Source organism: Erpetoichthys calabaricus, chromosome 5 (assembly GCF_900747795.2).
Source record: "Erpetoichthys calabaricus chromosome 5, fErpCal1.3, whole genome shotgun sequence".
In the NCBI taxonomy this organism is placed as follows: domain Eukaryota; kingdom Metazoa; phylum Chordata; class Cladistia; order Polypteriformes; family Polypteridae; genus Erpetoichthys; species Erpetoichthys calabaricus.
In genome coordinates this window covers 127,173,601-127,461,958 of record NC_041398.2, presented here as the reverse complement: position 1 = coordinate 127,461,958, position 288,358 = coordinate 127,173,601, and the positions used below count along the sequence as shown (strand labels likewise).

Here is a 288,358-nt window from a genome sequence, read left to right as displayed (position 1 = left end):
AATGACTTTTTTTTTCCTCACTGGATTTCCATAAACCCTAAGAGCAACATTTTAATTAAGAAAAGAAATATATTCTATAAATTGGCATTATGTAGTCATTAGCTCATTTCTTAAAGGTTTTGGTGTTCAGGTTATGATTGGTTAAGGTTATGACTGTTCTAATTATGAAGAGTTTATGCAAAATTGGTTTCCTTTCCACTTGAAGCTTGCATAATTCAATCTTCTTTTGTATAAATAGCACGAGGTTAAAAAGGAATCGTTTTCGTTTATGGTGCCTGTAAAATGACATTGACGTCAAGGAGCAGCATCGACCTTGAGTGAATCATTTATAACAGGGGAGGATGAAATAAAGTTGGTTTACTCACAGAATGCTATCATTTTTAATGTTTCAAATTTTGTGGAAATTATATTTTAAAGGGGTGATAGAACCGGGGTGCCAGCAAGCCCTAGACCCCAAACACAAAGACATAAGTGCAGTCCCAGTCTCAAATAATGGATGATTTAATGCACCCAATACCTCTCAGAAATAGCAAGCTCAAGTTTCTCTTCACAATCACCTCTCCTCTCTCTACCGCACTGCCCTCCTCAAGTTGAGTGTTGCTGTCCATTCTTGCAACTCCGACTCACCCGGACAAGGAAGTGCATTCCCTTTTATTGAGGTCCCGGGAGTACTTCCAGTACCAGGGCTGCTGGCCATTGGAAGCACTTCTGGGTCATACAGAAGTCCAGTATATTGGAGAGTGCATCTCCCTGCAGCGCCCCCTTGCAGCACCCATGGACGTTAGCAGGGCTGTGCTACTGGACTGCAACTCCTGGCATTCCCTGCTGATTCCCAAATGGGCACCAATATAGAGGGCTGCTGCCATCTATCGCCAGGAGGGACTAAACATCCCTCTGAGACAATCCTTCCCTGCCCTTTTCTTCTTTTCTCCCCACCAGAGAAGGTACTGGAACCGTGCCTGGATGGGACACGTGTACATTTGCCCAAGTCCTCCCGTCCCAGTAAATCTTCTTCTCTGTCAGTCCATTTACTCGGGGAGTCTCTATAGGGTCTGGCACCTTCCTCTCTCTTGGCCAGGATGCCTGTATGCCCTCTCAGAGCCTCCCATTCAGGTAAGGAACCATCTCCTCTCCCCATCCACAAAGGTTATATTAGCAATAGACAAAAATAAAAAAGGGCTGAGCTCAGTAAATTTTAGATTATATGGCACTAAGTGTTAAATATAAATACACAGATCTTTATTATGGTCAGGTGCATTCTTTGGGCTTTAATTATCCTTGAAGTGTGTCTACAACTTAATTGGAGCCCATCTGTAGCACCTTCACTATAGACATCTTCAATCCAGTCTAATGAAGCTTGTAAGGACCTGCTGGGAAGAATGGGCTAAACTGGCCAAATACAATGTGCAAGTTTTATAGAGGCCCACTAAAGAAGACTCAAAACTGTAATTGCTGCCAAAGCGGCTTCTACAAAGTACTAGAGTTAAGGATCTGAAAACTTAAATGATTGACCGATTTTTGATTTTTAATAAATTTGCATGCCTTTCTAAAAGCATTCTGACTTTGACATCATAGGTTTTTGAGTGTAGATTGATGGTAAAAAAATTTAACATTATCCTTTTAAAGTGTGCAGAAAGTGAAGGGGTCTGAATACTTTATAAATTGACTGAAGATGGTAGTTTACAGATGCTTCCCATCCAATCTAATAGAGCTTGAAAGGATGTGCCAGGAAGAATGGGATAAGCTACTTAAATCCAAGTGTGCAAAGCTTGAAGAGACTTACCCATGAAGGCTCCAAGTTGTAACTGCTGCCAAGTCAATTACTGGGGTACATGCAGTGTGATTTCTGGCACCTTGTATACACAAGTGGACGTCTTTCTTAATGACTAGGGAGCTTCGCCCCCTGCTCGCTACGCTCGTCAACCCCCCATAATTATCATAACTTACAATTATTACAACAAACTAAACTAAAAAATTCTTATTATCTGCACAAATTAATTTTTCATAATATTGTGGTCAACTTTTTGCAACATGCTTTCATTTTAAAGCCATCTTTAAAGTTCTTGGGGCTGTTGACAAATGTATAACAGGAGTATGAAAGATGGAAGGCGCCCCTCTAGCATCATCGAGCCAGGAATGAAACCAATGAGGACACAATAAACAAAAATAAAGGTTTAATTATTAAGCATAGCAAGGAGAACAAAGTACAAAACAAAGGGAAAAAAACAAACCTGCAGCTATAATAATTTTGGATTGTTTTAAATTATTTCCTTATTTTTTTAAGTTCTGTATTGAAATATAGGCTTTTGGGGTAGTTGAAGCCAATCAATATTTTGATTGAATAACAAATATATACTTATACTAGAGGACTCAGCTCCCTGCTCACTTCACTCGCCAACCCCCAGCCTGCGCTACACGCCAGCCTATTTTGCGTCTCTGCCACTCGCATAAGTGGATTTCACTTTCACCAAATAACAAATCTTTTAATTCTCGTGGATACGCCTCTTCATTGGAAAGAAACACTACTTTTCCCTGATGGAAACACGAATTAGACAATCTACAAGTCTCCAACTTAAAGTTTAAATCCGAACAATATCTACATACTTCTGACATACCAAGTAATAATTTCCATTTGTTTGTGCTTATGTGATCTTTAATATCATTTTTTGAGACTTTCAAATTTTAGTATTTTCATTATCTCTAACCTGCTCTGCATGTGTATCGTGGCAACGTTTTTGAACCTCTTTACGACATTCTACTTTGTCTTCTACTCTTTGTCTTTGGTTAAATCTCTTGGCACAAAGTCTCGTCTTGTGGGACATGAAAGTATCTCTCTGAAAAAGTCATGTATGGTCCCAGGTTAAAAAGTTACGTCTCGTCCCAGGATTTTTTTTATTATAATAGAGAGATGTCCAATCAATTTAATTTGTCGCAGGTGGATGTCCAATCAAGTTCTAGAAACATCTCAGGGAGAACTGAAGCAGACAGGAGACACCTGACTACAAGATGGAGCGCCACAGGAAAGGGTCTGAATACTTACATAGATGGGTGATTTCAGTTTTTGATTTTTATTTATTTGCAAACCTTTCTGAAAAACTTGTTTTCACTTTGTCATTATGGATTGAGTGTAGACTGAGAAGCAAAAATGTTTTCATTTATTTGGCAAATAAACTAAATCTACAACATAATAAAGTAGGCAGAAAGTAAAGAGATTTTAATACTTTTCAAATGCCCTGTAGCTTATAGGAAGTAAAACAGAACATTCTGTTATCTACAGTATGTACGTACAACTAACATCCTATTCTAGTTAAGCAAATACTAATGTGAATTTAAACATCAACATTTTCCTAGGATTGGTTCTTACAAAGGCAAAACCACTTTTTGAATCTCACGAGGTGACTACTTTTTAGAATTGAAAAATTGGACGTTATTTGTGTGACGAGTTATTTGTTCCATCAAGTTTTCTTTACCTATTGCCTACACAAAGATTGTGGAAATCCCTCATGGAGGAGTGAATGTCTTTTTAACGATTTAAATATGCATGTAAAAGCCTGAAAAGGCAGAAGGTGATTATGCTTCATAGAGAAGAAAAACTGGAGCAGGAGCTCCACAGCTTGATGTAAAAATGTAAAGAGTCAAACTTAAAGAAAATGTTCTCCTCTGACACGAGATGACAACTTCAGTGCAAAGGATAACAAACTAATGAAATGTTTGGTTATGTCTAAATCCAGTGGTTTTAATTTTCAATGTGTTCTCACAACCTGTGATTTATGTTTATCGCTACTTGTGTTGTTGTATAAAAAGGATTCACAGACATTGGGTTTGCAGAAACAGCAGCTCTAACTTTCTTTTATATTTGAGCGTTGTTCAGTTTCCCAGAAGTCTGACCTTCTGTAACTTCAGTTAACCACATCACTCACATCATTGTGCTTTTCTGCATGTTTTTTTTTTTCTAAATTTAAACATAAAGTGTGGTTAACACACTGCTTGTATAATCCCACAGTATATAAATCTTCAGTAAACATTTTGTGTTTGATAACTAAGAGATCACAGAAGTTTACAATAAATATGTTCTTCTTTGTAAAAATTCATTTTAATGTTTTTACAGCTCAACCTTGTGGCTTTTTAAAAATCTTCTCAGCTCTTTTTCACCTCCTCAATTTTTTCGTTCTCCTTGTTCTACACTTGCACAGTCAGATCCTTTTATCTAAAGAAATTCACACAAAACATCTCCATCTTGTACACCCTGCTGTCTGTGTGGATTTTGCCTGTTCTTCCAGAGCCAGTATTGCTCAAATACAGTGCCCTCCAAATACTGTGCCCTCCATAATGTCTGGGACAAACATATTTTTTCTTTGATTTACCTCTCTGCTCCACAGTTTAAAATTACAAATCAAACAATTCAGAAATGGTGAAAGTGCAAATTGCAGATGTTTCGGTCACACTATGTAGAAATGACAACACTTTTTCTACATGGCCCCTTCGTTTCAGGAGATAGTAATGGCAGGTCTATTAAAGCAGTTGTATTTAGTACTTTGTTACATTTCCTTTGCATGTAATGACTGCTTAAAATCTGCAATTCATAGACATCTCCAGGTGTTGAGTGCTGAGTATCTTCTCTGGTGATGCTCTTCCAAACCTCTAATGTTGCCATCTTCAGCTCCTGCTTGTTTTAGGGGGCTTGTCCCCTAAAGTTTTCTCCTCAACATAAGGAAGGCCTGCTCAATTGGATTTAAATCGAGTGACTAACATTTTCCATTGTTTAGCTTTAAAAAACTCCTGTGTTGCCTTAGCACTGTGTTTGGCATCATTATCTTGTTGTAGGATGAAGCACCATCCAATGAACATTTACTGGAATCTGAGCAGATGTTTCTGTATACCTCAGAATTCATTGCACAACTGGCCTCAGCAGTTCCATCATCAATGAAGATAAGTGTGCCAGTACCTGTGGTAGCCATGAATGCTCAAGTCATAACACTCCACCACCATGTTTAACAAATGAGGTGGTATGCTTTTCCTCTCCACACTTTGCTGTTGCCATCACTCTCTGATACAGGTTATTCTTAGTCTCCTATGTCCATAAGACCTTTCTCCAGAATTCTGCAGTCTCTTTTAAGTCATTTTTCACAAACTGTAATCTGGTCATCCTGTTTTTGTGGCTATCTATCTATCTATCTATCTATCTATCTATCTATCTATCTATCTATCTATCTATCTATCTATCTATCTATCTATCTATCTATCTATCTATCTATCTATCTATCTATCTATCTATCTATCTATCTATCACATCCACATCTGTGTCCTGGTGACTGTTTCTGATCTTTCAGACAGGTGTTTGGGGCTTTTCTTTACCATAGTGAGGGTTCTTTTGTCATCAGCAGTGAAGGTCTTCCTTTGTGATTGCTGAGCTCACCAGAGCTTTCTTTCTTCATAATGATATTCCAGACAGTTGCATTTAGGCAATCCTAACATTTTACTGACGACTCTAATGGTTTTATTCTTGTTTTTCAGCTTAATAATGGCTTCTTTGTCTTTCATTGGCACAGCTCTGGTCATGTTGAAAAATGACAACTACCAACTCCAAAGGGTAGAAGCAAGCCGAGGTATCTTATGAAGCAATGAAACACACCCATTGTTTGATTTGTAATTTTTAACTGTGGACAGAGGGGTAAACCAAGGAAAAATGTGTCTTTATCCCAAACAGATTAATTAATGATTTCAGATTGACCCCTTGAGAATTTTACAAAGAACAGACTGTCTAGAAGCTGCCAGACTGGTGGGGTATTTAAGGGTAGAAGATAATTCAATGCTTTTGGGGGTCTCCAGACTTTATAAAGGTGACAGCAAACAAGCAACACAGTAGTGCAGTGGTATTGTTGCTGTCTCACAACAAGGAGACCGGAGTTCACATATAATAATAATAATAATAATACATTTTATTTATATAGCACCTTTCCCATGCTCAAGGCACTTACAGAATATAATAAAGAACGGCAGCGTATACAGTATATAGCATTGTACAAACCAGATAAATAAATAAAGAAGATTAAGACAGTGAATTCTGAAAAAAAAAGAAACAGACAACATAATTGATGGTCTCGCACACACACACAGGTTACATTAGCATCTTGACAGAGAAGTAAACTGAGAGAAGGGTAACAAAAGTCAAATAGAGTTAAAAACCTTCCTGAACAGATGAGTTTTGAGTTGTTTTTTAAAAGAATTCATGGAGTCAGCTGACCTGATTAATTTTGGTAGGTCATTCCAGAGTCTGGGCGCTATACAGCTGAAGGCCCTGTCACCCATGGAGTGTAGATTAGTGTGGGGTACAACAAGATTGCCAGAATCAGAGGACCTTAGTGGGCGGGCAGGCACATAGTGATGGAGAAGGTCACTGATGTAGTTTGGCGCGAGGTTATTTAAGGCTTTGTAAGTTATTAGTAGGATTTTATATTCGATTCTGTAAGACACAGGGAGCCAGTGGAGATGGAGCAGGATGGATGTGATGTGCTCGCTGCTGCTGGTTCGAGTAAGGACTCTTGCAGCTGAGTTTTGAATAAGCTGGAGCTGTGATATAAGATTAGAAGGGACACCTGCCAGTAGGGAATTACAATAATTGATGCGGGATGTGATAAAAGCATGGACAAGTTTCTCAGCGTTAGCAAAGGAGAGGAAGGAGCGAACACGTGATATGTTACGGAGGTGAAAGTAAGAAATAAGAGAGGGAGGAATCAAAAATGACACCAAGATTTTTTACAGTAGAGGCAGGTCTGATGAGATCACCGCCAAGATAGACTGGGAAGGAGCTCATTTTATTAAGTTGCATTTTAGTCCCAATTTGCAGGAGTTCAGTTTTATTGCAATTTAATTTTAAAGAGTTCTGCTCCATCCAGGTTTTAATTTCACTAAGGCAGGTTGTGAGCTGAGAAAGCTCTGATGAAGTTCCACTTTTAACATTGAAATAGAGTTAGTTGAGTATCATCTGCATAAAAATGATAACCCAGTCTATAGCTACGGATAATATGGCCAAGGGGAAGCATGCAAATACAGAAAAGCAGAGGATCGAGGACAGAGCCCTGAGGGACTCCTTGTGTGACTGACGCTGAGCTGGATCTGCTCTTGCCAAGACTAACAAACTCTTGCCTATCAGTCAGATAGGACTTGAACCACTGGAGGGCAGTGCCAGAGATACCCAGCATGTTCTCCATTCTGGACAGTAGGATGTCATGTCTGACCATGTCAAATGCTGCACTGAAGTCTAATAGAATTAATATGCTGGTTTGTCCAGAGTCTGCTGCCATAAGCAAATCATTGGTTACCTGTAGCAGAGCAGTTTCACAGCTGTGCTGCGCCCTGAAACCAGACTGAAAGGGTTCCATCAAATTATTAGAGGTTAGGTAATTGTTGAGTTGGGAAGCTACAACACGCTCAAGAACTTTTGACAGGAAAGGTAAGTTGGAAATAGGCCGGAAATTGTTAAGATTGTCAGCATCAAGACCAGACTTTTTTAACATTGGGGTTACAGAAGCAATTTTAAAAGTGAGCGGCACAGAGCCAGTGTCAAGGGATGAGTTTATTATTGTTGTAACAGTCGGGATTATGGCATGAAGGCAGGATTTAAGTAGTGTGGTGGGGATGGGGTCCAGTACACAAGTAGTCGGCCTCATCTTACAAAGCAGGTTATTAACAGACGCAGATGTGACTGGTGAGAACTTAGAGAAGGAGCTGGATGGAGTGGGAAAACAGGGAGAGATATAAACAGATGATGTATTTATGTTAGTTGAATTATTTAGATCATTAATTTTGTTACGGAAAAAGTGGAGGAATTCTTCACAGACTTCAGTAGAAGAGGTAGTTGGGCCAGATGCGGATTGGAGTAGTTTATTAACTACAGAGAACAGAACCCTTGGGTTATCGTCGCCACTTTCTATTATTCTGCCGTAATGGGTGTTCTTGGCAGAAGTTAGTGCTTCTCTGTAAGCTCTTTGGGGGTCAGAGAAAGCCTGGATGTGCACGGTGAGGCCAGTCTTACGTGACATTCTCTCAAGGCGTCGGCCAGCTGCTTTCATAGATCGCAATTCTGAGTTATACCAAGGAGCTGAACGTTTAAAGGAAACCTCCTTATGTTTTAAAGGAGCTGTTTTATCTAATGCTGAATGAAGGGCTGAGTTATAGTGTTCAACAAGGCTATCTAGTGTTGACGGAATAGGTGCAGACAGTAAAAGATCAGAAACGGATCCAGAAAGGATAGAGGGACAGATATTTTTAAGGTTTCTGTAAGAAATTTGTCGTTTACAGGTAAGAGGAGAGAAAGGCAGTGAAACAGTGAAAAATACTGCTTTATGGTCAGAGAGTCCCAAATCAGTGCTGTAAATGTTGGCAACAGATAGTCCAGAAGTGCAGATCAGATCCAATATATGACCGCCAGAGTGGGTTGGAAAATCAACATGTTGTGTCAAGTCAAAGCAGTCCAGTAAGGATAGGAATTCATTCCTCAGTTTAGATGTGGGGATGTCAATATGGATGTTGAAATCACCAAGAAGGATAATTCTCTGAGAGTAAGAGCTTAAGTGGGTCAAAAGTTCAATCAGATCTGATAAGAATGATGCATTGTATTTTGGGGGACGATAAAGAACAATGAGTGAGACAGGACCTGATTTCGTTATTAGTTTAAGAGCCAGGCACTCAAAAGACAATGGACAGTCAATCGGAATTCGTTTAATGTTTAAGTCATCTCTGACAATTACGGCAAGCCCACCGCCTTGTCTTGAGCTGCAAGGCTCTGTGTGGAAAGTGAAAGCAATTGGAGTCACCTCTGTGAGAGACGCAAATTCGTTTGGTTTTTGCCAAGTCTCCGTTAAACACAGAATATCAAGTTTGGTGTCAGTGATGAGTTCTGACAGCACCAATGCTTTGCCATTAAGAGACCTCGAGTTAAATAGTGCAATGTTAGTTAATGAGGCTTCTTTTTGCACAGAGCCGCGATCAGGGTTTAATTCCACATAGGGCTGGGCGTTTAATCAAAAAGTAATCGAAATCGACATTCAGAACCTATAATTGATCAAATTTTTCCAGGTCGATTATTTCGATTACTTTCCCTTTAAAAACACTACCGCGTGTGGAGTCACGTGACCCCGCTCCGTTACGTTACGTTATTCCGCCGACATGTCGAGCATGGAGAGCTTAAACACTGACACAACTGAGCAACAAGAGCAGCTTGTACCAAAGAAAAACACAGTCTCCGTCATTTGGACACATTTTGGCTTCAGTAAGGATGACATCGAACAAAATGAAGTCAGATGTAGACACTGTAGAAAAACAGTTTCGACGCCCAAAGTTAACACCACCAATTTGTTTCAACACTTGAAGCACAATCACGTTATTGAATATGAACAGTGCATGGCTCAAAAAAAACAAAAAGAGACTGACAAGCGCCCAGCAACAAGTGCCTCCGCAAAGCAGATGTTGATAACACAAGCGTTCACAAATGCCACACAGTATGAGAAGAGTTCAAGAAGATGGAAAGAAACAACTGACGCTATTTGTTATTACATCGCAAAGGATATGACTCCCCTGGCTACAGTGGAGCGAAGCGGGTTTAAACACCTTGTTAAAACTCTCGACAGAAGATACACTGTGCCATCGCGATCACATTTTTCTAAAACTGCGCTGCCAGACATGTACAAGACATGTTGTAAAAATGTAGCTGCTGAACTGAAAAATGTTCAACACTTTGCAGCTACATCTGATCTCTGGTCAAGTAGGACGATGGACCCATTCTTGAGCCTTACTTTGCACTACATTGACGACGATTGGAAGCTGCGCCAGAGATGCCTTGAGACGGCATATTTTCCAGCCGATCACACGGCAGATATGATTGCGCAAGGTGTGAAAGATATGCTTTCTGAATGGGACCTCGCGGAAGAAAAACTTTCACCCATTACGACAGACAACGATGCTAATGTTGTCAAAGCTGCTGCGCTTAATGGATGGTTACGGCAGCAGTGTTTTGGACACCAACTACACCTTGCAATTGGTAAGTACACGTCAGCTTAATTAAATATAATAGCATTGGGATGTTATCAAATTGGGCATATCTGGCGTTTACTATATTCTGGCTACGCTAAATTTGTTCATAAAGCACCTTTATAAATGTTACAATATGCTTGATATTACAGTGTTACAATGTTAAGTTCACATTACAATGTAACAGAACACTACATCATTAAAGTAAAAATCATTGTGTTGTAAAAATGTGTTGTTAATCTGATATTATTTAAGAAATATAAGAGGCTCATTAATTTTGGTACTGTTAAAGCTTCAGGTATAAATAAAATATTGTCAATAATAATAAAAAAAATATTCATTTTGTGTGTTTCAGAAAATGGATTGAAAGATCAATGTGTGGCACGTGCAGTGAGGGTGTGCAAAAACATAGTCAGTGCTTTTTCCTATAGCTGGAAAAAAAAGAAGGCATTAATGAAGGTGCAACAAGAACTGAACCTGCCACAACACAAGCTAAAAACAGCATGCGTTACCAGATGGGGATCGATGCAAATGATGATTGCAAGAGTCCTCGAACAAAGGAAAGCTATTACACAGGTCCTTTCTGAAGACAAAAAATCCAGGCACCTTGTTCCATCGTGGGCTGACCTGGATGTCTTAGAGGCTGTCAGCAAGGCTCTTTCCCCCTTGATGGAGTTCACAGACGCCCAATCAGGGGAAGAGTATGTGACCATTTCATTTGTAAAGCCTGTACTGCACATCCTCAATTCACGAGTGCTTGCTGAGGAGGAAGATGATGTGGAGCTGACTAAAACTATCAAAACCAGCATCCTCAGGTACCTTAAGGAGAAGTACTCAGATCCTATCACAGAAGAGCTACTGGACACAGCCAGTTTTGTTGATCCCAGATTTAAAGCTACCTACATTTCTGCTCACAATGTCCCCACCATTCAGGAGAAAGTGAAAACAGAGATGGAGAAGATGTCAGAAGCTGAAGTCTGCAGAGAAAGTCAGATTACAGAGACTGCAGAACCAACAACTTCATCAGCAGTAGCAAAAAAGCAAAAGAGGTCATTAGGAAGCTTTTTTAAAGGGAGTGAGGCAACACCTTCAGCAAGTTCAGCTACACCCACTCTGTCACTTCAACAATCGCTAGAAGCAGAGATGAGCAGCTATTTGGTGTCCCCCATGCTGGATAGTGAGGCAAATCCACTGGACTGGTGGAAGAAGCATCATGTACACTTTCCCACTCTAAGTAAGGTGGCAAAAAAGTATCTCTGCATACCAGCTACTAGCTCCCCATCAGAGCGGGTTTTCAGTTCGGGCGGAAACATTGTTACATGCCTCAGGTCCTGCCTGAAACCTGAAAAGGTTAACATGCTCGTGTTTCTTAGTAAGAACTTAGAGTAAATTCATGTTCATATAGTGACATGACAAGATCGCTAAGATCACCTCATGCAACAGTGCTTAGAGAGTTCTATTTATATTACAACAATCTGTTGTTTACATTGATACATTGCACATTAAAATATTTGTTTACAGAAGATACAAGAAATGCACTGTTTAAAATATTAGTTACAGGCTATATAAGAGTTATTTTATTTAGAAGAGATACTGCTTATTTTCTACTTTTTATAAGAAAAACATTGAAAATAATTTATTTTGTTTCCAAAAGTGCAAGTTATTTATTTTTACTTTTTTTTATAAGAACAAAGTGACTGTTCATTTTAGGCAATGTGTGCTTTAATTTCAGTTGTTCAACATTGATGTTCAATAAATAATCACAGATAGTAGTAGTGTGTTTTCTTCAATTATTTTAAAATCAAGTAATGCACCCTTCATTCAAAAATCTCTCACTTGTAATATGTGAGCATATTTACTGTACAAAACTTGTCAGTGAACTATGAGGGCAAAAAAAATAAATAAATAAATAAATAAATAAATAAAATAATCGTTCATTAATCGTAATCGAGTTAAAATGTTCAATTAATCGAGATTTTGATTTTAGGCCAAATCGCCCAGCCCTAATTCCACATAATGTAAATTTGGCACACTGACACTTCTATTTCCAAGGTCATGAGAAAGACGGCTTATTCCTGAGCAAATGCTGCCGGTGGTCTTTTCATTCGCAGCCCGGCGGTGGCGGCGACCTGACCCGCGATGTATATATTTCGGGCGTTGCGAAATACCGGCGTCTTTTAGGATGTTCCAGTCAGACCATTTGCTCTGGACAAACTGTTTAATAAGAAGGAGTTTGTCATGAGAGTATTTTAGCATGATACTGGGCAATACTTATCTGAATAGCACTGGAGAAGCAGCACAGCACAGCACAGAACCGGTAGGACAGGCGGGTGTGGTAGCGTAGGTGAGCGGCGATAGCAAAGCAGCAGAAAGCATAGCAGGAGGAGTTGGCAGGATTTGGAGGTTCCAATACACAGCCACAAGGAGTAACGCTTGGTAATTTCAGGCGTGATCGCCCCGGAGCCAAAAGCCAGGTTAATATGAAAATCAGATCAGTTTCCAGTCGTAGAGTACTGTAAGATGAAACGGGAGCAGATCAGCATAGCGAATTTAATATAATCACGGAGACAGATCATCCCGAGGTCCTGGATTGCCAGGTACAAGAAATGTTTGTAGGTTCTCGTCCCATGATCCACAGACTCAGCTGTTCCCAGTCAAAATAGAGTCCATAAAATCTGTAAATATTAAGCCAGATCCATACAATTCGAGTCAGCTGTATCCACGAACTATACGTACAATAAAAGAAATAAAACAAGCGTAAGAAAGTGTAGAATTAAGGTGAATTTTGTGAAAAGTGTTGTTAACAGGGAGGAGCGGCAACAACATCAGTGCACCAGCGTCCCCTCACCTGTAACAGTGTAACATATCAAGTACACTCTGCAAGGAGTTAGCATGTTCTCTCTGTGTCCACATGGGTTTCCTCCTATAGTCCAAAGACTTGCAGGTTAGGTGGATTGACAATGCTAAAATGGCTCTAGTGTGTTCACTCTGCGATGGACTGGCGTCCTATCAAGATATTGTGCCTGGTGCTTACTCGGATTGGCTTCATCTTCCCAGCAACCCTGTTCTGGATAAGTGGGTTTAAAAAATGGATGGATTATAACAGCAAATGTTATTGGCAATCTGCTAAAAAGTATTTAAGTAAGTATTAAAAAATTTAAATCTCAGGGTTGTATCTTGTCAGCTTTTCTGTTAAATGTAACCTACTGTAGCTTTGAATGATAATTATTAAATGTCCTTTGATGATATATTTGAAGAAATAAAAATAGAACTAACTACGTACAAAGATTAAAGTGTCTGTTGTCTTATCAAAAAAGATCAAACAAATGAAATAAAATATTTAAAAAAAATACAAGCTCACCAAAAAAATGAAAGAAACCACTTTTTGCCCGCACTGACTTTAGCATTCATCTAAATGCTTTCACTTGCATATTTTGTTTTCTTCCTGCACCTATAATTCTTTTTTTGTCATTTCACAATAAAATAAAATTTAAATAATGCTTATTATTTGTGACAGCATCTTTTTGAAAAGATTTCTCAGTATTGCATAAATGATGCAACGCACAGGACACCTTTTGTTCTCTGTGCTTTTCATAGTTAAGATATTTGCATTGTTTAACAATATTACTTTTATGTGTGCGCAGTGAATGCATTGCAGAAAAGTGTCTGGCTGGCACCAACAGGATGCATTTTTTTGTTGTCTCGTTTTCATTATTGAAATTAGATAGTATTCATTTATAATGGTATAAAAGCATTACTTTTAAAAACAATAAAATACAAGGAAAAGCAAAACATTTTTTATATACATAAGGAAAAAGAAAAATACTCAATGATATTCACCGATGAGTAATTGTAGAAAAAACAAACCTATTAAACTTTTGAGATTGTGGCCACCAGGGGGCTCTCCAGCTTCCCACACAGCCGACACAAAGGCTCCGACACGAGCATAAAAGACCAAAGAGAGTTTTTATTGTGGTAAACTCTTCCCTAAGCATTTCCCACCATAGCCACAAGTACAGTTAAGCACAATAGCAAGCACACATCAATGCATTTGTCTTCACTCTCTCTTTCTCTCACTTGGTCACTTCCTCATTCATTCCTCCATGCAAGCTTTGTCCTCCTTCCTGCCAACTCTGGCACTCTTTAAGTGAAGGAGGCAGCTCCCTTTATCCATTCCCCGGGAACGCTTCCAATGATACAAAGCTGTGTCTCCAAAGCACTTCTTGGTGAGGTTGAAGCCCTATAGAGTTCCCCCTGGAAGCCCCCATGGGACCCAACAGCGCTATCCCCAGGACTACAATACCCGGCATACTTTGTGAGTGCTCATGCAGGAATCCCAGCCTGGTTTCACTTCCATAAGTGTCCTGGGGGAGACAAGGCCCTGTGTAGTCTGTCTCCCCCTGTCGTTTCAGGCTGAAAGTGTCCTGGCTAGGTAAGAATGCAGGCTCTCCCTCACAAAAGAGAGATTAAAATAAAAAGTCAAAAATAGCTTATACAGGAAAAAGTTATTAGAAGTATTATGCTTCCTCAGACAAAATTCATTTTTGAATATCATTCAAAATAGATTGCAAAGCACTGATATTAGTTTTTCATTTAGAATAACTTTACAAAATCATAGTTTTCATTGAGTTCGAGAAAGAAGCTAATTTTCTGTCCAGCATAAGGCCAGGATACGTTTTGCTGCAATCATTCCTAAACAGAATATGCTCTCCTGGAGACAAGGTAAAGGAAAGGAGGATAAATCTAAAAATAGAAAGCTGTGAGTGGATATCTGAATGTGGAAAGAGCAAAAGGAAGATAAAGAGGAGACCACTGATGAACAGAACCAGACACTGTGAATACAAACTGTTGAAACTTTTTGAAAGTACAGAAGGGGCTTTTCCAGTAATTTTCAGTTATAGCCTTCATTTACATAATCTTAGCGAGTCGGAGGCAGTTGGCAACTCACTCCTGTGTAGGGAATCATGTAATGTGACATGTCCAGCGATTAATTCCAACTAGTCTGAGACTCACTCTAATAAAATCAAACAGGTTTCGTATTGTCTTTAGTTGTAGGAGTGGGCACTTTGTGCATGAGAGCTGACAACCAATGAATGCTCATCTGGTAGTACAGTTCATATAATTGGGTGATGAACAAGTTTGACATGCCAAGTGTTTTGGACCTTGCAAACAGAAAAGAAGCTCATCTGTCTGATGTCTTGTGTTTTACACACCACAATAGAATGAAAAAAAACTCAACAAAGCTCAACAGTTAACAATTTTGCACAGTGGCATCTCCATCAGGCAGTACGTTATTGGCTGGTAGAGAACAGAGACAAGGGGAAAGTCGACGCTCAGTCAGTAAATTAGACATGCCCAGAGATTTTCAGTTGTTTAAACTGACATGGTCTAAGGACGAGATCAGCAACTGGGGTCAACAAGTTTGACATGCCCCACCGCTAGAAGTCATGTAATGTGATATCATCTTAAGAATAAAATTCCCAAATTAAAATACATTTCTGGTATATTATGTACCTTGAAAGAGTTTATTGGGTTAGAGATTTATAGAGTTATTATTGTCACATGTATGGAGAAATTGTTACTTGAATTTGCAAAAGAAAGAAAGAAAAAAGAAACTATGAAGGAATACCAGAAGCCTACAAGATACTCTGACCAGTAGGATTGCATTTTTAGAAGAGAAACAGGTTCCACACAAATCCGGGATCAATCTATGGTGTCTCTCAGCCATAAGAGGTCACCAAATTCCCAATGGGATTAGATAAATCTGTGCCATCCTTTTAAGAAAGCGGGAAGAACGGAGGATCTGTGAGAGGCCAGCGGTTTTTAGGACTACATAACGCTCAAGTATATAGAGGGTCCACTAGGACAGCTCATGTCTGGTTTTCCTGCACAAAGCGGATCCTGGAAGGTGATTTAATGCTACCTCCACAGGGCTCATAAAGTTCATAATTGGGACAAAAGCTCTCTAGTGTGATGAGAAGAAGCCATGGTCATAGGAAAGAGAGAAATCAATGGAAAGGAGTCAGATTTGTGGTTAATTTTTCTTTTCTTTGCTCTTTTAATTCTGTTTTGTTTGACTTTCCCAGAGTTTTTTTTTTTCATTTTATGGAATTCACACATTTTGATAAGTCTGTTGGGCCCTTGACATTATTTTTGGTTTGGAGAGATACTACAAGGGTGGGCTCCTGTTACTCAACATTCACTGCTGATGCTACATTTAGGGAGTATTTAACAGCAACAGTGAGAGAAATTGCTCATGATGCCCATGTAGTAATATTCTACACATACTCAAAAAATGGAGGTTAATTTACACAGTGTGTTCTATTTTTGGCTACTCCTGAAAATAACAAGCAAAGGGAAATATAGTCATTTACAGGCACAGCAGACAGTGAATCAACAATAGTTAGCAATGACTCAGTATTATGTCACTTCTGTTATCTTTTGTTTCATCAACCACAGCTAATCTCATTTTCAGTCCACTTGTCCTGCTGAGGGCCACAGTGGTAACGGGATGAGCAACAGGATGTCTTCCATATCTCTACTAGCAATCTCCAACGAGGTATGATTAAATCAGTTGAATAATACAGTATATCCCTCAATTGTTATCAGTCTGGTCCCAGTGGACCGCACACAGCTCAACTCTTCTCAGTTTAGGCCAGAAGCAAAAGCTTTCTCTTGTCCTCTTGAATTGTTCATTTTATTAGATGAGTTTGAGCAGTAATGTCCCTATACAGAAATTTCAGTCTGATCGCTTTTACTTACCACCTAAAGTTAATGATGTAACAGAATGTGAATAATAAAAATGTGGCATGGTTTTAGGAGTGCTGAAAATGTTTGCACTTTTTGTGATTTATTTTTGTTTTAGCCCTTCTCTCAGGTGCTTCTGCATTGCTATGATGTGAAATGATAGGTATGGCTAACAGATTACTGCTTAGTCTCTACCACCCAATTCTGTGTAGCAGATACTCCTGAATCAGATCTCTAGCTCCAGACCATGACAACCTCCTGTATTCTGTCTACCTCTCACATTACTCTTCTTCCTTAAATTTTAATAAGAAATTAGCTTGATTGACATTTTTTGCTTCATCAACCCATCAGCCATCGTCTCCCCTCCTCACAGCCCATCTCCATATAAAATATATTGTAGCAGACAGTAGACAAGAGCACTTAACGATCAGGTAGGAACAACGACCTGACGTTTTTACTGTAAGATTTATAGAAGTAGCCAGCTACGATATTGAAAGGGAACTCTCTAGAGACCTTGTTTCTTCCACAGCTTGCTGGAAATCACTCTGCAGCAGCTCTGCACTGATTTACAGTCATATGAAAAAGTTTGGGAACCCCTCTTAATTCTTTGGATTTTTGTTTATCATTGGCTGAGCTTCCAAAGTAGCAGTTTCCTTTTAATATATGACATGCCTTATGGAAACAGTAGTATTTCAGCAGTGACATTAAGTTTATTGGATTACCAGAAAATATGCAATATGCATCATAACAAAATTAGACAGGTGCATAAATCTGGGGACCCCAACAGAGATATTACATCAATACTTAGTTGAGCCTCCTTTTGCAAATATAACAGCCTCTAGACACCTCCTATAGCCTTTGATGAGTGTCAGGATTCTGGATAGAAGTATTTTTGGCCATTCTTCCATACAAAATCTCTCCAGTTCAGTTAAATTTGATGGCTGTGTTGAGCATGGACAGCCTGCTTCAAATCATCTCATAGATATTTGATGATATTCAAGTCAGGGGACTGTGACAGCCATTCCAGAACATTGTACTTCTCCCTCTGCATGAATGCCTTTGTAGATCTCGAACTGTGTTTTGGGTCATTGTCTTGTTGGAGTATCCAATCCCTGCGTAACTTCAACTTTGTGACTGATGCTTGAACATTATCCTGAAGAATTTGTTAATATTGGGTTGAATTCATCCGACCCTCGACTTTAACAAGGGCCCAAGTCCCTGAACTAGCCACACAGCCCCGACAGCATGATGGAACCTCCACCAAATTTGACAGTAGGTAGCAGGGGTTTTTCTTGGAATGCGGTGTTCTTCTTCCGCCATGCAAAGTGCTTTTTGTTATGACCAAATAACTACATTTTTGTCTCATCAGTCCAAAGCACTTTGCTCCAAAATGAATCTGGCTTCTCTAAATGAGCATTTGCATACAACAAGCAACTCTGTTTGTAACATGAGTGCAGAAAGGGCTTCTTCTCATCACTCTGCCATACAGATGTTCTTTGTGCAAATTACACTGAATTGTAGAACGATGTACAGATACACCATCTGCAGCAAGATGTTCTTGCAGGTCTTTGGAGATGATCTGTGGGTTGTCTGTAATCATTCTCACAATCCTGCACATATGCCACTCCTGTATTTTTCATGGACTGCCAGACCTGGGTTTAACAGCAACTGTGCCTGTGATCTTCCATTTCCTGAGTACATTCCTTACAGTTGAAACTGACAGTTTAAACTTCTGAGATAGCTTTTTGTAGCCTTCCCCTAAACCATGATACTGGACAATCTTTGTTTTCAGATCTTTTGAGAGTTGCTTTGAAGATCCCATGCTGTCACTCTTCAGAGGAGAGTCAAAGGGAAGCACAACTTGCAATTGACCACCTTAAATACCTTTTCTCATGATTGGACACACCTGTCTATGAAGTTCAAGGCTTAACGAGCTAATCCAACCAATTTGGTGTTGGAAGTAATCAGTATTGAGCAGTTACATGCATTCAAATCAGCAAAATTACAAGGGGACCCAAATTTTTGCACAGCCTGTTTTTCACATTTGATTTAATTTCATGCAACTAAATACTGCTTCACTAAAAATCTTTGTTCGGAAAACACCCCAGTATGCAGATGTTCCTAGGAAATGAAAGACATACCACTGTTATCTTTTTTGTTGAAAGTAAATTATTATGCAGGCTGAGAGGGGTTCCCAAACATTTTCATATGACTGTAATTTGGAGCAAGAGAAGAGTCTGGGTGAGGAGGTCTCCAGAGAGGATGCAAAGAACTGGGGGAGACAATGTTTTGGATTGCAGGACAAGGGGAAGCTGTGCAGCTTATGTGACTTAGTAAAGACTGCATGTAACAGAGTGGTTGAGGACACAGGAGCCGTGTGAAGCCACTTGTTGGAGAGAGGATTGTAAAGAGTTGGTCATAAGTATGTAGGGGCATTCTAGAATGCAACCTACAATTTGCTGCCAGTTCATGTGAAGCAGGGACACCACAAGGCGAGTTGAAATTTGGGTCCATATTTGTTACTTTGGAGGTGTCCCTGTAGCCCCTAGCACTAGAGAAGTTTGCTTAGGTATGCAGTAAAACAATAATATGCCAGTTTGTTTAAGGACTTGTCCTACTGTAATGATTTAGGCATATGTTTTATCTTGGCAGAGTAATATATTACTCTACTTTCCCCTCTTGCATTATTAATATGTAACCTTTGTCAGAATGCCTCAAATCTCACAGACTTAACCACTGTTTATAAGGTATTGTACCATATAACTTCTCCCCACCTTCCCTTCTACATTTATAACTTCAGGCAATTAGGTGTGGTAAAAGACAAGCAGGAGTTAAGTTGCACTTTAAATAATGTATTATTGATAATATTCATAAAGAATAACAATATACAAAGTACAAGTGAATATTGGCAACCATACAACCTGATAAATGGTGATGTGTAGTTTCAGGCGGCACACAGACTTGTTAGTTACTTAAAATGTCTCTAGTTAAGTCTTCATTTTTGGTCAGCTTTCTTCAGAACAGGCCGCATGCCTGTCTCAATATGGCTGTTGAGCTGTGCTCTTCATTGTGTTGTCCTTTTCAGTTTATAGTGTGAGATGGTCTTTAATCAGTTGGTCAGTAAGAGAGAGGGAAGGGTAAAGCAAGCAAATTTATAGATTTTCTGTCCAACCCCTACAGCCAATAGGGTGTCATGGTACTTAAAGCCTTCTGATACAAGTCAATTCCAAACAGCCATACTTCAGACCAATGAGGCAAAGAATACCCTCACACCTGCCCTCAAAACCATTTGCTGAGCTGAAGTTTACCAGTTAGGCAGTCTTGCTTTCCTGTGGGGGTTGACTGAGAGGGTCCAGGAGAGAAACACTTGTCAAACTTGTTTGAGGCACTTCCTCCAACCCTGTTGTAAAATTCACTATCCTGACTTAGTCAAGGGGGGTGGAGGGTAAACATGAATGCTTCTCACTAATGTAACACTAATATTACATTGCTTTGCCTAAGTTACAAATAAAGACATAGAAAATATTTATCAACTTGTATCACACCACAACAGCATAACAAATCCCTCAGAAAAAGGCTAAAGCCTTTAAAAGTCTCAAAAAAGATGGCGGAAACCTCCAAACACTTTCCATAAAATAACAAAACCACAATTGCTTAATTTGCATTTATTAAATTAAATAAGCAATATTAATCAAAGCGAAAATCTTCAAAGAAAAAAATACAGAATGCAAAATAATAACAAATTCCAAAAAAAAAGAAGGCAAAATAAAAAACTATAATGCTCAATGCAAAAATAAGCAAAACAAAACTTACCAGACCAAATCCAGTAAATCAAAGCCAAAATTATAAAATCAAAAATGATCTAAACAAAACTTAGGAAATCAACAGAAAAAGGAGGGAAGCACAAAAAAGGGATCTGAATAACAAAAGCAAAGGGGGAAGTAGCAAAGAGCCAAAGTTACATCTGAAGGTACTAAACACATCAATATAATGGAAGAGATCAGGGCAAAATTTCAAATAACATAAGATACTTAAAAAAGAACAAAGAAGCAAGGAAAAATAATGAAACTCACAGCAACACAATACACTAGTACATAAAGATACAATGTTAATTCACTCTTGGCTTTACATTTCACATGTCTCAGTGATTGTTACAATATATTTCTGTTCATGCACTGGTCTTATTTAATTTCATATTTCCTAACCATCCTTCTCATTCTCTGATCATAACAGTATATCCCAAAAATCTTCCATCCTGAATTGCGTATAAAATTGTAAGACTTTGTATGCTAACTGATACTAGCTCTGTGAATGATCCCAGAATGCTTCAGATGGTTATTGTCATGATTTTGAGCTTTGTATTATTAGCGCTCGAGTTTTCACTGTTATGTTTATCCTTGTTTATTGTTGGTGAAGTTGTTTTCTTTATCTTCGCCATTTTGTTTGCTGTTTGATGACCATTTTGGTCACACAATGGCAGCATGGTTATATCATTGCTGTAAGAGTATTTAAGATGGCAGTGCTGCTACAAAATAACATTAAAAGGGACAAGCCACAAGATTACCAAAAGCCAGACCAGTACTCCAAAAGGTCTTAGCCACAGTGGAATGGGTGGAGAAGAGTGTCAGGAATGATTTGTGACAGACGGATATCAGCAAGAGTGACAGGGAAGGTCTACAGGACAGTAGTGAGACCAGCTATGTTATATGGGTTGGGGATGGTAGCACTGACCAGAAAACAGGAGACAGAGCTGGAGATGGCAGAGTTAAAGATGCTAAGGTTTGCACTGGGTGTGACGAGGATGGATAGGATTAGAAATGAGGACATTAGAGGGTCAGCTCAAGTTGGACGGTTGGGAGACAGTCAGAGAGGCTAGATTGCGTTGGTTTGGACATGTGCAGAGGAGAGATGCTGGGTATATTGGGAGAAGGATGCTAAGATTTATGGATGTGGTGAGAGAGGACATGCAGGTGATGGGTGTAACAGAACAAGATGCAGAGGACAGAAAGTTATGGAAGAAGATGATCAGCTATGGCAACCCCTAATGGGAGCAGCCACAAGAAGAAGAAGAAGGGCTGATCTCTAAGTTTTAGATCCACTTTACCAGAATCAGTTATTATATGTCAAGGGCTAAACCCAGCAACATGATACCAACAATGGGCCCCCATTATAATGAGGTTTTCAGAAATGCCGCAGCTCAGCTGCGTTCCTGACAGTGCCAGTGTGACTGTGACACCCTCACCAGCTAACTCAGTCTTCCAGGTCTGGTCCTAGATATTTCATGTCTTTTAATAGAATAACTGAACAGCATGGAACTTTAATACAATTTTCAGAAATGGTATTTATTTGCCCTTTTACTGACTATTGTCAAATTAACTTTGATTCTTGGCTAAAAACTTAGTCTTACAGACTGTTTTTTCCTAAAGCCAAGCAACTATTTAAATGGCATGGTAACGTTACTGAACTATGAATTACAGATTTGCCTCTAACTTTGTCACTGATTAATACTCCTTCATAGTGGTTAACCTATTGTCAAATAGGTTAGCAAGAGGAAATTGGAAATAATGAATAATTCACCGATTTTTAAATGCGGGGGCAACCTACATTATAAGCCAAATCTACTCTTGAGCAATGTCTTACTCATGAATGGCAACCGCAGTTTTATCATTTCTGTCAGCCATTTAGGAAAGGAATGTGAACTGTAGAGGAGTATGAGGTGATGTCATACTCATAGACCTTAAGATAAGCAGTGAGAAGAGCTGACAAAAAGTGTGAAAAGTGTCATTCAGAAATCTGGAAATTTAGGAATGAATGCAACAGGAAGAGAGCTGAGTAGATAAGTATGGTCAGCAAGGAAATTTGTCAATTCATAAAAGGACTTTTTATTTTTATTAAACCATTATTAAAGTATATACATATATTTTTTATTCTATACCCTGCTCTTCTTGAGCAGTATGCTTTAAAGTTCCCATACATTGTATTTCCTCACAACCCAGCAAAGGATGCTCTTGGAGAGTTGTGTTCTCCTACTGCCCATCGCTCTTCTTCACATCCATCCAAGGCTGCTGGTCCAGAATCAACCATTATTTAGTGTTTTCTTACTAAAACATTAGACAAACACCACTTTCACTCATGTGATCCCATGCTATACATGCTGGTGACAAACAAACAATGTGAATACATTAACAAGTTTTTAAGAGGAAATTGTGGTGCAAATGCAAGGGTTGAGAGCAGGACATAAAGAAATAACTGAAAAGCTGCCAGTTCAAATCCATATAGTACATACAGTATGTCCTCTGCTTTCATTTGTGGGTTGAGCACGTGCTTCACACATATGTTGGCTCTGAGTCCAAGGTGCCTTAACTGTTTACAAAATGTATTAGATTAGGACAACTTCAGTATTACCTGGATTGTCATTTCTCAAATGTCTTAAATGCATCATATACTGTTAAAGGTGCTGTGAGAAGACAATCGACTTTCATATTCATGTTATTTAAGAGTTATTGCATAATTGCATAATCATTTAGACCATCGGTTCTTAAACTATAGATCACGACCCATTTTGGGTCACGTAATGTCGGAATTTGGGTCTCACAGAGTCATGATTCACAATAGTATATCCTCTACAGGTTGTCTTGCGATGGGAAGCCACAGGCAGTTTAAGTAAATACATTTGCTCCACTACTACCTTCAAAGGCACCCATGGGCCGACTAACAGTGTCGATTATTCAAGGGAGACACTTTGAACTGATGGGGTCAGCGGCAATTACGGGTTTTGAGGACACAAAAAAGGCTAAATTGGACTGTGAGAAAAACAGTATTTAAGATCCACTGATTTAGACAGTTGAATGGATAATCAGTTACACAAAAAATGTGTTCCTGTCAGTAAGATCTGAAAACAATGCTCTTTAGTTCCTTAGTAAAGTGAATGGCATGGTGGTATAGTGGTTAGCTGTGTGACGTTTGCACCTTCTGTCCATGCTGATCTGATGCTGATTTTTCCCCAGTGCACATGCCAGTCTCATATAAATTACATAGATTGACTAATTGTGAGTTTGTATCTTCCCTGTAAGATCTGGCACCCCATCCAAGGTTGCTTTCAGCCTTGCACCCAACACTGAAGAAAAAGCTTCAGTCCTAATGACCATGTATTATGTTAATAGATTCTGAAAATGAGTGGTAAACATGAAGGATACGTTGTCGCAGTTGCTGTGTGTGTTCTCTGTTGTTCAAGAGTTATGATGATCGTGTAGGAGTTGATGTAAGCCTGAAAGAATTGTCGGCTATGCTTGTGAAAATATGAAAGGCAAACTATGCATTTGAAGTAAATGATGTGTCACACCTCTTCAAAAGGACTGCTGTTAAGAGACCTGATAGTGAAGAGCCACACGAGATGCTGATTTCAGTACTCAAAACACCACAATTGACAATAAATCTGCCTAACAACACCAGTAGGGACACAGATGAGGCTGCACAACATCAGCCTTTCAACTGCACCTCTAAACGAATAACTAAAGAAATGTAACATTACTGTCTAATTGGAAAGGAAAGAATGCCATGACAAAATAGATGTAACGTTTTAACACGCTGTGAATTCATAGAACACATCTAAACTCTATGTACAATTGTGACGTCATATAGTGATGCACTGCTCAAGCGTGTGGAGCCCAGTAGCTGCGGTAGTCTACATGTGCACGTGTGTATGTCTGTCTGTCTCCACTATCACTCATTACAATGTGCAAAATGAATTATTAAGCTTCGGTTACCTTGTACTACTGAGCTCCCGGCAATTTTAACCTTTTAGTTTTTCTCAGTGTCGTCTTTGGTTCAGTTTCTTTTGCTCACTCCCTGAAATGTTATTGACACCGGGTTTAAAACATACAGACTGCAGAAATCAGGTGTGGGTGTTTTTTTGAAGGAGCCCTGTTGGTATAGCATTTTCAGTCCAGGGTTTCACCACTATTCACTACACACGTATTCTCGTTTGAGGTCTTGCGAGATCAGGAAACACCAGGACTCTTCCTTGAGTTGGTTGTCTAGCCAAACTGCGTAACCAGGCAAGAACGGCCTTGGTCAAGGAGGTGACCAAGAACCTACTGGTCTTTCTGCCACAGTTTTAGAAGTGCTCGGCTGAGATGGGAGAACCTGTAGGAACGACAACCATCTCAACAACACTCCATCAACCAGGCCTTTATGGTGGAATGATGAAGGACAAGCCACTTGTGAGTAAATGGCATATGACTGCTTAAAGCAGGCATGTCAAACTCACTACCATTGGTGGGCTGCTTCGACTGCCATACGTGTGTCAGCGAGCTGCACTGTAACATACTGAAAACTTTAAAAAATGTAACACTTAAAATTTAAAGAAAAGCAATTTATTTCCATACAATCTCCGTACAACAGTGTATAATTAGAGTCTTAGCCTTTTAGCTAGGTCCTTATATTATTATATTATATTCATTGCTTATATAGGAGTCTTAGAGCGTGAGATTTATTTCTTTTGTCCTGACACTTGGCATCTCTTGTTAGTAACCAGTTCGTCAATATCAGGCTTGAAATCTTGTGCAGCTGCAACTTTTATGAGGGATGAATGGTGCTCGACGGTAAGTCTTGAGTGATGTGGGGTTTTGGTAGGTTTCATTAACAAAAACAGTTGCTCATAAAGGTAAGTGCTTCCAAACATTGACAGTACTCTCGATGGCAACTTACAGATCTGCATATACGAGGGTGGCAGGTAAGCATACAAGCCTGGCAAACCAACTTCGTTGTATTTTGCCTTCAGAATAGAATCTGACTGCACTTCAATCAATTCCATTTGGATATTCTCAGGCGCATTCTCAATGTTGTAAGAGTATGGTGACATAAACAGCGCAAAGTCCTGTTCGTGTGAAACTGAAATCACGAAAATGGTTATTGAATTCATTGCTCAGTAATTCAAGTTGGAAAACAAATCCTCCAAAAATCAAATTTTACTTTACTAAGTTTACTTCAAAGTTTATATTGTAAAATAAGCCGATATGCAAAAAGCCCCCTGACCTACACTAATTTTACAAACTCAAAATCACAAAAATTTGTTAATAAACAACTCACCAACTTCTCACTTCAGATCTTCAGCTGTAGTCTGCACTAACTGATCGTTACAATACTAGCACAAAATTACATAAAACTAGAGCAAAAAAAACGTTAAAATATGTAAGCTATTACTACTCGTGATGCTCAGTTCTGCCCAGTGGCCAGTCTCAGCAGCCCAGCCAGTAGTGTAGCCTGCCAGGGGTGGCCCTAGGCTCGTGGCGGCCCTGGGCAGAGAAAGAATAAGTGGCCCCCTCGCCCGCCGATGTCAATATGGTATCTTATGTACGGCGGATGGCCACGTCCGTTGCGGACACTGCATAGCCACCTCTTGCTCATGACACGCTTCTATATGCGCATGTCCGTAACTTGAAAACCAAGTAGCGGCCCATGATATTCTCATTACGCCAGAACGTTATAATACTACATATAGCTTATTGCTCCAACTCGACCGACATTAGTAAATACAGCGTACTAATTAACAAGAAACACAATGTTTTTCGGCCACATTGCCATCAGCTGTGTCGTTATTTTCTCTTTCTGTTTTATATTCAATGTATATTGGCGTGGCAGCCCTGTGCAGGTGCACAGTTTGCACATGCCTAAGGCCGCCCCTGCTGCCAGGCTGCTGCAGCCTAGCACTTCAGTTGCAACGTCGCGGCTATACTAGCAGATGACGTTTCCAGTACCGTAATGCCATGGGAAAACGCGCTTTTGTCAGAAGGCAGAAGTAAGAAAAGTTAATAAGTAACGCCGAAGATGCAGAATGATTCAATCACAAACGATAGTAATCATTTTGTACAAGTTTAGTGCTAACTAGGATCTGTCATGCGGGCCACACAGATTTCTGTTGTAAGCCGCATGTGGCCCGGAGGCCGCGTGTTTGACATGCCTGAGTTAAAGGACTCTGAGAACATGAGGAAATAGCTGACTCCACCAAAACATAATATAAACTATAATAATAATGATGAAAACAATAATTGGGAACTAAAACGTTTTAAATACACAATAATGAAAGCTCAAATTACATAGAAAGATGACAAGCAGCAAATGACAGATTTAGCCAAATACAGAGAATTCATTTTTTATTATTATAGTAGTCAAAAAAGTTGGATCAAACAGGTATCTATTAAAATAACATGATAAAGTGAGTGGAAATAAACAGTTCATAGTAAAGTGACACAGGTCAGTTCAAGGGGGAAACACTTAGGCATCAGGGTGGCAAGTGTTTTTGGTTTATTTCTTTTTAACTATTTCAAGATTTCAAGTCAAAGTTTTGATCACATGTAAGAAAAAAGGGAAAAAAGGCTGAAGCGTTTTAAGGAAGGACCAGTGTAATTATATACGGGGGAGCAATCGCCAACTGCACCTCAAGAAAAGAAACAGTAAATAAAACCATCAAGTCGCGCATTGTAACTACACAGCAGAGCTGTTGTGACCACTGTGGGTGCACAGGCAACCTGAACTGAAACTGCTTCAATGAACCTTCTGCTCTGTCTAATAAAGACTTTTGCATAGTCATGAACTGTATAGAAGTCTTTTTGAAGGCAAGAACTCAACTATCCTAATTCAGTCAGGTGTCAATGCTGAACATTTAAATGCAGTTGGTATTGTTCTGAAGGGTCACCCTTTACAATAGCCTGCTCCCAGTTTTGCAGGGTCCTCTTTAAGGAGTTACAGCTCAGGCCACACCAGGGTCGAGTTCTTTCACACACAGCTGGTAGAAATGAACTGACTTTTTTTTTTTTACTTTACTCCATCTCTTATAACATTCCGGGGTCACATAAATATATTATGAAATGAAGAGAAGAACAAAAGAAAAGAGTTTGATCTCCAGGGGATACCCCATTTAATATCCAGGTTATTGAAAAACCTGAAAAGAACAAAACCAAAGTAGAACCTGTCCAGGGCTTATAACTATAGCTCCTTAAGCCGTAAAAAGCTGCTCCTTCCAAAGAGATGCATCTCTGTAAGGAGCTGGAACCCGAAGACTTCCTGTCTCTCCAAAATCTTTATAGTGAAGGAAGCAAAAAAAAACGTAGGGTTAGTGATGGGGAAAACGGAAATGACATCACTATTCCTCCAGGTGCTTCTCCTCCATTCTAAAGCAAACGGAAAAACTATTAGTGGCTGTGTTGCATCCAAAACCTTCCCCATATTTTTCAATACAGACACACCCATGAGACACTCTCTAGACCCACGTGTGTGACACGATGTTTATATTGCATCCTACGCATGCTTTTCTTGTGCATGTTTGTCTTTTGTTGGTATTGTGTTATTGTCAACTATTCTGAGGAAGCAAACAAGTAAGAATTTCCTTGTAGAAGTAAAGTTAAGTTGGAGAGCATATACAGGTACAGTACATTTCTGCAAACACCACACGATGAAACAGGTTGGCAACCCCCCAGGCAAACACGCGGTCCAGTCCCATCCTCCGGAAACGATCCTCTATCTGCCACAGCCAGGTGTTACGTGGGTGACCCCTTGGCATGGTCCAACCACTCGGGTCCCCAACAATGAGGATCTTACAAGCTGGATCACCCTCAAGGAAACACACCACATGGCCGTAGTGCCATAACTGATATTCCCTCACAATGGGGGCCGGATGCAGTTTAACGTCATACCCAGGACTAGTAGAAGGGGTAAATGAAAAAAAGAAAAGGCAATTTGAAAATTGCATTCTAATCACAATGGATAGCAGCTGACTCAATACAATACATACGATACAAACAAACAAACACTGCAGGTGTCACTCCCTCTCCACAAAGAAATCTCACTGCGGCGTGTTGTTCAACAAAGCTGCCATCCCGCATTGGAGCATCCATGTTCATTTCGCCTTGCCTTCAATTATACTAATGGCAGCGTGCTGCGCTGTGCATGTTTGAACTACCCATAAGCCATCACAAACATCCTGTATTGCCCATTGTGATTACCGTGTAATTTTCATAGTGCCTTTACTTTTTGAATTACCCTCGTACTAGATATACGTGACAATAAGCTTGACTTGGAAGTTGGACTCAGGTGGACAGGAATAGGCTGAGCCTGAATGGTGAGAGAAAGAAAGTTAAGAGATTTGGTCACAGGGGTACAAGGAGGTGTCAGAAGATGGGTCAGTCACCCCACTAGTTAGGCAGGGTCAACCTGTGTAGATAAGCTCTGAGGGCCACTGTTATGTCTGCCAAAGGAAAGGACAGATTTTTAGAATAATGGAGGTGACCAGGAGAAAACACATCAAAAAATTTAAGCCAACAGGCTGTAAATGAGAATCTGTCCTACCTTCAAATCGATTATAAATGCTAAACCAAAAATCAAGCACAACACCAGAAAAAGAGGCTAAAGCACTAATAATGAATAATGACAACAATTACACAGGTTAATCCACAAACATGAATGACCTGGAAGTGCATGATGCCAACTGCCTAACCTGACGAAATAATATATCATCAATGCACTCCTGCAAGGGTTGCTGCTTAGCATACCATAGCAAAGGAAGCTCAAAATAGCAACGCCCGATAAACCTAAAATGGCATTGGAAAAAGACATAAAAAGTAAATAATTACTAGAAATAATATCTCTCTATTATAAAAGGAAATCCTGAAATGAGACTTTATCTGAGATAATTTCAACTCTTGCGAGAGATAATTTCAGGTCCCGTGAGATGAGACTTTTTGCCAAGAGATTTCGAGACATTTACAACCGCGGCCACGGTCCACTCACTTCTCATTCATGTGAATGCTTTTTCAGACACAGTTCCTGTCGCTCTCAGCTCCAAACAGGGTCGGAAATAAAAGACAAAGAGTAGAAGTCAAAGTAGAATGTCGTAAAGAGGTTCAAAAACATTGGCGCGATACACATGCAGAGCAGTTCAGAGATAATGAAAGTACTAAAATTCAAAAGTCTCAAAAAACTGATAGTAAATATTACATTAGCGCAAACAAATGGAAATTATTACTCAGTGAAATAACAGAACAGCGAAAAGAGATCAAATATATGGACATAGGTGATATGACAGAAGTATGTACTGTAGATACTGTTTGGCTTTAAACTTTAAGTCGGAGACTTGTAGATTGTCTAATTCATGTTGCCATCAGGGAAAAGTAGTATTTCTTCCCAATGAAGAGGCCTATCCACAAGGATTAAAAGGTTTGTTGTTTGGTGAAAGTGAAATACACATACGCGAGCGGCAGAGATGCAAAGTGTCTGGTGCATAGTGCCTGTCCGGGGGTTGGCGAGCGAAGTGAACAGGGGGCAAAGCCCCCTAGTATAGGTATACTGTATAATTATTATTCAATCAGTATATTGATTGGGTTCAACTACCCCAAAAGCCTATACAGTGCATCCGGAAAGTACTCACAGCACATCACTTTTTCCACATTTTGTTATGTTACAGCCTTATTCCAAAATGGATTAAATTCATTTTTTTACTCATAATTCTACACACAACACCCCATAATGACAACGTGAAAAAAGTTTACTTGAGGTTTTTGCAAATTTATTAAAAATAAAAAAACTGAGAAATCACATGTACATAAGTATTCAAAGCCTTTGCTCAATACTTTGTCGATGCACCTCTGGCAGCAATTACAGCCTCAAGTCTTTTTGAATATGATGCCACAAGCTTGGTACACCTATCCTTGGCCAGTTTCACCCATTCCTCTTTGCAGCACCTCTCAAGCTCCATCAAGTTGGATGGGAAGCGTCGGTGCACAGCCATTTTAAGATCTCTCCAGAGATGTTCAATCGGATTCAAGTCTGGGCTCTGGCTGGGCCACTCAAAGACATTCACAGAGTTGTCCTGAAGCCAATCCTTTGATATCTTGGCTGTGTGCTTAGGGTCGTTGTCCTGCTGAAAGATGAACCGTCGCCCCAGTCTGAGGTCAAGAGCGCTCTGGAGAAGGTTTTCATCCAGGATGTCTCTGTACATTGCTGCAGTCATCTTTCCCTTTATCCTGACTAGTCTCCCAGTTCCTGCAGCTGAAAAACATCCCCACAGCATGATGCTGCCACCACCATGCTTCACTGTAAGGATGGTGCCAGGTTTCCCCCAAATGTGACGCCTGGCATTCACACCAAAGAATTCAATCTTTGTCTCATCAGACCAAAGAATTTTCTTTCTCATGGTCTGAGAGTCCTTCAGGTGCCTTTTGGCAAACTCCAGGCGGGCTGCCATGTGCCTTTTACTAAGGAGTGGCTTGCGTCTGGCCACTCTACCATACAGGCCTGATTGGTGGATTGCTGCAGAGATGGTTGTCCTTCTGGAAGGTTCTCCTCTCTACACAGAGGACCTCTGGAGCTCTGACAGAGTGACCATCGGGTCCTTGGTCACCTCCCTGACTAAGGCCCTTCTCCCCCGATCGCTCAGTTTAGATGGCCGGCCAGCTCTAGGAAGAGTCCTGGTGGTTTCGAACTTCTTCCACTTACGGATGATGGAGGCCACTGTGCTCGTTGGGACCTTCAAAGCAGCAGAAATTTTTCTGTAACCTTCCCTAGATTTGTGCCTCAAGACAATCCTGTCTCGGAGGTCTACAGACAATTCCTTTGACTTCATGCTTGGTTTGTGCTCTGACATGAACTGTCAACTGTGGGACCTTATATAGACAGGTGTGTGCCTTTCCAAATCATGTCCAACCAACTGAATTTACCACAGGTGGACTCCAATTAAGCTGCAGAAACATCTCAAGGATGATCAGGGGAAACAGGATGCACCTGAGCTCAATTTTGAGCTTCCTGGCAAAGGCTGTGAATACTTATGTACATGTGCTTTCTCAATTTTTTTATTTTTAATAAATTTGCAAAAATCTCAAGTAAACGTTTTTCACGTTGTCATTATGGGGTGTTGTGTGTAGAATTCTTAGGAAAAAAATGAATTTAATCCATTTTGGAATAAGGCAGTAACATAACAAAATGTGGAAAAAGTGATGCGCTGTGAATACTTTCCGGATGCACTGTATATCAATACAACATGTAACTAACAGAACTCAAGAAAATGAGGAAATAATTTAAAACAATCCAAAATTATTATAGCTGCAGGTTTGTTATTTTCTCTTTGTTTGGTACTTTGTTCTCCTTTCTATGCTTAATAAATAAACCTTTATTTTTGTTTATTGTGTCCTCATTGATTTCATTCCTGGCTCGATGATGCTAGAGGGGCACCTTCCATCTTTCACACTCCTGTTATACATTTGTCATCAGCCCCAAGAATTCAGTGACACATCTGAATGCATTCACTTTTGATGCTGTGCTACTTTAAAGATGGCTTTAAAATGAATGTTGCAAAAACGTTGACCACAATATTATGAAAAATTAATTTGTGCAGATAATAGGAATTTTTTAGTTTAGTTTGATGTAGTAATTGTAAGTTATGATAATAATTCCACTGGAAATATATTTAGAAAATTCCTTTATTAAGATCAAAAAAGTAATTTTGATTGTATAATCTAAATTAAAAATACTGGTGAAGATGTCTTTAAACTTTATCAGCAACTATGTGTAAGAGAAAATATCACCACCACTTAATAATAATAAAATGATAATACATTTAATTTATATAGCACCTTTCCCATGCTCAAGACACTTACAAAATATAAGAAAGAACGGCAGGGTATACAGTATATAGCATTGTACAAACCAGATAAATAAATAAAGAAGATCACGACAGTGAATTCAGAGAAAAACCCTAACAGACAACATAATTGATGGTCTCGCACACACATACACAGGTTACATGAGCATCTTGACAGAGAAGTAAACTGAGAGAAAGGTAATAAAGTCAAGTAGAGCTAAAAGTCTTCCTCAACAGATGAGTTTTGAGTTGTTTTTTAAAAGAATTCATGGAGTCAGCTGACCTGATTAATTTCGGTAGGTCATTCCAGAGTCTGGGCGCTATACAGCTGAAGGCCCTGTCACCCATGGAGTGTAGATTAGTGTGGGGCACAACAAGATTGCCAGAATCAGAGGACATTAGTGGGTGGGCAGGCACATAGTGATGGAGAAGGTCACTGATGTAGTTTGGTGCGAGGTTATTTAAGGCTTTGTAGGTTATTAGTAGGATTTTATATTTGATTCTGTAAGACACAGGGAGCCAGTGAAGACGGAGCAGGATGGGTGTGATGTGCTCGCTGCTGCTGGTTCGAGTAAGGACTCTTGCAGCTGAGTTTTGAATAAGCTGGAGCTGTGATATAAGATTAGAAGGGGCACCTGCCAGTAGGGAATTACAATAATCGATGCGGGATGTGATAAAAGCATGGACAAGTTTCTCAGCATTAGAGAAGGAGAGGAAGGAGCGAACACAGGATATGTTACGAAGGTGAAAGTAAGAAAGTTTCTTAATGTGATTTATGTGGGCGGAATAAGAAAGGGAGGAATCAAAAATGACACCAAGATTCTTTACAGTAGAGGCAGGTCTGAGATCACCGCCAAGATGGACTGGGAAGGAGCTCATTTTATTAAGTTGCATTTTAGTCCCAATTTGCAGGAGTTCAGTTTTGTTGCAATTTAATTTTAAAGAGTTCTGCTCCATCCAGGTTTTAATTTCACTTCCACTTTTAACATTGAAGTAGAGTTGAGTATCATCTGCATAAAAATGATAACCCAGTCTAAGGGGAAGCATGTAAATACAGAAGAGAAGAGGGCCAAGGACAGCGCCCTGAGGAACTCCTTGTGTGACTGGCGCTGAGCTGGATCTGATGTTGCCAAGACTAACAAACTCTTGTCTATCAGTCAGATAGGACTTGAACCACTGGAGGGCTGTGCCAGAGATACCCAGCATGTTCTCCATTCTGGACAGTAGGATGTCATGTCTAACCATGTCAAATGCTGCACTGAGGTCTAACAGAATTAATATGCTGGTTTGTCCAGAGTCTGCTGACATAAGCAAATCATTGGTTACCCGTAGCAGAGCAGTTTCACAGCTGTGCTGCGCCCTGAAACCAGACTGAAAGGGTTCCATCAAGTTATTAGAGGTTAGGTAATTGGTGAGTTGGGAAGCTACAACACGCTCAAGAACTTTTGACAGGAAAGGTAAGTGGGAAATAGGCCAAAAATTGTTAAGATTGTCAGCATCAAGACCAGACTTTTTTTAACATTGGGGTTACAGAAGCATTTTAAACGTGAGCGGCACAAACCCAGTGTCGAGGGATGAGTTTATTATTGTTGTAACAGTCGGGATTATGGCATGAAGGCAGGATTTAAGTAGTGTGCTGGGGATGGGGTCCAGTACACAAGTAGTCGGCCTCATTTTACAAAGTTGGTTATTAACAAACGCAGATGTGACTGGTGAGAACTTAGAGAAGGAGCTGGATGGAGTGGGAAAACAGGGAGAGATATAAACAGATGATGTATTTATGTTAATTGAATTATTTAGATCTTTAATTTTGTTACGGAAAAAGTGGAGGAATTCCTCACAAACTTCAGTAGAAGAGGTAGTTGGGCCAGATGCGGGTTGGAGTAGTTTATTAACTACAGAGAACAAAACCCTTGGGTTATCATGGCCACTTTCTATTATTCTGCCATAATGGGTGTTCTTGGCAGAAGTTAGTGCTTCTCTGTAAGCTCTTTGGCGGTCAGAGAAAGCCTGGATGTGCACAGTGAGGCCAGTCTTACGTGACATTCTCTCAAGGCGTCGGCCAGCTGCTTTCATAGATCGCAATTCTGAATTAATACAAAGGAGCTGAACGCTTAAAGGAAACCTCCTTATGTTTTAAAGGAGCTGTTTTATCTAATGCTGAGTGAAGGGCTGAGTTATAGTGTTCAACAGAACTATCTAGTGTTGGTGGAATAGGTGAAGACAGTAAAAGATCAGAAATGGATCCAGAAAGGATAGCGGGACAGATGTTTTTAAGGTTTCTGTAAGAAATTTGTCGTTTACAGGTAAGAGGAGGGAAAGGCAGTGAAACAGTGAAAAATACTGCTTTATGGTCAGAGAGTCCCAAATCAGTGCTGTAAATGTTGGCAACAGATAGTCCAGAAGTGCAGATCAGGTCCAATATATGACCACCAGAGTGGGTGGGAAAATCAACATGTTGTGTCAAGTCAAAACAGTCCAGTAAGGAGAGGAATTAATTTCTCAGTTTAGATGTAATAATGTCAATATGGATGTTAAAATCACCGAGAAGGATAATTCTCTGAGAATAAGAGCTTAGGTGGGTCAACAGTTCAATCAGATCGGATAAGAAGGATGCATTGTATTTTGGAGGATGATAAAGAACAATGAGTGAGACAGGACCTGATTCTGTTATTAGTTTAAGAGCCAGGCACTCAAAACACAATGGACAGTCAATTGGGATTCATTTGCTGTTTAAGTCTGCTCTGACAATTACGGCAAGCCCACCGCCTTGTCTTGAGCTGCGAGGCTCTGTATGGAAAGTTAATCCGGGAGGCGTCGCCTCCGTGAGAGACGCAAATTCGTTTGGATTTTGCCAAGTCTCCTTTAGACACAGAATATCAAGTTTGGTGTCACTGATGAGTTCTGACAGCACCAATGCTTTGCCATTAAGAGATCTCGAGTTAAACAGTGCAATATTAGTTAATGAGGCTTCTTTTTGCACAGAACCGCGATCAGGGTTTATTTCCACATAATATAATTTTGGCACACGGACACTTCTATTTGCAGGGCCATGAGAAGGACGGCTTATTCCTGAGCAAATGCTGCCAGTGGACTTTTCATTCGCAGCCCGGCATTGGCGGTGACCTGACCCGCGATGTAAATATTGTATTTCGGGTGCTGCAAAATACCGGCGTCTTTTAGGATGTTCCAGTCAGACCATTTGCTCTGGACAAACTGTTTAATAAGAAGGAGTTTGTCATGAGAGTATTTTAGCATGATACTGGGCAACACTTATCTGAATAGCAGTGGAGAAGCAGCACAGCACAGAACCGGTAGGACAGGCGGGTGTGGTAGCGTAGGTGAGCGGTGATAGCAAAGCAGCAGAAAGCATAGCAGGAGGAGGTAGCAGGAGTTGGAGGTTCCAATACACAGCCACAAACAGTAACACTTGGCAATTTCAGGCGTGATCGCCCCGGAGCCATAAGCCAGGTTAGTATGAACATCAGATCAGTTCCCAGTCATAGAGTACTGTAAGATGAAGCGGGAGCAGATCAGCATAGTGAATATAATCACGGAGACAGATCATCCAGAGGTCCTAGATCGCCAGGTACAAAGAAATGTTCGTAGGTCTCATCCCGTGATCCACAGACTCAGCTGTTCCCAGTCAAAGTAGAGTCCATAAAATCTGTAAATATTAAGCCAAATCCATACAATTCGAGTCAGCTGTATCCACGAACTATACTTACAATAAAAGAAATAAAACAAGCATAAGAAAGTGCAGAATTAAGGCGAATTTTGCAAAAAGTGTTGTTAACAGGGAGGAGCGGCAACAACATATGTGTGCCAGCGTCCCCTCACCTGGCAAAGTTCATGTTTATAATACTGGGTTATATAGCAAGTAAGCACACTTTTTACTGCATTGTGAGTTTAAAATAGAAAATTCTTTGTCTCACTATTGTAATTGATGAGTCACATATTGTTCTATTGTAGTGCAGCAACTGCCACAAGACAGAAACCAATGGTGGAGAGAACATCAGTCCATCACAGAGAGCACTCAGACATACTGAACACCAGAAGGAAAACTCCCTGAGCAGATGGTACAGGCAATGAAGTTCGCGCAGGACAGGGTTAACAAGGAAGAACACAACCAGCCCTTTAAGTTTAGCTTAGCTGGTTATGATTATTACAAATTCCTAAAACTGTGTTTTTGGCAACCAGCATTAAAGGCAATTCAGAAGATAAAGAAGTTATTCATTACATTGCATTTCCTACCATTAGACCACAGACAGATTAGAGTCACAGCTGAGTCAGAGTTGGGTGTTAAATTTGATAACATTGTGCTTTAAAATACAACAATTTAATCACTAGATAGATAGATAGATAGATAGATAGATAGATAGATAGATAGATAGATAGATAGATAGATAGATAGATAGATAGATAGATAGATAGATAGATAGATTTTGACAAGGTGTTAACAAGTATGATGTGATGAGGCATTATGTATTGTAATGGTTATGAGCAAAAGAAAAGAAACAAAAAACTGTTTTTTAGCACAAGCGATCGTCAAAGGCACTCCAGGACAAAATGACTTGATATAGATGGGTGGCATTGGTTATGATGGCCTCTAACTTTGACATAATTGTGTTGTCCGGCATTGTCTGAAGTGAGTCTCGGGTCAGTCCTGCAACACAGCTAACCATCCTGATCAGTTCATTCAGGTATCTAGCATCTTCTGAGCTGGCGTTACTCGGTGTAGTACAGTACCCTGGCCATTACGATCTGGAAGAAGATCCCCACCCTCATCAGGATGAAGTACTTGCTCTAGCTGTTTCTGAACATCCCACATTAAGTCTACTGTTTGGATGTACTGTATTTTTAAACCTACATCATCTCAACCTCTTCACCTGTTATGATGACTGATATGAGGGACTCCATACCACAGCAGAACTCCTCAACCATCTGCTTTGTGTTTGTAATGATTAACTTCTAGGTGGTTCTGCCAGCACTACATAACTAAGTCATCCTCCATCTTTTTATTCCTTGCCACTTGCTCCACATTATCAACATAAAATTGATCAGTCATCTGAGAAATTCTGTAATTGACTTAAGTTGCTTGGTGTCCAACACACAGAGTCCTGCAGCTTTGCAAACTGACATCTGTCAGTTAGATAATCCATGATCCAAGACACTCTACATTACCTTGTCCTTGGCTGCTTATTAGGATGGATAACGTTAAATTCACAGGAGAAACCACAATAACAGTGTTGTGTACATGGGATTAGGTTTTGTGGAGCAAGTAAATTAGAACATCGCCTACTCTAAAACTGCAGGGGATCCAGGTACTGTAATGTGTAAATAGGGGCTGCATTTGATTCTGGATCAGCCACTCAAAGGTCATCATGGTGGCTTTGTATTCCTTAAAAGCTCTAGAGTGCCAATTTTAGACACTGGAATAACGCACTATGTCTTCCACAGTCGTGGCTCCCTCTGCGGGTTAGAGAAAGAGTGAAGCAGGTGCTGACAGACTCCACAGAACTGACTGCCACATTCCATGATCACCCTTGAACTGATATCATCAGGCCCAACTTACCAGTAACTCTTTCCACACCTAATCAGCTAAAACAGAGAGTCTAAAAAGAGAAGTGCAGGACAGGCCTCATTTAAGAGGGAAATGCAGAAAGGTGGGCTGGATCCTCTCTATTTATTAGACAAAAGCTTGGTATGTTTTGTGAGAGCCTTACAGACTGTTAGAAGTCAAATCTGTGGAAAAAAACAATTTTGCAGATTGATCTTGTGCAAGTTCCACTCCATGACCAGATTACCAATCTGCTTGTTGCTGGAGATGTTCCCCATCCCACTCCACACCTCCTTTTTACTGCAGCCACCACTCCCTAGAGTGATTTTTCCCCTCTCAAAGGTTACTTTTTCAGTTCTGCTTGCACCCACTTCTTCTTCTCCTTATCTCCAGATCTGAAGTCTCCAGATGATTAAAGTTATGATTCATTCACCTTGGTGCTCAGATTTCAACCTGTTTGTAGCCCTGTGAGAAATCTGTGATGGAAATATATTTCCTAAGGAAACAAATATGAAGTATATCCGTGGTATTATAAAGTGTTAGTCTTCTCACTGGCTCGTGCAGTGGGGTCCTATAGTTTTAAGCAATTCTGTGGAATGGCTTAAACAAACAACGTGAGGCTCAGCTTCTTCATCCAGGAAGAGAAGACCTTGCCTACACACAGCATATGTTCTACTGCTGTTTCCAGTAATGCACATCACTTGCCATCTTTTATAGATCAGATCACAATGCAGATAAGCCTGCAAAGCAGTTTTTTTGTGTTCTTTTTATATTTTTGTTTAAAAACAAACTTGGCTTACCTTAGTTTCACATTAGTTCAAATCTTTTGGTTTTACGGATCTGTGAAACCCACCTACACAACAGGAAACAAACACGTTTTTATGAAATGTTAACACGTATACACTTACAAACACACAAGAAAACACCTAGGTTCCAGAATGGCTATTGTGATTAATGCCATTCATTCTTAGAAATTTAGCTGTAATTAACATCTCAATGTGCTTCGCTAAGAACAGGCTTTATTTCGTTCATCCATTTTTCAGGTTTATTGGTTGCCTCTCAGCTGAGGATTCCTAATTCAAAAAGAAAAAATTAAAAATTAAACTTAATTAACCACAAAAGATTACTTCCTAAACATTTTTTTGTTGAACAGCACAGCTATTTCTTCATGCCAAACAATATATTCTCCTTGACAATTCTTACTTACATTTACAAATATTCTAAAAACGTCTGTGTCTCTCTGAAACAGCTTGTAAGGCCAATGAGCTCTGCTATGCTTTAGTCGAATAAAGTAGATGACACCAAGAGGGGTTCGGTTAAGATGCCTTTTCTGCAGCAGGAGATGAGCTTACACAGAATATATATTGTGGTAATTTTAGCATTCTGTCAATTCATAATTCCTTGCAATGCAGCATATATTTTAATCGGATACCAAATTGTTCACAACAGTCACTGCAGATGTTAACTGCTGTATGCAATCATAAAGTCTGTATGGTAGGTTACAAATGTTTTCAAGTTGAAAATGTTCTCTGCTGTATAAATATCAGAAGTCAAGTGATCAGCTGTTCATGCATTATAACTCACCTCTTCTCCTTCTCAATTAAATATCCAGTTTTTATCATAGATACATGCTTACTACTGAGTGCTCATGTTCTGTCACATTTCCCAGAATCACATATTTCAACTAACTGGAAAGAGTCCACTGCAAGTTATTGGCCATACCCCTGGATGTCAACACAGAAGAGATGTGTGCCCTCGCAGTATTTACATGCGCAAGCATATTATAAAGCAGTGACACAGTCTGGGCGATCGTACACAGCTACATTCTTTCAGAAGTTCCACTTTTCACCATTTTGACTTCATCAGACAGAAATTTGCTTGTGAAGTCCACCATAACTCCATCCTTTATTGATTTGATATATTTAAGCATGGGAAAGGTGCTATATAAACAAAATGAATTATTATTAATGTCCCAGGTAGCTATTATGCTTGCCGATCCAAGCTGGACCCAAGGGGAACATAATTTGGATAGGAACTATCAATGGGTGGTCATTCACTCACTCTTCACCATGAATAAAACCAAAAAGGTGAGGCAAACTAACAATTAGTGGTGTGGTGATTGTCCATCCTAAGAGAAGGACATTGGAAGTATTTAATAAAGAATGATGTACTTAATCACTGGTTACTGTTTATGTGTTGTGCTGAGAGTGTAGGGGTAAGAAAGGGTCGACTTCCTCTTTGGTGTATTTCTTTTGGTTTTATGCAATATCAGTGGGAGTCGTTTATCTCATGCAGTTTTTACTTTTTATTATAAAGTTTTAGAGTATTTTAATATTTTAATTTAAACCAGATTTTATATTCCATTAATGTAAATCATGAAATCATTACAGTAAACACATGTGGGATATAAAGATAAGCTTAATCAGTTATTTGCACCAGAATACATATTGTGTATAAAAATCTTCTTCTTCTTCTTTCGGCTGCTCCCATTAGGGGTTGCCACAGCAGATCATCTTCTTCCATATCTTCCTGTCCTCTGCATCTTGTTCTGTTACACCCATCACCTGCATGTCCTCTCTCACCACCTCCATAAACCTTCTCTTGGGCCTTTCTCTTTTTCTCTTGCCTGGCAGCTTTATCCTTAACATCCTTCTCCCAATATACTCAGCATCTCTCCTCTGCACATGTCCAAACCAACGCAATCTCACCTCTCTGACTTTGTCCAACTTGAGCTGACCCTCTAATGTACTCATTTCTAATTCTGTCCATCCTCATCACACCCAATACAAATCTTAGCATCTTTAACTCTGCCACCTCCAGCTCTGTCTCCTGTTTTTTGGTCAGTGCCTCCGTCTTCAATCCATATAACATAGCTGTTCTCACTACTGTCTTGTAGACATTCCCTTTCACTCTTGCTGGTACCCTTTCATCACAAATCACTCCTGAGACTCTTCTCCACCCACTCCATCCTGTGTGCACTGTCTTTATCACCTCTCTTCCACAATCCCCATTACTCTGTACTGTTGATCCCAAGTATTTAAACTCATCCACCTTCGCCAACTCTACTCCTTACATCCTCACCATTCCACTGACCTCCCACTCATTTACACACATGTATTCTGTCTTGTTCCTACTGACCTTCATTGCTTTCCTCTCCAGAGTATATCTCCACCTCTCCAGGGTCTCCTTGACCTGCTCCCTACTTTCGCTACAGATCACAATGTCATCAGTAAACATCATAGTCCATGGGGACTCCTGTCTAATCTCGTCTGTCAACCTGTCCATCACCATTGAAAATAAGAAAGGGCTAAGATCCGATCCCTGATGTAATCCCACCTCCACCTTGAATGCATCTGTCACTCCTACGGCAGACCTCACCACTGTCACACTTCCCTCGCACATATCCTGTACAACTGTTACATACTTCTCTTCCAATCCTGACTTCCTCATACAATACCACAGCTCCTTTCTAGGCACCCTGTCATATGCTTTCTCCAGGTCAATAAAAACACAATGCAACTTTTTTTGGCCTTCTCTATACTTCTCCATCAACACCATCAGTGCAAACATCACCTGTGGTGTTCTTTCGTGGCATGAAACCATACTGCTGCTCATTAATCATCACCTCTCTTCTTAACCTAGTTTCCATTACTCTTTCCTATGACGTCTTGCTGTGGCTTATCAATTTTAGCCCTCTGTAGTTACTACAGTTCGGCACATCCGCCTTATTCTTAAAAATCGACACCAGTACACCTCTTCTCCACTCCTCAGGCATCCTGTCACTTTCTAAGATTCCATTAAACAATCTGGTTAAAAACTCCACTGCCATCTCTTCTAAACTCCTCCATGCTTCCACAGGTATGTCATCTCCACATCATCCAGCCTTCTCTCTCTCTCATTCTCTTCATTCATCAGCCTCTCAAAGTTCTCTTTCCATCTACTCAACACACTCTCCTCGCTTGTGAGTATGTTTCCATCTTTATCCTTTATCACCTAACCTGCTGCACATCTTTCCCAGCTTGGTCCCTCTGTCTAACTAATTGGTACAGGTCCTTTTCTCACTCCTTAGTGTCCAACCTCTCATACAACTCACCTTGTGCTTTATCTCCTTGTACTCTTGTCTACTTTCTGCATCCCACCTCCACTAACCCACTTCTTCTTTGCCAGCCTCTTCCTCTGTATACTCTTCTGTATTTCCATGTTCCACTGACAGGTTTCTTTGTCCACCTTCACCTGTCCAGGTGCCACACCAAGCACCCTTCTTGCTGTCACCCTTACTACATTTGCTGTAGTTGTCTGGCTATCTGGTAACTTTTCACTGCCACCCAGTGCCAGTCTTCCTTTTTCAACTTCCACCATTTGATTCTTAGCTCTGCCCTCATTCTCTTCCTCTTCTTGATCTCCAACGTCATCCTACAGACCACCATCCTATGCTGCCTAACTACGCTTTCCCCTGCCACCACTTTGCAGTCTCCAATCTCCTTCAGAGTAACCCTCCAGCATAGGAAATTATCCACCTGTGTGCATCTTCCTCCACTCTTGTACGTCACCCTATGTTCCTCCTTCTTCTTAATAAAATATGTATTCACCACAGCCATGTCCATCCTTTTTGCAATTTTCACTACAATCTGACATTCTTCATTCTTCTCCTTGATACCATATTGTATATAAAATGTCTTCATATAGGGTGAGAAGCTTGGTCATCCGGGAGGGGCTCAGAGTAGAGCCGCTGCTCCTCCGCATCGAGAGGAGTCAGATGAGGTGGCTTGGGCATCTGATCAGGATGCCTCCTGGAGGCCTACCTGGTGAGGTGTTCCGGGCATGTCTAACCCGGAGGAGGCCCCAGGGAAGACCCAGGACACGCTGGAGGGACTATGTCTCTCGGCTGGCCTGGGAACGCCTTGGGATTCTCCCGGAAGAGCTAGAAGAAGTGGCCGGGGAGAGGGAAGTCTGGGCATCTCTGCTCAAGCTGCTGCCCCTGTGACCCGACCTCGGATAAGCGGAAGAGGATGGATGGATGGATGGATATATTGAGCACTGAATAATATTTTTGGTGTTTTTGCCTATCCCATTTCAATCTGGCTTCTTTTGAGAACTTATGAAAAGAATTCTAGATTATTGTAATTATCATTCATGTATTGATGTTGATATAAATGCAGTTATTGATCCCTATATTTCAATTAAGTAATCATGTTATCTTACCTATGTAGTGCCAGTCATTGGCGGACCTTCATTTTTGGGGCCCTAAAGCTTGAACTGTTATATGGACCCCTTAACAATCAGTAATGAAGTCTGTGTGACCACCGTTCATAAAAACAGTGGCCATCACGTTGAAAAGGCAATCCCAATGCTTACATGATTCCCATTAGCATTGTGTTTGCCTCTTTAACGGCTCCCCTTTTTATGTTATGACACGTCATCTACTGTTTGTATGTACCAAATGAGGTATTTTATAACCTTTAAATTTTTACCACATTTTAATTGTACATAAGTAAATTATTATTATTCATTGTAATAGTATTATATGTTTACCATATTTTAAAGTTTTATAAAATAAATAAAAAGTTACTGATATGTCCTTTACAATAATCACAAGCAGCAAAATATGCTTTAATTTTTTCGATTGCGGCTTGTCTAAGATAATTAATTTTAACAAAAATTTAATTTGTTATAAATGTCAATAGTGTTTCAAATTATTTGTAATTATTTTATTTTTAAATATGTTTAAAATTAAATATCCTTAATTTGGACTTTTTTGTTTACAGCTAGCCTACCTGATACTTTAATAATCTTTTAATTTTTATTTGAACTATTTTTTGCATTGAATTACAATATTATATTTTAAATCCCCTTCTTATACAGTCAGTCAGTCAGTCAGTCATCATCCAACCGTCTATATCCGAACACAGGGTCACTGGCGTCTGCTGGAGCCAATCCCAGCCAACACAGGGCGCAAGGTAGGAACAAACCCCGGGCAGGGTGCCAGCCCACCGCAGGGCACACACACACCCACACACCAAGCACACACTAGGGACAATTTAGGATCGCCAGTGCACCTAACCTGCATGTCTTTGGACTGTGGGAGGAGACCCACGCAGACACGGGGAGAACATGCAAACTCCACACAGGGAGGACCTGGGAAGCGAACCCGGGTCTCCTAACTGCGAGGCAGAAGCACTACCAGTGCACCACCCTCAGAAAATTGAATCAATTTCAATTAATAATTGATTGTAACTTGATTTGATTAGATATAGAACGTAGTAATGCTTGAATCTTTGATTGTTCTGTTTCTGTTTAATGCAAATTATAACATTAATGCAATTTAAAAATTGTTGTTTCATTAAGATGAACATAAACAATGAAATTGAAAGTTATATGAACTTTTGCCAGGTTATGAATTTTGTTCATACATTTTTCAAATCTCTTCAGATAAAGCTGAGATTTCTTGTATACTTCATTATGATCACTCAGTATAAAACACATGCAGATGATTCCAACTAGATAGGCAAATGAGAGTGTAACCACAAGGTGGCCCAACCTCCATGACAATGTCACCTAACACAGTCCCAGGTTTAAATAAAAGAGTTTTATTGCACCAAGATACCTCTCTAAGTGTGCACAACCAACAAGACCACAAATGCAAAACAAGTCTTTTCACTTCTTCCGCTCCTCCTGTTGAGTGTCATCTGCTGCCTCTCAACTCTAACTTCCCGAGGTGAGGTGGTGGGCTTCTTTTAAGCAGGACCTGGCACAGCCCATTAGAAGCACTTCCAGGTCATGTACAAACCAGGGAGGTCCTCTTCTGGCAGCGCCCTCACCCAAAGGCTGTGCTTTCATCTCAACTGATGACAGACATCCATTACATGTAGAACTAAACTTCAGTAAATCAGGAAGGATAGTTGCTTTGAAAACCCACACAAATCGCTCCAGAAACTCCTTTCTTCCTAGTGCCATACGACTTTTCAATAAGAAATATCGGAGATAATGTTTAAGGTTTTGATATATATCCTGTTACCTTTTTTTTTTTTGGTATAGATATGTTTTATCTAACTGCCTTACCTTAACCTTTCTTATTTCTATTTGTATGTTTTATTTCATTCTGTCTGTTACTTGTTATTAGATGCAACTGAGAAGGCAAATTTCATGTTTTCCTGTGTAAACATGACTAAATAAAGAAACCTAACCTAACCTAACCTAACCTAGTTCCCAGCCCTGCAGGTGTCCAAACTGGGATAACTCAAGAGGGACACTGCCACCTATCTTAGCAGGCGGTGAATCACTCCTGGCCTCCAGCTTCTGCCAGTCAGTCTACAGTTTTGCATTTCCAATTGGGAGGAAGGTTTTAAGTTGTCCTGGCCTGGTTGTGCCTCCAACTATGTAGTCCAGTGGTCTCAAACTCCGGTCCTGGAGGGCCTCAGTGGCTGCAGGTTTTCATTCTAACCTTTTTCTTAATTAATGACCTGTTTTTGCTGCTAATTAACTTTTTTTGAATTCATTTTAATTGACTTGCTTTTGAAGACTCAGATCCCTTAATTGTTTCTTTTTCCTTAATTAGCAGCCAAATAATAATGAGATACAAAATGAGCCAAAACAGGAGCAGCAAACTGTGTCCGTCATACAATATCTGAACATAAAGAAAGGTGAAGGTCTCAGGAATGTCAATCTGCTCAGGCTCCCAAAACATTTTAACAGTGCTCTTAGGAAAAAGAAAATCAACCATTTCGGAAATGTCTGCTATTACACAATGTGAGCAGCAACAAGCAATAGAATTAAAGAACGAGTTTAATTAACAACAAGAATCAGCTCCTAATTAAGCAACTGGTTGGAGTGAAATGTGGTTGGAGCTTGAGGCCCTGACTTAGTTGGTCTTCTTTTGGCTCACACACTTCACATTTCACTTCTGTTTGGGTGCCATTTAATGAAAGAAATGAAGCAATTCAGTGGAACGATGAAGAAATTCAGGGGAACAAATCCTAAAAAAACAAGTTAATTAAAATGAAAGGAAAAGGAGTTAATTAGCAACAAAAACTGGTCACCAATTAAGAAAAGGGTTAGAATGAAAACCTGCAGCCAGTGCGGCCCTCCAGGACCACAGTTTGAGACCACTGATGTAGTCCATCCATTACAGGTAAGATATCCTTGTCCATCACTGTCGGGATGCCCACCATCCTTCTCAGTAATTGCAAGAGATATAAAACAGTTTAGACCAATAATAATTTATTATTAATCATGCTGCAGCTGTGAGACAGCAGTGAAAACCATTGTGCCTCTCGGGCCAAGCAACAATGAGGCTTTGTTTGTGACTGCTTATCATGAAGACATTCATGTAATAAAGTACAGTATTTAGAAAGAAAAGACTTGAAGATCGAGGAATAATAATAAATTCAGTTTGATCAAGAGAATGTTTTGTTGATTTTCCTAGGAACATAAAATTCAAGTACAGTACTGGTAAAAATTCTGATAGGGCAAAATAGAAGCAGCATGAAAGCTTTCAGTCACCATGACAATTGAAGAGCATTTGAGACAGTAATAATAGTGAATGAAGGGCACATTTAAGAAACGGCTTGACAAGAAATGGCATTGGCAGATAGCCATAGATATCAGTGGCACAGGCTGACAAGCACAGATTTAGGTTCACTTCTGTTTCTTTAGAGTTTATATAGCTGAACAAATATATACTACATATACAGTACTGTGCAAAAGTGTTAGGCAGGTGTGAAAAAATGCTGTAAACAAAGAATGCTTTCAAAAATGGAAGTGTTAATCATTTATTTTCATCAATCAACAAAATGCAGTGAATGAACAAAAGAGAAATCTAAATCAAATCAATATTTGGTGTGACCACCCTTTGCCTTCAAAACAGCATCAATTCTTCTAGGTACACTTGCACACAGTTTTTGAAGGAACTCGGCTGGTAGGTTGTTCCAAACATCTTGGAGAACTAACCACAGATCTTCTGTGGATGTAGGCTTCCTCATATCCTTGTCTCTTCATGTAATCCCAGACACACTCAATGATGTTGAGATCAGGGCTCTGTGGGGGCCATACCATCACTTCCAGGACTTCTTGTTCTTCTTTACACTGAAGATAGTTCTTAATGACTTTGGCTGTATGTTTGGGGTCGTTGTCCTGCTGCAGAATAAATTTGGGGCCAATCATACGCCTCCCTGATGGTATTGCATGATGGATAAGTATCTGCCTGTATTTCTCAGCATTGAGAACACCATTAATCCTGACCAAATCTCCAACTCCATTTGCAGAAATGCAGCCCCAAACGTTCAAGGAACCTCCACCATGCTTCACTGTTGCCTGCAGACACTCATTATTGTACCGCTCTCCAGCCCTTTGACGAACAAACTGCCTTCTGCTACAGCCAAATATCTCAAATTTTGACTCATCAGTCCAGAGCACCTGCTGCCATTTTTCTGCACCCCAGTTCCTATGTTTTCGTGCATACTTGAGTCGCTTGGCCTTGTTTCCATGTCGGAGGTATGGCTTTTTGGCTGCAACTCTTCCATGAAGACCACTTCTGGCCAGACTTCTCCGGACAGTAGATGGGTGTACCTGGGTCCCAGTGGTTTCTGCCAGTTCTGAGTTGATGGCACTGCTGGACATCTTCCGATTTCGAAGGGTAATAAGCTTGATGTGTCTTTCATCTGCAGCACTAAGTTTCCTTGGCCGACCACTGCGTCTACAATCCACAACGTTGCCCGTTTCTTTGTGCTTCTTCAAAAGAGCTTGAACAGCACATCTTGAAACCCCAGTCTTCTTTGAAATCTTTGTCTAGGAGAGACCTTGCTGATGCAGTACAACTACCTTGTGTCTTGTTGCTGTGCTCAATCTTGCCATGACATGAAACTGTCTTCCACAACCTCACCTTGGTAGCAGAGTTTGGCTGTTCCTCAACCAGTTTTAAGCCTCCTACACAGCTGTTTCTGTTTCAGTTAATGACTGTGTTTCAACCTACATGTGACATTGATGATCATTAGCACCTGTTGGGTATAATTAGTTGATCATACACCTGATGATTATAATCCTACAAAATCCCTGACTTTGTGCAAGTGTACCTATAAGAATTGATGCTGGTTTGAAGGCAAAAGGTAGTAACACCAAATATTGATGTGATTTAGATTTTTCTTTTGTTTGCTCACTTTGCATTTTGTAAATTGATAACAATAAACAATCATTATTTATATTTCTGAAAGCATTCTTTGTTTACAGCATTTTTTCACACCTGCCTAAAACTTTTGCACAGTACTGTATATTTATGTTATAAGAACAAAAAACTAAAATAAAAATCTTTACCTGATGTTGTTGATTACACGTTCAGATCCAAACTAGATTGTTTTCTGCATGGACTTGTCATTTTTCCACCCTCCACTTCAATTTTCTCTTACTGTTTAAAAGCATTCTGTGAAGAAGTTTGAAATACTTGTGACAGTGTATACCACACACACACACACACATACACATATATAGTGTATAGAGGGTGTTCTTAAGAGTGGATTCCAACTAGGTTACACTAATTCACAAAATTATCAGAATTTTATACACAGATCAGATGACTTCATATGGACAGTAGAAGTCTGAAAACTGGTCCATATACAGAATATGACAATATATCTGTTCCAAGGCAGGCCAACTACCATGAAGAACACCAACAAGAGAAAGAAAATAGGTAAGACTTAGTAATGACAAATCAAATCAATTGCCACAATGAATTAACAAGCAATACAGGAGAGTGATACGAAACAACCTCAACAGCAACAGAAGCAACTTTCATGAGGGTATGCAGTCCGAAAATAATGTGTCTGCAGCCTTGTTTTAAGTGCCAAGACTGATGGTCTTCTGAAATACTAGTAGGCAGATTGTTCTGAAGTTTGTTATGTGGGAACAAAACCAGAATACTTAGTGGAAAGTTAGTGAAATTCACCTAATTATATGATACCAGTAATGGTAACGTGCAGTGAATACACTCAACTTGAGCATTCCTAGTATTCATCCTCTTTCTCTGTACATTTAGCATTTGTTTGCTCTGAAGTTGATGCGCTTGCTGCTTTCTGAGCAGCTCTTCACCCTAGCGGCCCTCTTCTCCTCTTCTTTCGTCGGCATCTTCTCACTTTAAAACTGATTAAGTCAGTGTTTGTGTTGCAGTTACTTAGTACGTTTTCTTTAATTTTTCACTTAAGCTGGCACTTAAGTCTTCAGTCTGCCTCAAGAATGATTTAACATAAAAAAAGAGGTAGGGGAAGTGACGTCAAAGGTGGTAGAGATGAGAACGGCGCCCGTACACATGTGCTGCACGGCCGCCCTGCTGGCCGCTGCCGAGAGTTGATTCTACAATAAAATAAAATAAATAATAAAAAGAGGAATAACTTTGGAGGTCAATCATCACCCCGAAAACGGATAGTAGACGTCACGTAGTATATGTGTACCAAATGTCAGGTCAATAGTTCAAACGGTTTGCGAGCTACAGGTGATTTAAAATCCTGGACAGACAAATGAACAGCCATGGTAGCGTATCATATATAAAGAGACTGAGTGATTAAAAAAATGAAACACACACAATAGCTCTCAATGCTATTCAATTCATCATGGCAAGAATGCATCAGTCTTTGATTTACTCAACATTTTCAAGATTGTACAGTTTCAAAGTAATGTTTTTAGACCCCAAAATTACTCTAATTAAAAACATATATGATCAACAAAGCACTTAAGGTGAAATGGCAAGAAGCACTTCTCTTAGGTCACTAATAACCTCATCGCTGTTTCTGGGTCTGTGCTCTTTGTGGTAGAAATTAAACATACTAATTAAGGAAAAGTTTGTCCATTGTGCCATTTACTTTTCAGTAAATATTGAAGAGGGAGCATCCTTCACACCAGTCTGTTACAGAATGATCAAAAAACAAAGGGTAGAAGTCCGTTTTATTAACAATTGAATTTCTATACAGTGTTAATCAATGCATACGTTTTTAGTCAGGTTCATTGGTTTACACATCAGATAACTTAGAAAATAAAAGTCAATTTTTATTATAGGCAGATTTACCCTTGAAATTTATGCGTGACAACTGTCCAATCTTTTTGTTTACAGGACATCTGGTGATCTCTCAGTACATTTTGTATATGACATCAACCTTCCTCTCGTGCATACTTGTCTTTTGCGTACTTAACCATTTCAGTAGTTCTTCTTCATGACATTTCTTAAAACAAATGCTCATATATTTTAATGTGCAATGCAAGCCAAAATATTTAAGTATTGTTACCTCTAAATGATTCTCTTACATCTTCAATACTAAAATGTTTAACATATTAACAGGGACAACCTTGCAGAGAAAATGGAATGCTGCCATTGAATTTTGGAAGAAGGAGAAAGTGCTCAGCAACTTGAAAAATGTGCACTACTAGGTTTAGAAACAGGCTGAACAAAGAAATGTCACTCAGCTGGAAGTGACCTATAGAAGCAGAGCATATACTTTCTAATGTTTCTTTTCTACTTCTGCCTACGCCACACAAAGTGCAGGACAAGCTTGGATTACTTGCACTTTATGAATGGGGTTCTGCAGTAGGATCAGGGACCTATGAATGTTGAAATCATCTGCACAGATTCTTATTATGCAATTAGTTCTATAAATGGCATACAACCACATTATTAGTCTGACTATGTGCATCTGCTTCAGATATGAAAATGATCATGTATTATTTATCCTCAGCAGGGGAATTTCAATTGTTTGGCATCTTCCAAATACAAATAAAGTTAGTGATCCACATGAACAATCTCTGTAATTATCCATCATTGGCGGATCATTTCCTCCAGTCCTGGTGCACTTCATTAACATTTAAAGCACAGAGGAGACAACATCTCATGCTGGCTTTTAGTTTCCTGGAAACAGACTGTACAACAGTCAGTGAATCTCATGTTGTTCATAGGTAAATGTTACATAAAACATGTTTGTTGATTCTCTGTGAAATATATATACAGTATTGTGATGGATGGCCGGCTAAATATTCCAGCCCACACCTCCAGGCCACCAGGTGGAGCCCTCCCAACAGCATGGAGGTTCCCCGAATTCCAGCAGGGCCTTATGGACCTTGTAGTTTGTATACACAGCCCTGCTGGATACCATGGGGACCACCAGGAGCTGCTGTAGGGAGGCTTGGGGAGTGCTATGTGCCCTATAACCTGGAAGTACTTCCTGGTCACATGAACAGGAGAAACAACGTGCTTCTGGGTTGAAGAAAGGAGCTTTTATCCGACCCGGAAGTGTTCACGGTCACATGGACAGAAGAGAGAAGCGCTTCCGGGTCATGGACTATATAAAGGACTCTGGGAGACCAGAACACTGAGCTGAGCTGGGAGGAAGGGTGGCTAAGTGTCTGGGAGAGGAGTGAGAATTGTGTTATAGTTGGAGTTGGTATATTGTATGAGTAGTGTGGAGTGGAGTGTGCTTAGTGCACATTGTTATAATAAAAATAACAAGTATTACACTTTTACCTGGTGTTTGGTGTGGTACCTGAGGGTTCAAGAGGTCGATAACAACCTCTACTGCTACAATATACTGTAGATATCAACCTTAACAGAAGGATAAGTGTCCATGTGTTTGTGTATTTGTGCGACTGTCTGGTTGCTATGACTACTGTATGTCATTCCAACAAATGGTACATCACAAACATTAGCACTGCATTTACAAATTCAATATCAAATGGCATATATTAGAGATATGGATTTCATTTGAATTGCATTACTACAGATGCTTGTGATGTGCCATCTGTTGGAATGACAAACACAAAATACATTCCAATAGATGTGGCACTGCAAACATTAACAATGAAGTCTATCATGATTACTTAGATTCTGACCTGTCTTAAATTACTTAGATTCTGTGCCAGACAGATGCAGACACAAGTTAAGCAACACACAGGCTTTTCTTTTTCTTATAAGAAACTCTTGCTTAAGTGTTTCCCACCTGCACGGCACAGTACCAATAAGCACAGTAGAAGCATTATAACAAATAAAGCACACTTTTTGTTCTTCTTCTTCTCTCTGCTTCCACCTGCTCTCCTCCTCCAGCAAGCTTTGTCTTCTCTCTCCCAACTCTGGATCCTGGAGCAGTGGCACAGGGCTTCTTTTATCATGTACCCAGGAGTAATAATAATAATAATAATTCTTTGCATTTGTATAGCGCTTTTCTCACTACTCAAAGCGCTCAGTACTTTCTTCAGTGGCCCTTTAGCGTGGTCCACTGCAGCAGGGGAGATAATGTCCTGTGCGTGTCCTCTCCCCTGATCCAGCTGTATTGGCCATACAGTGTGAAAAACTATTTGCCCCCTCCTGATTTCTTATTCTTTTGCATGTTTGTCACACAAAATGTTTCTGATCATCAAACACATTTAACCATTAGTCAAATATAACACAAGTAAACACAAAATGCAGTTTGTAAATGGTGGTTTTATTATTTAGGGAGAAAAAAAATCCAAACCTACATGGCCCTGTGTGAAAAAGTAATTGCCCCCTGAACCTAATAACTGGTTGGGCCACCCTTAGCAGCAATAACTGCAATCAAGCGTTTGCGATAACTTGCAATGAGTCTTTTACAGCGCTCTGGAGGAATTTTGGCCCACTCATCTTTGCAAAATTGTTGTAATTCAGCTTTATTTGAGGGTTTTCTAGCATGAACCGCCTTTTTAAGGTCATGCCATAGCATCTCAATTGGATTCAGGTCAGGACTTTGACTAGGCCACTCCAAAGTCTTCATTTTGTTTTTCTTCAGCCATTCAGAGGTGGATTTGCTGGTGTGTTTTGGGTCATTGTCCTGTTGCAGCACCCAAGATCGCTTCAGCTTGAGTTGACGAACAGATGGCCGGACATTCTCCTTCAGGATTTTTTGGTAGACAGTAGAATTCATGGTTCCATCTATCACAGCAAGCCTTCCAGGTCCTGAAGCAGCAAAACAACCCCAGACCATCATACTACCACCACCATAATTTACTGTTGGTATGATGTTCTTTTTCTGAAATGCTGTGTTCCTTTTACGCCAGATGTAACGGGACATTTGCCTTCCAAAAAGTTCAACTTTTGACTCATCAGTCCACAAGGTATTTTCCCAAAAGTCTTGGCAATCATTGAGATGTTTCTTAGCAAAATTGAGACAAGCCCTAATGTTCTTTTTGCTTAACAGTGGTTTGCGTCTTGGAAATCTGCCATGCAGGCCGTTTTTGCCCAGTCTCTTTCTTATGGTGGAGTCATGAACACTGACCTTAATTGAGGCAAGTGAGGACTGCAGTTCTTTAGACGTTGTCCTGGGGTCTTTTGTGACCTCTCGGATGAGTCGTCTCTGCGCTCTTGGGGTAATTTTGGTCGGCCGGCCACTCCTGGGAAGGTTCACCACTGTTCTATGTTTTTGCCATTTGTGGATAATGGCTCTCACTGTGGTTCGCTGGAGTCCCAAAGCTTTAGAAATGGCTTTATAACCTTTACCAGACTGATAGATCTCAATTACTTCTGTTCTCATTTGTTCCTGAATTTCTTTGGATCTTGGCATGATGTCTAGCTTTTGAGGTGCTTTTGGTCTACTTCTCTGTGTCAGGCAGCTCCTATTTAAGTGATTTCTTGATTGAAACAGGTGTGGCAGTAATCAGGCCTGGGGGTGGCTACAGAAATTGAACTCAGGTGTGATACACCACAGTTAGGTTATTTTTTAACAAGGGGGCAATTACTTTTTCACACAGGGCCATGTAGGTTTGGATTTTTTTTCTCCCTAAATAATAAAAACCATCATTTAAAAACTGCATTTTGTGTTTACTTGTGTTATATTTGACTAATGGTTAAATGTGTTTGATGATCAGAAACATTTTGTGTGACAAACATGCAAAAGAATAAGAAATCAGGAAGGGGGCAAATAGTTTTTCACACCACTGTATTTATTATATATAATAAATAAGAAGTTATATATATATATATATATATATATATATATATATATATATATATATATATATATATATATACTGTATATACAGGGTGACAAAGGGAAACAGGAAATTTTGGAACTAGGTGTTGGCAACCCTGGGGCATCGGCAGTTGTTTGGGACCAATGTGACCTCGTTTAGAACTCCTTGCCATTAGTTATAATGGAGCAGTGGAGTGGTGCACAACTAGCATTCAATGTGAAAGCCTTTTATAAGAATGGTGATAGTGTTACTGCTGCACAAAGGGAATTTCAGCATCATTACCAGTTTGGACATCACGTTTGTGTCCCATCTGCTCATGCAATTACAACATGGGTGTGTAATTTCAAAGAAACGGGTTCAGCCTTAAACAAGAAGCCCCGAGGTGGAGACACTTCACATACTGCCCAACAATCGATGGCAGCTATTCAACATTTGTTTGGAAGTCACATCATTTCACGTAACGGTGACATTCCATGGCCTCAGAGATCCCCAGATCTCACTGTTTGTGATTTTTTTCTGTGGGGACATTTTAAAAGCCAAGTGTACCACACATGTCCTCCAACCATTGCTGAGCTAAAAAAGAGGATTGAAGAGGAAATTGCTGGCATTCCTCTTGACGTGTTATGTCAAGCAATGCGGAATTTCCACAACAGGCTGTCAGAATGTGTACGGAGGAATGGACAACAGCTTCATGATGTTTTCTTCAAAACATAAAATGAATATTGAAAGAATATTGATTACCATCATTAATTGCATATCCTGTACAATACATTTCATCATTAAATGTATTTTGCAATGTGTTTATTCATGCATTGAACGTCAATTGAAAATTTCCCGTTTCCCTGCGCCACCATGTATATATATTTATATATATTATATATATACAGTAAGTAACTATGCCCAGTTACTTATATATAATATATATAAATATATCTATTTATTTAGGTTATCTAATTAAATGTTTTAAAATTTAAAAGGGGAGTGTATAAAGTTAGAGGGGGGTGACTATAAATCCTGTTTTTGGTACATGTATGTTCCACCAGTATCACATCCAGAAATTGACTTTACTAAATCTTTACAATTGGAAATACCTTGATGGAAATACAATTTGTGAACTCATTTCCTACGTCTCAAACAGCTTGCTGGGTTGTGGTGCTAACACTGCTAACTGTTGGTTGCTCAGAAGCCATTACTTTAAACATTTCTTTAACTGTTATATTTAGTTGTTTCCCTACCTTCAAAGATTCAAATAATGTGATTTTGTCTGGACTAATGTTTTTGAGTTTACCAATGTCATTCGAGACACCAATCAAAACTTTTCAGTTTCATCAGAGTGCTCTCACTTCACTTAGACACATGCAGGATAGTGATGAGCATTCCGATTCTAGTTTAATATGACATAATGCTGTGGCAAAGCAGAAAGGACTTAGAGAATGCTAAAGATTTTACTTTCTTTAACAGAGCATGCTTTATTTTTTCAAGTCTCTGTGAATAACAATTTCTTTTTCTATTTAATCCCTCTAAAGAATTCATACACACACTATGGGCACAGTTACAATCCTTCAAAAATCAGTTTAAAAGTCTTTTACCATTTTTTTTGATGGTGTAATCTTGCAGTATGTATCTCTGATTAAATCTCACAGACTTTGAACATTTTCTACTGATGTGGTAGGTTTCACCCAGAATACTTTGAGTTCAAGTTCAGTTTTTTTAGCCATCCATGCATCCATTTTCTGAATTTGGTTTGTTTAAGTTTAATGCTGTGAGGTGGCCAACCAATATCTCGACAGCGTCAGACCATAAGTTAGGGGAAGAACCCTGGGCTGGGCACACACTTGTTCACAGACACACATCCACACTCACATTTGGTCACACTTAGCTAATTTAGAGGAAGTACTTTCATATAAAAAAAAGTAGAAGCTTTTAATCATATTCATTAATAAAGCTTTACAGTTAATGAATGATTACAGCTTTAGATTGGGTACTTCAGGTAGATCTAGAGCTAATGAATAAAAGATTTGAAAATATGTTAAAACGCATATTTTTTTAACAATTGCATTAAGCAGGGAGGTCCGGTTAGCACCCCTAATTTTCTTTGGGTCTCCTGCTTCTTACTTATGCTCCCCCGCCCCCCCACAGTTTGTTAATGACGTACTAATCAAAGTAGCACCGTTTGAGCTTGCATTTAATGTCATCTGTAACTTTTTGCATACATGTGTACTAATAATCTATTATATACAGCTTGTCGGTGGTTTTATTATTCAAAGTTAGGACAAAGTGTTACCATAAAAATAATTAAAATTAATTAAATATAACTTAAATGGCTGACTTGTTCTTACAGTACATTGTTTTTGCTTGTGTATCTAATCAGGTCATCATTGCTCTGAGGATGTTCCTATTGTGGCAGGATTGGGTTCATGAGAAGAGCCAAGCCTGGCCAATCTGCCATACACACTACACATGGCGTCAATTTAGAATCCCAAACACACCAATATGTGTGGTTTAAGATTTGGAGTTAAACCAGATGTAGACACAGAGAAGATGTGCAGACTTCACAAAGAGAGTGGCAGGGAGCGAGAGGATGTAAATCTAGGACTCTGGAGTGGTGAGGCAACAATGATGAAACCTGTGTCATCATGGATAAACATAAATAACCAGTATCTCATGAACAAAAATATAAAGAAGTACTAATAGAAAATTAACATAAAAGGTGATTTATTTATTTTTTTAACTTATTTTCAGAAGATGGTGTTGCAGTTCATATTCTATACTAGTTCATCATCCTCACATCAGTTTGAGTTTCTTCAGTAGCTTCTCAAAAAAAGATGTACATTGAAATGAATACCACAAACAAAATACAATAAGCAGTCACAAACTAGCAATAAGTAAAATATATATAAAGTATACATATTGTGGTGTAAACAGAGTTGCCTGCATCTTAACATCAGCAAAACCAAGGAACTGGTTACTGACGTTCACTGCACCAAAGAGCCTCTGTCTTGTCACTATTCAAGGAGTGGATATAGAGGTGGTCCTCTCCTACAAGTACTTGGGGCCCACATTAATGACAGGTTGGACTGGTCTCGTAGCACAGAGGAACTATATAAGAAAGGGAAGAGCGGGATCATTTTCATTAGGAGACTGCATTCCTTTACTGTGGTAAGTGACATCCTTCACATCTTCTATAACTCTGTGATGGCCAGTGCAATCATCTACGCAGTGGTGTACTGAGCTGGCAACATCACTTCAAGAGAGGCCCACTGAATCAATCAGCTAATTCAAGTTCAGTAATGGGATGTGTTCTGTACCCCGTGGTAGCAATGAAGGAGAGGATCAAAATAAAACTGAGTGCCATTATGGACAATGCTGCACATCCACCCTCTGACACACAAACACTGAGAGCATTTAGCAAACAAATTATTGAGCAGAGGTGTGTCACGAAACGCTACTGGGGATCATTTATACCAACAATAATACATCTTCATAATGCCTCACTGGGACTGTGACGGCCAAGTCAGAAGTTTTCTTTCCTTTAAATTTTCTTGCTTTATAGTCTTTCTGGTGTGTGTTCAGACCAAAGTGTGTATGTATATTTATTGATTTATTTATTAACTTATCTACCTATTTATATATTTATTTATTTAAAGAGCTCCTGTAAAATGTCAAATTCCCCCCTGGTGCAAATAAAGTTCTATCTATCTATCTATCTATCTATCTATCTATCTATCTATCTATCTATCTATCTATCTATCTAATCATTTTAAACAAATGAGGATTGTGATCCAAAATACGTGATTACTACTTTAAAGGAATTAAGTACACTACATGTCAGTTGTTATTTCAGAATGATATCTTTAGTTAGACAGTGGAGACACAGATATAATCTGGTCAAGGGTAAATTTAATGCTAGTATTAGAAAGGTTTTCTTCACATAGAGAATCATAGATACATGGAGTAAGCCCTCAGATAGAGTAGTAAGAGAGTGACTCTATGGGGAGCTTCAGACCTCAGCTTGACTATTCTACAGAAGTTATTTGAATACAGACTGACAAGCTATGCGGGGCTTTTTCTGATCTTATGTTCTTTATATAATGCCAAACACTATCACATCTACTGATTTGGTATTTTTCCTTAAAAACTGATCATTATGTGCTAAAATGTATATGATTAACTTTCAATAATGTTTGAAACTAAAGGATACTTTACTTTTGCAGAACTAGACAGCCAAACACACCCAGGACTGGATATGTATATTTATTGATTTATTTATTATCTTATCTACCTATTTATATATTTATTTACATAAAGAGCTCCTGTAAAATTTCAAATTCCCCCCTGGTGCTACTGATCTGACTCATGACGTCCCTTCTACATTTATATCAGGGCTGACATTGAGATAGTGAATCATGCACCTGATGACCCTGGTGGATGTTAAGGACAAATGCCTTGTAATGGGAGTGCTACAAGGCTGCAGAGCAACACCAAGATTGTGGTTTTAACATAGACTTTCATATGTGTGTGTGTGTGTGTGGCTCCAAAACTTTTTAAATTTATTTCAAAGAATATTCATATACTGTTTCCTGTATGAAACCAGTGCTTGAGGGCACAGTGACCTGAGATGTGCTGATGAGCTACAGGGACATTCCACACTCTGTGCTGGACATTCTACACCTTGGGATGAGCAGGGGTATGCCTGACAGAACAGTGCACTGAATTCATAATTAGTTTGTAAAATAATAGCTAGTCAGTTAGAAAATCTTCAGAACAGCTTTCCAGTATTCGCTAATGTTAGCAACATTTGGGGCTCACTTTGGTCAGTCACTTGTGTAACTGGGCCTAGGGAGAAAGTCCCTCTCACATCTGAAAATTGGTGTAGGATAACTCTTTGGGAGCCAGATTTCTAAGGTTTGTTGCTGACCTTCAGTCAGATGACTATGTTTGGAAGTAAAAGTCTTTATCAGTAAATCTACCTATTCAGGATCCTTCTATATCACATCCATTTATAATCTGGGGTAGGTTGCTGTTACTTGGTTTAATTAACATTTCTCTTCCCTCAAAGAGGCAAGATCTGGGTGCAAGTCACCCTCTGCACAGAACACACTTAGAAACCAGGAAGTACTTTTTCACACATTGGGACAGAGGACCTGGATACCTTAAAACTAAATTTAAAAAAAAAATCTGGATTAGATTAAGGAGCAGTTTAGGTATTAATTCAAAACAAAGACCCTGCTCATCCAAAGCAAATCATGAGGCTGCCCAGCCACACCGGTTAGCTACTGAAAAGTCAGTTGGCGCACTACTAAACTTGGCCTAGGGTGCAAAATAACCTAGCACAGACACTGGGTGCAAGAATAAAAAAAAAAATTTTGGGTGAATGCCATTCTGTGGGTGAATAGGCCTTGTTGAAGAGAAGAGAAGAGATTATCGACATTCCTTCAAGCTAAGAGTTCATTACAACAGTGGTGTGCAGGCAGGTTTCAAACTTTTCTATGCGGTGGTATGCTGGGGAGACAGCATAAAGAAGAGGGCTCTATTGTAGGCACGAAGCTGGATAGTTTGACATCCATGGCAGAGTGACGGGTGCTCAGCAGGCTCCTATCAATTATGGAGAATCCACTGCATCCACTAAACAGTATCATCTCCAGACAGAAGAGCAGCTTCAGCGACAGACTGCTGTCAATGTCCTGCTCCACTGACACACTGAGGAGATCGTTCCTCCCCCACACTATGCATCTCTTCAGTTCCACCCTAGGGGGGGGGGGGGGGGGTTGGGGGGTTAACGTTAACATTATAAAAAGTTACTGACTGTTATACCTGCCTCGCACTCTCCACCTTGCACTTTTTAACTTGCACTGTGTTTTTATCATTCTTTAATTAATATTGTTTTTATCAGTATGCTGCTGCTGGAGTCTGTGAATTTTCCCTTGGAGATTAATAAAGTATCTATCTATCTATCTATCTATCTATCTATCTATCTATCTATCTATCTATCTATCTATCTATCTATCTTCTCATTGGACCCTGAGTCAGATGTACTGCAGCAGCTGAGGATTACACTTGTCATGAATTCCGCGATGTGCTCATTTTTTTCTCTAGCTTTAGGAATTCTAAATGTACACTTTGATGAAATTTCTATGTTTTTGAACTTAAGGATTCTGCATGTTTAATTACGGATGTTAATTATTGTTTTGACATTAGCAAAATTAGGGGTTATTTGTTTTGGAGTATGACACAACACCAATTTGTTTTCATTATGGGTGCCGCCATGTTGTGTTCCTGTTACCTCAATGTGTCGTACAGTTATTTAAGGTGAAGTTTTCAGATGTTGTGTCAAGTGATGTTATAAATGTGAAGATTTACAAGGCATAAGTACATAGGTATCATCACCTAAGTTTTGGATTCTTGCTTTCTTAATGTTTAGTGTGTTTCTGATTACTGATTTAAGACAAACAAACTAATGACACTGTTTCTGAATACGATCTGATGATCACAAAATATAGGATTAATTTACTGGTTTTCTCCTTAGCACGTTTATCTTTCACTTTTCATTTGTTACCTGCCTTTAACTATCCTTATAGACTGCAATTTTCCACCTCTGGGCAGTGCAGTACTAGGTTCCACTCATGTCTTCTAAGACATAAGGCAACTAAATTTGAATGATTAAGAATTGGAAAAAAATGTAACCTGGTCTGACATGACAATTTCAACTATATATGAAGATGATATCGTCACAATTTGTAGTTAAAAGCATGAATTTATATGTCCATCCTGCCTTGTGTCATTGGTCAAAGCTGGTGTGGGTGCGTCAGGGAAATACTACATTAACGGAGAATAATCAAAAGTCATTGTTACTAATGTATCAAAGATGAATGTCCTTTATTACAACAAGCTTAAAGAAGTCCACCATGTAATCAGATCAGACTGACAGATATAACAAAGTAACGCTTTTAAGAAAGTAGGTTCAAGGCAGAGTTAAAACACACACCAGTTTGTACCAATCAGCATACAGATAAATGGTATTATCTTTTAACACACCTATAGCTCAAATTTATTTAATGTCCCCAAAATAATGCAGAAAAATATGTGATTATTTTTTTCAGCATGGGCTCTTTAAAAAATCTTTGGCTATTCATTTAGTAAAAAGTATATCCAATTCAGGATCACACAGTGTCAGTGTCAATCTTGGCAGTCATCATGCATAAGGTAGGCCCTAACCCTACAAAGGGTGCCTTCCACAACAAGGAATGACAAACTAACACATACTGCACATGTATGGGAGGAAAAGCCATCATAAATGGAGACAAACTGAAGACTTACACAGGCACTGTCCAGACAGAGCTTTTAATCCAGACCTATGGAACAGTCAGTCTAAACAGAGAGATGATCCATGTTTGCCTCTCTTGGGCAAAGAGAAAGCGCCTTACAAAAGGAGATCAGTAGCTTCTTAATCAAAACGGTTCTAAGACACCAAATATTAAAATGCATGTTGGCCCACATGAACCTTTTAGTAGCTCATCTGTCTTACAAAAAAAAATCCTTGTCTGAAATGTTTTAACTTTTTAAAATATATTTTTGAGAGAATGTATTTGATTTGTTAAGATTTTTAGACATCCATGCAAGAAACTTTTTCTCCAGTTCATGGAGCCATATCAGAATTGTCCTGTGTGTGTGCCACAGTCATTAAATTGCCTAACTAATACTGTCTAGCCCTCTTTTGCAAATGACTAATGAAACATGCAAGTTCACACACCATTAGTGTAAAAAGATCAAACAAACAACTGGCTGCTGGTGAGTGATGTGTCATGGTTAGCATCAGACCATTGTGATTCCTTCTGACACCTTCATCATCCACATAAAATACAGCCATATAGATTGAAACATTAAAAGTGAGAGCCTTGCAACCACCCACTGATCAGATACATGTATTGGCTATGAACTGCCTAAATTGGAATGGCAACACTTCAAGCATAGAATCGAAAAGCTTTGAGGTGAAAAAAAGGATAAGCCACAATCACACAGGCAGAACACACAGACTATACACACTGCACGACTCAGATTTTTAAATTAGGAGGAACACAGGGGACTTGGGAAAAGGATGCCTTCCTAAAATGACTTCAGATCAGATGTTGTTGCTTTTCTGCCTTGCAGGGTGGTCAAAGTCCATGGTGGGCAAATCTATGTTGGGGGTTCTTAAGTTTCAGGCTGTAACCTTAGCAAACAACTAGATGCAGAATTACATGTGAGATTTATTGAGTTTGAAGCTATTAAGTCTGTACTAAAGGTAGTTAAACTTGGCATATTCAAAGATTTTCTCATGAGTAGAGACGATCTCACAATAGATAAACTTATACAATTTCTTAGGGTACACATTAGTAATAAAGGCAGCACAGAACTGTTTCAGGAGCTGAGTAACATAAAACAAAAAGACTGGGAAATACCTGAACAATTTGTATATCGAATAATAGATCTTCAACAGCGTGTGCTGCTGGCATCAGAGCAGCCTGGAGCTGAATTCGGCGATGATAGAAGATTAGTGCAGGGCATATTCCTTCATACCCTTTATCAAGAGTTGAATGAAAAGAATAACAACATCAGACAAGACAAAAAAACATTTCTTGCTGACCTAAAGGTGACTGATGATGTAATCCTAGAGCAGATAACTAGATCCACCAGGGAGGAAGCGGTGAGAATAAATCACCTCAATCCTCTGAGTAAACTTAGGTCAGTCACTGTAAATTCAGAGGCAAAAGACGATACACAGGCTGATCAGACTAAAGTGAGTACTGCAAATAATAAGATGCAAGTGGACGGTTCAGCTATTAAGCAGTTAACAGCTTAAGTGCCTGAACTAGCAAAAAGGTTTGAAAAGATTGTGAAACATAATGATAATCTGACAGCAATCCTTGCACCTCAAGCTCATAGTACAACTATAAAGCAGCTAACAACTCAAGTGTCTGTGCTAGAAGAAAAATGAAAAGATTGTGAAGCAGTTAACAGCTCAAGTGCCAGAATTAACAAATAATTTTGAAAACATTGTGTAACATGCTAATAACAATACTCCAACAATAACAATACTTCCACAATTTAACACTCATGGCTCAAAGGGTAGTCCCAAACGAAGATGTAGAGAGTGTATCCAGCAGGAAAAAGAATGGTTCCCCCAGTGCTTCCGCTGTGGTCTTATGGGACACAGCTGTTGGCTGTACCAAGAGGTGGGAATCTGGAAATGACTAAATGACAAACAGAAATAACAGGTCCCATCAAACCGAGGTTCCCACAACATGACACAATTGTCTACAGCCCGTCAATGACTTGCCTCTTGTATAGACCAGCAAGAACAAATAATGAAACACCAGAGTCAGGGTCTTTCACCCTGCTGAGAAAGCTGAAACCTCATATGGCCTCTGCTGCTTGCCACACTTTCCTACGCATATCAGATCGGAGGTCATTGAACTTGAGTCACGCTCCAGGCTCAGAGCTAAGGCTCAAGGATCCACACTAAACAACAAGAACCTGTGGTGTTATGGGTCCACAGCTCTTCCAGCAAAGGCCGTTTTGTTTTAAATAAATAATCGCCACGCTCGCGGCTTAGCGAGGGGGCGTGGTAACTGTAGCGAGCCGCAGGGCGATCTGCGGTGTGGGCGTTTCTCACCTAAGTGCACAGGTGAGAGACTGCCCACATCCGTGATCGTTCCTGTGGCTAATGGGCTGCAGCTGCCATGTCCTCTCCGCATATATAGAGAAGCGCGAGCAGGTTAAAGGGGAGAAAGAAGTAAAAGGAAGGACAGAAAGAAACGGAGGTTGCAGGAGGAGGAGGAGGAGGAGGAGGAGGAGGAGGAGGAGGAGGAGGAGGTGGCGGCAGGAAGCAGTGGAGAGAGAGAGAGAGAGAGAAAGAGAGAGAGAGAGAGAGAGAGAGAGAGAGAGAGAGAGAGAGAAAGTCGGTGCGGGAGAGCGAGCGAGCGTGTGAGTGCAGGCTCGTGCTGCAGCTGTACAGGTAGCTTGGGTGTTAGGTCAACACCCGAGGAGTAGCAGTAGTGGTCGCTCCCGCAGAGTTGATTTTGAAGGGCGGGAGTGACCGGAAGGTGGATGACTCTCCGCATAAGGCCGCGGAAGGCAGCGGGAGTTGGTGACTTGGGGTGTGTATTCCCCAGCGTGGGCGCCCCGGTCGCTGTGGAACCCAAGTCGCTGTCTGGAGGAGCCTACCGGAGCCAGGGGTCGGTGAGGCGATCCAAACAGCTGAAGCAGGACAGTGTAGAGAAGGTCAGCTGCATGTAGAGTGACTCCCAGGTGGGAGAAGCAAGGGGGGCCGCCAGTAGTAGAAGGATGCACCGGATTTTTAAAAGGACAGCTTTCTGCATGGTTTTAACCTCGTTGTTTTAGAAGTTTTTTCTATTGGTTTTAACCTCCACTTCACAACTGTTTTATGGATTATTTATTTAATTTATTGAACAGCACAGCACTTTGTTTGAACATTTGATTGTCTTTTAATAAAAGCACTTTTGCACTTCTACCATCCCCTTGCTCATTGTTATTGCCTCACTGTCTAGCTCATTGGTGACATTACCGACGGTGTTGGGTTCAAGGGCTCCCTAACAGCCGATGGGAGCATGGAGCCGAACCTGCATCGTCACAGAACCACAACAACCTGACAGAAATCCACAGCAAGGAACATCAATGGAACAGAGACAAAAACTAGAAATGGAGACCAGTGTTGTAGAACCCCAGCATTGTGGAGACCACAAATGGTCAGGGAGACCTAGGAACAGAACAACAGAGTGATAGAGAGGGGGAAACATTAAGAAGATCAGCTCGTACTGTCATACCCAGAGAGGTATTCACCTACAGCCATCACATCAACCTTGGAATCCTGGCATCAATGCAGTTATTCAGAATCCTAGGCATCTGTTACCAAGCCACAAAATAGTTTATCCAGCATACCCAGGATTTGAGTATTATTCAAAGCCAGTAGTAGTGACACACTAGGCACTGAATAAAAGGCCTTGCCTTTAGGGCAAGATGTCAGGAGGCATCTACAAAAAAAAAAAGGGGGGAGAGGGTAATGGGCTAGAAGTTGCTGTATTAAAGAAAAGGACATTTCTGTGTGTTCCTTTTAGGAAAAATACATGTAAATAATAAATGTAAAAGGCAATGGATGAAGGGGCAATAGGCACCCTCTGTTTGAGACTGGGATGAGAAGTGAAAAGGCAAATTTCTTGAATAATTCTGTTACAGGTTATTGTTGATGGCTGTCTACAGGACATAGATATTTTCACCTGCTTTGAAGATCAAACTGCTTTGATTGGTATCTCATCAACATACAGTATTGTGATAACAGTCTGCTTCCTTAGAAAATGTTTGTATTTACTTGATTTGAAAATTAACATGTTCTGGAGGCATTGGTCTCTGATCAGCATACAGTGGTATGTGTACCTTTTGATTGTTGGCAACAATACAATTGTTTAACCAATGAAAAAGCGTTCACACTCTTGTTAAGGACAGGAAATTGGTATGTACCATTGTTTAATCGATTATCATATTGATATAGATAGATAGATAGATAGATAGATAGATAGATAGATAGATAGATAGATAGATAGATAGATAGATAGATAGATAGATAGATAGATAGATAGATAGATAGATAGATAGATAGATAGATACTTTATTAATCCCAATGGGAAATTCACATTCTTCAGCAGCAGCATACTGATACAATAAATAATATTAAATTAAAGAATGATAATAATGCAGGTGAAAAACAGACAATAACTATGTATAATGTTAAATGTTAACGTTTACCCCCCCCGGGTGGAATTAAAGAGTAAGCAGAGACTGAAGCATTTATGTACCTCTGGGCAAATCAGAATAAAATCAAGTATGGTCAGAGATTCCTAACTGCTGCCTGCTACTTTTATGTTTTTGGCACCAAATTGCTGTGGCTACCCCTGTAGCATCAGTGGCTTGTATCTGGCACAAGTTCCCCTTGGCCTGAGGCCGATTGCGTATATGACAGAAAATCGGAAAAAAAAAATGTGCATAAGAAGACAAAGTTGATGGTTGTTTTGAACATTTAGAGAGGGAAGCTTTATACTTATTTTGCACAACATCTGGTGCAGAAATGCCACTGTTCTCATCTCTCTCTCTCTCCAAAGTAAGCCCATTCTTTCTTACTTCTTTCATTCGAAACCCTGAGCAAGACATTCATCCTCCCTCTGTTTTAACTCATACAATAATAATGTGACTTAGTATGGATATTATTAGAGAAAGACATGATAAAAAGTGAAAGCTTAAAAAGCTTGCTGGGTTCATACACATTAAGTCAAAAACTACTTGTATTGGTTTAAATCGTTTTCAGTCTGAATCATTCACTCATCATGTAGAACAATCTCATAAGACCAATAGAATATCTTCAGCTTAGTTCAATGCACGTCTGTTATGCCAAAAGTGGTGGGTGAACATTATAAATGGCAACGCTGATAGATAAGCAACCTACAGAGTGGAAAAAAAATATTACGAAGGAATTTCATGTACCTTTGGGGCATATTTTGGATTTTCCAAAGTGTAGGCTTACACACACTCAAAAAAATTTGTCTCGTCATAGGACAACGTTTAACATTCACTTATCTAACCATTACTGAACCCTAGTATAACTTATCCTTAAGTGTAATATTTATTATTATACCTTAAATTTCTGTCTGCCCATGTATTTATGCTGCTAGGTGAGTAGATGAGAAGGGTGAGCGGCATACTTAAAACATAATAACTGAAAAAGTTTAAGTTGTTTTAATGATTCAAATTGCACGACCTGATGATGCACTTTTAATACTGAAACTACACTTTCTATAGAAAAAGCAAACACTCTTCTTAATACTTCAACAGACAAGCAGTTAGAAAAACAAAAAGCACACACATTTTGCTAGAGGAGCTTTCATTATGGCTCACCTACATGCTAATCCTTTCAAATCCATCCATCCATCCATTTTCCAACCCGCTGAATCCGAACACAGGGTCACGGGGGTCTGCTGGAGCCAATCCCAGCCAACACAGGGCACAAGGCAGGAACCAATCCTGGGCAGGGTGCCAACCCACTGCAGTCCTTTCAAATCATTGTATGAATTTATTTAGAAAAATTCTGCATACTGACTTTTGTAATTCTCTTGAAGGAACTGAAAGTTAGGGGGCTGTGACACCTGGGTGGTCATTTCCTGTGGTTAGTGCAGTGTACGTGATTTTCATTTTTTTTTTCTTATGTTTGTCTGCTAAAAATACATTTCAATGATAGACAACACAGATGTAAGACAAAATGGTTCTTTACTGGAAATAGCCTGTTTCTTACTTTTTCTTTAACTAACAATAAATGTTGAATAGTCATGGCTAAATATAAGACACAATACTTATATTAACAAACAGGTCAAACAGTACAAGTTGTCGTGAGCTGTGCATTATGATAGCAAACCAAAATCCTGTATGAAGGTCCATTTTCAAACAAGTAACATACAAACTAGGTAAGATAATTTTAGCTAATTAATTAATTTTACAATGTAACCAATATTTTATTAGCTGTATTATTAGGTTTAATGGTGGCATGGTGGTACAATATTTAGAGCAGCATCCAGTGTATTAGGCTACTGTAGGTTGTATGTTGATGCTACATTTCCCTCAGACAAAATATGTGGTGGAATACATCATATTTATTAGAGAAAGAAACCAAGTTTGATACAAACCTATCTGAGTCAGTAATTAGGCAGGAGGAAGCTTATCCTTTGTTTCTTTAATTACTCCTCGGCAAATGCCGAAGAGAGAACATTCATCGCAGTAGTCTGTTACAGAATGATCAGAAAAGTAAAGGCACAGGTCTATTTTATAAACAACTGAATTTACATAACAGTGCTGTTAATTCACATATTTACTCTGATTGGTTTGTTGACTTCCCCTCCTTTAACCGCCACCTTATCGTGGTGGAGGGGTTTGCGTGTCCCAATGATCCTAGGAGCTCTGTTGTCCGGGGCTTTATGCCCCTGGTAAGGCCACCCAAGGCAAACTGGTCCTAGGTGAGGGATGAGACAAAGAGCGGTTAAACAAACCTCCTATGAAGAAAAACAATTTTGGACGGCGTTTTCCTTTGCCCGGACGCGGGTCACCGGGGCCCCACTCTGGAGCCAGGCCTGGAGGTGGGGCTCGATGGCGAGCGCCTGGTGGCCGGGCCTGCACCCATGGGGCTCGGCCAGGCACAGCCCGAAGAGGCAACGTGGGTCCCCCTTCCCATGGGCTCACCACCTATGGGAGGGGCCAAGGAGGTCGGGTGCAGTGTGAGTTGGGTGGTGGCCGAAGGCGGGGACCTTGGCGGTCTGATCCTCGGCTACAGAAGCTGGCTCTTGGGACGTGGAATGTCACCTCTCTGAAGGGGAAGGAGCCTGAGCTAGTGCGCGAAGTTGAGAGGTTCCAGCTAGATATAGTCGGACTCACCTCGACGCACAGCTTGGACTCTGGAACCAATCTCCTTGAGAGGGGCTGGACTCAGTACCACTCTGGAGTTGCCCCTGGTGAGTGGCGCCGAGCAGGTGTGGGTATACTTATTGCCCCCCAACTTGGAGCCTGTACATTGGGGTTTACCCCGGTGGACGAGAGGGTCGCCTCCCTTCGCCTTCGGGTGGGGGGGACGGGTCCTAACTGTTGTTTGTGCGTATGCACCGAACAGCAGTTCGGAGTACCCACCCTTTTTGGAGTCCCTGGAGGGTGTGCTAGAGGGCATACCTTCTGGGGACTCCCTCGTTCTGCTGGGAGACTTCAATGCTCACGTGGGCAATGACAGTGAGACCTGGAAGGGCGTGATTGGGAGGAATGGCCCCCCCGATCTGAACCCGAGCGGTGTTTTGTTATTGGACTTCTGTGCTCGTCACGGATTGTCCATAACGAACACCATGTTCAAGCATAGGGGTGTTCATATGTGCACTTGGCACCAGGACACCCTAGGCCTCAGTTCGATGATCGACTTTGTGGTCGTGTCGTTGGACTTGCGGCCACATGTCTTGGACACTCGGGTGAAGAGAGGGGCGGTGCTGTCAACTGATCACCACCTGGTGGTGAGTTGGCTTCGATGGTGGGAGAGGATGCCGGTCAGGCCTGGTAGGCCCAAACGTGTTGTGAGGGTCTGCTGGGAACGTCTGGCAGAGCCCCCTGTCAGAAGTAGCTTCAACTCGCACCTCCGGCAGAACTTCGACCACATCCCGAGGGAGGTGGGGGACATTGAGTCCGAATGGGCCATGTTCCGTGCCTCTATTGTTGAGGCAGCTGACCGGAGCTGTGGCCGTAAGGTGGTCGGTGCCTGTCGTGGCGGCAATCCCCGAACCCGCTGGTGGACACCGGCGGTGAAGGATGCCGTCAAGCTGAAGAAGGAGTCCTACAGGACCTTTTTATCCTGTGGGACCCTGGAGGCAGCTGATAGGTACCGGCAGGCCAAGCGGAATGCGGCTTTGGTGGTTGCTGAGGCAAAAACTCGGGCGTGGGAGGAGTTTGGGGAGGCCATGGAGAACGACTTTCGGACGGCTTCGAGGAGATTCTGGTCCACCATCCGGCATCTCAGGAAGGGGAAGCAGTGCAGTGTCAACACTGTATATGGTGGGGATGGTGCGCTGCTGACCTCGACTCGGGACGTTGTGGGTCGGTGGGGGGAGTACTTCGAAGACCTCCTCAATCCCATTAACATGCCTTCCAATGAGGAAGCAGAGCATGGGGACTCAGAGGTGGGCTCCCCCATCTCTGGGACTGAGGTCACCGAGGTGGTCAAAAAACTCCTTGGTGGCAGGGCCCCGGGGGTGGATGAGATACACCCGGAGTTCCTCAAGGCTCTGGATGTTGTAGGACTGTCTTGGCTGACACGCCTCTGCAACATCGCATGGACATCAGGGACAGTGCCTCTGGATTGGCAGACTGGGGTGGTGGTCCCCCTCTTTAAGAAGGGGGACCGGAGGGTGTGTTCCAACTACAGAGGGATCACACTCCTCAGCCTCCCTGGAAAAGTCTATTCGGGGGTTCTGGAGAGGAGGGTCCGTCGGATAGTCGAGCCTCGGATTCAGGAGGAACAGTGTGGTTTTCGTCCTGGTCGCGGAACAGTGGACCAGCTCTATACCCTTAGCAGGGTCCTGGAGGGTGCATGGGAGTTTGCCCAACCAGTCTACATGTGTTTTGTGGACTTGGAAAAGGCATTCGACCGTGTCCCTCGGGGAATCCTGTGGGGGGTACTCCGAGAGTATGGGGTACCAGACCCCCTGATAAGGGCTGTTCGGTCCCTGTACGATCGTTGCCAGAGCCTGGTCCGCATTGCCGGCAGTAAGTCGAACCCGTTTCCAGTGAGAGTTGGACTCCGCCAGGGCTGCCCTTTGTCACCGATTCTGTTCATAACTTTTATGGACAGAATTTCTAGGCGCAGCCAGGGCGTTGAGGGGGTCTGGTTTGGTGGGCTCAGGATTGGGTCACTGCTTTTTGCAGATGATGTTGTCCTGTTTGCTTCATCAGGCCGTGATCTTCAGCTCTCTCTGGATTGGTTCGCAGCCGAGTGTGAAGCGGCTGGGATGAGAATCAGCACCTCCAAATCCGAGACCATGGTCCTCAGCCGGAAAAGGGTGGAGTGCCCTCTCAGGGTTGGTAGCGAGATCCTGCACCAAGTGGAGGAGTTCAAGTATCTCGGGGTCTTGTTCATGAGTGAGGGAAGAATGGAGCGCGAGATCAACAGGCGGATCGGTGCGGCATCCGCAGTAATGCGGGCTCTGCATCGGTCTGTCGTGGTGAAAAAGGAGCTGAGCCGCAAGGCGAAGCTCTCAATTTACCAGTCGATCTATGTTCCTACCCTCACCTATGGTCATGAGCTATGGGTAGTGACCGAAAGAACGAGATCGCGAATACAAGCGGCTGAAATGAGTTTCCTCCGCAGGGTGTCTGGGCTTTCCCTTAAAGATAGGGTGAGAAGCTCAGTCATCCGGGAGGGGCTCAGAGTAGAGCCGCTGCTCCTCCGCATCGAGAGGAGTCAGATGAGGTGGCTCGGGCATCTGATCAGGATGCCTCCTGGACGCCTCCCTGGTGAGGTGTTCCGGGCACGTCCAACCGGGAGGAGGCCCCGGGGAAGACCCAGGACACGCTGGAGGGACTATGTCTCTCGACTGGCTTGGGATTCTCCCGGAAGAGCTAGAAGAAGTGGCCAAGGAGAGGGAAGTCTGGGCATCTCTGCTCAAGCTGCTGCCCCCGCGACCCGACCTCGGATAAGCGGGAGACAATGGATGGATGGATGGATGGATGGTTTGTTGACTTACACCCAAATAACCTGCAACTGCCTTGCACCCAAAGCTTGCTGCAAAAGGCTTCAACATTCCTGTTCTGGATAAATGGGTTTGGAAAAGAGATATATGGATATGTATATAGCTTATAATTAAACATGGTGTTTGTGTGTTTTTATACCCTCCATTCTCCTTTGGCCTGGTCTTTCTCTCTGCTCACAGACAGCCTGCAGTTCCTAGTGGCTATGCAGGTCTAAGCATTGACACTACATACTACTTTATCTGTGCGTCCTGCAGTACACTTAGGTGGATCCTGTGCAATAAGTAAAACCCTGGGACCCCCTAACTCCCACAGGTGTTTGTCATTATACCTGTCACAACACTGTAAACTCTATTTTCTCTTTTTGTTAACTGTGTGGACCAGCAAGTGGTAAAATTCTGCCTGAAAACATATTGCGACTGAAGCAGCATCAGAGATGAACATGAGTGGTAGAAAATGATTAAGCTCAGTATTGGAGTTTTGTTGATTACATGAAAAGCATCAATTGTAAGGCAACGGTCTTGGAGTTGTGTGGTGCAGATGTCAAGAATAAAAACCCAACAAAATGTAAAATTCACCTCCAGAGTTATATTGGCTCATGACCGGTTTTTGGACAAAAGAAAAAAAAAAAAGGATGAAAAGCAGCAATAATAAGACCACACACCAAAGTCCAAATTCACGTAATGCAAGACAGCAAATGTTAACATTGTCACTATTAAAGGCTGCAGCTTGAGGAACAATTACATTCAAAACAAACACAAATAATGCAAAGAAGCCCATATTGATCTGTTCCTTGAAACTGACATGTCTACAAGTCTACGTATGATATGCCACAGTATGCCACAAAATGGCTACTTATCATAGCCTCAAATTTAACATATCATGTGCTGCATGAGTAAAAGTTGTGGTGGGAATTTAGGAAAGTAAACTGTGAGAAAGAAGTATTCCTCTCCTTTATGTTTTTGATACATTAGGCTACTGCAGCCATTTGTTTTTTGCTTCATTCCAAATCTAAACATGCACTGACAATGTGCAACAACACAAATGATTAAAAAAATATCAGCATCTTCCCAAATGGATCATATTTGGTATCTAGTTTGTTTTTTTGCTTGTTTTGAATGGGACATACCTTTTGGCTTCTAGTAACATTAAACAAATATTATATCTAAACCCATTAAGTGTATAGTTCTGTCTGATATTGACATAAAACTGAACTATAAATTAATTCTTTAACAACAAAATAATTACTAAGACTATCCATCCATCCATCCATTTTCCAACCCGCTGAATCCGAACACAGGGTCACGGGGGTCTGCTGGAGCCAATCCCAGCCAACACAGGGCACAAAGCAGGAACCAATCCTGGGCAGGGTGCCAACCCACCGCAGTTACTAAGACTAATATATACAATATATACTGTGGGAGGTGGCCCGGACACAGACAGGCGGACACCAAAGGTTCAAACACCAACACACGTTTATTCATATTTTATATACAAAGTGTACCACGCACAACCCAGTGCCTCAGCACCAATCACCCTTTAGTCCTGGCCTCTTAAGAATGCCTCTCTTCTCCTGACCGCCTCCACTCCTCTCCTCTCCTCTCCACCGAACTCTGTCCTCTTCCACCCGACTCCAGCCATCGAATGGAGGGAGGTGGTCACTTTTATATCCACCCGGACGTGCTCCAGGTGCCTCCTGATGAACTTCTGCTGGCACTCCCTGGTGTGGCGGAAGTGCCGGCTGTGCACCCGGAAACACTCTGGGTGTCCATGGTCTTCATCCCCCCGGTACTTCCGGGTGTAGCAGAAGTGCTGAGGACCGGGGCTCTCCAGGCATTTGGGCGCCCCTGGCGGTGACCACGGGCCCGTATAGGGTTGAGCTTCCATGCTCCTTTCCCGTGGTCCCCAAAGCAACCAGGGCGGTTGCCCCCTCATAGTCCGGAGGAGGTGTAATCCCTCCGTCAGTCCTTCTGGGCATCCTGGCTGGGTACCGCCCCCAGCTGCTCACCACAATATATACAAATAAAACAGATTTCTTTGTGAAAAAAACTAAACTAAAACTAAAAACACTTTATGAAGAACTAAAACTAAAATGGACTTCCAAATAAAATCAGAAATAAAAATAAAAACCAATATAAAAAAGGCAAAACCATCAATAACCTGGTTTCAAGGGATATTCAGTGAGATGGATATTTTCTTGTATATATCCCCTGACCTGTGCTTATCATGGAGCTGCTTGGAGTGTTCTTCTTGTCTTCATCATGTCGATAAGGTCAATATGCTAAGTGACCACAAGTTAGACCTTAAAGATAAGGTGCATTTATACTAGAATCAAAAGTAACCCTCTGACTAAAAACATTAAACTAAGTAGGTGACTTCTAAAACCAGTTGGCAGTGCTTTACCTGGCAATGGAGAAGTTGTCTTACACAGATGCAGTGATCGACCTTTGGGACGCTCTTCGACGTGTTGTCCCATTGGGGTAAGTCCTAAAAGAGTTTAGAATCCTTACATCTCCCCCCTTAGCTTTGTCTACACTTGTGTGGACAAAGAGACCGTCCAAGCCAGGCGTGGCTATGCGGGAGAGAACGTCAACATTGATGTATACAGACCCAGGGCGGTGGAAAACATCAAAAGCAAAAGCTTGCAGACTAATAGACCACTGAGTAAGCCAGGCATTTGCATCCTTGTTTGTATAGCCATTGTAACGGGTGTGGTCAGTTACCAGGGTAAACCGTCGTCCCCAGAGATAGTAAAGGAGTAGGGGCTCCACCGCCAACTTAATTGCCAAGCACTCTTTTTTAATAGTCGATTGATTATGCTCCCTGGGTAGCAGCTTTCTGCTGAGAAACATGATGGGGTGTTCTTCCCCCTCAAAACATTTTGAGAGCACCACTCCTAAACCGAATAAATTCCTTTGAAAAGTCTGGACTGCACAAAACCGGGAATGATGATAAATTTAGGTTCGCAAAAGCTATCTCACAGGCATCTGTCCAGACAACACTACAGTTCCTTCCGCCTTTTGTCAAGTCAGTGAGGGGGGCGGCCCAATGTGGAAAATTGGGAATGAACTGCCCGTAATACCCCGCGAGCCAGAGGAAGGCACAAACCTGCCTATATGTTTTGGGTGGGAAAATGCAAGCACCTCCACCACCTTGTCCAATTGAGGCTTGAGCAAACCCTTCCCCATGGAACATCCCAGATAGTGGGTTTCCGACATATCTAGCTTGCACTTTACCAGCCGTAAACTGTCAAGCACTGCCCAAAGGCGGACGAGATGAGATTCCCAGTCATTACTGAAAATGACCACATCGTTGTATGTGGAATGGGGACCCAGGATCTGGCCCATCATTCGCTGAAATGTCAGCGGTGTACCGTGGAGACCAAGAGGGAATTCGGTACATTCAAACAACGTGTCCAAATTCTCACATCTAGACTGCTCCAAGAGGACCTGCCAATAGCCCTTTTAAGGTCAAGTATGGAGATATATAAAGCCTGCCCGAGCCATTCCTACAGTTCGTCCACGCGCGGCATCAGGTATGCATCAAACTTTGAAATCTTATTCAAACACCTAAAATCAATACAGAACCGAACCAAACCATCGGACTTTGAGACGAGTACAAATTGGATTTCGCCATTTGCTTTTGCTTGGCCGAATAACACCTAATTGGAGCATCTATTGGACTTCCTCATATATCACTTTCCTTGTTGCTTCAGGTAGGCGATATGGGGGTACCTGTATAGTAACACCGGGTGGAGTCACAATCTTGTGCTCTGCAAACGTCGTCCGGCCAGGCGTCGCTGAAGACATCAGAGTTCCCCTTGATCAGCGATAGTAATTCCGTTTTATAGGTGTTGGTTACATCATCCCCAATAACAACCTCAGTCTAGGAGACCGCTGTGGCATGTGACCAGGACTTCATGTCGGTCATGCCACTCCTTTAAAAGATTAATATGCAAAATTTGTACAGGTTTCTGCCGCCCAGGAATTCTAACTTTATAATTCACTGGAGACATACGTTCTTCGATCACTGTTGGCTCTTGCCATTCAGCCCAAAATTTATGTGGATTGGATAGGATCAACGCCAACACACGCTCCCCCTTCCTAAACTTGCGGAGTTTACTTATGGCCTTATAATGGGTTTGCCGGAGAAAGCCATGGCAGACTATGCAGAGGTTGCTACCAGAGTCCAACAGTGTGAAGAATTCCTGTCTGGCCAACGGAATGAAGACCTTAAAATTGTCCTCCTTTAACACCTTGGGGAAAACTTGTGAGCCACATACCTGGGCCAGACTGATAGCCATTGTTTGTGCAGGTGGGAGGTGAGACTCCCAAGCCAGATGTTCCAGTTCATCACAGCGAAAGCAGCTGCATTTAGTGTGCACTATGGTGTTCAGACTCTGGCGTCTTCTACCTGTGATGCTGGCGATTCTGAAGGTCTGTGCTGGCTGGATAGAAAATGGGGTCAAACCTGGGTAGCCTTGTTGTTTCCAGGTGGCTTGTGCACCCTCTAGTCTGCGGGACAGATCCAGCAGCGAGTGGACGTTATTCCGTAGCATTTTATCACAAAAGCTTTTGTCTATACCTGACAGGACTGCATCAATAGCGAGCTTCTTCACAATGTGCTCGAAAGGGTCTCCGCGGATCCAGCTTGGAGTCAGGTCCACTAAGCCCTGGATCTGTCCTCGTACAGGGTGATCTGCATCAATATGCCACAGGTGAAACTGGCGCCACTTGACCACTGGCCTCACAGCCGTGCAGGGGAGGATCTGTTGTTTCAGATAGTCTTAATCATCAAGCCTTTCAGGAGGGAGATTCTATATGGCTCGGGGGGCTTTTCCGGTTAAAAACAGGGTCAAAATAGCTGCCTAGGCTCCCCAGTCTCAACGCATCAATGTTGCCATACATTCAAAGTGGAATAGGAAACACTCAGGGTCATCTGTGAGAGCCATCTTCGGCAGCACATCTTGTGGCCGCGCCAAGACAGGAGCAGCCACCGGAGTCTCATCTTGCTTTGGGGTTTGCCGTACTTCTTGGGGATCCATTACTGCAAGGACCCCACTCCTGGTACTATGTGACATGTGGAGTCCTTATCTTATACCATAAAACACGAGGCTGAGTCTCAGTACTTTAGGAAAACCAGCTTTATTCAGCTTGAAACAGGAACAACAGGGTTATTTATTGTAGCAGGATCTACCACTCAACTATACACAGACACAGCAATCAGGCAGGGTTGTGGCCACGTAATACTGTTTCGCTGCATTTATATTGTTCCTTGCATCACCCATCGACGCCAGGTGCTTATAGTGCGACCACAGTCGGCTCGGATTTGCTTTCGCGATGAGCTGCTGTAGTGCTGGGAGCCTGTGGTTACCCTGTCAACAGAGAAGCTGTCTTCGACAGATGCGGCAGTTGTGCTTTCGGATGCTCTTCATCGTGTTGTCCATTTGGTGGGGGGAGTCTCAAAAGAGTTTAGAAACCTTACAATATATATGCATCTCTGGGTGGTTAGTTTTGGTGAAGGTATATATATTTTTGAGACAGATTGCTTTTTGGGTTGTGTGCAATTGTTTTTTCTATTTGTATGCAGACACACTTTATTTGCCTTGTATATATTTTTCATCAATTCCTGAACTCTGGGTAAAGGAGAAAGACTGCTTTTATTTGTGTATTTTTTCATTATAGTTATTATTTTGAGTTTACTGTACATATTGTAATCATTTCAAACTTTGTCCTGTTTTACTTTTATGTCAGTGCAGAAGGACTGTGTAAGAAAGCTTGCTTGGCACAGATTTGTTTTTGTTGTACAGCACTTCTGTAATATATCTGCAGCTTTGTTTTGCCCAACTGTTTTGTCTGTGTCTCATCTTTCCTCCAGTCCTGTTTGGTCCATGTTCTGGGCACCATGGTAAAAGAAAGACTGAGGCCGAGAAGCACTTCTTTATGCAAAGAGTGGTGGGAATCTAGAACAAACCACTGAGCCATGTAGTTTAGGCAGAAACTTTAATTAGTATCTGCATGGGATATTGGGGAAGTTAAAAAAATGAGCCTGATAGACCGAATAGTCTCCTCTGGTTTGTCAATTTCTTATGTTTTTACCTGTAAGTTATAGGAATTAATGAAGGCTGAGCTACCAAAACATTGCACCTCAAACTTTCCAGCTAACCTTTTATACTGTCTAGTGTTTGTACTAAATCGAATCAAGATATATTTAAAGGTGTTACTTTCATTGAATATGAATAGTTTTGAACCAGACTGTTGCCTTAAAGAAATGCCACTTCATACTAAACAAACCTGATAACTAGCATTTTTTTCTACTAAACATGTATTGTGTGGCACAGTGCAATTTTGCAAGTAAGAAAAGGAATGCATATTTTCAACTTGCAAGATATAACATTGTGTTATTAAACTTAAATTCTTCAAATAAATACATATAATTTAACATCTGGAAACAATATTTTTAATTACCTTATGATAACATTTACTTTGCAAAATCACAAGAAGTCAGTATAACTCAAAGGTTAACTTTTATATAACATTCTACAAAAAAATCTGTTCTCAGCTTTTATAATTTTTTATGACAAAGTAATTCAATAATGCAATAGACAACAACCAAAATATTATCTTTATATATTTTTTTATAATAAAGTAATACAAAAATGCAATAAGATAGCAATTGAAATATGGTACATGAAGAAAAACTATATTGTAAAGTGCTGTATTCCAGTTAGCAGAATTCTATTACAGACTCTTCTTTCAGATGGAGAACTGTTCAATTAGTGGAGATTTTGTTATCCAGGTGCCAAAACCATGCTGGTGTAGATAGGTCCTGAAGATATTTTTTGCCTCCTGATAAGGTTTGGCCATCACCTTAAAAGATGGGGGTTGGAAAAGAATAAAGCATGTACATGTTAATACAAAAATACAAAGATATCTAGAAAAACACAAAGACACACACATTTGGTTCATTGTTTTAACATTGAGATCTCAGTTTAAGAAATTCTAACCAATAAGTCACAGTACCAAATAAATACAACAGGTCAAACAATCATCAATTAAATTTTTATTACTTTGATGCCTTCAATGCCAAAATAATGACTCAACACAGCACTTTCCAATCTTAACAAAATTCACACCAGTTTTCAGAAGACAGCAGTGCACAATCTCTATAATTTAGAAATTATATGGTCAGGATTTTCTGCAGATGTCTGCTAGGATTTACCAATCACCAGCATCCGGGGAAGAATATCGCTTTTACAAGCCGCACATCTTGTCTTGTGAGAAATAGAAAACAACAGGCTAAAATCATGTCCCTTCATAACAACCACCAAGGAATAATTAATTACTGTGTTTCTATCTAATTCAATTTTTGTGATCAGCAAAAATATTATATGCAATACAGACTAAGAATGTTTGAATCTTAACTTTTGGCCTAATCTAACAGTCATGCCATAAATTATATATTTAAATATATTGAAACACTGGTTAAAAATATTAGATGTAACATGTATATTTGTACAGTAAGTGATTTTTAATTTTTTTTTATATCAGTAATGATGCAGTTACAATTCAAATAAATAGAGCACTTAAACACAAGTTTTCATAATAATGATAGTGAAATGGTCAATATAAAAGCAGAATGGGGCAGAGTTTGGACTGCCTCTTTATACATGTGATATACTGTACATAAGAAACAGTTCTTCGTTTACCTTCTTTTTAAGAGTAGTCATTAAATCAAACATTGCTTATTTATTTATTGAGCTATTATTTACTGTATTATGTACTCTACTGTGCAGTGCTGGTTTAATCAATGATGGATAACAGATTTGGTGTGTAGGATTCCACTCTCTGTTTTGCAATGTGGGATGTCAGTTGAGTGCTCCAGACAGAAGAAGTCAGTCAAATACCACCATACGGAACAAAACTATGTTAGTTAAATGTATGTTGGCTGAGGTCACTAATTTACTGACACTGCAAAGATAATAATAAAAGAAATACTAGGAATATGGATGTTATATATATAATGGACTACTGAGACCATATCTGGAATAATGTATGCAGTTCTGGTCATGATGCTAAAAGAAAGACAGGCTTAGAAGCACTTCTTTATGCAAAAAGTGCTGGGAATCTAGAACAGACTACCGAGCCATGTAGTTTAGGCAGAAACTTTGATAACCTTTAAGAATTATCTGGATGAGATATTGGACAGTTAAACAAATGAGCCTGATAGACTGAATAGTCTCCTCTGGTTTGTCAATTTCTTATGTTTTTACCTGTAAGTTATAGGACTTAATGAAGACTCAGCTACCAAAACATTGCATCTCAAACTTTCCGGCTAACCTTATTGTCTAGTGTATTTTCTAGTGCTTTGCAAAAGGGATGTGGTTGGAGTAACACAATGATGAAATTATTGTCAGGGAAAAAATGTCCTTTTAGATTCCATTACTTGCTTTTGCCTTCAAAGATTTTTTTGAAATGCATTTAAATTACTCTTGAATAGTGAGAGATTTAATCTGGCAGCCTGTCCTAGAGACCTAAAGTTGTCATTTTGGGACTACAGACATTTTACTTGAAAGGCAGGTCACAGCAGACTGTTTTTGATTTTCTCAGATGATCTATGGTGAGCTATATTTGAACCCTAAAACTCACTGATGTTTTCATATAAAGCAGTGCTAGGAGGCCCTGCGAGTGGTGCTGTGAGCTTCTGCTTTAGTTTAAAATTGTACATAAATATATTTTTAATATTACGTAAGTGTATAACTCACATTATATATAAGCTTAGGTTAGAATGTTTAGTAATTTTATAGCTCAAATGCTAGATAGGAGTAACTATTTCTGAAGGTAGCTGGCCACGAACAGAGATAAATATTCTTGACAAGATAGTGTGCTTTGCACATAGTTTTATGATCAGGGACAAGCTATCCATCAGCAGAGTAGTTAGCCAATTATCTGTGAGTAACATCATGAGTTCTGGAAACTCGCATGGCATTTTTGGCATAAAGGCTGAGTGCCTGAGGGTGAGGGGAGAAATTGCATTTCATCAGAAAGAATCCATCCACCTGGATGTCAAAGACACTGTCCATGGATCAAACCAAATGCTAAATCTAAAGAAGCCTCCCAAGAAGAAGCTTCACTGACACAGATCTTTTTTGGGGCTCTTGTTTAATTTTCATATCTTTATGGAATGCATTGTTTAAAGTTTTTGACTTTAAGACAAGGATGCATTTTATATTAGAGCTTTATATTCAGACTTTACTAATATTAATTTTTAGTTATTTAATCTATTGCTATTCATTCACCGCTTGGTCATAAAGTTCTATACTTTGACTGTATATCCTGAGTGACTGAAGTAATAAAGCAGATACAAAGGAACTTGGTGTGGGGAGATTTTCAATTACTTCCTCACAGGGCTAGTAGGCTTCGGAAGGGGGCGATACCTCCAACAGGGGGGCCGCACAGTTGTGAGTATTGCATTGTTAGTTGGTAAGTGGCATTAATTAAGAAGTAACAGCATCCATGTGTTTCCAGGTTATTCTCAGGGACCAAGGTATATCAGACTTTCATGTCTAAGTTATATTCAGGTGTATTTGTGTGTTGTTCGTACCAAAGCTTGTGAGTCCCTATGCAAAGTACTGAGAAATGACAGGCTAAGTAGGCATCACCTGTAATCAGTGCCTAGGTAGCTAAGGTTTGTGTGTGTCTTTCTAAGCAAATGTTAAGCTTACAGTGCAACAATACACCAATGCATAATGAACTTGGTGAGTCCTGCTTACACCATGAAAATACACATCCTACTGCTGTCAACGGATGCTGAACAAATAATCAATGCATTATTATTTTACATATGTAATTTAACAGTATGCACCATCACAAGGGATCACAAAGAGCAAAGAAGATTACAATATGGTATCAATTGTTAAGAAGCAGTACAATAAAAACAAGAGAGTGCACATGAGAAAGTTCAGAACTAAAACATTCCAGTTCAAAAATGATTTTAATTCAAATTAGTAATACAGCTAGACCACTCTAATAGTAAGACTAGCATAATGAAACAGCTGTAGAATCCAATCTTAGTAAGATGTAGTAAAATAGAAAAAAAAAATTGTAAATGCTGCAACAAACTTAAGAGTATGGCGTTACAACATATGACTTTGAAAAATACTCAGTACATGCTATATTCATGCTTGTTAGTAGCTGTCTAAGTACTCACCGCTGGGTGACCAGCCACAACCTGCAGGGTACACATTTTGATGCATGTATTCAGAAATTGATATCACTAAATTTTTCACAAGCACATTAAGCAAGAATGAGCGTCATATGAAGTTGGCTTTAATCATTCTCATCCATTTCCCCCCCCCACCCCGCATGTTATACACAATGCAAAAGAAAATCAGAACTGGAATTGAGAATGATACACAATGCTTGGAAAAGGAAAAGATGCTGACCTACCTATATGCATTAATCATACTTAGATGGAGTATATCTTTCATTGACTAATTTCAAAATAGCAGAAAACATCTTAAAAATTAATATATAAAAATATTATAAATATGAAAGAGAAAGGGTAATAAAAAAAGAAGGAAGAGAAGATGAAAAAAGATTAACATGTTTTTAGTAATCTTTACTACTGATAACAATAGTGAGCAAAGCTGTTAAATAGAAGATAGCTGTGCAAACTGCCGTTACTGGTTGTGTAATTACTGAAATAATGTTTTAAAATTCTTTTTTGCAGATTTGACGTAAGTATACAGGCTGCTGAAGGTGTGTACTGCCCTAAGAGGCAAACAGGCGATACATACTGTACAAAATAAAACCTGACTTTAATGGATACACATGTGCTAGGCCGCACACTGCATAATGAATAAGGAAATTTGTCACCATCAGTGCTTAGCATGTCTGAAGCCCTAGAAACCTACTTTAATTTCCTAGTCTGGTCATTGTCAGTGCTGAGTTTGTTAATTCTCCTCTTAGTTTTCTTTATTTTGGTTTACTTCCTTATTACACAGATGTGTATGTTTGGCAAAAAGTACCCAGTACATAAAGCCTCACATTGATATGGCATGCCAGGAATGGTTGGTTCCTTAACAATTTAACATGTGCCTCCTTGATTATAAGTACATGTTACTATTTTGTGTGGGACTGATCATTTGATTTTTGTAAACAGTAAGAAGCAACTTGGCTAATATTCATAGAGCTAGCAAAAGGTTGCCTGATGTATCTATTATTTTGTGGATTCTGAAATTTCAATCAGACTATGAATCTGAGACCTGCAAATGGATTAATACTTGTTCATTCTCTCAACTTTTTTCTCCCCCCCCCCCCCAAGGATTTTCCTTAAAAAAACTAGTTGAAGAAAAATACATATAGCTGATAATTAGAAGACACAATTTAGGTTAAAGATGTAGACAGATTAAGATGTAAAAATTCCATATCAGAGATTTTATAACTTGCTGGTTTCTAAAGAATAAATCTCTTTGGTTAGATCAATACCAAACATTATAAATGTACTACTTTGAACTTTGTGGTTAGGCTGCAGGTGTCACATATTTATAATTATTTACACATACTTTCTAGTAAAGTAACACATTTTTGTCTATTGATGAACTCAACTTCTACAGCATTTCTTCTTGAAATGCTTTGAACCATTTATTAACCAGCTTCTACATTCAGGCAGAATTTTGTGTGCAACGGTTACTTCCATTATAATTAGTATACCAAGATTCTAGTTAAGAATTTTAATTCTTAACATGGTGCTATTAAAATGGTTGTTTTTTCTCTCTTTGACATTTAAAGGGTCTACTGAGGCATACTCAGATTCCAGATGTACTGACATTATCCATGGGATCAGAACAAAAGCTGCTGAGTGTTAATTCAAAAATACATTTTGCTTCTAAAAACTTGTGTTTTGGTTGCCATTAAGAAGCTGAGCATGAATTTTTAAAGCATTTTTCCCTTTAGCAGATTTTTTTTATTTCACCCACACAGGAGCAAAAGCAGCTGAGTGTTTGGGAAAGCATTTAGAAAAGGTTACTTGAAATTGTTATTACTTGTATTCAAACTACTGTTGGCGAGGCAGGGCAGCAAGCAGCAGTAGCTGACACCAACATCTCTGTTAGTAAATAAATGGCACCACAGCGACAAACAGATAAAAGTAACATTAACAATGAATCCACATTGGGGAAAAATGGCAGTGGCAGACTTCTAAGTGGCATAAGAGGCTACAGGAGCAGACAAGATAGTAAGAAATTAACTAGCAGTGGATATTCAGTAAGTGAGTCTTTCTTAACACTAGAATCCCTGAAGCCTAAAAAAAAAACAACTCATAGTCCTGGCACACCTTAAATTCCTTAGCAACTCTCCATCAGCGTCTTTTGTTTTGTAAATGTGTTGTAAATGCAGCTGCTTGCTATTTGTGCTGATTGACACATTTACCAAACAAAAGACGCTGATGGAGAGTTGCGAAGGATAAACAACAAGCAGTAGAGAGGGGAGAATACTACAGCTTAAGGGGCCAGAAGAAGTACTATTGTTTTAATTTTACCATTTAAGTTAAATAATTTAACTTTAAAAAAAAAAAAAAAAAAAAAAAAAAAAAAAGTAAACTTGATCTTTGATTCATCAGCAGCTTCAAAATTTACAAACATTCTAAGCAACCAGTCCATTTGTAGTGCTGCCTCCAAAATACTTCCAGTGAAACTTGTGAGGCTTTTGCTGTATTTTTTAATCAAAAAATGAATATCAGAAATAATATAGTACATCTCCCCAATACTGATCCACTTAAACCCTGGTACTCCATTATAAACAAATTAAATTCTTTCACCAGGATAGATTTACCCGATTTATATAAAATAATTTCTCAACTGAGACCCTCCACCTGAGTCCTTGACCCAGTACCAACAAGTTTTTTCAAAGAAGTATCGGTGTGCTAATTGATAGTATTCTTGACATAGTAAACTCGTCATTAGATATGGGGGTCTTCCCAGACTGTCTTAAGACTGCTGAGGTTAAACCACTGCTCAAGAAAAATAATCTTGACTCCTCTGCTTTTGAAAATTTTAGACCTATTTCTAACCTGCCTTTCTTAAGTAAAATTCTAGAGAAGGCAGTCATTATGCAGCTTAATGATCACCACAATAAACATGCCATTCTTGATAAGTTTCAGTTGGGTTTCAGAACAAATCACAGTACAGAAACTGCACTTGTTAAAGTAGTAAATGACTTGCTGGTAAATGCAGACAGAGGCCGTTTATCTGTTCTCATCCTCTTAGATCGGAGTGCCGCACTTGATACCATTGATCACAATATTCTTAGAAAGCGCCTTATAGGTGGACCTCTCTGGCAGCGTCTTAAATTGGTTTGAATCCTACCTGGCAGGTAGAAAATTCTTTGTTAGTTGTGGTAATTATACTTCAAAGACACATGATATTCTATATGGTGTTCTATCCTGGGTCCGCTGCTCTTTTTGATTTACATGCTTCTGTTAGGTCAGATTATCTCGGGGCATAACGTGAGCTACCACAGCTATGCGGATGACACACAGCTGTATTTATCAATGGCACCAGACAACCCCGACACACAGCTGTATTTATCAATGGCACCGGACAACCCCGACACTCTTGATTCACTGACACAATGTCTCACTTGTGTTTCTGAATGGATGAGTAGTAATTTTCTCAAACTAAATAAAGAGAAAACAGAAATTTTAGTGATTGGCAATAATGTATATAATGAGGTTATTAGAAATAAACTTAATGCATTAGAATTAAAAGTCAAGACGGAGGTAAAGAATTTATGGGTAACTGTTGACTCTGACCTGAATTTTAAATCACATATTAATCAGATTACTAGGACAGCATTTTTTCACTTAAGAAATATAGCAAAGTTTAGACCTCTTATAACATTGCAAGATGCTGAAAAATTAGTTCACGCTTTTGTTTTCAGTCAACTAGATTACTGTAACACACTCCTCTCAGGATTACCCAAAAAAGACATCAATCGATTGCAACTAGTGCAGAACGCAGCTGCTAGAATCTTAATTCTGAAAAGAATATCTAAGCACATCACCCCAGTTTTGATATCACTACACTGGTTACCTGTGCAATTTAGAATTGACTTTAAAATACTGCTTATGGTTTACAAAGCCTTAAATAATCTCGCTCCATCCTATATTTCGGAATGTCTTATACCTTACACTCCAAATTGTAACCTTAGATCTTCAAATGAGTATCTACTTAGAATTCCAAGAGCTAAACTTAAAAGAAGTGGTGAGATGGCCTCCTGTTATACTGTTATGCACCTAAAATCTGGAATAGCTTGCCAATAGGAACTCGCCAGGCTAATACAGTGGAGCACTTTAAAACACTGTTGAAAACACATTACTTTAACATGGCTTTCTCATAGCTTCATCTTAGTTTAATCCTGATGTTCTGTATATTCAGTTAATTATCACTATTATTCATGGTGGCTCCAAAATCCGTACTAACCCCTATTTTCTCTTCTGTTCTTTTTCTGGTTTTCTGTGGTGGCGATCTGCACCACCACCACCTAATCAAAGCACCGTGATGTCCCTACATTGATGGATCAAAGGGCAGAAGTCCACATGACTGTCATCATCAAATTCTTCCATAAGAACCCTGAATACAATGAGGACTGATTGAGGTCATTTATGTTAGGCAGAATGCCTAGAGGGGGCTGGGCGGTCTCATGGCCCGGAACCCCTGCAGATTTTATTTTTTTCTCCAGCCGTCTGGAGTTTTTAGTTTGTTTTTTCTGTCCTCCCTGGCCATCGGACTTTACTTTTATTCTATGTTAGTTAGTGTTCCCTAATTTTAATTATTTGTCTTTTTTCTCTTTCTTCATCATGTAAAGCACTTTGAGCTACATTGTTTATATGAAAATGTGCTACATAAATAAATGTTGTCGTTGGTGGCTTTGGACAGGGGTTATGCCGCGTGATAGGTATGTGCTCCTGCAAAGTTTTATTCATTTCTGTGATATCCAGAAGCAAATCCCAAAGGCCTGAGCCAGGGTATAACCCCGTGTATAAAATTAAGCCCCTGCTTCACATTGTGGAACCAACAGATAAACAATTTTATCAGCCTGGCCATGATTTGTCTGTGGATGAATCTATGATAAAATACAAGGAATGCCTTTTTTTTTTTTTTTAAACTTTTTCACAAGCCCACAAAATATGGTTTAAAAGATTTTGTAATGGCTGAAGCAAACACTGGTTTCTGCCTGAAAGTAATAACATATACAGGAAAGTACTCCTTTCATAGACAGAACTCTCCCTTGACAAGTCAGGTTGTGCTGGAGCTACCTCAGGGCTATATTGTGTACATGGACAATTTCTATACATCACCTGAACTGTTCAAGGAGCTACAGAGCAGGGGAATTGGAGAGTGTGGCACAGTGAGGGTGAACAGGAGACACACGCCTTCACAGTTGAAGCCAGGCAGGCTGAAAATGAAAAGAGGTGACAATCCTGTTTTCATGCGGGCAGAAAACTTGGTGGCAGTGACATGGAAACAATGTCAAAAAGGTGACTTGTCTGTCTACAGTACACACCAAGAATACATGTGAGAAACTTATTCGTCAACAGGTAAACCCAGAAGGTAGAAAGCTGGACAAGCCAGTTGCATTGGAGGAGTATAATTGTAAAAAGGCCGGAGTTGATCGACTGGATCAGATGCTGGGATCATACACTTACATTCATAAGTGGTACCACACTGTGTACCATCACACGCATGAGATTGCACTCACAAATGTGTATATAATGTTCAAGCAGGCAAACAGTGACAGCACAAATGACTGCAGAGATTTACTCAAGAAGGTGGTCAACATCTTGTTGTCAGAGTATATTGCAGTACCTTTTGCAAAGCAAGGAAGGCCATCACAAAGAGCAGTGCCAGACAGGCTGACTGAGCACCACTTTCCTGCAATATGTGAGGAAAAAAGTATAAACCTGACTGTGTTGTGTGCAGCAACAGACAACTGAAAAGGAGGCACCAGTGCAACACATATTATAAATAGTGCAATGTGGCAATGCATGAATTGGCTGTTTGAGCATCATCATACTTTGCAGGATTTTGCTGTGTAATACAGGCTCATACAATAATGCAAGCCAGTAACATCTGTCAAAAATACATAATTTCTGTTCATCTGATGTGTTAAGCCATTGCTTTGTGTTCTTTTTCAAAGTTTTTGAAGTACTAGGGTGTTGTACCGTGTTAGCCATTATGAATGTAGAGAAAAGCCAAGCAAAATGACACCTTTTATTGGCTAACTAGAAAGATTACAATATGCAAGCTTTCGAGGCAACTCAGGCCCCTTCTTCAGGCAAGATGTAATTTTTTGAAGAAAGTTTTTGAAAAAATATTGAACCCTGTGAGAAAAGAAAAAAATCAGCCTTAAAAGAGTTAAAAGAGCTGAACCATTTCTGCTTAAGAAAAAGAAAGAATAACATGAGACAGGTTTGAAGTGTTTATTTAGCACAGTGGATCAAGACTGTTATTTTAAAATGAGTTCATCAAAAACATGGGGACACAGAAACTTGAGGGTAAATTTCACACAAAATTACAAAGTTTTTCAGAGAACCATAGGCATATGGTATAAGCTACCAAGTAGTGTGGTAGACAGTAAGACATTAGGAACTTCAAAAAAACACTTTGATGTTTTTTTTAGAAGAATTAAATGTAATGACAGATGGCCAAGACCATTACCTGGTCGGGAGGAAAGAGTTGGGACATTATATCTGTCCCAAAACGTTAGAGGGTAACTCCCCTGGGTTGCTACAGCAGCAAGGATCCCACAGGGTATGCTGGGATTTGTAGTTTGGAGCAGCCCTGTTGTGTTCAGTGGGCGCCACCAAGGGGTGCTGCAGGTACAAGTTGAGCACTTTGTGGCACTACTTATGCCACACCTGGAAGAAGGTCAAGAAACACCTAGAGCACTTCTGGGTGCACTATAAAAGGAGTCTCCTCACCCCCTGTCGGGGAGCCAGAGTCGCGAGTAGCTGGACAAAGCTTGTGGGAGGAGGAGTGAAGACAGAGACAGAGAGAAAGAGGGAAGAAGAAGACTGTGCTTGTTTGTACATTTGGTGCTTTCTACTGTGCTGTGTAGTGAGGAGCAACAGAAAAGCACTTCCCCACTTAAATAAAGGCAGGTATTCTGGGAAGCTTTGTGTGTCTGCCTGTCTGTGACAGGGTTGGGGGAGCTGTATGCTCCCTGGTGATCCATGGTGGATTGGACTAGCAAGCTTTGTTGCACTAAATAGCTTGCTCTCGTCTAGAGTGATCTAATATTCTAATGAGAATGACTACTTTATTATGTAATAGGTAAAGAACTGTCACTTTGGATAAACAGGTATAAAAACTGAGCACAAGAAGCAGCTGGCAACTCACTGAAACTGCCTGCAAATTATCGGGGAAGAATTTACAATAACAATTGGATCAAAACTAAATTTACACCTTTTTATTAATCAGGGCATATTATTGTCATATGCAACCAAGTTGTAGCAGCTGTCAACTAATTCTTGGCCCTTGGTTGCCATTAGTGTCAACCACTTTTGTCCATCCATCCATCCTCTTCTGCTTAACCGAGATCGGGTCGCGGGGGCAGCAGCTTGAGCAGAAATGCCCAGACTTCCCTCTCCTCGGCCACTTCTACTAGCTCTTCCGGGGGAATCCCGAGGCGTTCCCAGGCCAGCCGAGAGACATAGTCCCTCCAGTGTGTCCTGGGTCTTCCCCAGGGCCTCCTCCCGTTTAGACGTGCCTGGAACACCTCACCAGGGAGGCCTCCAGGAGGCATCCTGATCAGATGCCCAAGCCACCTCATCTGACTCCTCTCGCAGAGGAGCAGTGGCTCTACTCTGAGCTCCTCCCGGATGACCAAGCTTCTCACCCTATCTTTAAGGAAGAGCCCAGACACCCTGCGGAGGAAACTCATTTCAGCCACTTGTATTCGCGATCTTGTTCTTTCAGTCACTACCCACAGCTCATGATTGTGATGCAGCATTTTTTTCAACATTATGTCGGAATCAGCTATTTTTTGCTCATTATGTGTAATTGGCCGATCCAAGTGTAACTTTCCAATCTCTAGTTGATGTTATGATTGAAATTATAAGCCACATATATGTATACAGCTCTTCCAACTTTTCCTTTATGTGGTTAAGACAAGTTAAGGAACAGTGTAACATTTGGCTGCTTTGCAAGGGTAACAATTGTGAACCAATTGTTAAAAAGGATGTTAAAATTCTCGTTTAAGTTCTGTGGTAACAACCCAGTTTTGTAATTGTTGTGACTCAACTCTGAATTCAGTTGGGAGATGAATGTGAAGGGCTTAAAAAAATCCCACACAAACAGCTGCTGAAAAATGGTCTGAGCAAAGAGGACAATCCCAAACACACTTGTAACAGTTAAAGAAGTATGGTGTTATACTATGTGTTTTTATTAAGTTTAATGTCACTGTTCTCTGTGCCCACTGTTATGGATTCATTCATACAGGTACACAGGGGCACAGTATCAGCAGTCAGACTTGCCGAGCCAAGCACAGGACTATAGAGAGCCACAGACAGCTGGAGAATTGAATAGTCAGCCTAAAGACAGACTAGTATATTTCTGTCTTGTGTCAGCATAAAAACCTCTTTCCTTGTTGGGAGAATGAGAACTGTATGTAGGCATTGTGCTATTCCTGTATGTTTGAAGGTGGGGTTTGAGTACTTTCCTGCCCTTGTTTGAATCCGAAGCCAAGAGCCTGCACATGGAGCAACCAGTATATAAGGATGGACACCTACGGCCAACACTTTGAAGCTTCCGGATGGAAGAGTATGTCTTCCGTCCGAGGCCGGGCAGAAGATTAAAATCTTCTGTCCGGTTAAAATCCTTTCAGCATGGCGACGAAAGATGACGGACTGCATAGGTCAAGATTCCCACGGCTTGATATGTCTGTCATAAGCTTCCCGTCTGTAATACCGCGTGAACCCGTCAGTAAAGAGCTAGATTATCCTTTTTGTTCTCGTGTAATCTTTTAACCGTCATATTGCATGCTGGGGAGGGATAATACCTTTTTATTTAAATTCAGGTTAATTAAAACGCCGCAATTGAAAAGAACACATTTCCAGAGAGCTAATGCCTCTTACGGAAACAAATCGCCACCCTTTGTCACTGGATCTGTGACAAAAAAACAATACTTGAATGTCATATCCACAAATCAAAAGGTTCTAGATCCCTCTTTACATTGTAGACATTTCAAAATCATTTGTGGAAATGTGAGGTGTAATACCACTATAGCTTTTGTACCGTTCATCTAATACCAGCGTAAATATTAACAATGACAAGTTACAGCACATTTGGACAAACAGTTACATTTAACATGGTGTTACTACATAGTGATCATTATATCTCATCAGTTGTATCATAGCATCAGATATTATAATTCTATATAGCATCTTAATGGATTTCACTATTCTTTGGTACTCATAACATTTCTAAATTCAGTATATTGCTATATGTACCCCACCCTTTGGTGTCTGATCCCTTGTTATAAGTTATAATAATTGTAACATAACTCAGATGCTATTATAGATCTATTGCTATGATTATTACTTGTTCTTGAACTAGTATTTCATAATTGTACATTTATATCCTTCCCAACTTCACTATTGGATGTTCTATTCCCATTCAATTTTACAATTTAAACATTATTGGTGGTTAATTATGCATATCCTCATACCTTTGAGCCCCTCTTATAACATTTTCAAGTCTATTCCTAAGCTTTCTATATTCATGCCTTGTCCAACCAGTGGTTTGTAGATAGTCTTTTGCTTGGTGGCTTTGCAGGTTCTTCTGTACAAAGTATGACTGCTTCAGGAAACTAAAATCTTTTACCATTGCTGGAAATAAAAAAATTTAAACAGTCCTGTTGCCAATAGATCTCATGAGATGCAAACATGGTGACTGTCCATTTTTAGCAGAGGAACACTTCCCCCTTGGCTTGCCCTACATTCAGCATTCATTTATGGGAGCCTTCAACAGCTGTCATCTCACTTCAGTGGCATTTTACGGCCTGTTTCTGTTAGAGTCCATATAACTTAGTTTTGCAGTAAAAATGTCTGCACACAGCATGGCTTCAAACCTATTCAGCTGGACAATCTTTCTTTGCTTCTGCACTTCTTCCACTCTGGAAAAGCAAATCATTTCTTCACCAGCTATTATCAAGTATGTGCAGCAGGTTAAAAAGTCATTAGTACAATCTTTTTAAAATCTTCATTTCGTATAACACCACCTCATTGATAAAAAACTTTTTACCACTGGCTTGGAGAGACTTTTGGCACCATTAAATTGAGTGGCCAAAACTAAAATACTTGCTAGGCTGAACTAAAAGAAGGGTGAAAAGTAGAGCAAATACATAACATAAAACAATTCTTCATCAATCATATGTATAATATGACGCAGCACTATTAATGTCAATTCTAGACCCGTAGTTCTCAGTTTCATATCATAAATAACAGTTAGAGATAAATTAAATATGACAAATTATTACATTTAAACTAGGCTAAGTGAAAATGTTTCTTCAGTAGATTAATACACTAATCAAAATTAAAACATTATATCAGTTATACATTACAGGATGTTACATAGTTCAACTTTGAGTGTTTTCTTCATTTTTGTCTAAACAAAAATCTTACAATATCTAATACCATAGAACAAACTGTAGCTTATCTTAATCAAGAGAAATGTCTTTAAAATATTACAACAGCACAGTTCATATAGACTAATGATTCTAATGTATAACTGAACATTCTATTTAGCTAAATGAATTATCACTGAGCATTGAACCTTAATATACTGTATATTGATATAATAACAAATCTTCATAAAATTAATCACTTACAGAGACAGATCAATACATGTATTTATTTCTAATACATTTTGTAATTACTGAAGTGATAATAATAATCATTTGTTATACATCAAAATGTGTAAGTCTTCTATACTGTTTTTATATGAAGACTAGAGAAATCAGTCTAGTTTAAAAATAGGAACATTTTAACCTTTCTTACACTTGCACTAATCAGCATGCAAGGAAAATAATTCCAATTACTGCTGTTCATTAATCTATGATTGATAAACATTCACCATCCTTTGGTTGGATTATTTCTAATTTCTCTGCCCAAACTTGCTATTAAGCTATGTCTTGCAGCTTGTATAGAAAAAATAGTTTGTGTTTTTCATCCATTGGTCACGGGGTTTGCTGAATCTGGAGAAAAAGAACATCTATAGTTTTGGAGTTATATATTCTTTTATGCTTATAATACTTTATTCAGATTTTTTTTTTTTGTTTTTTTTAAATGTTTAAAGTCTTGACTCTTTAACTGACTGTGTGGCTGGCTGTCTTTTTGCCTTGCAAGGGCATAGGTCATCTATTTATCACTTGCATCTGCTTGTAGGCTTCAAAACATTCCAGGCGTCACTACCTAAGCACAGCCTGAATTACAAATATTCTTATGATCACTTTTTTCAACTTTAATTGCTAACATTTTTAGACAGTACATGTATTACTAAAACAATTAAATTTGAATACGATTCCCGATTACTATAACAATTATGTTATTATATTATTATATGGGATGTCTCCCATCTATTAGGGTTTCTCTTTCACATTATTAATTAGTCAGCTGACACACACACCGTCTTACAAATAACATGAACACGCATTTGCTGACCCAGACTCTAAATAAGAATAATTTATTCTTTTATTTTCTTTGTTGGATTCTAAATCCCACTTCATGCCCAAGCAAAATTACTTGGCTAAACAGAAGTTCTTTAAACAACATTCAGCACACTGGGGAAAGCAATTGTTCACAAACAATCAGCCTTCACTCGTTTCAGTCATTTCAACATACAGTATTTGGCGATTGCATCATTCTTTCAAATATCTTCATATATTCACATACTCACATTCTCTTTTACAATTGCATTTCATTCATAGAATAAAGTTTTCTTTCAATTGTAATTCATTCAGAGAGATCTCTATCATACGTACTATGAACTCACTCGAGGTTGTGCTTTTTTTTTTTCTATTAGGTTTCACCATGCAACACACTTAAACGCATCATTTCCTTCATGCTTATTAAAACAACTTCTCGGGCCCCAAGTATTAAATTAGGAATTTATCTTACCTTAGTTTTATATGCGCTATGTTCCAATCATGAAAAGGTCCGTGGCGAAATTCTAGCCCAGCGACAGCAAGGAAACACTTAATTTCCGTGGCGAACCATTATTCCAGCGACAACAAGGACCAATCCACTCGGGAAATCACGCAGCACAATTCCACAACAAGAAAGCATTCCCATCAAAAGTTACGCGGTCACAAAGAACATTCTGACTTAACAAGGAAAACATACGTGCTTGAACCTTTATTCGTATCAAGTGTGCTGACCACCGCTCCACCATGCTCTTCCTTTATAGTACTTAAAATACACAACTTCCATTCATGCACAATCAGGCACATGCTGCTTATCGCAAGAACTTGTCTCCCTTCTCATTTAGTATTAATAAAAGTGCATCTTTCCTTTAAACTTGATCAGGGTTCAAAAGAAAAAATGCTTTGCGCATTTAGAAGCCTTAAACAAAAGTGGAGACATTCATTTGCGCTAAACCAATTACACAAATCGATAATTATCTTTTCCAATTTTTAGTTAGAGCTCTTTGCATTACAGTTTCTTTTTAAACACTAGCTTATAACGTAGATTCGTAATTTAAGCTATATTTAAAAGGCGATTTCAATACTTTGTGTGTGTTTAAACACACGGCATGATTTTTTTAGTAGTACCATAATAGGTGGGGGGTTGCCAAAACCTTTAACCTTTAAGGCAGAGTGATTACAACAGCTGCCCAGCTCACTCACTGCTTTTTAACACGTGGACGAACCGTGTGCATTGGATTTCTATTATGCCATTAAAGATTTCTACAATTTATTTTAGTGAGTGTGATCGAGCTGTTATGGATTTTATCAGCATTTTATACCGTTCATCTGTAAGTAATCGACTTCCAGATCTTCTAGATGTGAAATTGATTCATCATACAAAGTAAGTGTCGGCATGCCTATCTACATCATATCTTAACGCACAGCTCTTTATTGCTTTTTCAAAATATTGTTTCTAATGGCTAAACGATGCAACTTATTTAAATAAGTGTTCCCCAACACGGCATTTACTTTTCAGGCAGGTTTTGGACTTCGTTCGGCAGTTAAATAATCTGTGTTGTCCTACGCGGGTGCCGTTTCATTTTATTCAGGACAACCAGTCTCGTACTATAAGTTTAAAATTGTTGTTTCTGTTTATTCCAGTTTAAATCCCACATTTATACACATGCGTTTGGACTTAAAATTCCAACCTGCATGGTGTAATTAACAGACGCTACCATAAGTCATTGGCAGATGTCTTTTCTTTGCCCGGGATCCGCAATAAGACAGCCTCTTGTCTTTTGCCGGGATTAATTAAGATTATTATTAATTCGTAATATCCCCATTCCAATTAGGGTCTGGCATCTTAACTCGGTCGGGGCATCCATGTCTGAGCGCGCGACTAAACCCCAAAATATATTCAATATTTCGACCGAACCCTTCATTGCTGTCATTAACTTTTTTCACGTCGTCATTATGGGGTGTTGTGTGTAGAATTCTGAGGAAAAAAATGAATTTAATCCATTTTGGAATAAGGCTGTAATATAACAAAATGTGGAAAAAGTGATGCTGTGAATACTTTCCGGATACACTGTAAAACCAAAGGATGACACACATACACTTCAGTAGTAAATGCCTCCAAGTCATTTGTTTGCAATTCATTCCAAGACACTGGAGTATAGTTTGCAGGAGTTTCACATTCACAGCAGCTCTGTAACATTGCAACTGCAAACCTACTTAAGAGAACCACCAGTGCTCAGAGCTGAAAAACCTACTGTGCACTGACTGACAGACCAATAATGCACATTTCCTTGTTCCTGTGGAAGCATGAAGAACATATTTTTTTGTGTATCATACAAGAATGTAAAGATTGTTTAGTAAGGCTTTTTCATTTAATCAATGAGAAAAGAAAGATGATAAACCTGAAATACTTATTTTGTGAATAGCAGCCTGCTGAAAATGCAAATTCAATTGACTTAATTCAATTTCATTCTGTTGTTTGATTTATTTTTACATTAAAATATGCAGGGGATAGTTACATACTTGCATTTATATGATATGTGCTATGCAAATGTATATACATACACACATTATTGAATCTATCAAAACATGTAACACTGTATGGAGTTACAAATATTTAAATTACTGATAATTCGTTGCAACCTTGTAATCCATACACTGTAGACTATGCTGTTGTGATCTGGGGCTTTATGCTTTTAAGACAAAAGAACATTTTTAGAAGTAAGAATTCTTTTCCATATTCTTGGTTTCTGGGATGGCTTGCCGGAGCAAACTCTGGTAGTTTAGACCTGTTTAAGCAGTTTATTTTTTTGCTGGTGCACAGTATTACAGTATTAACAAGTGCTTTTAGCAATGAAAACATTTTTGAGCAATTGCTCAATAATCAGAATTATGCTGCCCCAATCCTCGTAAGCTATATGTGAACAGACCACATAACACAAGAAATAAGTGTGCAGAGAGACTGAAATTGAACTTAGATCAGCTATTTTTCTTTTAAAAAATTAGTAGAAAGACTCAATCAGTGTATCTTTACATAGAAACATAATGACAAACGGCAAAAAAAACAAAACACTCCCAGTTAAAAAAGAATTTGAAATATTTCTTGCTCGAGTCATAAATGTAAATGTTGTTGTTATAGTTTGAACCATCTGAACCAATAAGGACTACGCATATGCTTGTGCGTTTTCTCACGTGTGTGGACACACGTGAAGACTCATGATAACAAAACATGCACCAAAGTGACTGAAATAGTAATTTAACATATGAATAACAAATGTGGCAGTGAAGCAGATGTGTGAAAGCCCATTTTGAGAGCTGCCAGGGTTTTTAGCATTAAAAAGTGGCCACATGAGAAAGCAGAGCATAAGGACACAATGGCATCTGTGTATTCTCTTCCAGCTCAAGCCACAGATACTAAAACCTATATTGAAGAAATTATCTTGGCCAAGTAGATTCAAGTGAAGTAATTCTTTGAAAGTAATTTCAAATACATTATGAAGACCACTAGGACAGGTTTTCCTAAATTCTGTTTCTACATTATGTGGTTTTGTCTCTCTCTCAATCTCTTCAGCTATATGTGGCAGGGGATGCAGGTGTTTGAATCATGACAGACTGGAGTTAATTTCTAAATGCAGAAATGACAAGCTGATGTTGGTGTCACTTGGGGAACCCTCACACCAAAGGTTCCATGCTGAAGGACCAATGCTATAGTGGGAATTACCAAATTTCATTACCAAATTACCAAATTCCATTCAAATAGGAAGTCTGCATAACTATAAAAAAAGTGTCATTTGTGTGATGAGAAAATGGTAGAAGGGTAATCATTTAGGATATTTTTGCAGCCACAGCAACTGATTGACCCATAATCACTGGGACCACTATGAACTCTCCTTAATATAAGAACAGCATTATATGGGAAAATATGAGGCCATTTTTCCAACTGTTAAAGGTAGACTGAAAAATGGTCCATGCAAAGAGGTGTGGTATAGCGGGTCCGTGGCATCAAAAAAATGGCCAGTTTTAAATAAATCCAGATAGCCATTTCAGTCTCCGTAAGCACGATTGCATGACCATGGGGAGTTAATGAGGTAATTGGGGTGTTCTCAATGGCTTCATCGGCTTCCTGCGGTGTGTGATTAAGGTGCTACGCCCACGGAGCCGTATAAGTATGGCCTGGCACAGGGGAAGAGGATCGAAGATTGGAAAAAAGATCGGAGAGAAAGAAAGAATTAAGATTAAGATGTGAAGAGCAGTTTCAGGATGATGATCTGGCTACCTGGAAGGGGAAGGCAGCGCAAGCTGGGGCCCCATGAACAAGCGTAGGCTGTGGTGCTCTAGGCGCTGGTTCGCCTCACTGAATAGTTGTGTGGGGCGAGCAGGACAAATGATCTCCCTATGCATCCGAGGTACAACTGTGGGAGCATGAAGGAAGACTGGAGGAGAGCTGACCTTGGATGGTCTGGTTACACAGTTTGTGGCAGCCAAGATGGGGGTTGGAGGAGTGAAGTTCGTGGCTGCTGAGTCTCCGCCGGCTACGCGAATGATGGGTGAGCTGGGGAAATGAAGAAGGAGGTGGGCTGAGATAGAGGACTTAGTGACTGCATTTTAACCTCTGATTTTAATGGATTTATTTATTATGGTTTATATTCCCCATTTTCATTTGGTTTTTATGGATTTATTTATGGACATTTGGAACACTGCACTGTTGACACTTTTTTGTTTTGATTTGGTTTTTAATAAAAGCACCTTGGCACTTTTCCACCAAGCCCAAGCTCTGTGTGAGATTTGTCCCCATTTGTCAGCTCATCTCTGTCATAACTATCGATGGTGTTGGTTTCTAGAGGCTCCCATATGTGAAGGGGGAGTATGGGGGGGGGGCACGCATCTTCACAAGAGGACAATCCTAAACACACTTGTAACAGTTGAAGCATGGTATCAGGATGGGATAGTAATGTTTGGGGGGAAAAAAATACAACTGTGGAAAGGTTAAGTCAAAGTCCAGGCCTAAGCCTCACTAAGGAAAGTTAAATGATTTACGGATAAACAAAATACCTTCAAACATTAAATAACTGATCCAGAGCTGTAAAGAGGATTGAGCCAAAATACAAAAAACAATTCATATAGAAAATAACACTTCAATTATTGTTTCTAAAATTCTACAAACTACTGAATGACAGGGTATACTTAACTTCATCTAATACGGTGTCTGCATGTTGGCATATTATGTGGTTAGATTTTTCTAATTTTATGATTAACAAGGACGAGATGAGTTTAACTTTTGTCATAGTATGTAAAGCCACTCAACAAAGGGGGAAATTCAGTCTTTACATTACTACATTACATATTGTAACAAAATAAAAAATACCTTTCCTTCTTTGTATGTCACACAATTAAGCAGATCTTTTCTGTTTGCTTCTTTTGCAACCAATTTGAAACGACTCCACATAGCAGCTTTACACAGGCGACTTGCCATTCCTGCACCAGTTTTAAAGGGTGAGCTGAAGGGTAGAACAAAAGAATTAAATTGAATAAACAGAACAAACATTATTAAATATGAAAACTGTTATCTGAGCAACCAACTAATCATTCTCTATGTTCATTAACCTACATGAATGAAAGTAAGCAAATTATTAATTGATTAGAAATTTCCACATGTATAAATGGAAATGAGATGGTACCATCAGATAATTTTTGCAATAGCTTCTGAACTTGCACATGTATAATTTTAGTAGTGATAAAGAAAGTTGTAGTCAATGCATATTTTGAAATTCAATGTGCTACAGCATACAAATAAAGCTACTATAAATAAATGAACGTTTGGCTCCAAGTTCAATATTACTTGAATCTATGTTAACAATAAAGATGAACTGTGGATTTGATTGGCCCAGGCAGGGTGTTTATTGAAAAAGCTTCATATAGGTGTCCACCACATCTTCACATTCGGCTGACCAAGTAAGATCTATTAATTAAGTATTCTATTCCTGGTTGGTCACACACTGAAGTTAAGAACAATGTCTGTAAAGCATGGAATGAATTTATGATACCGCAACACAGGGTACCCAAAAATAACCGGAATTGAAAAAAAAAATTGTTCTAATAATTTTTACTTAGTGACACTTTAGTCTCCTTCAAAGTACTCTCCATGTGAATGAATGCACTTATCCCAACAGTTTTCCTACTAGTAGAAACATTTTTGTATTGCTGAAGAGGAATGTTATCCAATGCCTGCAGCGATTTTTCTTTGACTTCCTCCGCAGTACAAAAGCACTTTCCTCCGAGAACAAGAAAAGGTCAAGTGACATTTACCCTCGTTTGAAATGCGAAAACCACTCGTGGACCTGTGTTTTACTTAAAGCTTCCTCTTTAAAAGCAATTTCAAGCACCACTACAGTTTCAGCAGCTGTTTTCCATGACAGAAAACAAAATTTAAATGCAGACTTGCTGTTCTTTATGATCACCCATCACAAAAATCGCAGAACACGTTTATTAAGCACCAAGAAAAACTGACACGGAAAACTGTACCAACAATACAGAGCAACACCAGAGAATACTGTAAGTATGCTACAACTATTGGTGAAATTCACAACTAAGTCTAGATTGCGCACCAGGTACAGATTCCACTTATTTTTGGGTACCCCCTCTTATACTCTATTGACTTTTTTCATTCTTCCTTTAATTTCAAGATACATGTGTGCATTTTTTTTAACTTGAAACAAAATAATAACCTCTATGTATGGAGGAGCCAGTCCAAATACATGTCTAACAAAATTCACATAAATGTTAGTTTAGACAGAATAAGAATAGTATGTTAATTTTTCGTAATTACATGGATAATGAAAGGTTTTATTTTTTTATTCAGTTTAAATTGGCATCCTAATTAAATAATTTAAACACTGTTTAATGTATAAGGTAGAAATATATGTAGTTCTGAAATAGCACCATAGAAGCACAACATTCAGTTTCAGCAAACACCACATTCCTTCAGATGAACACGTTCTTATCTATAAAATATAGAAGTTTTTAGCTAGAAAAATAATTATCTTAAACCTAGAAAATCAACCTTGACCGACAGAGTGCTCCACTTAAAATGCAGAAATATCTGGAGGAAGTTAGGCAGGGTGTTTTCACTGGCATACCTGTTCAGTCCTGACAAGCCAGAGTTCTTGTGGGTCTTAAACTTAATCCCGTTGAACTCAACTACAGACACCAAAGTATAGAAGCAAGCATACATATCTTATGCCTGCACTAACGAAGCAATGAAACACACCAGAATAATCACAAACACCCGTGATGTCAATTGTCCCCAACATTATGGTGTCCTGAAATGGTGGGTGGGTTGAGGTTTGTATAAAAAGTGTAACTGAAATATATGCAAATTTAAGACTGCAACGTGCACTTTGATCATTAATGAATGGTTTGATTGAACTGTGTAGGAAAGGGGTAAATTAAGGAAAAACATGTTTTTGTCCCAAACATTATGGAGAGCACAGTATGTTTTTTTTGATCATATTCAAAGAAATAACATATTTACTGGAGTTTTAATGCATATTATAGGCAATTTATCAATGCTGACCACAAATTACTCACATAAACATTAAAAGGTCCTGTATCTTTAACTTTTAGGTTGCATACCACAAAATCCCAGTCCCAAAGCACACCACTAATGTTGTATACTATATGACATGACAATGTACATCATGATTTACAAATATAATTTAACACTAGAATCCCTGAAGCCTACAAAAAAACTCAATCCTGGCCCACCTTAAATTCCTTCGCACCTCTCCATTCAGTCTCTTTTATTTTGTAAATGTGTCAATTAGCACAAGCAGCCTTCTATCCCATCCACTATACCCAAAGTACAACAAAACAAGCACGCTTTTATTCAAGAATATAACCGAAGAAAAAGAAATCAGGTTAGTGTACTTTGTTGACACGACTGCTTTGGTAGTACAGCGGTAGGAACCGCTGACTCATAATCAACAGGTCACGGGTTCAATCCTGGCCGCTTCCCAGAATAAGTGTTTTGAGTAGTGAGCTGCTCTTATTGTTACTATTATACAATAAAAACATACATTTGATTTGAGTCTTTAACAGCCGGTGTAAATGTATGGTACTTGTAAAGGTTCCTACAGCAGTTTATGCCTCCTATAAAAGCTATTTGAAAAACGGCACACAGTATTCTCAAATCAGTCAGAGCTGTACTTTTTGATCTTTCTGAAGTCTTACTTAACAGGTAGAAAATTCCTTAGCTGTAATTTGGGAGACACGTGATATTTTATATGGTGTACCATAAGGATCTATTCTGGATCCACTGTTTTTTTTAATCTATATGCTTCCATTAGGTTAGATTACCTCAAAGCATAAGGTGAGTTACCACACCTATTCAGATGAGACACAGCTTTATTTATCTATAACACCTGACAACCCTGATGCTCTTGGCTCTCTGATCCAATGTCTTAGCAGTATTTCCGATTTCTCAAAATAAATGAGAAAACAGAAATCTTAGTGATTGGCAAACATAGATATAGCAAGGGTATTAGAAAAAATCTTGATCCCTTAGCCTTAAATGTTAAGACGAAGGTAAAGAATTGAGGTATAATTATTGACTCTGACTTAAACTTTAAATTGCATATTAACCACATCACTAGGACTGCATTTTTTCACTTAAGGAATATGGCAAAAGTTAGACCTATTAAACTTTACAATATACTAAAAAGTTAGTTCACATTTTTGGTTTCAGTCGACTAAATTACTGTAATGCACTCCTAACAGGACTACCTAAGAAAGACACCAATTGGTTACAATTAGTGCAAAGTGTAGCAGCCAGAATCTTAACTAGGAAAAGAAAATTTGAGCACATCTCACCAGTTTTGGCATTGTTACATTGGTTTCCCGTGTCATTCAGAATTAACTTTAAAACAACATTTATTTATATAGCACATTTTCATACAAATTGTGTAGCTCAAAGTGCTTTACAAGATGAAGAAAGAAAAAAGAAAAATATAAAAATAAGATTAGGCAATACTAAGTAACAAATAATAAAGTGAAGTCTGATGGCCAGGAAGACAGAAAAAACAAAACACTCCAGAGGGCTAGAGGAGAAAAAAAAAATCTGCAGGGGTTCCGAGGCCATGAGACCATTCAGCCACCACTGGGCATTCTACCTAACATCAATGATCTCAATCAGTCCTCATGGCTTTCAGGCTTCACATGGAAGAATTAGATGATGATGCTAATGTGGACATCTGGCCTTCAATCCATCAATGTGGGGACTGCATGGTGCCCTGATCAGGTGGTGGTGGAGCAGATCGCCATCACACAAAACCGGAAAAAGTAGAGCAGAGAAAGTAGGGGTTAGTACAGATCATGGATAAAAATGATAATTAAATGCATATACAGAATATCAGGGTTACACTAAAATGAAAGTATAAAGAAAACCCTATTAAAATAATGGGTTTTTAGCAGTTTTTTTTTTTAAATGCTCCACCATATTAGCCTGGCGAATTTCTATCGGTAAGCTATTCAGGATTTTAGGTGCATAACAGCAGAAAGCTGCCTCAACACTTCTTTTAAGTTTAGCTCTTGGAATTATAAGAAGACACTCATTTAAAGATCTAAGGTTATGATTTTGAGTGTAAGGTGAGAGGCATTCCAAAATATAGGATGGAGCGAGATTATTTAAGGCTTTGTACCAGTAACCAGTATTTTAAAGTCAAAATACCACTAATGGGTTATAACGCCTTAAAAAATATCGCTCTGTCCTACATTTTAAAATGCCTATCCCCCCTACACTCCAAATTGTAACCTTTAATCTTCAAATGGAGGTCTGCTTATAATTCCAAGAGCCAAACTTAAACATAGAGAGGCAGCCTTTCGCTGTTATGCACCTAAAATCTGGAATACTTTACCGATAGAAAAACGTCAGGCTAATACTGTGGAATATTTATAAAAAAAAAAAAAAAAAAAAAAAAGAACTGCTAAAACCCCATTACTTTAATATGGCTTTTTCATTGCTACATTTTAGTTCCTGATAGATTATACAAGCATAGAATTATCATATTATTCAGGGATCCACAATCTGTACTAATCTCTACTATTCTCTGATGTCTTTTCCGGTTCTTTTGTGGTGGTGATCTGTACCTCCACCACCTAATCAAGGCACCTTGCAGCCACCTGTGATGATGGAATGAAGGCGGGTACCTCAGCTTTCTATGAGACCGACTTTATTGAATCCTCTCATGTGAAGCCTGTCTCTTCAGCCTTTAGTCAGATGTAAAAGTTATGTGAACTTCAAGTGAGCAGGATAAAAGAAACTCACGACTTTTAAGGGAAATTTGTATGCAGACACTCTCCCCTCAAAAACAGTCGTCCCAATACATATAGATAGATTCTGTAATGATGCAGCTGGTCATGAACTTAAATGGATGACAGTCCTCACAACCCTAATATAACAGCCATTTAATAAGCCACTTAAAAGACAATAGCCATTTAAAACACTGTCTAGTACAGGAACTGCCTCAAGAAGTGCCTGCTGACACAATTAAAAGGACCAGGTAAAAACAAAAAATATATAAATATACATTACCACTATAAAACATACAAAAATAAAACATAATTAGTCAAGCATATGTCTCTCATACTGTGGCTGATTAGCCAGCCCCTGACTTTTTCTATAAGGGTCTTTAGCCACTCTCTAAGCTGATCAACCAGCTTTCAAAAGCAGTACAGGATTAGACTTGAATGCAATATATAGCAAATTATGAAATTCATAATCATGCAAAAATTCAGACAAATTAAGAGACTAAGTGAGAGTCAGAATAGTTTTCACTTTAGTTTCTTTTACTGCATGGCATAAACTTTCATCAACCCAGACATCACTCCGATGCTCTCTTATCTCTATTACTTGTTAAGAAAATATTTAAATAATGTGTAGGTACATACAGTGGTGTGAAAAACTATTTGCCCCCTTCCTGATTTCTTATTCTTTTGCATGTTTGTCACACAAAATGTTTCTGATCATCAAACACATTTAACCATTAGTCAAATATAACACAAGTAAACACAAAATGCAGTTTTAAATGATGGTTTTTATTATTTAGGGAGAAAAAAAATCCAAACCTACATGGCCCTGTGTGAAAAAGTAATTGCCCCCTTGTTAAAAAATAACCTAACTGTGGTGTATCACACCTGAGTTCAATTTCCGTAGCCACCCCCAGGCCTGATTACTGCCACACCTGTTTCAATCAAGAAATCACTTAAATAGGAGCTGCCTGACACAGAGAAGTAGACCAAAAGCATCTCAAAAGCTAGACATCATGCCAAGATCCAAAGAAATTCAGGAACAAATGAGAACAGAAGTAATTGAGATCTATCAGTCTGGTAAAGGTTATAAAGCCATTTCTAAAGCTTTGGGACTCCAGCGAACCACAGTGAGAGCCATTATCCACAAATGGCAAAAACATGGAACAGTGGTGAACCTTCCCAGGAGTGGCCAGCCGACCAAAATTACCCCAAGAGCGCAGAGACGACTCATCCGAGAGGTCACAAAAGACCCCAGGACAACGTCTAAAGAACTGCAGGCCTCACTTGCCTCAATTAAGGTCAGTGTTCACGACTCCACCATAAGAAAGAGACTGGGCAAAAACGGCCTGCATGACAGATGTCCAAGACGCAAACCACTGTTAAGCAAAAAGAACATTAGGGCTCGTCTCAATTTTGCTAAGAAACATCTCAATGATTGCCAAGACTTTTGGGAAAATACCTTGTGGACTGATGAGACAAAAGTTGAACTTTTTGGAAGGCAAATGTCCCGTTACATCTGGCGTAAAAGGAACACAGCATTTCAGAAAAAGAACATCATACCAACAGTAAAATATGGTGGTGGTAGTGTGATGGTCTGGGGTTGTTTTGCTGCTTCAGGACCTGGAAGGCTTGCTGTGATAGATGGAACCATGAATTCTACTGTCTACCAAAAAATCCTGAAGGAGAATGTCCGGCCATCTGTTCGTCAACTCAAGCTGAAGCGATCTTGGGTGCTGCAACAGGACAATGACCCAAAACACACCAGCAAATCCACCTCTGAATGGCTGAAGAAAAACAAAATGAAGACTTTGGAGTGGCCTAGTCAAAGTCCTGACCTGAATCCAATTGAGATGCTATGGCATGACCTTATAAAGGCGGTTCATGCTAGAAAACCCTCAAATAAAGCTGAATTACAACAATTTTGCAAAGATGAGTGGGCCAAAATTCCTCCAGAGCGCTGTAAAAGACTCATTGCAAGTTATCGCAAACGCTTGATTGCAGTTATTGCTGCTAAGGGTGGCCCAACCAGTTATTAGGTTCAGGGGGCAATTACTTTTTCACACAGGGCCATGTAGGTTTGGATTTTTTTTTCTCCCTAAATAATAAAAACCACCATTTACAAACTGCATTTTGTGTTTACTTGTGTTATATTTGACTAATGGTTAAATGTGTTTGATGATCAGAAACATTTTGTGTGACAAACATGCAAAAGAATAAGAAATCAGGAAGGGGGCAAATAGTTTTTCACACCACTGTATGAAAACACATGAAAGAAATTATAAGATAAGTGCTAAATTGATATTTTAAAGCAAGCCTCCTAGTCTTTCAATAAAGTATGGGAATAAAAAACTCAATATTTAAGGTACAAGAATACACTTAACAAATCTATTTGTCACAAGATACATCATGAATCAATGCATTAAAAGCAAAATACAGAATTATAAAACAGCATATGCAAAAGAAATTGGTTTATTAAGTATTGTAATTAATTTCATGAGTTGTTTTCTACTCTCAGACATCTCATAAGCACACTATATACATGTATGCTATGTGTGGGAATATTTTTGGCTTGAGCTACATCTCATTCAAGTGTGTACTAAGTGAATGGCTTTACCACATGAATCCAAATGAAATACTATTAACATAATCAGCAGTATTTAAAAAATTAAGAATACCCTTAGAAGGGAAGAGTCATCACTAAGAACAGCCCCACAGTCTTCTTGAATACAACAAGTGTTTAGATCAAATTGTGAATGTTAATTATTAGAAAATAAGATTTTATCAAGTCCTAATTTTAACCTTATACTAATCCATTTTGTAACCTGTTTTGGCTTAATTCAAACCAAACACCTATTTCTCAGCACAAATGAATTTCTAAACTACTAAATCTGCACAGACCAATTTTTTGACTTTGTCACCCTTGGATGTTCCTCTTGCGTGTAATTAACAGGTAGGTTTTGTTTCTTCAAGACTTTATTTTGTAACTTTTTTTTCCTCCCTGATAATCTGAGCGGACTACAGTTAACTTTTTTGTTTCAGTTACAACTAACCCCTTAAAGGGTTTTTGGCTTTATTGTGCCTAAATTACAAAAACCATAATAAACAACAGTGGGTTGGCACCCTGCCCGGGATTGGTTCCCTCCCTTGTGCCCTGTGTTGGCTGGGATTGGCTCCAGCAGACCCCCGTGACCCTGTGTTCGGATTCAGCGGGTTGGAAAATGGATGGATGGATGGATAATAAACAACTATTATTCCTCTTATGTAATAAAGGAGCTGCAAATGGCTGAACAACAGTGAATACAATCCAATTTATATAAAAAAAAAGATTAAAAACTTTTGTTTACACCAATATCGACCAAATTAAACACTAAGAAAATGTGCTTTAAGGAGTTCTTTAAAAAAAAACAAACAAAGTGGATTTTATAGTACATAATAGGGCTTTGTGATGTCTTAAAGGTTCAAATTGTCATTTCAAAACATTGACGATTTACAAAGTTGTTGCGGGATGTAGGGGTGGGGATTGAGAGATGCTTGTAATTAGCTGCTCTGCCCATGCATGTGTTATGGAAAAAAACTGTACTTCAAATTTGATTGTGGCTTGGGTGTAGTGCATATTTTGCCTTTTCATATTATGAGTGCAAATGCTGCAAAAAGCACACAAGGTTGAGCGTTGATTGTAATGCAAGCTTGCAATGTACAATGTGCAAGCAGGAGGACAATGCCACTGGCTCTTTAAAAAATATAGGGCACTGCTTTGATTTATAATGTAATCAGTTTATGTCAGATTTATTATCATGTGTATACAGCACAGTTACATTTCTAGTGCAGCAACCCTCTGGGTTGATAGAGGAGAAAAGAGGACAAGGTGGATTGTGAGAAGAAAAAGAGGAAAGATTTATTTTTCTTTAAAGGTAAAGATTAAAAAAGGAATTGATGGCTATAGTCTGGCACTTTGAGGAAATTTCTGCAAATGTTTGAAACCAATTGATGATGTTTATTTACATTGCTAATGGATCCAGCCAAAAAGCGATGGATATTATCATCGACCACTGGCTCAGCCCTAGTACAAAACCAAGACATTTTATGATGCACAACCCTAGAATCAAGCGAGCAAACTAGAAAAGTTTTTTTTTTTTTTTAAAAAAAAAGCAAAAGAGCATCTATCCATTCAGTTGTTGGGGGTTTCAGTGCGGGTGAATTATGACTTAGAACTAGACACTAGCTGAAAGTTTTTTTTTTTCTTATGTGCTTACAGAACTGCAACGCAAGCAGCATGATACAATGACATTCGATTGATTTTGGGGGGTTCCTCACGTGAAACTTCAAGTGAGTATGCAACGAAGATGAAACTAGGAGAGCACTGCTTAGAAAATTAACACAGCTAGAATGTACAGCAGAGAGCTGTCTGGATATAGTAACTGAATCCTTGACGATGGAACTCTAAAAGTGTATGTTGCAACACTTCAAAGTTATACTAAGCAGTACAGAATACTTACAAATCAAGAATAGGATCGAGTCCTTCAGCAAACACGTCTTTCTCAAAATAGTCAAAAATGTGATTCAAGGTCTTCATATTCCGTATCCCTAGCTTTCTGTAACTTTTCTAGGACTTCTTCAGCTGTATTTCTTTTTTTTTTTTGACAGACATTTCCTTATTACCAATTTCAAGTGTTATTGCACATCAATCAAACTATTTAAATGCACACTCACATGCACTTAACAAAAAGTAAAGATTAGCTGCCATTAGTGCTGGGTGGTATACCGGTTCATACCGAAAACCGTTCTAAATTTTTTTTATGATATGGATTTTTCTTATACCGCAACACCGGTTTAAATTGCCTAAACGACGTTCGGAACGTGGCGCAGCAGGAAACTGTTCAAGTGGGGACCTTTTTCACTGCTAAACACAGATTTGTTGCACTACGGCTCTTTTTCACTGCTACACCACCAAATAGTGAGCGGTAGCATAGGAATGCTGCGTGGTGAAAATGAACAGAGAGCCTGGAGATACTTTAGTTTTAAAAGGTCAGATGTGTAAATACTGTTTCTATACTACTGGATAATACTGCAAGCCAAGTTGTACTTGTTTTAAATACAGTGTAATGTACCTGGGTACTGTGTAATAGTGTGACGACGTTTTCAAAGCCCGTCATAAGTTATATAGCACATTAAATGCTTTGTGTTAAGTGATTCTTAAACTGACTTCTTCTTGTCTTCTTCGCTGCGCCGGCAGCGAACCCCGCACAGAATACATTCACTTCATGATATTCCTTCTCTCTGAACATTTAGAATGCTAAAATAAATACTTAATATAATTTTCATGGTGAAATGCATTAAAGCATGCATTAATCATATGGGGGCACGGCGGCGTGCCTGCCTTGCATTTGCATGTTTTTCTGGTGGGTTTACTCGGCGCTTCAGTTTCCTTTCAAAGTCATGTAGGATGTGGGGTTTTGTTGTGCTATATTGACCCTGCTAGTGTATGTTTTGCTTATATTCATCCTTTGATGTGCTGGCGACTCGTTCAGAGATGGGCGCAACTCTGAATGGATGGCATAATTAAACATGTATAACGAAGATATTTTTAAAGTTCTGAACACTCCGTGGGCTAAGTTTGTAACTAGTTTTAATTTCACAAAGACGTTTATCGTGTGGTGATTGGTTATGTGGAGAAAGAAAAAGGACGGATAGGAACTGGGGTTTTAGTACGTCGGATAGAGACAGCACGCATGCAATAAAGAAAGCCCGCTCAGAAGAACATGCATTGAATTCTGTGTTCGTGTCTCCGACCACCAGATCACAAACCCAACATTTATACAATATTTAAGTTAAACCTGTGCGATACCCATTCATACATCCAGTTTTTTGGAGCCTCGTCACACCTGCGATAAAGTTCTGAACATAATAGTGCAACTATCAGTAATAATACTATTATTTATTTTATTGTTATTATTTATTAGTTTAAATATTATGCAGTTTAATGATGATAAAGTTGTTTAAAAAGTCACTTTAACGTGTCAGTGGACAGAGATTGTTAACATTAACAGAAAGTGTAGTTGGTTTACAAAAAATATTTACTATTTATTCCTTTTCTAAGACATATTCAGTGCAATACAACTTTTGACAAGCACTTCTGGATATTTTACTAAGTCTAAATGCCTCTTTGTATGGTTGAAAATATGTTGTCAAAATTATAGTTTAAGTTTTTGCAAAATTTGTTCAATAAAAAGGTTCTATATTTTGACTGCATCTGTCATGCAATGTGATACCTTCTCCATTAGTGCCATCCCCTTGAAATCACTTTATGGGGCAATGCAAACCTGTATTAATACTTGTGTGCACATTAAAATGTTTTTTTTGTACAATGAACAATACTCTTGACAGTGAAATAGGTTATTCTTAGCCAGTAATTCCAGTGGAAAATGTGGTTAACATCCACTCATGCATGGGGAAAAAAATACCGTTGAATACCGTGAAACCGGGATAATTTAGAAAAGTACCGTGATATAGAATTTTGGTCATACTGCCCACCCCTAGCTGCCATATAAGCAATATATTTCCTGTCTCCAACGCATGAGTGTGACATGTAGGGCAAGTGACCAATCACAGACAATATACATCACTGAAAAGGTATTAAACTCAGTTATCTAATAATAACTGACATAGGTGTTATCTCTGGTAAAATATGATTCCCTCATCTGTGACGCAATGCTTGCCATGGCATATATGGGTATGTAAAAATCATTGATTTTGATTGAGCTTTGAATTTATTGTAACGTCTCCCACTGGCAGGACACCACATGCATAAAAGTGACTAATTAATCTAGTAGTTAAAACAAGCCTTGGGATACACTGTAAGCATAATACAAAAATGAAGAGCTTACATTATTGGATGAATAACTCAGCCTGTTTAATGTTTTGGTGAAAAGGAAATGTGTTTAAAATCTTATGATTCCAAACATCAAGACTAATACCACAGTTAAAGTGCACATCAAAGACCAGTATTATAGAAAAAAAAAAAGTTGAATATGGATGGACAGAAGCAACAGAACTAGAAATGGATTGTTAAGTTATTCCACTACAAATACAAAAAATAAATAATAATGATAATGACATGCAATTACTAGGTATAAGACAGAAAATACATTTAGTGTGTTCACACATGTTTAATCAAGATATGCTTAAAGATAACTTAACTCTTTTAGGGCGGATGTCGACTTTTGTCGACAGGAGGGGTTGAGGGTGCATGTCGACAAAAGTTGACATCCAGGGGTAGAGGGTGATAATCAGCTGTTAAAGGGGACAAAACTCACTGTCACATCACAGGTATTCCTTCTCTGCTTGGAGGAATGTTAGACTCATTGACTCGGCATCTAATCCTTGCGTGTGTGTGAGTTACGAATGTAAACAAATGTAAACAAAGCCAAGATGGCATCGACATCTCACAAGGGAGCGAAGAGAGTGCAGAAAAGAAAATACTCAGCAGACGATGTTTTGCGCATTATCACTGAGTCAGACTCTGATTTTGTTGACAGTGATCAGGAGATTGAGTGAGGAGCCGGTATCAGCTGGTGCAGCTGATGCACCTACAGCAAGGTTCGCGTGGGAGGAATACCCAGACATTGATCTGCGGGAGCCAAACTGGCTACCGGACTTCACAAGATGGCATGGCTTGCTGTTGGACACAACAGATTACCAGACACTGGACTACTTCAATCTGTTTTTTCCTGAGGCTGCTTTTCATCTACTGTCAGACGAGACAAACAGGTATGCAGAGCAATTTTTGGAATCGCGGGCTGCACTTGCACCGCATTCTCGTTTTTCAAAGTGGAGACCCACAATAAAAGACGAGATGAAGGGCTTTATGGCATTACAAATAAAGATGGGACTAGACTGGCGATATGACTTCAGGGAGCATTCGTCCAAACGTGCTTTGTCCCCTGGTGGCTTTGGACAGGTTATGCTGTGTGATAGGTACGTGCTGCTGCCAAGTTTTATTCACTTCTGTGATAACCAGAAGCAAATCCCAAGGGGTGAGCAAGGCTATAACCACATGCACAAAGTTCAGCCCCTGCATGACATTGTGGAACCAACATATAAACAATTTTATCAGCCTGGCCGTGATTTGTCTGTGGATGAATCTATGATAGAATACAATGGACGCCTTTTTAATGCCAATATGTGCCAGACAAGCCCACAAAGTATGACATAAAGGATTTTGTACTGGCAGAAGCAAACACTGGTTTCTGCCTGAAAGTATTCACATATACAGGAAAGTATTCCTTTCAAAGAGAGAACTGTCCCTTGACAAGTCTGGTTGTGCTGGAGCTGCTTCAGGGCTATGAATATTTGGGTCATGTTGTGTACATGAACAATTTTTATACATCACCAGAATTGTTCATGGAGCTACAGAGCAGGGGAATTGGAGCATTGTGGCACAGTGAGGGTGAACAGGAGACACATGCCTTCACAGTTGAAGCCAGACAGGCTGAAGATGAAAAGAGGCGACAATCCAGTTTTCATGTGTGCGGATAACTTGGTGGCACTGGCATGACACGAAGTCAAACGGATTACTTGTCTCTCTACAGTACACACTAACAATATATTTGTCAAAAGGGAAACCCAGAAGGTAGGAAGCTGGACAAGCCAGTTGCACTTGAGGAGTATAACTGTAAAATGGCTGGAGTTGATCTACTGGATCAGATGCTGGGGTCATACACTTACGGCCATAACTCCACCAAGTGGTACCACACTGTGTACCATCGCATGCATGAGATTGCACTTACAAATGGCTATATATTGTTCAAGCAGGCAAACAGTGACAGCACTATGACTGCGGCAGATTTCCGCAAGAAGGTGGTTGACAGCTTGCTGGCAGAGTATGTTGCAGTGCCTTTATCAAAACGAAAAAGGCCATCACAAAGAGCAGTGCCAGACAGGCTGACTGAGTGCCACTTTCCTGCAACATATGAGGACAAAAAATACAAAGCTGACTGTGTTGTGTGCAGCAACAGATAATTGAAAAGGAGGCACCAGTGCAACACATATTGTAAGCAGTGCAATATGGCAATGCATGCAATTGGCTGCTTTGAGCAATATCATACTTTGCAGGACTTTGCTGTGTAACATGTATGTGAAATCATATAGTATGCAGGCTCATACAATATGCAAGACAGTAACATTTGTCAAAAATAAATATTTTTTGTTGATTTGATATGTTAAACCATTGCTTTGTGTTCTTTTTTTTAAAAAAGTTAAGTTTTTGGAAAAAAATTCAGCCCTGGAAGAAAAGAAACAAATAAAAAATTGCCCTAAAAGAGTTAAGAGATGTACAAAAGATCAGATACCTTTTAATGGGAGTGTAGGATATACAAGACACATTTACCTTGATTTATCCTTCTGCTCCAGTTTAAAATTACAAATGAAATACTTCAGACAGAATTAAAATGTCCATTGTAGACTTTAAGTGTACATACATTGCGGTAATACATTGTAGAAATGACAACACTTTTTCTACACTCTCTCCCTAGTTCAGGGCGTCATCATCTTTAAGACATAGCAATAGCAGGTATAGTATATTAAACCATACATATCTAGTACTTTGTTGCACATCCCTTGCATGCAATGCATGAATGAAATCTGTGATTCATAGATATTACCAGGTGCTGAATATCTTATCTGGTGATCCTCCACCAATCTTTTAATACAGCCATTTTCAGCATCTGCTTGTTTTGGGGGTTGTACCCTTAAGTTTACTTAACAGCATATGGAAGGCATGCTCAATTGGATTTAAATCAGGAGACTGGTTTGTAAAACTCTCTGTTGCCTTAGCAGTATGTTTGGGATCATTATCTTGTTGTAGGATGAATCACCATCAAATGAGTTTAGAGGCATTTACTGGAACTTGAGCAGATGTTTCTATACTTCACAATTTTTTAAAAATTTAGTTCATTTTAACTAAAAGCCAGTAACAATCCATACAATCAAATCATACTTAACAAAACCAAAATTCAACCCCTACCTAAAAGAAAGAGAGGAGAGACAGCCAACAGAGCAAATCTTTGAAGCAGAAAGGAAGGAAGAGTATCGTTTCCCCCGATATAGAAGCTTAATCTAAAATGTTATTGATTGTACCATATTTTTAAAAAGTCTTGAACAGATCCTCGGAGTGAGAATTAGATTTTTTTTCCAATTTCAGATAGTATAGGACATCAGTTACCAACATATTAAAAAGTGGTGGGTTGGGATTCTTCCAGTTGAGCAAGATAAGTAAGTCTATGTGTTTATAGTGAGGTAAAGGCAATTACGATTTGTTTGTCCTTCTCCAATTAAACCTCATCTGGGAGTACACCAAACACAGCTGTTAATGGGTTAGGAGTGATTGTGACACCAAGACTGTCTGATAAGTATTCAAAGATTTTTGTCCAAGAAAATGTTAATTTGGTGCATGTCCAAACCATATGGCCCAGTGAGGTTGGAGCTAGATTACAACGTTCACAGGTTGAATCTTGTCAGGGAAACATTTTGGATAATTTTAATGAGCACGATAAAAGATTTTAAGTTGAATAATTAAGTGCTTTGTGCATCTGGAGCTAGAGTGTATTCTGTGCAAGGCTGCCTTCCACTCCTTTTGTGAAATGTTAAATGAAAGACCCTTTCTACATTGTACCCTGGGATCTTCAAAAGGGACTTTAAAATGCTTTTATAAATTGTGGAGATGCTATCCAAGTCTTCAAGACTGATCAATATTTCTTCTGGAATAGAAATATTTGGAAGGTGAGGAAAATTGGGCAGGATTGGTTTAGCAAAGTTTCTAGCTTCTAGGTAGAGGAAAAATTGTGTTGATGAGAAGTTAAATGTTAAGCTTGATTGCTCGTAGGATGCAAAAACATTATTGATGTACAAGTCTCTAAATGTTTTAATCCCAAACATTTTCTAAGCATTAAATACTGTATATGTTTGAGAGAGTGGAAAGAGTGGTTGTCATGCAGAGATGCAACAGATAAGAGCTTCTCTGTCTTAAAGTGCTTCCTACATTGGTTCCATATTCTGAGTGAATGAAGGGAAATTCGATTAGTAGTGCATTGACGATAGTTTGTATTTACTGGAGCATATAGCAAGAAATATAATAAAAAAGTACTGCAAGATTTTATTTCTATTGTAGAACAGGCTTGTATATGTTCATCAATTTGTGTCAACATCGAGGTCTTTATGGCCTGCATATTTGCCGGCCAGTAATAAAATTGAAAGTTATGTAGTGCCATGCTCCATTTTGCTTTAAGGTCATTGTAGAGTTTCCCTTTGGTTGCGTCGGAGTTAAGAATTCCAAATAAACAAGGATATGATTGAATCTAATTTCTTAAAAAAAGATTTGTTAAGGTATACGGGGATGGTTTAAAATAGAAAAAGAAGCTTGGGAAGGATGTTTATCTTAACAGTGTTGATTCTCCCAGCTAATGTGAGAAGGAGGGTGGACCATCTATTCACATCTTGTTTAATTTTTTCCATGCAGACAGCAAAATGTTGTTGAAAAAGAGCCTTATGTTTAACTGTGATAGTTAACCCTAGATATTTAAACTGATCTACTAATATAAATGGGAATGCGTCCAGTCTAGGATTATGTGCTAGAGAGTTCACTGGAAAAAAGTACAGTTTTAATCAAATTAATTTTGTGTCCAGATATCTTTTGAAAATCTGTTAGTGCTTTTATGACTGATGGAACAGGATTTTGTGGGTCAGATATATAACATACCATCTCATCTGCATATAATCATATTTTCTGTTGAAGTCCTTCTCTGAAAATCCTCTATCTCTGTGATGCATTTCTAAAGTAAACAGCCAATAGCTCAATAGCGACTGCAAAGAGCAATGGTGATAGGGGACATCCTTGTCGAGTACCGTGTTCTAGTTTAAAGTAATCCAAAATAATGATGTTAATATGAACTGTGGCTTCTGTATAGAGTGGTTTGATCCCAAATGTGTGCAATGTGGTGAATAGGTAGTCCCATTCAACCATGTCAAATGCTTTTAATGCATTCAAAGATTGTAAGATCTCTGGGGTGTTAGATTTAATGTGTGAAAATATTACGTTAAACAAACATTGAAGATTAGAAGTGTCTGTCTTTAATAGTTTGATTTTATAGAAGGAAGCCGTTTTTCAACCCTTCTAGCTAGAATTCAAAGAGTATCTTAACATTATTATTTAGGAGTGAGATTGGTCTGTATGATGCATATTGTAGAAAGTCCTTATTTTTCTTGGTGAAAAGTTTAAGGTGGAATTTTGTTGTCTTTAGCTTCTATAAATGTTGCTAATAATAGTGGAGCTAACTTATTTGAAAATGTTTTATAAAATTCCACTGGGTAGCTATCAGAACCAGCTGCTTTCCCACTTTCAAGTGAGATTATAGTGTCTAGTAATTCTGAGTGTGTCAGATATTTATCCAGTTCCACGTCTCTAAGAGTATCTAGCTGTGGTAGAACTCATTACAATAACCCATTAGATTGTGCCTTATCTTCTTTAGACTGAGTAAAATATAAGAACTTATAGTACTCTATAAATGTCCAGGTTATATTTTTATGGTCTATGATTTTATCTCTGTCTGTGCTAGTAATTGCTGTTATTCCACTGCAGACTTCCTGCCTGTGGATTTGTTGAGCTAAAATCTTATTGGCTTTCTCTCCATGTTCATAATAATAATGTCACAATTTAAAGATGAACTGTTCCATTTCTTTAGTAGTCAAGTGGTTAAAGTCTGATTGCAAAACCTGTCTTTTCCTATAAAGCACCTTATTTGGAGACTGACATATTCTAGAACTTCTTGGTTTCCAATTTATTTTTGTGAGAAAGATATGAAATAATCTGTTCTCTTAAAAATGCCTTCAGAGTTTCACAGATAATTCCTTCAGAGACCTCAGAGGATGCTTCTGTTTCTAGAAAATAATCAATTTTCTTAGATATGAACAAGGGGGCTCCGCCCCCTGCTCGCTTCGCTCGCCTACCCCCGGGGTTGGGTAACCCGAAATACATTGATGAATGTATGAAATATATTGGAGTGTAAAGGTGTAGATGATGAACAAAGGAAGTAAAGAACCCATAGCATGGCACATTAGAAGGATCTATTGGAATACTTATTTATACACAACATTTGTAGTAAAATCGTTGATAGATTGTGTCATCTGGATCGAACACGTAGATCTGTGCATATTTGCGTTCGTGATTTGGCTCAGGGTGCACTGTTCCAATCCGATGTAATATTTGTCCACATATGCGAAAGCAGTATGGGCCATTGCCAGCTGGTGGCCTGATATTTACCCCGGTAGATGCAAAAGCAAACGAACTATTGTAGGATCTAACGCAGTCCATAATGTTTTTACTTTCGGGTACATTGTTAGATAGAAACATCTGTAGATATTCATATTTCATCTAAAGGAGGCAGTCTAACCTGACCCCTTTGACAACAATGTGTAAACTCATTAGTTGTATTGCCAGTTGTTTCTTCAGGGAATTTAAGTGAATGACAATGACAGCAAATGATATTCATTAATCCTAATGAATGTTCATTAATAGTGGACGCACTCAAAACCAAAAAGCCCTCAACCTGGGTGGGACGCTACAATACTTTCGAAATTTACTGCTTTCATATTGTGTACCTTTGTCTGCATGTGTATCGCACCATCGTTTGTTTGAACCTTTCGAATTCCACTGCTTTCATAATCTCTTATCTGCCTTTTTTTCTCTCCAATGCCTTTGGGTCTCTATTCTCCGTATTGTCCTTATACGCTTTCTATGCGCTGAGAGCACATGATTTGTGTGTACTATGTGCTTTTACACGAATGATTTTGACATGTTTTTTTTTGGAATTGTTGCAATTTCATTATTTTCACTTTTACTTTAAAGCTTCACTAAAAACAATCTTTTTTGGAGACACATTGTGACAACGCAACGTATAACCGCCTGTGAGTGAATATTGTTTCTGTTTCTGTAATAAATAATCTGAGTTTTTCTGTTTGTCCCTGTGATTTATTGATTGTCATAGCAAAAGCTAGTCTCACGGTAAACTGTAAACATTTTACTACGAATGGCATAGTACGATCTCCTTTGGTGTGTAATGTTACTCGCGGAATATATACATCACCTTTCTTTTTGCCTGTTAAAATTTGCATCGCTTCTCCGAGATCATCAATATACACCCGACCGAATTGTGTACTCTTTGAAATTTAACTTGTCGTTCCTTTAACTGTTGTGGGACCACAGATTCTCATAGCATATGGTCCATTATTGTGTAAATCCACGTTTTGTCCATTGAATGATGCGAATGCGAAAAGACTTTGTTGTCTACTCTTTTTTTCAGACCTCAATATGTCCTGGTATTTTTTCAATTACACCTGGTTCTGATGATTAATCACCTTTTGTTTGCGGTAATGCAATCGTTTCTATCTTTTCTTTGATACTGTAGTGACTGACATGACAAAGTGTCAGAACAGTTTTACCTGAACAATCGCTGACTTCCTAACCCCAAACAAAACTTTCTAGCACCCTCTCCAACGCCCCCCCTATTACCGCATGAAATCAATACCCCGCTATCAGTCCTCCGTGCTGTACTCCGCCTTCCCTCAATCGGACTTAACAGTCACTTAAAACCAAAAAGCTCTCAACCTGGGTGGGACGCTACAATACTTTCGAATTTTACTGCTTTCATATTCTGTACCTTTGTCTGCATGTGTATCGCGCCATCGTTTGTTTGAGCCTTTCGAATTCCACTGCTTTCATAATCTCTTATCTGCCTTTTTTTCTCTCCAGTGCCTTTGGGTCTCTATTCTCCATATTGTCCTTATACGCTTTCTATGCGCTGAGAGCACATGATTTGTGTGTACTATGTGCTTTTACACGATTGATTTTTTTTTGATCGGTGTGCTCTTATATATTCCGTACTATCTTTATGGACCTTTGCGGACCCCGCAGTGTCTTAACCCGTGCCTGCTTTGCTTCCGCAGTTTCTGATGCGCGTTGTAGGCGCCTGCGTTCATTGATCTTATCCAGGTTGGCTTGTGTGTGTACCATTGAGCTGTATTGTGTTTGAATTTGGTGTAAAGCGTTCAGCGGTTTGTACAATCCCAAGCAGCACATTATTCCTAACTTCACTCCGCAGTAGTGCCACTCACAATATGGCGGTTGTTTTATTTGCTGTTTCCGTTAGTTGAGCTGTACGCGCCTGCGCAGTACGTCTCATGGTCCCATCGCAGTGTACCTGCGTCCATGCTATCCGGTTTACCATTCTCGGTTAGTAATATGGATTCTGTACAGTGTTCATTAGCTAATGACAGGGGGTTAGGATGTCAGCTATGTGTGTAGGGCATAGCAAATTAACTCCATGATGAGAGGGGTGTGGGTGGAGATAATAGTGTTGTACTTACACGATTTGATAATGGGCAAAAAAATAGTTTATGAAGAAATAATAAATTCTTGAGTAACAATGAATATGTTCTAAGGTTAGGATTTAAAAACCTCCATGGGTCTAAAAAGTTCTGATCCATTATAAACTTAGTAATTATTGATGCAGTATTAGATGTTATCGTCGCTGTAGCTGAAGACCTATCGAGGTCTGGATTTAAAGCCTCCCGCCATTATAATTTTGAGTGCTGTCGCAGGAGGCAGGGGGAAGACCTGTCTGGGACACCTGGAAGGACCGGGAGGTGGTGTATTCGTCCTCTGGGCCACGAGGGGGCAACCGCCCTGGATCGGGAGAGGACCACAGGAGAGAAGCAAGGAGGCTCAAGCACGTTTGGGCCCGTGGCCACCGCCAGGGGGCGCTCCGAGCCTCAGGGAGCCCGGGGAACGTGTACTTCCGCCAGATGGAGGATAATCCTGCCAGGGACGCCCGGAGTGCTTCTGGGTGCAAGAGCAGCACTTCCGCCACACCAGGTAGTGCTGCTGGAAGAACATCAAGCACCTGGAGCACATCTGGGTGAAAATAAAAGGGGCAGCCTCTCTCCAATCAGAGAGCTAGATTCGAGAGTGGGAGCAGGACAAAGCTCCTGTGGAGAGAGGAAAGGCGGCCCACGGACAGACAGAGAGAAGCCCAAAGCAAAGGTGATCGGTGCGAGGAACACAGTGTGTTGTGCGAGACAGTGTTGTGTTTATTGGAAGGCAAATAAACGTGTGTGTTTTATAAAGATGCGGTGTCTGTCTGATGGTGTCCGGGCATGTCTCACAGTGCTCACATTAGGGATAGATGCAAATACGTTTTGGATGAAATCTCTATCGTCCACATTAGGTGTATAAATATTTATCAGAATCACTTTAGTATTAAACAAATAACCCATCACCATGACAGATCGCCCTTCAGGATCACATACTACTTCGGATGCTACAAATGAGACAGCTCTATGTATTATGATTCCCATACCCCTAGTTTTCTAAAGCTGGAGTGAAAAATGTGGCCAATCCAATCCCTTTGCATCTGTAAAAATACTATCTCGGCATTTTAACCTGTTTGTTGAGTGAATACTTTCTTTCTCTAGAGTTCTCTAGAGACCTCTGACACTCCAGTTCACAAAGTTCACTGTTTGGTCATAAAAATATTGCTTCTGAATTTTTATTGACATTTTGTAGTCTTATTTTTTTACATATAATAGCTTTGACCGACATTTCATATTATTGCCAGGTGGTATGGCTATGAAGCCTATTGTTGTGTTGGCATTAAAGGTTATTGGGGTAGAAAGGATAAATAAGAAATAGCAAAGTTCTCCTTCTCTCCCTAACCCCCCCTCCCCAATAACACCGCCCATTTTGCCTTTCAAAGCGAGGCAGACCACACATTATGAAGAACCGCTCCTCTGACATGTCAAGAGACACACAGCATGTCCAAAACAAAATGAACCTCACAGCAGCGGTGTTGAAAATGTTAAAATTGAGGTATCTTTTAAAAGTAAAGTCCCAATACAATAAACCTAGGGAATGATATTAAACAGTTCCCATGGAGTTTGACATAACGTATGATAGTACATTCCCAATACAATAAAATCAAGGATATGAAGTGGAGACAAAAAAAAATGTAATTTGCAAGTTATTTTGTGGTTGCCAAAAAATACATATATTCAATGAAAGAAATTTCAACATAATAATTTAGGAGGGAAAAAAGGCAATAGCTGAAAAAGAAACAGCATCTATAATTATGGCAAATGTTGCATTACAAATGGTCCAAGTTGCAAGTAGAATCTTCTTTGCCTTGCCTGAATACAGTATGACAGTATATCAAAAGGATGTCGGGATAATTCTGCTTAACTCTTTTTATGCTTCATTCGGAGAGCTAAAAATGCAAAACTGACTTTCAATATTCACTTTTAATTTGGCAGGGTACAAGAGGCTGTATCTGACATCAGACACTATTCAATACTGTAGTACGCGGCGCGTTTAATAGCTGTTGCAGGGGAGAAATCTGGGAAAATACAAATGTGGTTAATTTCAAATATAATCTACTCTTTCTGTCTGAGAAGGGACAAGAAGTTTTGTTAGGCTTGCGGTTTGTCAAAACAGACGATAAGACTTCTCAGTTTTGAGTTATTTCATCCACATATATGGTAGTCTGCGGAGATCTTGGCGTCCAATTTGAAGTCCTCTCCAGTTATTTTAGAGAATAGTTCAAATATCAATTTTACTGGGCTTGGACTGTCACATTTTTCAGGGAGTCCTTTGATTCTGATGTTGTCCCTTCTATATCCATCTATCTTCCAGCGTGGACAGTTTGTCAGCAAGCATTGTGCATTTAGATTTTTCCGCTGTTGCCTTCATGTCAGTGGTGGATATCGATAACATTTTCAAATACAAGTCATAAACATTTGCTTAACATCTTCAAACTGAACAGCGAATACTCTTATTTTACTCTCTAACTTGCTCGTATTTTCCTGTATTTTTTTCCATCAATTTTTCCTAGAATTTCAGTAAAGGCTGTAGTAGACTTAGTACTTAAAACATTTCACTAGGGGCCTCATGTATAAACGGTGCGTACGCACAGAAATGTTGCGTACGAACGTTTCCACGCTCAAATCGCGATGTATAAAACCTAAACTTGGTGTAAAGCCACGCACATTTCCATGGTACCTCATACCCCGGCGTATGCAATTTCTCTGCTCGGTTTTGCAGACTGGCGGCACCCAGCGTCAAAGCAGTGCTACTGTTCCTGTGTGGTCACCCTTTCTTTCTTAGATCCACATTCCTGACGCGGCTTTATAAATACACTAATAAACAATATGCAGTTAGTTTCAGTATAACGCATCTGATTGTAATTAACCTGCAGCAATATAATGGTCCAGGGAATAGCCATAGTATTCCAAATACCATAACTGCTTTAGCGTTGTTACTCTCACTGCATCTTCTTCTTTCAGCTGCTCCCATTAAGGGTTGCCACAGCAGATCATCTTTTTCCATATTACTCTCACTGCACCACTTGGAGTATTTATATCACTGTATCTGAGTGGGGAATCACAACAGCAGCTGATTGGAAAGAGAATTATCGGTATACAGCATGAAGCAGACGCTGCCTCAGCCACGGCAAAACGCTTCAGAGACCTTCCTGTATGGACTTCGCGATTTAGAAAACGTTTCATCCCAAGAACTATAAACGCACTCAATCAGTCCATCAAGTGCTCCTCGTAGAACTGTTTGTATTATAAGTACAATTACCTCACTGTAAACTTACACTACAGTTATAATATTGCACAACCTGCGCCACTTTATAAAGCGCGTATTTACATATGATGACGATATAAATTTTAAGATGAAATGCAGCAAAAAAAGTTGATTATATTATACAGATAAAACTTTAACTTCATTTAAATAATCTGTATTGTTAATTATTAAACATGTGAGGACACGGTGCCGCAGGCTAGCTAGTTCAGGGATTGTTCCTGCATTGCGTTGTATTCTTGCTGGTGCTGACACAACACTGGAAGGATAGACAGATAGAATAATTAAACATGTACTACGAAGATATTTCAATGTTCCTTAAAAGTTTTGAAGAATCTGCGTTCTAAGCTTACAAATGGCTTCACGTCTATTACAGAGCTGATTGTGTGGCGATTGGGTATTTGGAGAGAGAAAAGTAAGGGCAGGAATTGGAGGTTAGTACGTTTGAAAGAGACAGTACTTCTGTAATAAATTATTTCATCGAAGGTTGCGCATGGCGCAGCAAGCCTCTTGTGTGAGACATGAACAAGCACTGCGCCACTGTGTTCCCATGTTTAATAACATGCTTTAACTCCTATCATCATGAAAAAGATATCACGTATACATCTCAGTATTTTAATTATTCAGAGAGCTGTAATATCACGAATGTAATGGATTATGTGTCCTGTCGGAGAAAAAGAAAGCCCGTTTAAGAAGCAGGTAGTGATTCACACACATAGAAGATCAAACACAGAACAAAGCATTTAATGTGCCACTTTAGTTACAATGGGATTGGAGAAACTAGTAAATTAAACGATTTTAAGATGAAGTTTATGATGTTCTACTTTAATGGCAAAATAAACTACGTGATTAAAGTGGAAATTTCTAGATTAAAGTTGACATTTCGTGCTTTTTTTCCCCACTGTGTGCTTATTTTTTTTGTCTGTACCCTAATAAGCTTTCATATGACACTCAGACGGTGGGCTACGACTCGCCATTTCACGGCGACTTTGATATGTGATTTCTTTTTTATTTCGGGTACTGTGCGACTTTGTGAACTTGAGCTTTCGAGTTTCTCTGACACTCTGTCACTCGATCAACTTCATTTTGTTGATTATACCACTGTTTAAATAACAAATAGTACGTTTTTCCTTTGCCTCCACTTGGTATTCGCTGAAATTCTTATATTTTCCCCTGTGCTTTTCCTATTGTCTTTTCACAGAAGGCTATTTATATTGATTTGTATATTCAAAGTGGAGTAATTCTGGGAGGAGTTGGGGCGGGACAGAAGGCGCGTGCACGTGCGTTTCATTTCACGCTGATTGGGATTTATGTAGCGGAAGAACGTGTAAGTTTGCGTAAGTACAGATTCCTGCATCTGGATTTTTCTGTGTGTATGCACATTCCCGCTTTTGTGCTTACGCCATGTTATAGTGTGAGTTCTACGCACAGCGTTATACATGAGGCCCCAGGTCTTTTATATCCTGACACTGTTTCTCATTCTTCTTGTGTAGGTCCTTTTTTCTTGCGTTATATCATTCTTTACATCATTTATGCCCCCACCCCATGTGCGGCAATCATTTAATTAAGCTTGGAAAGTGCATTTCAGTCTTCTCCATGCTCAGTAGGCAGGTTTGCAAGTCTGGTTAGGGTTGATTAATAAAGTATCTATCTATCTATCTATCTATCTAATGCAACTGATTCATGGGGTTTGAAAGGGCCATACTCAGTTCCAATAAATTTTCCTGAAATCGAGAAATCCTCCTTGCGGGCCTCACTGCAGTTTCACTCCTACTTTCGTTTTCGGCCGGAGCCAATGCTGCAGAGTCTAGTCCTGGCAGAGACTGATTTTGACTTTGATGAAAGTTTAGCTGCCTTATCCCTTTCTTTCTGAACCCTATATTTGCTGTTCATGCTTATTTATACTCATGTATAAGGAAAATACAGGATACCTTGGGATGATAGGAAAAAAAAAAGAAGATAAAATAATACCGCTACTAATGGAGCTCAGCTCTATCCGTCCATCTCACACAAAGGATGAGACCTCAGAATTCAATGTGTAACTATTGTCATCAGTTCCATCATCAATGAAGGTAAGTGTGCCTGTACCTGTGGCAGCAATACATGCCTAACCCATAACACGCCTAAAACCATGGTTAACAAAGGAGGTGGAATGCTTTGGATCTTGGGCAGTTCCTTTTTGTCTTCACACTTTACTTTTCCCAGAATTCTGCATTCTCTTTCAAGTACTTTTTCACAAACTATAATCTGGCCATCATGTTTCTGTGGCTAACTAGTAGTTTGAATCTTGCAGTGTGGTCTCTGCATTTCTGCTCATGAAGTCTTCTGCAGATAGTGGTTTCTGACAAAATCTGTCTCCTGAAGAATGTTTCTGATCCATTGGACAGGCGTTTTAGGCTTTTTTTTTTTTACCATGGTGAGGATTCTTCTTTCATCATCAGTGGAGGTCTTCCTTGGCCTCCCATTCCCTTTGTGATTTTTTAGCTCACCAGTGTGTTCTTTTTTCTTAATGACATTCCACAGAGTTAATTCAGGTAATCCTGTGGTTTTACTGATGTCTCTAACAATTTTATTCTTGTTTTTCAGCCTCATAATGGCTTCTTTGACTATAATTGGCATTGTTATTTCCACATGGTGAGACTGAAATGTATGCATTTGCAAAGAAGTATCTGCATAAAGATTAGTAAAAAAAATAGCTTTTTGTGACCTAGCAGTTTAATGGCTGTTAACTACGTTTGAGAATTAAAACACTATTCTAGACAATAAACAAATGCACACAAAAGGGCAAAGGCATGTTTTTCCTTCAGTTTAGTGTAGTTAAAATCATTATTTTAAATATGAAAAAGTACCTTTCCACTGATTTACCAATTTTACCATCCACAACTTCCAGAGATAGGTCACCTTGGATCCAATTTAAACCAATGAACTTCTGTGCAGGTTTTACTCTGTGGGGGAAAACTGCAGGTACTATGCTAATATGAGGTCTATAGACACAGTAGTACAAGGGTAGCTTTGATGTGATTCCATCAACTCTTTGCTTAAGTGCGATTTCCATACCTCCAACATCATTACAGTCTACACCTCCTAAAAACAATCAAAAATAACAGTTACTTAAACATTGGGAAAACACTGGCAATATGACATTTGTTGCATTGACCTTTTATAAAAACATCCACTTTTTTTTACTGCACTGACTAATTCAAGATGTTGCGCAAATCTTAATCTAATGTGCTTAAAACCTCAACTAAACATGATGCTGTGTCTGGAAAATTATTTTAAAATATAGTCAGCACATTAGGTTACGTTACATATTCAATCAGTATGTAGAACATATGTATACTGATTTAGAAAAGAGAGACAGAAAATATTTTGCATTAGATTTTACTGAAGGGTTTTATTTACGTACCTATTATAATATTGCTTATATAAACTGGCTCAATGAAATGGCTAAGCAAAGCTCCTTGAAAGCCAAGTACTTCCCACTGAGTCAGCTTGTCAATGCCAGATATACTCATTAATTTAGTATCCACTTGATTAAACTGGCAGGAAAATACAGAGAACAAATTTCCTTCCACATTTACATGCAATCCCAACTGGTTGTTCAGTTCGTAAGTTGCTGCTGAGTGTGGGTTCAATCTCCTAAATGGAAAGGGGAAAAAAGTAAACTCGGTTCATATTAAACTTATTCAACTAGTGATTTTTATATACAAAAAAAAACCAAAAAAAAAAACCTGCAACAATGAAAATTATATAAAGAGCTGATTAAACTATATGGTTTCTTTATGGGTTAATTTCTGGAATTACCTTCAAAATTATTTTTTATTTATTGGTTCTCGGAGCAATGTCAGTGAAAGCACCGTCTTAAAAGATAAGATTATCATGTGTTCTATCAAAAAATTTCAACACACAATTATTTTGTCTGCTTCAAGATTAGTAAATTGCAAAGGTAACATTATAGATGGCATCATACTACATGACTTTTTCAGCCTTTATTTAGATAATCTTAGTAAACTGTAAACAGTTGTGGCACAAACCCATGACCACCAGTTGTGCAGTGTGACTTTCTAGCACCCTAGTCACATCACTCTACTTTCATAGCGTCTTTCTTTTATGTGCACCCTGTCGTGGCTACAGAGTTGCAGAAATGCTGCATTTAAATATGACAACACCAGTACACATCTATCTAGGGATGTTAAAAGTATGGAAATATTAACAAGTACTGATTTTAACATTTTAAAATGACTTTAATACTCAAACTTTATTGTATTGGTTCTACAGCCTAAACTATAAATGCACTTACAGTTTGCCATGGCTTGAGTTTTAACCCATTTCTATCCACTTACAGGTGTTAATAAGATGACACCTTAAGCAGGTCTGAGCCTTCACCAGCACACTTAAGTGACAAAGAGTGCAGCCAGAGTGACATCTGGAAATATTTTGACTTTTTGGCAAACGGGGATGGAAAAAAACAATATATATAAGCCTGTATGCAAGATTTGCAAGCTAGTCAAATACAAAAAAAATATGAGGGTATATTATTTCTAATTTACAAAAACAGTAAGTTGCAAGTAGGGATGTGATGTGTGTTTTTTATATAAACACATCAAGATGTGGAGCTTCAATCAATTTTACCCGTGGGTCACTTTTATTCTGTCCTGTTCATTCAGGAGCAACACTCTTTAGCACTAGAGCTCTGCTGTTCTCTTGTGTTACTTTCTTCTTTTTTATTATGTCACTTTTTCTAACCTGCATAATCCAGTCCAGTGTCACTGGGGGTACTGGCGCTTACCTCAACCAGGATAGGGAAAAAGCAGGAACAAACCCTGGACAGGGCACCAGTCCATTTCAGTATTTTATTATGTGCAGTTTTAAAATTATATTTCATCACATTTACTACATAATGTAAAGCACTATAACTTTTCAGTGCTTAACTGCATAAACAGTGACTCTACTCCTTTGTTTGCACATAAATATCTGGCTGTGCTTCAGATAGATAGATAGATAGATAGATACTTTATTAATCCCAAGGGGAAATTCACAATTTCAAAAATTCAGGGCTAATTTGTAGCTCAACAACAGCATGCCTCACAGAAGAGCATTTTAATATGCTAGCCTTTCTTGAAAAAAAATGTGGAATTAACATAGACATATTATTTACTTACACAAAATCAAACGTGCACTGTTTGCATTTATGCAAAGCCTTCAAGTGTACTAATGATCTGTGTATTACTTTTCTGAACAATTGTTAAAAAAAGACCACATTATTTTTTTTTACTTGAACGTTTATTTAATATTTGTTTTAATATATTTATGCATACTGTTTACAAACAATTGAAAAAATCCGCTTTTCTGCCTCTCTCCACTCTTTTACCATTATCTCCCTCCTGATCCTGTCACTCGGCTCTCTAGGGAAGTGTACTGAGTAATCACAATCTGCTTTTTCCCAAGACTCCACCCCCCACAGTTCATGCAACAGTGAAACACGTCACAGTATCATCCTAACGTGGGACGTATAACAAAGCCATGCCTAATCTCAGATGTGGGGATTTAAAACGAACCTATGTTCCATCTGTGTGCAGTAGACACTGTATTAATGTGTGTTAGTTACTGTTATCACTTGTTATTGGTTTGTGCACTGATAACTTTGATTGCATTGATAGTTCTTTCAGTTAAATGCACTTTGTAATGTGCCTGGACCATATCTGACCAAAATGTTATTGCTAACACTGTACACTACTTCTGGGGACCCGGGTTCACTTCCCGGGTCCTCCCTGCGTGGGAGTTTGCATGTTCTCCCCCCGTGTCTGCGTGGGTTTCCTCCGGGCGCTCCGGTTTCCTCCCACAGTCCAAAGACATGCAGGTTAGTGGATTGGCGATTCTAAATTGGCCTAGTGTGTGCTTGGTGTGTGGGTGTGTTTGTGTGTGTCCTGCGGTGGGTTGGCACCCTGCCCAGGATTGGTTCCTGCCTTGTGCCCTGTGTTGGCTGGGATTGGCTCCAGCAGACCCCCGTGACCCTGTGTTTGGATTCAGCGGGTTGGACAATGGATGGATGGATGGATGTACACTACTTTGTTTTATGCACTTTTTTGGAGGTATTTGTGAAATAAACACCCGTTTGTTTGAATCTGGGACTGTCTTGGTCTGTTTTGTGTTGGGGTTTCTTTTTAAACTCCATAAAGATTATGTATTTTCCTCAAATTACTGCATATTATGTTTAATAAGTACCAATATAGCTAATTGTTTGTTTCAATTATTAATCATTAAGTCATTTATTATTATTTGAACAATCAAGAAAATTTGCTAGAATTTTCCCCTAGTGTATCAGTTTTAAATAGGACCATTTTATTTTCCTGGGTATTTACACACATTGTGGCAAAAATGTAACAATTCTGCACTATTAGACAAATACATTGGCATATGTTTATGTAAAACACAAAAAAAAACACACTGTACAATAGGTACTAGAACATATAATAAAAAATTATATTACAAAAAAAAAAAAAAAAAGACTTTTGTAGTAGCCTTCAATTAGCCCTCAATAACTAAACAGGGTATTGTAGATGTTTAATTTTTTGCAGTTTTAAATGCTGCAATTAAATTGAGCATTTTTACAAATATAATTTAAGACAATTCACTTACATCTGCAAATGAAATTGAGAAGTTCCTTTTGGCAGCTGATTCAGGTAAAGATGAACAGTAATGTTAGGTTTGAGACATAGTAGCTTGGTAGTATTGTCTGGCTGAAAAATAGATTTCTCCACCACTGAGCTATTTCTACTGTAGAAAAGTAAGAGTTGCCTGTAAAAATAACTGAAAAAGGAAGAATTTGTTAATTACATCAACATATATCAAAATATGAAATACTAGGTATACAAAAGTATACTAGTTCTTTAAAATGTAATATAAAGTCTTTTAAATGTCTCAACACAGACACAAATATATTCAGGAATAATTTTCAGAAAAATCACATTTTGAATATTCTGAAATTTACAATGGATTGAGAAAGTATTTAGACAGCTTCACTTTCTGCACACATCATTGTTTGGTAGATTTCATTTTAACTTGATCTTTTTGTCTATCAATCTATACTCAATAACTCGAATGAAAACATGTTTTCAGAAAGGTTTGCTAATAAAAAGTCAACAACTGAAGTCACTTGTTAACATAAACATTAAAGTTTTAATTAGGGCTGGGAATCAATTAAAAAAATTAATTAATTGCATAAATGCATGTACTTAATCGTGATTAATCTCATCTAACATAAAAATATGTAACTATAAAATTAATACATAAATCATGAAGTAAATACACACTGAACCACAAAATTTATGTAGAATCAACACAAAGGAATTAAAAAAAATAGCATAGTTTAAACAATAACCTTAAACCTGAACATGCAACATGAAAACAATGCCAATGTATTACTTCTCAAATTGGCATAGCATATGAGACACAGACAAGCAAAAAAAACTACCAACACGACTGTTGACTTTGAATGTTCTGCTAAAGACTGACTGAATTGAAAGAATGTTCATTTCTTAAATGGGCATACATTGAAACGTGTTAAAACTGCACAAATACTATTCTCAATTGTTCATCCCATCAATGATTTAAAATTATACTCTACACCAGTGCTAGGTCTGCGAACAGCAATCTTCAAGCTGCTTTTATGCCGCCCCTGTCCCACCCCATTAGATAGTTTAGCATGTTGAAGAGATTTACTGCTATTGTGGTTGGTAGTATCATGGTGTACCTTAGGATTTTTTGGGTTACAAAAACGTACCACCACAGAAAAACAATCGGAAAACAGTTGTACACCTTTGCTCCTGCCACGCTAAAAAAGATCTGCATAACTGCTGTCTCACTTAAAAACTGACACTGTGCATTACTTGGGTGGTTATGTTCTGTTCTTTGGATAAATTAGTGAAGATACTGCAAACTGGAATAATGGAGTAAGGATAAACATTACACTTCTATTTTGTATACAGGCAGTCCCCGGGTTACGTACGAGATAGGGACTGTAGGTTTGTACTTAAGTTGAATTTGTATGTAAGTCTGAACAGGTACATTACTTTAATAAATGTTATTGTTGACCAACTGCAACCAAATGCTCAGCCAATGAATGATGGAGTTTCACCTCTTTCTGACCTTTTTATTATTTCTACTTTATTTTCAATGGTAATGGTTTTTCTCTTCTTTACTGTAGCACCAGCACTTGCATCAGATTTGTGTTTCAGAGACATTCTTGTGGGGTGAAGATAAAAGTTTAAGATGAGCTCTTCTGTACAGCACTGTACATGCTATCATGGCAGATCAGGCACCATTCGTCAACATGTCTGATGTATAGGGTGGTCCAGATCTAATTAATTTTCATTACGCTATAACTTATTCAGATTTTTACATAGAAAATCACCCAAAAAATCACGGACCATCGAGAAGTGTGCAAACTGATGACACAAAGAATCGTCTTCGCGCTGAACTGGAATCGTCCCCGCATAAATCAAAGTCATCCAGACGATCTGAATCTACAGAATTAGATCTGGACCACCCTGTACTGACAACAGCCAACTTCCTGCTATGTGAGATAACAGTACAAGCAGGCTTGCCATTGAGAATGAATGGGGGCAGCGAGGGGTGGTTCATCACCAGCCCACATCACAGTCACCTCCACTACAGTATGCTGCCTGCAGTGTCCCGCCGCACCACTGCCTCCATTCAACACGCAGCCATCCAAGGCACACTACAATGCTACCCCCCGCCTCTCCGTTCACCCTCAATGGCCTCCGTTCAGCCACAACAGGGTTGCCACTTGCAGCGGGGGGTGGGCAGTGAAACCACTTGCCGCCGGGAGCCACCCAACGGACACTACACTGCGCAAGCAGTGAAATCGACCCTCTCCAGCCTCCATCCAGCCACCGCTTGCAGCATCCCTGGGCCGAAGATGACAGAGCGGCAGTTACTGAGGCGCATGTGTCACAGCTGCAGCCTTGTTCTATGTTGTAGGTCGGGTGTCCATAACCTGGGGACTACCTGTACTTTTTTCTTTATATTAGGACAGTCATCACTGTAAGCTACATGGAGGACCAATGAGTTAAATACTGAGGTACTAGAGAATTATTTTGATTTTAGTGACACTCAAATATAACTTATTTAGCCCTTGTGATACAACACTGAATCGATCTTCTTACAGAAACATGAACTGAAATAAAAATATGTAATTTTACCTTTGCAGCTTTTCTCTAACATTGCTCAGGACTACCATAACCCCCTTTCCTCTTACTCCCCTGCACCTATGTCAGTATGTATAAATAAAGAAAATGAACACCACTGCTATGTATTGACATGTCGCGTATTGTTGTGGACAGCATAATAAGAAATTTTACACTTTGAAGTGAAAATGTTATTTAAAAAAATATTTAAAGGTAGTATATAAATACATTACTGGATGAGAATGTAATTCTGAAAGTACACACTTAACAGTTTCGTATTGTTACGTAATGTTAAAAAAAAAAATTTACACGAAAATGCTGCCTTGACCAAATGACTGCCAGAGGCATTTGTCTCGTTGCTAGCCCTGGATGGGACAATATTTAACACGTTAAACAGGCCATATTAATCACCAAAATAAACAGGTTAACTTTCCTAGTCCTAGTTTTAATACTTTAGCAAAATAATTAAAGTTTTAAATATATCAGATAAAGATGATAATGAAACTGATTATTAGATTATATAATTTATTACTACTTGAATTTGCCATATTAAGTTGGTCTCACACTACACAACTTTTTTAGTGGTTTTAAGTCATAGCCTTCATTTAGAAAAATCTAAGTGAGTTGTGGCACATGTCAAGACTGCCATTTGTATAGTACGACATCCTCGGCGCATCAGTCATAGTGGACTATAACATGCCCCAAGGAAAAAAAATCAAACAGGTTTGATTGTTTAAGTGGCAGGGGTAAACTCTTACATGTGTGAGAACTGACAACCAATAAGAGCTTCTCTCACTGCAGAAGGAAAGGAGGAGTTCTTGATGAAGACAGCTATGCATGTCTGATTGCTTGTGTTCTGTTTTACCATGACAGAATGTTAAGCTGTCTTAGAATATGTGATGATTTTGTGATGCTTTGGAAATTTAAAGCTGTAGTGAAAAGCCGAGAGGGTAGTTGTATAATCTGTCATTCCCTGCAATTTTGCAACTATCAAATTTCATATGCTGTCTAGCTCTAAGTCATGTAGTGTGCTGCCATCCTTTGGAAAGGAAAACCTGCAATACTGCAAATATCTAGAAACATCAATGGTTTGTTGACTGGAGAAAATTAATACTCTTAAGTCCTTTACGTTTTTCTTTCATTTCTTTAAAAAATGACTAATGATGAACAGAGATACAGACTGTCCCCTTTTTATTTATCTTACCGACAATTTATTTGTCTCTCTATTATAAAAAAAAAATCCTGGAGAGAAACGGTAGGGCATCGAGACATGATCTTCACGTTAAGATCATGGAAGACAGTTAAAAGACCCGCGAGGACCTTAAACATGAGACATTGTGCCAAGAGATTGACCCAGGACCGTCTCATGGTGACATAGAACATGAGATTCTTGCAAGACATGCCCTACTTACAATCAATATCAAATAAGACAACGGGGCAGCAAAACATTCAGTCTTGTGAGGGATGTGCGCACACACAGATCCAGGGCTCTCAGCGCATATAAAGCATGTAAGGACAATATGTTATAAATGAAATGTCGACAACTAAGCGACGAAAAAAGCATTGCAGAGAAAAGAAACTTAAAAGCGTTGGAGAGAAAAAATGAGCAAAAAAGAAAAAATAATCTAGGTGCAAATTCAGAAAATAAGGAAAGTAATTATCAACCCGTAACAAGTGGAATTGAAACAAAGCACATCCAATCGGGCTCAGAATTAAAAGACAGAGTAAAAGACAAAGTAGAACTTCATAAAGACGTTCACAAACATTGGCGCTATACACATACAGAGCAGAATATGAAAGCAGTGGAATTCGAAAGGCTCAAAAAAAAAAAGTATGCGCGATACAAATGTGGAGAAAGTTAAAGAATATGAAAGTAGGGAAATTAGAAAGTATAAAAAAAAGAAAGTAATTAAATTAAATTATTACTCAAAAAAGGGAAAATAATCACCACGGACCAGGTGTCATTGAAAAAAAAGCAGGACAAAGCAAGGTCAGAAATAAAAGACAGAGTAGAAAACAAAGTAAAACGTCATAAAGAGGTTACAAAACAAAGGGGCCAAACACATGCAGAGCAGGTTAGAGATAATGAAAACTGGAATTCTAAAGACTCAAAAAAAACGTAGGCACAAAACACATGTAGAGCAAGATACAGAATATGAAAGCAGAAAAAAATGACAGTGTCAAAAAAAAGACAGTAAACATCGCATTAGCGCAAAAAAAAGAAATTATTACTCGGAGAAATAACTAAAAGGCGAATAGAGATTGAATATATGGACACAGGTGATATGTCAGAAATATGTAAATATTGTAAGGCTTTTAAGTTTAAGTCAGAGAATTTCTAAAATGTGTTTTACCTCACATGCATTTATTGGTTACTTTGCAAAAAAAATTATTAACTGCAGATGATGTAGATCGCTTTGTCTGTGCTGAAATTCCAAACAGAGAAACCTATCCTGAATTATGGTACAAAGTCATTAAACACATGTCTCACTGACCTCATTTAAAAGATTCAGCATATTGGGACTCGAAATATTCCAAATATTGTTTTTACATAAGTTCTGAAATAAAAGTGAAACTAATGAAATAGCAACAATTCAAAGAAAAAAAAAATCTTAAAAGTGTGTATCTGGAAAACCAAACATGGGGGTTGGCGAGCGAAGCGAGCAGGGGACAAAGCCCCCTAGTTTAAGAAAAAACAAACCACAATTAAAAATACAGAAAATATCTGTTTTGTATTGTATTTTTTCAATAGTAAAACTGTTATTATGTGTAATATGTAAATCCCATAAAGTTAACATAAATACAGTAGGAAATGCATGTCTAGTGTCCACTGTTAAACTGATGCAGATTTTGTACACATCCTTCATGTAACATGTTTTAAGACAGTCACTAACACAGTCACTAACACAGAACCCGATGTTGCACTCAGGGCAGTAGAATCATCTTTCTTTGCACACTTTTCTAATAATTTTTCTGCTGCTAGTGCACGAGTGGGTAAAATGTCAGTGCTTGAACTGCACAACTGATGTCACCCATTGTGTTATTGTACACTACTACAGTATAAGGCTTAGTGACTCTGTATTTCCCCTGACACCAATGACTATCACATTGTTATCACTATTGCTTAATTCAAATAACATTTCCCTTTTAGTATGTTCTAAAGCTTGCTTTACAGCTTCTTGTTTACACGTCATTGTGTTTTAGTTGAAATCTTTGCTCCACTCATGACAATCAATATACACATTAATAATGAATTACCTTAGAGTCCCAAAACACATAGAAATATTCATGATTTTTGGCAGTATTATGTTATTTCATCCAGCAGATAGCAGAGGAATACAGTCCTGAGAGTTATTTGGGCTTAACACTGTAAAGTGGATCATTACACATCACCCCCAAGTCTGACTCAGGAAGAGCCATGTTTAGATAGAATTCTAAGTGTCAGACACAAGGTTAATGCCAAGGAGGTTAAGAGTATTACAGATCCAAATCGTATTAGGGATGTAAACTAAGGCTGACTCAAAAAGTATCCGCAGCAAATGGAGCCTTATATTTAAGTAGCTGGTTGGATCAAAACCAAGAGCCACTTAAGACACTGTAGACATCTGGTGTGAAAGAAAACATATTAAAGGTAAAATGTTATTTTTAATTTAATATAGTACATTTACCGAAGAAGGGAGCGTCTTGCTGTTACAACAGCATGGGAGTCATGAACTATCCGTCCATTTCCAGTAACATTTTCACTAGTGTTACAGGTTTCAGTTCCCAATGCCACAACTTCACATACTGTAGCTGGATTAATAAATAAAGAAAAAAAATGTTTCAGATTCCTTGTAAGTATGCAGTAATGTTCCTACTGTTTGTAAATGGCATTTGTATAAGAAGAATGCTATTGCACAAAATTTGAATAAATTAATATTAAATATCAAGAAGTGACTTGTATTTTCCTGATGATTTAACCCCAAGGATCTTTTACCACAATATTCATAGGTGAAGGGTCTTTTTCAAACAGGTTTAGAAGAACAATGTATTTAAATTCCCATTTAACATCAGTTATTTAAATTAAAAATATAAAGAGGCACATGTACTTATATTTCTAAATGATTGTTTTTTGCTAACAAGCACAATGGGTGCATAACTGAATGTAAAATGTGGTAGTCTAGTTTAGATAGATAGATAGATACTATGCTAGGTTATTCACAATATTCACAAAATTATTCACAACAATGGAAGAAAAAATAAATTTGCCATCTTCTGCAGTGAATGTAATAAAGTTTTAACCAAGTACTTCCCATTGTCTTCTATTCCAAGCTTACAAGAATTCCAAAAAATAAAAAGCCTGTGCATTTTCATTCCATATAAGCACAGCATTCCTATGAATCCTATAATAAAGTGTTGCTGACACTAATCTTTGTTGTTATAACAATTTGAATTTGCCCCAAAGTTTGATTTGCATATTCATATTAAAAATACATATGTAAATACGTTCAAATACAGGTTAAAAAATTCAGGGTGTCATGTGTTCATTTGCATTGCATGCATGTACTGTTTTTTATATTGTTATGTTTACTTTTTTCCTTGTTGTACCAGTGTAAATTTCTTATGAATTATGCAGTGTTCATTAAAAGATTCACGGTAAAACTGTAGCTTTTAAATTAACAATGTACAAACCAATGTAATCAAAAAGAAAGTTGACCCAAGCACACAGCCTTTTTCTACCTGTAATGCATATAGGAAATTTAGACAAATCACTTGTGATTAATCAAGCATTATGAATGAGGTTATTATTGTTTTTTTCTTCTCAGCTCTCATTCTTTTTGCTTTTACAGGTCAGAAGTTGCATTGTTGTCAACCCATTGCCAACAACTGCATTTTTCTTCTTCCTTTACAAATGAAAAAAACTGAATCTGCTAAATGTTACATTGTAAAATCTTTAAGTATTTTTCCTATATTATAAATATTCATTAATCACTGCTGAGGGAGGGAACAATTTTTCAAGGAATATCAAATGGTATTAAACTACACTGATAAATTTACTTTTTCTCCCTTAGAGTGATGCAATAGAAAAGATGTACTACAGGTGGCCACTATAATTTTTTGTTATGCCTGATTAGTTCTGGCATTGTGTTAAGTCAGTAGTCAACTAAGATTCTGACAAAGTAACTAAAATGAGAATGGTCTACCTTGAAAGGCTATATAAAAAGGAGATTTGTTATGACAAAAAAAGGAAAATAAAAAAAAAGGTAGTTATTTCCCATTATCTTTAATTAGAAAAGAATATTAGGTTTTGTTTGTAGTGATAGATGCTTAACTGTTCTAGCATGACACAGAAGTAAATCAGGATATAGAGTGTCTTTCTGGGCATCAAAACATTACTTAAAAATTTACTATTACTGCAACCACAGATCTGTAAAGGGCTGTGTTTCAGAAAAAGAAGATGATGATGATAAAAGTGCTTCAAGCTACATACCTTTTAAACTAGGGCACTGTGATATCATTTGTACCAGTATATTTAAATTAGGGATAGATCATATAACATTTTACATATTACATAATAAGTCTGATTTCTATGAACCAAATAGTTAACCAATACTTTAAATGATGAACTATTTTGGGAACTCTGGATGTTACTTAATAACAGAGGGGTGTTACTAGAATATACTATTTATATGTGTGCTGATTGGTGTAAACTGATAAAGGAAACTATTCAGTTGGATTTATTTCTTCAATCTATCATGTTGCACTGAGCAAGGGAACACTGGCGGCTCCATTTTAGCGGCTCCATAATTAAAGGATGTCCATTCTGAATTTCATTTGTAACTCCACATAGGTGGTCTGATTTTCCTTGCACACTCTAAAGACTTGCAATATCAGGTTAATTGTTGATTCTCTGTCAGCTTTTTAAGAGTGTATGCGTGTGTGTGTGCATGCGTACATGCCATGTAATGGCCCCTTTTCCAGGACTGGGTTTTACATTGAATCTGTTACTACTTTTTAAGCTCCTTGTGACCCAAGGTTAGATTAGGCAATTTCACATTTTTATGTATGGATGACTTCATCTATATTCTGTGCTAAAGTGCCCATATGACATATGAAGTTTCACAAGACATGGCATAACAGGCAAGTTTAAATGGCACACTTTGGTGAATTTAAAAGCAACAAGACAAATGCAAGTAGATGAAGGAATGAAAAATAAAGGTAGCATTTAGAGTAACTTGGTTTAGCTTACAATTACTTTACTTACGTGACTCAATAATAAATGCTGCCACTGTGCTTCCACAACTATAGAACTCAGGGTACTTATCAAGAAGACTGTTAAACAAACGTTGAACACATTCTGTGATCCTTGAAAATGGAGATGTATTTATGCCTAAAACAAAAATAATATTATCTCCAGAATAGATCTAAGATGAAATATTTCTTTTTGTGCTTAATGACACATTGCATGCAACAAACAAGAAGTCAATCAATACTGTTAAACATTTGCTTATGTTCAATATTATATCATTATCAATACAGTATCAGAATCTGAGGTAATGTGAACTACTTAATCATCACTTGAATCACATGATTAATAAATTGTAACAAATATTCAAAGATACATTTTTCAAACATGGGGAGAAAAAAAAACAAACCCTTTTGAGTATGCATTCTCAGGACATGTAAAACACAATATTGCATATATCAATAAGGTCTTTTTTACATGTTGCAATGGATGGCACACATGAATCTGGCATCCTGGTCAGGTTGCAGCATCCATGGGCTTGAGTGCCCATTCAGATACTCACAGGGCATGCTGGGAACTGGATTTCCAGATTACAGCCCTGTTGGGTTCTGTGGGTGCCACCAGGGTTGCTACAGGGGTTTACAATCCTGGCTTCATGGGACTCCTACCTGATCCAGAAGTGAAGTGCTTCCAACAATCCTTGTCCCAGCACCAGAAGTACACCTGGGTCTGAGATAAAAGGAGCTGCTCCACTTCAGCTCAATAAATCAGAGTCGGGAGGCAGCAGGAAACACTCATCAGGAGGATGGAATGAGCAAGAGAATCTCATGGTTACACATGTCTGTTTTGTCTGGTGCTTATTTAGGAAGTGCTTGTTACAGATCGCATCCCTTTATTTGAATATGGAATTGTGTTAGGTGGCACTGTGTTTGTGGTTTGGGGCTCAGTGGTGCCTCCTTGTGGTTATAATGTTCGTTTGCAATATGATTATACAATCCAGATCCAGATATAGGAAAACTTGACATTTTAAATGTTTCATGAGGATACAAACAATTTGTTTAAATATTGTAAAAGTGATAATAATATATAATATTATTAAGGGACTCGGCTGTTCAGCCTGAAGTAGTGGTAATAATAATAAAACATTTTATTTATTTGTAGGTGCCTTTCTAAACACTCAAGGACACCGAACAATAGATAAAACACACATTATAAACAAAACTAAAATACAAAAATTAAAATCAGACAGAGTATGAATAAGTAAGTATGAATGGTAAGTATGAATGGATAGTTTAAAAGGTTTGGAAGTTATGACAGATAATGTACACTGTGAGAGAGAGAGAGAGAGAGAGAGAGAGACAGAGGGAAAAAAAACCCAACATGAACAGAACAACACTTTATGTGAATGCCTTCTAATAAGAAATTGCTTACCATGACCAAATTTGCCAGATATGGACTTAGGGCAAGATACATCATTTGAATTTATTGGCAATAGAGGTGATCCTTCTGAAATAAAAAAAAAACGCTTCATATTATAAATGCAATCCTTTACAGTTTTAGGTAACGTTGTGCTAATGACACAGATGAAGAGACACAACGATGAAAGGAAGCAAACACCATGACTCAACAACATGCAACTGAAACACAGCAACAAAAGGAAAGGCTTGAATTTTTCACTTAAAACACTGTCTATCTGGAGGTATTTTCTAGTACTAATATATCAGCGATATGGCTGCGATATGGTATTTCCAGTGACATCTTACAAAAGCCAGTGTTAATAATCCTGTGGTATAATGCAGTAATATTTATATGTAGTGTAAAATAAGATGTTGTTCCGATACTTAAAACACCACATTTTTGAGTTTCCATCTTGAAATCAATCCTCCCAGGTTGAATGATTACTCTGAAACAGAATCCTTTCATAGAGACTAGTATTTAAAAGTACACTTCATGGTATACATCCAGATAACTAGATACAAGCGATTTGCACCTACTTTATAAAATCTCATCTACAATCTTCTTATTAACCTTTTCTCATTATGTTACCTGTTGTTTCCTTAATTACTGACTTAGGGACAAGGGTCTGAAGCAGCTCATCAAGTGCTAGCTTTGCAGCTGAGGCTTTGGCATCTTTCTTCTTCTTTCCCAGTCCTGTTTTATACTTAATTCCATTGATCACAGCACAGAAGGCAAACAATAATCCTGGATTGCTATCTGTTAAAAATGTTAAAACATACTTATTAAAAGATAGCCATTGGGAAAATAAAAACATTAAACTCTTACACCGCATTTATTCCACAAGTTTCTTAATGAAGTAGTGGTGTCAGTAGTATTAACTGTAAATCTAGGGAACCCTATGAAATATGCTTATGTTTCTTTTGGTAAATTAAGTATATTAAGTAGCAAAATACCCAGAACTACAGCAAATATTTGGCAATTCATCAACATTTTTGCCCATATCACATACACAGGCAGAACTGTAATGGCTAACAGAGGAGAATGAATGCGACTGTAAAGGCAATACTGCAAACAGAAAAATGCACGAGGCACTAACTTTTCCAGTTCTTATGCATACAGGATCACAAGAACTATGCATTTATTAGACATCTAATAAATTCCATGAAACGGTGCTTGAGGAAAATGGCAATTACCAGCTTTTGTTACTGCATTTATTACATAAAAAACAATTAACCAGCATTTCTAATTACGGATCTATAAAAAACTGATATAAAAGCATAGTTGTATTTCTGCATATTAAAAGAGCTGTGTCAGAAGCAATTAACTAGAAAAAGAGAAAAAAATCGGACATTGTTCAACAGAACACTATACCTGCTAAACTAAAATAATAGCTGGAGCAGTTCATCTTTGTTAAGAGTGATTTAGAGGCTTCTTTTCTCAAACACACAAAAAGCCAGTCAGGAGAATAATATTCTTTTTTCTCAGTGATGCAAAGGATATAGATATACAGTATGTCAAACAATCTAAGCTCAAGTAAGTTTTCTGTTATTGGTTGAAAGGAAGGAGAATGCATCTATAATGAGAAGCAAAGGTCTAATTTTTGCTGTTTACAGGGAGTAGAATAATTCCTTTTCAAAAAAAAAAACAAAACAAAAAAAAAAAAGGCAAGAATGATTTTTCTGGATCATAGTTGACCAATACCAATAACCACAGGTTAATGCGGGGCACAACAAGCTTTACAAGCGTCAATATACTACAATGTGTGAACAGGATTGTAACGTAGAAGATTACTGATGTAGCCAGATGCATGGTCATTTATATGCAATAGAATAGCATTTTATTTTTAGGTCTATAACACAGAGGCCAGTTAAGGCAGAACAGTGAATGAGGACTCTTGCAGTAGTGTTTAATACCAGATGCATGTGAGAAAACAAAATTTGCTGAACGATTATGTTTGTGATATATGCATATTCATTCATATTGTGCCAATTTTGAGTTGGCAGTTAATATGCTCGATTTTTGTGAGAAATAGCATTATTAATTATTAATATGTAGCCTAATTCAGCAAACAACAGTTACTGGCAATGCACTTTACTTTACAGATACGTTCTATAAATATCCACAAAACCAAGAATGCTCTAAATTTTATGGGGGGGGGGGGGGATGGGTTCAATTACACCCATGACCCACGGTCACTATACTGTTGTTCTCGGTTTCCAGACAATCCTATACTGGTTAAAACTGGTTCAGAAAACAGAATGATAAAAATTCTGTATGCATTCATTGTATGTAATAATAGTTATAATATTTATTAAAACATTACAGATTTACAACAGATTGGTAAAGTGTAAGGCACTTGGTAGTGCAGTTTTTTTTTAAAATGGAAAAAAAAAGTTTCAAATGTAAATTTAATTTTTAAATGTAAATTTCAAATGTAAAATGAAAAAATAAATTATTCTATATCAGGATATCTGAATGCACTATACAAAGAGAACTGCTGTGTGAACAAAAATATCCCAAATGCAAGATTCTGTAATTCTTTCTAGTTATAAACTCAATGTTAAAAACTTATACCAAAATTAGTTAATGAATATTTGAATTAACCGTGTGCTTGCACAAAGTAAACATTTACTGTACTCGTATGATGCTTGAGTGCTAATATAAGAAAGACTAGATACTACTTAAAAACATTTTTATTACAGATATCTCAGGCATCACTTTTGTCAACTAAGGTAATGCTTATTTGCTAATTTTAGAGAAACAAGTTATATATTTTGATGGAAAGAAAGACTACCCATCCAGGCCAAGATTTTAATCAAGTGGATTTAAAAGGGAATGGATTTATGTATAGATTATTGCATAAAGCACATATAAATATACAACATGATTTTTTCATGTAATTACTTAATTTGCTTTTCCATATAAAATGGAGTTCTAGAAAGTTACACTTCAAAAACATCTGCTAACAAACAAGATGTATAGAAAAACTCCTATTATGACTACATTAATGTTGCAAGTAACATCTTAGGATAAACTCTTCTGGGAAAAAGTAGATACAGACTGGTGTACTGAAGACATATTCAGTGCGCATTTATTAGGGATGCTCCAATCAGATTTTGTAGGGCCACTAAATATATGTTTATAGACCGATTCAGATTTTTTTCTTTATATCTTTAAAAAACCTTTTACACTAAGCTCCTGCATAACGAGACATAGAGAGACGCCTTATGTTCTATATTCAAGTGTTAACTTTGGTATCTTTACAATTAAACTATAGACAACAGGTGTTACCTGGTCATTTTTACCAGTAAAATTAAATTCTGTGGGATTATTGTTCATGGACCATAAATATACTAAAATTCCATTAAAATACATACTTTAAATAATAAAATGTAGAAAAATATTTATACATAATATGTATAAAATGCCTCTCTTAATTACAAGCTGTCATATTGTTGAATTTCCTCTGTAATGTAGTTCTGTGAAACGTCTATTTTAAAAAAGTGGTTTTCACCATTTATCTGACAAAAATATATATTCCCACACATTAACTCAATTGATATTGGCAGTTAAACAGTTTTCATACTATTAAAATATACATGTACTCATTACAGGTACCCAAACTCCAAACCCCTATACTACCTAGACACGCCTAATTCTTGGGATGTAATTATAAATATTGATTACCATATTAATTAAGCATTGCTTGATTCTTACCAAAACTTAATACTCGGTGACACACAAACCTATGGAAAAACAGGAAACCTATTAAACCTTAATAAGATGTTTATCAAAAAATTACAAGGATAACACTCCTAAAATGTTTACAAGTGGACAAATTTTACTGTTAAGGCAACAAGCCTATATTGTTTACTAAGCAGCAATATCAAATTCTTCATTTCTTCTTGTTCTAATTGAAATTATAAGCTGCTGTACTTAACACAATCTGATTCCCCATCCAAACTCAGGCAAGCAGTGTTTATTTTAATGAATTCTTTGAGGGCTGAATATTTTTTCCAAAAAAACACAGCACCCAAAGCAAGGGTCTCCCACATAAATCAACCTAAAATATCAGTTGTTGGGTGCTGCGGCCACCAGTTCACAGTCTCTTGTGGCTCGAGATGCTCACGGGCAGCATGACGGCTGGCAGGAATGCATGGCAGGCTGGCTGCCAGGCTGTCTTCGCATGACAAGGCCACGCTAGTGTTTAGATCTGGACGGTGCATGTGCCAAAAACATTAACATTTATATGTTGCTTACATAAAAGCCAGATCGAATGTTATTTACCTTGATTTATTTACTTACTTCCTAAAGCGTAAAGTCACAAGTAAGACTGCAGAGCTTCCTCTGTTTGATCGACATGGGCATGCCCAAAAAATACATGTTTAATGCCACGAAAAGTACACACTGACACTTCAGTTCGTAAGAAATGGTATGAGAATGCAGTCAGATGTATTTTTTGGGCACATACACCATCCAGATCTAAACACTAGCGTGGAGAGTCACTCACGTACTGAAGAGTTGATAGCTGCTGGTGGAAGCCGTCGTCGCTGTACTTTGTATAGAAGAGCCAAATCGAATGTTATTTACCTTGATTTATTTACTTATCTTCCTACAGCGTAAAGTCCAAAAGTAGACTGCAGAGCTTCCTATATACATTATGATGGATGGCCAGCGTTTCAGTCTGGCCGGGACGTCCCTCAACAGAGGAAAGGAGGAAAAGTAGCCTTTTCAGGGCACTGCATCCCCCAGGATGCTAGATGACAGCTTCCCTGGATGGAAATGGTTCCCCGGATTCCCTCAGGGCATCATGGGACATGGAGTCCATTTCATCAGCCCTGTTGGATGCTGTGGGACAAGCCAGGGGGAGCTCACCAAGACCTGGGGACTATTATTGGTACAACAACCCGGAAGTCCTTCGGAGTCACGAGGACGGAAGCCGGAGTACTTCCGGGATACTTGAAATATGATGTGGTGTTTGACCCGGAGAAGGAACACTTCCGGGTCATGGACTATTTAAAGGACTCTGGGAATACCAGCAGGAGAGCTGGAGTTGGGTGGTAGAGGAACGGAGCTGTTGGGAGTGGAGGATTGTGATTATTGATTATTGTTTATTATTATTATTATTATTAGAGAATTGTGGAGTGTGTGGTGCTTTGTGCACTTATTGAAGAAAAATTATTAAAGATTCCTCTTGGTGCTTTTAACGTGTGTCCTGGAAGTCTGTCTGGTGGGTTTAAAGGGGCAACAGTGCTTCTAGCGTCCACAACATATACAAAGTACAGCAATGGCAAAAGTGTGACGTGCATTTTTTTCTCCGATGTAGAACCCTCGTCATCATCTGAGTTCACCTCTGTTATAGGACGTCTTTATGTGAAAACAGCAGTGTCAGATCGGAGTAAGCGTGAATGCGGACTGAGAGAATAAAACTGAATTAAAAAAAAAACTAACCTTTACAAGTACCATAAATTTACACTGGCTGTTACAGACTCAAATCAAATGCATGTTTTTATTTTACAATAGTAAGAATAAGAACAGCTCACTTCTCAAAACGGAGTCGTCTGGGGTCAAACCCGTGAAGTTTTGATTACCAGTCAACAGTTGTTACCGTTGCGCCACCAAAGCGGTCGTATCCAAAGAGTGTCAATGTTGCACCCTAACATGGGTTCTTTTTCTGCAGTTATATTCTTGAATAGAAGTGCACTTGTTCTGTTATATTTGTACCTTTTGTGAAAGTGTTTATTTGATATTTGTACTTCAGTCTTCACACATCATATACTTCATGTCTACATTTTGTCAATTATTACTAAAACATGAAAACGTTTCTGTTTTAACGATGTGTTTACATAGCTTGTTGTAGACACGGAACACACATGAAATGCATGCGTTCCAAGTAACAATATAGTATTTATAAAAGGTATAATTTTGCTTGACTTCTCACTCTATACAACTCTAAGCAACTGACACGCAGGTAAACAGCCTTGAGCTGAAAAAACTGTGCGGTGGTGGGGGGATGTGATAGCAGGCTGCTTGCTGTTTTTTGACACATTTACAAGACAAAAGACACTGACGGAGAGGCGTGAAGGAATTTAAGGTGGAAAGGATTTACGAGTTTTTTCTTAGGCTTTGGTAATTCTAGTGTTAAGTGTAAACAACTGCATTTTAAACAAGCACGCTGTCCAAACTCATACAGTGTCTGTTATAATTTAAAGGACAAAATAAATGTCTGAATTCCATAAGTAGCTTTCCCTTGCCGTTTGTCTAGTTGCACAGGATTTCTTCTCTGCTTACTTTTTTTTTTCATTTTATTACTCCACTTTTCTTTCTTTAACGTAAATGCTAATAATATACCAATCGCCTTTTGTTCACTCACAAAACAAGCTTCCACTTGCTGCACTTTGTTTACACTGAAGGAAGTCTGCTGCAAAAGAAATTAAAAAAAAAAAAAAAAAAGTACTGTAATACTTTGCATACAGGAGCACTAAGGAGGCCTTTTTACCTATCACCAATCAAGTCTTTTTTAGTGAAAATCAGTCAATCTCGATCAGTGGCCGACCTACAGTATATGAGCATCCCTGGTGAATATACAAAATTTGGCAGACAGGAAGATAGTACACAAATAACACAGTCCATCCAAAGAAAGGATTCGCAAAAACATTTACAAAAAGAAAAATCAGTGTATATACAAAAATACAAAAACTGCACAACAAACCCAATTCATATAAATAACTCGACCAAAACTTTACTATTACTGGGAGATATTTATATATGTACAAAAAGAAAATATATGCAAAATAAAGCACAAGCTGCTATGCTTGATGCACTTTTTAAATAGAGGAACACCAAACAATCACTCACCAACTCAATTCAGTGAAATGATGACGCTTGCAGGCAGGAAGTGCATTTTATACTTGGCACTGTTTTGCCAACCAATCATTAAGCATTGCGTCACCCTCTAACCAATCACAGGTGACCCATGCACCTTCTTACGTCACATCGCATCCGCATCTGCAAAGCATCTATTAAAATACTAGAAGCCTTGTGGGTGCATGCATACGCACTCATACATGGAAATTAAGCTATGGTAAGTTAATACCTCTCCTTCTAATATTACTATTAGAATTAACCTCCAGCATCCCTTTTACTTTGCACCTCTTATTTTACTTCAGTGGCAGGTGGCGAACAGCCACTGGCATGGAACTGGGCTGCACATGGAGCTACGTAGCCCTCCGCAGGACCATGCAGCCACGACTGCCAGCAATGTGTAACATTGAACTGCTGAAGCAGCGCTGTGACACTAGCAAAAGCATCATCTTGTCCGACGATTGCACATGAAGACATTAATATGGGATATAGTGGGTTGCGACACCAAAATGTTTGAGAAGCACTGGTCTAAAGTCTCCTCAACATCATATTTGGATAGCTCATCATTGATCATATTAGATAAATCTTATGGAAGATGGTAACAAGAACGGCATTGTCCCATTCTGCTTCTGAAGTGAATATTTTAAAAGATATAATAAGTTCTCCTATAGGTTTATTTCCTTGACATAACTTTAATACTAGAATTACCGAAGCCTACGAAAAAACTTGTAATCCCGGCCCACCTTAAATCCCTTCACACCTCTACATCTGCGTCTTTTGTTTTGTAAATGTGTCGATCAGTGCAAGCAACCTGCTGTCCCATCCCCTGCCTTGACGGAGCTCAACTCTTCCAGCTCAAGCCAAGGCTCCTTATCTGTGTATGAGGTTCCTGGAGTTGTATACGGTAAACAATTCAGTATATTGTTATTTTGAATACATGCATTTCATGTGTGTTCTGTGTGTACAAAGATCTGGGTACGTGTAGGATGAAAGTAAATGTGAGGCAAGAAATGCTGAACACATATCTAAAACAGAAACTTTTTCAATGTTATACTAGTAACGATGTGAAGTGTATAATACATGAAAGACTTTAGTCCAAATATCAAATAAATACATGCGGTTTTATTCAAGAATACAACCAAAAAAAATAAAATCATTCAATTTACATGTTGCGGTCAATGAGTTAAAAACGCAAGCTCAAATGTTATTTGACTGGAAGTTGATATGTATTCTTGAATGGCGCTGAGGTAAGAACTACTGCCTTATAACCCAAAGGTATCGGGTTTGAGTCACTGCGCTCCGAGTATTGAGCTGCTGCTACTGTTATTAATATAATAAAAACATTTGATTTGAGTCTGTAACACCTGGTGTAAATTTTGGCTACTTGTAAATTTAGCGCTTGTTTTTTTTTTTTTATTATTCAGTTTTATTCTGTCATTGATGTTCATGTGGTACAACAAACTTGAATCTCCCTCTCTGAGTTGATGGCATTTATCCCCATTCTTTTCACAAGAGCAATGATGACCACAGTTGGTACTGTGGCTAATGCCTGCTCAGAACTATCTGTTGTACCGACAATCAAAAATATGATGTCCCGTGACCGCTATCAGACTAACACACGGTATTTGCACTTTGACAACAAAGACACCCTTGCAGAACATGTGAAAAAGGACAGATATGCTGTTGTTTTGTTGATACACCCCTGAATGCTGGGGTCTTCAACCAGGCAACTTTGGATGAAACAGACTTTTAAATGGCATGTTTCTTTTGTGAAAGCTGCACCTGCAGTATTCAAATATCAAGGTCTTTAAATTAAAACCTGAGGCATCATCTGGACAGTTTTTATTATCTTACTGCTACATATATATAGCACACACACTGTAAGGTTTCTAAACTCTTTTGGGACTCCCTCCAACTGGATGGCATGGCGAACAGTGTCCTGAAGTGTGATTGCCGCCAGTGCTGTAGCGGCTCGCAGCAAAAGCAAATCCGAGCTGATTGTGTTTGCGCTATAAGTGCTTGTCGTCAATGGGTGAATGCAGGGAACAGTATTACTTAGGCACGACCCTGCCTGATTGCTGTGTCTGTGTATAGGAGAGTGGTAGTTCCTGCTACAATACAGTGCATCCGGAAAGTATTCACAGCGCATCACTTTTTCCAGATTTTGTTATGTTACAACCTTATTCCAAAATGGATTAAATTCATTTTTTTACTCATAATTCTACACACAACACCCCATAACGACAATGTGAAAAAAGTTTACTTGAGGTTTTTGCAAATTTATTGAAAATAAAAAAACTGAGAAATTCCATGTACATAAGTATTCACAGCCTTTGCTCAATACTTGGTCGGTGCACCTTTGGCAGCAATTACAGCCTCAAGTCTTTTTGAATATGATACCACAAGCTTGGCACACCTATCCTTGGCCAGTTTCACCCATTCCTCTTTGCAGCACATCTCAAGCTCCATCAGGTTGGATGGGAAGCATCGGTGCACAGCCATTTTAAGATCTCTCCAGAGATGTTCAATCGGATTCAAGTCTGGGCTCTGGCTGGGCCACTCAAGGACATTCACAGAGTTGTCCTGAAGCCACTCCTTTGATATCTTGGCTGTGTGCTTAGGGTCGTTGTCCTGCTGAAAGATGAACCGTCACCCCAGTCTGAGGTCAAGAGCGCTCTGGAGAAGGTTTTCATCCAGGATGTGTCTGTACATTGTTTCAGTCATCTTTCCCTTTACCCTGACTAGTCTCCCAGTCCCTGCCGCTGAAAAACATCCCCACAGCATGATGCTGCCACCACCATGCTTCACTGTAGTGATGGTATTGGCCTGGTGATGAGCGGTGCCTGGCATGTGACGCCTGGCATTCACACCAAAGAGTTCTATCTTTGTCTCATCAGACCAGAGAATTTTCTTTCTCATGGTCTGAGAGTCCTTCAGGTGCCTTTTGGCAAACACCAGGCAGGCTGCCATGTGCATTTTACTAAGGAGTGGCTTCCTGATTGGGGATTGCTGCAGAGATGGTTATCATTCTGGGAGGTTCTCCTCTCTCCACAGAGGACCTCTGGAGCTATGACAGAGTGACCATCGGGTTCTTGGTCACCTCCCTGACTAAGGCCTTTCTCCCCTGATCGCTCAGTTTAGATGGCCGGCCAGCTCTAGGAAGAGTCCTGGTGGTTTCGAACCTCTTCCACTTACGAATGATGGAGGCCACTGTGCTCATTGGGACCTTCAGAGCAGCAGAAATTTTTCTGTAACCTTCCCCAGATTTGTGCCTCGAGACAATCCTGTCTCGGAGGTCTACAGACAATTCCTTTGACTTCATGTTTGGTTTGTGCTCTAACATGAACTGTCAACTGTGGGACCTTATATAGACAGGTGTGTGCCTTTCCAAATCATGTCCAATCAACTGAATTTACCACAGGTGGACTCCAGTTAAGCTACAGAAACATCTCAAGGATGATCAGGGGAAACAGGATGCACCTGAGCTCAATTTTGAGCTTCATGGCAAAGGCTGTGAATACTTATGTACATGTGCTTTCTCAATTTTTTTATTTTTAATAAATTTGCAAAAACCTCAAGTAAACTTTTTTCACGTTGTCATTATGGGGTGTTGTGTGTAGAATTCTGAGGAAAAAAATGAATTTAATCCATTTTGGAATAATAAATAATAAAATGTGGAAAAAGTGATGCGCTGTGAATACTTTCTGGATGCACTGTAGATAACAGTGCTGTTCCTGTTTTCAAGCTGAATAAAGTTGGTTTTGCTAAAGTACTGAGCCTCAGCCTCATGTTTTGGGGTGCAAGACAGGGACTCACAGTCACAATACATATATACGTTAATGCATTCTAACTTTAATGCTGTTAAGAAAAAAAATGAGTGCTGTTAACACAGGTTCTTTTTGATCCTACGAAATTCTGTAGGAGGACGAAGGTCTTCGCAACATAATTTGGATCGTGTCCAATGACCTAACTTATGAATTACCCTCAAGAGCCACAGTCGTAACTAGGATAAATGAGCTGTATGAATCAGAGAAGGCAAAACTAGCTAAGGAGTTGGAGTTCATGGAGACGGTCGCCCTTACTGGTGACTACTGGACACCACTTGGAAAGAGAATGTCAGAGCAAGAGAGAGAGAGAAAAGCAAACAAATCAAAAATCAATACATGCTGTTTGATCTTTTAAGTATGCGAAGCACCATGCAGGAAGCAAAGCAGCCACATGTAAGCCCAGCAAGGAAGAGAGTAATGTGAAGGTAATCTTTCAGCGTTTTTTGAGGAGCGTCCGTATTCTTTAGGGGTGCGAACAGCCCCCGTGCTCACAATATATTATTTATTATTATATTATTTTATTTAATACGTTATATGCGCTCTGGTTGGGTAGCTTCTCAGCCATCTGCCAATAGCGTCCCTTGTATGAAATCAACTGGGCAAACCAACTGAGGAAGCATGTACCAGAAATTAAAAGACCCAATGTCCGCAGAAATCCGCGAACCAGCAAAAAATCCGCGATATAAATTTAGATATGCTTACATATAAAATCCGCGATACAGTGAAGCCGCAAAAGTCGAAGCGCGATATAGAGAGGGATTACTGTACACTCAGCACATATAGTGTACGAAATTTAATTTCAGCGGTGAGACAGCTGCCTTTCGAAAACTTTCCATGCATTGCGTACAGCATTCAACATTCTGTCACAGTGCCTCCGTAGAATAATGCATTTGACATTGCACTTTCCAAATGTCGAAAGGTGGTGGGGCACTTTAAGTACAGTCCATCAAATACTGCAGAACTTGAGAAACAGTAAGTCGCGCATGGGCTGAAGACTGAGACACCCGTACAAGATGGAACTCCACTCTGGAGATAGTGAAGCGTGTGCAAAGAAACGAACAGCCACTAAAAGATGCAATAGCCCTTCATAATATAAATGTGGTCATGCCAACAAATGCTGAGCTTGAGAAATTTCAGAAGCTAGAGGCATTGATTGAGCCCTGCTGGTAATACACCCATTTTTTCAACTTCAAGCAATCTCGCACTCTGTCATTGAAATATGTGCTTCTCCATCAATCATTATAGACACATAGTGGGAGTGTGGAATCTCTTACTTTTGATTTTTATGCCATTTTTTATGTAGTAAATATGAGTGGGCCAAATTCTGCGAAGGGATGTTAGTCTTTTCCGATATAGTACGCAATGGTCACTTTGATTTTAAGAACCTCCTCATTAACTTTTATTTTTTGTGTGTCATTAGCAGCGGTCACAGATGACAACATGCCATGTGTTTTTTTTAATTTATTTTCTCTTCTAAAAAGCTATGCATTATATATTATTCCGTTTCAAAATCAGGTTTCCAGTAATGTACGGCATTATGCCTGCCAACATTTCTCCCGATGCTTATCAGTACCTGCAAAGCATAATCTTTATGGACTGATCATAGAAAAGATAGAAATCTTTTGCCACTGTATGTTAAACTGATATGCTTTTGTGTTAGATAATGAAACACTTAGTGGCAGTGGATGCCTTCTCAGGTGATGCAACATTAATAGTGCAGAGTTTAAGTTGGATTGGGAGGGGGGCTTCCCATCCTGTACTTGTTGCCTATTCTCTCCTGTGAATATTGTGATATTACATTACAGTATATCCACAAAGAAAGTTTAATTGCAAATTCAGTTAAAAAAAAACAAAAAAAAAACTGTGCAGACCTATAAAGTCTAGTTATAGTTAAGTATGACTGCCTCTATTTAATCTTTAAGTCTATCTAACAGCTGTTTTGGTACTGCTTTTTGTGTATGAGTGAATACAAATGCATACAAATCCCTCACAATTTAATTGATATTGAATTGATTTACACAGTAACTTTTATTTTCTACTTTTTACAAACAAAAAGAACCCTAAGATCATTAAATATCAATTAAACACATGTACTTAATAAAACTATTACTTTTCATATTACACCATAGGTGTCAAATTCAGATGCTATAGAGAGCTACAGGTTTTCATTCCAGGAACTTTCTTATATAGTAATTAATTACTGCTGCTAATGAAACATATTTATTCTTGGACCTTAACTTTAACTTAATTGCTTTCTAACACTTTGAACATGAGGTACGAGTTAAGTGGTATTTCATTGAGCCCGTCAAGGTGCGACTTAAGATATACAGTCATCCCTCACCTATCGCGGGGGTTACGTTCCAGAGCCCCCCGCGATAGGTGAAAATCTGCGAAGTAGCGACCTATATTTATTTTATTATTTATACATATTTTAAGGCTTTATAAACCCTTCCCACACTCTTATAAACCTTTCTCACTCTCTTGTTAACCTTTCCCACACTCTTATAAACACTTCCTATGCTCTTAAACACTTTCTACATTCTTAAACACTGCAGACCAACACTGCACACCGCACGCAGTGATCAGACGTCGATGTGTCTGCACTTGCTTTGTGAAGGGGGGCAGCTGAACTCACGCTGAGCAGAAATGGACTTTGTGCTGCTTCTGCCAAAATGCCTGCTTGACGCTCTGCGCGTTCGGAAGGAGGAGGAGGAGTGGGGGTGTGTGAGGGCTGAACGCATGTTTGCTCAAACCCCCCTCCCCGGAGGCACAGTACGCTCCTGTCACTTCGCATTGTCAAGGGGGTGGGGAGCTGAATGTACGCTAAGGAGAAGTGGACTTTGTGCTGCTTGTCGCTCTGCGTGTCAATAATTTAAAAGCCTGTACAGCACCTATTTTCCTGTCTCACTGTCTTGTCTTGTGTGAAGTTAAAATGTTTTATAATAGTGAGATGTTACTCATATCCTTAGCTCGACATCCACATATCATATGTGTTAAAAAAGTGTGTTTTATAAGTTTACATGTGTTTAAAGCATGTGGGATGGGTATTTTAAGGCTTAAACTATAAAAATGTTTATTTATATGGTCTATCTATATCGCGGATTTTCTCCTGTTGCTGATGGGTCTAGAACATAACTTCCGCGATAGGCGGGCAATCACGATCATGAATCCGCGAAAAGTGAACCGCGAAGTAGCGAGGGATTACTGTACTGTAAATATTATCTCAGCATAAAAACACTATTGAAGCAGCCAGCTTGCTGGCGAGTTTTGCTGCCACATCTCAGTTATCTACTATAGTGATAGTATTTTGGGGATAGCCAAAGTATCTTTCTTTTCTTTTTTTTTTTTTTTTTTGACATAACAACATGTTGAAAATAGTGTTATAAATACAGTCTACAGTTAATGTTGTCGCAAAGAAGGAATAAAGCTGCTGATGTTTTGAAACAATTAGATATGCTGCAAGATGACTATTTTGATAAGGAAATTGAATGAGACAATGACAATCAATTGAATGACGTTGAACACATAGGCATAAATGCTAATATATATTTCACATTATGATATTATATTATACTAGCCAACCCGCGGCGTAGCATACGCCGCATAATTATTTATTGATGACTGAACACTTTCTGAAAGACACAGTTGTTCAAATGGGGTGGGTTTGAGGATACAACTGTGAGTGAATGAAAAGATGGAACTCTGGAGAGAGCAACATACAATTGTCCGTGACTGAAAAACTGGTTTTGGCAGATACAGGCATATCTTTTTGAAAGTTTGTCCCTGTGCCTTAATAATTGTCATTGCAAATGCCAATCTAACAGGAAATTGTCCTGCGTGTAAAAGTAAAAGGCAAATTTGAATCTGATGGGGTCAGGGATATCCGGGGAATAAGGACAGTTTGTGAGGTAGCTGCGATAGTCTTACACTCCAGTACATTGCGGTGAATGCTGGTAACAGAAAGTCTAGTGCCATTACAGAAACCTTTTGCTGGCAGGAGGTTTCTGAGAAGCATGATGACTGAACCAATTTTAATTTTGAGATTATGCGGAGGCATGCCAGAGGGAGTAACACTATTAAGAAATTCTTCTGGGAATAAAAGTTGATCTGCAGGATCGTCTGTGACGATGGAGTCAATGCAGGTGAATGTTACTTCGTCGGTAGGAATAAGTTTCAGCACTTGTTCATTAAGGTGTAGCGAGTCTTCGTTGTTGACGCTTAATATAGCTCGCGTGCTGAGTTGTTTCAGAGTGACAGTTGAGAAGTCAATGTCGCCATATAGTTGTTGAACGGGATCAGAAATAAAAGGAAAACAATGTGAAGGCAATGTCACAGGTGTTCCGTTTTTCCCGTCTCCAACACAAGGACAGTTTGTGACAGGATGTGTTTGGAAAATGAACAGTCAAAGTGGCGCACAGGTGCATGTGGACTGTACACAGATGAAAGCGACGCAGGTGAGGAGTTGGGGGCGGGACTCTGTCTTGCGTGCGTGCATATCTGACATCCGGGGAATAAGGACAGTTTGTGAGGTAGCAGCTGCGATAGTTTAACACTCCAGTACATTGCGGTGAATGCTGGTAATAGTCAGGTGGGCGTGCAGGCAGGCAAGCCATCAAATACACTATGCTCTTAGTATTGAATGAATCAGGTTTTTGTAGACAAAATTTTTTCCCCGTTCCTGCAGAACCATCTAAGAATCTAAGAAGAGGCATGTTTCTCGCGGATGTGAATCGCTGTATGCAGCGTGTAAAACAGTTTGTGAGGGTGGCAGAAGGAGGGTTAGAGTTGGTAGGCGGGGCTTTGTCTTACGTGCGTGCATGCGTATCCAACATCTGGGGAATAAGGGCAGTTTGTGAGGTAGCAGCTGCGATAGTTTTACACTCCAGTACATTGCGGTGAATGCTGGTAACAGTCAGGCCGGTGGGCAAGCCAACAAATAAACTATGCTCTTAGTATGGTATGAAGCAGGTTTTTGTAGACAAAGGTTTTCCCCGTTCCTGCAGAACCATCTAAGAAGAAGCATGTTTGTTGTGTCTGGGAATCGCTATGTGCAGCATGTAAAACAGTTTGCGAGTGTGGCAAGAGGATGGTTAGAGTTGGTGGGTGGGGCTCTGTCGTGCGTATCCCATGGTCTTAGAGTTGTTGGGCGGGGCTCTGTGAGTTGGCAGGGGTGGCTCTGTCGTGTCGTGCGTAGTGAATCGTTGGTGGGTGTGGCTCGGTGAGTTGACGGGCAGGGCTTTGTCTTGCGTCTTCCCTACCCATGGTCGGCTGCTTTAGTGAATTATATATATATAGATAATATTATATTTCACTAATGCGGATAGCTGCTCCAAAGGTGTTTTTTTCACCACAAGGCTTCTGAAATGTGACGAATGTTAGGAAAGTAGTACATGGAGATTCTGCAAATAACCACCAACTACCAAACATGTGCAACAAGTATGAACAATGCAAAGAAATGTGTTATACTTGTTACACATGTTCTTTTAAGCCTGCACTCTGTGAGGTACCATATTTTAAGAACACTCATTCACCTGCCGAGTTTGAATCGTGTTGCTGGTCAAAAAAATGTATTTAACAGTTCCTTTTCATTTTGACAGTTTCTGTTGATAATAAATATGTTGCTTTCTACTGCATTTCTTAACATATTTATGAGTTTTGATAGAGTTCAATATCTATCATATATACATAGAAATATACTGCAGCTTCTTGGTAAAAAAAATGGTTCAGCAGTAAATGTATTACAGTTTTTTTTCAATTGCTAAGACAGATTTTGCAATACTGAAGTCACTTTCTCAAAACTCTTCATACAGTTACCATATCATCAGCTTATGTGGGCCAAACTGTTAAGCATTTCTCTTTGCTTTAATACAAAATGCTAAATACTTCAAAATTCATTGATTCCTATCTCACTCAAAATCCATCAACATCACAATATTACATTTTGAGAGGCCATTTTGCACATGCCTTAAAAATGTCACCAAACTGCTAATAAGGCATTCAAAACTGAAGTACGACAATTTGCAAAATTATTATCAAATTATTATCAAACTTTCTAAAACAGACTGTAAAAGCCACATGATATCAACTAAATGTGCCAATTGACACAAGATCAAACACAGCTGGTTTGTGTTATTTGATTACCCAACCAGGTGTTTTGCAGTAAACCAATCTCATTGTCATCCATATATAAGAAGTCATTTTTGGAATGTCTGCTGTTGTAAACATGGACCTAGCAGGTCAACAGCAAAGAGGAATTGTTGCAGGAATTGGAAGAGGGAGAGGCCAATGAAGGCAAGGAAAAGCAACGGCAGTGGTCACAGATGAAATAAGGGCTGCAGTCACTGACTATGTTATCAATCATGGACTCTCGTACAGAGAGGCAGGGTTACGAATGCAGTCAAATCTGCAGTGAGCCACAGTCGCATCAATTATAAGAATATTTCACCAAACCAGCAGATACGATGTAGTCGTCTGTAGTGTCAGAACTGCTCATTACAATATGTGCTATATACAGTTGATTGACATGCATTGACAACTGATTTTTGTCTTCACAGTAGGATACAAAGATTACCTTGCAGAGGGGGCAGAGGCAGAATTTTTAACGATGAGCAATAAACTGCCATTGTTGACGTGGTCATTGCTAACAATGCCATATGACTCTGTGAAATCTATGACAGAGTTCTGGCAGACACTACAGTGTTTGACAACGTGACAAGTGTAAGCACAGCAACAAATGCCAGAGTGCTACAAAAGCATAAACTAACCATGAAGCGCTTATACACTGTCCCATTTGAGAGCAACAGTGTACATGTGAAGGAACTCAGAAACCAATATGTCCAGGTAAGAGGTGTATTCAATATTAAACTGATGTCTCATTTTTTGTGGTTGTGGCTTTGAAGGTGAAACATTATAAACATAGCAGTCCAGCATACAAACCCAGTCCAAGCCCAACTACCTTGCCATTGAGCAAGACCCTTGTAAGCCAGACTTGTTCCAGCAGGATTGTGCCTCTAATTGATCAATTGTACGCAACTTTGAATAAGGCTGTTTTCCTTACAAGTTCCATAAAAACATCTGAACAACAATATATCACAAAAGGTACAGTATATAGAGCTATGTAGGCAGTAATGTATGCTACTGCAATGTAATGTAATCCTTACAATATGGTATTTTTTCCTGTTAGAGGATCATGGAGTTGGAGGCTATGAAAACAGCCCATGTGTTCATCTTTGGCAATTCTAGTGTTAAACCCAGCTTCATCCACAAAGACTACGAAAACACTCGTAATCCAGTCCTACCTTAAATCCCTTCGCACCTCTCCATCAGCATCTTTTGTGTTGTAAAGGTGTCGATAAGCACAAGCAGCCTGCTATCCCATCCCCCCACCAACGCAGAAAGGGCAGAAAGTTATTTCAGTTTAAGTCTGTTCATCTGCGTGTGAGTTGCCTAGAGTTGTATAGGGTAAATTACATATCGTTATTTGGAATACATGTATTTCATGTGCATTCCGTGTCTGCAACAACCTATACATATTGTTATTTGGAATACATGTATTTCATGTGTGTTCCGCGTCTACAACAATCTATGTAAACACATCGTTAAAACTGAAACGTTTTTCATGTTTTAGTAATAATTGACAAAATGTAGACATGAAGTATATGATGTGTGAAGACTTAAGTCCAAATATCAAATAAACACTTTCACAATAGGTACAAGTATAACAAAACAAGTGCGCTTTTATTCAAGAAAATAACTGCAGAAAAAGAACTTGCGTTAGGGTGCGACATTGACACGCCCTTAATATGACCGCGTTGGTGGCGGAGCGGTAAGAACTACTGACTAGTAATCAAAAGGTCGCCAGTTCATCCCAGACATCTGCGGTTTGATATGTGAGCTGCTCTTATTCTTACTATTATAGAATAAAAACTTACATTTGATTTGAGTCTGTAACAGCCAGTGTAAATTTATGGTACTTGTAAAGATTATCGTTTTTTTTTTATTTTTTTATTCAGTTTTATTCCCCCAGTGACGTTCAAACTTCCCCCGATCCGACACTGCTGTTTTCACATAAAGACGTGCTATAACAGAGGTGAATAGAGACAATAATGAGGGTTCTGCATCGGAGAATGAGAACAGAAACGTACACTCACACCCAAGAACAACGTAGCTGCACCAGGCGTAAAGGCGAAAGATGTCACCATTTCGATGCAGCAACAGGTCGGGTATCATCCTGCCAGTCAATGTGCCACACGCGTGTCCTTCAAAGAAAAAGCAGTGCTTACAAAGCCCGCCAAGGTATTGTGCAAAGTCATGTTTTTAATTATGTTTTCAGATGGTCTTTATATGGAAAACATTTACATGTTACTTATATAAAAGCCACATCGAATGTTATTTACCTTGATTTATTTACTTATCTTCCTACAGCATAAAGTCATAAGTAGACTGCAGAGCTTCCTGTGTTTGATCAACAAGGGCATGCTCACAAAGTATAGTGACAGCAGCTTCCACATGCAGCTATAGACTCTTCAGTACGCGAGCGACTCTCCACACTAGTGTTTAGATCTGAACGGTGTACGAAACCAAAAGGAGAACTCTGACTGCATTCTCGTATGAACTGAAGTGTTAGCATGCACTTTTCATAGCATTACACATGTACTTTGTGAGCATGCCCATGTCGATCAAACACAGGAAGCTCTGCAGTCTACTTGTGACTTTACGCTGTAGGAAGTAAATAAATATAGGTAAATAACATTAGAACTGGCTTTTATATAAGTGACCTGGTTACATGGTTTTCATGTAAAGACCATCACAAAACATAATCACAAACAGGACTTTGCACGATACCTTGGCGAGCTCTGTAAGCCGTGCTGTTTCACTGAAGGACAGGTGTGGGGCAGACTGACTGGAAGAATGATGCCGACCTGTTGCTACATCCAAATGGCGCCATTTTTTGCCTTTACGCCTGGTGCAGCTGCGTTGTTCTTATATGTGAGTGGACGTTTCTTGCGGGGAGGGCTTCTGTTCTCTTTCTCCGATATAGAATCCTCGTCCTCATCCAAGTTCACCTCTGCTATAGCACATCTTTATTTGAAAACAACAGTGTCAGATCGGGGCAAATGTGAACATGACTGACAGAATAAAACTGAACAAAAACAACAACAAAAAAAAAACGCTAACCTTTACAAATACCGCAAATTTACACTGGCTGTTACAGACTGAAGTCAAATGTATGTTTTTATTCTACAATAGTAAGAATAAAAACAGCTCACTACTCAAAATGAGGTGTCCAGGTTCGAACCGGGGACATTTTGATTACCAGTCAGCAGCTCCTACTGCTGCACCACCAAAGCGGTCGTATTAAAGGTGTGTCAATGTCACACTTTAACACGAGTTCTTTTTCTGCAGTTATATTCTTGAATAAAAGCGCACTTGTTTTGCTATATTTGTACATTTTGTGAAAGTGTTTATTTGATATTTGGACTTCAGGCTTCACACATTATACATTTCATGTCTACATTTTGTCAGTTATTACTAAAACACGAAAAACATTTTGGATGGGATAGCAGGCTGCTTTGCTGCTTGTGTTAATTCTGGTGTTAACCTAAGTAAAACAACGGCAGCGAGGATGGAATATTATAGGTCAAAGAGCAACTGTGTAAGTTCCAGGACAGAGAGGACTCAGAGCCAACATCACAATGTGTGCAACAATATGCAATGATGGTGTTTTGCCACACAAACCAGTCACTGGCCCATACCACTCAGAGCTCCTCGTTTTGTTTCTCAATGACCTCCACAGGACACTGGTACCAGAGGATGAGAGAGAGCGGGCAAGCACAAATGTGTTATTACAGGTATTTGTTGTGGTGTGGGATAACGTGGCATTCCACCACTCTACTGCAGTCACAGAATGGTTTGCAGCACACCCAAGGATGTCTTCATTGTTTCTGCCACCATACTCCCCCTTCCTTAACCCTATTGAGGAATTCTTTTCTGCATGGAGGTGGAAGGTTTATGATCACCGGCCACATGATAAGATGTCATTACTGGATGAAACGAATGCTGGATGCCAAGATATTTCTCCAGAGCAATGCTAAGGATGGACCAGGCATGTGAAGAGATACTACCCTAGATGTACTGCCAGAGAGGATATCAGATGTGATGTTGATGAGAACTTGTGGCCCAGTCCAGAGGAGAGGATGGATTAGCGTTACAGTGTGGTATTATTACAGTTGCGGACCAACTGCAAGTGAGTGTGTGTGTGTATATATTATTATACTAGCAAAATACCCGCGCTTCGCAGCGGAGAAGTAGTGTGTTAAAGAGGTTATGAAAAAGTAAAGGAAATATTTTAAAAATAACGTAACATGATTGTCAATGTAATTGTGTTGTCATTGTTATGAGTGTTGCTGTCATATATATATACATATACACATATACACACACATACAGATATATTATATATACATATACACATATATTTTTTATATATATATTTTATATATATATTTATATTTTATATATTTTATATATATATATATATATATATATATATATATATACACACACACACATACATACATACATATACACACATAGATGCACTTACAATAACATAGAAATCAATATAAACAACATTAACATCATTATCATATGAGAATATGAAGTAATATATAAGAAGCACATTTCATATAAATATAAATTATTAAACAGTAAAATCTTCTTCTATAATTTGCTACCGTGGCTTTTCGTTGGTCTGTCCAGGATTTTAAATCACATGTAGCTTGCAAACCGTTTCACGTATTGACTTGAAATGTGGTACACATATAATACGTCACGTCTGCTATCCGCTTTATGGGTGATAAATGTATTACTCTTTTTATGTTTATTTTATTTTAGAATCAACTCCTATCTGCACACACCAGGGCGGCCGTGGGCAGATGCGTATGGTGTATTCACTCCATGTTATCGTGCATTGCGCTGTCACTGGTATTTTGATAAAAGAATTTGAACAATATATAAGAAGCGTATAAATTATTAAACAGTAAAACATTAACATTTAAGAAGTAAAGTTACATTGAGTACTACTGCAGTGCCTTCGGGTATACCTCATTTTTTCTTTGCCCAATACATGCTTAAATGTATACATTTTTTGGTGTACCTACCTGAGAACACGCGACATATAACCGACCGTGGGAGAAGCATGGATTTTAAACACGCGTTGAGTTCATCTGCTGGTCTCCCTCGTGGAATAACTGGTAATGTTTGACTAAAATCTACAGCGAGTAAAACGACATTACCTCCTTTTTTTTTTTTACGATCTCTGAGATCTTGCTTTTTTCGGTTCAAGGCTTCATAAGCTCTTTTATGTTCAATGTTGTACTTAATAAGTACTAATTATCCCAAACCATCATCTTTGAATGTTGCAAGACTTTCGCCTTGTATGTAGATCGGGGTAATTACATTCATTGCATTCCTAGTCTGAATCACAATCTGATTGTATGGGTGGTTACCTGGCACTGTAGGGTTGCCACCCGTCCTTTAAAATACGGAATCGTGCCGCGTTTGAGAATGAAATTGCGCGTCCCGTTTTGAATCAATACTGGACGGGATTTATCCCGTATTTTTTTTATCATTTTTTTTTTAAAGCAGCGTCTCATGCAAATCATCCCACACGCATTTTATGAAGATGCCTCCTTTCCTACTTTTGATTGGGTAATACTTGATGTCATCATTAGTTTGATTGGTGTTTTTAACTGTCCAGTGAGGAGGGCGTGTCTTTTAAGTACAGTCTGCAAAGTGTTGGCACTGAGATGTTGCGTCAGCGCCATAGTTGAAGCCCCTAACGTTGCGGTCAGCAAGTCGGCTAACATCCGCCATGTGCCGTCTTTAAGTTGCGAGAAGCAGATCATAGAATGGTTGAAACTGTTGCCCCTAACGTTGCGCCACGGCGTGTGCTTCGTTTATACCTCGTGTCTTCTCATTAAACTTTTATCTCGCGAATATGTTATTGCAATCCGCAGCGGGAGCGGTTCTATAAACTTAATTTAAACTTACGTTTTACACCGTGCTTTGTTTCCCTTATGAACATGCTTGTATGCTTAACTCGCTCCGTTCTCAATTGTTTAATTAATTTTTTGCTCTTCGCTGTTTGCGGCTGTTCCTCCATTTCCCCCTACTTCGTTCTTTTATCTTGCGAATATGTTATTGCAATCCTTAACAGGAGCGTTTCAATAAAGTGATTGAAAATAGTTTTGCATTTACCTTTTTAGTAAAAGGCGAGCTTTTAAGCCTGAGAAATCACCCCGTAAATGCACACGTTTAATTGGACATGTGTTAATATGTATGGTTACACAGTATTTAAAGACAGTGAACAACGTCAGTTACCTTTCTTCCCGCGTTTGATAAAAGGCGAGCTTTTAAGCCTCAGAAATCACCCCGTAAATGCACACGTTTAATTGCACATGTGTTAATATGTATGCTCACACAGTATTAAAAGACAGTCAAAAATTAACGTCATTTACCTTCGTTCCCGCGTGTGACTCGTGCTGTAAATGTCTTCCTTGTTTTTAGTTTACGTGATTACGTAGGAGGCGTGATGACGCGATACGTGACTCCGCCTCCTCCATTACAGTGTATGGACAAAAAAATATGTTCCAGTTATGACCATTACGCTTTGAATTTCGAAATGAAACCTGCCTAACTTTTGTAAGTAAGCTGTAAGGAATGAGCCTGCCAAATTTCAGCCTTCCACCTACACGGGAAGTTGGAGAATTAGTGATGAGTGAGTCAGTCAGTCAGTGAGTGATTGAGTGAGTGAGTCAGTGAGGGCTTTGCCTTTTATTATTATAGATTATTTTATATAATATGCACAGTATATTTTGCTTCTATGGTATTTTGTGTTGGGTATTTTTTTTTTTTTTACTGTATGATTATGAATGAATTTTCTGTACTACTGTAACAGTAGACACAGACAGGAATAAAGTCCATTGACATATACTGCTGCGTGGTTTGTTCATTCCTGGACATTTTATAGAGTACAAAATTGTTCTGTTTTGTAATACAATGCTTGCGACAAATAATGTCAGTTACTTTACAGACGATACTTTCATGACGATCCATATTACATTTTAGGTAACGCTGTCTGTTGTTTGTGCTTTGTATGCTTTTTGTATGATGTAGTGTTCTTCCAGAAGGACAAAATGCTACTGTTTTGGTGCTGTAGTGCATTTTGGAGGAGTGCTTAATTGTTTTGGTGGTTGTAGTGCATTTTGGCGGAAGGCTTAACGGTTTGGTCAGGCTGTGTGTTGGTATTGCAGACCATATGAAGAGTTTTGAGAAAGCAACTTCAGTATTATAGAATCTGTCTTAGCAATTGAAAAAAACAAAGATCCAGAATGCTGGTTTCTTATTCTTAAACCAGCAGCCAAACAATGAGATACAAAGGAAGCTGGCAGATGACTAGCCAACTCAGGACTCACTAAGTCCAAGTAACTTCTTAATTAAAAGCCAATTCTTGCTTTTAATGAAACCTGTTACTTAATGGTAATGTAAATGGTCTCTTTCCGACACAACAAATCATTTCTAAACTGTTGATTTTCTTTTTCTGAGAGAACTGTGAAAAGGATTTGTGGATCACAGCAGAATAGTTTTCAAACCTTCACTTTTTTTTTTTTTTTTTAAACAGTTTATTAAAGCACATACTGTATGGTAAACAGACTTGTACAACTGGGTCCAAAGTAATCTGTTGGCTCTCTTTCCATCCCATTTCTGTCTGTCTGGTGGTTAAGGCAGAAAGAAACATTTAAGGTTTTTGAATATTAAAAGACGACAATTAAAACAAATGCAAAAGACACATGTTCCTTTAATTATAAAAACTGGTTATAAATGGATGGAATGAAAACCAGCAGCCACTAACATCCAACAAAGATTGAATTTTGATTGGATTTTTACAATATTCATTCTAAAACAGCTTTTTTTAAATTATAGTTGCACTTACCTGGAGTTGTGGTTTCTTTAAATTCAAGCACAAACTGTTGAACCTGGGACAACTGATACAAAGCTGAAACAGCATGGATTGTGCCATCTCTACATTTTTCAAGAAACTCATCAGAAATAAGTTCTGGTTGTGAAAATGGATTCTGGCCAAATTTATCAGCTGCAGGAAAAAAAAATATTTAAATCTACATGCTGAGGGTTTTATACTTTTTTTTTTTTTTTTTTTTTTAACAACTACCAATTCCAAAATGCAGCTATTCATGTTACATTGATTGTGGGCCTGATATTTAAGCATTTCAATGTATTTATTATGATGGGTAAAAAAGCTTGCATGCAACATGGCACAGTGGCTAAGCCACTGAATTGAAGACACAATTCACATTACAAACTTGGTATGTAACCTTGAGCAAGTCACTTGTTAATATTAGAACATTAGAAATATGAATGTAACAGTAATGCAGACTTCATGTTACTTTCTATTAAATGTCAGTTAAATAAATAACTTAAGTTTACAAATTTAGCCAGCAATGAGAAGTGGCTACATAAATACATTTTCTCCAACAAGGAGTAAAGAAACAACAGCTATCAAATGGTTAATTTCCAGTATACCTAATATAGCTGCTTGTAACTCGAGCAGAACACAGAATGAGACGGGAGTAGTTCTAGTCCATTCCAAAAGACAGATGATAAAAAAGGTAAAGAAACACACACGGTTTTAACAATTACATTTAAGAAGTGATGTATCTCCACTAAATATTTTAAAGAAAGAAAGTTAATTAGTATCCAATAATAACAGCAATGGCTACAAAATGGTACTAAACAACAAATGGGTTTAATCAAAATGCAGTGTATATCAGTCTTGAGCTCTGAAAACTAGAAAATATTCTGTAGCAAATGATGAATGATGTTCAGGAGTATTTTGTCTGTACGATCTCTTATGAACTTTAGAATTTGCCATTCTACTATAGTATTACATTTTAACATCTTGAAGATAATTTATACTTTCCGTATTTGTGATGCCACACTCATGTAGAAAATTCAAACAATATTGGATACGTCTACAAATGCATGTCTTTATAAACAGGGGAAAAAATAAATAAAAAACAAAACCATAAAGATGGTCTGTTAATATACTATGCTATTAATAAAGAATTCATTGACATGCTCTTTTCCAAACATATTTTTTTTCCTCTATTTTTCCAAAACCAGTAATACAAATAACAACAAAAGTAAACTGACAAGAGGGTATAAAGTAAGAGGGTATAAGAGTTTAGGGTTATCCTTAAACTACTCACTGCTTCAGTATTCAGAAAGCCTCTTTAACTCAACCATAAGCTTATCAACAATGTAGCGGTATTGATACAAACTGATCAATCACATGAGTAAGCATAAGGGAATTATTTAGAAATTCACGGAAGATAAAGAATAGTACTAGTACAGACAAAACAGATTTTGCACAACAATTTTTTGTGCCCGCAAAAATATGTTTTACAGTATATATTCTATCTTTCGCCCAAAACATGGTCTCTCCTAAACACAAAAAACTGCAATTTTAAGTGACTTATCACAAATTCTGTTTCTCGCCACTCAAGTTTACATTTTTAGGAAAGATAAAACACAATCAATTTTCACCTTAATACCTTTTGAGAGGAGCACCATTATTGCCTTAAACATCTTCAGAGTGGGGAAGTATTTATCCAAAGACAATTTCACATACTAACTGTAGTAATTTACAGAATCAGATGATCAGTATGATTAGTCTCCAAGTACAGGTCTGTCATTCTAAGAAATGTCAAAAAAATCTTGAAACACTCTTATGTATATGTCTCATATTTGATAAGAACTGATCATGAATAGCAAAGAAACAAAGTCAAAAGTAATTAAATAACATCCTGAAATGGTGTCAATCCCAGGAGAATGGTGCTGCCTTTAACATTTAGGCATTTCATTGCCAATATAGAGTTTGTATCTTCCTGGGCAATGGGTAGTTGCAAGGCTTTCACTAAATCTATAATACAGTATTTTGTCAAAGTATCTTATTCCAAATGAGAAAGACCAGGAAGAAGCACCTAATTGTTTGACTGTTTTTGTTTTATTTTTTTGTGATGTGAATGTTGTGAGAACTTGCACATCTCTCTAATCATTCGCAAAAGAGGGACATATATTATGAGTTAGATAAGTTAAATGTTAACATAAAAGAAGTCTACACAAATGAAGGGAAATTCTGGTGCAGCCCACACCAGAATTGTTATGCAAAAATTTTCACTGATACTACTTAATCTCATAACTCAGGAATCCATTGTGAATGGGTTCTCATTTTTTTGCTTTCAGTTAGCTGAAACTATCAAATCTTTCAATACAATCATTTTGGCCTTAATCACTATTAAATTTTTAAAGTAAGTTTGGTTTCTTTTTAGTGCATTTAGATTCTGGTACAGAATAAATTGTTTTATTGCTATAGTATTCTTTGTCATTATTTTCTTTTACTGTAGTGCATAATATACTCCAAATATCATTTTTGATGGCAAGGGTGTTTTTGGGTGTTCCTCCTCCATATAAGTGCAAATAAGGGATTTTATTGACATGTGATTGACAAATTTTCAGTTCATATAACAGATTTTCAATTTGATTCAAGTCTTCAGCTTAGCCTTTCAAGAATATGAACCTTTGTTTTTCTAATCCTTATTATAGTTTCCTTTGAATCACTGTCCTGCTGGAAAATATTCTTTGCCCTAAGTGATGATTTCTCGTTAACTGAAATAGGTTTTACTTAGGGATTTGCCTGAATTTAGCTCCATCCATATTGCCCTTGATAGCAACATATTTCAAATTTCTGCTTCTAAGAAGAATTCTCAGAGCATAATGCTGCCATCACCATGCTTAACAGAATGGATAAGGTTTCCTGGGTGTTGGCTGGTATTTAGTTTGTACCATTCTTTGCTTTCAGGCCAAAAGGCTCAGCTTTAGTTTCCTACAAAAGGTATCAGGTTATGTCACAAGGATTTTATCAAACACTAGACGTAACTGAATGCTGGCCTCTCTCAGAAGCAGCTTCCTTCTATCAAGTTTTCCAAACAGGTTGAATCTGTGATATGCTGCGGATATTGTTAATGACCGGAGAGTTTATTACATTTTAGTCAAAGTACACTGCAACTGTTTTATAGCTGGCCTGTTGGTAACTCATTTGAAAACTGTCCTTGTTGCCTGGCCACTCAGTGTGGCTCTTTGGTCTTTGTTACAGCACAACTGAACTGATCTACTATTGAGCTTGCTCACTTCTCTCTCTTTCCATTAACTCTTTTAGGGCGGATGTCGACTTTTGTCGACAGGAGGGGTTGAAGGCTAATGTCGACAAAAGTCGACATCCAGGGATAGGGGGCGACAATCAGCTGTTAATGGCGACAAATCTCACTGTCACGTCACAGGCATTCCCTCTGTGTTTAGAGGAATGCTAGACTCGTTGACTCGGCAAATAAACATTGCGTGTGCGTGAGTTGCGAAATGTAAACAAAGGCAAGATGGCATCGACATGTGAAAAAGGAGCGAAGCAAGTGCAGAAAAGAAAACACTCGGCAGACGATGTTTTGCGCATTATCGCGGAGTCGGACTCTTGATTTTTCAGAATCGGATTTTATTGGCAGTGATCAGGAGATCAAGAAAGAGAGTGAGAAGCAGGCATCAGCTGATCAGACACCAGCCGATGCCGCGCCAGCGGATCTGCTGCCAGTTGAGTGCCTTCGCGCAGCCGATGCATCTACGGCAAGGTTCGCATGGGATAAATACACAGACATTGATCCGTTGAGAGCCGATCTGGCTACCGGAGTTTACAAGACGGCATGGCTTGCTGTTGGACACGACAGATCACCAGCTGCTGTACTTCAGGCTGCTCTCTCCTGATGCTGCTTTTCAGCTACTGTCAGACGAGACAAACAGGTAGGCAGAGATTTTTTTTGAATCGCGGACTGCGTTTGCATCGCATTCTCGTTTTTCAAAGTGGAAACCCACAACGAAAGATGAGATGAAGAGCGCTGTGGTATTACAAATAGAGATGGGACAGAACTGGTGATATAACTTCAGGGAGCATTGGTCCAAACATGTTTTGTCTCCTGGTGGCTTAGGTACGTGCTGCTGCAAAGTTTTATTCACTTCTGTAATAAACAGAAGCAAATCCCATGGGGTGAGCCAGGCTATAATGCCATACATAAAGTTCATAAAGTTTCAGAAGATGAAAAGAGGTGACAATACGGTTTTCATGCAGGCAGAAAACTTGGTGGCAGTGGCATGGCACGATGGCAAATGGGTGACTTGTCTCTCTACAGTACACACTAACAATATATGTGAGAAAGTGCAGCAACAGACAATTGAAAAATAGGAACCAAAGCAACACGTATAGTAAGGAGTGCAATGTGGCAATGACTGAAATTGGCTGCTTTGAGCGACATCAGACTTTGCTGTGTAAAATGTATGTGATATGTATGTGAAATCATAGAGTATGCAGGCTCATACAACATGCAAGACAGTAACATTTGTCAAAAGGAAATATTTTTTGTTGATTTGATATGTTAAACAATTGCTTTGTGTTCTTTTTTAAAAAATGTTAGTTTTTGGAAAAATATTCAGCCCTGGGAGAAAAGAAACAAAAAAAAATTAGCCCTAAAAGAGTTAAAGGAGTGGATGGATGAGAACTACCTATCTTTAAACACCAATAAAACAGATGTTAATTGTTGTAGGGAATGATGCTGATCACAACAATATTTTATCATCATTTAGCTCAGATGGAATCACCATTAATTTTACTGAATCAGCCCACATTCTAGGAGTTATCTTTGACTCTAGCATGTCATTTAAAGTACACAATACAAAGTTGTCCAAATCATGTTTCTTCCATCTTAAAAATGTTGGGAAATTAAGGCCTTTTCTAAATAAGCAGGATTCTGAGAAATTAATTCATGCATTTATTTATAGTAGGATTGACTACTGCAACGCTGTGTTCACTGTATGTTCAAACTGTTCTTTATACAGCCTCCAGTTAATCCAAAATGCTGCTGCAAGAATTATTACAAGAACAAGAATATACGAACACATCATTCCAGTTCCTAAATCCTTACACTGGCTCCCGGTTAAGTTTAGAGCAGATTTCAAAATCCTCCTTTTAACATATAAAGCATTAAACGGCCAAGGTTCGGCTTACTTGTCTGAACTTATCATGACTTACAAACCAAAGTGCACATTAAGATCTCAAGATGCCGGTCTGCTAATGATTCCAAGAATTAATAAAACAGTGGGAGGTCGAGCTTTTAGTTACAGGGCCCCTAAACTGTGGAATGGTCTGCCTGCTACTATAAGAGATGCCCCTTCGGTCTCAGCTTTCAAATCCTGGCTGAAGACTCACTACTTCAGTTTAGCATATCCTGACTAGAGCTGCTGATTAACTGTACAGACTGCATCTCTGTTGTTAGTCATTAGCATTAAAACATTAGTAACTTGATCGTTATAATTTGTTACTAACCCTCACCTATTCCGTTTCTCTTCTCGGTACTCAAATGTGGCACTTGCTGCCATGGCCCACCTGCCAAGTTGTTTTGCCTGCCTAAGGTAAAGTCATCCCTGATGGAGGATTGCAGGAATCGTGGAGTAGAGGGGTCCTTTCATCGGATTGGCTGGCCCAGCGCTGACTTAACTGTGGAATGGCCAAATGGGGGAGGCAGCTTGATGGATGAGGTCTTCACGAATCTAAACAAATCCAAATCATATTATGGGATATCATCTACTGTTAAATTCTGCTCCATACTTGTAAATTTTTTTAATACTGTATTGAGGATTTGTTCTGTTCTGTGTATTGTATTGACCCCCTTCTTTTTGACACCCACTGCACGCCCAACCTACCTGGAAAGGGTTCTCTTTTTGAACTGCCTTTCCCAATGTTTTTTCCATTTTTTCCCTACAAGGGTTTTTTTGGGAGTTTTTCCTTGTCTTCTTAGAGAGTCAAGGCTGGGGAGCTATCAAGAAGCAGGGCCTGTTAAAGCCCATTGTGGCACTTCTTGTGTGATTTTGGGCTATACAAAAATAAATTGTATTGTATTGTACTATTTTAGATACTGATATCAATGGTATACTCACACTAGGTCTTCCCTCAATTAATCTATATAATGGACTAAACATTTTAAACAAATTATATTTTCTTAATCCACTAGTTGTCCTTGCCCCTCCCCCATACTACATGTCAGCCTGTGGCAATTCTCTGTATTGGTTTAAGTATGTCAATCACTGTGTAAAATTCAGAGGAAGAAGGTTCTTACAAATATCAGACAAAATTTCCCTCTGTGGGGGATTATTTCAACTGAAAACCTGTGAAAATGGGTATTCATTGTATAAAAAACAGATGGTGTTCCACAATAGCACTAAATGCATAAACAACTGAAGAGGAAGCACATTGAAACATAGCAGAGGACAATTCAGCAGTACCACAAATAATCCACTTACGTACGTAGCTGTTCGACAGTAGTTTGTTCAGTGTTGTGAAGCTGGTTAATTTGGCAAGTTCATGCTAGTAAATAGCATTGGAATGAAAGTTACAACCATGGTATTTCTTCAGATAAAACAGATAAATTGTCTGCTAAATGCATCTGTCATTTGCCACCATTACTTCCTGCAAGTGCACCGACCTAAAATAATGTTTCAGTACATATGCTAGCTAAGTATGATGAAATAGTCTGTTAAATACACTTGCTAATTTTAGCTTAGATGGGACTGAACTTTTATCCTTTGACAGATGTTTATACCAATGCTATCAATTTGTAACTCTTTAACTGTTTCCTCATGGATCTGGAAAAAAAAAGTACTTATCAGTCGCTGTCAAAACTAAGCAGTAATAACATCCTATCCATATTACTAACCGAGAATGGTAAACCGGATGGCATGGACGCAGGTACACGGGGATGGGACCATGAGACGTACTGCGCAGGCGCATACAGCGCATGTCTCATACACCGCAAGCGAAGTCGTATCCACCGTGCACGAAGGAGTCACGGCCCAAAAACGAAACAGCTCAACTGATGTGAATGAGAAATGAAGCAACAACGCGTCCATAGCGAACGACTGCCGACACGGCCACACAAAAAAGAGGATTCTGCGCTGCAGCCCAGATTCAAACGGAAGAGGCTACGGAGGCCCCACAGGTCCACAAAGACAGTACGGAAGGCACGGGAAAGTACGAAAGGCAAAGGCGCCTACACAGCATAGTGAAACCCGACATAGTACGGAAGGCGCAAGCGTCACTGCCATATTGTGAGTGGCACTACTGCGGAGTGAAGGCGCAGGCGTCACCGCCACATTGTGAGTGGCACTACTGCGGAGTGAAGTTAGGAATAATGTGCTGCTTGGGATTGTACAAACCGCTGAATGCTTTACATCAAATTCAAACACAATACAGCTCAACGATACAAACACGAGCCCACCTGGATAAGATCAATGTATGCAGGCGCCTACAACACGCGTCTGAGACTGCGGATGCAAAGCAGGCACGGGTTCAAAACGAACGCGGAAGCAAAGCAGGCACGGGTTCAAAACGAACGAGCTCGACTGATGGATATACAAACACGAGCCCGCCTGGATAAAATCAATGAACGCAGGCGCCTACAACGCACGTCTGAAATGCCACGGGCAAAGCGGGCACGGCTCCAAAACAAACAAGCTCGACTAATGTATTTTGGGATACCCAACGCCGGGGGTAGGCAAGCGAAGCGAGCAGGGGGCGGAGCCCCCTTGTATAAACATAAATTAGCTTCATAAAATATTTTTGGCATTTTCTCTGATTATTAAATTATAAATAAATCATATTCAGTAAGCAATCAGGCTGACTCACTATGATGTTTTCTTTATAACAAAGTTGATCCAAACTGAAAAGCAGTTAGCTGTCTGCATGCAGGCGGTGTTTGTGAAAGGAAACACAACTTCCCCTGCTGTTTAGATTGCCAAATGCATAGACCGTACAGCTCAGAAAAATCCTGATTTAAACATTAAAAAAGGATATGCACTTCTTAAGTATAATGGTTCTAAGCTCTTCCCACATCCTCCCTTAAATTGATGCAAACAGCCTGATGATTGCTAAGTGCCCTGGTCTCACTGGAAAGAACCTCCTGGAAGATCTGAACTGAATACTGCCTGTGTTCTTCATATGTAAAGGTTTTCTTCCACTTCACCTTGCCTCCTATATTTGAAATAATTACAAAGCAGGAGAACTGTTCTGGGTGAACTCATCAGTGTATTGCACAGAACATTTTGCAAAGGATTTTTGATAGATTAATGCACACATACCGGGGTAACTTACTGATTAAGATATATTGTAGGTTGCTTTTACAAAAGTGAAAAATTGCAGAAAAACGTTAAGCATTTAAAATGAACAAGCGGATTTTTGCACAGGTTGTCAGCCCAGCAGGCAAGGCTATGCCAGAAGTGGTGATTTAACTTGGAGCGGCCATCGTGGCCCCAGATGAATGACATCTGGGGTAAGGTGGGAGACTGGCTTAGGCAGGATATCAATGATTCTAAACATGTCATGAAACACGTGACTTGTGACCTGCTAGTAAATGCCCTGCCCGATAATCTTGCCCAGCCAGTCTGCCAACAGGGATATAACAATATGGACAACCTGGTAGAGACTCTTGATAGACACCGTGCAGCTCACCAATCAAACCCGTATGGGATGAGTCACCCACAATTAGTCCAACCACTGCAACCAAACCAAAAGAAGAGTGCAGCCTCATCTCCATGCGGAGAGGCTGGCCAAACAATTCCCAACTGTCCACAGATCATGGAGCCAATGGATTGCAGCTGGGTGAAGGGAGGAAGGTACTGTGCAGTTTAGGGCTGCTGTGAATAATCGATGTAATCCGAAAATAAAAAAAAAATAAAAAATAGAATTGTATTTTCTCAATTGACTAAATCATCCCTCCTGTACCCCTCCATGCACCACCATGTTCTGTGCTAGCATGCTACGTGGCTCAGTACTGTTACAAGTAAACTAAGTCATGGAAGCAGCTGCACCACACTCAGAGGAAGAAGGTTCCTCCAAACTTGGGGCAAAGCCAAAATCCTGAGTAAGTATCCCACTTACACTTGCTTAGCTGTGCTAGTTAACTTGAGAGATTCACACTAGTGGTGATTAGCATTGGGAGGAAAGTTACAGCTGCAGTACTTCTATGGATAAAACAGATAAGTGGTCTGTTAAACATATTTGCCATCATTATCACTTGTGAGTGCAATGAAGTAATGTTGCAGTACACTTGCTAGGTATACTTTGAGCAGAGTTACATTCTTCATTCTTTTCCAGATATTAATGCAAGGGATGGCAACTCTAAACTGTTATCTCGTGGATCCGAAAGAAAACCGCCTACTGGCAGTCAAAATAGTGTAGCAACAACATCCTATATAATAAGGACAGTGTGAAGTATTTTTTGGTATTATGTTCAATCATAAAAAAAAGTATGGGAGGAAGAGGCCCTCCTGTCTTCTAATACTTTAGAATACATTGCCCAATTCCATGATAGATTCGGAAAAATTGGGCCTATCCTAAACGAGAACATGGAAAAAGCGCAAGCAGTCCAGGCCCGCTGTTATGATTGTAACACATCTGTCTGAGAATTCCAACTCTGAGACCGTGTCATGGACCTAGTGCCCATCTGTAATTCTAAACTGTTGGCCCATTAGCTCAGCCCACAAAGTTAAGGTGCAAAAGGGCCTCATCAACTATTTGGTTAAACAGTCCAATCGTCAGCCAACCAAGTGGGTATATCATGTCAATCTGCTGAAGCTGTCGAAGGAAAGGGAACCTGACCCTTACTCTGATCAGCCCCACACCCTATTCACTCATAACTTGAACCTTAACTTCAGACCCAGTTTGAAGCCTAACCAAAAGCAAGAGCTAGAATCAGTAATCCTGCTAGTTCCATAGGTGGTTAGCAAAAAACCAGGCCGGGCTGCACTGATGGCACATGACTATCACTAAACCCCGAGTAATCGTCAGGAAATGCCCCTATAGACTTCCGAAAGCAAAAAAGACTGATGTGGAGCTTAACATTAAAGTGAATGCTGGAAATAGGTGTGATAGAGAAGTCATAGTATCTGGTCCAGGCCTATTATCTTAATCCCTAAGCCTGATGGGAGTGGGAAATCCTGCAACAACTTCAGCCAGCTTAATCAAGTCTCCCAGTTTGATGCTTACTCTATGCCCTTTGTGGATGACCTCCTCGAGCGGCTGACCACCCCTGACGTGACCAAAGGGTATTGACAAGTTCCTTTAATAGACTCCGTGAAGGTCAAGACCACATTCAGCACCCCTAGTGGACACTGGCAATATTGCGTTCTTCCATTTGGGTTCCTTGGGGCTCCAGCCACCTTCCAATGTCTGGTGGATAAAGTGCTACGTCCCCACAACTCCTACAGTGCCGCAAAGTTGGATGACGTTGTCATCTACTCCAATGCACCTAAGAAATACCTGGAGCAGGAATGGGCTGTGCTCCATACTCTCTGTGAGGCCTGTCTGTGAATGAGCCCTAAGAAGTGTTTCTTTAGAATAAACAAGGCCAAATATTTGGGCTACCTGGTAGGCAGGGGTACAGTAAGGCTACAGTGTTTCAAAGTAAATGCCATCTTAAGTTGGTCCCATCTAAAAAACATGAGGTAGATCCAAAACCTTTTTCGGATTGGGGGGATACTACCGCCAGTTTGTGCCCTACTTTTCTGAGAGACTGGTACCCTTGACTAATCAAACAAAGCGGGCCTAAAGCAGGCACAGATGTCCGCACCAGTATTGATTGCTCCTGATTTCTCTTTACCTTTCATTTTCCAGACAGACGCTATGGACACAGGACTAAGTATCGTGCTGAGCCAAAGCGATGGTGTTGAACACCCTGTCATGTTCCTGAGGTAGTACTGCTGGACAGGGAAACCAAATATGCGGCAGTGGAACAAGAGGCTTTGGCAATTAAATGAGGTGTCCAGCTGCAGTCAGAGCAGTTTTAGGTCTTGGACAGATTCGAGCACTTCAGACCCTATGACGTCCATAAATTGATGCCCCCTTCAGGAGCCATTCCCCTGTTTCACTGGTGAACTGATGCCTATATTACATGCCCCTCATGATGATTTCAATTCCCTTTAGTTCCTGCACTCAAATGTGTATTCAGCATTAATTAAACATTCTAAACTATCAAGGTCTTGCAGTTCTGCATCCAAAGCAATTGTTTTGGTGTAATATATATAGTATAAGTTTTATGGGCGGCACGGTGGCACAGTAGTAGCGTTGCTGCCACGCAGTAAGGAGACCTGGGTTCGCTTCCCAGTTTGCATGTTCTCCCCGTGCCTGCATAGGTTTCCTCCAGGTATTATAACTGTATATTATAACTGTAACTGTATAACTGTTATATGCTGCACTCAATGGAATAGTGACTCTCTGATTCAGGATCTACACTGGAGATCGAAAGGTTGGCCCCATATAAAAATGGGAAATGCTAAGGAAAAAGATGAAGAATAAATCATATGCTGCACTCAGCTACGATTGACACTACTGTACATAGTCTTATAGACTCTGAATCAAATAAATCCTACAATTTGTGTAAACAGTCAAAATATGCAATACTACGCGCCTTACTTTTAGGACCTCTTTAGAGTACTGTCTTTGTGGTCCTCTCTGTGTTATATTATTAGTACTGTATTATTACCGATGTATAAAATTTTTATAATTATAATGATGCATTAATTGTGGTGGAGTTTATGCTCCAGAAGAATGACACACTCTCCATCAGAAGCACAAAGAGGTATAAAGTAGTTGTTTGAGTTACCCAGCTAAGACCTTCTTTGTTAGCCGTCAGTTTTGCGTACACATTGGGGATGGCTTGCGACCTTGCAGCAAGTGTGAAGAGACTTTTATTACATTAGCACGACAATTTATCCTGGGGAAGCTTTTTTAATATTTATAATAAATATTTTTTTGCTTACATGTTCAGTTTGCCACCATTACTATAATTGTACATTTAGCACAAAAGTGTACCACTAACACGGGGGTGTGGAAAGTGGATGGAGTCAAAAGAGATGCAGCTGATAGGGGCGTCATCTTATGGGCCTCAGAATGTCTCAGGTCACTGAATCTGTCTGGTCAAAAATATTAGAGTACTGATCTGCATATTACTAAACAGTGTATCCATGTTGTTGTAGCCTCCTTAGTAGAGGTGGGCAGTATGACCAAAATTCTATATCACGGTATTTTTCTAAATTATCCCGGTTTCACGGTATTTTTTCCCTATGCATGAGTGGATGTTAGCCAGTAATTGCAGTGGAAAATGTGGTTAAGAATAACCTATTCCACTGTCAAGAGTATTGTACATTGTACAAAAAAAAAAACATTTTAATTTGCACACAAGTATTAATACAGTTTTGCATTGCCCCATAAAGTGATAGTTTTCAAGGGGGTGGCACTAATGGAGAAGGTATCACATTGCATGACAGATGCAGTCAAAATATAAAACCTTTTTATTGAACAAATTTTGCAAAAACAAACTATAATTTTGACAACATATTTTCAACCATACAAAGAGGCATTTAGACTTAGTAAAATATCCAGAAGTGCTTGTCAAAAATTGTATTGCACCGAATATGTCTTAGAAAAGGAATAAATAGTAAATATTTTTTGTAAACCAACTACACTTTCTGTTAATGTTAACAATCTCTGTCCACTGACACGTTAGTGACTTTTTAAACAACTTTATCATCATTAAACTGCATAGTATTTAAACTAATAAATAATAATAAAATAAATAATAGTATTATTACTGATAGTTGCACTATTACTTCAAGACTTCAAGCCCAGGTGCATTACACAGTATTCACCAAATTAAAATAAAATACAACAAGTGCAACTTGGTGATGACATCTTTACCAGCTGAACCATCATTTAGGCAAACTGCATTAATATGGACCTTGCTTCAAGCTAAGCTATACTGGGAACAAAAAAACAAACTATATGTCGAGAACAAAGTCAACATTTCCACTTTATTCTCGCCGTTTATGTTGAGATTAAAGTCGACATTTCCACTTTATTCTCATAGTTTACTTCATAATTAAAGTAGAATGTCGTAAACTAAACTTCTTCCTAAAATCAATGTTTAGTCAATTACTTAATTTACCCCGTCATAAATTAATGCAGCACATTAAATGCTTTGTGTTACGTTCCCCGACCCAGTGGTTAATCACTACGCTTCTTAAACTGACTTCCTCTGCACTAAGAGAAGACAGCGATCACCATACAGAATCCATTCACTTCATGATATTCCTGCTTTCTGAAAATTTAGAATGCTAAGATAAATACTTGATTATCATTTTCATGATGAAATGCATTAAAGCAGGTATTACACATGCACGGTAGTGAGGCGGTAGTGCTGCTCCCTCGCAGTAAGGGGTCCCCAGGTGTATGTTCAGTGTAGAGAACTTTATGGCAGGTGTGACGAGGCTCCAAAAAACTGGATGTATGAATAGCTATCGCACAGGTTTAACTTAAATATTGTGTAAATGTTGGGATTGTGATCTGCTGGTCGGAGACACGAACACAGAATTCAATGCATGTTCTTCTGAGCGGGCTTTCTTTATTGCATGCGTGCTGTCTCTATCCGACGTACTAAAACCCCAGTTCCTATCCGTCCTTTTTCTTTCTCCACATAACCAATCACCACACGATAAACGTCTTTGTGAAATTAAAACTAGTTATAAACTTAGCCCACGGAGTGTTCAGAACTTTAAAAATATCTTCGTTATACATGTTTAATTATGCCATTCATTCAGAGTTGTGCCCATCTCTGAATGAATCACTTAACACAAAGCATTTAATGTGCTATATAACTTATGACGGGGTTTGAGAAAATCTAGTAAATTAAATATTCATTTTATGATGAAGTTTAGTTTACGATGTTCTACTTTAATGACAAATTACGAGAATAAAGTCAAAAGAATATATTCTCGTCATAAGCGTCAAGATTAAAGTGGAAATGTCGAGAATAAAGTCAAAATGTCGTCACACTATTACACAGTACCCAGGTACATTACACTGTATTGAAAACAAATAAAACAAGTACAACTTGGCTTGCAGTATTATCCAGTAGTATAGAAACAGTATTTACACATCTGACCTTTTAAAACTAAAGCATCTCCAGGCGACAGACGTGACTGCTTTTTTCGGCTCTCTGTCCATTTTCACTACGCGGCATACCTATGCTACCGCCCACTATTTGGTGGTGTAGCAGTGAAAAAGAGCCCTAGTGCAACAAATCTGTGTTTAGCGGTGTAGCAGTGAAAAAGGTCCCCACTTGAACAGTTTCCCGCTGCGCCACGTTCCGAACGTCGTTTAGGCAATTTAAACCGGTGTTACGGTATAAGAAAACTCCATATCATAAAAAAAATAAAAAACGTTTTTCAGCATGAACCGGTATACCGCCCAGCACTACTCCTTAGCATTACATTTTTTGTCAAAAAAACATGTAAAAATTGCTGCACTGTTTGGCTTAAAAAATGCCATTTTTATTAAATCTCTTTCTTCTGTAAAACACGCAAAACACTAAAGTACAAAGTCAGAAGAGTAGAAAGTATAATGAGACAAATAATAATAATAATGAATAATAATAATCTATATATATAATTCACTAAAGCAGCCGACCATGGGCAGGCAAGACAGAGCCCCGCCCACCAACAATTCACTAAGCAGCCGACCATGGGATACGCATGACAGAGCCATGCCCATGGCAGGCAAGATGCAAGACAGAGCCACGCCCATAATTCACTAAGGCAGCCCAAGCAGCCGACCATGGGCAGGCAGAGAGAGACGCAAGACAGAGCCACGCCCATAATTCACTAAGGCAGTCCAAGCAGCCGACCATGGGCAGGCAGAGAGAGACACACACACACACAGGTGCGCGAGAGAGAGAGACATACACACGGGCGCGAGAGAGAGACATACACACAGGCGCGCGACAGAGACACACAATATAATTCACTAAAGCAGCCGACCATGGGCAGGCAAGACGCAATACAGAGCCCCGCCCGCCAACAATTCACTAAGCAGCCGACCATGGGATACGCAGAGTCACGCCCAATGGCAGGCAAGACGCAAGACAGAGCCACGCCCATAATTCAAGCAGCCGACCATGGGCAGGCAGAGAGAGAGAGACGCACACACAGGTGCACGAGAGAGAGACACACACACACACACACACACACACACACACAGGTGCGCGCGAGAGAGAGAGAGAGACACACACACACAGGCGCGCGAGAGAGAGAGACACACACACATACGCACGAGAGAGAGACACACACACAGGCGCGCGAGAGAGAGAGACACACACAGGCGCGCGAGAGAGAGACACACACACAGGCGCGTGAGAAAGAGAGAGACACACACAGGCGCGTGAGAGAGAGACGCACACAGGCGAGAGAGAGAGACATACACACAGGTGCGCGAGAGATAGGGGGCTGGATGCATACGGCAGAGAAGGCAGTTAAAGAATGCACCGGGCTTGATTTTGTTTTCACTTCTGTTTACAGCGATCGGTTCATAGCGTGCATGGTTGCAATGTTAACTTTACTTGGTGGTTTATTAAATTACGGATTTTTCAAATGTTCATTTTATTTTCTCTGTGCTTAAAACTCATTAAAAAAGTGTTTTTACCGAGCGGTTCGTAGTGCTATAGCGCAAACTCTTGCAGTGTTAAGTTTTCTCTGTTGTTCAAGGTTTTCTCAGTGTTATTCTGTGTTTTTACATTTAGTTTATTATTACGCAGTGCATTCTATGGTATACTCTTCTGTCTATATATATATATATATATATATATATATATATATATATAATTCACTAATGCGGATGATCATGGCAGGCAAGACGCAAGACACAGCCAGTTTTCAGTCACGGACAATGGTATGTTGCTCTCTCCAGAGTTCCATCTCTTCATTCACTCATAGTCGTATCCTCAAACCCACCCCATTTGGACAACTGTGTCTTTCAGGAAGTCTTCACACATCAATAAATAATTATGTGGCGTATGCTACGCCGCGGGTTGGCTAGTAATAATAATAATATGAACAGCATACTGCAAATGTGTCACTTTTGGACTCCCAGAATCATTTTCGGTTTCACTGACTATTTCAATTTCACCGCCTTAAGACAGATTCATTTCATCATCACTGCTGATGAGATGCATTTCTTACGAGACACCATTATGAGGCAAGGAGAAGACATGCCTATATAGATGCCAGAGTAACACTTGGCACTAACACTGTTGGCACTTTTACAGACCGAGTAAACCTTGGGTCTTATGTTGAGATGCATCTATACTGTTGCCCGAATGACACTTGAAACTAACGTTTTAGCACTGTTTTAACAGCTCAATCGATGCTTGGGTCTAACGCTAAGGATTAAGGTTAAGAAGGTAGAAAAGTATAAGCAAACCACTGTTGTGAGATTCAGTCATTTTAAAGGGAGACTGGCAATGTGCTTCACTTTGACAACTGTCCCATTTGTCTTCCTCTGTAGCAACCTTTCAACCCCTGGGGTGTGGATTTAATTTGGAAAGTCATTGCCAAGCAGCCTAATTCATATTATTGAATGTTGAATTCCACATGTGAACTGCCCAGCCTGGCAATCATAGGGCACAAGTCAGGGTAAACACAAACACAGTCCACTTTAGCAACTCCAATTCACTTTAGTTTAATTAGGTTAAAATTTAGCACCCATATTTTAACATAGGCAGAGTGTCAGTGCAGAACTGTCATTCCTGCCTCACAGTGCCAGGTCCTATGATGAATTTGAACGTTTCCCCTAAGCATTTACATCCTGATTGGTATTGGTGTCAGTGAACCTACTCACTCAGTTCTTTAATTACCACATCCTCAGTAACACAGATTAATCATTCATTAAAAAAATGGTTTGTGGCACTCCAATCTGCTATACTGTACACTCTTCCCTATTTATTTCAAAGTTGCATTTTTTTTTTAAATTATTCATGCACAAGACACTACGGAAAAGGTGGCTTGGCTCTTTTAAAAATGTCATGCCTTTATTAAAAATATAATGCTGTGTAATCAGTTCAGTTCAGATTTATTGTTATGTGCAAAAAATACAATGAAACTCTTAAGTGCTCTTTTCACTGTGCTGTCAAGTTGATGTGTATCTTGCTCCGTAAAACAACAACACAGAATGTACCAAGCTGGGTTCGGCTTTGGGTTGTCACTGCTCCACCCAAGATGGTCACTGCAAGCAGACAAATGCGCAAGAAATGTATCCTTACCTCGAAAAAATAGTAACAAGAATTACTTTCAGTTTACTTTGTTTTCACAAGCATGCCTCAAAAACACAGGTTTGTTTCCTTAAATCAAAACATTTGTTACTTCATATTGTATACAATAAGTATGTTTTAAGGCTTTATTTACAAAAGGGACCCAGTACCCATTGGTTCCATTATAAAACAGGAGACTGGGCAAGTTATTTTTAAAAATCTATAAAACATGCTTGACTTTAGAATGCAGTTGCATGTGGCAAACTAATCCTCTTTAATAAAATCCCTGTGTGCGTCCAGGTGTCCGTGTGTGTGTGTCTTCTGGTGAAGTGCGCATGCGCGGGGCATGATGCGATGCGCGATATTACTGTCAAGTGAAAATTAGAGGCGTTTTACGAAAATACAAACCAGTATTACTGCGAGATGAAATTAAAGGTACACAATACAGTGACACACATTACAGCCACATACAAAACAGTATTAATGTCAGAGAAAATTAAAGGCATATTACCGATGTGCACGCCTGTATTACCGCCAGAGAAAATTAAAGGTATATTACGGACGTACAAGACAGTATTACTGTCACAGAAAATTAAAGACACACAATACACGGCAGCAGCCCACGAAGAACGGTCAGCACAGCAACTAAACATCAACTTAAGAAAGGCTGAACGACAAAGAAAAATACGATCAACAAACAGAATGAGGTCAAGGTCCCTTGCCATTTAATACAGACTGTTCCTACTAATGTTTATGCACTACTGTTCTAGCACCCGTTATTTTAACGGGCTTAATGACTAGTATATACCATAATTGTGAAGAAATAACTTACTGAAAAAATAAAATACTGCACTTATCCTTTAACATATTACATATTGTAATAATAAAGTGTACTGCTTCATTTCAAAGCAGCATTATAAACTGAGCAACACAAATGTCTAGCCAAAATGGAATTTTTAAAACATTGACCATAAGTACATTTTATTGTTGAATAAACATATAGAAAAGATAATTGTTACACTTGACTAACTACATGTACAGAGACAAACCACATAGTTTGAAACTTATCTTGATTTTTACTTGATACAACTACAGTGGTGTGAAAAACTATTTGCCCCCTTCCTGATTTCTTATTCTTTTGCATGTTTGTCACACAAAATGTTTCTGATCATCAAACACATTTAACCATTAGTCAAATATAACACAAGTAAACACAAAATGCAGTTTTTAAATGATGGTGTTTATTATTTAGGGAGAAAAAAAATCCAAACCTACATGGCCCTGTGTGAAAAAGTAATTGCCCCCTTGTTAAAAAATAACCTAACTGTGGTGTATCACACCTGAGTTCAATTTCCGTAGCCACCCCCAGGCCTGATTACTGCCACACCTGTTTCAATCAAGAAATCACTTAAATAGGAGCCTGACACAGAGAAGTAGACCAAAACCACCTCAAAAGCTAGACATCATGCCAAGATCCAAAGAAATTCAGGAACAAATGAGAACAGAAGTAATTGAGATCTATCAGTCTGGTAAAGGTTATAAAACCATTTCTAAAGCTTTGGGACTCCAGCGAACCACAGTGAGAGCCATTATCCACAAATGGCAAAAACATGGAACAGTGGTGAACTTTCCCAGGAGTGGCCGGCCGACCAAAATTACCCCAAGAGCGCAGAGACGACTCATCCGAGAGGTCACAAAAGACCCCAGGACAACGTCTAAAGAACTGCAGGCCTCACTTGCCTCAATTAAGGTCAGTGTTCATGACTCCACCATAAGAAAGAGACTGGCAAAAACGGCCTGCATGGCAGATTTCCAAGACGCAAACCACTGTTAAGCAAAAAGAACATTAGGGCTCATCTCAATTTTGCTAAGAAACATCTCAATGATTGCCAAGACTTTTGGGAAAATACCTTGTGGACTGATGAGTCAAAAGTTGAACTTTTTGGAAGGCAAATGTCCCGTTACATCTGGCGTAAAAGGAACACAGCATTTCAGAAAAAGAACATCATACCAACAGTAAAATATGGTGGTGGTAGTGTGATGGTCTGGGGTTGTTTTGCTGCTTCAGGACCTGGAAGGCTTGCTGTGATAGATGGAACCATGAATTCTACTGTCTACCAAAAAATCCTGAAGGAGAATGTCCGGCCATCTGTTCGTCAACTCAAGCTGAAGCGATCTTGGGTGCTGCAACAGGACAATGACCCAAAACACACCAGCAAATCCACCTCTGAATGGCTGAAGAAAAACAAAATGAAGACTTTGGAGTGGCCTAGTCAAAGTCCTGACCTGAATCCAATTGAGATGCTATGGCATGACCTTAAAAGGCAGTTCATGCTAGAAAACCCTCAAATAAAGCTGAATTACAACAATTTTGCAAAGATGAGTGGGCCAAAATTCCTCCAGAGCGCTGTAAAAGACTCATTGCAAGTTATAGCAAACGCTTGATTGCAGTTATTGCTGCTAAGGGTGGCCCAACCAGTTATTAGGTTCAGGGGGCAATTACTTTTTCACACAGGGCCATGTAGGTTTGGATTTTTTTTTTCTCCCTAAATAATAAAAACCACCATTTACAAACTGCATTTTGTGTTTACTTGTGTTATATTTGACTAATGGTTAAATGTGTTTGATGATCAGAAACATTTTGTGTGACAAACATGCAAAAGAATAAGAAATCAGGAAGGGGGCAAAAAGTTTTTCACACCACTGTATAGCTGACAATGCCTATGTAAAGATGCCTTGTTGTTTACAAGTCTCTGTGTGTTTTCCTTCCATATCCCAATGATTGGATAAGGAGGTTAACTGGTAACACTAAAGTGACTTCACATGATGTGTTAGCGAGTGAGTAAGCCCTGTCACAGACCTGACACCTGCTATATGAATACCTGGGTAAGTTGGTTAAAAAAAGAGACAGATGGAGAAATAACTGTAGCCCTGTCCATTACATTCAGTAGACACATTTAAAGAGTATATTTCCTTGTTAGTGTTGTGTATGATGCTTTTATTATTCAGTCTGCTATAATTTCTAAAGCCTCATTTAATTATAAGTTATTAGGGCTACAACTCACTGCTGATTGGGCATACTGCATTCTCAATGCACATCTGGACCTTAATATCTGTGAACTCAAATCAAAATGAGATAAACCTGACAATAAACATTTATTATATGTTTTGCATTCAAAAACAGCAGCAGGATCTCCCTGTTTGTTAAGTTACATTTCAGGCAATTTTTAAAATAAAATGTGTAATTCTCACAATGCTATTTGAAAATTAAAGCCCTGATATATACAGTATTTTGCTATGTCTAAAGGGACTGTAGATTGTAGGTGCAAAAAAAAAACTACATGCAAATCTCTCACCTAACTTGTAAAATATTATAGAAATCAAGCCTTTATTGATACATTGATACACAATATATATATATATATATATATATATATATATATATATATATATATATATATATATATATAGAGAGAGAGAGAGAGAGAGAGAGAGAGAGAGAGAGAGAGAGAGAGAGAGAGAGAGAGAGAGCTTACATACTGTAAAAGATCTTTGAGAGGAAATGCAAGCAACCAATAGCAAATCTTCATAGATTTACATATAGCCAGAAAGAATTTTAATAAAATTAAGAAATTGATAAGCTTTAGGGATTTTTTTACTACTTTAAATCACTTGAATGTTCATAAATTGTGCATACCACATTTCAAATTAACAATCACTTTGACATATTTTGTGTGTTTGATAATTTGAACTGCAACAGTGTTCCCAACATACTAATCAATACAAAATTTAAGCAATGGGAGATACTGTTATTTAATAACAAAAGTAGACTTCTGAATGCATACTCCACATAATTATTAATGGAGGCAAGAAAAGCATTGGTCTACTTAAAAAAAAATACTTAACAGTAACATTTGATGATAAAGCTGATGAATTTCTCTTAATTTACTACCTCTATAGCAAAATATAACATGCAAAATAACAGTTTAAGAGAAATCAAACTTATAATATTTAAAGGCCCATACGTTTGGAAACAACTTCCTCTTCTTTTGATTTCAGGCTTGAGCTATTAGAGGGAAATGAAAATCGAGGTGCCAAGGAAAACTGTCTGAAGCCAAGACGTGGAGCCACATTCATCTTCAGAATCTGGGCAAAGTTTGGCCCTCTTGGACCGTTTGCATTTAGGCTCTGGCTTAGCATTCTTATAAATCTAAGAGGGGGGGGAAAAAATTAATACTCCAATGCATATTTTTTTAAATATTCAATTCTGCAAAAAGATCACTTTTGTATACTTAAAAAGTTGCAAAGTACTAATCAGTTCTACATATCTCTTGTAATGTAGGTCATTTAGATTAAGAACAAGAATAATACTATTATTTATTCATAAGTAAACAGGACTTTCATTTAGCCTAAACATCTTACTAAATTTAAATTATATATGTCATTCTAAAGCTACATATTTGTTGAACAAACTTAGTGCTGACCGATAGCTTCATAGTAGTCAAATTATGCAAAATGGAATCTAAAAACAATATTAGAATGTTAAAACACACAAAATGCAAGCGTCAAAGCATCAACAACAATTACTTATTAAAAAGATTCAATATGTGGTAACAGTCCTTGCTCTGTTATAAAAATGCAAGAGACCATAAATAAATTTAGTTTTGATGACAAGATATGTCACATGCAAATACACCAGTTCTAGCCCTGAATGGCTTTTGTTTTTATTTTTCTACATTTTGTAAGCAAAACCATTAGTATGTACTATATACCATACCATACCATTTTTATTTGTTAAGCGCTTAAAAACACAGCATTACAACTGACTGAAGCGCTGTACAGTTAAAACAAGCAAGACTAAAAGCAAAATATTAAAAACAAACATTAAGAGAGAATTAAAACAGAGACACTAAAAAACAGGTCAGGGGACCCAATAAAACAGAGAAATAGCAAAAAGCAAGTGGGAATAAGACAGGTTAAGAATTAAAAGCCAATGTGAAGAAGTGCGTTTTTAGGTGTGATTTGAATGTGGTGACTGAAGTGGCTTGCCTAACCACTAAAGGTAAGGAGTTCCAGAGCTTGGGTGCACAGACAGAAAAAGCCCTTTCACCACAAGCTTTAAAATGTGCCTCGGGAACGGTTAGGAGCAGCTGATCTGCGGATCTAAGAACACGAGGGGGATTGTGACGATGGAGCAAGACACTCAAGTAGGCAGGGGCTAGACCATTTAGTGCCTTATAGGTTAAGAGGAGTATCTTAAAATCAATTCTGAAGCTAACCGGCAGCCAGTGTAGGGTTTTTAAAATCGGTGTAATGTGTTGGCTTCTGCTGCTTCCAGTTAAAAGTCTTGCAGCCGCATTTTGAACCAATTGGAGTCTCGAAAGAGTGGCTTTACTAATACCATATAGGCAGGAATTAGAATAGTCGAGCCGGGACGTAATGAATGCATGGATTACTGATTCCAGGAGGTGGTAAGGCAGAATTGGTTTGAGTTTGGCAATTCGCCGGAGATGGAAAAAGCAGGATTTTACTGTGCTGTTGACTTGAGCATCCATTTTCAGGACCATATCCATTTTGATTCCAAGATTGGAAACAGACAAAGTTACTGGAATGGGAAGAAAGTCGAGGTCAAGGGGTAGGGTCTGTTTGCGGTCGGGACTAAAAACAATGACCTCGGTTTTTGAATCGTTCAGGTGAAGGAAATTTACAGCCAGCCAGTCCTTAATGTCAGATAAGCAGTTGAGAAGAGGTTTAGTGGAGTCAGTTGACTTGAGGGAGAAATAAATTTGGCAGTCATCAGCATATAGGTGATACGAGATTGCATGTTTTCTAAAAATTGCACCTAAAGGCAGGATGTAAATTGAAAAAAGTAGTGGCCCCAAAATGGAACCCTGGGGGACACCACATGGGAGTGGGACTGATTCAGATGAAAAATCATCTAGCATGACTCTAAGAGTCCTGTTGCAGAAATATGACCTGAACCAGTCGAGGGCTAAGCCAGATACACCAACCCAGGATTCGAGTCGGGAGATCATGATGTCGTGGTCGATTGTGTCGAAGGCAGCAGATAAATCGAGAAGAACCATAATCACGTAGAGTCCTGAGTCCAATGCCAAAAGGACATCATTTAGGACACGTAAATGCACGGTTTCTGTGCTGTGTTGGGGCCTAAAGCCTGACTGAAAAAGGTCCATTACCTGATGGTCCTGTAGGTGGTGAATTAATTGCTCATAAACTACTTTTTCGAGTAATTTTGACAGGAAAGGTAGTTTGGAAATTGGACGAAGATTGGAGAAGACGGCAGGGTCAAGATCAGGTTTTTTCACGATTGGATGTACAACTGCGTGTTTGAAAGCACAAGGAACTGTAGCCGAAGATAGACTACTAGTAATGATCTTTAAGACATCATATCGAATCACAGGAAAGACATCTTTCAGCAGTCTGGACGGCACCACATCGTATATAGTGAAGTTCTATTTTACGCCTGTGCAAGAACATATCAAATTCAAAATAAGTAGTACTTAATGACTATCAAACATAAAGACAGCAACATACTAACATGCATTAACATGACAAAGATAAAAGAAGGAGGAGGGAAGCAATGCAGCACTTCAGCGTTTGGGATCACCATATGCTTTTCCCAAACCTTGTGAAACTGCATTCCCATAGACATACTAGACAGTTAAATGGCCAAGAATTATTTTGACAAAGGAAAAGAGGAGGGCTCCATTTCATCTTTAGCAAATGATGGTCAAATGTGGGTTGGCCATAATGGCAATAATGTTGTTGCGATATTTCCAGCTTTGACCCACAATATTATTTTTGCTTCAAGATGATGACTGGTAAGTGCTTAGGTGCGCAATGCACACACTCAAAGCAAATGCAAATAATTTCCAGTTCAAGCAAGCAAGGCTTGATGGCTAATCCGACATCAACCATTACTGAGTGTTTCTGAACAGCAGTAAATACAAACATGAGAGTCTAATGCATTCATAAAATACATTTCAAAAGAAATGGTTTGTTTGGACACAGTGGAGAAAGCCGCTTTAAGTATATGCTTACCCCATTTTTTGATTGTCAGTATTAGATCTTGATCCGCAAGTACTTTGCAAAAACTGCTGTGCTGAGTTATTACAATAAAATTCGTTCACAGGCTGAAGCAGCTATCATTTGTTTCTCTAACAACGGACATATGGTCCAGTGCAAATAAGGAGCCATACATGTCGATCACCGTTCACTTCATAAACCCTCATTGGAAATTACAGTCAGAATCTCCAAACAGGGCTTTTACTCCCTGAGTGGCACACGGAAGACTACCTAGCTGATGCACTGCATGCTATGATCGATAAATGGAAAATCAAAGAAACATCCAAAGCCTGAGTTACAATGAGTAACACAGAAAATACAACTTCAGCTATAAGACAACTGTCCTGGCCATGTCTTTATTGCTTTGGCCATAATCCTAACATTTTTTGACAACATCTCTAAATGCAGCCAACATTAAAACCTGGAAAGGCCGCACCTTGCTGTGTCTTGCAACATTACAGGTGTGTGTTCACATAGTTGGTAAAACAGGAAAGACTTTGTGACCACTCAAGTTGAACTTTGCCTGCTGGAGAATTCACACATGGTAAGCTGTCAGTCAACTGAACTGAAAAAGAAGCAAGTAGTAGAAGGAGTTTAGATCTGGACGGTGTATGTGCCCAAAAAAGAAGTCTGACTGCAATCTCGTTCCATTGCTTGTGAACTGAAGTATCAGCGTGCACTTTTCGTGGCATTACACATGTATTTTTTGAGCATGCCCGTGTCGATCAAACACAGGAAGCTCTGCAGTCTATTTGTGACTTTACGCTGTAGGAAGTAAGTAAATAAATCAAAGTAAATAACAATCGATCTGGCTTTTATGTAAGTAACATATAAATGTTAATGTTTTGGGCACAAGCACTGTCCAGATCTAAACACAAGTGTGGAGAGTCACTTGCGTACTGAAGAGTCTGTAGCTGCAGGTGGAAGCTGCCGTTGCTGTACTTTGTATATAAGAGCCAGATCGAATGTTATTTACCTATTTATCCTGATTAATTTACTTACTTCCTACAGCGTAAAGTCACAAGTAGACTGCACAGCTTCCCGTGTACATATTCAAAGTACAGCGATGGTAAAAATGCGACATGCATTCTTTCTCCGATGTAGAATCGTCGTCATCATCTGAGTTCACCTCTGTTATAGGACGTCTTTATGTGAAAACCTTTACAAGTATTGTAAATTTACACAGGCTGTTATAGACTCAAATCAAATGTATGTTTTTATTCTAAGATAGTAAGAATAAGAGCAGCTCACTTCTCAAAATGGAGTCGTCCGGGGTCGAACCCGTGAAGTTTGGATTACCAATCAACAGTTGTTACCGTTGCACCACTGGAGCGATTGTATCAAAGGGGTGTGAATGTTGCACCCTAACGCGGGTTCTTTTTCTGCAGTTATATTCTTGAATAGAAGTGCACTTGTTCTGTTATATTTGTACCTTCTGTGAAAAGTGTTTATTTGATATTTGGACTCCTGTTATATTTGTATCTTTTGTGAAAAGTGTTTATTTGATATTTGGACTTCAGGCTTCACACATTAAACACATCATGTCTACATTTTGTCAATTATTACTGAAACATGAAAAACGTTTCTGTTTTAACAATGTGTTTATATAGATTGTTGTAGACACAGAACACACATGAAATGCATGTGTTCCAAATAACCATATAGTATTTATAAAAGGTGTCACATGCAGGTAAACAGTCTTGAGCTGAGAAAACTGTGTGGCGGTGGGGGGGGGATGTGATAGTAGGCTGCTTGCTGCTTATCGACCCATTTACAGGACAAAAGACGCTGATGGAGAGGTGCGAAGCGATTTAAGGTGGGACGGATTTATGAGTTTTTGTGTAGGCCTTGGTAATTCTAGTGTTAAGCTGATTACAGGAGGGCACCGGCTCTCACATGGAAAGATATTAACGTAATAGTCAATAAAAGCTACACTGAGAAAACTGTGTAACAGTTTTTTGTTAGCATCCATGCTGCACCTACATAAAGATGACATTAGGGGTAGAACAAATTAATCCAAGTTATTAAAGCCTGCACGCTCCACAAACTTAATTTGATATACAGTAATCCCTCCTCCATCGCGGGGGTTGCGTTCCAGAGCCACCCGCGAAATAAGAAAATCCGCGAAGTAGAAACCATATGTTTATATGGTTATTTTTATATTGTCATGCTTGGGTCACAGATTTGCGCAGAAACACAGGAGGTTTGTAGAGAGACAGGAACGTTATTCAAACACTGCAAACAAACATTTGTCTCTTTTTCAAAAGTTTAAACTGTGCTCCATGACAAGACAGAGATGACAGTTCCGTCTCACAATTAAAAGAACGCAAACATATCTTCCTCTTCAAGTCAGGAGCAGATGTCAGAGAGATAGAGAAAAAAAGCAAACATATCAATAGGGCTGTTTGCTTTTAAGTATGCGAAGCACCGCGGCACAAAGCTGTCGAAGGCGGCAGCTCACACCCCCTCCGTCAGGAGCATGAAGAGAGAGAGAGAGACAGAGTTTGTTTTTCAATCAAAAATCAATACGTGCCCTTCGAGCTTTTAAGTATGCGAAGCACCGTGCAGCATGTCATTTCAGGAAGCAGCTGCACAAAAAATAGCAACGTGAAGATAATCTTTCAGCATTTTTAGACGAGCGTCCGTATCGTCTAGGTGTGCGAACAGCCCCCCCTGCTCAATCCCCCTACGTCAGGATCAGAGAAAGTCAGTGCAAGAGAGACAGAAAAGTAAGCCGGGGTAGCTTCTCAGCCATCTGCCAATAGCGTCCCTTGTATGAAATCAACTGGGCAAACCAACTGAGGAAGCATGTACCAGAAATTAAAAGACCCATTGTCCTCAGAAATCCGCGAACCAGCAAAAAATCCGTGATATATATTTAAATATGCTTACATATAAAATCCGCGATGGAGTGAAGCCGCGAAAGGCGAAGCGCGATATAGCGAGGGATTACTGTACAACAATAATGCAACACAGGAAATAATGTGAATAGCCACACGTTTTGGACTGTGCTACTGCAACAATCATTACATCAAATTTCAAGAGACTCAGGATGAAATATAGTGGGAGAGTAACAGCTCTGTCGGACAGTAAAGATCAGAGTCAAAAATTAGGACATATATGAACCAGCACCTCCTGGGAGAAAAATCTCTTGACAGTCTGCTGGCAAAAGGAAAGAAACCCATTTCATCCTGGGCATCACTACCAGAGGCCTCATGTATAACGCCATGCATAGAATTCATACCAAAACATGGCGTTATACAAAGCCAGTGGATATCTGCCAAGAAAGGACATTTCAATATATCAATATTTAGGGATAAAAACCCATCCTAAAACAGAAATACACTCCAAAATCTAATGTGCTATTCCATTGCGTGACCACATCAATCATAAGTTAGTGTGTTGACAAGTCCAATAAATGTTGTTTCTCTTTAAGCACATAGCTAACTGTACCTTCTACTATGGAAAAAGTTTGCAACATGCCTCACCTAGCAAAGCAAATGGGAAATTGCTGGAATTTTCAGAGCAGCGTGCAACACAAAAGTGAGCGTGTGTTCAAAGCAGCCAACTTGAAGTTACCTCCATAATGGTGGCATTATCAGTCACTAAGGCTGGATCTTTGTCTTTTATGTTCCATTCATTCAAAGCAGCTGTCAGCAAGCATCAGCTCCTCATTTGAAAATGCTTACTTTTTATCCAAGGACTATGAGGACACATTTTTGAGACTGATTAATGTGACTGTTACAAGTGAGCAACTGAAGAATTGTAGAAAGACATGACTCTTCCTGCTGCAACTTTAATTTTGACTAATTCATGATTATTTTAAACATCCAATATGGGAATAAATTTGACAGTTTAGTTTAGTTGACAGGTATCTAAATGGATTATCACAACACGTGAATAGGTTATTGAATAACAATTATAATTTAAGAAGCAATATTTGATTATTTTATAATAATATTTGCAAGATGATACAGGAGTTTTATGCATTATATTAAAACAAGGAGCCCTCATAATATGCGTGGATTCTGATGTGGTGATACATGTTCATTAAATTATGGTGAATTCTGAACGAGTGCCGTGCTTTTTTTTAAAAAAGAGCAATAATAATTTTGTTCACATCTTCTAAATACTGATGTTAACGGTTAACGGTTAATCAAGTGTTTCTTCTTAAATGTTATTCCATGCTTAGGTATATATTATGAAGTAACTATATAGGCACACTTCAAATAAAGTGTTACTGAAATTTGTCACATTATATTAATGTTCTCTGTACATAGTTAAGTAATTTCTAAAAAAGCAACCACTTCAAATATATCAGTGCATGCTAATTCAGTCAAGATAAAATCGATATTGAATTGAATCTGGGTATTGTGAATCAGAATGAAATTGGAACATCAGAGTTGATGCCCAGCTCTATACTAAATTCCAGATGCAAAGAATCTGTATGTTCTATATTACAGTTATTTTTATAATTAAAATTATAGACATCAGGCGTTACCTGTTCATTTGTTATTAACAAAATGAAAATTTTGAAGGCTTAGTGTGCAGTGACCATAAATATACTAACATAAAGTATGTATTTTAAAGGAATTTTGTTTAACTAATAAGTACAGAAATCTATAATACATAAGGCATTAAAGAAAATAAAATGCTTCTCATTTCAAGCTGTCATATTGTTTAACTTCTGTACTTATCTGAAACAAAGCTCAACTTAAAAAAGTAGTTTTCACCATTTGTCTAATTATATTTATTTATCTGCAAATGCTGAAGTGGGGACTAATCCCCTACTGCTAGTGCACTGCTCCAGACGATTTCATCAGCGCTCACCTGCATATAATTTATAAGTTTGTAATACCAATCAATGATCAGTGTTAAGCACTTTTTGAAGTTAAAAAAAAAAAAAAAAGAAACACCACCACAAATAACCATTGGAACAAAGCAATGATTGACAAGAACGAAGGGCGATTTTTTTCTATAGCTATCGTATAAATATAAAAAAAACATACTGCTGCCTTTTTCTGAATGCACAAGAGAAAAAAAATCCAGTTAACTAAATTAGATCACTTTTCATCAATTATTATCACTGATTGTGTATCTGGTTTGAACAAAATACATTTGTGCTACATTGCTTTACATTAACTCCTAGCTCCCTTGCCTGCATACACTGAACACTCCACATTTTCAACTTTGGAATTTAAAAGAATTTCTACATTCATATAACATAACACCTTGTTACCACCTCCATATCATTCTATTTTCTCTTTTCGTTGATTTTCACTTCTAGCCATTGTGGGGGGTGCTCCGGGAGTATGGGGTACCGGACCCCTTGATAAGGGCTGTTCAGTCTCTGTACAACCGGTGTCAGAGCTTGGTCCGCATTGCCAGCAGTAAGTCGAACCCGTTTTCAGTGAGAGTTGGACTCCGCCAGGGCTGCCCTTTGTCACCGATTCTGTTCATAACTTTTATGGACAGAATTTCTAGGCGCAGCCAGGGCATTGAGGGTGTCCGGTTTGGTGGACTTAGGATTGGGTCACTGCTTTTTGCAGATGATGTTGTCCTGTTTGCTTCATCAGGCCGTGATCTTCAGCTCTCTCTGGATCGGTTCGCAGCCGAGTGTGAAGTGGCTGGGATGGGAATCAGCACCTCCAAATCCGAGACCATGGTCCTCAGCCAGAGAAGGGTGGAGTGCCCTCTAAGGGTTGGTAGCGAGATCCTGCCTCAAGTGGAGGAGTTCAAGTATCTCGGGGTCTTGTTCACGAGTGAGGGAAGAATGGAGCGTGAGATCGACAGGCGGATCAGTGCGGCGTCCGCAGTGATGCGGGGCTCTGCATCGGTCTGTCGTGGTGAAAAAGGAGCGGAGCCATAAGGCAAAGCTCTCAATTTACCGGTCGATCTATGTTCCTACCCTCACCTATGGTCATGAGTTATGGGTAGTGACCGAAAGAACGAGATCGCGAATACAAGCGGCTGAAATGAGTTTCCTTCGCAGGGTGTCTGGGCTCTCCCTTAAAGACAGGGTGAGAAACTCAGTCATCCGGGAGGGGCTCAGAGTAGAGCCGCTGCTCCTCCACATCGAGAGGAGTCAGATGAGGTGGCTCGGGCATCTGATCAGGATGCCTCCTGGACGCCTCCCTGGTGAGGGTGTTCCGGGCACGTCTAACCGGAGGAGGCCCCGGGGAAGACCCAGGACACGCTGGAGGGACTATGTCTCCCGGCTGGCCTGGGAACGCCTCGGGATTCTCCCGGAAGAGCTAGAAGAAGTGGCCGGGGACAGGGAAGTCTGGGCATCTCTGCTCAAGCTGCTGCCCCTGCGACCCGACCTCGGATAAGCGGAAGAGAATGGATGGATGGATGGATTTACTGAACAGAGTTTGCAAACAACAAACTAAAATTTTGACAACATATTGTCAACCATCCCAAGAGGCATTTAGTCTTAGTAAAATATCCAGAGGTGCTTGTCAAAAGTTGTATTGCACTGAACATGTCTTAGAAAAGGAATAAATAGTCAACATTTTTGTAAACCAACTATACTTTCTGTTAATGTTAATCTCTGTCCACTGACACATTAAAGTGACTTTTTAAACAACTTTACCATCATTAAACTGCATAAAATTTAAACTAATAAATAATAACAATAAAATAAATAATAGTGCAACTTCCAGTAATAATACTATTACTTCAAAACTTCAAGCCCAGGTACATTACACAGTATTCACCAAAATAAAATAAAACAAGTGCAACTTGGTGATGACATCTTTACCAACTGAACCAACATTGAGGCAAATTGCATTAATATGGACCTTGCTTTAAGCTAAGCTATATACATAAATAATAAAACTGCAACTTGCATTTATAATGCTATTTGTGATATAGTGGCTCCACCAGCTACAAAAAAAAAAAAAAAAAGATCCGTTTTTAAATCTAGTTTGCCGTGTCCATCCATCTCTGTGGGCGCGATTGCACGACCATGGGGAGTTGATGAGGTGATTGGGGTGAGTCGCACCCGATCGTTCTCAATTGCTTGATCGGCTTACTGTGGCATGTGAATAAGGCGCTGTGCCCACGGAGACGTATATTTATGGGCCGGCAGGATAGATAGATAGATAGATAGATAGATAGATAGATAGATAGATAGATAGATAGATAGATAGATAGATAGATAGAAAAAAGAAAAGACAGAACACAAGGAAGTTAAAGAAGGGAAAAGGTAGCACGAGCTGGGGATCCATGAGGGAGTGCAGGATGAGGCGATCTAGGGACTGGTTCACCCCACTGACTAAGCGTGTAGAGTGCGGCGAGCGAAATGTAAGACCTCCCAATGGATCTGAGGAGCGACTGAGTGAGCACGAAGGAAGACGGGAGGTGTGCCGACCTCGGACGATCTGGCTGCGCAGTGTGGCGGCAGCCAAGACAGGGGTTGTCAGAAAGCAGTTCGTGCTGCAAAGGCTCCGCCAGCATCGCCAATGAAGGGTGAGCCGTGGAGACAGAAGGTGGTGTGCTGCAATCGGGCGAGGAGAGAGACTGCATTTTAACCTCTATTTCAATGAATTTATTTATTATGGATTTTATCCCCATGTTTCACTGATTTTATGGATTTGCTATTTATTTGGGTACTGTATTTTTCTGAACACTGCACAATGGACACTTTTGATTTTACTTTGACTGTTTTTAACAAAAGCACTTGAGCACTTTCCACCATCCCCTGGCTTCAATGAGATTTCTCAGTTCATCTCGCTCATAACTATAGACGGTGTTGGTTCAATAGACTCCCATGTGGGAAGAGGGAGTCTGTAGGGGACCGGCATCGTCACACTATTACACAGTAACCAGGTACATTACACAGTATTGAAAAAAAAAAATAAAACAGGTACAACTTTGCTTGCAGTATTATCCAGAAGTATAGAAACCCTATTCACACGTTTGAACATAATGGTCCACATCCGACCTTTTAAAACCAAAGTATCTCCATACAACAGACACGGCACCTTTTTTCGTCAAAAGTTCTTCTGTGTCATCATGTTCAACTTTATCGTCTGCTACAGCTTCAGTTTAGGAATGTTCTCTGTCCATTTTCAACGCTCAATACCTCCACTAACGCATGTACTCCGTTGGATGCGCATTTAGCGGTGCAGCAGTGAAAAAGGCCCCCTCAGAACCCCCCCCCCAAACAGTTTCCCGCTGCGCCATGTTCCAAACGTTGTTTAGGCTATTTAAACTGGTGTTCCGGTATAAGAAAAATCCATATCATACCAAAAATAAAAAAAACGTTTTTGGTATGTACCGGTATACCGCCCAGCACTAATATATTGTCAGAAAGTCCTTGGTCAGGTTAAATTGCGATCTCTAATGGCAGAATATTAAAAAAAGTTCTACAAGTGTTTCTAACACATTTCCGGGTGATAGTTCACGCTTCGTACATCATTCGTTCCTTTGTTTACTTGTTGTTGTGAGAATAGTTTGTCATTTTCTCCTATCACTTGAGCCATTAATGCTGTGCGTCCTTGCGGAAAAGTAAGTCTATTATAGATAATTTGAAATAAAGAGGTTCAAATGTTTGTTAAACTTACACGTGCAGAGTATTTAAAAGGTGTATTTGTATGTAACGTTGTGACCTAGTGTATGTATTTAATCTTGTTTATAGATCACAGCAACAGGAATTAAAGTACTTTCTGAGTTCAGATTACGTTTGAAGTTAATCCTTACTTCGATATTTGGAAAGTAGAGAGTTTACAAAAGCAAAGTTGTACCACTGTGAAGTTAATAGCGGCACCTCCCGTGGCCAGACATCTGATAGTGTCTACTGTCGTTTGGACTTTATCTCATCCGGATTTCTTACACCAGCCTGTCGTATCAAACAGGACAACATGTTTCAGTGGTGCTAATGCAGTTAATAAAGTTTTCTCTAATAACTAATTAGCATTATCACATGACTATAAACTATAAAAACAGATTATAGATTAAACAAAAAATACACAGAATGGTGCTAAAATAACAGTTCCTGTTCCAAATATCAATAACGCACATAGTACTCATCTCTGCCCCTCCGAAACATTAAATATGGCACTATTAAATATTAGAGCTTTAACTGACAAGACGTTTTTTATCAACGATCTTATTAGTGATAAAAAAACAGATTTTATTGCACTAAGTGAAATGTGGCTTAGCTCAGATGGCGCAGCTGTTTTAATCGAATCTGCGCCTCCGGATTGCAGTTTTACTTGTGCAGATCACCAAGGAAAGAAAGGCGGTGGCTTGGCAAACATTTACTCAAGCCGGTTAAAATGTAAAGATGTCAGTTTTGGTAAATTCAATTCCTTTGAGTATCTCGCCGTTGTTATCCATGGAGATTCTCACGTTTTAGTATTATCCGTGTATAGACCTCCAAAATTCACCGCATCTTTTTTTGAGGAATTCTCTGACTTATTGTCAATTTTAATTACGAACTATGACACACTCTTAATACTCGGCGACTTTAATTTTCATATAGATAATCAATGTGACCAAAAAGTAAAAGAATTTATGAACCTCCTGGACTCTTTTGATTTGAGACAGCTCATTAATCAGCCTACACATAAAGCAGGCCATACGTTAGACTTAGTGATTACTAAAGGACTAAAAGTTGATATAAAACAGGTCATTGATACGGGTCTATCAGACTATTTTCTTCTACTTTTTAATATAGAAATAATGATAAAAAACACTCATGAGATACGTATTGTTAAAAAACGCTTCTTTGACTCATCAGCAGCTTTAAAACTTACAAACATTCTAAGCAATCAGTCGGTTTATAGTGCCAACTATAATAGTGAGGATAATGTAAATAATAAGGTGGAAAGATTTAATACTAAGGTGAGGGCTGCTTTTGACATAGTTGCACCTGAAAAAACAGTTAAAAAATCTTCTAGCATTGTTATACCATGGAAGACCCAAAGAGTGTCTGATTTAAAGAGAGCATGCCGTAGAGCTGAGCGTAAATGGAGGAAGACTAAACTAACTATCCACTATGAAATATTAAAAGTTAAAATAACAGAATACAATAACACAGTCCGTCTTGAGAGGCGCTGCTATTTCTCTAAGATTATAAATAACAATGCTAGTAATCGTAATCGTCTGTTAAACCCAAGTAACTCAAAGGAATGCATCCTAAGTACTTCAAGTAAAACCTGTGAGGCTATCGCTGTATTTTTCAATCAAAAAATTAATGATATTCGAAATAACATAGTATATCTCCCCAACACTAAGGATCCTCCTAAACCCCAGTATTCCGTTATAAACAAATTGAACTCTTTCACTAGGATAGATTTACCTGATTTACATAAAATAATTTCTCAAATGAAACCCTCCACCTGCGTCCTTGGCCCAATACCAACAAATTTTTTCAAAGAAGTATCGGGCGTGCTAATTGATAATGTTCTTGACATAGTAAATTCGTCATTAGATACGGGGGTCTTCCCAGACTGTCTTAAGACTGCTGTAGTTAAACCCCTACTTAAGAAAAATAACCTCGACCCCTCTGCTCTTGAAAATTTTAGACCCATCTCTAACCTGCCTTTCTTAAGTAAAATTCTAGAGACGGCAGTCATTATGCAGTTAAATGAGCACCTTAATAAACATGCTATTCTTGATAAATTTCAGTCAGGTTTTAGAACAAATCACAGCACAGAAACTGCACTCGTTAAAGTAGTAAATGATTTGCGGGCAAATGCAGACAGAGGCCATTTATCTGTTCTCATCCTCTTAGATCTAAGTGCCGCATTTGACACCATTGATCATAATATTCTTAAAAATTGCCTTAGTCAGTGGGTGGGCCTCTCTGGCAGTGTCTTAAATTGGTTTGAATCCTACCAGGCAGGGAAAAAATTCTTTGTTAGTTGTGATAATTACAACTCAAAGACACATGATATCCTATATGGTGTTCCACAAGGCTCTATCCTGGGTCCGCTGCTCTTCTCAATCTACATGCTTCCATTAGGTCAGAAGGCGGTATCGTGGCAGCAGAGCCGGCACTAAGCTAAAAAAGAAGCGGCTTGCGAGAAAGTGGCGTTTCAAGCCTTCGGTGCCTTCTGTGATTCTGGGAAATGTAAACTCAATCTCAAATAAGATCGACGAACTGGCTGCGCTGGTGAAAAATGTAAGGACCTACAGAGAATGCAGTTTGTTGTGTTTCTGCGAAACGTGGCTAAATAACACCATCCCAGATGCCAACGTGGAGCTACCTGGGTTTAGCACAGTTAGAGCTGACAGAGATGCAAGTACCTGTGGTAAGCACAAAGGAGGAGGACTCGCTCTCTATATTAATACACGGTGGTGTCACTCTGGACATGTTAACGTCAAAATCTCCACTTGCTGCAGGGATATCGAACTGTTGGCCGTAAGTTTACGTCCCTACTATTTGCCCAGAGAGTTTGGACATGTCATTGTTGTCATCGTGTATATTCCTCCTCGGGCAGACGTGGAGTCAGCGAGTGACATCATCCATTCCGCTGTTGCTAAGTTACAAACGCAGCACCCTGAGGCGCTTGTGCTAATCGCTGAGACTTTAACCATGTGACGCTGGACAAAACATTGCCTGCATTCTCCCAGTATGTGGACTGTAACACCCGGGGAAATAAGACTATTGATTTACTGTATGCAAACGTTAAAGACGCATACAGCGCCACCCCGCTGCCTGCGCTTGGGAAAGGAGATCATAACCTGGTTCAGCTTCAGCCTCACTATAAACCAAAAGTTAGAGTCCTACCTAGAACCACACGATCATTCAGGAAGTGGACCCTGGAGGCTGAGAATACTCTGAGAGAACTTTTTGGAACTACAGACTGGGATATCCTGCAGGGATCTCATAATGAGAACATTGAGGAAGTTGTTGACTGCACTACTGACTACATCAACTTCTGTATGGACATTGTAGTTCCAGTAAGAACAGTACGCTGCTATGCTAACAACAAGCCATGGATTACAAGTGACATCAAGGGCCTTTTGAATCAGAAGAAAAGGGCTTTTAAAGACGGTGATCAGCATGAGCTCAAGCGTGTGCAGAAGGAACTCCGAGTCCAACTCAGGGCGGCGAAGGAGCAGTACAGGAGAAAGCTGGAGCAGAAGTTGCAGAATAACAGCATGAAGGAAGTGTGGGATGGGATGAAGATCATCACTGGCTGCAGCTCGAAGCAGGGTACCACCATTGAGAGAGACGTGAAGAGAGCAAACCAAATGAACAACTTTTTTAACAGGTTTGACCACCCTAACCCACTCTCACTCTCACCTCGGAGTACTGCACCCTCCACACATCCTTCTGCTGATACCAGCATAGGAAAAACATCCCCACCCATAATAACAACAGCGCAAGTGAGCAGAGAGCTGAGGAGACTTCGTGCCAGCAAAGCAGCGGGTCCAGATGGAGTATCGCCACGACTGCTGAAGGTCTGTGCATCGGAGCTGGGGGGTCCTCTACAGCGCATCTTCAACCTGAGCCTGGAACAGGGGAGAGTCCCGAGGCTTTGGAAAACATCTTGTATCACCCCAGTCCCAAAGGTATCACGTCCTAGTGAGCTGAATGACTTTCGGCCTGTTGCTCTGACATCACATGTGATGAAGACCATGGAGAGGCTGCTGCTTCACCACCTTAGGCCACAGGTTCAACACGCCCTTGACCCTCTGCAGTTTGCATATCAGGAGAAGGTGGGAGCGGAAGATGCCATCATCTATATGCTACACCGATCCTCTCTCACTTGGACAGAGGCAGTGGTGCTGTAAGAATTATGTTTCTAGACTTCTCTAGCGCCTTCAACACAATCCAACCTCTGCTCCTTAGGGACAAGCTGACAGAGATGGGATTAGATTCATACCTAGTGGCATGGATCGTGGACTATCTTAAAGACAGACCTCAGTATGTGCGTCTTGGGAACTGCACGTCTGACATTGTGGTCAGCAACACAGGAGCGCCACAAGGGACTGTACTTTCTCCGGTCCTGTTCAGCCTATATACATCGGACTTCCAATACAAACTCGGAGTCCTGCCATGTGCAAAAGTTCGCTGATGACACTGCTATCGTGGGCTGTATCAGGAATGGGCTTGAGGAGGAGTATAGGGACCTAATCAATGACTTTGTTAAATGGTCCGACTCAAACCACCTACACCTGAACACCAGCAAAACCAAGGAGCTGGTGGTGGATTTTAGGAGGCCCCAGACCCCTCATAGACCCAGTGATCATCAAAGGTGACTGTGTGCAGATGGTGCAGACCTATAAATATCTGGGAGTGCAGCTGGATGATAAATTAGACTGGACTGCCAATACTGATGCGCTGTGCAAGAAAGGACAAAGCCGGTTATACTTCCTTAGAAGGCTGGCTTCCTTCAACATCTGCAATAAGATGCTGCAGATGTTCTATCAAACAGTTGTGGCGAGCGCCCTCTTCTACGCAGTGGTGTGCTGGGGAGGCAGCATTAAGAGGAAAGACGCCTCACGCCTGGACAAACTGGTGAGGAAGGCAGGCTCTATTGTTGGCATGGAGCTGGACAGTTTAACATCTGTGGCAGAGCGAAGGGCGCTCAGCAGGCTCCTATCAATTATGGAGAATCCACTGCATCCACTAAATAATGTCATCTCCAGACAGAAGAGCAGCTTCAGCGACAGACTGCTGTCACTGTCCTGCTCCACAGACAGATTGAGGAGATCGTTCCTCCCCCAAACTATGCGACTCTTTAATTCCACCAGGGGGGGTAAACATTAATATTTAACATTATACATAGTTATTGTCTGTTTTTTTTTCACCTGTATTATTATCATTCTTTAATTTAATATTATTTATTGTATCAGTATGCTGCTGCTGAAGAATGTGAATTTCCCATCGGGATTAATAAAGTATCTATCTATCTATCTATCTATCTCAGGGTACAACGTGAGCTACCACAGCTATGCTGATGACACACAACTGTATTTATCAATTGCACCTGATGACCCCAAATCTCTTGATTCACTAACACAATGTCTGACTTGTATCTCAGAATGGATGAATAGTAACTTTCTCAAGTTAAATAAAGAGAAAACTGAAATCTTAGTGATTGGCAATAATGGATACAATGAGGCTATTAGAAATAAACTGGAAGCATTAGGATTAAAAGTCAAAACGGAGGCAAAAAGCTTAGGGGTAACTGTTGACTGTAATCTAAATTTTAAATCGCATATTAATCAGATCACTAGGACAGCATTTTTTTCCACTTAAGAAACATAGCAAAAGTTAGACCTCTTATATCATTGAAAGATGCTGAGAAATTAGTTCATGCGTTTGTTTTCAGTCAACTAGATTACTGTAACGCACTCCTCTCAGGACTACCCAAAAAAAACATAAATCGTTTGCAACTAGTGCAGAATGAAGCTGCTAGAATCCTTACCAGGAAAAGAAAATCCGAGCATATCTCTCCAGTTTTGATGTCACTACACTGGTTACCTGTGTCATTCAGGATTGACTTTAAAATTTTGCTTATGGTTTATAAAGCCTTAAGTAATCTCGCCCCATCCTATATATCGGAATGTCTGACGTCTTATATTCCAAATCGCAACCTTGGATCCTCAACTGAGTGTCTCCTTAGAATTCCAAGAGCAAAACTTAAAAGAAGTGGTGAGGCGGCCTTCTGCTGTTATGCACCTAAAATCTGGAATAGCCTGCCAGTAGGAATTTGCCAGGCTAATACAGTGGAGCACTTTAAAAAACTGATGAAAACACATTACTTTAACATGGCCTTCTCATAACTTCACTGTAATTTAATCCTGATACTCTGTATATCCAATTCATTATAATAACTATTCATGGTGACTCTAAAATCTGTACTAACCCCTACTCTCTCTTCTGTTTCCTTTTCCGGTGTCCTTTTGGTGGTGGCTTGCGCCACCACCATCTACTCTAAGTACCATGATGTTCCAAAAATGATGGATGGATTAAAAGTCAGAAGTTTGTATGACCATCAGCATCAAGTGACACTGTGAGAACTCTAACTACAAAGAGGACTATTTCATTTATGTTAGGTAGAATGCCCAGAGGGGACTGGGCGGTCTCGTGGCCTGGAACCCCTACAGATTTTATTTTTTTCTCCAGCCTTCTGGAGTTTTTCTTTTGTTTTTTCTGTCCACCCTGGCCATCGGACCTTACTCCTTTTCTATGTTAACTAATGTTGCCTTATTTTAATTTCTTATTTTGTCTTTTATTTTTCTTTTCTTCATTATGTAAAGCACTTTGAGCTACCTTTTGTATGAAAATGTGCTATATAAATAAATGTTGTTGTTGACTAATTAAGGATACACTAAGGGAGTTTACCATTAGGACACTGAAGGAATTGCTGCCAAAAGTGGGGCTTTGCAGCCATATGTGACTTAACACTAGAATCACCAGAGCCTATGAAAAAACTTGTAAATCCGGCTCACCTTAAATCCCTTCGCACCTCTCCGTCAGCGTCTTTTGTCTTCTAAATGTGTTGATAAAGACGAGCAGCCTGCTATACCATTCCCCCACCGCCTCAGAACGGGCAAGAAGTTCTCCCAGTTCCTGCCTTGATTGAATTATCTGGAAGTGAGCTACCCAGAATTGTAAGGGGAAATAATTTGATGTGTGTTTTGTGTCTAACAACAATCTATGTAAACACATCGTTAAAACAAACGTATTTCATGTTTTAGTAATAAACAACAAAATGTAGACATGAACTGTATAATGTGTGAAGGCTGATGGCCATATATTAAATAAACACTTTCACAAAAGGTGCAAGTACAATATGACGGCTTATGTGGTGCTGTGGTTAGAACTGCTGACTTATAATCCAGAGGTCACGAGTTCGAAACCAGCTCCCTGGCAAATTTACCGTTTTGAGTAGTGAGCTGCTCTTATTGTTAATATTAAACAATAAAAACATACATTTGATTTGTGTCTGTAACAGCCGTTGTAAATTTATAGCACTTGTAAAAGTTAGCATTTTTTTTCACTTTTAGTCTCTGTCATGATGGGGGGATGGGGATGGTATAGCAGGCTGCTTGCTGCTTGGGCTTATTGACACATTTAGAAGACAAAATACGCTGATGAAGAGGCACGAAGGGATTTAAGGTGGGCCGGATTTATGAGTTTTTTTCATAGGCTCTGGTAATTCTAGTGTTAATAAATTAAAAATCAGTAATTTAAAGCAGTAATAGCTATTAAACCCACTAATAATGGCTTGGCTGTATTTTAAAATCAAATCAAACATGAATATTTCTAGGTTGACCTAAAGTTTTGGCTCAAATTACAAACCGATGAGTCAGAGTTGAAGATTTTGTGTACTGCCTTTTGCGGGAAAGGCAGTAGTAACATGTAACATGAATGACCAAGCATAGACAACTATACATGATAGGTGTGCTCTGAACCTCATCTATCCAACTGTCATATGAGCCCTTTCACTGTATGTGATTTGGCGATACAAGTGGGATCTTTGATAAAATCAGATTCACTCAGCTGGGACCCACTGCTTGCCTTGGTATATGTGTGTGAAAATTGCATATTTTAATAATGAGAGTGCAGAGAACATGCAAACATACGCTTTATTTGAAAGAAGACACCCTTGGGTATGTAAAGGTACCATTATTGCTTTCAATTGACTTATAGATTATTGCAACTATACAAGCAACTTTGAAATATAGCGGTGTACCACCACTGGACACTTCATGTCTAAGTGGTAACAGATATACATTTTTGCAAGATAAATGAATATATATTTACATTTTGGGAAGTGTTTTAGATGCCAATATAAATTAGTTGCTTTAATGTACAAAATATGCTTTATGGATAAATGTTGTGCTACCAAATGTGATGATGCAGGTTCCACTCCATGCTCCCATCTTTCTTCTGGGAGCTCTGAACCGGACACTGTCGGTAATGTCAGCGATGAGCTAGGCAGTGAGGCACAACAATGAAGAAAGGGGATGGTGCAAAAAAGTACAAAGTGCTTTTATTTAAAAACCAGCAATCAAAAACAAAGTGTCCAAATAAATAGTGCAGTGCTTCACAGATCTTTAAATAAATAATCCAATAAAACAGGTGTAATGTGGACGTTAAAAAAAAAAAAAAACCTTTAAAAAACGAGGTTAAAACAACAGCTGGAAGCAGTCCTTTTAAAATCAGCCCAGTGCCTTTCTACTGGCGACTCCCCTGCTTCTCCCATCCAGGCTATGCACCAGGGGAGCCACCCTACCTGCAGCTGACCTTCATTCTGCCTTCTGATTTGGAGGCTTCCCGATCCCTGGCTTCGGTTCAGCACTCTCCAGACCGAGACTTGGGTTCCCCCAACGCTCAGGACGCTCACGCTGGGGAATTCACCTCCCAAGCCTCCCGTCTCCCGCGGCAAGCCATCCTTCTTCTGGTCACTCCCACTCCACACAAAATGCTCAACAGGAGCGACCATAATCGACTGCCCTAGGTGTGAGCCAAACACCCCGCTAGAGCTCACTGTCCAGCTGCCTGTGAGCCTGCACTCGCTCTCTCTCTCGCACCTGCTATTCTCTCCCTGCCTTCTTCTCTTGCCACCTTAACCTCCGTCCGTCTTCTAATCTTTCTTTATTCTTCCCTGCTACCGCCTCGCGCTAGCTGTGGCAATCAGCAGCTCCCGGGAACAATTATAGATGCGGATGACTCCTCACCTGTGCACTTAAGTGAGAACTGCCCTCATCACGAATTCCCCGGGAACCGCTCTGCCACACACACCACACACCCCCTCGCTAAGCCGCGAGTGCGGCGATTATTTTAAAAAGGGCCTTTTTGACATGAGCTATGGACCCGCTACACCACACCAAGGACTCGTAATGATCCAGTAGTAAAATGCTCAATGCCTGTAAACATGTAATATGATGTATGTAATATGAAAATACTGTACCACCCATTATTCTGTAGAATTTCCGATCCACCTTATTATTTTTTTTTCTCTAACACTAAACATTTAAATGTTTTAATGAATTGGTCTACACATGTTAAATTTGATGGCTACAAAGCCAATATAAGTGGCTTATCCTTTAACTAAAATAGTTTACTAAATCATATACAGAATTAATTTTACTGATCTAAATAGTATAGTCGTCTATACTTCTGATCTATTTTTGATGACTGAATGATTAGCAAATCAGTAGTCACTATTTTAACTTGAGTTCTGGTATTTTTTTTTTTACTACAGTAATATGAATTGTGCATTGCATATGAAATGAAATATAACACTGTTAGCTTACTGTGCCCTTATAAAGTCTGCTAAAATAAATTTTATTTCTTTGGTAAAAGTAAAGGCAGCAAGGATTGCATGTAGGCCCCTATGATCTGTAAATCTGCCTCTTTTGCCAAGTATTATTGAGACGGAAGCTGTGTCCAGATGTCCAAAAGTTATGATAACATGGGTCACCATTTTAAAAAATGTTCCCCTTCAGAGCAAAATGCAGAAGAGAGGGGCATTTAGCACATACAGTTAGGTCCATAAATATTTGGATAGAGACAACTTTTTTCTAATTTTGGTTCTGTACATTACAATGAATTTTTAATGAAACAACTCAGATGCAGTTGAAGTGCAGACTTTCAGCTTTAATTCAGTAGGGTGAACAAACCGATTGCATAAAAATGTGAGGCAACTAAAGCATTTTTTTAACACAATCCCTTCATTTCAGGGGCTCAAAAGTAATTGGACAAATTAAATAACTGGAAATAAAATGTTAATTTCTAATACTTGGTTGAAAACCCTTTGCTGGCAATGACAGCCTGCAGTCTTGAACTCATGGACATCACCAGATGCTCGGTTTCCTCCTTTTTAATGCTCGGCCTTTACTGCAGCGGCTTTCAGTTGCTGTTTGTTTGTGGGCCTTTCTGTCTGAAGTTTAGTCTTTAACAAGTGAAATGCATGCTCAATTGGGTTAAGATCAGGTGACTGACTGGCCATTCAAGAAGTTTCCACTTCTTTGCTTTAATAAACTCCTGGGTTGCTTTGGCTGTATGTTTTGGGTCATTGTCCATCTGTGTCATGAAACGCCGCCCAATCAATCTGACTGCATTTAGCTGGATTTGAGCAGACTATGTCTCTGAACACCTCAGAATTCATTCGGCTGCAGGGCTCGCAAAATCGCTAGCCCGACATCCCATTTGGCTATCATAGGAAGGAAAAATATATGTCAATGCTTTTGCATTCTTTCGCAAATGTAGCTGGGTAATTATGTCATTTTCGGGCATCGATGAGACACTGTCAATATGTGAAATATTGAAAACGCATTTGAATTTGCGCTTGTTTTTTACTTTCACTTTGTGATCGCGCGAACTGTGTATAGAGAGCGGCAGTACTGATTGGTCAGTGATGGATTAATTGCGCACCAATTCCTCTGACATCGTCTTATCACTCATTAGCTTACTATTCAAACGTGACAAGTGAAATCTCCTGCAGCAAGCTTAAACATGTGATAGAGGTTGATTGCGCAGAGAATTTTAAAAAAATCGCTGACCGTTATGTGTGTGCGTGTGTAAAAATAGATGGATTTACGCAGGTATTTTAGTTCTGCTGAGCCAAATAAGACAGGTCAGGGTGAAGAAGGGGCAGCCAAAGAAAAGCCTACCACAAAGCAGAAAAGTTATGACAAATCAGACTATGAGGCAAAAAGAAAGCACAGCTTTTTGGTTTCATGGACAAAAGAATTTCTGTGGCTGGAATATGACAAGCTAAATAACAATGTTCTGCCGGGTGTGTCGTGAGTTTCCCTCGATTTCTGACTCGACAAGCGCCTTTGTTACTGGGACCAATAATTTTAGGAAAGACCCCATCAAAACCCATGAGAAATCTCTGCATCACAAGAAATGCATTGGTGCTCAGTCTGCAGCATCTTTCCCAGAACAAACACCAATTGCAAAAAACATACTAAAAATAAACCAAGCACAACAAGAAGTCCTGAAAAAGCTGTTTAGAACAGCGTACTATGTTGCAAAGAGTGAACTACCATTGGCAAAATTTAGCAGTCTTTGCAAACTTCAAAAAGCAAATGGCCTAGATCTTGGTTCCACTTACCTCAATGACCATGCTTGCAGAGAGTTTATTGGAGCAATAGCACAAACTTCAAGAGACCAGATCGAAAAGGAAATTCAAGAAAACAGGTTCTTATCCATTCTTGCAGATGGCAGTACAGACGCTGGTATAATAGAACAGGAGTTGGTTCATGTCAGGTATGTGTGAGATAATGGTGACATATCCACATACGTGATCAAATGTCAGCCAGTCAAGAGTGCAAATGCTGCAGGTATTTTAGAGGCTATTGATGAAGCAGTGAACACCATGGGTATCAGAGAAGACACATGGAGAAAGAAAGTAGTGTGTGCAAATTTTGATGGTGCTGCAGTGATGATGGGTGAGAAAACAGGAGTAGCTGGGAGACTGAAACAGAAGATACCCCACATTATAACAATCCACTGTGTGGCACACAAATTAGAGCTAGCCGTGCTGGATAGCGTGAAAGGCTGTGAGTACCTGGTGAAATTTGAAGATACACTGAAAACCATCTTTAAGATGTACTACTATTCCCCAAAGAAGCGAAGAGAACTGACAGAAATAAGTGAACTGGTAAATGAGAAACTGGCACATTTCAGTGGCCTGAATAGCACATGGTGGCTTCCAAGCCGGCTGAGATGTCTGAAGGCTGTGGAAAAAAATTACACTCCCACTGTTGTTCATATGGAGAACATGGCAGGAGGAAGTGATGTCAAGTCCGAGGATGCAGCCAAGGCTAAGGGGGTGGTGCAGGAGATGAAGACTGAGAAATTTGTTCGCTTCCTGCATTTCATGTTGGACTACAGTACCATCTTATCCAAGTGCTGTACTGATTTTCAGCATGATAACCTAAACATCACATGAACAAATCAGTTAGTTGAGAGCACCACATCACGCTTACTCAGCCTAAAAACAAAACCAGAAGAATACCAGAAAACCTTGGACACAAAGTTCACAGCGAATGAGGATGGTAGTAGCATTTGCTACTGTGGAACTCAGCTCACAAAAAGTCAGCCACTTGCTAGAAGAGGTGAGGGCACAGACAAAGACACCTTTGGTGCAGAGATTCAGAAGATTATTGACAACACAGTCAAGTACATGGACAACAGATTTAAAAATCTGTGTGAAAAGCCTCTCTCTTGTTTCAAGATTTTTGACCCTTCCACTCTTCTCTACCCCAGAGAAGAGCTGGCAAATAATTAGGATGAAGAGGTGGATTATCTTGTCACACATTTTGCCAGATGAGGAAGAGAAAGAGAAAATTCCACAAGAATGGATGGATCTAAAAATGTGGCTTGCAGAACACTGGGGTAGCAAGGTAGATGATTGCTTGTACAGAGATCTCCTCTCTGAGAATCCAGAACATCTCTCTCATATCTTGTTGCTGGGGAAATTAATACTGACACTTAGTCTATCAACAGCCATCTGTGAGAGAGGATTTTCTTGCATGAACCGAGTGAAGACAACACATCGTACCTCTCTACACCCTGAAACACTGAATGACTGCATGCAACTCTCCATTAATGGGGAAACAGTTGAATCTTTTTGCCCTGACAAGTCAATTCGTTTCTGGATGTTTTCTGGAAAAGGTTCAAGACACCTGGATCATAAAACCCCGACAAGAACAAAGAGCAGTGAAATGGAGGCCAATGCACAGGAAGAGAAAGCTGATGAAGGAGATGCTATGCCCTCAACGTCGAGTGGCATTTTCTCATCCGTGACTTCAGTGGAAATTTCAGATTCAGAATCTGACACAGACTGATTCATGTTCTACACAGTTCTTACAAGTTCATAGAAATTTCTGTTCAATTAGAACCAAATATTTGAGTTGATTATTGTAATTTTTATACAGTTGTTGTAATTTGTGTTTTAACAATTTTTTGATTGATGTTTTGTTTCCTTTACTATATTATACATTAAAAATAATCTCTCTTTTATTCGGGCTACTTAAATTTATTTTGGGCTACCAAAAACTGAAGAGTGCCTGCCCGAAGGGCTACCAGGGATTTTGAAACTTTGCGAGCCCTGGGCTGCTTCTGTCCTGTGTCACATCATCAATAAACACTAGTGTCCCAGTGCCACTGGCAGCCATGCATGCCCAAGCCATCACACTGCCTCCACCGTGTTTTACAGATGATGTGGTATGCTTTGGATAATGAGCTATACCTTCTCTATACTTTTTTCTTGCCATCATTCTGGTAAAGGTTGATCTTGGTTTCATCTGTCCAAAGAATGTTTTTCCAGAACTGTGCTGGCTTTTTTAGATGTTCCTTAGCAAAGTCCAATCTAGCCTTTCTACTCTTGAGGCTTATGAGTGGCTTGCACCTTGCAGTGCACCCTCTGTATTTACTTTCATGCAGTCTTCTCTTAATGGTAGACCTGGATATCGATACGCCTACCCCCTGGAGAGTGTTGTTGACTTGGTTGGCTGTTGTGAAGGGGTTTCTCTTCACCATGGAAATGATTCTGTGATCATCCACCACTGTTGTCTTCTGTGGATGTCCAGGTCTTTTTGCGTTGCTGAGTTCACCAGTGCTTGCTTTCTTTCTCAGGATGCACTAAACTGTAGATTTTGCCACTAGTAATATTGTAGCAATTTATCGGATGGGTTTTTTCTGTTTTGCAGCTTAAGGATGGCTTCTTTCACCTGCATGGAGAGCTCCTTTGACCACATGTCTGTTCACAGCAAAATCTTCCACATGCAAGCACCATACCTCAAATCAACTCCAGGCCTTTTATCTGTTTAATCGATAATGACATAACGATGGACTTGCCCACACCTGCCCATGAAATAGCCTTTGAGTCAATTGTCCAATTACTTTTGAGCCCCTGAAATGAAGGGATTGTGTTAAAAAAATGCTTTAGTTGCCTCACATTTTTATGCAATCGTTTTGTTCACCCCACTGAATTAAAGCTGAAAGTCTGCACTTCGACTGCATCTGAGTTGTTTCATTTAAAATTCATTGTAATGTACAGAACCAAAATTAGAAAAAAGTTGTCTCTGTCCAAATATTTATGGACCTAACTGTATATCATTTGATAAATTTTATTAAGGTACAATAGTAAGTTTGGAGCATTTCAAAGTAATTTTATGTATATGAATATGGGTGCAAGCAAAGTTCTTGGCCTCATCTTCTAAGCAATGCATTCGTTTCTCCAATTGCAGCCAAAAGCTCCCCAGAGAGAATTGCGATGGCGAGAGCACACAATCTGCTTGTTGTGCTCATATAGCTCCTAAGAATTGGTCACATTTAAGGTTGCATCGTCTCACAAGTGATTTTACATTGAATCCACATATTTTTAGTAACAAATGAGAATACTTGCACGTTAAGCAATAATTAACAATCCCTTCTGTTACACAAAAATTTCAGCTCCACCTGCCAACATACTTGTTACTAGTGATGGGCCGCTCGATACTCAGGTTTCGACACTGTGTTGAGCTTTCGAAGCACTGGAGATCGAAGCGCCGCTTCGAGGCTTGTTTCAAATGCACCCGTCACGTGATTTTGAGTCACGCTAGCGTAATGACATCATTGATATCAGCGCAGTCAGCAGTTGATTTGGTCACTCACTAGTCTGCTGAAGTGCTTTAGCTCAAAGCGTAAAAGCAGTTGTTCCTGCTACAGCGATAAGGTGCGCTAACCCGAGTTCAAATCCTAATTGGGGCTTGCATATGTTAAAATAAGGATTTTGTATAAAACAGTTAAGTAGTACTTGTCTAAAAGTTAACAAATATATTTTGGAGACATTATGAATGATTCACATGGGGCACCTTTTTCCTTGGTGTGGAATCGTGTCCACCTAGAATCTGTAACAAATTAATGAGCATATTTTGCATAAGGTAGCACGTATTATAACAATCCAGAATCTATTCTACCCCATCATATCAGAAAGGCTAAGAAAAGCTTCACTAAAGCCGACGTGGTCATTACACCAGTATATGCGCAAGACACTCCTCATTAAACGTTTTTACTATTCAATGATTCCCAGATCTGTAGCTGATTTGTATTATTGATTTCAAAAAAGTAATGCGAGTAAAAGCGTGTGCATGCAAAACCAATTTACAACTGTCTTTAAAACAGAATCAGCGCCATCAACAGTGTCTTCTGCAATTTTAGGAAAGCCTCGGGATTTCTGTGAGACAAAAAATTTGTAAAGAAACTTTGCAAATTCATCCAGAGGTGAACATAAACATCACTCAAGTACTGACAAGAAGGAGCAGCTGGATAAGCACATCTGGAGCCAAACTTTCAAAAAAGCACCTGACTTTGTCAGCAACATCCTTTCCTTCTGAATGCATCTTATCAAAGGCTGCGCTGGGGGGGGGGTAAATAAGTAATCTTCCAAACTGCAACACAACAGATAAATCATTGATGTAAATAGAATTATTGAAAGACTAAGCTTTTGTCGTTTCTGTATTCTTAAACCATCTTCCAGTTACACAATCCCCCGCAGTCACTGTCACATTTAACGTTCCCTGCTCCTTAACCTGTCTTGTTACCCAACACTCAGTTTCATTCAAGGCTTTACCGTCCTTCCTTTCACAGACATAAAATAAGGCACACATTTCCTCTACATACGTGTCCAATAATAATAGTAAACTGGCAAGAACGAGAAAAAGCACAAGATGGGAATATTCATGACAAGAGCCTCGGCATCAGGGTAAGAATGTGCCTTGTCACCCATTACGTGAGCTTGTCTGCCACCCATCAGTTGCACTGGCACAAGTTACACTCGGGGGCCAATGCAATGGTGAATACCGACAATGTACACCTTCAGAAGTGGAATAAATCGACTGTATAAGTAGAACATTTCAGATAAACTATGAATTTTGTTAATCATAAACAATGCAACATAACTATTATATGTGTTGTTACTTTTTATTTATTCTCACCAAACGTTACATATCTAAATGGGAAATGAACATGGGTAATATGTTTATAATCATTCTCACTAAAATACACTGTCAAAATATATTAATGAGACACATTGGCCTTTAGGAAATATCAAAAAGTTTGTGCGCTGTCATTTAGGACAGAATGCATTGTTAACGTCACGCACTCTCTACTGACGCAATGTCACAAAGAAAAAGAAACAGCACAGTCCATGCAAACTCATATCCTCCTTGGTTTTTGACCTTATAATTAATTGTCAATATCAAATCAATAAAGTAATTTTAAGAAGATGACAAGTCTGCTATAGTCAGTTCAATTAACTACGGCGGCCTAACCTTCCCTCGACAGCTCGATTCGCTCGCTATCTGTCCCAGCTGAAAATATTGTTAAATGGAAGAATTGAAAAAAAAAAAAACCTTTCACAAGAGGAGGATCAACGACGTGAACCCCTGGTGTTTTTACTGAGAGACAGTTGCAATACCTTTGAGCCACCTAATCAGGATAATTAACGAGCTCCGCACAACTGAACTACTACTACTGTTCTTACTCCGGTGGATGTAGAAATATGTTGTTTGACATATGCACGTTAAACTGGTTTAATTGACACGAGAGTATCATTGTTGTATTCTCCTAATGAAGACGAAAAAATTATATTTATAGATGTACAGTATACTATATGACGTGCGGTTTTGAACAAAATTAAGCGTTCCATGAAAAGGTTGCACGATCTGCCTAATCTATACTAATAAAAGGCAAAGCCCTCACTGACTCACTGACTGATCGACTCATCACTAATTCTCCAACTTCCCGTGTAGGTGGAAGGCTGAAATTTGGCAGGCTCATTCCTTACAGCTTACTTACAAAAGTTAGGCAAGTTTCATTTCGAAATTCAAAGCGTAACGGTCATAACTGGAACCTCTTTATTGTCCGTATACTATAATGGACGGGGGCGGAGTCGCGTATCGCGTCATCACGCCTCCTACGTAATCACGTGAAACGCCTTGGGGCCGATCTGGAAGAAGGTAGCGCAGCGCCTTGATTTAAACCATTCCATGTCTTGGTGGGTTTAATACTGTGTAAGCATACATATTAACACATGTGCAATTAAACGTGTGCATTTACGGGGTGATTTCTCAGGCTTAAAAGCTCGCCTTTTATTAAAAAAGTAAATGCAAACTGTTTTCATTCTGAAGGGCACAAACCACATTGGATTTTGTAATGATAGTTGATTAGTAAGGTCTATTAAGGGATACTTACAGAATGATTAGTAATGCCTGTGAATGCCGATGCAAGTAGGAGAATGGGCTGAGACTAAAGAACGAGTAGTAACTTGTACAGTAAATGTCTCTAAAGTCTGTCTATTAAAAAGTTATTATATCTTTCAATCCTGTGTATTGATTAAACTACGAACCTAACAAGATCACTACATGGTGTCAGAAGTGGCGGATTAGAAGAGGAATGTGAAGAAGAGGTTCAGCTTTTGAACGAGTCTCGTGTCTGTGAGTAACCCGAAAACGTGGTCAGAAAGCGCTAAGACGTTCTAGCAAAAGAGAAAAAAAAATATGGAAGGATTACAGCCCCCACCAAATCTCCAGTTAAAGGGAAATGTAGCTGAAAATTGGAAAAGATTTAAACAGAGATTCGAGTTGTATCTTGCTGAGATTGAAGCAGATAGGAAAAGTGAAAAAATGAAAGCGTCTATGCTTCTACATGTAATTGGCGAAGAGGCGCTTGAGGTGTATAACAATTTTCAGTTTGAAGAAGATGGAGACAATATGAAATTGAACAAAATAGTTGAAAAATTCAAAACGTATTGCAACCCAAAGCGCAATGTGACGTTTGAGCGGCACAAGTTTTTTACATGTTTCCAGAAAAGCGGAGAAACAATAGACCAGTATGTGATGGAACTGCGTAATAGGAGCTGTTCTACGACAGAAACCGCCGAGACATCAAAGCACCAATAACCTCTAATCAGAACACTAACACCAGCGAAACAAATATTAACGAGAAAACAAGTATAAATCAGGAAAGAACATCTCAACTGCAAACACAATTAACCAGAAGATCAAAACGTCAAGTAAAACCACCAGAACGACTCATTGAGACATGTTGAGGATTAAAGGAACATTTTCAATTAAGAAATGCTGAATTCCTTTAACAGTTGTGCTTTTTATACATAGTTTGAATGCTGGATGTATGCCTGAAATGTTCTGGATAGTTCAGTTGTTTGAAGTGATAAAGAATTAAACGTGTGCATTTACGGGGTGATTTCTCAGGCTTAAAAGCTCGCTTTTTATTAAAAAGGTAAATGCAAACTGTTTTCATTCTGAAGGGCACAAACCACGTTAGATTTCAGCCGTTAAACGTGCAAAAATGTCGGTACACCAGATAAATAAGCGCAACATATTATCAGTTGTATTGTATGCTTACAATACATATAGAAATGTGTTAATCGTTAACTAATAGTATCGGATGGTGTTTTTCGACTCGCGCCTTGATTTAAACGATTGCATGTCTTGGTGTGTTTGCGTAGCATATTATCAATATCTTTACACCTCTTTTTAAGACTTATTGATTGAAACGGGCTTTCACGAAAAAAGTTAGGGCTTTGCTACCGGATACACCCTCCACAAGTTAAGGAAGTAAAAATAAAAGGTATATATTTCTGTTTTATTTAAACCTTTTAAGTTCGTATGCATAGCTCCATTTGGCTGTTTTAGTTTTTTTTTTTTCTTCAGTAATATTTAATCTCCTTAAAGAAAAACAACATATGCATTTTACTTTTTTTGTATCTCTTTAGTAATATTTTAGTGTAAAAGGATAGCCAGTATTTAAACCTTTTATGTTACTTTATAAAGTTATTTTACACAATGTTGAAAAATTAATCAGAAAGCTACATATTTTGGCAGCTGCTGCTTTAATTTTCAATGAAATGAAAAAAGCTCTCCAAGAGAAAACCTCCATGAAGAAGAAACAGTTTGCACCATCTAAAAAGGAGAAACCCTTATTTATAAAGGTTTGCTGCAGATGACTTAACTGAAAATAAATGAATAGTTCCTATGTGTATAATACATATTTATCTATTTGACTTATGCCTTTATTCCAGCAACTTGCAACATGTGAGGTACAATTTGTTACATTACTTTTGTTTTTTGCAGCACAGGCAGGTGAAGTGACTTCCTCAGGGTCACACAGTGGTGTCAGTACCAGGATTTGAACTGACAAGCTCTGGGTTTGCTGAAATATTACTGAAGAATGAAAAAAAAACGAAAACGGGCAAATGGGGCTATGCATACAAATGTCCATCCATCCATTATCCAACCCGCTATATCCTAAATACAGGAGCCAATCCCTGCCAACATAGGGCACAAGGCAGGAAACAAACCCCAGGCAAGGTGCCAGCCCACCGCAGGGCGCACACACCCACACACCAGGGACAATTTAGAATCGCCAATGCACCTAACCTGCATGTCTTTGGACTGTGGGAGGAAACTGGAGTACCCGGAGGAAACCCAGACAGACACAGGGAGAACATTCAAACTCCACGCAGGGAAGCGAACCCGGGTCTCCTAACTGGCACCTTTCACTGCGCCACATGCCGCCCGCATACAAACTTAAAAAGTTTAAATAAAACAGAAATATATACCTTTATTTTTACTTCCTTAACTTGTGGAGGGTGTATCCTGTAGCAAAGCCCTAAGTTTTTTCATGAAAGCCCCTTTCAGTCAATAAGCCTTAAAAACAGGTGTAAAGCTAAACTTGCAGCACCGCTATTCAATTACACTCGCCTAACGCCTCTCCTAAGGGGACATACTGTGGGATCTGGGCATCAGTCAAAGCACCAATCACAGGCCCGATTAGAAAGCGGGAAGCTGTGATTTGTCGTCTCCCTCCCATGTAACAATCACAGCCCGTGTTACAACGCACTATGTATGTATATGTATATATATGTGTGTGTTTATGTATGTGTGTATATGTATGTGTATATATATATGTTGATATGTGTATATATATGTGGATGTGTATATGTACAGTAGATATGTGTATATGTACATATGTATATGTATATATATATGTTTACATAACATCTTTAACACACTACTACTCCGCTGCGAAGCGCGGGTATTTTGCTAGTATTTTTATATATATAAAGTTGATATATGACAATATATCTTTGACACTATGTATGAGACAAAGGAAATCACAGCAATCAACAAGAACAATAATTATTTCTCAGCAACTACGTAAATTGTAGTTTAACTACAGTAATCCCTCCTCGATCACAAGGGGTTGCGTTCCAGAACCCCCCGCGAAAGGTGAAAATCCGTGAAGTAGAAACCATATGTTTATATGGTTATTTTTATATTGTCATGCTTGGGTCACAGATTTGTACAGAAACACAGGAGGTTGTAGAGAGACAGGAACTTTATTCAAACACTGCAAACAAACATTTGTCTCTTTTTCAAAAGTTTAAACTGTGCTCCATGACAAGACAGAGATGACAGTTCCGTCTCACAATTAAAAGAATGCAAAAAGAATGCAAAAGAATGCAAACATATCTTTCTCTTCAAAGGAGTGCGCGTCAGGAGAGAGAAAAAAGCAAACAAAAATAAATAGGGCTGTTTGGCTTTTAAGTACGCGAAGCAGCTGCACAGAAGGGTGCAACGTGAAGGTAATCTTTCAGCATTTTTACACGAACGTCTGTATCGTCTGGGGTGCGAACAGCCCCCCTGCTCACACCCCCTCCGTCAGGAGCAGAGAATGTCAGAGCAAGAGAGAGAGAGAGAAAAGCAAACAATCAAAAATCAATACGTGTTGTTTGATCTTTTAAGTATGCGAAGCACAGTGTGGGAAGCATATCGCTTGACAAAGCAGCCATATGTAAGCCCAGCAAGGAAGAGAGCAATGTGAAGGTAATCTTTCAGCATTTTTTGAGGAGCGGCTGTATCCTCTAGGGGTGTGAACAGCCCCCATGCTCACAATATATTTGAGAAGTTTTATTTAATACGTAATACGTGCTCTGGTTGGGTAGCTTCTCAGCCATCTGCCAATAGCGTCCCTTGTATGAAATCAACTGGGCAAACCAACTGAGGAAGCATGTACCAGAAATTAAAAGACCCATTGTCAGCAGAAATCCGCGAACCAGCAAAAAATCCGCGATATATATTTAAATATGCTTATATATAAAATCCGCGATAGAGTGAAGCCGCGAAAGTCGAAGCGCGATATAGCGAGGGATTACTGTATATCAACTGAAGTGTGTAATGTCAATATGAATTACAAAATATAACTAGAGAGTTAAGTGTCAGATAGAGGTCAATGCCTTTGAGTGTGCTGAGGCTTCACAAAGATTCAGTAACCAGTGACCATGTCTACTTGAGGCTTCGGAGCCCCATCATGATCTCAGTACTACGCATGTCTGAGGCTTCGGAGCCCCGTCATGAGCTCAGTACTACGCATGTCTGAGGCTTCGGAGTCCCATCATGAGCTCAGTACTACGCATGTCTGAGGCTTCGGAGCCCCGTCATGAGCTCAGTACTACGCATGTCTGAGGCTTCGGAGCCCCGTCATGACCTCAGTACTACGCATGTCTGAGGCTTCGAAGCCCCGTTCGAAGCACGTCATGATGCAATCTCAGTACTACACATGTCCGAGGCTTCGAAGCCTCAGTTAACCCAGTGCGCATGTCCGAGGCTTCAAATCTGCTCGAGGCTTCGAAGCCTTAGTTAACCCAGTGCGCATGTCTGAGGCTTCGAAGCCTCCGTTAACCCAGTGCGTATGTTTGAGGCTTCGAAGCCCCGTCATGATGCAATCTCAGTACTATGCATGTCTGATGCTTCGGAGCCCCGTCAAGATCTCAGTACTACGCATGTGTGAGGCTTCGGAGCCCCATCACGATCTCAGTACTCAGCATGTCTGAGGCTTCGACGCGTAGTACTGAGATTGCATCCTGATGGGGCATGTCTGCGGGACATTTCTACTCCTCATATCAGCTTACTGCTTCGACCTGAGAGTTAGGAAGTTATATTAATTACATTACACTGCATATTCCACAACCAGGTTACAAAATTTCAACAGAGTTGCGATTGGTGAAACGAATCTTTCTGGATCATCAGCACACCTGAAATTATTGTGCAGTACATTACTTAGTGTCAAAAAATAAATTACATATTTTGCATATTAAAATGCTGACTATTAGAATGCATAAGAACAGCTGGACTAATATGGTTCAAAACACTTCCTTCACCATAATACTCTGGCTGTTCTCATAAATATTCCAGTCTCTGTATTTCCCTGCCTCACTTCTATAGTGAACAGTGTTATACGTTTATTCACTGCATATAGAAATCAATATATATATATATATATATATATATATATATATATATAAATAAAATGTTATATAGTGTTAAATGTTATACACTTTTTTGTTTGATATTCTATATGTTCCATTTACTGTGTTATACTGTATGTTGTTTTTATACTGTCTGCTACGATATCACTGTTTCTGTCTCTTCTCATAAATATTCCTGCAAACAGTGCAATGGAACTGTTTTAACTTAACTCAACCCATGGTATGAGGGTCACAATTTTTCACTTCAGAAACCTTGTCCATTTTTATTATATGCAGCTTTATAGTCTACACTTATTTTGGTGGCATGGAACAATGGTTCATTTTACAAACCTTTTACCCACAGTCTGGGACAAATACAGGTAATCTTGCCAGTATACAGTAGTTATGACTGCATTAATTTTAATGGAAGCCAGTGTTTAGCTTGATATTTTGCTGATTAACAGAATTGAAGTTGGGAGTGGGTTAGGTCTACTGTGGCCAGTTACTTTAGGCAGAGGTGATCGTCTCAAGCCAAGTCTTTCCATCTTTGGAGATGAGGGTGCATTGTCCCCATGTCACAAGGCTCCTGATGGCATACTTTGAGAAGTTTGGTGCACTTGTTGTCAATGCTGAGATTAGTAAACATAACTTTTCAATGCCACACTTTAAAGGCCTACTTTATTTGTCTTAAGCAATCCTATAGTTTCTATTTAGCAGGTTTCTGCTACTCCTGCTGTCCTAGAAAAGACTCTGCTTGCCAGAATCCCACAAGACTGATTTTGTTCTTGGTATGTACCGTACTGTTCATAACAGTACACTGGACATTTTATTAAACGATATTTTTGTTTGAACATATCGGATCATTAACATTTAAATTATGGTTGGTATAACCAAAACCTGATACTTTTTCTTTTTATGGGTCCAAATTGTTAAGCAGGATGTTAATACAAAATGTCTGTTTCAGGTGACTCACTAATGACTGCACAGAGGATGCTGAGCCTTGAGAGCCAAGTGGTGTGTGAGGGGCGATGTTCACCTGCATCTTTTTGTGAATGGAATTGCACTGATCAAGTTTTCTACAATAAAAATACAAAGAAGCAGCACTGACCCTTAATTTCTATGAAAGTGCAAAAAACTTCAACATGTAAATTGGGTTTTTGTGCTTTAAGGTTGCTAAAGCTATTCAATCTTACTACTATGCTTTGGTTTGGTTCTGCTTATTCTATGCTATTCAGAGAATTCTCTTATCAAGACTGTTCACAACAGCATGTTGAGTTACAGAAAATGTAATTTGTGAAATAACAACCTCTATGCAAAATTAATTTAACAATTGAAGACAGTTTGTAGTTATTTGTACAAGATGTGTAATGTGAGCAAAACTGGAACTCGGTACATGGCAAAGAGGAGCACACCAACATGCAGATTAAGTCCAGTTTTTAAATGTTTTCCATCCATTCATCCATCCATTGTCTCCCGCTTATCCGAGGTCAGGTCGCGGGGGCAGCAGCTTGAGCAGAGATGCCCAGACTTCCCTCTCCCCGGCCACTTCTTCTAGCTCTTCCAGGAGAATCCCAAGGCGTTCCCAGGCCAGTCGAGAGACATAGTCCCCTCCAACGTGTCCTGGGTCTTCCCCGGGGCCTCCTCCCGGTTAGACGTGCCCGGAACACCTCACCAGGGAGGCGTCCAGGAGGCATCCTGATCAGATGCCCGAGCCACCTCATCTGACTCCTCTCGATGCGGAGGAGCAGCGGCTCTACTCTGAGCCCCTCCCGGATGACTGAGCTTCTCACCCTATCTTTAAGGGAAAGCCCAGACACCCTGCGGAGGAAACTCATTTCGGCCGCTTGTATTCGCGATCTCGTTCTTTCGGTCACTACCCATAGCTCATGACCATAGGTGAGGGTAGGAACATAGATCGACTCGTAAATTGAGAGCTTCGCCTTGCGGCTCAGCTCCTTTTTCCCCACGACAGACCGATGCAGCACCCGCATTACTGCGGATGCCGCACCGATCCGCCTGTCGATCTCACACTCTATTTTTCCCTCCCTCGTGAACAAGACCCCGAGATACTTGAACTCCTCCACTTGGGGCAGGATCTCGCTACCAACCCTGAGAGGGCACTCCACCCTTTTCCGGCTGAGGACCATGGTCTCGGATTTGGAGGTGCTGATTCTCATCCCAGCCGCTTCACACTTGGCTGCGAACCAATCCAGAGAGAGCTGAAGATCACGGCCTGATGAAGCAAACAGGACAACATCATCTGCAAAAAGCAGTGACCCAATCCTGAGCCCACCAAACCGGACCCCCTCAACGCCCTGGCTGCGCCTAGAAATTCTGTCCATAAAAGTTAAGAACAGAATCGGTGACAAAGGGCAGCCCTGGCGGAGTCCAACTCTCACTGGAAACGGGTTCGACTTACTGCCGGCAATGCGGACCAGGCTCTGGCAACGATCGTACAGGGACCGAACAGCCCTTATCAAGAGGGCCGGTACCCCATACTCTCGGAGTACCCCCCACAGGATTCCCCGAGGGACACGGTCGAATGCCTTTTCCAAGTCCACAAAACACATGTAGACTGGTCGGGCAAACTCCCATGCACCCTCCAGGACCCTGCTAAGGGTGTAGAGCTGGTCCACTGTTCCGCGACCAGGACGAAAACCACACTGTTCCTCCTGAATTCGAGGCTCGACTATCCGACGGACCCTCCTCTCCAGGACCCCTGAATAGACTTTTCCAGGGAGGCTGAGGAGTGTGATCCCTCTGTAGTTGGAACACACCCTCCGATCCCCTTTCTTAAAGAGGGGGACCACCACCCCGGTCTGCCAATCCAGAGGCACTGTCCCTGATGTCCATGCGATGTTGCAGAGGCGTGTCAACCAAGACAGTCCTACAACATCCAGAGCCTTGAGGAACTCCGGGCGTATCTCATCCACCCCCGGGGCCCTGCCACCAAGGAGTTTTTTGACCACCTCGGTGACCACAGTCCCAGAGATGGGGGAGCCCACCTCCGAGTCCCCAGGCTCTGCTTCCTCATTGGAAGGCATGTTAATAGGATTGAGTAGGTCTTCGAAGTACTCCCCCCACCGACCCACAACGTCCCGAGTCGAGATCAGCAGCGCACCATCCCCACCATATACAGTGTTGACACTGCACTGCTTCCCCTTCCTGAGACGCCGGATGGTGGACCAGAATCTCCTCGAAGCCATCCGAAAGTCGTTCTCCATGGCCTCCCCGAACTCCTCCCACGCCCGAGTTTTTGCCTCAGCAACCACCAAAGCCGCATTCCGCTTGGCCTGCCGGTACCTATCAGCTGCCTCCAGGGTCCCACAGGACAAAAGTGACCGGTAGGACTCCTTCTTCAGCTTGACAGCATCCTTCACCGCCGGTGTCCACCAACGGGTTCGGGGATTGCCGCCACGACAGGGACCGACCACCTTACGGCCACAGCTCCGGTCAGCTGCCTCAACAATAGAGGCATGGAACATGGCCCATTCGGACTCAATGTCCCCCACCTCCCTCGGGATGTGGTCGAAGTTCTGCCGGAGGTGGGAGTTGAAGCTACTTCTGACAGGGGGCTCTGCCAGACGTTCCCAGCAGACCCTCACAACACGTTTGGGCCTACCAGGCCTGACCGGCATCCTCCCCCACCATCAAAGCCAACTCACCACCAGGTGGTGATCAGTTGACAGCACCGCCCCTCTCTTCACCCGAGTGTCCAAGACATGTGGCCGCAAGTCCGACGACACGACCACAAAGTCGATCATCGAACTGAGGCCTAGGGTGTCCTGGTGCCAAGTGCACATATGAACACCCCTATGCTTGAACATGGTGTTCGTTATGGACAATCCGTGACGAGCACAGAAGTCCAATAACCAAACACCGCTCGGGTTCAGATCGGGGGGGCCATTCCTCCCAATCACGCCCTTCCAGGTCTCACTGTCATTGCCCACGTGAGCACTGAAGTCTCCCAGCAGAACGAGGGAGTCCCCCGAAGGTATGCCCTCTAGCACCCCCTCCAGGGACTCCAAAAAGGGTGGGTACTCCGAACTGCTGTTCGGTGCATACGCACAAACAACAGTTAGGACCCGTCCCCCCACCCGAAAGCGAAGGGAGGCTACCCTCTCGTCCACCGGGGTAAACCCCAATGTACAGGCTCCAAGTCGGGGGGCAATAAGTATACTCACACCCGCTCAGCGCCTCTCACCGGGGGCAACTCCAGAGTGGTACCGAGTCCAGCCCCTCTCAAGGAGATTGGTTCCAGAGTCCAAGCTGTGCGTCGAGGTGAGTCCGACTATATCTAGCCGGAACCTCTCAACTTCGCGCAATAGCTCAGGCTCCTTCCCCTTCAGAGAGGTGACATTCCACGTCCCAAGAGCCAGCTTCAGTAGCCGAGGATCGGACCGCCAAGGTCCCCGCCTTCGGCCACCACCCAACTCACACTGCACTCGACCTCCTTGGCCCCTCCCATAGGTGGTGAGCCCATGGGAAGGGGGACCCACGTTGCCTCTTCGGGCTGTGCCCGGCCAAGCCCCATGGGTGCAGGCCCAGCCACCAGGCGCTCGCCATCGAGCCCCACCTCCAGGCCTGGCTCCAGAGTGGGGCCCCAGTGACCCACGTCCGGGCAAGGGAAAACGCCGTCCAAAATTGTTTTCCATCATAGGAGGTTTGTTTAACCGCTCTTTGTCTCATCCCTCACCTAGGACCAGTTTGCCTTGGGTGGCCCTACCAGGGGCATAAAGCCCCGGAAAAACAGAGCTTCTAGGATCATTGGGACACGCAAACCCCTCCACCACGATAAGGTGGCGGTTAAAGGAGGGGTAAATGTTTTCCTTGTAAAGTTAATCAAAACCTTGTAATCTGACAGTCTGAGTCACCTGTGAAGAAAAATCCTCTGCATTGTGTGACTTTGATGTGGAGGACAGTTGTGTTTATGCAGACATTATATGTATTTGTTCCTAGTTTTAGTCCTGTTCCAATTATGAATTCAGTTTTTGTACACTTGCCAGCACTTTCTTCTAGTCCTTAACTTTCTGAATCATTAGCAGGAAAAGAATCTTTACACGTTCATTAATGCAACTGGACAGAACTGGTTGGTTTTTTGTACAAATTACTTTGTCTGCTCATGTTCTTGGGTTATTGCAAACTATGTCTTTATTGAAACTTAATTTGAAATATCAAACGGGCTGAAAATGTAGGTTTTTTCTTGGTTTTTGTAGGATGTACAACAAATTTACTTTGCATTGTCCAGACTTGTTTTCCATAGTGACACATTTCTTTATATTCTACAAAGATGGGACTATTCTGGGTTGAATTTTAGTAGTTATTTTAATAAAACTTGTGCACAATTGATGATAAAGGAAACTGTAATGAATTGCCATGGAGTTATTTCAATTAAGCATCTGGGTATTGCATAATATGTAAACATTACAGTACTTTAGTGCAAATTTAAGAGCATTTCACATTAGACTACTGGCAATGTAATGTATTGTAGCTACAGTATTACTGTTTTTACTAGCAATTCTTCTAATTATTGCAAAACTTACAGTGACAGTTAGTGATGGACCAATCGCATTTCCACGAGGTGTAGTCTAGTTTGGTTGAAGAGTTTAATTCAAATACTGATATATGCTGGTTTTACAATGGAATTAGAATATGAATGTACATTATGCAGATTAAATTCCTGATTAGGAGTCTAACACCAACCAGGTTTTCAAGGAGCATTGCCTCATAATCGGAACTATCAATCAAACGCATCAGGCAATGGAAATCTGCAATCCCCAAACAGATGCTGACCAGGTTGGTTATTGAACACAAGACCTGGGGCCTCATGTATAACGCCGTGCGTAGAACTCACACTATAACATGGCGTAAGCACAAAAGCGGGAATGTGCGTACGCACAGAAAAATCCAGATGCAGGAATCTGTACGTACACAAACTTCCACGTTCTTCCACTACATAAATCCAGATCAGCGTGAAAAGCAACGCACGTGCAAGCGCCTTCTGTCCCGCCCCAACTCCTCCCAGAATTATGCCTCTTTGAATATGCAAATCAATATAAATAGCCTTCTGTGAAAAGACAATGGGAAAAGCATGGGGGAAAATATAAGAATTTCAGCGAATACCAAGTGGAGGCAAGGAAAAATGTACTACCCTAAGTTCTTGTCTATAAGCCGCGGCTTATCTAAGGAAAAAAGTTGTGAAAATGAAAAAATAGAATATCGGCTTATACATAAGTCCGGCTTATACATCCATCGCGGGGGTTGCGTTCCAGAGCCACCCGCGAAATAAGAATATCCGCGAAGTAGAAACCATATGTTTATATGGTTATTTTTATATTGTCATGCTTGGGTCACAGATTTGCGCAGAAACACAGGAGGTTGTAGAGAGACAGGAACGTTATTCAAACACTGCAAACAAACATTTGTCTCTTTTTCAAAAGTTTAAACTGTGCTCCATGACAAGACAGAGATGACAGTTCCGTCTCACAATTAAAAGAATGCAAACATATCTTCCTCTTCAAAGGAGTGAAGCAAACAAATCAATATGTCTGTTTGGCTTTTAAGTATGCGAAGCACCGCGGCACAAAGCTGTTGAAGGCGGCAGCTCACACCCCCTCCGTCAGGAGCAGACAAAGAGAGATAGAGACAGAGTTTGTTTTTCAGTCAAAAATCAATACGTGCCCTTCGAGCTTTTAAGTATGCGAAGCACTGTGCAGCATGTCTTTTCAGGAATCAGCTTTACAAAAGATAGCAACGTGAAGATAATCTTTCAGCATTTTTAGACGAGTGTCCGTATCGTCTAGGTGTGCAAACAGCCCCCCTGCTCAATCCCCATACGTCAGGATCACAGATAGTCAGCGCAAGAGAGACAGAGAAAAGTAAGCCGGGTAGCTTCTCAGCCATCTGCCAATAGCGTCCCTTGTATGAAATCAACTGGGCAAACCAACTGAGGAAGCATGTACCAGAAATTAAAAGACCCATTGTCCGCAGAAATCCGCGATATATATTTAAATATGCTTACATATAAAATCACAATTTAAATGACCGCTACGTGCTCGTGTTGACTCGGCGACGCCCAGAGCAGAAAGAACGCGCTCCGGCCGCTCCAACCGCGCCATGCGGGGAGTGAGAGAGACGCCAATATCTCACACTCTCTCCCCCCTTAAAGAAATTAAATGGGCGCGAGTGAGACCACTGACCTCCCTCCCTTCTATTAGTTATAGGTTATAGTACGTTCGGCTTATCCATGAGTCCGGCTTATCTATGATACGATTTTATTTTAAAAAATTCGTATGATTTTTGATCTCCGGCTAATACATGAGTCCGGCTTATAGACAAGAACTTAGGGTATTTGTTGGTTTAAACAGTGGTATAATCAACAAAAGGAAGTTGATCGAGTGACAGAGTGTCGAAGAAACTCGAAAGCTCAAGTTCATAAAGTCACACAGTGCCCAAAATAAAAAAGAAATCACATATCAAAGTCGCCGTGAAAAGGCGAGTCGTAGCCCACCGTCTGAGTGTCATATGAAACCTTATTAGGGTACAGACAATAAAAATAGGCACACAGTGGGAAAAAAGCATGAAATGTCAACTTTAATCTCGAAATTTCCACTTTAATCACGTAGTTTATTTTGCTATTAAAGTAGAACATCATAAACTTCATCTTAAAATTGCTTTATTTACTAGTTTCTCAAATCCCACTGTAACTAAAGTAGCACGTTAAATGCTTTATTCTGTATTTGATCTTCTATGTGCTCTATGTGTGTGAATCACTACCTGCTTCTTAAACGGGCATTCTCTTTCTCCGACAGGACACATAATCCATTACATTCGTGATATTACAGCTCTCTGAATAATTAAAATACTGAGATGAATACATGATATCTTTTTCATGATGATAGGGATGAAAGCATGTTATTAAACATGGGAACATGGTGGCGCAGTGCTTGTTCATGTCTCACGCAAGAGGCTTGCTGCGCCATGCACGACCTTCGATGAAATAATTTATTACAGAAGTACTGTCTCTTTCAAATGTACTAACCTCAAATTCCTGTCCTTACTTTTCTTTCTCCAAATACCCAATCGCCACTCAATCAGCTCTGTAATAGACGTGAAGCCATTTGTAACCTTAGAATGCCGATTCTTCAAAACTTTTAAGGAACATTGAAATATCTTCGTAGTACACGTTTAATTATTCTATCCGTCTATCCTTCCAGTGTTGCGTCAGCACCAGCAAGAATACAACGCAATGCAGGAACAATCCCTGAACTAGCTAGCACTGTGGCACCGTGTCCTCACGTTTAATTATTAACAATACAGATTATTTAAATGAAGTTAAAGTTTTATCTGTATAATATAATCAACATATTTTGCTGCATTTCATCTTAAAAATGATATCGTCATCATATGTAAATACGAGCTTTACAAAGTGCCGCAGGTTTTGCAATATTATAACTGTAGTGCAAGTTTACAGTGAGGTAGTTGTACTTATAAGTACAAACAGTTCTACAAGGAGCACTTGATGGACTGGGTGTGTTTATAGTTCTTGGGATGAAACTTTTTCTAATCCGCGAAGTCCGTACAGGGAAGTCTCTGAAACGTTTTGCCGTGGCTGAGGCAGTGTCTGCTTCATGCTGTATACCAATAATTCTCTTTCCAATCAGCTGCTGCTGTGATTCCCCACTCAGATACAGTGATATAAATACTCCGAGTGGTGCAGTGAGAGTAATATGGAAAAAGATGATCTGCTGTGGCAACCCTTAACGGGAGCAGCTGAAAGAAAAAGAAGATGCAGTGAGAGTAACGACGCTAAAGCAGTTATGGTATTTGGAATACTATACTATTCCCTGGACCATTATATTGCTGCAGGTTAATTACAATCAGATGCATTACACTAATAAACAATATGCAGTTAGTTTCAGTGTATTTATAAAGCCGCGTCAGGAATGTGGATCTAAGAAAGAAAGGATGACCACACAGGAACAGTAGCACTGCTTTGACGCTGGGTGCCGCTAGTCTGCAAAACTGAGCGGAGAAACTGCGTACGCCAAGGTATGAGGTACTGTGGAAATGTGCGTGGCTTTACGCCAAGTTTAGGTTTTATACATCGCGATTTGAGCGTGGAAACGTTCGTATGCAACATTTCTGTGCGTACGCAACATTTATACATGAGGCTCCTGGCGCTGTGCGACTGGCGTAATTGTTCAAGCCACCGTTACGCATATGTTACGCGCCAGCACTGATTACCATTGTTTAGAAGTAAACGTATATAGTCAATGTTGACCCGACTACCGCAGAATAATTACCTGCTAAGCGTATGCCGATTTACAATGCTTGACATAATTGCCAATTATAATTGACTTCAAAGATGTCTATCACAACTTCATAGACATTCGGTATTTGTCCACAATGCTCTGATAAGACATTACTGTTAAAATGTGCTGTTAATACAAATGGCCAGGAGATGTCACCAGAGAGGTGAGTGTCAAATTCTTCGAAGCTTCTATACGATTTCCGACACAATTGCTTCAAACATGTTGATGCTTCGTGAGGCTTCACTCCGCCCATCACTACTTGTTACCCTTATTCAGTACTTTCATGTATTTGAGTGTGTGACACAAACAGAAGAATCTGAGTTTTTAAAATTTGCATGTACGGTTTACGCATGAACTGCACATATTGTACTTTGCCTAATGTCAAGAAAATTAAAATGACTTTTGCTATTTGGGTATAAATATCTTTTTCCATTTATTGTGTAACCTATTGTACTTTATTGGAAAAAATGTAAGCTTTTCTTTTCTCCCGTCTATATCTTTGCCGTTTTAAATGATGGTTTATAATTGGTAACTACACACACTACAATGTCAACTGGTATTTAGCAATAACTTGGATTACTAGCCTACTATGCATTTGATAGGAGTGTACTGATAGTCACAGTTTGAAATTTAATCACCACATAAAATATATACTCTGATTTATCGTTGTGTGTCATTAATATGTTTTTTGATTAAAAAAAATCTCATTGCACTTATATGTTGCTTATGCCTCGCAAAGAACGGCTTGGATATTTTGAAGATACGTACTAATTTAATACTTCTTCCACCTGTCTAGACGTTACTTTAAAAGGAGTCCTTTCAAAAATAATATGGAGACACAGATGGAAACTTTTAATGGGTATATTTCGCACTTAACATTACAACTTTTCAAATTTTATTTTCCACACACAGAGACTCACATGTGCAACGATTACCAAGTCGTGTGGTTGAATGATACTTGCGAATCCTTCAAAACGCGGCTTGACATTATTATTGAAAGGTGAATATAATAAACCGATTGAAAGGCCTGTTCTCGTCAAAATTGATCAGACGTTTGCTAAAGTAATCGCACGTAAATGAAACGTCAAATGAGAAAAGTGAAATCATGAATCGACAGTATACAGTACTTTCGTTACGAAAGAGGCCAAACGGTGCACGTCATCGTGAAGCACATGAGCGCACCATACAAATATAATTTTTGGCAAAAACAAGTTTCGGCAATGTTAACAAAATACATACGTGATATGTTCAAGAAAAACATTTGTTACTTACCTGAGAATACAGTACAAAAACCGATAAGGGTATTTACTCTATCTAAAAACAAACAACTAGCGTCTACCACTGACACACGCAATCAACGCAAGTGAGGCTGGCGCAGCTTTATAGTCACGTGGCTTTTAGTGGACGTTGGGGTGCGGTCCTCGGGCTGGAAGAATTCGTAGATGAGGTTGGAGAATAACACCTTTAAAGAAGCTATGGTTCGCTCTCTCCAGTAGCGAAAATGTGAATCCACATGGTGCTTATGTATTTGTATATGCTTTTACCAAAACCCGTGTACCCAACAGCAGAGTTAAGAAGATCGTTCGCAGATACAAACATAGTATCACGCAACACCCCAAAGAAGTCTGTGCATTATGGTAACGACTGTTTTAAAGAGATTTTTGAAGGGTAAGTAAAGTAGTAGTTGCATTCGTTAAGTTTTTTTTTACATTTTTAGCATCAATTGTGTTCTTTTTATTTAAGCACAGGAGCACATTGATAGTACAGCTTTTCACAAACCATGTATTTCATGCCGATAAATAGTGAAGCAATCTAAACCAATGTGAGTACGACTCAAGCAGAATAAGTGAATAAACAGACGGCAGTTTATTAGATATGAATCGAAGAGACAGCTTTTTAACACTTCTTTTTTTTTTTTTTTAAGACACCAGTTATCATTAAATTATTCATTTCTTTTTCAGAAAACTCTGATTGTAATACATTTACACGGGAAGTGGACCATTAGTCTCGGATGAGGAGCCATCTCTGAGAGAGGGCCAGTTTCCTCACAGAACGGGGATGATCAGACTCAATTAGACCTTTTAGAATCTTCTGGCGGGCTCGCCCATATAAATTTAGGATGTAAAGAGGTAACTAGGAATGTCATTAAAATACATACGGGAAAAAATGGTACAGACCACCCAGAGAACCGTGGGCCCTACTGGAAACCTTTTTCTCACTGAAATAACAAGAAAGACGTGGAGCATGGTTATCTTTACATCGAGTTAACCTATAGCAACTGTTATGAAAGGTAAGTAAGCATCTTGCATTCTTCTTAATAATTAGATCACTTGTTTTAATGCTGCTTAGAATACATCAACCATAATGTTTTTGTAACTGTGATATTTGCTGGAATTCTGTTTGAAATCGCTGCAAAATTAGAATATTCTTATTTTACTAGAGGATCATTCATCATTGCAAATATGACTATGATGAGTACCCAGACATTGACTTAATTCTCACTTGTGTCCCGCCCCTTTCTTAATTAGTAGCCAGTTATTGTCAGTAATTGAACACACGTATTTTTGCCTTAATTTAAATGGAATTTTTTTAAAGATTTAGAGTCCATCGTTATTTTTTTTTCATAACCAGCTTCTAAAAAGTAATGAGATTGAAAGACAGGATCTGAATTTAATATCTTTGCTCATAAACTAATATCTGTGAGTTTCAATGTCTTAACTAATAAGGGCTGGAAAAAGTCATTAATATCTTGCTGCTTTAACCACATCTGATTAACTGAGGTTTTAATTGCAATCTGTTTGTCTATTAGTTCTCCTTCATAAAAAAAATACCCCAGATGTACCTTCTGAAAGTTTTATTTTTGAAAAGTGAACTTGTAGCATCAAAACCATAAACAAAGCGTTATTTTTAGACTGTTTTATATAATGCATTTGTGATTCAGTCCAATAATGTCGAGCTAAATTGTGAAATACAGTGTCATCTTTGCTAACATACTAGGTAGAGGAGTAAATCGTATCCAGAAGAGAGAAGGTTAATTCTTTAATTCCCTGTTTACTTTTGTGTTGAAACAGGTGAATTAATCATCTGGGTTAGTTTAGGCATCATGAACCTAATAGGTATGTCAGATATATAGATGTTTCTTGCCATCACACCACTTAGTGGAGACACAAAAAAGGCAAAATATTATTTATTTTGATTTCCCTTCTTGTGTTGGAAATTTTCTTCTAAGTAACGGCCACTGATTACCATTCTAATGTCCTTTATTACATCAAGCCTGAGGGAGTTCTAAATAACACGTCAGTCCTCTATGCCAGATTAAGTATGGTTGGCAGAGCTTTCACTTCTTAAAACCAAGATAATTTCCATAACACAGGTAAGAAATGTATTGGTTTTCACAATGGCATAATTCTTAACAAACTCTCAGGGTGCCACTAGAGATTTTGGACCCCGTTCAAGGAAATCATATATAGACACACCCCCTCACCCCCCAAACCACAGCACTTTGAGCTACTTTTTATATGAAAATGTGCTATATAAATAAATGTTGTTGTTGTTGAAAGCTTTTTATAACTTTACCTATGTGGAATGGTATTGTCCTATTTGAGTCCAATACTTATTAGTGGTGTCAAATTAGCAAAAAAATAGGTTTGGATATTCAAATGAAAAATATGTTCAAAATTGGATTAAGGATTCTAGGTGTTACTTTTTTTTTTTAATGTTGTTTTAATGCTACCAGCAGCAACATGAAGAACAGAAGCTGGTAGGAAAAGATAATGCTGATACTTGGGCACCTGTTATATTTAAATAAAAGAGCTACCAAAATCCTGTGTATGTGCACTCTATAAAAGAGAAGCCTCTACAGTACACAGTTGTCTTCAGTCTAGAACTGAAAACTGAGCAAGCAAGAAAATCGGCCATGAGAAGGAGCTGAAGTCCTTAGGTGTCATACCGCGTTCCATTATCATACTTTTTGGGGGGTTTGGGCTCATAGTGTGACTGCAAAGCATGAGGAACTTATGACTGCATGGATGTTAGTCTTCAGATGTAAGCGGTGCTTGAAATCCCCTTTCTCTGTGTGTACTAAGTGATGTGATCAATAAGAAATATGTGCATTACTGTCTATAGCACACATGAACCCCAGACAAAATCTTCTAGGATTGCTTAAACAAAATAAACGCAGTCACTGGTTTATTTTCCCCAGCTAAATGGCTGTTTGCTCCTTGAGACCAGAAAATCTTTTTTGTATGTACAGTAAATTTAGGCAGTAACTCAGTTGAATAAGATGATGCCTGTGTCTGTGTCTAATATTGTAATATATTACATGTTGCACAATAATCTTTAAATGTCTAATCCTCATTTAGCAAACATTTTTGAATCCACTCAAATTCTGTAAAAATAATTTGAATGTTTACAGGAAAGTATAAGAATATGGAGTAAACCTTTTGAAGTGAAAAATGTGGTTTTCTTAAAAGTGTAGCTGATGTAAAGTAGGCATTTTGTGTGGACTCTGACTTGATAAGTTTACAGCACTAAAAGCCATTTGGGCGCTGCAAGTAGAGCCAGCAGAAAATTAAGAACAGCCAGAATTAAACTAAATGGCACATTTGTGTCCTTTACAGTGCAGTAAAGTTGTAATAAGTGGCCTGAATATTTTTAATTACGCCTCATTTGTTACAGGCTTTACATGTCACACCAGCAGCCACTTTAGGACGGAGACACCGTATGTTGGTGTAGGTAGCTAGACTAAACTGGAGAGGCTCTTTTAAAGTGAGTATTTTAAAGCATTATAACAATATAAGGAAAAATCAAAGTTATGCCATTTCTTTTCCATTTCCAATAAAAACACCTTGGCATAGAACACCAGTCAGGAATCCCAGGTTTAGGAGTGAATTGGATCAAAATGATGTTTTACTAAAGAAGATAGCCTTTTCATAATTCTTCATAGTTAATTAATTGTGGAAGTGAAGTGAAAAACCAGATATGCAAAATGCCGCAGCATTTCATAGCATGTGTACAATATCACAATGGCAAATTTGTTGCTAAGTAAAATAAGCAACCGTTCTTTTACAATTGAATATCAACTTTGACCTTCAAATTCTGTTTCAGATAAATTAGAATTGTATTCAAGTAGTGCAATTTAATCTGACAACCCTAATCTTTACTATCCAATATAAGGGAAGAACTTTTTTTTTTTTTTTTTTTTTTTTTTTTTTTTTTTAGGCAGGTGAATAATGTCAAAATTATTACAACAGAAATGGCACATTCCATGTAGATTACTTAATAATAAGCAGCTCAGCTCATATGAATTGGCTTCTAATGAGATTTTTTTATCTTTAGTTTCTGGGTTATATTGAATGATTCTGAAAACCAGTTCATTATCAGGTATAAAGAATGGACTAATGTTAATGAATTGACCTTTCTTTGATAAACAGTTGCCCTCTTTTTTTTTTTTTTTTTTTTCCTCCAAGCTTTTCTTGCTGTTCTTTCCTTTTCTGGAACCTGGAATTTGATTTCCACATTTCAATTAAGCAATACAAAGATGCATCTAATGTTGGCTAAGCAAGGGGGTGGATTGATGGTCTGATGGAAGTTTGTCTGGTGTGAAATGCAAGGTAGATTGAGTATGGATTGCTATTTTTAGGAAAAACCATTAATTTCTAAATAATATGCAAGTTATGCTGTTAAATGTATTTTCAAAAACTGACCAATAAAAAGTAATACAGATATGTTCTAAACCGGGCCCTTGGAATTGTCCTAACTCCCCACCCCGTTATGGTGCCCTTGCACACCATATGTCTTTGTAGGTCTAAAGGTTCCAATATAGTTAAGATAAAGTCTTTGGCTAACATTTTATCATTAAATAGGAACTTCTTATAGATAATGCTGCAGTTAATGTGATCTCTTCATCCCCGTTTTAAATGTGCTGAAAGCAAATGGTGCAGGAAGGGCAAACTTGGAAACACTTCAGACTTGCATAGAAAGTTTTCCTAACGCCTTTGTTCTGTATTTCAGCCCTTAGTATTGCATTAGTGGTTTGGGTTCTTCTAAATGGTTTCTCTTTCTGGTAGTTTGATAATCTAAATTTTAGTAGTTGTGACTTTTTTTGTAGCTAATGTGATTTGTAATGAGCTGTAGCTAGTTGGATTACCATATCTTTCATTGGTTGCTTCAGGTACTGTACTTGTATCAAGTAATTTTTGGGCATTTATCTATTTTGTTCATCCAAATGTACTTTTGATTAAGTCTGCTACATATATGTACTGGAAAACATGATTTGGCACATTATTTTACAGTTCTTTACAAGTATTCCTTCCCAAGTGTTGACGCAGATAAACAGCAAGTTAAATTCCATTTAAGTCAAGAGCTGAGTGCCATTTCATCTTTAATTTTCCAAAGATATACTGTAGATAAATGGGTGTGAAACTATATAGAAATGAAAATACAGAAATTCAAATGATCTAATTCACATTCTGCTTACTCCACAGCAATAGTACCAAATGAATAAATTTCTGATGCAACACATCTAATAAAATAGAACAATTATGTGATAGTACAAACTTCCGAATTAATTACAACAGCAATATTTTAGCTGTATGGATTGCCAAAACAAACAGGTAAAAAATACAGCCAATGATTATTGGGGCTACAACAATAAAATTCATAAAGATAAAATATTTATCTTGCAACAAATGTAGTTGTTTCAAAACAGCACCTTTTATACCTTTTTTGCGACAACAGAACTACAGGCTGTCTAATTTATAAACACTTTTATGTAAGCTGTTGCCAACAAAAAATTTTTTTGACTATCCACTAGATGGCAGCTCAGGTATCTGAGACACTGCAGGATAGATGAGTAATTCCCAAACTCCCCTGTGGCTGCAGGTTTGCCTACTTTCCAATCCACTTCTGTTTTTATTTGGACTCCTGGACTAATTAAGTGAACTGTTATTTCCTAAGTTCTGTGTTTTGGGAACAATGTAGAAATTAAACTAAGTTTGGAAAAAAAAAACAATACACACATACACACACACATATATAGAGAATATAATATATATATATATATATATATATATATATATATATATATATATATATTAATTAAAATGTACCAAGCAGTTATGGGGAATAATGTATTTTTTTCTGTTTAAGAATATTTTCATCTTGATTTTCATTCCTTTTCCAGCTGCTCTAATTGTTTGATCCATTATTTACTAATTAGTGGGTCTGACACTAAAGTACTTGCAGTCTTTGATTATTCAGTGTTGTTTGCCTGGGTGTCTGCTCTGCTTGTTTTTAATTGTCATTAATAAGATGCAACGAAGGGGGGAAAAAACTGCACAGAGATAAAGCCAAATATAATGAAATCAACAAAGAGTTCAGCATTTAAATCTATAGCAAAAGCAGAAATATTTGTAAATGTTTTATAAATGTAAAAATCATGCTGCTGTGCTTTTCCGAATGTAGAATAAGAGAGGAAAAAAAAAACCCAGCTAATTAAATGAGATCAGTGCTATCAGGTGTTGTCAATGATTAGGAATGTTGTTGGAACAAAAACCTGCAGCCACAGGGGGTTCCCAGGACCGAGTTTGGGAAACACTGACCTATACGGAGTATTCTATGTCTTGACAGGTGGAATGTCACATGATTTAACCCATACCTCATGTTCAAAGTGTTAAAACAAAAATCCCCCCCCCCGAATGGAATTGAAGAGTCTCATCAATCTGTCAGTGGAGCAGGACAGTGACAGCAGTCTGTCGCTGAAGCTGCTCCTCTGTCTGGAGATGATACTGTTTAGTGGATGTAGTGGATTCTCCATGATTGACAGGAGCCTGCTCAATGAAACAGTAGAGCAGAACAGTTATGTTTACAAATAAACATAAAATGAATAATAACGAAATGCGCTAAGTTTATTTTCCTGCACAAGCTATACTATACTGTAATATATTCTAAAGCTGTGAGGCAGCATCAGTTCTTATTGTACCATCTGACCGATTGTCATACTCCCTATTTTTCCCCATTAAAATATCTCTTTTTGTGAAATTACACCTTAGTCCTTATTAGAATTCTGTAGGTCTCACTTAGTGCTGGGTGGTATACCGGTTCATACCAAAAACAGTTTTTTATTTTTGTTATGATATGGATTTTTTTTCATACCGCAACACCGGTTCAAATAGGCTAAGCAATGTTCGGAACCTGGCGCAGCAGGAAACTGTTTAAGGGGGGACCTTTTTCACTGCTACACCGCTAAACACGCATGCGTTAGTGGAGGTATTGCGCAGTGAAAATGGACAGTGAACATTGTAAAACTGAAGCTGTAGTAGATGATAAAGTTAAATATGATGACACAGAAGAACTTTTGCCGAAGAAAGGAGCCGTGTCTGTTGTCTGGAGATACTTTGGCTTTAAAAAGTCAGATGTGGACCAAACAACTATTTATTGTAAATGCTGTCGAGCTAAAGTTGTCGCCGGAGGCAGCAACACGAGCAATTTGCTGCACCACCTTAGCTGCAAACGTGCGTTGGAGTACCATGAATGCATGGAACTAAGATTGGCACCCTCCACGTCCTCGGGTAAAACTGAAAAACCTAGGGGACATTCAAGTCAGATGTCACTTGTAGACGCGTTTGCTAGAAGTACTGCTTAAAAAAAAAAGCGGTGGATTGAGATAACCAATGCCATTATAGTCCATATAGCCAAAGATATGGTTCCGTTAAGTACTGTGGAGAAAGGCGGATTCAGGGCTATGATCAAGACACTGGATCCCAGATATGTGATCCCAAGTCGCAAGTACTTTAGCCAAACGGCGATCCCGACTTGTACTGAGAACACAGAGGGAAATTACAAGCAGAGGTGGCTACAGTCACCGACTATTCAACTACAGCAGATGTGTGGTCAAGTCGCACTATGGAGCCATATCTGAGCCTGACAATTCATTTTATAAATGATGACTGGCTATTGAAAAGTTATTGCCTCCAAACAAGCTATTTTCCAAATGACCACACTGGCAAATGTGGCTTGCTGGAGGCACTCAATTCCTGGGGGCTTGCAGAGCAGAGGCAAGTGGCCATCACAAAGGACAGTGGGGCCAACATAAAGAAGGCTGTCAAAATTAACAATTGGATAAGACTCCAGTGCTTTGGACACAGACTTCACACAGCCATAGGTATGTAATAGTTATTAAAATAAACTATTTTAAGTAATGAAAGTAAAAACATACTATAGTAATAATGTAGCAACCTCCGCGTCAGGTTCGAGAAGAAAAAAAAAAACAGACAGACGTAGTAAAGTCTCACAAGTTTATTTGAACAGTCAAGAAATAAGAACGCCGACTTTGTAACCCCACCACACAACCTTCCAGTTCCTTCTCCAACTCACCACTCTTCCCCCCCCCCCCCCCCCTTCTCCCGTCCCGGGTGTCGCCCCCCCTTACCGCGTCTATCATGCCCCCGCAGTCATTCCTCTGCGCTGTACTCTGCCTTCCCTCAGTCGGATTCAACAGTCACTTCAAAAAAAAAAAAAAAGGCTTCAACCTGGCTGAGATGCTACAATAAGAAATGTATAATGAAAGTGTGTATAATCAGTTTTCTGTTATCTCTATTATCAGTCAATACAGGTAGTCAGTCCCCTACTTACAATGGTTTAACTTAGATTTTTCGAAGTTATGATGTTGAAAGCGAGACGATAATCAATATATATATATAATTCACTAAGCCGGGAGACAAGTAGCCACCCATGGAAAGCATGCCGGAAGGGGCGTGGATTCACTAAACTGCCGACAAGTAAGACGGCAATGGCGCAAGCAGGAAGGTGCCACGCCCACCATCTCTTAGACCATTGGATACGACGAAAAAAAAGAGCCACGCCCACCAACTCGGACGCGACGCCTCGGAAAACATGCCGTCATTTCTGTTTGTCTGTGCCACAGTCCACTTGTAGCTCTGAGCCACGTTGACTTTTCATTAGTCAACCTCAGTGGAACCTTGGATCACACAGAGGCAGCGCCAGAGAGAGACAGAGGCACACAGAGGCAGCGCGTGCGAGAGAGAGCCGTGCACCCACACAGAGGCAGCGCCAGAGAGAGACAGAAGCACACACAGGCAGCACGTGAGAGAGAGCCACGCACACACACAGAGGCAGCACAAGAGAGAGCCGCGCAATCCCTTTAAAACTGAAGTTAAAACACAATGAAGGAAGCAGTCTTTAAAAACCAATAAGCCCTGTGCCTCTTTTTCTTTAGCGTCTCACCTGCTTCAGGCCCTGCAACAGTCGAGACGCTCTCTCTGCAGCTGACCTTCTCTGTGCCTGACTCCACTACTGTCAGTCGCCTGATTAAAAATGGCCTTTTGAAGGGGAGCTATGGACCCACTATACCACAGGAACACATTGCCTTCGAGCCTGCTCTCGCTTACTCTAACGTACTGGCTTTCCCTCTCTCTCTCTCTCTCTCTCTCTCCCTCCTCACTTGCTCACACACTGCACAGGGGAGAAATGCCCGAAGCACGAGTCTACCCGGAAACCGTTTCAGCCACACTTCCACGCCCCTTGCTACACTGTGAGTGTGATGATTATTTATTTAAAAATGGGCTTTTGAAGGGGAGCTGTGGACCCGCTATACCACAGGATCACCTGTGACATTGCCTTCACATTGTTTTCCTTTTATTTATGATCCTGTTGAGCAGATCAGCCACCCAAGCAAACACTGAATAATCAATAGCTGCAACCACTTTGCCCGCCCCAACTCCTCACCTGAGTCGGTTTTGTCAGTGTTCAGCAGTGTTTCCCAAACTCGGTCCTGGTGAACCCCTGTGGATGCAGGGTTTTGTTCCAACCAGATTCCTAATCATTAATGCCGGTGAAACTCATCCGGGATAAGTCGGTTTTTCAAACACAGACGTGTAGCACATTAGTCTAGCAGACTAGCTGGATGTAAAAATGTCAGTGATGACAACATGGCTGTTGGCTTTGTTTGCCAACATTGGGATAATGTCGGCGACGTGGTCACAAACTGCAACAACTCGCCACACAAGGACGTCCTGTCTCTCGAGGCATTCACACTGCCGGAAGACAACCATGGGATGCCAGCTGCAACAAAATGATGAAAGAACGGGCACATTTTTTTTCACACAAGCTGAGTGGGTGGGTGTGTGTTAGTTAATTAGCAACTCGAAGGATTTCAAGATATAATATACACAAGAGGTAACACTGCAAAAGCGGCCCAAACCAGAAAAGACGGCTGGCAAAAAGTGGCTAACAAATTAAACGCGTGTGCATTGTACTTACTGAAAGCAGCGTTACAGATTTTGCAAATGTTCATTTTTTTTCCCTCTGCTTAAAAAACATTGAAAAAGCGGCGCAGATTGGTTTGCAGTGTGTAAAACAGTTTGTTTGTCGCGGATAATTTGCTATCCACCCAGGGAGGAACCGGGAAGCGAACCCACAATCTTCCACTGTCTCCTTACTGCAAAGCAGCCGTACTACTATAGCGCCACAAGGCAGTTAAAGAATGCACCGGGCCACATGTTCATTTTTCCCCTGTGCTTAAAAGACATTAAAAAACTGTTTCTCAACTGTGACTCCGGAACAACTCAGTACACGAAAAGCGGCCAGAACCGCAAACAACAATGAAAACTCTACGTGACTCACAGGTAGTGATGGGCCGCTCGATACTCGGGTTTCGACACTGTGTCGAGCTTTCAAAGCACTGCAGATTTTAATACTTGATCGAATAATAACATCTGTGATTTAAGGATTTCACATTTTCTTTCTCAAATGTGCTTACCTATATCATGGCAAAGTACAGGGATAAACCTTTATTTTCTGTCTACTCCGTTTTTAATTAAGACGGACAAAAGAAAACATTTAAGGCTATTAAATGTGATCTCAAGAAAAGATCAGGGTTAATTATAATACTAATAACAGGAGCGATTATAATGATACAGTGCAAAAGTAAATACTAATTGAAAGAGCCGGGAATGCATGAGGTGAGGCGTCTTATTTTGTTTAACTCTTGCTATCGTATAGTGCATTCTGTCTGTTGGCGTTAGTTTATATTTATATTTTTTAGACATCACACAGTACAAGCTGCTGACGAACCCTTCTCTTCGCTGTCAGTCTGTAGCTACGAAAAAATAAAAGACGACTTTTAACAGATGTCATTGAAGTGTATCATAAGTTTCTGTAACGTTAATGAAAATGGCCAGGAGGTGTCACGAGAGAGGTGAGTGTCAAATGCTTCGAAGCTTCGATACGATTTCCGACACAATTGCTTCAAACGTGTTGATGCTTCATGAGGCTTCACTCCGCCCATCACTACTCACAGGTTACTGAACGAGAAATCAGCAGACTAGCATGACGGATGGGGCGTAATGGGCGTCCTTCCCCTCTCCTCCGGATTTTTCAAATGTTAATTTTTTCCCTGTGCTTAAAAATCATTAAAAAAGCGGCCTGATTATGCGGCGTATGGTACGCCGCGGGTTGGCTACTTTATATAAAATTGTGTAAAATATACATTTTCAAGTTGGCGCGGCAAACAAACGTTTCTGTGGGCCGATCGATGCATTACGATACGTTGTCGGAAACTCCCACGTTGTGAGATGCCTTAGTCTAGCTAGCTATCGTTTGAGACTCCGATTTTGATGCAAGTGATCATATTTCCCAAGTTCTGTGTTTAGGGAACAATATATTAATTAGAAAACTAAGTTTGCTAAAAAAAAAAATTATTAAAATATACCAAGCAGTTATATAGGAATAATGTATTTTTTTTCTTTTTAACAGTATTTTCATCTTGATTTTCATTCTACTTTTCAAGGTGTTCTAATTGTTTAATTAATCCATTATTTACTAATTAGTGGGTGTGACGCTAAAGTAGTTGCACCCTTTGATTATTCAGTGTGTTTGCCAGCGTGTCTGCTCTGCTCGTTTTAAGTTGTCATTATTAAGATACAACGAAGGGGGGGGGGGGAACTGCACAGAGAAAGGGCAAAGTATAATGAAATCAACAAAAGAAACTTAAGCATTTAAATCAAAAGCAGAAATTTTATAAATGTCTTATAAATGTAAAACAACATGCTTTTCTGAATGTCGAATAAAAGAAAAAAAAAAACAGCTAATTAAATGAGCTCAGTGTTATCAGGTGTTGTCACTGATCAGGAATCTGGTTGGAACAAAAACCTGTAGCCACAGTGGGTCCCCAGGACCGAGTTTGAGAAACACTGATATAGATGGAGATCAAAAATGAAAGTGAGGTGCCGGGATCAGCTGATCTGACCCCAGCTGATTGTGGTGCTGAACACGTTCCTGTAGCTTGTGCTGAACACGTACTGAAAGAGCTTTCAGTACTGGTGGGAACATTGTCACGTGCCACAGGGCAGTACTCAAACCAGATGCTGTTGACCGTCTGGTTTTCCTTGCCCAGAATTTGTAATGGCTAAGATTTACATAAGTGCCTTGTTCATTATGTTCAAATGTGTGAATACACATTCACTTTTTTTTTTTCTCAATACTTGAATACTGTATAATGTATCTGGGCTTGAAGCTTTGAAGTAATAGTATTATTACTGGAATTTGCACTATTTATTTTATTGTTGTTATTATTACTGGAAGTTGAACTATTATTTATTTTATTGTTATTATTTATTAATTTAAATATTATGCAGTTTAATGATGGGATGGTTGAAAATATGTTGTCAAAATAGTTGTTTGCAAAATTTGTTCAATGAAAAGGTTCTATATTTTGACTGCATCTGTCATGCAATGTGATTCCTTCTCATCATTAGTGCCACCCCCTTGAAAACCATCACTTTATGGGGCCATTCAAACCTGTTTTAACAGTTTTGTGCACATTAAAATGTTTTTTTTGTACAATGCTCATGACAGTGGAATAGGTTATTCTTAGCCAGTCTACTGCAGTAATTGCAGTGGAAAATGTGGTTAACATCCACTCGTGCATGGGGAAAAAAATACAGTGAAACCGGGATAATTTAGAAAAATACCGTGATACAAAATTTTGGTCATACCGACCAGCCCTAGTCTCACTTTGGAACTTCAATCACAAACAATAGTTTGAGACTGAAACAAGACTCTTGATAGGAATGTAAAAATACTGTACATTATAATATTGCACATTATACAAAGCAACATGAATAAAAAGTGAAATGCTAATTAAGTTAATACAACTCACCCCACACCCCATGCCCATTATCCTACTGCTTTGCTTCTCTCTGAGCAATTGTCATATGCTCACTTTTTAATGTTAATTTCATTTTGTTTTGCTATTCTTATACGTTTTAGCTCTTTGGGGCCACTATAATTCTGAAAAAGCAACATTTTATTTTCAGTAATAAAAACACGAATTCCTCAAATGTCTAATTTATTTGCTTGTTGCAGCATTTTGAATTTGAATGACCTCTGTTTGAGTGATTAGTTTTTAGGTGCATTCATGTATAATGTGAAAAAGCTCCTTCTTCAATTGCCGTATCCATCTGCATGAAATAACTTGGCTCCTAGTGGATCAGTTTTGTTAAAATTTGACACAATTCTAAAATGTTTGAAATAACTAATCCTCCATGTGATGATAATAATGCATTTGATAAACATTGGCGAATTGCAGAGTTGTCTATTGTAAAACAAATATTCTGTGAGACTTGATATGAATAAGTTTACTGATTTAAAATTTACTTTAAGAGAGGGGACACTTCATCTTTTATATTTTGTGTATTTCACACTTTTATTTGTCTGACAGCTGCCCCTAAAGCCAAATCAGTTCCCCAATACAAGTTAACTAGAGGAGTTAACTTGAGCAGTAGAGGAGCCGCATGTGTTTGCCCGTCTCCTGCTGTTTAAGTTTCCCCTAAAAGTTGAAAATAAATTTAGAATTTTATCTGGAAAGGAATTATGTAAGTATTGCACTGTAAGCTCAAAGACAACAAATATGTACTCCATATTTTACCTCACACTAAAAACAACCACACTGCTGCATTATCCACATATTATACTGATTTAATCATTCTGACGTGTAATCTTACCAGAAAACCTCCAGGCCTGCTCTAAATCATGATCCAAAGTAGCCAACAATTTTATCTTAAAACTTCCAATAGTGATTTTAAGTCCCAATTGGGGGGGGGTACTTACTAATTAATTAGTGCTTTATGTGTCCTCAAGGGGAAATTTAGCCCCTCACAACCATTGTCCAACAACAGGACATCAATTGATTTTTATGTCACTTGAATTAGAATTTGCTATCCATGAAAGCCTTTAACCTTAGCTACATGACATTGTAAAGTACTGTAAAAAACTTGCATTTAATGTAGTCTACCGAGGCATGTAATTTTGTTATGTTAGCACTGTTATATCTGAATATGCCTCATTGTGACAAAAATATTTATTAAACAAACGTGCTGACTGACTCTCCTTAATGGAGTAATTTAACATTTAAAATGCTTTAAACTTTCTAATTTAGTTAAGTAGGTCACTGAAGGAATGTGAATGTTGCACCATGCACACATTTTCTGTCTCATTATCCTACGTTTCGTTCCTTTTCTTAAGTTTTTATTTTTTTGTTTTCCCCAGTTTCTCCATCACTTCTTTGCAACAATTCTGGTCACAATAGTCATTTTTTTGTTATCTATGCAAGTATTATTCTGTGGAAACATAGATCAAGTTTGATTGATTGATACTGTTGTTGTATCAATTACTTTTGCCTGCTTCCCAATTCTATTGTTTTCAAGGGATGCTAATAATTCTTTTTCAAGCAGTGAATACATTTATTACATTTAAAGAAATATTAAGCAAAGATATTCAATGCATGTTTAAAGTCTTATGATATGAAAACTTTGCAAGTAGAGATACCGGAGTAAACGAACTAAAAGCAACGTTTCATTTTTCTTTCTCTATTAGTTACAGAAATACCAGACTTAATATTTTGATTTGTTATACAACTGTAAGACAATCTTTATCAACATTCTGTTAGATATAGTGTTTTGCTCTTGAAATTTTTGTCAGTTTCTAGGACTTTGACAGTGTTTCAGATACTTTATTCACCCTGTTCTTCCTACATACAGTTTGATATTTTCACAGTATTTACAATTGTGCTTGAAAGTTTGTGAACCCTTTAGAATTTTCTATATTTCTGCATAAATATGACCTAAAACATCATCCGATTTTCACTCCAGTCCCAAAAGTAGATAGAGAAACCAGTTAAACAAATGAGACAAAAATATTATACTTGGTCATTTTATTTATTGAAGAAAATGATCGAATATTACATATTTGTGAGTGGCAAAAGTATGTGAAACTCTAGGATTAGCAGTTAGTTTGAAGGTGAAATTAGAGTCCGGTGTATTTAAAGAACAGGGATCTATCAAAGTCTGCTCTTCACAACACGTTTGTGGAAGTGTATCATGGCATGAACAACGGAGGTTTCTGAGGATCTCGGAAAAAGAGTTGTTGATGCTCATCAGGCTGGAAAAGGTTACAAAACCATCTCTAAAGAGGTTGGACTCCACCAATCCACAGTCAGACAGATTATGTACAAATGGAGGAAATTCAAGACCATTGTTACCCTCCCCAGGAATGGTCGACCAACAAAGATCACTCCAAGAGCAAGGCATGTAATAGTCGGCGAGGTCACAAAGGACCCCAGGGAAACTTCTAAGCAACTGAAGGCCTCTCTCACATTGGCTAATATTCATGTTCAGGAGAACACAGAACAACAATGGTGTGCATGGCATGGTTGCAAGGAGAAAGCCACTGCTCTCCAAAAAAAACATTGCTGCTCGTCTGCAGTTTGCTAAAGATCATGTGGACAAACCAGAAGGCTATTGGAATAATGTTTTGTGGACGGATGAGACCAAAATAGAACTTTTTGGTTTAAATGAAAAGCGTTATGTTTGGAGAAAGGAAAACACTGCATTCCAGCATAAGAACCGTATCCCATCTGTGAAACATGGTGGTGGTAGTATCATGGTTTGGGCCTGTTTTGCTGCATCTGGGCCAGGACGGCTTGCCTTCATTGATGGAACAATGAATTCTGAATTACAGTGCATCCGGAAAGTATTCACAGCACATCACTTTTTCCACATTTTGTTATGTTACAGCCTTATTCCAAAATGGATTAAATTCATTTTTTCCTCAGAATTCTACACACAACACCCCATAATGTCAACGTGAAAAAAGTTTACTTGAGGTTTTTGCAAATTTATTAAAAATAAAAAAACTGAGAAATCACATGTACATAAGTATTCACAGCCTTTGCTCAATACTTTGTTGATGCAGCTTTGGCAGCAATTACAGCCTCAAGTCTTTTTGAATATGATGCCACAAGCTTGGCACACCTATCCTTGGCCAGTTTCGCCCATTCCTCTTTGCAGCACCTCTCAAGCTCCATCAGGTTGGATGGGAAGTGTCGGTGCACAGCCATTTTAAGATCTCTCCAGAGATTTTCAATCGGATTCAAGTCTGGGCTCTGGCTGGGCCACTCAAGGACATTCACAGAGTTGTCCTGAAGCCACTCCTTTGATATCTTGGCTGTGTGTCGTTGTCCCGCTGAAAGATGAACCGTCGCCCCAGTCTGAGGTCAAGAGCGCTCTGGAGCAGGTTTTCATCCAGGATGTCTCTGTACATTGCTGCAGTCATCTTTCCCTTTATCCTGACTAGTCTCCCAGTTCCTGCCGCTGAAAAACATCCCCACAGCATGATGCTGCCACCACCATGCTTCACTGTAGGGATGGTATTGGCCTGGTGATGAGCGGTGCCTGGTTTCCTCCAAACGTGACGCCTGACATTCACTCCAAAGAGTTCAATCTTTGTCTCATCAGACCAGAGAATTTTCTTTCTCATGGTCTGAGTGTCCTTCAGGTGCTTTTTGGCAAACTCCAGGCAGACTGCCATGTGTCTTTTACTAAGAAGTGGCTTGCGTCTGGCCACTCTACCATACAGGCCTGATTGGTGGATTGCTGCAGAGATGGTTGTCCTTCTTCTGGAAGGTTCTCCTCTCTCTCCACAGAGGACCTCTGGAGCTCTGACAGAGTGACCATCGGGTTCTTGGTCACCTCCCTGACTAAGGCCCTTCTCCCCCGATCGCTCAGTTTAGATGGCCGGCCAGCTCTAGGAAGAGTCCTGGTGGTTTCGAACATCTTCCACTTACGGATGGTGGAGGCCACTGTGCTCATTGGGACCTTCAAAGCAGCAGAAATTTTTTCTGTAACCTTCCCCAGATTTGTGCCTCGAGACAATCCTGTCTCGGAGGTCTACAGACAATTCCTTTGACTTCATGCTTGGTTTGTGCTCTGACATGAACTGTCAACTGTGGGGCCTTATATAGACAGGTGTGTGCCTTTCCAAATCATGTCCAGTCAACTGAATTTACCACAGGTGGACTCCAATGAAGCTGCAGAAACATCACAAGGATGATCAGGGGAAACAGGATGCACCTGAGCTCAATTTCGAGCTTCATGGCAAAGGCTGTGAATACTTATGTACATGTGCTTTCTCAATTTTTTTATTTTTAATAAATTTGCAAAAACCTGAAGTAAACTTTTTTCACGTCATTATGGGGTGTTGTGTGTAGAATTCTGAGGGGGGAAGAAATAAATTTAATCCATTTTGGAATAAGGCTGTAACATAAAATGTGGAAAAAGTGATGCGCTGTGAATACTTTCCGGATGCACTCTATCAGAGAATTCTAAAGGAAAATGTCAGGACATCTGTCCATGAACTGAATCTCAAGAGAAGGTGGGTCATGCAGCAAGACAACGACCCTAAGCAAACAAGTCGTTCTACCAAAGAATGGTTAAAGAAGGGTAAAGTTAATGCTTTGGAATGGCCACATCAAAGTCCTGACCTTTTAATCCAATCAAAATGTTGTGGAAGGACCTGAAGCGAGCAGTTAATGTGAGGAAACCCACCAGCATCCCAGAGTTGAAGCTGTTCTGTACGGAGGAATGGGCTAAAATTCATCCAAGCCAGTGTGCAGGACTGATGAATTTCCCCTTGGGATTAATAAAGTATCTATCTATCTGATCAACAGTTACCGGAAACGTTTAGTTGCAGTTATTGCTGCAAAGGGGGGTCACACCAGATACTGAAAGCAAAGGTTCACATACTTTTGCCACTCACAAATATGTAATATTTGATTATTTTCCTTAATAAATAAATGACCAACTATAATATTTTTGTCTCATTTGTTTAACTGGTTTCTCTTTATCTACTTTTAGGACTTGAGTGAAAATCTGATTATGTCTTGGGTCATATTTATGCAGAAATATGGAAAATTCTAAAGGGTTCACAAACTTTCAAGCACAACTGTAAAATCATTATCTTTGGCAACTTTCTAGTTAATTATGAAGAGACACTAATGTGAAGATGGAGCACTCTGGGATTTCTCTTTCAACCTAACTTTACTACTGAGAGATGCTAAAATTCCCAAAAAGGAAGATACCTTCCATCTGTCAGATAGCCAGATAGTATAGTAAAATGTGTGTTTATTTGATTGGTGTTAAAAGAGGAAGAAACCAGCTGAACTGTAGTATTAACCAACAGAATTTTAAAATTGCTTACAGATAGAAAAACAAATTCTACTGCTGTTTAGTTATGAAGATCATGTTTTTTAATCCCTGAAGAGTACATTATAACATGTCAGGATCAAAACATTTGTTTAATGTTTGTTGGTATTGTGAAAATTACATTCTAGAACATTTCTAAATTTTTAATTAGTGTGTAGAATTATTTTGTTATCTGGATCTAATTACAGAAAGTTGTGATTTATGGGAAATTTCTGGAGATATTTGACTCCTTTTCATTGTCCTCTATTTTTATATGGCTACCATCATGTTGTTGAGGTTTTTAGTCTTGAGAGTCAACAAAGAGCGACGCATAATGTAACTGCACTGTTGCTATAATGGATGTTTGCGCACACACTTGCAGGCATCTGGGGCCTCATGTGTAAACACAAAAATGTTGCATATGCCTCTTTCCACGGTCAGTTTGAGACATATAAAAACTAAACTTTATGTAAAGCCCCACATGGCACCCTTACAGCATACATACACCGTACATATTGCTTCATTTTGCAAACTGACGGCACCCAGCGTCAAAGCAGTGCTGCTGTTTCTGTGGTCTTTCTTTTTTTAGATTCACATCCACAACATGGGCTGTGTCAGATACACCGAAATTAATTATATATTGTTTACAAATTTAATTTACTTCACTGTTATCATTCTGTAACAATTATAATGGTGTCAAAGAATGGCCAACTATCACGGCTGATTTAGTGGTGTTAGAAGACAATGCAAATAGAAGAGAGTGCAGATTTATAGATGATGATGATGACTGTCTTCTCGGTCTATTTCGATTTCCAAGAGCTATCCTCTTAGAGCTGCATGCCTGAACTGACGCCCGGTTTACAAAGGTAGACTTTGAGGAATTGTGCTCTGCTCCTTTGTAAGTTCTGTTCACCGTCGCCTTTTTTAGCTACAGGAGCTTTTCAACGTGAACTTGCTGACTGATCGTGTATTTCACAATCATCACTGAGTTGTGCCATGCCAGCTGTATGGGATGGTATTATCCATTTGTCATCCAGATAGATATTTCCTTACACTGTGGGTGAACTGACGAACATCAAAGAGCAATTCACAGCAATGTCTGGTTTTCCAAGTGTAATTAGAGTGGTCAACTGCACACTCCTTGCTATTGCAACAGTGCTCGATAAGTTACTTCAGCTAGGGATAATTCTGCAAAAGAAATCCGCACATTGTAGATAGTTTCTCCGAACTAGTGTTGCAAAAGGCAAACAGGCCTTTTTAAGGATAGTGAGTCACGTCAAAGAGTCCTGTAAAGAGAAAAGAATCCATGTGTTGTGGCTCTTGACACCGACGCTCTATCATAAAGGCGCCTTCAGAGAATGAATTTGCTTATGTAAATAGAAGGCATTTACACTCTAACACTAGAATTACCAGAGACTATGAGAAAAGTCGTAAATCAGGCCCACCTTCAATCCCATCGCACCTCTCCGTCCGCGTCTTTTTGTCCTGTAAATGTGCCAATTACGACCAGCAGCAAGCAGCCTGCTATTCCATCCCACAACCGTCGCAGAACGTGCACAAAGTTCTCCCAGGTCATGCCTTGATTATCTGGGAGTGAAGTGCTGGAGTTTTAGAGTGGAAATAATAGATCGTTATTGGGAACACATGCATTTCATGTGTGTTCCGTTTCTACAGTAATCTGCATAAACACATTGTTAGAACAAACTTTCATATTTTAGTAATAAATGTTACAAAATGTAGGCATAAACTATAGAATGTGTGAAGCCCGATGTCTAAAGATCAAATAAACACTTTCACAAAAGGTTCAAAGACGATACAACCGCTTCCGTGGCATAGCGGTAAGATTTGCTAATTTGTAATCAAGAGTCCCCGGTTTGATCCCCACTGCTTCCTATATTTGTCATTTTCAGTAGTGAGCTGCTGTTCTTGTTAATATTATACAGTACACACATTTCACTTGTGTCTGTAACGGCTGCTGTACATTTATAGGACTTGTAAAAGTTACCGTTTTTTTTTTTTTTTCCACTTTTATTCTGTTACGACGCATACTACCGCATTGCACCCCCCCAGTTTACACACACGGAAGAACCGTCCTCCCTGCATTTTGCATTTACAACATGTGTACCTGTTGCAATGGGCACTCTTCTCTCTGTGCTGTGGTTTCTCTTACTGTATATTGTCTCTTTCTTTCAGGTGTGTATGTGACATTTTGAAGAAATCATTTAATGAACTGAATAGTACCAATCAGAAAACATCATCACACTAATATTTGAAAACAAACAGCGTCAGATCAGGTGTGAATTTATGCTGGCGCTGTTACTTAGAGTAACCGGAGAGGCTGGGGTGGGGTAGAGTGTGATCGTGATTGAGAGAATAAAACTGAAAAAGCTAACTTTTACAAGTACCATAAATTTATACCTAATGTCACATATATTTGTCTTTTTTTTTTTTTCTTTCCTCCATGCTGTAAGAACAGTCCTTCCTACATTTACGAGGTGTGTACCTGTTGCAATTGAGTCAGTGTCAAGTGCCCTTTTAGTTTACTTTCCTGGGGAAGCAGTTGTCTTGGAACAGAAGTTTGGCGATGTTGCATCCTCGTTTTCTTTTTTCTATCACCTTTTCTAGTAAGATGCGACAACGAAGTTCCTGTGCAAGGTGAGCCATGAACACTTTTCCTCAGTGGCCCCCATGCATGCAGTACATGTGCGTTAATCTGTTGTGGCAAAAAATGGTCACCAAAAGGCTTTTACCTGATGAAGGCTATTAGGACTTGGAGGATAGGCAAACAGTTTATAGCTTTATTGCAATAAAACAATAATAACACTGACTCAACCCAATACGGCCAAATTGGACTGAGCACTGAACAGGCCAAGAATCAGTTTATATAGTTATTTCTTCCTGACCTCTCTCATATTAGCTCATTCTGCAGCTGTCCAGCCAGTACCTCGAGTTCTCGTGGGAACCATTATTATCTCCTGATTTCCTTCTGCAGCTGGCCACTGGTATTTTTACTATCTATTGTTCATTTTTACTTTCTGTTTTTGCTTATTTTGATTGGCCTTGGCCGGGCAGCTGTTCTTTCTTCCATTTTTGGGCTTTCTCTTATCACTTCTCCTTCCATGGCTTTCAAGCCATTTTATACTTGGTGGCTTAAAGCTAAGCTTTAATTAAAATGAAATACGATGTGCTTTTATTTAATCATTTGCTTGGCAGGCCTGACTTGCATTAATATCTGCACTAAGGTTAATGCTTATATATTTCTCTATTTATTTATTTATGCTAATACATGAATACACTAACTTTATTTTCCATACATTACATCATCTTGACCTCGTATCAATGCCTTTGCTGTTTCTGCTGACTCACTATTCCAGCTGGTTTCTCATGTACCTATCCTGACCATTTTTCTGTATTCCGTCATTGGTATCATTTCTTGCTTCCTAGCCTTCAGACAACAGGTGTTCTCTTTATTCCCCTTTTTGTTGTCCTCGGGTAGTTTCTGTACGTCATTCTCTTTCTGCCCTATCCTTCCTTTCCCAATATTTGGTAATTTTGCTTCAAGCTTAACTAGAAAATGCAATATGACGAATATCTCTATTTAACTGTTTGCTTGTCATGTCTAATTTATGCTAAATCTATTGCTTCAGAAGCTGTTAATTACTTTTATGTCTATTTATACTAATACATAAATTTTTATTTTCCATAAGCGCTGCCAGGTCAAGCTTATTACAGCACACAGCAACTGGCCACCTGTGTGCGTGTTCAGCACTGAATAAGCTCATGCTTTCTGGTGCACAATGTCAACGCAGCACGGAGGAAAAAAAAGAAAGAGACAAATTTATGGGACATTGGGTATAAATTTATAATACTTGTAAAAGTTAGCTTTTTTCAGTTTTATTCTTTCAATTGCGATCATGCCATACCCCACCCCCACCCATCTTTCCTGATCTGACTCTGAGTAGCAGTGCCAGCATAAATTTACACCTGATCTGACGCTGTTGGTTTTCAGAAAATATTGCATTAGTGCGGTGATGTTTTCTGATTGGTACTATGCAGGTCATAAAATGATTTCTTCCAAATGTCACATATATTGTCTCTTTCTTTCAGGTGTGTAATAGAAACCGCAGCACAGAGAGAAGTGTGTGCATTGCAACAGGTACACATGTCGTAAATGTAGGAAGGACGGTTCTTGCATGTGTGTAAACTGTTATCATTTGAATCTGATGATTGCATATAGCGCTGAACTGACCTCTGTACTATTCTTTCCTCTGCATTGTCCTGGAGTACAAAAGAAACTGCATACAGCAACATGTGGGGACTGGGGGGAAAAAAACACGTGGTCAGTGATTACTACCGCAAGATGTTATGCGAATGAATATGAATAATGTTGCATCCGTGCCATTATGTTTTCCAAAATGTACTATACAGGTCATAAAATGATTTATTCCAAATATCATATATGCCTATGTCTTTTATCCATCCAGATCAGAGAATGTCCAGTTCCATTGCCTCAAAACACCACTCACATCTAAAGTTATTCCCAGTTTCACATAAAAAGTAACAGCGTCAGATCCCTGACGGGGAGGGGGTGTGGTAGTATGCGTTGTGACCGAGAGAATAAAAGTGAAAAAAAACAAAAAAAAAACTTTTACAAGTCCTATAAATGTACAGCGGCTGTTACAGACACAAACCAAAATGTATGTGTGTACTGTATAATATTAACAAGGAGCAGCTCACTACTGAAAACGGCAAATATAGGAGGCAGTGGGGATCGAACCGGGTACTCTTGATTACATATCGGCAAATCTTACTGCTACGCCACGGAAGGAGTTGTATTGTCCTTGAACCTTTTGTGAAAGTGTTTATTTGATCTTTGGACTTTAGGCTTCACACATTCTATAGTTTATGCCAAGTAAAATGACACCTTTTATTAGCCAACTAAAAAGATTACAATATGCAAGCTTTCAAGGCAACTCAGGCCCCTTCTTCAGGCAAGATCCTTGCCTGAAGGGGCCTGAGTTGCCTCGAAAGCTTGCATATTGTAATCTTTTTAGTTGGCTAATAAAAGGTGTCATTTTGCTTGGCTTTTCTCTACATTCATAATGGCTAACACAGTACAACACCCTAGTACTATAGTTTATGCCTACATTTTGTAACATTTATTACTAAAATATGAAAAAGTTTGTTTTAACAATGTGTTTACACAGATTACTGTAGAAACGGAACACACATGAAATGCATGTGTTCCCAATAACAATCTATTATTTCCACTCTAAAACTCCAGCACTTCACTCCCAGATAATCAATCAAGGCATGAGCTGGGAGAACTTTGTGAATGTTCTGCAACAGTTGGGGGATGGAATAGCAGGCTGCTTGTCTTAATCGGCACATTTACAGAACAAAAGACGCTGACGCTCACCTTTTAAGTTTCAGTCGAGACTGGCACTACTAATAGCGTCTGATCAGATGACATAAGTTGACAAGGTGGCATGTAAAGGTGTGAAATGTTGTAGATATAGAAAGGTGCTAATCCATTTAGTCACTTAAAAACAAACCACAGTAAAATGAACCCTGTGACAGATTGGAAGCCGATGAAAGGAGGCTAAAACAGGAGTCCTATGGTCATGTTGATGTGTGCCTATCAAACCTGCAGCTCCAGTGCCTTGGACCAGTAGTAAGCAATAAAGGGATTGCTGGGTAATGTTACTCTAGTGTTCAATGAGTTACAGTAGTCCAAATGCTAAGAAATGGTCACCTTTTCAAGGTCAGCAACAGACAAAAAGTGTTTGATCTTGGCTAACATCTGTAGTTGGAGAAACAGGCTTTAACAACAGAATTAATATTGTTATCCAACTTGAGGCAACTATTAAATATCACAACTAAGTTCCTAGAACAGGGATTAATATATGGTGCTAAATATTAATGTGTGCAGCCCAAACATCAGTCTTGTGATATTTTCTTGATTTTAATGTAGAGAAAAACAAGTTCAAGATTTGATATCTTCCACACAGTTTAGTCAATAAGGACTTAAGGGAGTGACTCTGTTTCAAAAGGAAGTAGGTTTTGTGCATCATTCGCATAACCATAAAGTAAGAAACCGTGTTTTTTAAATATTGACCCTAAGGGGAGCATTCACAATGAAAATAACATGGGACCCAGAATGGATTCCACAAGTGAGAGGGGCAGAAAAGGAGGAGCAGCCTCTCAGGCATACAGAGAAACTTCCAGATATGACCTGAACAAAGCAAGAGCCGTACCTTGAATGCCAATACCTTGCTCAAGATGGGTAATAATGCATAAGCATATACTTGGGCACCGTCGCGAGTGGCAGCCTTTCCAGCAGCTCCGTGTACGACTTTATATTTCTACCTTTTTTCTCTGTTTTTCTGATCACTCTTTGCCACTTTTTTATGTGGACTCGTTTCCTGGACAATTTTTACTACTTGGAAATGGATTTTTACACGCCAAGACTCGTCTATTCAGGTAGTCAACTTCAAGCACTGAGAACAAAGGCCCGTGCCGGTGTGGTTCCCTGTTTACCTGACGAGGTAAGAAGGCGGTATCGTGGCAGCAGAGCCGGTGCTAAGATAAAGGTTAAGTGGCTAGAGAGGAAGTGGCGATACAAGCCTTCGGTAACTTCGGTGCCTTATGTGATCCTGGGAAATGTGAACTCACTACCAAATAAGATTGACGAACTGGCTGTGTTGGTGAAAAATGGCAGGACCTACAGAGAGGGCAGTTTGTTGTGCTTATGCGAAACGTGGCTAACAACTAGCATCCCAGATTCTAATGTTGAGCTACCCGGGTTTAGCACAGTTAGAGCGGACAGAGACGCAAGAAGCGGAAAGGAGGAGGACTCGCGCTCTCTATGTGAATACAAAGTGGTGCAACCCTGGACATGTAAATGTAAAAATCTCCACTTGCTGCAGGGACATCAAACTGTTGGCTGTAAGTTTGCGAGCCCTATTACTTGCCCAGAGTTTTGGACACGTCATTGTTGTTATTGTGTACATCCCTCCTCGGGCGGACGTGGAGATAGCGGGTGACATCATCCATTCTGCTGTTGCTAAACTGCAAACACAGCACCCCAAGGTGCTTGTGCTAACCACTGGAGACTTTAACCATGTGACGCTGGACAAAACATTACCTGCCTTCTCCCAGTATGTGGATTGTAACCCCCGTGGAAATAGGACTATTGACCTACTGTATGCAAACGTTAAAGATGCAAACAGTGCCACCCTGCTGCCAGCGCTTGGGGAAAGCAGATCATAACCTGTTCTACTTCAACCTCACTACAAACCAAGAGTGAAGGTCCTACCTACAACCACACCCCTCATTCAGGATGTGGTCCCCTGAGGCAGAGAAGGCTCTGAGAGAATGCTTTGGAACTACGGACTGGGATATCCTGCAGGGATAGTGAGAACATTGAGGAGGTTGTTGACTGCACTACTGACTACATCAACCTCTGTATGGACATTGTAGTTCCAGTAAGAACAGTACGCTGCTATGCTAACAACAAGCCATGGATAACCAGTGACATCAAGGGCCTTTTGAACCAGAAGAAAAGGGCCTTTAAAGGTGGTGATCAGCATGAGCTCAAGCACGTGCAGAAGGAACTCCGAGTCCAGCTCAGGGCGGCGAAGGAGCAGTACAGGAGAAAGATGGAGAAGAAATTGCAGAATAACAGCATGAAGGAAGTGTGGGATAGGATGAAGATAACTGGCTGCAGCTTGACGCGAGGTGCCACCATCGAGAGATGTGGAGAGAGCAAACCAGATGAACAACATCTTTAACAGGTTTGACCACCCTAACCCACTCTCACCTCAGAGTACTGTTCCCTCTACCCATCCTTCTTCTGCTGATACCAGCATAGGAGAGAGTTTCCCCCCCACCCACAATTACAGCAGCGCAAGTGAGCAGAGAGCTGAGGAGACTTTGGGCCAGCAAAGTAGTGGGTCCAGATGGAGTAACGCCACGACTGCTAAAGGCCTGTGTGTTGGAGCTGAGGAGTCCTCTACAGCACATCTTCAACTTGAGCCTGGAACAGGGGAGAGTCCCGAGGCTTTGGAAAACATCTTGCATCATCCCAGTCCCAAAGGTATCCCGTCCTAGGGAGATGAATGACTTCAGGCCTGTCGCCCTGACGTCACATGTGACAAAGACCATGGAGCGACTGCTGCTTCACCACCTGAAGCCACGGGTCCGTCATGCCCTCGACCCTCTGCAGTTCGCATACCAGGAGAAGGTGGGAGCGGAGGATGCCATCATCCTATATGCTGCACCGGTCCCTCTCCCACTTGGACAGAGGCAGTGGTGCTGTAAGAATTATGTTTCTGGACTTCTCTAGCGCCTTCAACACCATCCAACCTCTGCTCTTTAGGGACAAGCTGACAGAGATGGGAGTAGATTCATACCTGGTGGCATGGATCGTGGACTATCTTACAGACAGACCTCAGTATGTGCGTCTCGGGAACTGCACGTCTGACATTGTGGTCAGCAGTGTAATGGGGTAGAATTCAGTATTCGAAAGAAAATGACATTTCGGTGTGTTGCTTAGTGTAATGGGCTGTAAACCAGTGTTTTAAAGAAAAGGCAGAATTTCTGGAAAATTCTGCTACAGGTTATTGCTGATGGCTATCTACAGGACATAGTTTTTCACACCACTGTAAATATTTATTTGCCCCCTTCCTGATTTCTTATTCTTTTGCATGTTTGTCACACAAAACGTTTCTGATCATCAAACACATTTAACCATTAGTCAAATATAACACAAGTAAACACAAAATGCAGTTTTTAAATGATGGTTTTTATTATTTAGGGAGAAAAAAAAATCCAAACCTACATGGCCCTGTGTGAAAAAGTAATTGCCCCCCTTGTTAAAAAATAACCTAACTGTGGTGTATCACACCTGAGTTCAATTTCCGTAGCCACCCCCCAGGCCTGATTACTGCCACACCTGTTTCAATCAAGAAATCACTTAAATAGGAGCTGCCTGACACAGAGAAGTAGACCAAAAGCACCTCAAAAGCTAGACATCATGCCAAGATCCAAAGAAATTCAGGAACAAATGAGAACAGAAGTAATTGAGATCTATCAGTCTGGTAAAGGTTATAAAGCCATTTCTAAAGCTTTGGGACTCCAGCGAACCACAGTGAGAGCCATTATCCACAAATGGCAAAAACATGGAACAGTGGTGAACCTTCCCAGGAGTGGCCGGCCGACCAAAATTACCCCAAGAGCGCAGAGACGACTCATCCGAGAGGTCACAAAAGACCCCAGGACAACGTCTAAAGAACTGCAGGCCTCACTTGCCTCAATTAAGGTCAGTGTTCACGACTCCACCATAAGAAAGAGACTGGGCAAAAACGGCCTGCATGGCAGATGTCCAAGACGCAAACCACTGTTAAGCAAAAAGAACATTAGGGCTCGTCTCAATTTTGCTAAGAAACATCTCAATGATTGCCAAGACTTTTGGGAAAATACCTTGTGGACTGATGAGTCAAAAGTTGAACTTTTTGGAAGGCAAATGTCCCGTTACATCTGGCGTAAAAGGAACACAGCATTTCAGAAAAAGAAAATCATATCAACAGTAAAATATGGTGGTGGTAGTGTGATGGTCTGGGGTTGTTTTGCTGCTTCAGGACCTGGAAGGCTTGCTGTGATAGATGGAACCATGAATTCTACTGTCTACCAAAAAATCCTGAAGGAGAATGTCCGGCCATCTGTTCGTCAACTCAAGCTGAAGCAATCTTGGGTGCTGCAACAGGACAATGACCCAGAACACACCAGCAAATCCACCTCTGAATGGCTGAAGAAAAACAAAATGAAGACTTTGGAGTGGCCTAGTCAAAGTCCTGACCTGAATCCAATTGAGATGCTATGGCATGACCTTAAAAAGGCGGTTCATGCTAGAAAACCCTCAAATAAAGCTGAATTACAGCAATTTTGCAAAGATGAGTGGGCCAAAATTCCTCCAGAGCGCTGTAAAAGACTCATTGCAAGTTATCGCAAACGCTTGATTGCAGTTATTGCTGCTAAGGGTGGCCCAACCAGTTATTAGGTTCAGGGGGCAATTACTTTTTCACACAGGGCCATGTAGGTTTGGATTTTTTTTCTCCCTAAATAATAAAACCACCATTTACAAACTGCATTTTGTGTTTACTTGTGTTATATTTGACTAATGGTTAAATGTGTTTGATGATCAGAAACATTTTGTGTGACAAACATGCAAAAGAATAAGAAATCAGGAAGGGGGCAAATAGTTTTTCACACCACTGTACCTGTCTTGCTAAAGAGTCACCTGCTTTGAATAGTCAGACTGCTTTGATTTAGTATTTCATCTGCGCACCATGTGGGAATACAGAACTGTCTGCTTCATTGGAAAATTAACGAGTTCTGGGGACATTGGTTTCTAATCAAGTACTCAAAGGAAATGTGTTTACACTATTTGTTATGCAGAGGAAATTGGCTCACACCATTGTTTCACTGATTGCCATGTTGAAATATGCAAATATTGAAGCATTTATATATTTTTGGGAAGAGGACATTAAAAAAAGAAGAGAACAGAGAAGTATGGTCTGAGACTTGGGACTGCTGTCTGTTTCTTTTATGCTTTACACCATATCGCTGTGGCTACACCCTGTAGCAACAGTGGCTTGTACCTGGCCCAGGTTCCCCTAGGCCTGAGGTCGGTAACAGCAGTACAGGAGCGCCACAGGGGACTGTACTTTCTCCGGTCCTGTTCAGCCTATATACATCGGACTTCCAATACAACTCGGAGTCCTGCCACGTGCAAAAGTTCGCTGATGACACTGCTATCGTGGGCTGCATCAGGAGTGGGCAGGAGGAGTAGTATAGGAACCTAATGAAGGACTTTGTTAAATGGTGTGACTCAAACCACCTACAACTGAACACCAGCAAAACCAAGGAGCTGGTGGTGGATTTTAGGAGGCCCAGACCCCTCATGGACCCCGTGATCATCAGAGGTGACTGTGTGCAGAGGGTGCAGACCTATAAATACCTGGGAGTGCAGCTGGATGATAAATTAGACTGGACTGCCAATACTGATGCTCTGTGCAAGAGAGGACAGAGCCGAGTATACTTCCTTAGAAGGCTGGCGTCCTTCAACATCTGCAATAAGATGCTGCAGATGTTCTATCAGATGGTTGTGGCGAGCACCCTCTTCTACGCGGTGGTGTGCTGGGGAGGCAGCATAAAGAAGAGGGATGCCTCACGACTTGACAAACTGGTGAGGAAGGCAGGCTCTATTGTTGGCATGGAGCTGGACAGTTTGACATCTGTGGCAAAGCGATGGGCGCTCAGCAGGCTCCTGTCAACCATGGAGAATCCACTGCATCTACTAAACAGTGTCATCTCCAGACAGAGGAGCAGTTTCGGCAACAGACTGCTGTCACTGTCCTGCTCCTCTGACAGACTGAGGAGATCGTGATCTCGTTCCTCCCCCACACTATGCGACTCTTCAATTCCACCTGGGGGGGTAAACGTTAACATTATACAAAGTTACTGTCTGTTATACCTCTAATTTTTATCACTCTTTTTAATGCTGTTTTTTATCGGGTTGCTGGAGTATGTGAATTTCCCCAGTGGATGGGATGGATGTATGTATAAAGCTGGAGTAAGGTCTAAGAGCATTAGGAATACCGAATAAACTATTTAATAGGAGGTCGCTAAAGAGCAGATTTGGTGCTGTATGGAGTTTTAAAAGCAAGAATAGAATATTTCCACCTGTGCCATTTATCTGTAAAGATGTAGAGTTGCAGAAAAAAAAGCTTTCTGCATAATTTTATAGAGAAATGGTAATTTAGATATAGACCTAAAGTTTGAAAGAACTGTAGGATATCGATTTGGCTGTTTTAATCAAAGGCTTCACAACTGCATGCTTAAAATAAGTTGGATTAGACCCCATAGCAAGACAGGCAAAATACTAGGTCTAAAAATGTCCTTCACATAGAAAATTTTGGGGCAAGTTTCTCATGCTGCACTTAATGCTTTTCAAAATTTATGGTACGAGAATTGTGCATGGAGAAGGCTTTTTATCATTGGTTAGAGCTTTTATAGCTGTACTTCATAGTTAATGGACAAAGCCTACTTTGGGTATTTTAGCAGTCAACGTAAAATCTATTTAATGCAATGTTATTTAAATCTTGTCCATTTCCTTTTGGCTGCTCCTACATATAGAGGGTTTTCTTTGTATGTAATTATGTCCTGTGGAGTGGTTATTAAATGTGAATAACAATACTGGCTGCACCGATTTCTGTTTGTAAATTGGGGTCGGTCCCTTTAAACAGGTTTGTGGGATTTGTAGTTTGTGGTTTGTATGCGCTGTACCAACGAAATTGGAAGAGAAGGATGTGGTGAAACTTTTTGATTGTGCCATTTTCCAAGCAACTTCATCAGCAGCAGCAAACTATACTACTTACTGGCTTTTGAGTTTTACTGTGCACATTGCTGCATAATGTGTGTGTATGCAGACTAAACAGAAAATGCAACGATTATAATAAACTTCTTCACTGTTTTATATTACACATCTGTTATCTATACCATTCATTTATTCGTACATAACAGTAGTGTAACAACTCTGACCTATAAGGAAATATGCATATAAGAGTCTGAGCCATTCAGGCAGGAGCAGCATAAACAGCTGTGCTAAACAGTCTGACACATTGGAATGGAAAAGAAACGGAAGATGCACAGTGAGTGTGATGTCTTATAGGCTTACCTTGTCATTTCAAAACATCTTTCATCGATGATACCATTGCCTGTGGTTTTCATGGTGGGGAAGATGGTTGATAGAGAAATCAGGTCAGGTTGGGGAGCATGCACTAGTACAGGTCATTGCTGCACCTACCACTGGACAAAACAGCCTGGGATCCTGGTTGGCAAAGCCCCCACTCCCACCCCCAAAAGGCAGACCCACAATCCAGTCCCACCCTCTCGAAATGACCATCTCTCTGCCCCACCTAGGTGTTATGTGGACATCCCCTTTGGCCTGGTTCAGGTGTTTGGTCCTCAAAAATGAGGATCATGTGAGCCGGATCAGCCTCGGGGAATTGCGCCACATGGCCTTAGTGCCATAACTGCCACTCCTGTACAATGCAGCTAATGTGCCTCATTCTGGACTCTGTGAGCAACTGCTCGTTCAATACAAAGTCAAACCAGTGGTACCAAAGGATTCTCCAAAGAGACACAGTCTTCATCTCGGGTCACTGGATAGCATCCATGTCTCACAACCATATAGCAAAACAGAAAGCACACGGGTCCTCATGTATCGCACACATTGAGATGTATAAAAAACTAAACTTGGCATAAATCCATGCATATTTTCACAGTAGAGCCCCTATCTTGCTTCTGCATGTTTCTGCTTGATTTTGCAAAATGGCAGCACATGGCGTCAAAGCAGTGCTACTGTTTCCATGTCATTTACCTTTCTTTTTCATATTCGCATCAATGATGTGGGATTTATCAAATACACTGAAATTAATTGCATATCATTTTAGAAGTTTAATTCTCTTGATTGCAATCATTCTGTAACAATAATGGTGTATGGAATAGCTAAATTATTCCAACTACCATGGCTGATTTAGCGTTGTCAAAAGAGTGTGTATGTATAGATGATGATGATGATGATTGGCTTCTAAGTTGATTTTGATATCCAACAGCTATCCTCTTAGAGCTGTGTGTTGCAATGTTCGGTTTTCCAAATGTAATTGGAGCGGTCAGCTGCACGCACATTGCTATTGCAACGGTGCTTGCTAAGTTACATCAGCCAGGGATGAATCGCCAAAAGAATGAAGTGGCATTACAACATACTGTATATAGCTGGTGAACCTATAAAAAAAAACGGCAGCTCCACACAGTTGTTGGTTCTTTTTCCAACTAGTGTGACAAAAGGCAAGCAGTTCTTTTAAAGATACCGAGTCACCTCAAATAGCCATGTAAAGTGAATCGAGCCATTGCGTCACTCTGCACTGGTGCTACATTATAAAGGCGCCTTCAGAGAATTAATTTGCTTATGTAAATAGAGTGCATTTCCACTCGATTTAATGTGCTGCTCTATACTACACAGAATGTGTGTTGCATTGTGCAGACATGTAGCGTCGTCCTTGCCCATACCTGAAGAGATGTGGTATGATGAACCTGACCCACCTAGTGATTAGCCAAATTGGACAGTGTTATAACTTAATTTGAATGTAATTAGCAGAATGTAAAACCAGTAATCAGATGTAGCATTTATTTTTGAATCAACTCCTTTAAATTGTGGTCAATGTCACATATTACAGCCCTTTATATTCCTTAGTCCATTGGCCGCATCCATTATTTCTTTTTGTGCCTTTGGCACAGTGATTTCCAAGGCAGAGGCGTTTGTGCAGCCAGCACCTGAAGATGTGAGATTTACACAGGGGAAGCGCATGGACCTTGGCATGCACGCAGTTTTATGCATCTGGGTTTTTTGTTTTTTTTTGCCAACGCACATTTGGTTTTTGTCTGTATGTCATGTTTTAGTGTGCATTCTACGCAGGGTGTTGTATATGAGGCCCCAGGACTCTAAAGACTTGGATCTTGGTCCTTTTGCAAAGATTTTGGGAGTGCCACACACCCCTTTCCAGTGACCTCATGACGTGATCCCCCCCCCCCCCCTCAATTACAATGCTCTCCCAGTCAGTTTTCTGATTTCATAGGCAGAGTTACCAGAGACATGAATGTTGCCACAGACAGACACACAGTTGATGGCTGTACCCAAGAGGTCGTTAAAGCCCTGGTCTCTCGAGAGCCCCAATCAAAGCCTCCATTGACTATGTGAAGATCAGTGAATCTTTCTTCACCAACAGATGCCCCACAGCTGCTAGCCCCCATTCCATATAAGCACTGAACAAGATAGAAACAAGGACCACACCCCTGCCAAACTCCAGAATCAAGGGGGGAAAATGCAGAGGTTCTGCCTCCACTCTGGACAGCACTTGCAGTTCCAGTGTACAGGCTAGCCATGACATCCAGCTACTTCGAGGGGATCCCACAAAGTTTTAGGATGTCCCACATGGCAGCTCGACAAAGGCTGCAAAGAAACCGTAGTGATATTCTCTTTTACGCTTGATCAGAACCCTCAATACCAGGATGAGGTTGATGGCAGACTTTTTCGGTGTAAATCTAGACTGCTGTGGTTGCTGGTAGGTGATCCTATTGAGGAGAGCAGTGTTATCCCCCTGTAGTTGCTGCAATCTAGGTGATCACACTTCCCTTTCCAGATTGGGACAACAAGTCCTGTTTTCCAGTCATTTGGGAGGACGCCAGTATCCCAAATGGAAGCACAGATTGCTTGCAATGCCAAGAGGACAGCCTTACCACCAGTCTGGAGAAGTTCACCTGGATACCACAGATCCCTGCAGCATTCTATAATAATAAAACTATATTAGATGTTTAGGGCAAAAGGAGGTCATTATAGCCATACTGGCTTACTTGGCATTTAGGTGGAGAATATTCGTTTACATGACCCAGTTTGCCATCACATTGGCCTCTTGCTAGAAAGTGCACCAAGTGATTTGAGTGTGAAGCTTACGGTTATAAATTAAGAACTCGGTGGTTGTTAGTCTTACAAGAACGGCTTGTCTGAATTTTATTGCTTTAGTATACATTAATGGAGATGCTGCTTATGGTAACAGAAAGACAAGTGTTTAAGAAAAAATGTACTACCATTAACAAAAATTGAAATTTTCAAATTATATTTATTAAGTATTACCAAAGGAGAATTTACACAATTTAAAGTTTGCCCCATACCACAGCTTCAGAGAAAAGTTTTAATGTGTGTTTTTTAGGTAAGTAAAGAACTATACTGCTTTTACATGAATTGTACATCCACAGTTAACACTACAGCCCTTGCAAAGAATGCATTGCATACTTTATAATAATACTGCCACAATATAAAAGTTACAAATTGATATCATCTGAATATACTGTACACCATAAAATGTTTGAATTGCAATTATTTTGTAGCGTTTGATGGTTGCAGCCAATAACACATTGAAATTAATTGTTTTTAATTTGTTCACCTGATTTTGGTTGAGATACTAGAACTTCCCTACAACCCACCTCTACTTGTTAATTAAAAATTATTTAAAATTGCTTTGGGGATATAAAAAAGCCTAAAAAGTGAGTAGTATAGTGCGATAGTACAGTGTCTAGACAGTGTTAATGTAAACTGGAACAATAAATTCACATTGAAGATTCAGACCAAGTATATACATGAGGCATATTGCACTTAAAAATGGAATGCTATGCTACTACCAGTTGGTTCACCCTATGAAATGAAAGAAAATAACTTGTGCAATGTCTTTTTAAAAAAAGATTTCAGCAGCAGCAAGCTCCACAGTAAACAGCTACATTCCCAATGAAATGGTGGCTCAAACAGTATTTACAGATCAGTAGTCAACAGAAATTTGCAAGAGGTTTGTAAATATGATGTGTATCTTTACAGCATTTCCATTGAAATTACAACTATAAAAGCTGGCTTTTAATGAAAAATTCATCAATAATCAAACTCCATAGTTAACTTAATGATCTTCCTTGTCTCGTCCCTTCTTTTCTTTTTCATCTTGAAGAGCTGTGCCCAGTTTTTTGATCAGAACTGAAAGGACTTTATCCAGAGGATCCATCACCCCCCGCTGCAGCCATTTTGGAATTGTAGTCCTCGCATGGTGGAAACCCAGCTTCTGAAGAATGTAATCAACGCCCACAGGGTCAATCTTCCTCCCTGTCCAAGAAATTAATCTAGAAAACAAAGAAGAAAATGAAATGCAACTTAAAATCGGGTAAGATTTACACAAAGCAGTATAGGAGTTGTGTGTTAGTGTATAATTTATATACAAGAGAGCACTATTAAAGTCAAATGCTTTAAGAGGCCACACAAACTGTTCGAAGTTGCCTATGATCTGTAAACAATATGCAGATGTAAGTGGGAATACAAATGTTGAAGACCTAGCAGGACCACACAAACTGTGGCCTATGGAGCAGCTTCCATTAGACTCAAAGTGGCATTTCAAAAATCACTCCTGTTGTGGGTCTTTGCTTTCTTTTACGTCTCATGAATATACCATTTTCCACAAAGTCCACTGGGGTCAGCATTCAGAAAGCAGTTCATCCCCCAAAAAGTCAACGTTATGAAATGGAGCAGACTAGGAGTGTGGGGGGAAAAAAATGCTTGTTTTCTTTAAATTGCTGTTTTCTGGTCAAAAAAGAGGTGAAAGGAAAACAGGGGCTCTCATTGACTCAAGGCAAGCTCCAGGTATTTCAGGTTTTGGGTATCGCTGTGTTGAGAGAAAGCTACTAAACTTAAAGTTAAGCCTGGGGCCTATTTAAGGCACAGAGCCAACTTCAATGCCACCTACTCCCATCCTGCACCACACACAAGTGTATCTGGTGCCATGAATCTGTTGGGACCCCACCAGCATACAGTACATAACTCTGAGTACATTCAGTAAAATCAGTGCCAGAGATTGCCATACTGTCAAATATCCTAACAAAATCATCAATTTTTTGGTTATTTCAACCTTTGGGCACTTGCCACTTTAGGTCTCTGACCTACATACCTTCTATCAAATATTTAAAATGTGTATCACGATGGCAGTCAATTTCTCAGTTTAGAAGTGAGTACTGAAAGTACTAAATTCTGTGGCACAGTACATACAGGTTACTCCAGAGTGAGATGGTGGCTTTACACTGTATTAACTTTATATTGGTGCTTTAATGTTTTGTGAAATAGTATACAATAATGATTCAGTGCTATTGTTCCTACAATGTGCTTTATTTCCTGGTAAAGGCAAATTTCAGCAGAGGGTTTATTAAGAATTCTGTCTTTAGAAAACATCTGTTCAAAATATACTGAAAATGTACAATGAAGACTACTGTATATCTAAATAGAGGCAGCTTCAGTAAAGTTAGTTTGCAAGTTGCATATAATTATCACCAACTCTTTACCTTAGGGTTGGCTCCAGATGCCATGTGTTACACACAAACTCTCTCCAGTCCACCGAAGTGTAGTTAATGGCCTCTGCTTTGTCTTCATCATTTGCTCCATTATCTCGATTCGTTGTGGGACTCTTTTGTCCTGGTCGACCAGCGAAGATGCGAGAGGGAAAAAGGGCTAAAAATATAAATTTAATATTAAAATTAGAGATATACATCTTAGGCTGCAAGTGTATTTAAATACTGTAGTATTATTCATTTCAAATTAACTGTTTAGGAAAACACTTTAACCTAATCTTGAGTTGCATCACTTTTTCCACATTTTGTTATGTTACAGCCTTATTCCAAAATGGATTAAATTCATTTTTTTCCTCAGAATTCTACACACAACACCCCATAATGACAACATGAAAAAGTTTGAGGTTTTTGCAGATTTATTAAAAATAAAAAAACGGAGAAAGCACAAGTACATAAGTATTCACAGCCTTTGCCATGAAGCTCAAAATTGAGCTCAGGTGCATCCTGTTTCCCCTGATCATCCTTGAGATGTTTCTGCAGCTTAATTGGAGTCCACCTGTGGTAAATTCAGTTGACTGGACATGATTTGGAAAGGCACACACCTGTCTATATAAGGTCCCACAGTTGAGAGTTCATGTCAGAGCACAAACCAAGCATGAAGTCAAAGGAATTGTCTGTAGACCTCTGAGACAGGATTGTCGCGAGGCATTTCTGCTGCTTTGAAGGTCCCAATGAGCACAGTGGCCTCCATCATGCGTAAGTGGAGGAAGTTCAAAACCACCAGGACTCTTCCTAGAGCTGGCCGGCCATCTAAACTGAGCGATCGGGGGAGAAGGGCCTTAGTCAGGGAGGTGACCAAGAACCCGATGGTCACTCTGTCAAAGCTCCAGAGGTCCTCTGTGGAGAGAGGAGAACCTTCCAGAAGGACAACCATCTCTGCAGCACCCACCAATCAGGTTCTGCTAAGTGCATAAGTGAGCTCATCCTGCTGTTCTTCTCTGGAGATGCCTTCCTAGCAGAATAAGTGAAAAGAAACTGGCCTCCAGCAGAGAATGTCAAGAATTGCTGGAATTTCTTTACTACTACTATGGAGCATTTGTCCTAGCAAACGGGCAGAATTCTCAAAAGGCTAACACAGACTTGGCGCTCACTAAAGAGCTGCTTTATATGATGTATTGCAAGGTGAATTGTAAGGTTTTGATTGAAGTTCATTACATACACATTCCAAATGCTCCATTAGAAACCAGTCTAGGTTTTACATTTATTTATTTGGCTGATGCCTTCATCCAAAACAACTTACACCATTTGAGAAGCAATTGGTTACATTTCATTCTCCAAATGGAGCACAGGCAAGTGAAGTGACTTGCTCAGGTTGACACAGGGTCAGTGGCAGGATTTGAACCTCACTGTCCACCAGACCCAATAAATGATGCTCTACATTATAATACACTGTTTCCCTTAATACTTACCCTTCTCTTTCTCCTTCAGGTAGGCTGATACCATATCATGCAAGAACATAATCAGTTCTGCATCCATTGTGACACAGATGTGGTCAGTAAACTCTGTCACAACACTGCATTCCACCTTTGGCTTACAGGCTGATTCTGAATAAGAAGTGACATGACTTGTTATCATAGTTAGTTACGGTACTGTACATACAATGAACCAAATAAATAAGGTGAACTGCATGTAATCTTTGATTAGACATTGATGATTTTACCTTGCAGGGAAGGCTCATCGGGCTCCTGTACATGAATTGATTTAAAGTCTAACTGCATTCTTGGAAGAGCAAAGATAGTCTCTGTCTCATGGTTATAACTTGACCCTCCTCGGAATCCACTCAGCAAGCTGGAGCTTTTGGCAGCTACTCCATTCTCTGTAGTGTTAGCATCAACATTGCGTAGAAGGTTTAACTCTGAAATAAGAAGCATAGTGAAAAATGTTTCAAATTGTAATTGATTTTTAAAATACTGCAGAGTGCATCTCCTTCTCTATTTTTTTCCCTGCAAGATGAAAGTAACCCATTCAAAACCAACAAAACATTAACATTTACATTTAATTTCTGCCAACCTTTCCAATTAACTTCTTGTATTAAAATTTTACCATGGGTTACTGCACAATTCTGTTGAATGCAGCAGTGTACAGACATCACACTATAGTTTTGCAGACATTTCTTCCTCCAGGTCAGTGACTAGTTTATTAAAGGTCTCCAAACCACTCGCACAAATCACCTCCTCCCACAAACATCCAGCAGTGGCTGCATATACAGCATAGAGACATGGCAAAGTGATTTAGTTAGTGTACATGCATACAATAAATTGGGCAAAATGTGCAAGTGCAAGGCAATAATGTAATACTGCCATAGATACTGTATGATACTCGGTACATATGATTTTTACCTCTCTGTCACATTCTCAAAGCTGCTTAATCCAGTTGTCTAAAAGCAACTCTGGCAGAAATTGGGTGCAAGACAGAAAACAACCCTGGCCAGGATGCCATTTCATTACAAGGCCTGTACGCACACAGTTTAGCAACAAGAGAGTGGGATGAAGACCAGAGTACCAGAAAAAACCGGCATGCAGCCAAGCATGGGAACTGAACACCGGATGGGTTAGGCAACAGCATTTACCACTGTGACACTATGCTGCTCTATCAGTACTGTTGTGATGTACACTTACATTTCTTCTTGTATCTTGTCTGCTACTATTTTGGCTATTACTGCACACACAAGTGTGAACTTAATAACCAAGAATTAAAGGTCTTTACTGGACTTGCAACAGGCTAGAACCCCCCCCCCCCCCTTTAAATATTTAATAACTTTAGGGGAGAGTGGAAGATTAAAGGCTGAGTTGATGTTAGCACTGTATGTTTACAGATGCTCATTGTTTGTTGGGGATAAGACGCTATATAAATAAATATTATTATTAACACCTCCTGTGACTGTTACTTATTTGTGACTACACACACACACACACACCGTATTGTTCATGTAGCTCTCTACCCCACCTTGTGGACTGATAAAATTTCCTCACCTCTTATTCTTTCATTAGCAAACATGCAATAAACAGCACTCAAAAATGAGGTACCTTCATTTCTCATGGCAGTTACATAGTTGAACCACTCCTGGACACTGGCTACCCCGTGTGGTGGATTTTCATGACGCCGTCTTGTAATTTTTGTAATAGTTGCCATGGGGCTTTCAAGAGCACCACATGGTTTAGTGACCATTGTATTGTGACCCAAATGAAAGTCCAGAGTCTGAACAATATATGTTGAATCATCGCTGGACCCTGTGGAAGGAAACAATTCTATTATTGACCTTAAAATGACATAGGTTTAAAGTAAATTTAGACATTGATAAAACGTTTTTTAAACAGCCAAGGAAATGTTAAAAGATAAATGTTGAAAATTTGCCCTTAATGGACCCCGTGATCATCAGAGGTGACTGTGTGCAGAGGGTGCAGACCTATCAATACCTGGGAGTGCAGCTGGATGATAAATTAGACTGGACTGGCAATACTGATGCTCTGTGTAGTAAGAAAGGGCAGAGCCGGTTATACTTCCTTAGAAGACTGGCAAGCTTAACTCTTTTAGGGCGGATGTCAACTTTTGTCGACAGGAGGGGTTGAAGGCGAATGTCGACAAAAGTCGACATCCACGGATAGGGGGCGACAATCGGCTGTTAATGGCGACAAATCCTCACTGTCACGTCACAGGCATTCCCTCTGTGCTTGGAGGAATGCTAGACTTGTTGACTCGGCAACTAATCCTTGCATGTGCGTGAGTTGCGAAATGTAAACAATGGCAAGATGGTACCGACATGTGAAAAGGCAGCGAAGCAAGTGCAGAAAAGAAAACACTTGGCAGACGATGTTTTGCGCGTTATCGCGGAGTCGGACTCTTGATTTTTCAGAATCGGATTTTATTGGCAGTGATCAGGAGATTGAGCAAGAGAGTGAGAAACAGGCATCAGCTGATCAGACACCAGTGGATCTGCTGCCAGTTGAGTGCCTTCGCGCAGCCGATGCATCTACGGCAAGGTTCGCATGGGATAAATACACAGACATTGATCCGTTGAGAGCCGATCTGGCTACCGGAGTTTACAAGACGGCATGGCTTGCTGTTGGACACGACAGATCACCAGCTGCTGTACTTCAGGCTGCTCTCTCCTGATGCTGCTTTTCAGCTACTGTCAGACGAGACAAACAGGTAGGCAGAGATTTTTTTTGAATCGTGGGCTGCGTTTGCATCGCATTCTTGTTTTTCAAAGTGGAAACCCACAACGAAAGACGAGATGAAGCGCGCTGTGGCATTACAAATAGAGATGGGACAGAACTGGTGATATAACTTCAGGGAGCATTGGTCCAAACGTGTTTTGTCCCCTGGTGGCTTAGGTACGTGCTGCTGCAAAGTTTTATTCACTTCTGTAATAAACAGAAGCAAATCCCATGGGGTGAGCCAGGCTATAACTCCATGCATAAAGTTCATAAAGTTTCAGAAGATGAAAAGAGGTGACAATACGGTTTTCATGCAGGCAGAAAACTTGGTGGCAGTGGCATGGCACGATGGCAAATGGGTGACTTGTCTCTCTCTATAGTACACACTAACAATATATGTGAGAAAGTGCAGCAACAGACAATTGAAAAATAGGCACCAAAGCAACACATATTGTAAGGAGTGCAATGTGGCAATGACTGAAATTGGCTGCTTTGAGCGAGATCAGACTTTGCTGTGTAAAATGTATGTGATATGTATGTGAAATCATAGAGAGCTCATACAACATGCAAGACAGTAACATTTGTCAAAAGTAAATATTTTTTGTTGATTTGATATGTTAAACAATTGCTTTGTGTTCTTTTTTAAAAAATGTTAGTTTTTGGAAAAATATTCAGCCCTGGGAGAAAAGAAACAAAAAAAAAAAATTAGCCCTAAAAGAGTTAAGAAGCTGCAGACGTTCTATCAGACGGTTGTGGCGAGCGCCCTCTTCTACACGGTGGTGTGCTGGGGAGGCAGCATTAAGAAGGACGACGCCTCACGCCTGGACAAACTGGTGAGGAAGGCAGGCTCTATTGTTGGCATGGAGCTGGACAGTTTCACATCTGTGGCAGAGCAACGGGCGCTCAGCAGGCTCCTATCAATTATGGAGAATCCACTGCATCCACTAAACAGTGTCATCTCCTACCAGAGGAGCAGCTTCAGCGACAGACTGCTGTCAATGTCCTGCTCCACTGACAGACTGAGAAGATCGTTCCTCCCTGAAACTATGCGACTCTTCAATTCCAGCGGGGGGGTAAACGTTAACATTATAAAAAGTTATTGTCTGTTTTTACCTGCATTGTTATCAATCTTTAATTTAATATTGTTTTTTGTATCCGTATGCTGCTGCTGGAGTATGTGAATTTCCCCTTGGGATTAATAAAGTATCTATCTATCTTAAACCGAGCTTTTAAAACAGATCATGTGAATAAGCACATATAGTATATAACAATAAAAATCTAAAGTGACACATACCATCCTCCAATATCTTCTGAGCTTCAGTCCAGAAAGCAATGTTTGGCTCTTCTAAGTGAAACAAGGCCCAAGATTTGGACCGGAAGTTGGGTCCATGGAAACAGGCCAGTGTCATGTGATTCCCATGGAGGCTCATGGATCCGCCTAGCTGAACAGCATCTTCTGGCAATGGCATTTGAAAAAGGGATATGTAGCACCCCGCTATAACCTTGAGAACTCCCGGCCAGTGGCGATGATGTGCTGCATCCAGAACTAATGAGATATAAATATATTAAAAGTCACAAACTGATAGAAATAAAATATTGGAAATATTGAATATCTTTTTATTCCTTTAGTTTTTCACACTCCTCACACAATTTCTTTGTAGAAGCATTTATGTACCACTCTAGTGTGAATGGTCTGAATTGGAAATGCGTTATTTACAGCACTATGTGAAGGTTTAAATGCATGTCTGATGTCACCCAAACAGCAGAGCTCACTGATATCCTAACTGGGTATCCCTTCACCAACATGAATAATCGGAATGACAAGATTGCATTTCTTTACTTCAAAGCAACCCTGCAACTGTGAAAAGTAAAGTACACTGTAAAAGCATACAGCAGAATGTCCTCGTCTCAAACCATCTGTGGTATTAATGGCTAAACGCTGCCGGGCAGTAACACATCATGCAGGGTCGGTGCCATTCATGAACTGAATTGTAAATGTATGGGCAATTCAATTCTTGGACTTAGAAAAGGAATTTGAATTGCACCCAGCTTAAGAGGAAAATAACTGCAATGGAATTTGAATGAATAGAAACAATTGAAGTGTTTGTCTTGATTTGTTAAATATTATATATTGCATAATATATGCATTACATGTTATCTAAGAAAAATGCAGATGTTTTGAAGTACGTAAATTTGTTGTTGCACATTTATGGTTCGTTTTAATTCACACTTCTCTGTTGTTTTTGTTCTGCGGCAAACTACTAGGGTTGGATGTAACTGAATTAAGAGATAAGTGTATCCTCAGAAAACTACAGAAAGGGTCAGTATCAAAAGGGAGAACACTGCTGCCAATGAGGTTTGATTGTGTAATCTTGGACAGTGCACTGAACAGTTTTTAAAGCTTTGTAAAGCATCATTGATGTGGCACATAAAATGGTACCATTATTAAATGGTAGTGAACCCCCAGCAACAGTAAAACACATCCTGAAAACACAAGGCTGGGTCTGGGTGATACGGGAATGCATTTTTAGTGTTGCTGGCAAGTTATTTAGGCCAAAGAGATGCAATCTTGGTGATGTAACATTTGACGATGTAATGATGATTCAGTGCAATAGAAATTAAACCTATATAAATGAAAGAATATCAGTATAGCTGTGAAAATGATTCATTATTGTACATCAGAAGTAAGCAAGGTAATACTAATTTACATCACCTTATTTTGTAGTTTACATCTATAAAAAACAAAAGAAATTTTGGTAATCTTATAATCAGTATATTCAAAAATTCCAATGATAATTTCAATTTCTCAGTTTAATTTACTTATCTTCATACATCTCACTCTCTGAATGGTAAATTGAATAATTCATTTGATATATAATGTCACGCATGTGCATCCAAGGGTCACCTGCCAGGCTTGTCTGAGGTAAGCACTGCCACTCCAGGTGGTGCGATCACCGTCTGTCTGCCCTAATCGTGCTAGACTATGTCAAATATAACATAATAAATATGAGTAGGGACCCAACCCAATGGAATCATCTTCTGGAGGGCAGGCCCCTTTTAGTACATGCTTCCCCCGCTAGGTGAATATTCTAGAAACTCTTCTGCATCAGTGTACCATCTGGCATTGTTGTGAGGTCCTGTGTTCAGCTTCAGTCAATTTTTTTTCAAAGACTCTTTTAATGTGTTTGTGTGGCAGTAAAATTTTGTTTCCTGTTAGGGAATAATGCGGTGGAACAGTTGTTATGCTACAGACAGTCAAGCAATCAACCAAAGCTTTTATATCTAAGTTTTGAGAAGGTTGCATCAGGATTTGCGGAAGAAATGTCCCCAGTTGTGGCTAACAGGTGACTGGTTCTTCCATCATTACAACACAGCTGGCTGCTCACACCGTTTCGAGTGTTCAGCACTCCACACACCAAAAATGAACAAATGACCCCAGTTTGTCACTCTCCCTATTCACCTGAAATTTAGTCTGTGTGTGATTTGCAAAGCCGATGTCACAAAGCAAAAAAGCTTTTCAACATTTTGTTCTAGATTCTTCTAAAAAATTCCACAAAACGATGAAGAATTTTGTTTGGCCAGGAGCAACAGGGTTTTTGAGCTGTAAACATTCTGTCATTTGCAATAGCAAATTCATTAGTCTTCTTTATAAAATAAACTATTATAAAATTAAAGCACGGTATGGTCCCTTGTTCTACTGGTAAACGACCAAAAATGACAAATATGAATGAATTTGACTTTCTCAACTTATTTAAAAGCTGGATAGCCAGTATACATATATCTAAGACAATTTTGGTCAGCATTTCATATTTGGCCATTTACAATCAAGATTTACGCAGACTTCATGTTATTTATGTTCAGATTAACAGAAGACAATTCAAGTCAAGTAATAAAAGAAGAAAGGCCATTTCACAAAGCACTGTCAAATTCAGTGCCATAAATCTGAACGTGACAGTAAGCATTAAGACACACAAATCAAGTACTATAGCACGCAGTTCAATCACTCAGATGCACTTACTCTGCTCTGCAGAACCTTTTTCTGTATTTATCACAGGAGCCTTATGAGGCACGTAAGGGACCGGTCCCCAGGTAGACAAAGCTCTCTTGCTGGTGTCAAACTGCTGTGTGAAGAATTCCTGAAGCTTCATGCCAATTTTAATAAGGTCAGGAGTGGTAGATCGAGAAATAATAACTTGAAAGATATCCCACTGAAGATCTCCATGAACAAAGATTTCACTAAAAACAGAAAAAGAACATAGTGTCAAGGAATGTGCAGGAGACCTTCCATCACAAAGAACAACTTCAAAGCAACAGTTCAATCTACTAAAGGCACTTGTTTTAGAATGTAATGAGACAGCACATTAAACTTTTACCCAACATCTGATATTATATCTACTGTAATCACGTGTTGTGTTGTTTCCTGCTAAGACACTACATAAAACTGTATATCGCTGTCCCAAATATACCTTTTAAAATATAAACCAGATAGAAAGGCTCCTGCACTATCTGTCTTACTGTCTATTCCTTAAGACCCTAGCATCTCTCCCTGGGATTTCTTTGATGTCTTTTTTAAGTGAACAAAAGCATAGCTTACAAAGTAGAAAGGTACAGGGAACTGGGCCTCTATAATCGTCCCTTATGACTGCATCTTAGACAAGGGTATGCTGCCCTTATGGAATTAAATGCAGGGCCAGTCTTGTTTCTCCACCAAATTCTTTGGCCACTGTGCAAGTACACCAGGTGCTACACTTGTGACTAATGGGAGTACTTTGGGTCAGGTCATATCATTTCCCTCACTCTGGCACAGTAATCATAATTCAGACACAAGTCTGAAATTCTTTTCTTGGGAAGCAATTTGGAAAACATCCTCAAATGACAGTCTCAATTTAGCATTATATGAGGTATATTTTTCATGCCTATGAAGTAATGTTCATTCTGATCTCCAAAGTCGATGTTTCCATTCATTTTCTACTCTTCCTCATTTTGGTACGTGACGAATTTTAACGTTTGGAGGTGGTAGTGAAGTTTTGCTTGAAAACACCAAGCTGACATTAATGGTCTACATTTACATACCGAGAACTGCAATAAGAAAACACCAGGATGCTTTATTAGCAGTTACATATTTCTCACAAAAATTATGTAAATATTAAATTATAGTGGAGGCCTTTGTAATGTGGTACAGGCAAAATTGGCTAAAATTGATTAATATTATAAGGACAAAGGAGTTGGTGATGAACCTTCAGTGTGTCAAAGTCTCTCAGATCCACCATCATACCATAAATATGATGCAAACTCCTAAATATATGAAGGGTCCATCTGAAGAGCAGGCTGTGTTAGGCAGACAACATGGATTTGCTGTGGAAAAGTTGCCAGAACAGGGTCAACAAACAGATGGGGATGTTCTACCACTCCATAGAGGCCAACATGCTGTTCTGCACTGTGGTCTGCGAGACACCTAAATAAACTGATGAGGAAGGCCAGCTGCATTGCAAGATTGACCCCAGACTCACTAGAGACCATACCAGACAAAAGGAAAATTGCAAACTTAAAGGACTTCATGACTAATGCTGCCCACTCACATCATCATAAGCGTTTCTTTAGCAGCTTTAGCCACTGGCTTGTTCTGCCACAAAGAGTCAGTACTAGTACTATTTGCGCACAGTTATCAAACTGTATATTGCCTCTCTCCAATGGTGTTCCTCATGGTTCTGTATATGATTCACTTCTACTCAATATCTGCATACTACCTCTGTGCTACCTGACTTAGCAGCAACACCTGACATTTCACTCCCATTCAGACAATACCAAACTCTGCACAAAGACTTCTTCTGCCTCAACAACATACAATAAATTCCTACATATGATAAATAAAATTAAACTGTTTCTTCTTGGATCTGTATTTCAACTCCAAAAGCCCTGTTCCATCTCACTACACCTCATTTTAGGATTCGTCTTGAGAAAGCAGTGAAATATTAAAATTCATTTTTAATTGATCTTTCCGTTCAGTGTATCAAATGATGGCAACAAATTCAAAATACAAACGGCCGTACTTCTGATACGGACCAACCATACTGAGCACATCCCCTCCCATTGGGCTCAGTGATGCTGGCTACCTGCATTATAATTGTATTGGAAAATGCACAAAACTTTCCTTGTGACTGGCACCCCAGATAATCGGCCATCCTCATTTATGCCTTACTGACCCACCAGCTGGCTAAGATCTTCTCACACCAGCCTCTTCACAATTCCTAAGGTCCATCTGGAATCTCTTCCTGTGTGCTCCTTCATCTTTGTAGCTCCTGCTCTCTTATGAACTCCCTCCCTAGGGCTCTCTGTGAAACTTCCCTGGTGGGCTTGTTTGAGTCACATGGAAGATTCCTCTTTTCTTTCTCCTACACTTACTTGACTCTAACCTTATTCATATTCCATTCTTACTGTAACTACTTTACTAATCCTAGTTCTTCCACCTCAAACTTTTAACACAATAAAATGAAACTGCCCCAATCAAAGAGATTGCATTTCTGTACCTTTTCTCTGACAAGCTTGTGTCCAGAGCATTACAGAGATTGACCTTCCATTCATCTTGAAGCTGTAGGTCTGCATTACTGAAAATGCCCATTAAGATGCTGGACCCCATGTAATCAACACGGGCTTCTGTTGAACCAAGGGTGATTTGGATTTTATGGCTGGGCTGTTGGTTTGGATGTTCAGAGATGTGAGCTGAAATAAGAAATCATGAAGCATGTTTTGAAATGTTAACATTGTGTTAAAAATGGACTCCAATTTACTCTGCTTTTACTAACCAAACAGGAATAATGAAACCGTCATTTGACTGTACTGCCATACATTACAATGTGTTTGTTGGCATAACAATAGAAAAATGGATGAGAAAAGCTGTTCCATACAAAAAAAAAAAAAAAAAAAAAAAAAAAGATGGCTGTCAATTTTTTCCTTTATACATTACTACTGAATTGAATGTTACATACCAACCATCTCGAGGGCATTGACATCAATATTTCCACCAACCACACCTCCTTTAGAATCCAACTTTGACCTTCCCAAGCCAACCGACATGCTGATCTCCCGGTCTCTGTTACTGCCTACAGACAGACGACCCTGGCTTTTCAAACCACTTGTAGTCCACCTAAACAATAATATTGATTTATATAGCATATTTTCACACTAATCTGTATGTAGTTCAAAATACTTTACAAATAGTAAAAAACAAAATGCTGTTAGAAAAACAAATAAAAGGTGGGTAACAGAGGTGAATGTAAATTAATTTACAATTGAGTATGGGCAGTTTGTAATACCATAATGGTTATAATAATAAAAAACGAATTGCCACAGGGGAGAGGAAAACAAGAAGTTCAGCTGCTGGAATGGTGTTGAAAACAAACCTCTAGAGATGCCATGGCATCTTCTTCATCAAAACAGAAGAAAACTAGTATCTAAATTTGGAGGGCAAATTAAAAAACTGTTTGCCTTTTTATTTGCTTTTTCATCTTTCATCACCTTTGTAAAATATTACTAATTTCAAAAGAGGCAGTTTGCATTTCAAACACTTATGGAATGTTTCTTTGTTGTTGCATTGACTGCCCCTGGTAACTGAAGGCGGGAGATGCTAGTGGACCAACAGTATTGGAGTGAATAAGATGGATCACAATAACAAAAAAAACATTCTGTGGAGTTATTTAGTGTATGGGCGGACAAATTCACAAAAATTGAATAGCTTTGGTTGTCATCTACACCTTTGTAATGTGGGAAGTGAGATGTCACAATGCTGTGTAAACAGAAACTAAAATTGCCCTCCAGTACTTTGTGGTTTATTGTTTTGACTTTCCAGTAAAACTGGCTAAATACAATACAGTGGGGCAAACAGCATATGCCTTCTCTTTAAATACACCTCAGGCCGTCCTCTTCATGACACATTTCCAGCAGCAGAAGTTGATCTGATCAGATGGAATAACTGTTAATGAAATTCACTTTCTTAAGAATACAGTTTTGAAATTGGAAAAAATCAAATTCTCAGTTAGAGGATCTGTGCAGAACTTTTTCAAAACCTGGCAGGATCTAATCAATAACATTTTAGAATAAGCTCTTAATTCTAAGCTCTTGAGGAAGCAGATTCTCTTCCCTTTTCTTTTTCTTCTCCATTTACCTTTATCCACCTAATAAAGCTAGTAAAAATAAATAAATTGATAGTTTAAGTTTTACGCCGCTGGCCATGCTCTCTTTTCACAGGGGTGGGGGTTGATTTGTTTTCCATCCGATTTTTTGTAAAAATTGATCTATTTGTATGGAATGATGACAATAAAATAAAAAAAAAAAAAAAAAAGAATACGGTTTTGGTTCATCATTTTCTCAGAAACTTGTTCTATTCTCTCAAGTCAAATCCATTGAGCTATTCCTTATTCATACATGTTACCAGGGTAGGCTCCAATCCCTGCAAACCTGGACTGGATAACATCAGCTGTAAGGAAAGAACCAGCCCTGCAGACATTGCCAGTTTATAGCAGTGCACTCTCATGGAAACTTCACCCATGAAACATCTGGGCATAGGATTTGAACCCAGTCTCTTAGAGCTGTGAGCCATAATCACTTACCATTCTGTAACACAAAATATTTGTAAAATCTTCTCATACTTGATTTTGTTATACCAAAAGAAAATTACAGTAGCAAAGTGGGCAATACAGTGGCTTTAAAGCTCAAATCCGACCCAGAGCACTGAATATCTTGCAGTATAAATATTTACTGGTTGCTCTGGTACAAAAAATAATGTAATACTGATTAAGTGTATTTTAAGATTAAGAGTCACAGAGGCATGACTTAAGACAAATATATCCTTACAATACATTTACTTTAAACAAGGATATGTATTGAAAACCATGCACATTCTATCTTATTGTTTGTAAATGGTGCCATAGATGTGACCCTGCTTTGCATGAATGCACCAAAATTGGTGACTGGCTCCAGTTTGAGTGACCGTGGACTCATACAAGTGGACCAGGCAATAGATGGGCTCCTGTCCAGAGCTGCTTATGGCCATTTGCCCAATGCTGTCAGGATACCCTCCAGCCCCACTTGACCCTGAATTTGTATAAAGCAGATTTTAGAATTTTATGTTAATGATCTTTTTTTAACCAGACATGTCAGAATTCTTATGCCATTTGTTTTTTGGCAAAGATAACCAAAATGCTGACACCAAGGATTCTGAAAAAAAGAATCATTCAAGATACTTTATTACAATTAAATATTTACTTTTCTTATTTTGGTGTCATAAAATTAACACAATATCTTGCTCTTTGTTTGTTCATCTCAGTCAGTGTTACCTGAAATTCCAGACCCCGCTGTATTTCTAAAGGTACATCACTCTAAATGCTGACCCTGTATTCTAGGAAACAAATTTAGATACCATAGACTTCTTGAAATGGGAGGGCCATATTTTCTATTAATTTTACAATGCCTGATTTTCTGTTGAGGAAAAATAAAAGACTAGAAACATAACCTTACGTACGTGTTATTGCCCATGACATTGCTCATGTTCATTTGAACGTTCAGTTGTTTTAGGTTAATGGCAAATACAACCAGAGTTTCCCATGGTGATCCTTGTTGATTTGCTGCTTTACTGGCTTTGTTAAATGGAGTAGATGTTTTTGAAAGGGAATCTGTGAATTCCATTAAAAAGAAAGAAAAAAAAAACATTAAAAACATTTAAGAAATTATCTGCTTATAAAGGTGTAAAACACTAGGCTGTTCATGAAAACTGTTGCTTTTAAGAAACATAAAATGCACAAGAAAACTAAAATGAGGATTATGATTACCTTAATTCTCTGTGATCACATCATCACACTCACACTGGAAACAACTTTCCATCATAATATCAGAAACAAAACATTACATTATTATATATAGGTTGTGTATCACTCCATGGTGGCAATAAAAAGTTGTAGCTTCAATGATCCGAAATGAAAATGGCTATAAAAAAATTCAAGCTAGGACTATGTTCATTTGCTTGTGTTACAAAATCTATCACTTGATGTTTCTTGCTTAAGACAAACTATTTTCCTTCCTTGAAAACCTGAACAAAATTAAGCAACCTCAGAAATGCATAGATGACCCATAAAAAAACATCTAGGAAAATGATCCATTGTACAATAGTGAACCAAAATCTGCTGAGCCTGGTCTCTTGACGGTTTAAACGATTTACAGGCAATCTATCATTTGTGATAACTGTGTACATACTGTGTTTAAAGTTTACCTTCAGCTCATACTTTGCAAATATATTACGTTTGACTCATGTTTACCTCTCCTTGGGACAGATGAGTCAGAGACACTTCTAGATCGTGACACTGCTGGAGATTTCAATGAGTGGGAAAGCCCTCCTGGGGACATGTTGCTGTTTTGAGAATGTTCTCCAAATACATTGGGAGACTGCGGCATATTCTGAAAGGAAGCAGATTGGGAAGGCTGCTCCCATGTTCTCCAATATGCTTTACGTGAAGACTCTGGAGAAAGCTGCTGACTAACCCCTTCAACAGAATCAGGAGTTCCAGGACCAGATGCTACTAAGATTAAAAAAAAAGTGCTTTAGGGTTTTAGTCTCACAGATCAGTTTACTTATTATTAAAATTAATTGTGAACAAATAAAAAATATATATATCTATTTGTTAACCCTACCTGGCAAATTTATGGTTTGATCTCCAAGAAACAGACGCCTAGCAATGCTTCGCCTGTACCATGCACGTGGAAATGCCAAAATCTCACTTAGTCTTCTCATGTCATACTTAAAGGAAGCTGACCCAATGTCACACACAGCTGCATAAAAATGATAAGGAATTGTTATAAAAATGACAGACACCGTTGAAACAGTTGAACAATGTAAGTAAACTTAAATACCTGATATATTAATTAAAGTTGTCTCCATTTTGCCACTTTTTCCTGGCATTGTACTCTCAACAAACAAAGCTCCACCTGATCTCCTCATCCTGGACAGACTGACTTTAACAAATTCAAGATTGATGCTTAGAGAGTCTTTGCGACCTGTAACAGATGACGGCTCTTCATCCACCGCACCTACAATTCGAAAGAGTCACCATGTTATTCCTAGTTTAGAGAAAAGTGCTAAAATAAGAATGTAAGGTATTGTTTTGACATAAATATAGAAGGGTCCACTTTCTACTCATTTGTCTCCTTATTCCATTGTCCATGGATTCGGTCCATCCAATTCATAATGCACATTATGAAAATTTATAGCCATCCTGACCAATTGGTTTTGTGTATTGTAGAAAGGAGAGTGAGAAGATATAACGCAAGCTCCATCTAAGTTCAAGCAATAGAGGTCAACAATTATAACCTTTCCAGCTTTGTTTAACTGGCACGGAAAGCCAAACCACAGTGCAACTTTGTCATGGAGTATTTCAGTAGCCAGGTTTCCATCCAAGGAGTTTTTGCGAAAAAATATTTAGCGCTTCAAATTTTTTTACCGATACAGCTAATGGAAATGCTAATTATCGATAAAATGTTGTACATGTCGACATAATATTTTTCCGTTTAACTTTAGCGCATAAATTCCATATCGATACTTCAGATGTCGCAAAAACTACATTGGAAACACTTTTTGTCGGAAAAAAGGGCTTTAACGCAAATAAATGTGTCACATTTTCATCACGTGCAATCAAAACGAGAATGGCGGAGCGGTTCGCATGGTCTGATGAAGAGAGTTTTTTTTTTGATTAAACGTTGTTATTTTGTATTAATTCAAATTTCAGTTTTAATTAAAAACCTTAAGGGAACGCAGGTTACAGTACTAATTCAGTTGTTATCGCACTGAGAAGGGATGTTGAAAGGTAGGCTCACCTGTACAGATCCGATGCTGCAAACACAGCTGCATCATGGGCACTTCCAGGAGTGCCAACGCAATGCACCTGTCATCGACAAGGGCCTGGAGAACAATAGATGGCCACCCTTTGCGATTAATGTAATTGCGGTAGCCTTCCGTCGGGGGAAGAATAGGCACATGTAGGGCTGCACGATTAATCTTTTTTTTCTCACGATAACGATATTTATGACCCACGATCAGTTAATAAATATCGTCGCGATTTTACAGTATAAAGACCAAACTGTTTTTTATGGGCTGAGTTTACGGATTGGACTGCGTCACTATGACGTTACTGCGTCTAGATTGCAAGCGCTTTCTGAAGCAGTAGAAGTCAATAGCAGCAATAACAGTCAGTCAGAATAAACATATGATGGCGGAGCAACGTGCAGAAGTGTGATCGTTAGTTCCTAAAAAGGGGTCATACTCAGTTGTCTGGAACTATTTCGATTTCGAGGAATGTGATGTTGATCAGGTAAGAGTCTTGTGCAAACTTTGCTCCTGTTCCGTCCAAACGTCCCAAGGTAACACAACAAACCTCATCAACCACCTTAAAAGCCACCACAAAGTACACTATCAAGAATTTCAACGACTGAAGGCACAAACAGCAACAACAAAAAACTACCAGCCATCCACAACACAGACAACAATATCAGGGACATTGTTCAACGCAATACCATATCTGCCTAGCCAGTACCGCCGCTCCCTATACGCAGAGTACGCAGTCTGCGTAGGGCACCAACTCCCAGGGGGGCACCATCCCAGCTGCTCAAAAAAATCGTTTTTATATATTATAATAATAAATGAATATTAATAATATACATATACAAATAAACAAAAATATAAACGTATATATTGCATTTTACGGTGAACGCAGAGTAGGCTAAGCACACGTGATGACGCGCGCGCCCTCACCTCTGTACCCAAATCTCTGGATTGCTCTGCGCATAGCAGTGACACTCCCTGTAACTGTTGCCTCTGCTGAGCGATGTTTTTCTAAAATGAAGCTCATCAAAACGTACTTGCGCTCATCTATGGCACAAGAGCGCATGAGTGGTCTGGCAATTGTCAGCATCAACTCTGAATTAGCAAAGGCTTTATCATATGAAGAGCTCATTTACGACTTTGCCTCAAGAAAAAGCAGAAGTGTGCCTTTGTAAATTTTGAACTTTGGAAAGCTTCAGCAGATGACAGTGTGGATTTTATTTCAGTTTATTATTGTTTATTTTATTTATTATAAATGTTTTATTTAAAGTGTAATTTTAGTTTGTATTTTTTGCTGTAGAGCTACAATTGTAATTTATAAATGATACAATTTATTTATGTATTTACTTTTATTTGAATAAAGTTCTATTTTGGCCCCTATAGTAGGTGTTTTTTTTATTATTTTATTTTTACTTCCGTAATATGTGGGGGGAGGGGGCACAAAAGTAAATTTCTGCTTAGGGCACCCATTTGGCCAGCAGCGGCCCTGTGCCTAGCTCGCAAAGACACCGGGAAATAACAGAGGCGATCACGTACCATATAGCCAAGGATATGTGTCCAATAACCACCGTGAGCAGTGAGGGGTTTAACAAAATGATCGCAACACTTGATAAAAGATATAGCATTCCCTCACGCAACCATTTTTCCAATGTTGCGCTGCCCTCGCTGTATGCGAAATGCCGAAAAGAAATAGAAAGAGAAATTCTCAGGCTCAGCCTTGAATATTTTGCTGCCACGACCGACTTATGGTCAAGCAGAACTGCGGAACCGTATTTGAGCTTGACAGTTCATTTTATTCACAGCGAGTTTGAGATGAAAAGCAAGTTTTTGCAAACTTCGTTTTTCCCACAAGACCATACAGCGGAGTTTATTGCAGTGGGCCTCAAAGAAGCGATGTCCGCTTGGGGCTTGGTGGAAGAAAGACTTGTGTGCATCACAACGGACAACGCAGCTAATATGATTAGGGCAGCATCTGTGAATAACTGGCCGAGGCTACACTGCTTTGGTCACAGACTTCATTTACCAAAGGAATAATCGTCATTATTAATCGTGATAAAAATTTTGAGCAAAATAATCGTGATAATCATTTTTTCTGTTATCGTGCAGCCCTAGGCACATGCGTGCCATCCAGCGCACCGTAAATCTGTGGCACAAGATGAACCAAGGAATTGCGGTATGCAATTTCATTGGCCTCCGCTACAGTCGGAAGTCTGATATAACGCCGCATTAATTTTTCTTTAATAGCGGTGCACACAGCATATACACATCGATGGACGGTAGTTTTACTAACCCCGAAAGTTTCTCCAACTACTCTATACTCAGCGCAGGTTGCCAGCTTGTAAAGGGCGATGGCAATCCGCTTTTGGGTTGGAACCAGTGGTCGGTGGCAACCTGTGATGGGCGCAACATCAGGACTGATGAATCCACACAACATCTCAAACGTCGGCCGTGTCATTCTAAAATGTTGCAGCCAGAGATTTTCTGTGAAGTGTCTCTCCACCACCTCCTCCCAGAAGGTCTTATTCCGTCATCTCTCCCATACCCGTGGGTTTCGTCGCACTGGGGTACTTTCTTCGAGCTCTAGGGCTATCAGACAAGCAACTGCTTCATTCTGCTGTCGTCTTCGGATATTATGTACAATTCCAATTATTTGTGAAACTGAAATAACAGTAAGCTGGCAAATTTCAAAAAACTGTCTGAATAATCTCTCCATTTCTTTGTTTCTTTGTTTAGTGGAGGGGGTGTAACGTGGAAAACAAAAGGTAGATAATTTGCGACATACACAAAATTATGTATGGAAACGGCTCAAGGGCAGATTTTTTTCGCGATACAACAAAAGTTATGTGACAGTTCTCTTTGGGGGGGGGGGGGGGGTATGGGGATTTGGGTGACGTCATCACGCACACCATTTTATCAATAAAAAGCCAGTTTGATGGAAACAGGCTGGAGACAGCAAATTTCGCACATTTTTTTTACGTATATTCTGTTTGTCGATAACAAAACGTCGCAAAAAAACTGGATGGAAACTTAGCTACTGTGTTGATGTTTGTGAAATGTGTAAAGGACAGGGCATATAGTGGTACGCATTCTGACAGGAGTCCTGGGCGCTCAAAAGACTCCATTAAATTCTGTACAATGCAGCTTGTAATTCTATGGTGAAAGGCTTGTTGGCAGAAAAAATGTTATTACCATGTGGCCAGTTTCTTAACCAAACCCTTCATGGTTTTCCATTCAAGGTGATTCATGACGAGGTTTCTGCAAAGACCATCTTGACCAATGATGTCATTCATTTTTTACTTGTGTCAGAAAAGAGGGTTTCTGTTAAAAAAAATGCTTGGTGAAGTTAATTACTTATCTCCAAAGTTTTCCCTTTGAAACAAATATTTACCCTTTTTCTTTTGTCAAGGGAACAACACAAATTCTGTTGCCACTTTTTTGCACAGCAGAGTGTGCATGCATGAGTTACATGGATGACAGCACACTGGGCCTTCTGGGTGGTGTACATTGCACTAGGACTCAAGAGGAGGTTTGTGCTCCACAATTGTTTTCCTTTCAAGTTAATTTGCCCTTTACTAATGCATCACAGTCTCCTGCTTAACTGCTATAGTCACTTGATAAGAGGGCTAAGGGCAATAAATGGGGAAACTGTGGTTTTACCTGACTGTTAGTTTCAGCTCTTGCATTTGTACTTTGAATGCCTTTGCCATTTCCAGAATTGCCTGCTAGCATTCTTTAGACGACTAGCCAATTTGGCCGTGAATTTTATAAGGTGAATCATAGAAGTAAAACTTTGTTTTGCCTTGTCCCCACAGATCTACACTAACAATATGGTGCACACAGAGCATATCAGTCTGCTCCATCTCTGCTTGGCACTTGACTTCCGCACTACAGAAGCTGTGACTCCAAAGTTACACACAAGACTGCCTTGGAATGTCTGTTTGGGGAGAAGCATGCCTAATGCCAGAAGAATCAGGTATTTCATGGCTGAAGTAATGATTTTAAAGACAACTTTGAAAACTGTGATCTATGTAGCACCAACCAGATTGTACTTTCATGGACCTTCTTGTTACTCGACATATTCGGAGGGTTACACCACTTCTGGAAAACCAGAAAAGGTAGTAATGTGCAAACTAATGTAGAGAAAACAAAGTCAGGTTCATCACACTGTTGATTTTTAACATAATGTGAACTAATACATGAAAATGAAACTGCCTGAATGACAACAGTACTGAAGCGCTGTTAGTGACATTTTCAGCATTTAAAATCAATCTAACAAAATAATCTTAAAATGACTTTTTCATTCCCACTCTTTCCAAAATCAGTTGCAAGATTAATCGAGATTTGTTTTTATGTTTTATTATGCACTTTAAATAACTTTCACACTGTGGTCATGCTGCTTCTTTTTGGGCATGTTTTAATTGAATGAATTACTGTATGTCATCCAATCAGAAAAGTAAAACTAATGATTTAGTTGTGTCATACGCCAGTGCAGATTGTGGCATTGTCTTGTAGAGTCAGTTAAATGTACTAAATCTAAGCACAGGATCAGGCCGCTGGGAACTACAGGTACTTCCATTTTTATTTTTCAATGCTGCAAGATGCCTACAACAATTAGGGAGTACAAAAAAAATGCCACACACAGCAAGTCAAGAATTTGCTCACAGATTTTCTTTACAGGTTAAAAAAGATGCTATTGTATGACTAACTGAACTCTCTGTTACTAATCACGACATTATACTTGCATTTAAGTATCTCAGCTGTTTAATATCTTATAACTGCTCAATTCACCAACAAAAAAATTGAATGTGAAAAATGTGTTTTAATTTTTACTCTTAGCTTAGTTAACTAACATCAGGCAATATTTCAGAATATCAATAATGAAAAGGATCTTAATTAAAGACTTACACTGCTATTTTGAACAAATTAATATTTATTACATGTAATGGCATTTTGTATATTCAAAATCATATCCCTAAGGCACAGTATGATGCATACTGTACACCAATGAGAACTTTTTCAATTACAGTGTTATAGATTGTCTTTAAAAATACATTTATTTGGATATTTCCTTTTCACTGAAACTGCTAAAGTTCAGGAATTCATCTTTGTAAAATGTAATATATCCTCCTACCTAGAGAACCAGATCCAGAGTTAAGGCCTGTGACAGCAGATTTCTGCTTCCCTGCTCCGTAAGGGTGAAACACGTACAATGAGAAATCTGACATGCAGGCTGTAAAACTGAGGCCAGAAGAATTTGTGCTGGCACTGGTCAAGTCTGATTGGCTGCTGCTGTGCCTGGTTCTGCCAAGAGGACTTCCTAATGCTGGAGAGGAAGCTGTAAAGAGAAAGCCTTAGATCAGTATCTTTTAAAAATCCAAATGGGCAACATGTATAAATGTTACATCAGAACAATAGAAACAAGTGAATAGTGTGACAAAATGTAGCAATTAATATTCATGTCCTGTAGTATGAAATATACTAAAACGATGTGGAGTCGAGCTCTGACATTAATCATGCCAATACTTTTAATAACCACTGTGACAGATGACTGCCACTGTACAGCATGTAATTCTAAAGATGCACAACTACTCCTTCCAAAAGATTGTTATTGTGCTGTGACTTTGACTGACCGGTGATGGTACTCATCAGCTATGACTGTAGTTTTTCATGAGAAGACTTAAACATTTTACTATTTAACCCTCGAGTCTGACACTTTATCATGCAGGACATATACTGTTATTTGTGATGTGAATTAATTTAAAAGTAATATCACAAAAAAAAGACCATGAAAGAAGAAAAATTAAACAAACAACATAATGTTTATCCTTTATTAACCATCTCTTTAAGCTGGAAGCGATGTGCCATGGATGTGACAAACAGCCCTGTCACAAAGCCAGATACTTGTGGCTTGACCACTGGCATGTCACCTACAGTTGAGACTCTGGTTACTCTGTAAGAGTCCAAAATTGAAACTGGTCAAGGCCAAATTCAATCTTGTCACCTAACAAGGGATAATTCTATGATGCCATATATATTTGCTTATAAACCGGAGGGGATGCCATTCACAAAAGGTATGTGGTTTGATAGATAGTAGATGAACTATGGTGGCACTTGCCTGAAGTCAGGGTCCTATGTACAATGGGCAAGGGCTATCAAACAGGAAAGCAACATAAGATGACCATAAAATACCTTCCATCCAACCTGAAAATGAGCTTCTTGTTCACCAGAACAAATTTCCACTACAAGCTTCTAAAATGATCAGTTTCCAAACACAAACCAATGAGAAAACACA

The 288,358-nt window shown here is 39.4% G+C and overlaps 2 protein-coding genes across 13 annotated transcripts in view; both read right to left on the bottom strand.

The window, feature by feature from the left end:
* Positions 1–77,921: 77,921 nt before the first annotated feature.
* On the bottom strand, positions 77,922–229,807 carry adad1 (adenosine deaminase domain containing 1 (testis-specific)). 3 transcript variants are annotated; one of them, XM_028802026.2, is made up of 12 exons: positions 229,727–229,807; positions 184,836–185,020; positions 163,500–163,658; positions 139,401–139,568; positions 138,786–138,860; positions 137,373–137,498; positions 134,797–134,920; positions 128,559–128,729; positions 125,326–125,558; positions 124,769–125,003; positions 98,295–98,427; positions 77,922–78,094 (listed from the first exon to the last, which is right to left on the bottom strand). In XM_028802026.2, exons 2-12 carry the CDS (start codon positions 185,008–185,010, stop codon positions 77,981–77,983), a joined length of 1,713 nt encoding a protein of 570 aa, XP_028657859.2. In that variant the 5' UTR covers positions 185,011–185,020; positions 229,727–229,807; the 3' UTR covers positions 77,922–77,980. The 3 variants fall into 3 exon arrangements, with proteins under 3 accessions (XP_028657859.2, XP_028657860.2, XP_028657861.2); XM_028802027.2 differs by lacking the exon at positions 139,401–139,568; XM_028802028.2 differs by lacking the exon at positions 98,295–98,427 and having other exon boundaries at positions 77,987–78,094.
* Positions 229,808–263,712: 33,905 nt separating this feature from the next.
* Positions 263,713–288,358, bottom strand: part of kiaa1109 (KIAA1109 ortholog) — a 371,922-nt gene continuing 347,276 nt past the window's right edge. For all 10 annotated transcript variants that reach the window (XM_051928377.1, XM_051928381.1, XM_051928382.1 and 7 more), the window contains 14 exons: positions 287,198–287,401; positions 281,103–281,279; positions 280,884–281,021; positions 280,511–280,768; positions 279,721–279,871; positions 277,190–277,347; positions 276,731–276,923; positions 274,222–274,439; positions 271,498–271,749; positions 269,073–269,276; positions 267,707–267,901; positions 267,456–267,590; positions 265,981–266,146; positions 263,713–264,774 (listed from right to left, as the gene is read on the bottom strand). In XM_051928377.1, coding sequence (XP_051784337.1) covers positions 264,558–264,774; positions 265,981–266,146; positions 267,456–267,590; positions 267,707–267,901; positions 269,073–269,276; positions 271,498–271,749; positions 274,222–274,439; positions 276,731–276,923; positions 277,190–277,347; positions 279,721–279,871; positions 280,511–280,768; positions 280,884–281,021; positions 281,103–281,279; positions 287,198–287,401 — 2,666 coding nt within the window. In that variant the 3' untranslated portion in view covers positions 263,713–264,557. The remainder of the gene's footprint in view (positions 264,775–265,980; positions 266,147–267,455; positions 267,591–267,706; positions 267,902–269,072; positions 269,277–271,497; positions 271,750–274,221; positions 274,440–276,730; positions 276,924–277,189; positions 277,348–279,720; positions 279,872–280,510; positions 280,769–280,883; positions 281,022–281,102; positions 281,280–287,197; positions 287,402–288,358) is intronic.

Excerpts from the sequence above, each read along its gene's own strand:
- adad1 (XM_028802026.2), bottom strand. The coding sequence starts at position 185,010 with ATGCTAAGCCAGAGCCTAAATGCAAACGGTCCAAGAGGGCCAAACTTT. Across the intron at positions 139,569-163,499 it reads TAAAGAAACCACAACTCCAG|ATAGCAATCCAGGATTATTG; the intron begins GTAAGTGCAACT and ends CATTTTTAACAG. Across the intron at positions 128,730-134,796 it reads GCAAGACGCTCCCTTCTTCG|TTATTTTTACAGGCAACTCT; the intron begins GTAAATGTACTA and ends TTCCTTTTTCAG.